Source organism: Abrus precatorius, unplaced genomic scaffold, assembly GCF_003935025.1.
Source record: "Abrus precatorius isolate BTA unplaced genomic scaffold, Abrus_2018 Scaffold9, whole genome shotgun sequence".
Taxonomy (NCBI): domain Eukaryota; kingdom Viridiplantae; phylum Streptophyta; class Magnoliopsida; order Fabales; family Fabaceae; genus Abrus; species Abrus precatorius.
The window spans coordinates 12,539,875-12,781,240 of NW_020874439.1; the positions used below are offsets into that span (position 1 = coordinate 12,539,875).

Genomic DNA, 241,366 nt, shown 5'->3' on the forward strand with positions numbered 1-241,366 from the left:
AGATTTCTCCTTATTATCTAATCCTATTTTAAACAATCCAAATAATAAAATATAATATTTCTAGTTTACGTCATTCTATCCCTTTACAGAGAGATCAACATTTATGAAAAAAGTTCAACAAGAAAATATGTGAAAAAGAAACTGAAATTATTTCAGTAAACTAGCAAAACATGTAAAAAGAAAACAAAAAGGTGGATGGCATGGTTTCATAAACCAGAGAATGCATCATTGGCAAACAAATCTGTCTGCTGTCTCCCACTCAAACATATAATTACTAATTATAAGTTAAACAATATTAAATGAGAGTACTCTTTTTCTATAAAAAGATGAGAATAAGTTTTAATTATTTAAGTTTATGATGAATAATCCAAATTAAATTATAAAAGTCAATTAATAATCTTTAAAAAGTTACATAACTTTTTAAAGTATATATTAGTAAATTTTAATCACTAACATATAATTATATAATATAAATTTATTATTTGTATTCAATATAAACAATTATTTTCACTCAATATATGCCCTTACATTCATGTAAAGAACAATAAGAAAACAATTGTGATTAATGTTTTCCAACTCGTAGCTATGACTACGTTGAAGAATATCAGTCAAACAGTTGTGTTTGTTAACCAGTACCAGTGACACGTCAATTTGTTTGTCAACTTGTCAATTTCACTGCTTTTTATATTTTCATTTTCATGTGTTTCCCCAGTGACTGAGAAGAGGGGAAGAGAAGAAAACATCAATACAACAATGTAATTTGAGAAAATTTAGTGATGTCGGGACCACTATATGTATATTTTTAATGTAATATCAGTTGATAAACGCCTTGAGAAGACAATTTAATGTGAATTTCTCAACTGTAATAAAACCTTGTTTGTTCTTCACGTTCAATGCCATAAAAGGACGTTTGTAGCATTGCCTTTTTTATATTTTTAATTTTATTTAATATGTTTGGGACTTTGAGTAAACAATAAGTATGAAAGAGGGACAAAGGCATGCAACAACAAGCAATAATGATGGAGTGTAACCAACATGTATAGAGCATTGAGTCTTTCCCCATCTTCAAGAGAAAACAACTAAAGACTAGTAATGTCTGTTAGACCAAAATTGCCACTTTATCTTGAAACAGATACCTGCAAGATTGGGCAACTTCCCAATCTCTTCTACTTGCTCCATACAAATGAATTTGCTTTGTTTTTTAAGTTACTTCATAGCACATAAAGCAATTTCGGAAGGTGACACAAATTTGTCACCGGGGCATTACTTTCCTAATTATTAGTCGCATTAATTTCAATTAATCTAACTGTTTAAAGCAAAAGATATTCCTATTATAGAGTGACAGGTTTTATAGAATGTACCCAAAAACAACAACGATAATAATAATAACGTTACTACATATGTAAAGTACATGTAGGTATATAAGTAATTTCTTTGCGATTTTGATCCCGAATGATTCCACCGTACAACAATATTGACATTTTCGGAGCTTTCCTACCTTCGATTAAGATTATCTCATTATCCTAAAACTTTTAGTGTAAAAACAATGACATTGGTACTTTTGTAAAAATAAATAAATTTCTCTTCCAAAACTTATCAAAGAATCTATAAATGCTTAAAGATACAAAAAAATGTCAGGTATGTCTCAAATAGGTGATACACAAAATTTGCTACCTAATAATCTAATAAGAGAACCTAACAAAGTTCACAAACTTCCATTTTCATATATCTTAAAAGCATCTCCAACCTATATTGGCATGTTTAAACTCAATAGATATAAGTTTGTTTAACTTATTTCATCAAATGAAAATATTATTTAAAGTGAATCAATAAATTTAAAATATTATATTAAAAATTATGTTAATTTTTTATTTACTTTTTATAAATAAAATCTCACTAATTCATCCAAGATAAAGTATTTATCCCAAGATACAATCTAGACATCTTTAAAATATCTCTGTAAAGACCATCAATTTAATTGGATTGCATTAAAAACTGATTAAAACAATTGGAATATCCCCAAAGATTGAATCGTGAGAAAAATAAATTTAATTTAGTTCTACTTATATATTTTTTTATTTTCATTTTCATTTTCTTTTAAAATTAATGGACAAAGATAAATATATATGTTTTGTTCTTTTTAACATTGTTAACCGGCAATACCTTGGATGGTGGAACCTAGAAAAGATATGCATAAGCTATCAGCGCCTAAATCATGATGACGAATACGGAGATTCCGACCATTATATATTTAGCAATCAGATTAATCTTTTCCGTGTACTAACTATGAATCATAAGCAAATGTTTTAAAGTCGTTATAATCATTAGTTAATTAATTGTTGTTCATTAAAGTTGACACTTTATAAATAGATATATATTGCTTTGTATCAAAGCTTCCTTCCATGCCTTCAAACCCACACGCTCTAAGTAACCACCATGTTCCTTTCACTCAGATACACCTTCATCACGTTCTTCTTCATCCTCCTCTTCACATCACCTTCATTCGCCATTTCAAGAACTATGCTACATCACACATTTACACTACCAGCCACCAAAATAGCAGTCACAAATTACAACATTCAAAGCCTCACAAATGCTGGTATAGGCAGCAAGATCAATGGCATATCACAATTCAAAAGATACCTATCACGTTTTGGTTATCTTCCAAGGCAACAAAACAACAACACTTTCAGTGACGAATTCGAAGCCACGGTCGAATTTGCTCTCATCAGATACCAACAAAACCTTGGGCTCCAAGTAACCGGCAAGCTCGATTCCAACACGGTTTCTCAAATGATCACACCAAGATGCGGTGTTCCAGACACAAACACAATAACATATCATCACAATCTTAGTCATCATCACCATCGCAATGTTCACACCATGCACTTAACGAAGCATTTTGTGTTTTTCCCAGGAAAGCCACGTTGGTCACGTCCAATGCCAATGACACTCACCTATGCCTTCTCACGTGACAATATGATCCATAGTTTAAGCCTAAAAGAGATAAGAGAAGCATTCCAACGTGCATTCTCGAGGTGGGCTTCGGTTATTCCCGTTAGTTTCGTTGAAGAGAATGAGTATGATCTTGCCGACATAAAAATAGGGTTTTACAACGGTGAGCATGGTGATGGTGAGCCTTTTGATGGGGTGCTTGGAGTGTTGGCCCATTCTTTCTCGCCAGAGATCGGACGGCTCCACCTCGATGCGGCCGAGACGTGGGCGGTGGACTTTCGGGCTACCGCGTCAGAGGCCGCCGTGGATTTGGAGTCGGTGGCCACACATGAGATTGGACATTTGTTAGGGTTATCACATAGTTCGGTCAAAGAGGCTGTTATGTATCCAAGTTTAAGGCCTAGAGATAAGAGGGCTAATTTGAACATTGATGACATAAAAGGGGTGCAATCTCTATATGGGTCAAACCCTAATTTCAGATCCGAGTGGTCACTAGAATCTGATATGTCCGCTAATGAAGGTGCTGACTTAAGAATGAAACCTCTGGGGTTGGGTACTAATTTGATTATTGTAATTAGTCTGATTCATTGTTTATGTACATTATAAGAACCTTTTTTTATTTTTTGCGATTGTAATTCTTTTCTAGTCTTCTATCATTTTGTGCTTATGAAGTAGAGATTCAATGATGATGTGGGGTCGAGTATGAGGAGGTACCAGACCCGTGAAGGGGAATATATATATATATATATATATATATATATATATATATATATATATATATATATATATATATATATATATATATATATATATATATATATATATATATTGAGTGGAATAGAAGGTGCTAAATATTCCAACCGATAGTATTAATGACTGTTGTTATGCACATCATAATCATGCAGAAATTGATATTATAGTTGTTTCATTTCAGGTTTACACGTTGTGGTTGTTCGAATTATGAATTGGTGCTTGTTTACTGTTTCTCTTGGGCATTGTTTCATAGCAGAGTTTTGACGAACTAAAAAAGGGAGAATACAATTTTTATTTAAACAAATAAATATATTTTTATTTAACATTTTTAAAATAAAAATATATAAATAAATTAATATATATTATTTTATTATTATCCTGATTAATATATAATTTTATTTTTTCTTCCAAATTTAATTTCATCTCAAATAATTCGTTGTTGTTTGTTTCGAGAATGATTTTATAATCTTGAAAATGAGATGATTAGAAATGCTATTTCAAGGAATAAAGTTGTCAAAAAGATATATTTATATTTGGTATTTTATATGATTTTAATTTTAATTAAAGAATAACATTATTACTACCATGTATCACTCTTGATTAAGTTTTATCCATAAATTATATCAACCTTCTTCAATGACAATGAATTGTAAGAATATTGCTTAAAATATGTATATCAATGAAGGTTGGTTTGAGTGGCAAGCGGTTCATTATCGCTTAACCAATGATAAACTCACTCATCACATTTAGGTGTGCGACTCGAGTCAGATTCAGATTTAACTCGATGGGGAATAAAAATAAAATAATATATAAGAATAATTTTTAAGTAAAAATATATATTTTTAAATTAGTAATAACATGAATGACTAGAACATGGTGCTCTCTTAACAATCATACATGGACCTTAGTTACTTTTTCCACTTAAACAATCTCCCGTTAGTTGTAAATGAATCTTCAAAGTTAAATACGATGATGATCATATCATTAGTAGGTACAAGCCATATTTATCAGCAAAAAGATTCCTTTAACAAAAAAGAATTTGATTATTTTAAGAGATTTAGTTTGGTAGTCAAACCATGTACATCAAGATATATTGTCCCCATGTTAGTCTTCTCTTGTTGGTGCGTGGATTGTTTGACAACTTAATATATAAATAACAACTTTTAAAATGATAACCTTATAGAAGACTTTTATACGTCACATCTACCATGGTTTTAATAAAGGAGAGATTCCTATATTTGTAAGGCCTTATATCGCTTTAAACAAGCCTCTTTTGCTTGGTTTGACAAACTTCACTATACTTTATGGTCAATTAATTGACTTAATCTTTGCTAAATCAGATTGTATCCTTTTATAAACCATGGTGCCAAATATAACATCACTACTTTATTTATATTGATGATATTATATTAACTAGCAACAGTTCGAATGCTCTTAATTGACCTCTCATTTGCGTTTTAATGATCTTGACTCACACTAGACTTCTTTCATGGTATTCAAGTTCACCATGATCCTTATGGAAGGTTGCATCTATCTCAAACTAAGTAATTCATGATCTCTTTTGTAAACATGATATGTCTGAAGCTAAACTTATGGCTTCCCTGAAATGAATTGGTCTTACATCGCAAGCTATAGATGGGGATCCATTTAATAATCCTAATTAGTTTAGGTCCCTTAACTAGACCGAAACTTTCATTCACTGTAAATAAGTTTAATTTGCATGCATATATACTCTCCTACAATTACTCATTGACAAGTAGACATATATTATCTCAATGGCACTACACATCATGATCTAAATATTTTGACTTGATCCCCTCATATTAATATCACTGCCTTCTTGCATTTTAATTGGGGTTCTACTGTTGACCATCGCATTTTAATTGGGATGTAACTTCTAAAGGAAAAGGATACAAGGAAGATAAATATGGATTTTTTTTTTCTTATCAATAGTAATCGCAAATTGAGGACCAAAGAGCCATATGTTTTAGCTAGTCAAGCTCACCAAGTGTATTATGTTTAAGACACCAAAGATCTTATTTTGCTAGTTGTTGTGAAAACAAAACCTCGAGACTTGTATGATATGCCAGAGGTTACAGATGACGAATGTCAAGAAAATGATGAGATTTGTTCAATCTCTATTATACCTAATGCATTGGGTAATAATCAAGTATTATCTTTGAATATGATTGATTTAGCACAATCTATTGTTAATGGAAGTCCAGCAATGCTTACAGAAGTTGTTAATGATGAAGAAGAAAGTGATTATGAAAATATTGACTTAACAAAAGATTTGATAGAAGATGAAGAATGTAATGTCCCAAATTTTGTATTATTGATTATTGTTATATATATATATATATATGTATAAATGTAAATAGATATTGGAAATTGCACTTGAGTGCATAATTAAATTTAAGGTGTTACAATTTTGGTATCAGAGCAGATCCAAACCGGACTGGGGAATCGGGTTGAAGCGTCCAAGTTGAGTGTTGATTTATTTTGTTACCGGAATTATAAATGTTGTTATTGATCTGACATTAGAATGTGGTTTGTTGCATTATGGTTAGCTTAGCTTAGAATGGCTGGTAGAGGTAGAGGTAAAGGAGCAAGAGACACCAATGACTTAATGGAGCGTATGACTCAGATTCTGAAGACTAGTCAGCTGAATATCGAGAGTTGTCTGCCTTCACTAGGCACGATCTTCCAAAATTTGAAGGAGGTTACAACCCCGAAGGAGCTCAAAGGTGGTTGGCAGATGTAGAGAAGGTCTTCAATGTTATAAGATGTCGTGAGGAGCACAATGTGAGCTACGCCACCTACTTGTTGTGTGGAGAGGCGGAAGACTGGTGGAGGTTTGTCAATCAGATGTTGCTACAAGAGGGTGGCTACATTCAGTGGGAGACCTTTAAGACAATCTTCCTAGGGAATTACTTTTCCCGAGATCTGAAGAATAAGAAGGCTAGAGAGTTCCTTGAACTGAAGCAAGGAAACATGACCGTAGGAGAATATGCTACGAAGTTTCAGGAGTTGATGAAATACTGGCCTCACTATCAGCATGGGGATGAAGAAGAAGACTTGTGTGCCTAGTTTGAACATGGGTTGAGGCCAGACATTCAAGCGACAGTTAGTGTGTTTCAACTGACAGACTTGCCCATACTGGTGAGCAAGAGCAGAATTTTTAAAGCCAATTCGAGGGGCAAGACCGTGGACACTAGGGGAGCCGGACCAGTGAGACATGATAGAAGACCCCCTAGATTCTCAAAGGGAACATACTCAGGCTCGAGTAATTCTCAGTCTAAAGGAAGTTCATCACAAGAGAAGAGCAGTGGGAGCGGCTCAGGATCAGGCTCTTTCAGAGGGCCGATCAAGTGCTTTAGGTGTGGAGGAGCACACATGGTGAGAGACTGCCCACAGCCAAAGACAAGTTGCAGTAATTGTGGGAAGCTAGGGCACACTGCTAATGTGTGCTGGGCTACTAAGAGGAGTGGCAGTTCGAGTACAGCTCAGAGGGCTGAGTCAAGAGGAAGCACAGGGCTGAGTACAGGACCGAAGCCGAGCATTCCTGGTAGGGTCTTTGCCATGAGCGAGGCGAAGACTTCACAATTTGAGGAGCTGATTCGAGGTAAATGCATTATTAAGGGTCGATTATTCGATGTGCTATTTGATTCGGGTGTTACGCACTCTTTTGTATCTGTGGATTGTGTGAAAAGCCTAAATTTATATGTGACTGAATTGCCATACAATGTTGTGGTGACTACCCATACGGGTAACCCGGTGGTGATGTCATAGGTGTGTCTGGGGTGCTCTATAATGGTGCACGGTAGGGAGTTTGAGGTGAACTTGATCTGTTTGCCTCTTTCTCAATTGGACGTGATATTGGGAATGGATTGGCTAGCTACCAACCATATGTTGCTAGATTGCAGAGATAAGACACTGATGTTTGGTGCGGCGATGTCAAAAGTTCTGAGGATGTTAAGTCATGGTGTGTGGGAGAACACAGTAAATGCTAAGGCCTTCATGGTGATGTTTTCAATGGAGGCAAAAAGCGTGGTGAAGCCAGAGTATATCCCGGTAGTGAGGGACTACTTGGAAGTTTCCCTTGAAAATGTTTCTGAGTTATTGCCTGAGAAGGAGATAGAGTTTGTTATTGACCTCATTCTGGGAGCAAGTTCGATTTCTGTGGCACCATATAAGATGTCAACAGTAGAGTTGGCGGAGGTCAAGAAGCAAGTAGAAGATTTGTTGCAGAAGCAGTTTGTAAGACCGAGTGTGTCACCATGGGAGCGCCAGTGCTCTTAGTGAAAAAGAAATATGAGAGCATGAAGGTGTGTGTGGATTACTAGTAGCTGAACAAGGTGACGATTAAGAATAAGTACCCTGCTTCCGAGTATTGATGATTTGATGGACCAGTTGAGAGAAGCTGCAGTATTTTCAAAGATTGACTTGAGGTCAGGGTACCATTAAATCAGAATAAAGGATGAGGATGTGCCCAAGACAGCGTTCATGATGCGGTATTGTCACTACGAGTATTTGGTGATGCCGTTTGAAATGAAAAATGCGCTTGCGGTGTTTATAGACTACATGAATAGGATCTTCCATGAGTTTTTGGATAAGTTTGTGATAGTGTTCATTGATGACATCCTAATCTATTCGAAGACTCAAGAAGAGCATGCCGAGCACTTGAGAATTATTTTGCAAGTTTTGAGGGAGAGACAACTGTATGCGAAATTCTCGAAGTGTGAATTCTGTCTATCAGAGATTCAGTTTCTAGGGCACGTAGTGTCGAAGGAAGGAATTAAGGTGGACCTCGTAAAGGTGGAGGCAGTGGTTGGATGGCCGAGACCGACGAATGTGACTGAGGTCCGCAATTTTTTAGGGCTAGCAGGCTATTACAGGAAGTTCATTGAAGGATTTTCAAAGATAGCATTGCCTTTAACGAAGCTGACCCACAAGGGTAGAGAGTTTAAGTGGACCAAAGGGTGTGAAGCTAGTTTCCTCGAACTGGAAAGAAAGTTGATGTCAACGCCCTTGTTAGCTCTGTCGGACCCGGAGTGGAAGTTTGATGTGTATTGTGATCCATTCGGACAGAGACTTGGGTGTATTTTGATGCAAGATGGGCAAGTGGTTGCCTATGTCTCAAGACAGTTATGCCCGCATGAAGTCAACTATCCAACTCATGACTTAGAGTTAGCCACAACGGTTTTTGCTCTTAAGGTACAGAGACACTACCTATATGGAGTGAGGTTTGAGGTGTTCAGTGACCACAAGAGTTTGAAGTATCTGTTTAATCAGAGGGAGTTGAATATGCGGCAGAGGAGATGGATGGAATTCCTCAAGAACTATGATTTCACATTGTCTTACCACCCTGGCAAGACAAATGTGGTGGCCGAAGCTTTGAGCCGAAAATCATTGTATGTGGCAGCAATGATGGTGAAAGAAATGGAGTTAATTGAGGAATTTCAGGACATAAATTTGGCCATGGAGGTAAAGCTGAGGAGTTTGTGCCTTGGGACGACAACGATTCATAATGACTTCTTAGTGTATGTCTGAGATGTGCAGCAGAGAGAGGTTTTTCTACAAGATATGATGAGGGAAAGAATTTGGAGTTCCACTATGATGAGAACGGGGTGATTAAGTTCCATAACTGAGTGTGCATTCCCAAAGTGGATGAGTTGAAGCAAATGATACTTGAGGAAGAGTATAAAAGCAGGATGGGTTTTCACCCCGGCACGACCAAAATATATCAGAATCTCCAGAAGAGTTTTTGGTGGAATAAAATGAAGAGAGATGTGGCTAAATATGTGGCTCGATGCTTGACTTGCCAGAAGGCGAAGGTAGAACACCAGCGTCCACCTGGGATATTGCAACCGTTGGAGATCCCTGAACGGAAATGGGACAATATTTCCATGGACATTGTTTCTGGGTTGCTGAGGACCAGGAACAACCATGATGTCATCTGGGTGATAGTTGATCAATTGATAAAGGCCGCACACTTTCTCCCGATTAACATGAAGTATAAGTTGGAGAGACTTGCGGAATTGTATGTAAGAAAGATAGTCAAACTGCATGGAATACCGACCAGTGTGGTGTCTAATAGAGACCCGAGTTTTACCTCGAGGTTCTAGGAGAGCCTGTAGAGGGCGTTGGGCACTAATTTAAAGCTTAGCTCGGCGTATCATTCACAGATAGACAGTCAGACCGAGAGAACTATCCAGTCACTGGAGGACTTACTGAGGGCTTGTGTGCTTGAGCAGCAGGGGACTTGGGAGGAATGTTTGCCATTAGTGGAGTTCACTTATAATAACAGCTATCACGCTAGCATTGGAATGACGCCATTTGAAGTTCTGTATGGGCAAAAATGTAGGACTCATTTGTGCTAGTATGAGAATGGACAGGCTGCCCATGATCAACAGAAGAGTTACTATGATAGAAGGAGAAAGCCGTTGGAGTTTCAGGTAAGTGACCACGTGTTTTTGAAGGTCTCACCTATGACCAGAGTTGGGAGAGCTCTGAAATCTTAGAAGCTATCTCCTAAGTTCATTGGGTCATTCAAAATGCTAAGTAGAATTGGTCCTGCTACGTACTGGATAACATTGCCTTCAAACCTCTCAAATCTACATCTGGTGTTTCATGTGTCACAACTCAGCCAGTATGTGTCGGACCCTTCTCATGTGATTGATCTTGACCCGGTTCAAGTGAGAGAAGACTTATCTTATGACGTGTTTCCGGTGAGGATAACAAATCATCGTGTTAAACAGCTGAGGGGTAAGGAGATCTCATTAGTGAAAGTGATTTGGAGCTCAAGTAATGAGGAAGATGTCACATGGGAAACAGAAAGTAGAATGAGGGAGTTGTACCTGCATTTATTTATGTAGCCTATTTGAATTAACAAAATTTCCTAAAGGAAGGGAGAGTTGTAACGCCTCAAATTTTGTATTATTAATTATTGTTATATATATATATATGTGTGTGTGTGTGTGTGTGTGTGTGTGTGTGTATAAACGTAAATAGATGTTGAAAATTGCACTTGAGTGTGTAATGATGATGTTAATGTGTATAAATACATATGGATGTATACAAATGTATTCGTATACAACTGGATTGGATTGATTGGATTGAGAAACAGGTTAAGGGTGTAATACTAAAGTGTTCTCACTACAGCGAGAGAATTCTCGCTGTAGCGAGAGGGCCTGGGAGAAAGGCGTGAAATTGTCGTCTTCTTGCTTCTCTCGTTGTAGCGACAAAGCGACATTTTGGAGTGTATTTCTGGGTGCAGTCTCGCTGTAGCGAGATTTTGCATAGACCAGAGTGCAGATTCTACTGAAATTTCCGCTGTAGCGACAAGGGGCGTCGTTGCAGCGAGAATGTCTCACTGTAGCGAGAGTGTCATGACCTATTTGAATGTGTTAGGGTTTGAAAAATTCATTTTCCATTCCTCTCTTCAAAATATCTTCGATTCTCTCGACTCAAAACCCTATTCCACCGATTAAATAGCCTCCAAAGCCATTCGTGAGCTATATTGAAGGTTGTATTCGTGTTGGGGATGCTTGGAGGTGAGTTTTAATAGTTAGAATTTCGGTTTTCATCCCTCTTTTCTGTTTTCTGGGTTCTCTTTGAGTTCTCATGGAGTTTTCCATGTGTTTTAGGGACGAAATCCAAGTGAGGACCATTTGCTACCATCATTCTGTGTTCGGTCTTCAATTTGAGGTAAATAGGGACTCTACTCTATCTCATTATGTTTGAATGCCATGTAGTTACTATGCAACGTCATGTGGATGATTTAGAATGTGTGTGTTTGATAGAATTAATTGATTGTTGTAAGATTGTGGTGGAAAGATTGAATAGAGTATAGGGTGTATGATGGAATAAATTGATGAATGTGGATTATGTTGAAAATGTTGTGTGATGGAACATGGACACTTGTGTCGTGTGTTGTAAACGAATGTGGGCCTCTATGCTGTATAATGTGAATGACTATGGACATTGTGCCGTGTGCTGTGAATGAGTATTGTATGTGGCTGAAAAGTGTGTGAATAGGGCACGTTAAATGTCGTTGTATTATGCTATGAATGATTCAGCGATGCACTGGAGGTGTGGAAGATGAGGACGGTAGAAATACCTTAAGAAGAGAGAGTGGTGGTGACACCAACAGTGAGCGTGGACCATACACTTTCTTCTTGACTAGACCTCTGACCACTACCTTTACCGAACGACTCGTGATTGCCCATGCAGTATCCGTGAGGTGAGGGTAACCGACAACCATCCATGGTGTGAAACTGTGATCACAGTGCCACAGTGAGCGTAGCTAGTGTGCAGTGAGCGCACGTGGTTGTTAGCTATTGATTGTGTGATGGTGTAGTGAGCGTACCGGTGTGTAAGTTGAAATGGAATGTTAATTGTGGCTGCAACTGCTTGATTTGAATTGTTTTAGAAAGTGTGTGAAATATGTGAGGTGAGACTCTATGTTTGTTTGTGTGTGTTGAGTAGTGTAGAGTACTCACCCTTACATTTATTTTTCAGGTGACCAAGACGATTAGCACCAGACTCAATAAAAGGATGGATGACACTACTATAGGACTTAAAATGTTTATTTTGTTTAAAATTGAGATTTATTAATTAAGTCTTGTAACAATTATTTGGCTTAAATTGTAACATATCCTTATATTTTGGGATATTTTGCTGAATTAAACATTGAAAAATCGTTTGAATGAAAAGTTTTTATTATTCCCATTTTTGTAAAATTTACTATTTTAAAATTAAATTTAAGGTGTTACAAAAAAATCAATAATATCGAAGAATATGATACAAATGATGATTAATTTATCTAAAAAAATAAAGATATCTTCAAGTTGATTGTGCATAAAAAATTTAGATTAAAAGTTTTTCATTTTAATTATAATTTATTTGCTTTGTGTATAATTTATTTTTTAGTTTTTAAATTTATTTTGCAATACCAACTATTTTAAATGTATTTTATTTGACAATTTAATATTCTTCAATTTGTTAGAATTATTTTACATGTTTTATTATTATCTTTAATATATTATATGTATATCTATAGTTCCAAAAATATGACCATACATGCTGTCTAAATGATAATAGTTTTTTTTATTTATATGTATTGTTCAAAAAATCATAATACTTTTTTAAAAATATCTTATTATCAACATCTATATAATAAATTAAAGTATTTGATATGGAGAATGAAACATCTAGTGAAACTACTCATTTTTCACATATATTTTTAAAATTGAAATTATATAAAAATAATATGTAAAATATATTCATTCTTTCTATAACGATTTTATTTTTTGTTCATTTTTCTATTCTAAATTTTTAAAATTAAAATTGTTATTAACTTATATAAAATAAATAAATTGTCAAAAAAATCTCTACATTTATATTTAATAAATTTATCTTATTACCTTATATGAAATGTTAAATAATGAATATTTTAAATTTAAATTTTATAAACATAAATTAATTTTAAAAAAATTAAGTTAACAAATAAATTTATCTTATTACCTTATATGAAATGTTAAATAATGAATATTTTGAATTTAAATTTTATAAACATTAATTAATTTAAAAAATTAAGTTAACAAAGACTCATTTTAATTTAAAAGTAAAACTAAAAGAAACGGTAAATAATTTAGTCAACAAATATAATCCACCAGCATTTAAAAAATTAATTATTGTAATAGTATTTTTAATTTTAAATTTGCTTTGCTAGTTTGGATTACAAGTATCTTTCATACAATTTCATTCAAGTAAGATAGCATACACATACTTAAACTCAAAATATTTAATTAGATTGGAACAATCTCATGTTAATAATTTACATAATCAATTATAATAGAAGGACTATTGCAAAAGAGATAAAAACTTATGAGTAAATTATAAACCAATAAAATTGAAATTTTTTTTAAATATTTGATGTGAAAGAAAGAACCTATGTAGCATAGTTAAAAAAAAAAAACTAAAATCATAAAGTTATTTTTATTCTCCATTTTTTTAATAACTATTCTTAAACATTAATATTTTTAAAATTAATTTTTTTTATCATATCAAGTATTATATATATATATATATATATATATATATATATATACAAATTTTGTAATATAAAATTAATAAAAAATTAAAATAATTGATATCAACAATGTGATATACATAGATTATTTTTGTAATCAAAACTAATTTAAAAATATATATATTTTATTATAGTATATAAAAATTTATTTTCGTATTTTATTATAAGTAAAGATACATTAAATTTTTAGCGAAAAATAATCTATCACTCTTAATGTTACTATTGACGATTTGGCCTATTAAATAAAAGAATTAAGTTTAAACTTTTAAATAAATTTAGACTTATTAATCATCCATTCGATTCTTTTACTTTAATGTAACGTGATTCTGAACCTCTTTATTTAGCTATTTATCTTTAATTTTTTTAGTTTTTTCAAGGTTCAAATTAAGTCTACTTCAAAATTAAGATTTTTATTATATTTTTTGTAATTTTTTTTACTTGTTTGTATAAATCAATTAACAAAATTTCATACATTTATTATATTTTTAAATTATTAAATAAAATTTTAAGATACAAAATTTAATTTAAAAATTTTAAAAATTAAAGAGATTAAATATTAATAATTAATATTAAAAATTAAATTTAAACACACATGAAAATAGAAAGATTAAAAATATAATTAAATTAAAAATTTATTGATAAAAGTATACGTATTAATTTTATATATATTAATAATAAACTTAAAACAAAAAATAAAAATAAATTATTAATATTGTATATTATTAATAAATTATTTATAATTAATATATTTTTATTATTAGTGATGATTTTTAATTAATTTTTGTTATTAATAATATTAGTGACAATATAAAAAAAATTGTCACAAATAATTAATTATTAATGATAAATTTTATATTTGTTACTAAAATAGTGATTAAGAGTTAGATTTCTTGTAGCATGAGCTCATTGAGTGGTTGGAATTTCATTAGAGGAGAGTGTTTGTGCGAGCTCAAGTTAGTTAGGATTTTGACAACCAAAAATAACATACTTGAGGCTTAGCATCTTCTCTTTTAAATAAATGTGAGCGTACCCAGATCTGAGGTTACACCATTATGTTGATGTCCTTTGAAACTTGGCTTATTTGGTGGATATTAGATGAGCAAATCCCTCCTTAATTGAGACTTTGGTGTGTTATTTACACTGACTGAGGTTCAGTGTAGCCAAGAATCTACTATTTACATTGGCAAGACGTGGGATAATTTGGTGTTAATTTCCCTAAGGATGGTAGTTTGGCGTTGCTAATTGTAATCAACTGAGTTGACTCAGATCCGTTGTCCCTCAGCTCTTCCCTCCCGAATTCATTGTTGTTTGTGTATGACAGTGTCATGGTAGGTTGTGATTGGAGAAATTGAACCTATTAACTGCAGTTGATTATGGAGACATCAAATTAATATTTAGCTAAGGGTGGTGGTTTAGCTTACCTGTACGGTCAACTATGTTAACCTTGGATCACATTCTAAAATTCTAAATGAGTTTTGGGTTTACTTCCTATTTCTTCGTATTATTACCACTCATTTAAATCTTTGAGAAATTAATACCATCTTATTTCACTTCTAGAATTCAAGGTGGAAAACTATTATATTCACTGAGCAATCTACCTATCTTCCAAAGGCAAATTTTGGTTAAAGTAGTAATTGTAAATGAGGCGATCTATTGAAGCAAAGAAAAGAAAATAATGCATATCTTTTAAGTGAATTCCATATGACTTACGGAATTGGCAATTCCTCAGCTACATGATGGGAGGATTGTGCCAAGTTGGTGATCTTTTTCTAGAAATATCCTTATTTTTGTAGTGAAAGTCCTACATAAGAAGCCCAAATGTTTAAAGGTCTTAAGAAGCATGATCCATTGTTCCTGTTTCCTTCACTCTTCTTGTTAAGACTATCTTTTAATTTGTTAGATTCTGACTTTTGAGGAAATTTAGAGGTTAATTGTTAGGTTATAGATGATGGATTTGTAATTTTACTTCTATTTTCAAATGATACCCTATGTGAGGCCATGCAGAAAATTTATCGGTTACAATTAAAATATATAGGTATATTAAATTACCGATGATATATTGCATGCTCTTAATTAACTTAGACAAAGATTAGCTTCCCGGAAAAGGAAAGTTATTATTATGGAGAGGTAGGTGTTTACGGTGAAAAATGACAATTGTAAACAAATAATCCAAAGATTAATCTGGGAACTGGATTTAGGTCCTCTTTGGGTTCTTTTAAGTGTGTTGTTAACGTGATGCTCAAATTAATGGCGTAAAAGAGTATTAAGCAAGGATAGAGAATAATAATTGTGCAGAATTGAATCAAACATAGATGCTTTTACAAAAATGTAGTAAATAGGAAATAAACAGCGTACAAAGATATAAGCAACAAGCATTGAAATTAAAATGCAGAAAGGTAAATGCGGGAATGTAAAGGTGCATGAATGTAAACGTACGACTCCTAGCAATGAACAACAACGACCGTAATGCCTCCTTATAGCTGGTGTCTGGCACGGTGCAGGGTTTCAGCGTCTCAGAGAGTTTAGGTGCGGTGTTTGGGTGCAAAAAGTCATCCCCTGTAAAATGGCGCTTTGGAGTATTTATAGACATGAAGACCAGGCTCTTCTCCTTTTGCGGACACTTCTTAGTAACTTCCTTCAACTGTTGATACCCATTATCCACGATTGCTTGTGATCGTGTTGTTGGTTGGGGCTTCTTTCGTAACTGCTATCGCTCACGATCTCCTTTGCGTAGTGATGAATGTTGATAACTGCTGGTAACAGTTATTGGATTTTGCAATGATTTGACCTATCGAGACTCTTGCTTTTCGAGTATTTTTGAGAGAAACTTAAGAGACTCATTTAGTGTTATGGCCTTAGAAAAATTTCTTCTTGACTTCTCTTTTCGAGCAATTCTGGAGTTTTGAGAGCTTGTCTTGGTCTTGTGGACTTAAAATATTTTCTTTGCTCATTTCTGTTTTTCGAGTAATTCTGGAGGAAATCTGGAGCTCAACCAAGTTTGTGGACTTAGAATAGTTTCTGACCACTTTCTGTTTTTCGAGCAATTTTGTGTGTCAAAGACTTAGAAACTCCTCAAAACGTCTCGAAAAGCCATCAGTTTTTGTGGACTTAAAATATTTTCTTGTCAGTCCTATTTTTCGAGCAGTTTTTGGTGTCAGTGACTTGGAAACTCCTCGAAAAAGCCTTTAGTTTTGTGGACTTTGAATATTTTCTTGTCTTTCAAGCAGTTTAGAGAAAAATTAATAATGTGACAAAAAAATCTTCTAAAATAGCTCGAAATGTGTCCCTTTTAATAAAACTAACAGTGTTGGATGGTCTTTCAATATTCTCTTATGTTTAGGCTTATTTTTTGGCTCCTTCTTGACTCTTAAAACTTATTGAAATGTAGTTTCTTTTAAGATGATTTTTAGTTTAGAAAATTTTTCTTATCCCAAACAGTAGGATAACGCTACTTAGTTTTAGTTCTAAAATAACTTGAAAATTCTTGTCATTTTTCAAATTGCGGAGGAAAGGTTATGAAGATCAACAATAGGATACAAAAAGTGTTTTTAGCGGCGGAGCTTGAAATAAAAGGAATGGTTTGGTTTTGATAGGAGACGGTATTATAATCCAAAGAATGTAAGAAAAATGAATATTGATTTAATATCATCTTGCTTGCAAAATGAAGGTGGATAATGCCTAACGAAAGGAGATCTTATGGAGTCGTAAGTTCAAGGAAGTCCAAAATGCATTAACTTGGTGAAAGGGGTTGTGTAAGCCCTAAAATGCATTAATTCGGAAAAAATGCTCAAATGATGTTTTTCTATATCGTATAGCATTTTTTAGGATAAAAGTAGCATGATGGAAGATTTGATGAAGTTACCATCGTCATGTGACCTTTCAAAAAGTCAAGTAGATGAAAGGTTTGGTCATTTAGTAGAATCAATTTGATGTTCATGCAATCCTTCTCGAGTTATAATGCCTTTCCATGCATGTGCAAATATCTCTCCATGGGCATATATAACTCTGTTCAATCCTTTATACATTTGTTTATATACAATAAATTTTAAATATTTTTTAAATTTTAATTTAATTTAATTTTTGATATATTATATCAAATTCAAGATTTTTTAAGATAAAATCAATTTCAAATTATTATAATCTTAATTAATCCTAATGTAAATTTTGAATTTTGACATACCAAATTAAATAATAAAGTTTTTCTTAAAGTACACTAATATTTTTTTAATTTTATAATTTTTATTTTGTTAATTTAATATGATAAAATAATGTCAATAATAATGAATTTTTTAATTAATAATTTTTTTATTTGCATATTTATTAAAATTTTAAAATAACTATAATGCATGATAAACTTAATAATGTTGCTTTAAAGTAATAAAATCATTGACAATTCAATAACTTTATTTAATCATTTTGAATATACAATAATAATTTATTTATTTATTGTCTCATTTGCTCTCTTCTCTTATGATGGAGTCCGGCAAAGCTTAGCTTGAAAGGCACTTCAATCTCCGAATTTGCTGGTGAAACAGTTGAGCCATTTTCCCATGTTTTTACTCTTTTGAACGCTATTAGTCACAGTTTCTTGATCAACAAGAACTCCTCTTTGTAGTTTCAATTTGAGTTACAATTAATTTGACAATTACACCCAAATATTATTGCTAATACAGTAGTTGGGACCCGCAATTGACCATTCCATTTATACTAATTGATGAGTATTTTTTGAAACTTTGAAGCATTAAATTCTACAATTGACTAATCGAGGTTAATCTCATGCGTTTGTGGTGATTTCAGTAGTGGTAATAATAATATTTTTATACTCTTTTACATTTTTTTAATTTAATTTTTATTCATTACTGATTATTATTTTCAATTTTCTTATTCAGTAGTGGTAATAATAATTTAATATTTTTATTCATGTCAAGTTATACATAAATGATAACAGTACGTATTGATATATTTATAAAGGAAAATGTTTTTTTATTACACTTAAAGGGATTATTATTCTTACATGCATGATCAATAATTAAACAACCAAAGTGATGTATAAATCAAAATTGTTGGAAATACTAAAAGACAAAATAGAGTGTATCGGCACCAAAGAACTCATAAACAGTCAAAGAAAATCGGAGTGAATCCGTTGATAATGCTAACATTGTAGTGCAATTGAACCAACCTCTTTGGTCAACGACGTTATGAATAGTGTTTTGGACACTCACCAGATTTACATATAACTTCAAATACCTAATAATTTAGAGTTTTGAAAAATCATGCTCATGATCATGATCATGATCATGCTGCATCCTGCATCCTGCATGAGCATGACCAATAACCAATGCAAGACTATTCCCGTCAACATCATGCTTTGACAAAATGGCTCCTCCCCGTATGTCCATGCTCATGGATGTGACAAACTAGTAATTATTAATTAAGAGATGATCGAGTTAAACCAACCACACTAAAACTGAGTTAGACGTCTATACGTATGAAATATCCACATTAATAATATTATTTTATTTTTAACCCACTTTTAATTAATAGTTAAGATTTATTAAAAATTTATAAGAACGTGTTATAAAGTATTTTATTATCATTTCTCTAATATATATTCCTGAATTATCATAGGTTCATAAATATATGATAGTGATATATAGTCACGATTAAAAGTGTGATAAGGTTTTAGTCTTGCATAGTTGACCATGGGATCATGTATGCTTGTTATTTCCTTTAAGCAATGGAAGTTAAGAAAAAAAGTGGGGTATATATTCATCTAAAAGTTATGAAGGTGTTTGGTTTAGAAATTGTTTCCTGTTTTTTATTTTTCTTTTTACTATTATTAATAAAACTGTCATGTTATTTTTTGTTTTTATATTTTACAGCTCACATATTCTTTGACTTCACTCCCAATTCTTGGGTTCAATACCCTTTCTTTTGCTTGGATTGTACTCACAGGATAATCCTACTAATTCTTCTTATCTTAAACTACAACTTATTGGGTTTGAGGGGAAATAATCAAACTCTGTCGATTTTTCCGGTTATCTCTTTCTTTTTTTCTTAATGCATATGCAAATGGAAATTAGAAAATCAAGACATTGTTAACCAGTTTTTGTTATGTTATAGTTTAATACAAACTCCTTTTATAAAGCAGGGAGAAATAAAAAGAGAAGAGAGAATAACATGAAGTTAAATGAATAATTTGATTAAAAATAGGATTAAAAAAAAAGTAGAGAATGTTATGTATATTAATTGTTATATATTTTGGTCGTGTGGATATATTATCTCATGAGTTAATGTCATTGTTATATATAGTTTGACATTATCTCTCACCAAAAATTAGGCATTCGCTGTGAGGTTGAAAATTATTTAAACTTATAAAAACAACAATACGTGGCTCAGTTTAAATATAATTTAAATATTGAATTAAATTAAATTATAAAAGATCAATTTGATTTAGATTTTTTTACTTTTATTTAGTATCAAATTATTTTATTTTTAAAATTTTTTATTATTATTATTATATGACTTTTAATCTAATTTTAAATTTTGAGTAAATAAAAAATAAAAATTGAAATGAATTTATTTAAAAAATAAAAAATTATAATAAATAAATAAATTATTGATAAAAATTTATATTCAATTGAAAAAAATAATCTTAAACAAACAGAAGTGAGGTACCATATATTTATAAAATGTTATAATAAACTTGAGTAAAAGAAATTATATAAAAATATATTAAAAAATAATATAAATTTATTATAAATACAATTCAGTTTAATTTACTTTGATTTTAATAATAAAAAATAAAACTTAAAATAAAATGCGCTTTCTTAATTTTTTATTTTTAATTATTTTGGAATGGATATAGAGATTTAAAAGCAAAGTTGAATTTTAAGCACCTTCTGCAAAAAACAGAAAAAAAAACTATTTGTCATGATCGTCAATGTCATTACACATAAGCATCATACTTTATACGATATGGTGTATATCACATCTAAATTAGAAAAGAAAAACATGTTTCGAACACAAGCATTACTCTTCGTGATCATCTATCTCGGATTCTCTCTGAACTAAAAATAATATAAATTTCCTGTGACTGTTGATGAAAGCACAGACAATTATTTAGTAACTCAAGTGATGGGCTAAGGTTGCTTTTAACATCCTTTCTTTGTTTATTTTTATCACATCACACTGTTTACAAATACAAAGGTGAAAGCCCCAAGTTCCATCATTATACCCACCGTTTCCTAGTTAAAAAACTAGTGTCATATACTTTGTCTATTTTTAAAACTGCTAAAATACTATTATAAAAATTGCTTTGATTTTATAAAGAAAAGTTAACAAATTACAAAAAAAATATTACTAATATTCCTCTTGTTCTTCTGTAAGTGATACAAAATGGAGCTGACATTATAACAGTGCAATCCACTTGTTACAAGATTTGGCTATCTACGTGTTCTACTGCAAGCTATATCAGACTTTAACGTGCTAACTGAGACTTTAAAGTATCCAAGATATTCCATGCGCAAATGGATAAGATAGAGCCAAGTTCTTTCTTTTTCTTTTCTCTTTAGATTTTGTTTCTTCGTTTATTTGCCTATTTAAACTTTCCCAGTAGCTAGGATTAGGACAAATGTTTGCAGGAAATGAGGTTTCATGTTACTGTTGATGTCACTGCCATACTTCCAATCAAACAATCTCTTTGATAATTAAATAGTTGTCTTAAATTTCTGAATTCTATGTATATATAGGTTAGTATGTTAGATGTGCCACAACTGCTTTATAGCTAAAACCAATCGCATTATACACGTACAAGAAATTTATAAGATATTTGTTTTTATCTCTTTCTTTTATATCATAAATTTTATTTTATATGTCATTTTCTATCTTTCAAAACTAAAAATTAGTTAATTAGGGATTGACTCAAGGCATTTGCTAAAAGTTTAGCGGATAATCAATTTAGACACTAAACTTTTAATTTATTGTTGACATATTAATTTAGTTACCAAAATCATTAGTGACAAATTATTAAAATCTCAATCGTTTATGATAATAGAAAAAATATATTTGATCAATTCGATAGTGTTATTTTGGTGACTAAATAATTATTTTAAGGTGTTTATAAATTTAGTTATATATTGAGTAATTTATAGTGATCACTATTTTGAATGTGTATTTTTTTAAAGTAGTCGTTAATAATATTCTAATTGATGGTCACAAATTGAGTAATTATAAAAGTTAGTAATATAACCTCCAAATCAGTTGCTAATAAAATTTTAGCAAGTGATCACTAATTTCTTTGACAATATATTTTGACTTTTCTATTTTTGTACATTTTGATTAAAGAAAGTTTATTTATAATTATAAAAAATTAAAATCACAATTCCAATTACAAATATGTTGAAAGAAATAAAATTGACACCGTATCTTATTTATTATATATTTTTTAAGGTTTAATGTAAGTATCATATATTATACTACTTCAGTTACTCATATATTATTTACTATAATTCAACTAATTAATTAATAGCAGAATAAAGATTTCAACAGACACAAACCAAATCCAAATACACAAAAAGCATTCAGTGATAACACATTTTGTTTTAAAGATCATTCTTACATTAATTCTTCTTGGTCACTTCTTTTTTACTTCAATTTTTAACTCATTATAATAAGATAAGAAGCTTTTTGAACTTAAGTTTCATGTACCTTACTTCATGGGATTTGGGATAACAATGTAAGATTTATTAAAACCAAAGTTGAAGTGAGAACTTTTCTTTATAAAGGACCATATATTCTCTCTACGAGCTTCAAAGAAAATACCATATAGTTAATTAGGGATTGACTAAAGGCATTTGCTAAAAGTTTAGCGGCTACTAATTTCGAGACTAAATTTTTAATTTGTTGCTAATATATTAATTTAATTTTTAATTTATTGCTAAAGGCATTAAAGATTTTCAAACAATAAGTTGTTGAAGTAAAAAAACAATTATATATATACATATATATATATATATATATATATATATATATATATATATATATATATATATATATATATAAAGAAACTTTACAAGTCAAAAATAAACAAACTAAGTCACTAACTTATAAAACTACAAACTCTGCTAACGTCCATACTTATAAAAGAAAAAAGAGGAGAGGGAGATCTAGCTCTATATTAACTAGATAATCAATATAATGGTTTCTCTCTCTCTCTCTCTCTCTCTCTCTCTATATATATATATATATATATATATATATATATATATATATATATATATATATATATATATATATATATCGGCCCAAACAAACATTTGTTAGCTTTAGAAGGTGCTCCATTAACATTTAATTTCAGCTAGTTCAGAGGAGAAAAAACTCATTTAACCTTTCTATGTTTAAAGGTTATTTTAGACATAGATATGATATTGCTACTACAACAACACAAAAAAAAAATTAGCATTATAAAGAACTTTAAAAAGTAAATAAGGTAGAATAGAAAAGTTCTAAAGATAAATTTTTAAATAAAACTAATTTTAAATTTATTTAAGAAATTAGAGTGTTATACATAATGATATCGATAAAAAATTATTAAAAAGTGAATTACTAATTATTTTTTTTAGTGTGAAGGAAAATAATCTACAAAAATTACACTAATACAAAAAATAATTTTTACAATAAGCTTTTACATTGATTAATAAGTAATCAATTTAATAAAATGCATGGTGACATTTTTAAAAATAACAAGAACATTTTAACATAGGTTATCAAAATATCAGATATAGAAAGCACTTCCTATATTATTATTTTTTTAACCGATATAAAAAGTGAAAAAATTAAAAAAATAGAAAAATGTTAAAATTTTAGAAAAAAAGAAGAAGAAAGGTTTGTGCAAACCTCCTTCTAATGTTAGAATTTTAGAAGAAAAAAGGTTGTTGAATGCACAATAATTTAATGTATCTCCTAATCTCTTATCGAATGATATCCTAGAGACTTTTAACCATGTTTTCACATGACTTCTATATCCAAATTTCTAAATTGTTGATGTTGTCTCAAAATAAGTTAATGTTCTTAATGGTCTCCTTGTTCCCGTGGTGAATGTTCTTAATACTTTATTTTCTTGCTCTTGTATGTTACATGAGAGTCCTTTACAAACTTTCCTCAATGTTGTAGTATCAATGAAAAACATATTCAGAACTTTCGTATAAAGCAATTCAGATAACTAAATAATGTAAAGTCATAATTTTTTTTAAATGCCATTAAAAACACATGGATGTTAACAATCTGTTTCCTCAATTTAGTCACCACAAATAATTAAATGCTTTTATTAATATTACATAAAGCAAAGAGGATAAAAAAAAAAAAACTAAACTAAACTCAAGATAAGTCTAGCATACCTAGTCCATTACATGCACGTCACCAAAATGAAGATGTCTAGTTATTTCAGCACCATTTTACAAGAAGACTTTTTGTTTGAATAATACTTTTCATTAGGATTTAAAAGTTCATATACTTATGATGTACTAGAAAAATAGGAGCTCATGGATGATTGACTTGAAAGGGTGAATCAAGAGACGTGATGTCTATTATCTTAGGAATAAATGTTCTTTCATCCTAAGGCATGCTTTCATTTTATAAAATACTTCTTAGATAGACCAAAGACGCTTATTTCCTCAATGACTTGCATTCAAATACTAATTTTTCCTGTATTTCTACTATTTGGACTAGCCAAGAGATTAAGCAGATAATAAAGCATTAAACTAAATGAATTTCATCGTATAAATTTTGATGGCAAATTAATGTTTGTAATTTTTTATTTTCTTTTTAGTTTAACAAAACAAAGTAAAATAAAAATTAAAGTATGGAGTATGAAATAAAGAACACAATAAATTTTAATTAAAATAAGACAATAAAGATAAATGTTAGAGTTAGGATTAGAATTATATTAACTGTCTTTCACATGTACTGATTTCTTTCTTAACTCAAATTCACGTTCTCTCATTTAATATTAATTTCTATAATTTAATTATAATTCAATTACTCGTTTCCTAACCCTTTACTTATGCCAAAACTCTCAATTCTTAAGTAATTATGAATCAAGTATAAAAAATCACTAACAATTATTTAATAACTAAAACTTATTCCTAGAATCCAAGTATTTGAAGTAATTACTCCAAGTTTAATTTAACACAAGTTTTCCAACCATGCATTTAAATCTCAAATATTCTCTTAGATAGCCAATCAAAATAGAAGTAATTGCACCAACTGAGAAAAGAGATTGAGAAGAGAAAAAAAATTAATCCATATAAAATCAAAACTAAGATTCGTCTGTCTCTAACATGAGAAGTTTAGTTGCACATCATAAATGAATGAAAAGAAGAAGAAGAAAATAGGAGTGAAATAGCAAACTCCATGGGATTAAAAGAAGGGAGAGCTTGATTCCTCGAGACCCACAACTTCTATGATACCCTAGAAGAGAAAGTTTTGAAAACAAAAAAAAGAAAGGCATTTTGTACCAAGGTCAAAAAAAATTAGAAAAGGCGCTATGTTACATTATTTGGATCGTATTAACACACATGATGTGATTGACTTAACTCTCCTTTAATCAAATCATCCCTCAACTAATAAATACAAATTATAAAGATTTTTTTATGCTAAATTTATTATAAAATAAATCCTACTAAACTTTTTTAAACATTAATTACAAGCTCAACATTTTTAATTAAAATCTAATTATGTTACAATTATAACTTTTTGATTGAAAATATAATTAGAAGTGTCTCAATAAAAAAAATTATTAGAACCTAATTTGAGTAAATCTTTGGATAAGATTTTATAATAAAAAAGTATGAAAAACGAATAAAACATCCATTAAAAAAGGTTAAAAACAACTTATTTTTTAAAATTTTAAAAAATTAAATAATTAATGTTGATTTATAAAAAAAAATTGATTTTATTACTTTAATATTTCACTATACGGTAATGTATAACAAAAAAGTGTTAAACATTAAATATCACGATTCCAATCCAATGTAATTATAATCCCACCGTAAAAACCAAAACATAAAGGCATGGATATATAATAAACTAAAAATTCGAGCTGATCCTGAGGCTGCCTTTTTCTCCTCCATATAGAAGCTACGAGGTCCAATGGTGTGGTCAAAACATGGGGGGTACGATAAGACTGTCTCATTGCTACTAGGCAAAAGCGATCGTACACACAAAAAGCTAATGTTACTTGTACCGATACGCCTAAGAGAGCCGTCACCGCTGTCAACATACAACTGACACACCAAGATGGTCTCTTAGGAAGTAGTTACCTAAGAACTCAATTAACTGTAGCTACATGTGCCATTCATGTGTAGGTGTCACCCTCAAAGCAATTCAATTATAATGTTGGATTTATAGATGCATAATAGTTCTTAGGTTAAATGGAGTTGATGGTTTTATCATCACGCCTTAAAAGTCCAAATGAAAAAGGAATTTGTGGGTTTCTAGTAAATGGTCAAAACAGGCACTTACGTGGCGATCATGCCTTATTTATCAACTTGTGTGTATTTTGGAGATATTTCACAAAAGCTACAACTCAACACTATACAAATTTGTCACAAAATATATTGCCATAGAATGTATGGCCTAGAAACGACCACCACAATTGGAAAATAAAAAATCCACTTCTGTTCACGACACGCTGTCTAATTTTTTCTACAAAGAATTAATAAAATAAAAACCCTCACTAGAAAAACCCTTTGCTAACGTACGTACAATGTACATTATCTATTCCAAATTTGTTGATATTGCAAAGTGGCACGGCATATCTCAAAGAAAATAAAAAGCGCAAAAAAGAAAAAGAAAAAATAAATAAACTTTCAAGGTACGGATTCTATATCTGGCTTGCGTGGTGCAAATTCTCCACTTTCTAATCGAGACCCTTCATTTTCTTTTGACATGGACAATAATAGAGAGGGCCTAGCAATTAAAGGCCTTCAATGAATCTGCAAAAGTTAGCAGGCTTCAGGTACTATGAATTCTTCTCCCAAAAGGAAACCCAGTGCATTCAATTTAGACTCAACTAAGCAAATTAGAGGTTCAAGTTCAACCCTGCCATGACAGTCAAACCCTTTGCTCCCCCTCTCTCTCTCATATCTGTCCCTTATCCAATACAAATAAAATTAATAATAAAAAAAAAAAACACTAACCGTGAAACTTTTGTTCCATACCAACCAAAAATCCTCGTGCACATCACTTACCACCAATTACTGTTTGATAACTGTTTGCGTCTCAAATTTGGATACAAATAAATGATTTTTTTCTATCACTTCACTTAACAAATCTCATGCACGAAACCTACTTCATGTACCATGCATTACACGCGAAAATATTAAAAAGAAAAGAAAAGCATGAAAAATCTGCAAATTTATTTTTCGCCGATTCTATTCGTTTTTACAATTTCACCCCTAATTAGATATTTTAGTTGAAGAAACAATTTTAACTGGGGAAATGATGAAAAGAGGAAGAAAAGGTAGAGAAAAGAGCCTGCAACTTACAATATATCATAAATATTATGGGACTAGTACATTCAAGTTACATAGTTGTATTCACAATTTGATGAAACGGGCACTCCAAGTTAATACGAAAAAGTAGAACGCTCGTAATAAACACCGTCTATGGGAAGTTACTACAATATGTATTAAGCGTAGAAAGTGAAAACTTTGACACACCTAATTAACACTAATAGTATATATTGGTTTCTCTTCTTGCTTAAGGATGCGTTGTTGTTTCTTTCCCTTTCTTTTAACACATTACATCTTTGAGAAGCTTGTACCTCCGTGTGGCCGTTCTCGGCGAAGGCACGGGACTCTTCCCCTTCTCCGAACCATTCTCGTCACGATCGTGATGCTTGATCCTCTCGCCGGAATATTCAGATCGCTGGGTCGTTCCGGCGTCGTTTCCGACCACCGGTTTCTTTGAATTGGAGCCGATAATACTATATCTCGAGTTTTTCCCCTCGCTTTGACACCAATCGCACAGTTCTATCTCCGCTAGTTCCCCATAGTAGTTACTACAATACCTGAAAAACAATCAATCCATCAATCAATTAAGCTTCACGCTCAATTCACCCCTTAGAAAATAATAACAACACTAAAAGAAAAAACTTTATCTTATATATGTTGTATGCAAGGTGTATATATATATGTTTGAAAATATAAACAAGATGGCCGTGTTCATTATATATATATATATATATATATATATATATATATATACACGAATCATATGATCCATGTATATAAAAAGGAAAATATACCTTGATGTCTTAGATGATATGAGAATCAAAGAAAGAAAGATGTAGTCAGATGTATCTATCGAATTAAAGATTATTCTATGATGAAAAAGAAAGATGGGTGATGGGGAATGGATGTATGATGATGATGATGATGATGATGAGATGCATACGAGTGTTGGAATCGGTGGCGACATTTGTTGCAGCGGAAAAGTTTGTCAGGGAAACCAACGTCACCGCACATGCAGCAAACGGTTTGAAGGTCGACCATAGTTGCAGCTGAGACGCAGAGAGAAAGAGAAGAAATTGAAAGGCAAATAGCATAAATGAATGAAAGTGTGATAAGTGAAGTAAAAGGAAGGAAGCAGAGAGAGAGAGAGAAAGAGGTTTATATAGAGAAAGGAGAAGTGCGTTTGAGTCGGTGTATGAATGTGATAATAATAATAATAATGTTTGTTAACAAAGAGGGATATATACACGCCCAGACCACAGGTTGCTTCCGGTCGTTTTCAGTTAAGAGAGAGAGAGAGAGCCAAAGAACCTTAAAAAAAGAAAGAGAGAGGAAATGACAATCCTGTCCCATGCCTACATTCATTATTGTTTCTTTTTGTGTTTGAACATTAATAAAAATATGAAAAATTAAAATGATTTTAAAGAGTTTTTTTTATTATCTCTTACCGAATAATAAAAAACTACTGTCCTCTTCAAAGTATAGATACCAAAGTGAATTTTGTCTCATCTAATAAAACATTTTCTAAGCATATAATTAAAAAAAAATAAAAAAAAAAAGGTTTGATTGTGATGGTTAACGGGTGGAATTTGCATATAAAATAGGCTAAGTTTAGCCATGAAAGGTAGAAGGCATGGCAACCACGCTCCTCACACGCATCACGAATCATAGATTCTTCTTGTATTGTATAATAATCACGCAACCCAACCACTGCTCTTAACCCCTAAACCGTCCAATTTCATTAGAATTTAGACCGTCACGATTCAACGTTCGCTGACCCAACAACAAAATTTGGCCCAACTTGAGTTGAGTCGCACATAATAATTTATATGAAAAGTTTTCTTTAATAATGATTATACACATATATAATCGATTTTGACACCTAAAAACTTGAGTTCGAGCGGTTTTTTCTTCTGTTTTTTTAAAATATTACTTCTTCAATAAATTTGTTATTGTATATTTATAATTCAAAGAGAGAGATAAGTAATTAGACTGATGATGTGACGAAAAAAGATTAAAAAAAATTAGTGAAAATGATGCATTTCTTTCAAATTAACTCCTTTCACCTAGCCACAAAAATATTGTCTCATGCTCTATCATAAGGAAATTGAGAAGTATTTCTATGGACAACTTATTTAACAATTACTAATTTATAGATTATTTAACAATTATTAAATAAGAAAAATTATTAAGATATCAATGTATATATGGACAACTTATTTATAGATTATTTAACAATTACTTGTCTTTTAACTTGAGAGCCATAGACCTCATGTTCCACCCTCTTCAATATCCATTGCTTCTTTTATATAGATGTTAATATATTATATGATAAATCATTTTATTGCATGTGTTTTTATATTAAATAAAATTTATGTGAGACCTATTAAATAGTTGTAAGAGTTTATTTCATTTTTTATGTAAGGCATATCACCCTTTATTTAGTAAATTTTAGAAAAGAAAATGTGTTGCTTACGTACAAGTCATGTTTCCCAAGGCCTATTGTTGATGCTTCCCAGAAGCTGATGCCGAGCCACAAATTCTCTCTATCAATAACACAACCCACAAGTAGAAACTTCAAATGCAGGAAACCCAAAGAGGATCTGTGGAAGAAGAAGGAAAGTAACGCAACAATGTACTTGTGATAGAGGTTGAACCCAAAGCTTAGAAGAAACCCAAAGAAACGCAACTGATTGAAAGAGTTTTTCATTGGACATATAATAGAATAACTAAAAAGAGTATTACAATAAAATATAAATTAATTGTTATATACTTAAATAATTTAAATGATAATTATTAAAAAAATAAAATTACTCTTATGTTAAAAAGTATAATTTAGTCTTATTTTTTTCATAATTTTTGTTTATTAATGTAGTTAATGTATGATTTATTTAAAAGTATACGTGCAAACTAATTTCTGTAAACAAAAGACATGATGAATTTCTTTCAGATTTTTCTAAGTTGGAAGAGGATGAAGTTAAATTTAAATTTTTCATCCGTCTTTCTTAAATATGCCTCAAACTTGGCTGACCCATGCAGTAGAGGATCTTAAATTTCCTAATTAACAACTGAAAGGAAATTCACCAATTTGGATAAAGGGTACCCAAATCCTTAAGTGAATTTCTGTACAAGTAATCTTAAAAAAAATATAGATATTTCCTTTTGAAACAGGTTCGAGGATCGCAGCAAAAGCATTTGAGACCTTGATGTATGCACAGAAAATTAATGATTAATGTATCTGCTATCACGGCATGTTAATTTAAACTGAGCGTGTGTGGTATCAGAATCATATTTTATGGCAAATTCTTGAGGTATCAGAATCATATTTTCAAGTAGAGTGGCCTCTATTTCGCATGAGAAAAGGGTTGGCAAAATGTTAACCCCTACACTTTTATTCGTCTATCCCTTGCCCCTCCTTTTGGATCAAAGAGAATGAGTTGAATTTGTGACTTCCAACCATTTCAGGTCTGTGGGAGTAGTGGGGTTGCTGATAATGATCACACAAAACAATTGGCATAATCAAGACACGAAGTTGATAGATATAGGTCGCCTTGCCCAAGCTACTATTTTTTTGTGGGGCTGGGGAATGGATTCTCACATTTTACACATTTTACTATATTTTAATTTATATAATGCAAAATTAATTAAATAAAATGAATAAGCATCTTATCACATTACTTTATTTTAAATTAAGATTTGTTGGTACTAAATATTAAACTTAAATATTTACATATTTTCATAAATTTTTATAAAATGTAAAATTAATCCATTTAACAGTTGATTTAAAAGTTTTTATTAATAAATTAACTTTATAAAATATAAAGTAATGTCAAATTTAATTTAAATAACATACTTCTAAATATATAAGTTATGTGAAACTTGATATATCTAGCTAGTAGATTATAGTTATCATGACAAAAAACAATTGTTTAAAATCATGATTAGAATGATAGGTTAATTATCAGAAAATGAGGTATCAGCAACCCAATTTGGTCGCTCAATGACGAAAATAGTTCCTAAATATGTTAGCAACTGAATTATTAACTAATTTTAATGAGTCGTTAAATATATGTTTTTTTTTTTATTGTGTCGAAAATATATGGTCGTTAATATTTAGTGAATATAATTTAAAAACTAAAATTTAGTTATTAATTTTTGTAACTAATTTAAACACTAAATTTTGTAATCAATTTAGAAATTGATTTTTGCGATTATTTTAGAGTCTATTTTGTGATTGATTTAGAAAATAATTTTAATGACCGTTTTTTAACGACCTTTAAGTAAATCAGTCATTATTTATACTTTAAAAAAATATTTTTCTAATTATTTTAAGTACTACGGATTCTAATTCAAATCTTAAATCAAATTATAAGTATGAAATGGGCACATGACTACACATCTGAAGTAGCATGCATGATGCATACACGAAAGAATCATAAGCAGCCCCACGCAATCTTGGGGGCACATTACATGTATAAACACACCTTTGTTTATATATATATATATAGAATAATTTTTTTATATTGGTATAAGTCTAAATACTCTTATATTTAATCTGAGTACTCTTTCATTTAATTTAAATATAACAGATTATAATTTATTATTTTACTTGCTATTAAATTTAAATTAAATGAAAGACTCAAATTAGATATAAAAAAATTTAAACTTTACACTAATGTAAGAAATTTTTTTTCCATATATATTTCTCTCTTTAATAATTAACATCATTCAAGAAAATTTGTTTTGACAAAAAAAATCTGTAGGTACGAGATTTTGTTTTGACCATTCCATCAACCCATAGGAATTATATTAAAAAAATAATTATATAGAAAATAAGCAATTTTGTAATATATTAATCAACATATTTAGTTAGATATTTTGATATTTATTTATTTATTTACTATCCTCCATCATATATGTTTGAAATTTTGAGCCACCAATTTTGCTACAACTAGTTGTGTTCGCCTTTGCTTATTTTCATTATTTGAACAACCATTTTATTAATTACTAAACAATTTTTTTAAATTACATAAATGTTGTGATCAATATAATAAATATATAATTTTATTTTTAAATATGACTTTACTACTTATTTTATTTAATAAATTCATTATAAAATCAAATAATATTTGAGATTAAAATTTACCACTTTCATAAAATTAAAATAAGATAAGACAATTACAGTTATAAATTGATAGAATACATTAAATTATAGTTTTATATCATTTTATTTATTAAAGAATAAAAATATATGAAAAATATGTAAAACAAATATCATGCATAACGAATGAATGAACGATGAGAATAAAAAAATACAGTTGTTAACATATTAAAATATATATTAAAATATATGATGAGCAGGTTCGAGAGAAATTGATTGAGATGGAGGTACGTGATAGAACGATTGCGAAAGAATATGGGGTTCGCTTTGATACTAAATGAAGATTGGCTCATTTAATTGTAGAGAGCTGGGGAGTGCGATAAAGCAAAAGAAGGTATGTGATATTGTTCGCTCTGAAGATCTGGAGTTCTTGGCGATTCAGGAAACAACACTTGAAATATGTAATAGTAATTTATGTACGCGTTTGTGGGGTTCTGTGAATTTTGATTGGTGTGCCTTGCCTTCCATTGGCAGAAGTGGGGGTATGCTTTCACTTTGGGATACTTCCAAATGTAAAATACTTTTCTCCTTTTCTGGTACTGGATTCCTGGGTGTTTGCTTGCAGGTATTGGCTACTGAAAACCTATGTGTTGTGGTGAATGTCTATGCATCGTGTAGACTAAGTGAGAAGAGAAAGTTATGGGATGATTTGCTCATGACAAGAAAGGGTCTTGGCAAATTTGTGTGGTGTATATTGGGTGACTTCAATGCTGTGAGACAAGTGACAGAGAGGAAGGGTTGTCAGGCAGACTATGGTATCTCTGAAATGGAGGGTTTCAATTCTTTCATTCAGGAAATGGAACTTGTAGATCTTCTACTTGTGGGTAAAAAATTTACATGGATAAAAAGGGATGCTTCTATGATGAGCAGGCTGGATAGAGTCCTTGTTTCTAGTTCCTGGCTTGATTACTAGAGAGATGGTTTTATTCAGGTTCTGAGCAGAGATGTGTCTGATCATTGTCCCATTATTCTTAAGCACAAAGTGGTTAACTGGGGTCCGAAGCCATTTCAATTTAATAATTGTTGGCTGACTCATAAAGAAGTTGTGGAGGTGGTGGAGGAAGCGTGAAAAACAGATATTACCCTCCCATGGGCTGCCCAGAGAGCTAACCAGAGGTTAAGGAATGTTAAGATTGCATTGAAAAAATGGAATATTGAGGTATTTAGAAATGTTGATAAGGTGATCTCTGATTTGACAACTGAGTTGAGCTTGATTGATGATAAAAATTCTGTGATAGAACTTTCTGATGTGGAGAAGAAGCGTCAACAAATGTTGGTGGGTGATATTTGGAAGGCTAGGAAGAATAGAGAGAGTCTCATAGCCCAAAAAGCTCGGGTGAGATGGGGGAAAGAGGGTGATTTAAATACAAAGTTCTTTCATTTATGTGTTAATGGGAGGCGGCGACGAAATAATATACATGCGCTTCAAATTGGAGAGAGATGTGTCGAAGAGGTTAATGAGATTAAAACAGGTGTGGTGTCCTATTTTGCGGCTCATTTTAGTAGTAGAAGTTGGCTTCGACCTACTATTGATATTAATAATTTACCAAGAGTCTCTGTTTTACATAATGAGGAGCTTGTTAATGCTTTTTCGGAGGAGAAAGTGGGAAAGATGATTTTGGAGTGTGAAGGTGATAAAAGTCCGAGGCCTGATAGTTTCAATTTTGTGTTCCTTAAGAGGTTTTGTGGAGTGATCAAGGAAGAAGTGATGGGTATGCTTACTGAATTTTGTAGAAATAAGAAGCTACCTAGGTCTTTATTATCTTATTTTGTAGCACTTGTGCCAAAAGTGTCTTGCCCACAACAGATATCTGATTTTCGGTCTATCTCATTATTAGGTTATCTTTATAAGATTGTTTCCAAGCTTTTGGCAAATAGGTTGAAAGGAGTTTTGGATTCAATAATTTCAGAAGAACAATCAGCCTTTATCCTGGGAAGGAACATGTTAGATAGTGTACTTGTGGCTAATGAAGCAGTTGATTATGTGCGGAGGTATAATAAGAGGTGTTTTGTGTTAAAGCTTGATTATGAGAAGGCGTATGATTCGATAGAGTGGGGATATCTTTTGTTTATGTTACGTAGCTTTGGATTTTCAGACAAATGAGTCAGTTGGATGGAAGCTTGTGTGTGGGGGGGAAGCCTATCAGCTTTGATTAATGGTTGTCCTACATTGGAGGTTCATATTGAGCGGGGCCTAAAACAGGGGATCCTCTTGCCCCTTTTCTCTTTCTTGTGGCAGCGGAAGGGTTAAAAGTTCTTATGCGGAAGGCAGTGACTTGTGGGTTGTTCTCTAGTATGACAATTGAGGAAGGGGGACCAGATATTTCTTTGCTGCAGTTTGCGGATGACACATTGATTATAGGAGAGGCTTCGGTGCAGAATTTGTGGACTTTGAAAGCAGTATTGCGTAACTTTGAATTAATATCAGGTATGAAAATTAACTTCCATAAATCTTTTGTATTGGGGATTAACACTGGTGATGACTTTGAAAACTTGGCTGCGGAGTTCCTACATTGTAAGATTGGTAGTTTCCCATTAAAGTATCTCGGGTTACAGTTAGGTGTTAACCCGAGAAAGCCTAGTGCATGGAAGGGTGTGTTAGAGGCTCTTAAAAAGCGGTTAGCGTCATGGAAGCATAGGTATTTATCGATTGGAGGTAGGGTGACTTTGATTAATGTCGTTCTTAATTCTATGTCATTGCACTCGTTATCCTTTTTTAAGGTGCTGAAGTCGGTAATAAAGAAAATTGTCACTATCCAACGGAATTTTTTATGGAAGGGTGTTAAGGATGGATCTAAAATCCCCTGGGTGAAATGGAAAACTGTATGTAGACCGCGGAAGAATGGTGGCTTGGGCATTAGGAATGTGTAGTGGTTTAATTCGGCGCTTCTTGGTAAATGGTTGTGGCGAGGTGTTAACTATTTTAGTTCATTGTGGGTGCGGGTGTTGGAATCTAGATATGGAATATTAGCTTCTTCTCTTCAGCGTTCATCAGTTCACAACAGATGTTCTTTGTGGTGGCATGATTTGCTGGAGGTTATTCATCAAGGGAATTCATGGCTGGATGAGAAGTTTGATAGAAGTGTGGGTGCAGGTTTACACACTCTTTTTTGGAGAGATAAGTGGGTAGGAGGGGTGCGATTGTATGAAGCATTTCCGCGTTTATTTGCAGTGGCGAGAAATGCTGAATCACGTGTAGTGGAGAATGGTTTTCATGATGGCACTAGATGGGTTTGGAATGTTAGTTGGCGAAGAGGACTCTTTCAACATGAGATCTCGAGCTTTAATCTTTTGTTGGAGCTTGTGGATGGAGTTTCTATTAAGTTACTACAAGAAGATAAATGGGTATGGAGGGTAGATTCTTCAGGTTGTTATTCAGTGCAATCTGCGTATTCATGGCTATTTGAACTTTTTGGTGATCTTAATAGTGTAGATCAGTGTACGGCAGATGTCTTGCAAAGGCTATGGAGAGGGAAGGTCCCTCTTAAGTGTTTGGTTTTTTCTTGGCAATTGTTGTTGAATGCACTTCCTTGTAAAGGTTTACTGATTGATCGTGGTGTTCAAGTTGATGATATAACTTGTTGTTTCTGTCATGGTTTGGAGGAACTTCCAACTCATTTATTTTTAACGTGCTCAGTTTCATCTCAAATCTGATACTTTACTGCGTGTTGGCTGTAGTAAAAGAGAAGGAATATGCTTATTAATTATTTGGGTAAGTACAGTGTGGTCTTTGTGGTTGCATAGAAATAGAATTATATTTTCCAATGGTGTTTTGGATGAGAGGGAAGTCCTAAATTCTATTATTCTGAGATCCTGGAAATGGTTATCACTTGTTAGTAAGGGAGAAGCTATTATGTTAGCTGATTGGTATTTGAACCCACGAAATTGCATCTGTCTTAATTTTGCATAAGTATATTTTTGCTTTTTATTTCTCTGAATAAGTAATTTTTTGTGTATATGGGTTTTGAGTTCCCCTTGAACTTTTTTTAATAAGATTTGTTTTGCCTATCAAAAAAATAATAATAAAAGTTATAAATTTTTATTTAAACAGTATATATCGGTATAAATTGAAAACATATCTGTACCGTATAAACATATCTTAATTTCAGGAAAAGAAAATTTAATTTAGAAAAAATTGATTCTTAATTTCTAAAAGGATTTTTATTTTCTATTTTGAAACGGTTGAGCTTCAAAACATCTGGAAGGAAAACAGGTTTCCACTTGAAAATATTAATTTCATTTTAGAAATAAATATTTCTTAATTCTCTTAAAATTTTATTATTTTTAAAGGAAATAATTTTTAAATGCTTATATTTTATAAGTTGATAATTTTCAATAAATTTATTTAGTTTTTATATTTTTTTACGAGTAATACATCCTTCAATAATAATTTTTTTATTTTTATATTCCTTTTCTTTTTCTCAGTTATGTATCAGTAAATTATAATTAAATAATTATAAATTATTTTTAAATATTTTATTTTCTATTTGTTAGGTAAGTATAAAATTACTTTATTAAAGAGTTGTGATAAGTAATGTTCAATTTTATTCAATTTTCTTTAATTCTTGTTATGGTTAACTAATTATTTTTAAATAATTCATCTAATAACTATCAATACGATTTTCTTAACTCTTGTTACGGTTAATTAATCATCTTTAAATAATTTATCTAATAACTAGCAATATGATCTTTTTAACTTTTTTTTAATATTATAATAATATTTATATATTTTTTAAAAAATTTATGAGAATAATAAAATAATATATTTTTATTACTTAGGTTTAAAATTTACTGTTATGTTTTTTATGTAAATTAATTATTATTATTATTTTAATTATTTATTATATAAAAATAATATATATTTAAATTTTTTATTATTCATTCTTAATTAAAATCATAAACGATTGGCAAACGGTACAAAATTCAATTAAAAAATTAAATAAACACAAAATTTTAATTAATAGTATAATGAAGTATTTGATATTATTTTTTAATAATTTGTTATTATAATTTATTAAATCATATTTTTTTACATACAGTTTTTTTAATTAATACATAACACCCAAAATATCAACTTTGTAGCTATACTTTTCTCTATTAACATACAAGATCTAAAAAATTTCTTGGCTTCTAAACATAAGAATCCAGTTAAGAACATTGGGCATAAGATATATTCTAAGCATATCACAATCAAAGAATGAACACAGCAATTTTAAATTGGTGAGAGAATAAAATCAAATAGAATACTTAATAATTAACATTAAACTATGCAGGTTGCATATACATTTGAGTCTTCTAAAAAGTAAAAAACAGGAACCAGAGTTGCACTCTTATATCATATTATCTAATTTTGAAGGCAGCCTCCTTACCCAATTTTCAAAAGGTGTAGGGAAGGATGAACGTACAATTGGATGCCTTAGCAAGTAAATCAACCAAACAGAGACAATAACTCTAAAAGGAACAATCAAAGTCACAATCCCACTTATGAGACACAAAATCATAAACAATATTGTAGCTATTGGATCCTGCCAACTCAAAAGAGATTGGAGTCTCTCTCCTCTTGTAGCTAAATGACCCATCAGTGCTACATATTTCCCTGCAGCAACTCTTAATCTATCATATCTATTCCTTATAATGTTGTCTCCGAATCTGGATGGAATTGGGTCAAACTCTTCTTCCAACTCATCTACACTTGTTGTGTGCACATGAGACAATAGCAGATCTACATGAGATGGATTTCTTGGCCTCGTTTGATACTGCAAGAGCACATGCAGGATAAGATAGGAAAACATTGTGGGCAGCAAATGTTGAGGATGAACAATCACAACAAAGAGAAGCAATAAAACTATAAGTGTTGAAATAGGATTCTTCCAATTACGTATCTCATCAAAGTGAGTGTACAAACCGACCAACCCACTCAAAAAAGTGTTAATCCTTTCAAAATCAGCTCTACATCTTCTCATGCTCCACATGATTTCATGAGAATCTAGCATATATTCAATAACCTCTCTTCTCAGTGGTGGTTCAGTTCGGCTCATCTTTGACCACACCAGCATCACAGCTTGTTTCCTCAAGCCATGTAACTGAGTCAGAGACAATGGATTAGCAAAATGCTGCGTAGGGAGCATAGGTAATGTATACACTTTATAAATACTCATCATATCCGGGCAACAAAACTTGAAAGCTAATTGAATTTCTCCCATTTTCTTCAGCCCAGAAGGTTGAAGCTCAACAAGTGGATAAAAATAGGAGTAAATTCTGTTGGTTTCAAGTTCAGATAAACGAATTCTCACCTTCCCTATTCTTGCATCTATTGCTCCTGCAGCTATACCACTTTCTTGAACATGAACCTGAACATCATCAAACACACAAATCGTGATGAATGTACACGGGTCATATACATCCCAAGAGTATTGCTCATTCCACTTAGGACAAAGACTATTGATAACAGTTCTTGTCCGAACCCATTTTGAGCCGTATTTAGCCACACAATAGGCATCAGTACGATGCCTTGGTTTCATGGCTGGGAGCCCCGTGGCATTCAATATCCCCATCTCAAAAACACCAATGCTGGGTCTCCACAGTGCATTAGACGTTGGATTCATATCACTGCTGCAAAGTGGGTCTTCATCAAACACATGATACCCACCATCCAAAGAAAGCCTCAAATAAAGTCTACCCACAAATCTCTCATTCCTTTTAACACCAAAGATTCTAGTACGTGGAGGTGACTCATCCACTCTCATGTCTACATTCTTTACGGGTAACACACACCTCCCTATGTTCTCGTGACTTCCTAATGTTCCTTGCCTCACACTCAACACCAACATTTGATCAAACGGCTCAGCCACTGCAATTAACAATTCTTCATTCCATTTAGGGTTACCATCATTGTTCATCACCGACTTGCTTGTGAAGATTAACTTCCCCAACGTAGCATGGATGAAAATTTGAGAACACTCAGTTCTATCTTCAACTAACAGGTCACGGGCTTGAATCAAATAAACTCTAAGACACCAAATCCTAGGCATAAGATAAATACATGAACAAGTGTTGGCAACATTGTAAATACCAACCGATGTTGCACCTAAATGCAAATGTGAAGCTTCATGAAAAGCCTCATCAGCTTGAGTTCCAATCCAAGTACACAGCATAAGCTCTCCCCTGCACCTTACACCCCTTTGATTCTCTAGTCCATGCCACTGTGGAGCAAGTGTACCATCGGTTGGAAAGCGTGTAGGAATATCAGAAACAGCAAATGAAATGCGACCCATACATTGATCATGCCTAAGAACATTATTCTTCACCAAAATCTCTAGAGTGTCTTCACTTTGAATTTGGGTTTGGTGTAGGGCAAAGATTTGGTTCCATTCAGGGTGCGAGTTGTTCTTGATGCATAGCGTTGTCCCTTTAAACCTCCCAACATTGACCTCAACGTAAGGATCACGATATCCTACCAAATCTCTGCCCCTCGAAATCCTCACAAACAAAAAGAGACTGATTTCAACGAGGTCACCGCTGGTTCTGATTCCCCCATTGCCTGTTAAGTTGTTGGCACCGATATTTGGAGAAATCTCCTTCAAGTTGAACTCCATATTCTCATCTCTCATGGTTTCCAATATAAGGCTACAAAACCAGAAGGACGAATTAAAATTAAAATTCAACTTCAATATTCATCACAGCAACAATAACGAAACATCCTTTTATATAAAACTGTTAAAACATTAGTAAACAAAAAATAAATATATTGAACATCTTAAAATCATATTGTTTGAATATATATAGATATATAAAGATATGTAATCATATTGTATTATGTATATAATAAAAAAAAAATCATATTCTAAATTATCTTTTATTATTTATTTCCTTATTTTCTTATCATCTCTTAAGATTAATGATAATTCTTTATATTACCATCATTCATTATTTAATTAACTAATATCATAATTATTATAAATAAGGATTAGTCTTTTAGATTTTGTAAACATATCATATGTAGATTCGATTGTAATATATTAAAATATTATTGTATCTATTTTTCTTTTTTTACCTCTAAGCTTAAAATTCTATAATTTCAACATGCAAATAAATAAATTCATTCAAATAAAAATATGTATAATAAAACAACGTTTAATTTTTATTTTTTTGCGCTCTTGTTACGGTTAAATCATCTCCTCGAATAATACATTCAATAATCACCAATATGTTCTCTTTAGGTATTTATATTTCAATTTTACATATTTATTTGTTTTAAAAAATTTATAACAACAAAATAGTACGTTCGTATTACTTGTGTTTAAAGTTTAACTGTTTTCTTTTTCCTTTTATTTAAATTAATTAATTTTACTTTATTACTTATTTTATAAAATATTATTTTATAATTTAATTACTATGTAGTTGAATTTTATTATTATTAATTCTTAAATGAAATCATAAATTATTAACATACCGTATAAATTTAATTAAAAATTAAACAAACGAGGATATCAAGTTATTCTTTAATAACTTTTGATAAACACTTAATTTTTCCAATTTTATTATTAAACTAATAAAAATTCTTAAAAGATCAAGTCAACAAAAAAATATATAAATAAAAAATAAATTTTATTAATTTCAATCATTAAAATTGAGTTTATATATAAAAAATTATTTAAAAAAATATAAATATTTATTATATTGAAGTTATAAAATTATAGTAAATATTTTTTTAATAAAATTGGACTACTATCAATTGTTTATTCTTGTCATAAGAACTAAAGATTAACAAAATCTTAAATAAATTAATTAACATATTATTGGACAAATTTATTTTAAAATTTAACATTAAAATAAATACATCACCTTATTAAATAATTAAATTAATAAAATTTTATTAAGTGAAATAGTCATTACTCTGAAAAAAATTAGAGTATAGAGGAGCTTGTTTAGTAAAAAAAAATACGCATATTGTATTAAATATATTATTGATAAGAAATTATTAATTAATAAAAAATTCTTAATACATTTTTATATTTCAAACTGTAAATTTTATATATTTATACAAAGTGGTACAATCCCAAATATGATATCTAGTGCATATGTATTGTGTGTTGTTCTCTCCTAAATGCCCCACCACTGCTGAAATTGGTGCTTTCACTTTTACTTACTCAGAACATTATTGACAACACCAAGCAACCCATCCAAACTCGATGAAAACTTTTAAAGGCCTTATTAATTAGTATTTCTAAGATACTAATTAAATAATAATTTTATGTTAAAATAATGAAAATAAATATTTTAATTTTAATTTCTTTGTTATTGGTTAATATTTTTTAATCTTGAAATAGACTTATGAGTATCTCCTTTCAAAATATTGGGAACTTTCAAGGGCCATCACCATCCTTGTCAAAGTCGTCAAAAACAAATGCTTCAATCTTTGTCAAAGCCACATCAACGTTGATTCGAATCTCTCCTTTTCTCCATTCTTTGTAATTTTTTATTTTCGCTATCAAACAATGAGGAAAATATGGGCTTAATGATTTTTTAATAATTATTTATTAAAATAAAATAAAATATATATATTTTCTGTCTGGGATAAATTTTTGTCACGTCAAACTATATTTCGTATTTAAGAGAAACAAAATCATTTTTTTTATTTTTAATTTGTCTATTTCATCTAAAATAGAGACAAAATCAATCTGAACGTGACACGTGTCACATGTTTCATATACAATAGAGACGAAAAGGTAAAATAAAAATTTAAATTTAAGTTTGCAGTGCTGCATACACATGTGACCCAATCAGGGGAGGGGGAGAAAAATAAATGAATTATACTGTATAAATGGTAGAGTTACAAGAAAATATTAAATGAGATTAGCAGTGAAGAGAGAGAAAAATAAATAAAAAATAAATTATTTATTTTTCAGGGAATTATTTAATAATTATAATTCCCACTAACACAATAAATTATTAAAAAAATAAAAAATAAATATATTTCCTGAATTATTAATTTATTTATTAAAAACAAAAATAAATAATTTATTGTTTTTATTTTTTTCTCTCTTCCCACTAACACAATTCATTTATTTTTCTCTTCATCACTAATCTCAATTAATATTTTCTTGTAACTCTACACTATTCACACAGCACAACTCATTTATTTTTCTCTCTTTCCACTAGCACAATTCATTTATTTTTCTCTCCCTCACCTGATTGGCATATTTCCTGAATTATTTATTTATTTATTAAAAACAAAAATAAATATTTTATTTTTTTATTTTTCTCTCTCTTCCCACTAATACAATTCATTTATTTTTCTCTCTTTCCATCACTAATCTCATTTAATATTTTTTCGTAACTCTACCATTCACACATCACAATTCATTTATTTTTTTTCTATCTTCCTATTAGCACAATTCATTTATTTTTCTCTCCCTCCCCTGACTGGGTCATGTGTGTCTGTATAATTGCAAACTTAAATTTAAATTTTTATTTTATCTTTTCGTCTCTATTATATACGAAACACGTGTGTCATGTTCTCGTTGATTTTATCTTTATTTTAGATGAAATAGACAAATTAAAAATAAAAAAATAATTTCGCCTCCCTTAAATACGAAACATAGTCTGACTTGACATTAAACCAAAAATATGATCAAAGCTTTATTATATAAAGTTAATTCATAGCAGTTGTTGTTCACTCTCTCACCGCTAACTCAAGAAAATATATTAAAAATTTATATACACTAATTTTTTTATTAAAATTAATAGAATATTGTAAAATCTAATATATTAATAATATCAAAATTTATAATTTTAAATTAATTATTTTTTTTAACTTTTTAGCACTTGGTCTTAAGTAGATATTAAAAATCATAATTTAAAATTGTTTTGTCGCGGCTGAAGTTGATCGGATTGTTGCACTCTAAAGAGCTTTTATTAAACCATCATTTTCAATCAGAAAACTAGTCTCGGTTAAAGACCAAAACATCCCTTGAGTCAGCTCTTTTTAATCATATTAATTACATTGTTTCTAAAAGTATAATGATATTTTACTTAATAGGTATTAATGAAAACTTTAATATTACAGCTAAATATAATCTTAAGTGTTTAATATGTAGATGAAAAACATTAAAGCATAATATTTAATTGTAAGATTAGATAAGACAATAATAATGAAAATTAATTAAGGAACGTTATCAAAGAATTAAGCTAATTATTTAAAAAGACAGTAACTTTTAAAGATAAAAATAATGCAAATCGAACAATAAGTCCTAAATTATTTAACTACTTCAACGAGTAGAAAAATAAAGGCGATGAATTTAAAGTTAAATAAGGAAAATTTATATATTTTTTCCCCATTAAAATTAAAGGTCAATAATGATTTATTTTAATTTAGCACTTTACTTCTTAATTATATTTGTATTTTTTTTTAATATAATAATATTTTTTTCACTACAAAAAATATCATTTCCTAATAATTTAATCTTAGAATCAAATTCAAATAGAAATATTTATAATTTTTTATTTTTCTCTTTAAAGATAAATACCTCAAAAAATATTTACCAACTTTTTTTTTTCGTATTGCAATTTGACCACCAAAGCTCAACCTAATATAAGAAATAGTAATAGACACTTCAATCATTTGTATATGGTGAAAGAAAAAGTGCTCTCAACGAAGAAAAAACATTGCAAATTAATAATTCATTTTCATCATCTTTGTGTGTGTTTGCAGGAATATTATTATAATAATACATGTGCTCTAAAATTAGAAAGCAAGGAATTCACGAAGTCACACTACAATTAATTAAAAAAGGTAAAATCCGCTCAGATTTTACTAATTATGAACATAACAAAAATAACTACTTAACTGACTTAAGTTCTTACATCATTAGATTAACATTTTAATTAATATTATTATAATAATATATAACAATGACAACACAATTTAAAAAATTAACCTTGAAAGTAAAACATATATACATAAATATTTCTAAAAATACTTTTTATTTTTTTATTCTCATTTATTATAAATATTAAATTTTGAGTATATTATCATTCATAAAAGCAGAAATTAAAAGAAAAAAAAAGCCACATAAGAGAGCACTAGCATGGATCCTAAAAGAGAACATTAACATTAGCTAGCAAGTGAAATCAAATCAAACATTAAGAAACGAAAAAAGGAAGATACGCATGATGTTCAGATAGACCTAGATGTAATTTCAAAGCCACTTCCAATACCAATATGCAAAACCACTTTGAGGAAAAAATATATATTACATTAAACTTATAAATTAAAAGCAAAAGACACAAATATCATCAATACCCATAAAGGAATTTATGCAGGAAGAAGAACATATTATTTAATTACACTTTGTCATGACCACAATCTCTCATTATTGAATAATTTCAGCACTGCTCCCCCATATTAGCATACACTTAAATTTCATGTGCCAAATTCAGCATTAGGTTCTATTTGCTGCTCTTAATTACCTTTTCCTACATATATTAAATTCAATTTGTTAACAATATAAGGGGATTGGAGAGAGAACTCAAGGTAGAAAAGGTAGTGCAAGTCGATAGTTTAAGTTTGCATCTACACTTGCATCTACATTGTGCACCTTTAAAAAAGTTATATGAATAAGAAATTGTCATTGCAGCCCGAACAAAGGTTGATGCCAATATTCTTGAATATAGATTACAATTTCTGAGATTCTAGAATATAGATGAAAAGTGTGAATGTGATATTCTAAGAGTTTTGCTATATTCTTCTGCTCATTCTCTTAACAATCTTTTTGTATATTTTATACAGTAAATTTAAAATAAAAAATAAATATATTTATTATCTTTAAAATATAGGGTATATTTAATATTTTTTTCATAGTAATAATTAAAAAAAAGTCTAAGAAAAAAATAAAAAAAATAGAGTTATTCAACTTCAAGGACAAATGCACTAAAAAACTGTGTGCAATAAATTATGATCGGAAAACATGCTATTTCCAACACATTTCAAATAAACCAGTTATCAATCTGCAAATTATGCCGAAAGCAATTGCAAAATATTATAAATAGCCCAATATTTGAAACAAGTTGGATTCAATCCTACTAAGAATAGCATCCTTATTTAGCACAAATACCATAGGTTGATTCAGTACTTTTGTGAAATAAAGGTCAATGTTAAATAATATTGCAAGAGTAAAACCTAAGATGAAACGAGTAAGACTATTATGATTAAGTAAAACTCTTCATCTAAATATTGAATATTATTAAATTTATTGAAATTCTCACTCAAAATTACGAGAGAAAAAATGTTAAGTAATGGGAAAACTATTAAATTATGCTATTATGACACTTGTTAGTGTTTAGCTTTAGATTAATGCAATACTCACCAAGTTGGCTCTTTGAAAGTAATCTCATCAAATATTAAATTAGTTATTTAAACTTATGAATTTCATTTTTAAAATTGTGGATTATATCTTTTGAAAACTAAATTCTAAAATTAATTCTAAAAGTGATTTAGTACCTTCCAAAAACTAAATTTCGAAAGCCATTAACAAATTACTGTTAAAAGTTAAATTTTAAAATGATTTTATACCTTTTTAACAATTAAATTTCAGAATTTATAAACTATTTTTAAAATTCACAGTAAAAAAAGTGGTGCAAATAATAAAATTATGATGCAAATAGCAGTTTTCATTTATTTAAGGGGTTAAACTTTTTCCGTGTTTTCTTTTTGCTTACAAAGCATCAGCTTTAATTATTACCTAAAGAAAATTTTGGAATAACATGTGTTTATGATATAAGAATCGATCTCTATATATAATTTGAGTTATAATTCTTAAATGATAATATTTTAAAAAATTATTTAAAATGAGAGATTTTTTTATTTTTTTTCATTATATAATGGGATTTTTTAATATTTATAATTATTCTTAATTTATTTTTTAAAATTTTAATAATTTTTAAATTGAGTCTCATTTAATATAATAGAATATTTATTATTATTAATAACTAAAATATTTCATTTTTTAAATTTATAAAAATTAAATTAAATTTAAATTTTTTATTTTAATTTAATAGTATTTATATAATACACAAAAAACTTAATAATTTGTTTAAAATTTATATTTTTTATAAATTTAAATTATAAAAAATTGAATTGAATGATTAAAATTATCAAACTTATATTTTATATAAAAAGTTATTAATATATGTAATGGGGGTTTTTTATTTAAATAAATAAATTTAAGGCTAATATTACATAAATGCAACTTTTCGGATATGTTTACATACATGTCCTGATTTTGTTGTGATAGAAATTGATTTTAACCAATTTTGTTGCAATGTTTGGACATAACTTCAATAAAATTCAATTTGAATCGACTTGCTACCATTTTAATTTTATGTATACAAAGAAGTTGATTCAAATCGACTTTCTTTCACAAATTGGTGTATGGTAACATAGAAGTCGACTGTAATTGACTTGTGTTTATATATTTTTTTTTTATTTACAAACAAAAGTTAATTTTAATAGATTTTTATTTAAAACAAAAATCAATTTTAATAGATTTTTACTTAATACAGAAATTGATTTTAATAGATTTCTATCCTAAACAGTTTCAACTTTAATACATTCAGTATATATGAGCGTATACAACTTTTGACTTTGTACGATTATTTTTGACAAAATTTTAGATTTAGTGTGAAAATTGTAGTGAGATGACAGAGGGTTATGTTCATGTCCTTATATATTATAATGGTGAGATTATAAACACAGTGGAAGGAGAGATGTTTTGTAGTGATAATCAAGCTTGGTTGGTTATCCGTTCATCGATTACTTTGCTACATTTAGAAAGTTGAATATTGGAGGAGTATGAGGGAAACAAGACACAAGTTTTAAAAATATTCTATAAGATGCCCAATTGATATTGGACCAAATGGTATTTAATATAAAAAATGGCGACTACAGAAAGATGAGCACATTAATCACATGTTTAGTTATTTTAACCCATTTGCTGAAGCTCGTAAATAGAGTTATTTGTTGAACTACAATGTGATCATTTTAGCTCTGAAGGTTCAGTTCTGGATTCATCACCTTCTTTATTAAATCCAGCCCTATTAGTTGAGGAATCTTGCCATGACGTGTACAATTCACATGTTGAGGTACGTTTTCTAAGTTTTGAACACCTTGTTAGACAAATTGAAAAGCCACTATCGTAAAATGCACAGGAAATGACACAAGATAGTTTGATTGGAGATTTTGATTTTATTATGGGACAGCAAGATGATGAAAATGATGAAGAGGAGGACCTTGAGCATGAAGAAAGTGAACAATTTTCTAATGTGCAGGACTTTGGTGAACATTTGATGCTGCGATCTCATTCGAAATCTCAATCGAGACAACATCCTAGTCACTACTCAACAGTTGATTTAGATGCAATGCATTGTAATATGGGTGGGTCTAGTTCAAGTTCAAGCATAGGGGGAGAGAATGATTTGACACTTGGTGAAGTATTTCGCACTAAGGATGAAGTGACATTTGCTGTTACGTTCGAAGAGGTGTTCAGTATAAAGTTTATGAGTCGGACCACATTAAATTTAATTGCAAGTGTGTGAAGTTTGGCATTGACTGTAATTGGAGTATACATGAAGAGGAGGACCTTGAGCATGAAGAAAGTGAACAATTTTCTAATGTGCAAGACTTTGGTGAACATTTGATGTTGCAATCTCATTCAAAATCTCAATCGAGACAACATCCTAGTCACTACTCAACAGTTGATTTAGATGCAATGCATTGTAATGTGGGTGGGTCTAGTTCAAGTTCAAGCATAGGGGGAGAGAATGATTTGACACTTGGTGAAGTATTTCACACTAAGGATGAAGTGACATTTGCTATTACATTTGAAGAGGTGTTCAGTATAAAGTTTATGAGTCTGACCACATTAAATTTAATTGCAAGTGTGTGAAGTTTGGCATTGACTGTAATTGGAGTATACATGTCACTTTCTGCCAAAAATTGCAGCTTTGGGAAGTGCAAAAGTTGACAGGACCACACACGTGTTTTTCCATTGTCTATGAATCAGCATGTTCAAATGAATTATCATATTATTTGTGCCCACATATACCCCATGATTCAAGCAGATTCGACAATCTCCATTAAATCTCTACAAGCATCAGTGGAGTCAGAGCTAAAGTTCAAGACAACATATAGAAAGATATGGCTAGCAAAACATAAAGCTATTGCTATGATATATAGAGATTGGGAAGAATCGTATAATGAACTTTCTAGATGGTTGGATGGCTTGCAGTCTTATATGACAGGTACTATTGTCTAAATGCAAACAGGACCATATTATGTTGGTGATGTTGTTGATTATGGTAGTTTTATGTTCCAGCATCTTTTCGGACCTATCCACCATGCATAGAGCCATTCAAATATTACAAAAAACTAATTTCAATTGATGAAACACACTTGTATGGCAAGTATGCTAGTACATTGTTAATGGCAATAGCCCAAGATGGCAACTCAAATATCTTGCCAGTTGCATTTGCTGTGGTGGAGGGAGAGACAAAAGAATCATGGTCTTTTTTCTTGAGAAATGTTCGTGAGTATGTGACACCACAAAAGGAAATTCTTATGATATCTGATAGGCATCATGCTATCAAGTTAGCTATAGAAGCTATAGGCAGTGGGTGGCATCCCCCTTCAGCTTATCATGCATATTGTTCATGACACATTGCATCAAAATTTGCTGTAAAGTTTAAGAACAAAGGTGCAAAACTATTGCTAATGAATGCAGCATATGCAAAGACTGAGCATAATTTTCTATACTGATTTAGAACATTGGGCGATATGGATCCCACAATGTGTGCATGGGCTAACAACATACCACATGAAAAGTGGTGTCAATATGTTAATGAGGTTCGTTGCTTTGGCCACATGACAACTAATTTATCTGAGTGAATGAATGTTGTCATGAAACGTACTCATAATCTTCCCATTATAGCTATAGTTAAGTCAACCTATTATCGACTTATTGAGTTGTTTGTACAAAAGGACACAGAGGCAAAGACGCAACTTGGAAGTGGCAAAAAGTTTTCACAAACCCTGTTAAATGCAATTGAAGAGTACAAGCCACACTTTGGTAACATGAGTAGCTCTCGAGTGACTCGCAATACTTTAAAATACTTGGTGATTAAACAAGACAACATACGAAGTCGTGGTCAAAGGGAATTTAGAATGCATTTAACAGACCAATGTTGTAATTGTGGAGAATTTCAAAAATTGCGTTATCCATGTCATCATGCACTCACTGCATGTTCTGACACCTGACAATATAGCAGATCTGGTGGTGGCATAGATCTAGCTATACCGGATGAATTTAGGAAATCCACGACCTCAGCATCTGACATGAAAGGTGGACTGAAAGATATATGCCATGCAATATCACCCTGAGCTAGACCTGTGATAAAATGTTGCATAGGACTAGGAGTAAAAAAAGGATCTAATATGAATTTATGACTAGGACCTGCCATAAACTGCTGGCTGGGGGTCATACATGGTTGGCTAGGGCCGCCATGAACTGGTGTTGAGAAGGGCTAGACATGTATCATTGTTGGCTAGGTCCTAACATAAAATGCTGCCTGGGGTATATGGGTGTCGGTTGGTATACGTGGAGTGAGGTAGGCTTTACGGTGGGATCTGCATCAAGTTGTAAATCGTGTGCTGGAGGAGCAGCTGGTATATATGTCTCATTGGGGTATTGGCGTCTACTAGCGTGTGTACTTGCACGCAAACGACGACTGATAGGGCGTCTATCTAGAACGTCATCAAGGTGTGTGATACAGGTGCCAGAGAAGCATGTACTGGTACACTATCAAGCAAGTCCCTAAGCTCTGAATCCTGTGGGGCTCCATCCAACGACAAAATCTATGAGCGACTAACAAGTACCACTAAAAATATTTGATAGAGGGATGATCAACATTGGCTAGAGGATATTGAACTCCACTACAAGAAAAATAGTAATTTGCGAATAATTTTTTAGTCACTAATAAAAAAATTTCAGTCGCTAAACTAATTAGTGACTATTTTTTGACTGATATTGTTGGATCGCTAAATGTATGGTGGCTAATGATTAACGATGGGTTTAGCGACTTGATAATTTAGAGACCGAATTAGTAACTAATACTAGACACCGAATGAGTGATAGAAATTAGCGATTGCATTAGTGACGGAATTTAGAAATCGAATTAGTAACAAAAACTAGCGACCGAATTGGTGACGGATCTAGTGATTGCATTAGAGACCGATTTAGTGACTGAAATTAGAGATCAATTTAGTGATGAAATTTAGAAACCAAATTAGTGACGGATTTTAAAAACTGATTTAACAACTAATGAATCCATATTTTTACTAGTATATTACTATAGTTTTAATCCATTTGATAAGGAAAATATGTTGGAAAAAGCAGAAAAACTTATAAAATAGAATAATTAAAGGTTTTCTTTAAATACATAGTTATTTTAGCATTTGTGTATTTTCTATATAAAAATTAATAATTCAAGCATGTTTTGTAGAAAATTCTGAGCAAAGTTCATGAAGATGGAAGATCAATGAAAAGATAGAGGAAAAGTAGCAAGTTTGGACTCAAAGAACAAGGTTTATGGAGTTTGAGCTGGGCGTGATCACTATTGTTAGTGAAAGTGAGTGATCCAGAGAGTTTCTCAAAAGAACACAGTGCGCGTTGTTACTTTTGCTAGTGAAAGTGAGCGTTCCAGAGAGGTTCCAAACATTACATGATGTGCATTGTCACTTTCGTTGGCGAAAGTGAGCGTTCTAGAGGACTTCAAACTCAGCACAATAACGTGTTACCACTTTCGCTGGTGAAAGTGGATGTTCCAGAGAAGCTCCACATAGAACGAGTAGCGCGTAATCACTCTCGCCAACAAGAGTGAACGTTCCAGAGAGACCTTCAGCTTTATAAGTTGCGCGTGGCCACTTTTACTCATGAAAGTGAACACACGCACAACTTGACTTCCAGCGTTGCCACTTTTATGAATGAAAATGATCACTCCATTCTTCCAGAACACCAGATAAGCCTCCGTGTGGCCACTCTTGTGAAGAAGAGTAGTAATGCGCTCATGGCGAAAAATCTATAAATTGAAGAAATGCTCAGATCTTTTGTTCATTTTTTATTTCCACATAGTTCTTTGGCGTGGAGAGAGTCTGAGAGAGAGATTGGGGACGAACATCGAGCTTTAACCTAGAGGAATCAGATTGAAGATCGATTGAAGATGGCTCTTTTGCGTTCCTTCTCCTCTTCTTTTTCTTTTTCTTTCTCTGCTGTAATGTCTGTGTAATTTCTTCATAGTTAGGGATTGTGGATCCAAAACGAACGTGTCGAATTGATTCTGGATCTGGATTTCAAGTATTGGAATGAATTGAGTGATTGATTCTACACTTTACGTAGTAATTGAATGAAAATTTAATTAACTAATTACAGAGAAACTCTTATAAATGAAAATTAGATTTGTTTCTCATATCTGAATCAATTACCAGGATTATAACTTTCTTAGGGATAAAAGAACTTGATCTTTCAATCTTCTAGTTTCTTAAACTTAAAGCAACATTGAATTAAACCAGATCTAAGGAATTAGAGTGATTTGATTGAATGTTAGGTTCACTGAGTTAAGGAATTAACCTCTGAATAATTCAACGTGAGACTGATTGTCATTGTTTCTAATTACTTGAAAGTTCAGAACCTTATTGATTCAACATTGAAGTTTTGGTGAAACAACTCTCTAGCTATGTCTTCCACATCTATTCATCACACATTTACATATTCATTGTTCTATTTTTCTTCTTATTTCAATATTTGTCAATTTTAATTCCAAACACTCTTTGAAATTCATGAAGCTCAACTAATTATGGCCTTGTGAAGTGGTAATTGAATATTTTTATTCCCTGAGATCGATACTTGGGACTCTAACACAGTTCTATCATTTTTATAACTTGCTACATCAACACTAGTACACTTGCTAGTCAAATTAACTTCTCTTTAGAAGTGTGACAAGTTGTTGGCGCCGTTGCCGGGGAATATTATTTTCAATATTATTAGTAACAAGAAAGTAATTAGATTGAGCATTTGTTTCCTTTAAAGTTTCTGCAATATTAAATTACATTTAGAAATTTTCTGTTTGTAATCAGTTGAAATAGTTAATTCTATATTTGTGTAGTTTTGATTTCTGATTGATTTTATATTGTTGTAAGTAGTTACTTTGCATCTGTATATTGTGAATTAGTGCAGTTTTCTGTTTTCTTTCTACTATATCTGTATTTGCGATTGTATATGCGTAGTAAAAACAAAAATAAATCAACTCTGGTCTTTGATTCTGATATAGACATAACCTTAAGGAGATTAAGAAGAGGGGCTAGTGCAGAAAATTTCTTAAGAAGTGATTATGAATTAGAGGTTGTCCACTCTCTAGAAATTCATATTACTCCTATTTCAAAAAAAACAAGTTCACCTCTAGGACAGTTAACTCCAGAAATAAAGATAGCAGAGCAACATAGGATGAGAACACTAGGAGACTATACAATTCCAAACACGTAGGGCTATAACTCTTCCATAGTTAGACCAACCATTCAAGCTAATCATTTTGAAATTAAACTAGCTTTGCTACATTTAATGCAACAAGACCAATTTTCTGGTGGAATTTCTTATGATCCTAATCTGTATATTTCAAATTTTTTGCAGTTATGTAATACTATAAGAATGAATGGAGTAAGTGAAGAGGCCATAAGACTGAGATTATTTCCATTCTCCCTAAGAGACAAAGCAAAATGATGGTTACAATTTCAACCACAAGGAAGCATTACAACTTGGACAGAGCTTGTGAACAAATTTTTAACCAAGTACTTCTCTCATCCAAAGCTGCCAAGCTGAGAGGAGAAATTACATCCTTTGTGCAACAGGAAGGAGAGTCATTGTATGAAGCTTGGGAAAGATACAAAGAATTGTTGAGAAGGTGTCCACATTATTGTATTCCAGATTGGATGCAATTGAAAACTTTTTACAATGGAATAAATGCAGCAACAAGAATCATGGTTGATACAGTTGCAGGAAGCTCTTTTAAACATGAAATCTTTAGAAAAAGCTCAGAGAATTATTGAGATGACGACATCATTAATGTATCAAAACTCAAACTCAAGAAATCAAGGGAAAAATATTAGATATGAAGCCAAAGTTTTGGAAAATTTTCTTGCACAGAATCAGCTACAAAACCAGATGTTTTCATAACAAATAGCTGCCTTGACTCAACAGATTAGCAATCTTCAAGCAGGAAGTGTGCAAACCAGTCAACTAAGCTGTGATTTTTGTGGAGGAAATCATGCCAATGGTGCATGTGATGCATCTACAAGTGAACCACATGAACAAGTGAATTATATGAGCAATTTTCAAAGACAACAACCTTCCTTCCCACCTAGATTTCAATTTTCGAATAATAGAAATCAGCAATATTCTAATTGGTATAATCAATATTCTGCTACCAAGAATTCTAATTCTAATTTTCCTTTTTCAAATGCAGGTCCAGTAGGACAACAACCTTATTTTCAAGGGAATCTGGCTACTCAACTTCAGGAAAATCAGAAGTTTTCCAAGCCTATGACTGAAAGGTTGAGTAAGATGGAGGAAACTATGTTGTAGTTCATGAAAGTAACTCAAACAACCTTCAAGAACCAAGAAGCTTCTATGAAGAAGTTGGAAACACAAATTGGACAGCTAGCTGAACAACTGTCCAACAGAGATGAAGAAAGATTTCCAAGCAACACGGTAATAAATCAAAAAGAGCACTCTCAAGCCATAACTACAAGGAGTGGAGATATGGTTGCAAGTCTTAAACCTGTAGAAAAGAAAAGCAAGTAATGCAGCAAAAGAAGGAAGAATTGAACAAGATCTGCAATAAGAAAATTTCAAATTATTGAAAAGAGATCATTCAGAAGAAAATGTAGAAATTCTTATAAATTCTGAGAGGAAGACCAAGAAGCAACTTTTTGAATATGCTTGCAAGCCAATAGATCCAGAAAAATACAAGAGACTGTCTTATCCCTAGAGAGTTTATAATCCTAAACAAGAGGAACAGTTTGAGAGATTTCTGAGTGTCTTTAAGAAATTACAAATTAATATTCCTTTTGCAGAAGTTTTGGAGCAGATGTCATCATATGCAAAGTTTATGAAGGAACTACTCTCTAGAAAAAGGAAGCTAAAGCATGATAAGACAGTGCCATTAACAGAGGAATGCAGTACCATTCTCCAAAGAAAGTTGCCTTAAAAACTCAAAGATCCATGATCCTTCAGCATACCATGCGAAATAGGACAGTGTAATGTAGGAAGAGCATTGTGTGACTTGGGAGCAAGCATTAACTTGATGCCTTTAGCTATCATGAAGAAACTAGGCATAGAAGAAGTAAAACCCACCAACATCACACTGCAGCTAGCTGATAGATCATACACTTATCCATATGGAGTTGTTGAAGATTTATTGGTTAAAGTTGATAAGTTCATTTTTCCCGCAGACTTTGTAATTCTGGACATGGAGGTGGATGCAAACATACCTTTGATCTTAGGAAGACCATTCCTTACAACTGGGAGAGCTCTTATTGATGTGCAAAAAGGAGAGCTCATGCTTAGAGTTCAAGATGAAAAGGTAGTGTTTAATGTTTTTGAAGCTTTGATATATCCAATTGAAGATAACACGTGCATGAGAATAGAAATAATAGATTTTCTTATTACACATTATCCTATTAATGAGCTTGATGAAAATTCTGTGTTGAAAGAAACCATAGCTGCAGATAGTACTAAATCTGAGATTTACAGAGCAGAATACATCATGGAAATTGAGCAACAATTGGAAGCTCTACCAATTCTAACCCCTGCAGAAAACTCAGTCAAAGGAGAGCTGAAGAAGGAAGTGAAAGAAGATCAAAATCAGAAGTTAGAGCATAAGCAACTACCTTCTCACTTGAGATATGCTTTCTTGGATAAGAATCACGAAAATGCAGTCATTATCAACAATGAACTCAAGGAGGAAGAAGAGAAAAAGCTACTAAGAATTTTGAGAGAGCACAAATCAGCAATAGGCTAGAGCATTTTAGACTTGAAAGGTATAAATCAGTTGTGTAGCCACAAAGAAGGTTGAATCCAGCCATGAAAGAAGTGGTCAAGAAAGAAGTTATGAAATTGCTAGATGCAGGGATTATTTATCCAATTATCAGACAGTCAATAGGTTAGTCCAATCCAAGTTGTCTCTAAGAAAGGAGGGATGACAGTTGTGCCTAATGAGAAGAATGAACTCATACCTACTAAGACTGTCATTGGTTGGCGCATGTGTATTGACTACAGGAAGTTGAATGATGCAACTAGAAAGTCATAGTGTATACTAACCATAGTGTATACTAACCATTCTGCACTTAAATATTTGTCGTCCAAGCAGGATGCCAAGCCAAGATTGCTGAGATAGATGCTCTTGCTGCAGGAATTTGAATTGGAAATTAGAGATAAAAAAAAGGAAAGGAAAATGGGATAGTTGATCATCTATCCAGACTTTCATTAGAAAGTCTAACCCCTAACTCCTTAGAAATCAATGAAGAATTTCCAGATGAAAGGCTGTTTGCAGTAGAAGACATACCTTGGTTTGCTAATATTGCAAATTTTAAGGCCACTCAACTTATTTCAAAGAGGTTTACTTGGCAGGAAAACAAGAAATTCTTACATGACAGCAAATTTTATGTGTGGGAAGATCCTTATTTGATCAAGATTGGGGTGGATGGTCTAATTAGGAGATGTATCCCATAAAGTAAGCAAGCTAAGATATTATGGCATTGCCACAACTCAGAATATGGAGGCCACCATGCAAGTTCAAGGACGATGCAGGCAAGTTTCTTTTGGGCTACATTCTTCAAGGATGCCCAGAAATATGTTGAAAGTTGTGATAAGTGTCAAAGGACAGGCAACATCTCTAGGAAGCATAAGCTACCATTGACAAATATTCTAGAAGTAGAATTATTTGATGTATGGGGAATTGACTTCATGGGACATTTTTTTCACATTATTTTCTCATGAATATATCCTAGTGGCAGTCGACTATGTTTCTAAGTGGGTGGAAGCCATTCCCACAAGAACGAATGATGCCAAGGTTGTGATCTCTTTCATAAAAAACAATATTTTTGCAAGGTTTGGAGTACCCAGATTTCTAATAAGTGATGGAGGTGCTCATTTCTGCAACAAACACCTTGAAACAGTACTGATGAAGTATGATGTGAAGCACAAGGTTGCTACTCCATATCATCCACAAAAAAGTGGACAAGTTGAAGTATCAAACAGAGAAATCAAACAGATTTTAGAAAAAGTGGTAAATAGTTCAAGTAAGGATTGGTCAAAGAAGCTAAATGACTCTTTATGGGCATATAGGACTACCTTTAAGACTTCAATTGGTATGTCACCTTACCAATTAGTCTTTGGAAAGGTATGTCACTTACCTTTAGAATTGGAGCATAAAGTTTATTCGACTACTAAATGGCTGAACTTTGACTTAACAAGTGATGGGAAGAAGAGAATTTTGTAGTTACACAAATTAGAAAAATTCAGACAGCAAGCTTATGAGAATGCAAAGCTATACAAAGAGAGAACCAAGAGAATTCATGACAAGTTCATTTTACAAAGAGAATTCCAACCTGGACAGCAAGTACTATTGTTTAATTCTAGGCTGAAACTATTTCCAGGGAAATTGAGATCAAGATGGTCTGGACCTTTTCTGATCAAAGAAACATCTACCTTTTGAGCAATTCTGATTGAGGATCAAAAGATAGGTAGAGAATTCAAGGTCAATGGCCAAAGATTGAAGGTTTATCATGGAGAGGAAATTGCAAGGAACATCTCATATGTCAAAATGGTTTCTCTTGAGTGAGAAACATTTAACGTCAAGCTAGTGACGTTAAAAAAGCGCTTTATAAGAGACAACTCACACTTCTGAACCCTTTTACTGTTATTGCATTGCATTTAAGTTTCTATTATTCAGTTTGTTCAAATTTTGTCATTTCTGTTGTATCTGTATTTTGAGGTAAAAATATGATAAATAAACTGAGAATTAAAGTTATGAGTGTGTATTGAAAGGATTAGAGTTGAATAAGTGAGCTACTTAAAATTTTAGAGAACTTTGATTAATGAAAGTAGTCACTCTTTTTCAGGAAAGGAGTCACGCAGAAGCTGCATTTTGATGTTCCCCTCTGGAACAATCACTTTTGCTGATAAAAGTGATCACACAGAGGGATGAAGGATAACAACCTCTCTGGAACACTTACTCTCACTAATGAGAGTGATCACGCAGAGGTTGTCCAGAAAACATACCTTCTAGAACATTCACTTTCCCTAATAAAAGTGACTACGCATAGGTAAGTATAAGATATCCCTTTGTGCGTTTTCTCTTTCATTGATAAAAGTAATCACGTTTAGAAAATAAGTTTGCGCGTTATCACTTTGCCCAACAATAGTGACAACGTGCTCTTCACTCATAAAACTCAACCTCTCTGGAATGCTCACTATGTTTAAAAAGAGTAACCATACTGAATGTTTTTAATGTTGTAACATTCACTCTTCATTTTAAAACTGGTCACGTGCACATGTGTGACTATAAATTTTACCTAAAGTGAACACGTACACACTCTTCAACCTAAAACAATTCCATTTCTCTCTGCGAGCTCTCTGACTCTCACTTTCTGCATAGTGACCCAAAAGCATATTCCTTTTTCTCACACTTGCATCTACATTTCTGAATCCCTTCCAGGTACACTTATCTTCATTTCTGTAAATCTATACCTAGGGTTTTCTGTGTTTGAAGGTTTTGAAAAATGTCGAATAGGGCAAATCAGGCAATGTTTTGAGTTATTTGATTCAACAATGGAATTAGAAAATATTGTGACTAGGTTTTCATTCTAGTTTATGCTTTTATTGGAATATTCAAATCTACATTGTGCCAATTATCTGAATCCATTTCTGCAGAATTTAAGTGACCTAAACAAACTTCAGTGAAAATATTTGACTCGAAATTGTTGAATGTAATTATCTGAAATTAGCTGATATTGTGTATTAAACTGAATGTTTGAAAAATGTCATGATAATCAGCTTTGTATTATTCTGATAAAATAAGCTTTTTGCTGAAAATGATTGGGTTGCAGAACTGTGTTGAAAATTAGTTGAAACCTGAAAATATCCTTCTGCGTTACCCTGTTTTTCTGTGATAGTGAATGCATTCTAAACATGCCATTTAGGGATATAAATTAGAAATCTCTCTAAGTATTGATTGTTCAATGTTATGCATCTGTACTTCTACATTTGTGTATTACATTGTCCTGACAGCAGACTGCATGTTAAGTTGTTAGCAAAATTGAATTTCTGTAACTTGTTCAATTGATTTTTCTTCATAGCAGCAATCTGTACTTTTACCTCTGTGCATTGCAATTTTAACCTGTTAAATTGATTTTCCATTGCAACAAACTGAAAATGGCAAGAACATCAAACAACACTCCAGTTGGATCTTCCAGGGGCACTTCCAGATCAAAGAGGGGCAGAATAGATGGAGCTTCAGCCTCCAGACCAATTGAAATGCATGACCTTAGATTTAGGAGTCTAGCCCATCAAAACTACTTCAAGGCAAATATACTAAGAAGAAAAATCATCCTAGACAAATCATTTGAGATTGCTAAAGAAAATTACCCTGAATACAAGGAGGAGATCCAAAAGAGGGAATGAGACTCCTTCTGCTCATTGGCTGGAGAGAAATTACTCAAGAATTCTATGCCAACGCCATAAGATTCAAGGGAGATCAAATCCCCAAATTCCACACAATGGTTAAGGGGATGAGAGTGGATTTTACTGTTGCCAACATCAACAAAGTATTGAACATTAATTCTGAGAAGCAGCCTGGACAACTGGAGTTCAGCGTTTTCAAGAACAGCCTTGACAAAGATTATGTGGAGATTTTGCAGAGGATTGGAAGACCAGGCCAAGAAGCCCAAGTGCATCACCACCAAAAATTTGTTGCCATTTGCCAAAGTTTGGAGCACCTACATTCTGAATTCCTTCATGCCAGTCAAACATAGTTCAACACTAATAATGAAAAGAGCAGAACTTCTTTTTGCAATTGTCAATGATATGTACATTGGTACATTATGGTTTAATTTTAGTTATGAACATTTTTGTTTTAAATATCTACTAGTTTTGCAGCTAATTATCTTTTTGCTTGCTAATTGAGAAAATTTTGGTGTTTTGTGCATAATTTGTCACTATCACATAGTACTCAAACACAGGGATGTTAACACCTGCACAAGCTGCCATGAAAGGGGGGTTAATTCTTTACCTCTTGTTCATGTGTTAGCTTCACAATACATTGAAAAATTTTCAGAAAAACACAAAAATAGTAGTATAGATATTGAATTGCTTTCTTTGAAATAATTGTATTTTAATTGGCAATTTTGTGCATTCTGATTTAATTTTTCTTTTTAAGTTTTTTTTTTCACTCTCAAAATAAGATCACACTTGTAATTTTCAAAATGAGGTAGTTTTGCCACTATGTGCATATAATTATGAAAAAGTGAATTGCGAGCTTCATTGATTAACATGTTCACTTAAATATCCTTGGTGAGACTTGAACTTCATACATTTCTTGTTGTGTGTTGATTGATCTCATATTTTGCTACACCTCTAGTACTTGTATTATTTCTTGATTGAATTTGTAAAATGTACAATTCACATATATGATGGAGACCTTCTTTGTCATGTTAGAGCCTAAATAAACCTCCCTTGTGCTAAACATCTTAGTTCACCCTTTTGAGCCTTTAACCTTTCATTTAGTAAAACTTCAATTCAAGCCTTACTGAAAAACCGGGAGACATGTCCAAATAACAAAAGACGCAATTTGAGTTTTAACCAAAGATAATTTTCAGAATTAAGTTTGGGGTGGCAGGTTGTGATATTGTATGACATTGCTTGAGGACAAGCAAAGTTTTAAGTTTAGGGTGGGTAACAGCAAAGTTATGAGTTATTTGAAAAGAAAAGTAACAACAAAAATTTGAGTCATTTGAAAAGAGAAAAAATGAAAAGCAAAGTATTGAAAAGAAGAAATAGAAAGTGTGAAAAATAGAAAAGAAATTCGTGCATAAATGCATAAATTCATCATGAAAAGCAATTGAAATGTTGCAAAAGTCAGAACATGTTGTGCAAAATTAAATTGAAGAAAAGAGAATGCAATCTCATTCTAAATTCTGAATCTCATCTACTTGAATTGCATCTTTTCTGTTTGGCATAAGCTACATTGTTTCCCAAATTGATTGAACACCTACCTGTCCCTTAACCTCAATTTTACCTGAAAAGTCCTCTTGATATCTGATTTGTTACATTTTTATAGAAAAGATTGAGAATATATGCAAGTCTATGGTAGAGTGTGGTAAAAATGATGATTTAGAGAGAAAATAGTAGCCTAAACATTGTTGAGTGATGAGGGAAACACTTCTAGTGAGCTGTGATCATGTTTCTTAATTTTGCTCACATGAACTTTACTGAAATACATGAACTCAGATAGCAATTCTTGCTTATAGCAAGATTAATACAGTATGACTATCATGATGAGCGATTGGATGAATAACTTGATTGAATTAAGAAGTCAGAAAAACACAGAATTGGAAGTTGGAAATTTTGAGAAAAGCAGTTTGTTAATTAATTTTTGAAAAGTGGAGAAACTTACCCTTTGATTGGTTTGATTTGCTTGAGGACAAGCAAAAATTCAAGTTTGGAGTGGTGATGAATCCATATTTTTACTATTTTTAATCCATTTGATAAGGAAAATATGTTGGAAAAAGCAGAAAAACTTATAAAAATAGAATGATTGAAGGTTTTCTTTAAATACATAGTTATTTTAGCATTTGTGTATTTTCTATATAGAAATTAATAATTCAAGTATGTTTTTGTAGAAAATTCTGAGCAAAGTTCGTGAAGATGAAAGATCAATGAAAAGATAGAGGAAAAGTAGCAAGTCTGGACTCAAAGAACAAGGTTTATGGAGTTTGAGCTGGGCGTGATCACTATTGTTAGTGAAAGTGAGTGTTCCAGAGAGTTTCTCAAAAGAACACAGTGCGCGTTGTTACTTTCGCTGGCGAAAGTGAGCGTTCTAGAGGACTTCAAACTCAGCACAATAACGTGTTACCACTTTCGCTGGTAAAAATGGATGTTCTAGAGAAGCTCCACACAGAGCGAGTAGCGCGTAATCACTCTCGCCAACAAGAGTGAACGTTCCAGAGAGACCTTCAGCTTTATAAGTTGTGCGTGGCCACTTTTACTCATGAAAGTGAATACACGCACAACTTGACTTCCAGCGTTGCCTCTTTTATGAATGAAAATGATCACTCCAGTCTTCCAGAACACCAAATAAGCCTCCGCGTGACTACTGTTGTGAAGAAGAGCAGTAATATGCTCATGGCGGGAAATCTATAAATCGAAGAAATGCTCAGATCTTTTGTCCATTGTTTATTTCCACTTAGTTCTTTGGCGTGGAGGGAGTCTGAGAGAGAGATTGGAGACGAACATCGAGCTTTAACCTAGAGGAATAAGATTGAAGATCGATTGAAGATAGCTTTTCTGCGTTCCTTCTCCTCTTCTTTTTCTTTTTCTTTCTCTGCTGTAATGTCTGTGTAATTTCTTCATAGTTAGGGATTGTGGATCTAAAACAAACGTGTTGAATTGATTCTAGATCTGGATTTCAAGTATTGGAATGAATTGAGTGGTTGATTATGAACTTTACGTAGAATTGAATGGAAATTGGATTTGTTTCTCATATTTGAATCAATTACTAGGATTATAGCTTTCTTACGGATAAGAGAACTTGATCTTACAATCTTCTGGTTTCTTATACTTAAAGCAACACTGAATTGAACCAAATCTAAGGAATTAGAGTGATTTGATTGAATGTTAGGTGCACCGAGTTAAGGAATTAACCTCTGAATAATACAACGTGAGACTGGTTGTCATATTTGCTAATTACTTGAAAGTTCAGAACCTTATTGATTCAACATTGAAGTTTTGGTGAAACAACTCCCTAGCTATGTCTTCCACATCTGTTCATCACACATTTACATATTCATTATTCTGTTTGTCTTTTGATCTCAATATTTGTCAATTTTAATTCTAAACACTCTTTGAAATTCGTGAAGCTCAACTAATTGTGGCCTTGTGAAGTGGTAATTGAATTTTTTATTCCCTGAGATCGATACTTGGGACTCTAACACAGTTCTATCATTTTTATAACTTGCTACATCAACATGAGTACACTTGCTAGTCAAATTAACTTCTCTTTAGAAGTGTGACAGCAACCGATTTCAAAATTGATGTAGAGACCAATTTTTAGTTTCAAAATCGGTCACTAATAATATAAAATTAATTTTAAAATATGTGAACTGATTAATCATAATTGAACCTGATAGGCACAGATATATCATCAGTAATAATTACTATTTTTCAGATATAATGAACATCTTTTAGCATACACAATAATATATAATAAATTTCTAAAACACAATACAAATTGTTAAAGTCTCTCATTGCATACACACTACATGAGTCTCTAATTCAATACACAATAGAAAAAGATATGTCTAGTAATATAAGATAACAGACATTAAATATTTCATTCTGTCTCAAATACACATAAAATAATTATATCAAACAACCATGCATTTAGCAACAAAAAATCAAAGTTATCTAAACATGTTTGTAAACTTGAAATTCTGTTTAATTAATATTTATTTTTACTTAATTTAGATGATGTCATTGTATCCTTGTTGTTGAATTGTAAATAATACAAAAGAATTAGTATTAAGCCACAACCACATTAGTTGCATAGCATTTAGCAATAACTTCAAGTGCTGAATACCTCAATTTCATCTTGCTCCATCAAAATTTCAGTTCAAACCATGATTCTTCTAACTTCAATCCCATGCCAATTAATGAATGATAAACATGGAATCATTGCTTTGAAGTCAAAGAACATACTTGAAAGATATGTTGCTTACAATGCACTTACAAAAGTGTATGTTGTATGGTCAGAATTAACTAAGGGATGTAATGAAGAAGAACTGATTGATACTGAATGGGTAGGCAATACTACTATCACAGCATTGGTTGACGTTGCTCCTACTTCAAAATTTCTATTAATACCCTGCATGTAAAAAATTATATATTAAAGTTTGGAGCATACTTATGTTCTTATGCTGATATAGTTAAATTAAAAAAGTTTCCTCAAAGTTAACACTCTGAACAGAGAAAGAGACTTTCTTCCAATTACAATAAAAAATAAAAAAAACTAACTTTTACAAGCAACTCACTTAAGTATTTATATATTATGCCTTATACTCATACACATGATTAATAACTAACTGATGTAACTAATTATCGTGTCAACTTCTTTTATACAAGAAATACCAATAGACTAGAACCAAATTATGATACTAATTATATTAATATTGTCATCAAGGCACAGAAAGCTGAAGCTCCAATGTGTATTCATTCTTCTCAAAACTATTTATTCAAATACACATTTAATCACAAAAATCTGACTCCAATATAAAATATGATTAGAAATTACCAATGAGTATCAAAGTAATGATGAAGCTAAAACTGATAGATGACACTGATATCACTCTGCCAATTTCTGAAACTATTTTGATTGCTTCTTACTGCATAAGCTGGTTGAAATACGATTGCTAAAAATGAATTCATTTAAAATGCCAAAACAACGAGAAACACTGAGGATCAACTTAAACACAAGGAAATAATATTGTTTTTTCTGCCATTATAAAATACTATACTAACTCCTAAACTCTTAAAAATATAACATCAAGTGAAAAATATATAAATAATGGAGTTTGACTCAAGAAAATGGCAGACATATTGCATTTATACTTCATATAGGAACACAAAAAATATGAATTTGTTTCACTTTGAGAATATATCATCGTTGTATTAATATATATACATGATAAGAACCTTGGAACAACTACACCATAAGAGCTAACCATTGTTGTTTCTACTTCATACGAGAACACCAAAAATTTGGATTTGTTTCACTTTGAGAATATATCATACTTGTATTCAGTAGGACAACTTTGTGTTTAGTATAAAATAAAAGGTTTACCTGCTAAAATCTCCTAACGCGGCTTAATCAACTCAGGGCACCACTCCGATGCAAAACCCCAAAGTCCCAAAATGAAGTTCTGCAACCTTAAATCCATGCAAATCTGATGTACAATAAGATAGAAACATGTATTTCATGAGTATAAAATATTTATCAAACATTTTTCTTTTGGTTCTTAGCAAAAAAAAAACAATGTATGTACCTGGTAGGGGACACGAGAGAATAACAGAGTGATAGAGTAAAGGACGTGAGAGAATAACAAAGAGAACATTGAGACGAATGAGCAATGTTATCACGGAGTAGAATCTTGCTATCTTACATTGAGAGATGGAACTCACTTTACACCCACGAACTCCTATTGAGAATGAAAATAGAGTGCTGGTAATGGTGGATAAGAGCAATAAGCTTAGAAAGAAATAAGGAAGTTCAATTGCTGCCTGAAAAGCTAATGGATTATACGACTAAGGAATTGATACAGCAAAAGACGAAGTGGGCAGCGAGAGGATAATAGAACAAAAGATTCGTCAGTTTTGGGACATAGGGTTCCGGCTGGTTAGGGGTGCACAAAAAATCCAAACATAAAAGCCCAGTCCATAACCAAGCCCAACTGGTTTTAAAAATCCAGATTTTTTAAAGAATTAGACATCTCAATCCATAAAAAAAAATGGACGTAAATTGGTTTTAATATATTAAAATCGGATAAGATTTTATAAAACCAGGTTTATTCTTCTCCTTCTTCCAAACTCTAGATTTCTTTCTTGAGAAAAATCACACTAATTTGGTACAGAGATTCACTTGCCCAACCTCGCAGGTACTCTTTTTTTCTTCGCAATTTTGAGTGAACACCACCTTATTTCATTCTTCGTCGTTCTATTTTGCCGCTTTCCAGGTTCATGTGAGAACATAAGATTGTGTTTAATATTTTTCATTGTTTGGTCAATCAAATTTACTGCACTATTAATTAGAATTCAATCACTTGATGAGGGAAATTATTGTGTCTATTTTGTTGTTTTGTTGTTTCGCTTTATCAGCGATGGAATTGACACCTAATAGGTTTGTCACAGAATGTCCTTTTATTCAATTTTCCAACATTTGAGATCCATAATATTGAAAGCTAGAAATTTACAGAATCACATATACCTCTAGTTAGTCTTTTTTAACATTTTTGCAGTAATTCTTTTGGTATAAATTTCATGGAAATGGAGATATCTAAAAAAAATAGAGCAGAGAATCATTATGTTTTTGTTGAGAATGAGAGTGAGTTTTTGTTACTTCATGGACCATGGTCAAATTTTCAATCCTTGCAAGCATTGCAAAAGAGGTGTTGGCAATACATGTCTCAACTGTAGCTCTGAATCTGCCTTTACTTTCAAATAAGGAGTTTGAAGAGCTTGAAAATTTTGAGCAAGGTAAGAACACTCATTATGTTGTTATTAACTATATTACAAGTTAATAAATAATTACTAATTATATATAATTTTTATTTTGCAAAAATAGCTTCTTGACAAGATACTACTTTTATAGCCTCTGTGGCGCTTAATGATGATTAAATATTTTTTACTTAATTTTAGTTCTTAGCTGTTAAAATGGTAGTGTTGTAGTAGTTGTTAAGATGTACTGATGTTTAAACTTCCTAATTATGGATAATGTTTACCCTGATACCTTACTGCTACTTTTGTTAATGCATTTGTAAATGTTGGCTTTGGTCAGGTACAATATATTTCATTGATTTTGTTATAACATTTGATTTAAGTAGGGTAGGCTGTTACTTCTACCACAGATGCACTTATAATATTTACAGTAACAATTTCTTTGAGAAATATAACTGAAATATCATAGTGGGTTAAGTTTTTGGTTATTTAGGATAAAGCACAAATTTTATAAGTGCCTTTTATTAATCTTTCGTGGACATACATGCTCTCTTGAGCTGTGGTCCACCCTTTTCTGTGGTGGTTTCTGTCTCCCTGTAATTAATTTTGTTTCTTCTCAAGATCATGATTACAATTTTGAATTTGTCTCCTTAGTTAAGTTCTTGTTTCAATTTGTGTTAGGATACAATTTGATCATGATGTCAGTGAGAGACATACACACTTAACTAAAATTCATTGTTTCAAGCTTTCAAAATTCAATCATTGTTTTTATTGTTTAGTTTGGTTGATTCTGCTTCTGAAATTAATGTTTAATTAGGTGTGCTTAATTCTCCTTACCCTTGGTTTGACCGAATTCTTTCTTCTTATTTTTATTTTATATTCTTGAATAAAAATAAAATTGCATTTGATTAAAACTGAATTTAAAATTAGTTTTAACTAAAATTAGATTTAAAACCAGTTTTAATTAAAATTAGATTTAAAACCAATTTTAAACTAAATCTAAATTTTAAAATTGGTTTTAAACCAATTTTTGAAAAATAAAATAAGTGGATTAAAAATCTAATCCATATAATTGAATTTGAAATGGATTTATATTGGTTGTGTACAAATCCAATACATGCACACCTCTACGCCTGGTAAGTAAAAAAAGATATCATTCTATATAATTATTATATTATTTTATTTTATTATAATTATTTTAATAATAACTCATCTAAAATTATAAATTTTACTTTTATAATATTTTTCTTACCCTATTTTTAATTAATTTAATATTTTTAATTATAAATTACTATTTTTTTAAAATCTTATTTTTGTTTGAATAAATTTTGTATTTTATAATTATACTAAAGTTAAATTTGAAAGTTTTATTTTATAAATATATATTTTTGTTTTATATTATTGGATCTATGAAAATTTTAAGATAATATTAAATAATAATACTAAAAACTAAAATAATTTATAATTTTTATCTAAAAATAATAATAAAACAGATTTAATTCACTCATTTTTCTCTCAATATTATAATATACATCTTAATTTAAATTTTTGATTTGGATATATAGGTATACTATTTTAATATAAAATTTAAAATAAAAATATAAATTAAGAAGTGTAATTGTTTTTTACGATTTAAATATTTTAAAATATTTATACTAAATAGATTGATTATCTAAACTTATTAAATATGTATTTAGAGAGAAAAAATAAAAAAATATTAAATACGATAATTTATTTATTTTAATTTTATTTTATAAAAAAATATTATTTATATAATTTTAATTTTAATTTTGTTCTATTTTATTGGATATTCGAATAGTACATTTGTAAAAATAAAATTAAAATAGTAATAAAAAACTCATTTATTAAATTTAAAAAAAATAATTACTTCAATATTTTATTGATTAATTGTATTAAAATATTTAATTGATACATTATACTATATTAATTACATGTTTAATTGATTATTCTTGTTGAATTAGTTGTCTTACTTTCACTTAAAATTGCATATATTAAATCATTCATTTTATTTTAATAATTTATTCAACCCAATAATAAATAAATTAACATTTTTATAAAAATAATATAAATTTTCAAAGAAATTTTTTATTTTAATTTTTAACATTTTTTTATCAACAAAAAAGTTAATATATGACTTTTTATTAAGTGAAATATTTCATAGATTAAAATTTTTATTAAAAATTAAGATTGATGTTTTGATAAAATAAAATAGAAAAATTTAGACTCTTTTAAGAAAAATAAATAAAATCAGTGTAATTTTATTAATTAACAAAAAAAATACTGTATAATTATTTTAAATAATATAAATTATGAAGTATAAAATAAAAATTATATTTGTTAGTAAATAAAATTTAATAATAAATAATATTAAATAAATAATAAAATAAAAAAATTAATTTTTCAATTTCTTATACAATTAACTACTAATTTATGCATTATGATAATTAATTTTTTTTTGTTTTAATAAATCATTTTTAAGTCTCTAAATTCGTCACTTATAGTGACTAATAAATCGGTTGCTAATTATCTAAGAAGATTGATCACTAAATTAGTTAATATATCGATTAATAAAATTTTGGTATAATGAATCGTAAATTAGTTATTAAGAATGATGAAAAATATCAATCACTAATTAAAAATAAAAGTCACTAAGTTGTTATTACTATTATTTTTTTTATTTTACTATTTGAAAAATTAGTTTCTAAATCGGTTACTAATCGAATATTTTAACTTGTAATTTTTAAAGAAAATTAGTCACTAATTTAGTCACTAAAAATTAGTTAATAAATATTTTTAATATTTATGTTAAATTAGTCTCTAAATTGGTTACTAATAGATACAGATAAATCGATTGCTAAATTTTTAAAATAATTGGTTTCTATTTCAGTCGCTAAAAGACAAAATATAATTATCATTATTGATAATGTTTTTTATCTCTAAATTAGTCACTATAGTGACCAAAAATTTTTGGGCACTAAAAACAGTCACTTCGGTCATTAAAAATAGTCACTAAATGATGATTTTGTTATAGTGCTTGTTGCTCCCTACGTGACTCCCATACAGCATATCATGTCATATAATAATCAGGCAACCATATATTTAGATCATCCCTCCTATCCTTAGCGTGCAATCGATCAATATTTATTGGGCTAAATATCAGCCTCATCATACACAAAAGGATGTGTAATGTTCCTGACCTCATTGTTGTTGTAAGGAGTCCACCTAAACTGAAATAATCAATAACAAATATTAGACTAAAAATAAAATCATTTAAAACAAAACTTAGTATCATACACCATGTTTGAACTTATCTAGTAATGCCAATTAAATCAATGATCCTCTTATATCACAATAACTGATCTGTATCTGATCTCGTCGATGACCTAAAACTTTTCCACCTGAAATGAGCATAATTAGTTTTTACTTGCAAATTTAACATATATAAATAACAAAAGTTAATATATTGATAAATAAATGTACCTCAATGCCAGTGGAACAGTGAGAGAATGATGATGTCTAGGGGCTAATTGAGGTATTTTGTACCATGCCCAAGACTGTAGAAGAGGCAAACAACCTGCAATCTCAGTGATATTGTATTTCACCACACGGCAAAACTCAAGATAAAGTGATGCTAGAACAGCAAAACCCTAACTATAGTTTGAAATCTCAGCAAAATTAGTTAAAAGAGGTAGTCACTTCATATGAACCCTAAATCCTGATTTATCTGCAAACAATATCCCACCAAATGGAACCATTATGTACGCTCTAGTGTAATGGATAATAGTTTGTCTATCAACATTGTGAGGTAATGCTCCAAATGTATCTGTGAACCACTATAGATTTACGAAAAATATTTTTATGTTTCTCTCATCAAGAACTGCTTCAAGTAAATCTTCATGCAACGCCCATATATTTTGATCATAAAATTTCTCCCATGCTCAAATGCAACTACTCATAGGGACTCCATCCACACGTAAGCCTAGCTAAAACACATCCTCCAAAGTGATCGTACATTCTCCGTATAGATGATGAAATGTGTGTGATTCAAGCCTCAAAAGTTTTACAAGTGCACTTATGAGTGTCATATCATAATCAAATAATGGGACCATTTGTACAATATGCCAAAAATCAGTCTCCCTAAGAAATGGTTCTATTCTTGAATCTTGAGCAACCATCATATTATAATGCCTACTTTTGAAAATTCGAGGTTCATGTACAATAATAAAATAATATATACAAGATATAAATTAAAACATTATAACAAAATTATTATAATTTATAAATTACTACAATACAAAACTAAATTATCATAATTATTAAAAATATATAATAGAATTTTATTTACATTCTTCAATATAATAATTATAATTATAACAAACAATTCAAATTAATTTACAATATTAATTAACATTTACACATATTTCTAAATATATAATTATAGAATTAATAATACATTAAATTAAATATAAAATATTTAATTATAATTTAATTAAATATTAATTAACATTACACATATTTCTAAATATATAATTATAGAATTAATAATACATTAAATTAAATACAAAATATTTAATTATAATTTAATTAAGTATATTTAAAAATTAATTTACCTATATTAATAGTTTGTTTGCAATATAATCAATAAAATTAAGTCGATATTGATCATTATCCATTTTCCTCCGTTGTCTCCATTTTTCTTTTATCACGGTTCTCTCTGGTCTCGATTCTCTCTCTGGTCTAGTGTGTCTAAAGTAATCGATTATAATCGTGTCCAGATTACACTGAAGTCAATTTGAATAGTTTTTCCTTTACACTGCAAATCAGCTATAATCGACTTCTTTGTAATCAGAAACGAGCAGGAAAGTCAAGTTCAATCGACTTCTTTGGAACAACAAAGTTGATTTTAATTGACTTCAATAGAATACGAAAATCGGTCAAAACGATAATCGATTTTAATCTCCAATATTTAAAAATTATTTAGAATCAACTTTGGAATACCAATTTTAGGACATTTATGTAAAACAATATTTTGTGAGACACATGCATAATTTTACATTGAAAAAGTTGTATTTCTCTCAAATAGCCTGTGTAATGTATATAAGAGAGAGAGTAACGCACACACGGGACTAACCATCCTTCTCTTACGCATTAAATAAAAAAAAATATTTATTTTGAATAATTTTTAAAATTATAAACATCAATTAATTTAATTTTATAAAAAATTACTTTATTTTTAAATATTTAATTATTATTTTTATCATCATTTATATATAAAAAACTAAAATAAAGCATTTTTATAAAGTAAGATATTTATAAAATTAAAGACTAAAATTATGAAATTTGAGGAAAAAAATGAATATTTACTCCCTACTTATCTTATTAGTGATATATAGGACTTTAAAAAGAAAAAAAAAAAGTTGTATAAAAGACTAGCAGAATAAAGCCAAGAACTTTAACTTATTTTAACAGCTTTATTTATTATATAATATTATTGAATATGTCTAACGCAGTAAGGTTATTTTTTAGTATTAAAAAAAGTATTAAGAAATATTTATTTTTTAATTATTAATTTAAAAATTATAACATCACTAATTAATATTGTTTTAAAATTTATCTTTCATAATTAAACTTATTTTTATGTAATATGATTAATTATTTATTATTAATATTTATAATATTTTATTAAAATTAAAAATAATCGTATAATATATTTAAAATTGATTATCTAAAAAACTAATTGATTTGTTTACAGATATTTTATTAGAGACTAAAATATTTACTAACATCAAGGTTTACTCTTTTAAAAATATTTTCAAACAATATATCAAAATATAAATATTTTTATGGAAAGAACCTTTTTAAAAGCCGAAACTTTGCTAAACCCTTTTTACTCTTCTTCGGGGAGCAGAAATGGACTTCCCTCCGCCGCCGATCGAGGATGGTTTCACGGCGGAGAAGCTCTTCAACCAGGGATTCTCTTACACTTACAACGACGTCATCTTCCTCCCTCACTACATCGACTTCGCCGCCGACGCCGTCGACCTCTCCACCCACCTCACGCGCCACCTCCCTCTCTCCCTCCCCCTCGTCGCATCCCCCATGGACACCATCTCCGAATCCGCCATGGCCGCCGCCATGGCCTCCCTCGGCGGCATCGCCATCGTCCACTCCAACACCTCTCCCTCCTCCCAAGCCTCCTTCCTTCGCGCCGCCAAGTCTCGCCGTGTCCCCATTCTCTCCGACCCCGTCTTCTGCTCCCCCTCCGCCGTCATTGAGCACGACGACGACTTTGCTGGCTCCCCCTTCTTCCTGGTCACCGACACGGGCAACGCCAAGGGGAAGCTTCTTGGCTTCGTCGCAAAGCGCGATTGGACAAATCAAAACGAGAACAGCATGAAAGTTAGGGATTACATGTCGGCACCTCCGGGCACGGTGCCGTGGAACGCGGACATGGCACAACTTAGGGAAGTGATTGAAAAGGAAAAGAGAGATGGTGTGGTGCTGGTGAGGGATGATGAGGTGGTGGATTTGGTGACGAAGGAGGAGGTGGAGAGGTTGAGGGGGTATCCGAAGTTGGCGACGGCGGGGTCGGTGGGGCCGGACGGGGAGTGGATGGTGGGGGCGGCGATAGGAACGAGAGAGGAAGATAAGGAGAGGTTGGAGCATTTGGTGAAGAGTGGGGTGAATGTTGTGGTGTTGGATAGTTCTCAGGGGAATTCAATTTATCAGTTGGAGATGATAAAGTATGTGAAAAAGGTGTACCCTGAGCTTGATGTGATTGGAGGGAATGTTGTTACTGCGTATCAGGCTGATAATCTGATTCAGGCTGGTGTAGATGGGTTGAGGGTTGGTATGGGTTCTGGTTCTATTTGTACCACCCAGGAAGTTTGTGCTGTTGGGCGTGGTCAGGTATAATTTTTTATTAAATTTCCCACTATTTAATCTTTGTTATACTTAGCAACAAATTTTACCAAATGTGTGTTTGTGTCTTAAGTTAGCATCAATTTTCAAGCATGTAAATGCAGAAAGAATAACTAGTTGTTTTTTGGCATACTTATGGTGCCACTTCTTGTATTTGGCTTTGGGTTGTGATGAGTTTTTGTTAAGTTCATGTAAATGCTTCAATTCTTGATATTGAGTTTATGCTTTTCAGGCAACCGCTGTTTACAAGGTCTCATCCATTGCTTATAAAAGTGGTGTTCCTGTGATTGCTGATGGTGGCATTTCAAACTCCGGTCACATTGTTAAGGCTTTGTCATTGGGAGCATCCACTGTTATGATGGGAAGTTTCTTGGCTGGTAGCATGGAGGCTCCTGGTGCTTATGAATATCAGGTATGAAAGTCTGATGGAATCTTTTAAAATTGTCATTACCTAGTGTTAAAAGCGTATACCATGTGTATATTATCAGTTGTAGTATAGTGTTGTAAAGAATGTCTTTTTTGAAATAGAGAACAGGGAAGACTGTGCCTTTAATTAAAGGGGAGTTATTGTGTTGAAAAGTGAGAATTTTACTGGTTAGAAATAGATGGCAAATAGGAAGAGGATTAAACCATTATGCTAGGGTGAAAAAATTGTTTTCAATTTTCAATATTTAGTGTGGACCGTTGGATACTGATATGGTGGGAAAGTATTTGGGAAACAACTTTGCGATGATTATTTGTGGTACCACTGTTATTTAGTAGGAGTCTTTTGTTGTACTAGAAATGCAAAAATTGCATTTTTTTTTTTTATTATTGGATTTAGCCATTTTAGCAAATAACTAACAATTATACATGTCGTATTCATGACATATTAGATAATATTTTATTTATTTTTCTAGGAACAATGTGTTAGTTTGTTAAATTTATAAAAATATGCCTCTCTCTCTCTCGCTCTCTCGGTGGTTTCCTTTCCTTTAATTTGTTAATGCCTCTTTCTCTTGCTGATGACTTATACTTGCTCAAATAAGAATAAATATGGTAATAATATTCATAGCTACCTTTTCTGCACCAGAATGGTCAACGTGTCAAAAAGTATAGAGGAATGGGCTCCCTAGAAGCTATGACTAAAGGGAGTGATGCAAGGTATTTGGGTGATACAGCAAAGCTAAAAATTGCTCAGGGTGTTGTTGGAGCCGTTAAAGATAAGGGTTCTGTCTTGAATTTCTTACCCTACACCTTGCAAGCAGTGAGGCAAGGGTTTCAAGATATTGGCGCCTCATCACTGCAATCTGCTCATGACCTTCTAAGATCCAGGGTGTTACGATTAGAGGTATGGTTGGGCAGCTCTTTTTTTCATTTCTTGCTTTGGTTATTAGCATTAGTTGTCAACAAAGCTGCATCTTTTGCCCATCTCCTATTGAACCCATCCATTTTGGCTTTGTTCACTGGTTTTTTTTTTTTTTTGTTAACCATTGAAAAGTGAGGATATTGTAGTTCTCTGAAAAGACAACCCTTGTTTTGTTTGCCATTTCATTCTAAAACCAAGTAAAAAAGGGGGTAACAAAAATGTATGGCAATTTATTAGGATGTATTTAGGATAAATTTCTTTCTGCTGGGTAGGACTAATCCCGTAGAAAGCCAGGACACAAAAGTAAATCTGCATTTTTGGTCTGAAATAAATACATCTTGAATTTAAAAATAAAAGATGAAAGTACTTTATTTTGCATTTTTTTCTCTTTTTGGTGGATGTTTTGCTAAAACTGTAAATCACCTGAATAGATTCCATTGATAAAAGAAAACATGATGTAATTGTGATTTGTCCATGGGGACTCTCATATGTGTTTGATTCTGCAATTTGCTGTTTACAGGCCATAAGTGCCTCGCACGCATGCGCCTTAGCTCGAGCTTTTATTTAAAGTGCATGGGAGTAAACCCCCAGTTTGGTCCTCAAACAAAAATCTTTGGTCATTCAGTGATACCATTTTGGCCCCATTAACAATGACTTTTTGGTTTATTTTGATGTGAAAATGCCACTCAAGGATCAAATTTATGTCATAATGCTTAAAGAACCAAATTATTGTTTTAAATGTTGTTTGCATAAAAAAATGTGCTATTACTCGATTATGTTGTTCTTAGTATTTGGTTTGCTTTTCCTAGGTCCGGAGTGGAGCAGCACAGATTGAAGGTGGAGTCCATGGGTTGGTTTCCTATGAAAAGAAATACTATTGAAGTACGAAACCATCCACAATGATAAGCTACACTATAGCGTAAAAGAAGGAAACATGCCGTTATTGGGTTGGTTGCAACTTGCTGCGACTATGTTCAGCGAAATAGCAGTTTATGTCAACATAACATAGTGGGACAAAACAATTTCCGAGGCTATGAAGGAAGAGACCCCTGTGATTACGGGATCCGGATCCCCTCATTTTCTGGCACAAACATGAGGATCATGGTGCTGTATTTTTGTATTTTATTTTTTACTTAAGCGAAAATGCAAAAATTCATAAGCTAAGAGTCATGTATCAGGAGAGAATCCTTTTCCATTTTTCAGTATTATCCATTAGATTTTTTGTTCTGTCAAATTTGTCGGACTTTCCTAACTATATTTCAAGTGGTTTTCTACCCTATGTAGTTAATGTATTTGTAAGCTTTTATGCGGCTAAAACTTTTGGGAGGGAACAATATAATGTACCTTGTAAGTGAGAAAGAGAGAGAAAAGTAAGTTTGGTGTTACTGGAACAGTGATAGACTGAATCTTGCTTATTTCAAGAGTTTTCTGATTCTCTTGTATGCAGAGCATTTCTCCTAACTACTAAGTGACAACTGTTCTATTCCTTTTTCAATTTGCATCTCAATCATATGTGATGGCACTGAGATATCCATAAACTATTTTACATGCAATTAAAAGTTCTTGCTGGTGTCAAATAGGCTTGCCTGAACTCATTTTATGGAAGGGGGATTGGAAAAATTGCTAGAACACTATAGTTCCTTTGTGCTGTCTAATTTGGTTAGTTTTAATTATTGACATGAAATTCAGTGACTGTTCACAACGGTTAGATGATCCTTTTTCCAATCATACGCCTGAATTTGCAGTGCATTCATCACAAATGTAGATTTCACGATCTATTGGATAATAAAAAAATTTGTTTAATCTTAAAAGCCATGTAATTAATTATATGATAAGAATTTTTAATACAATAATAATCTAGTTTTATTTTATTAAATCACATTAATTATTATGATGTCATTATATTCAGTCTAAAACTAAAATTTTATAAATATTATTAATTAATAAATCTTTTTAATAATTTCTTTTAAAAATACATTTTATTAGATTAAAAATTATGTCATCTATTATTTTTATTAATACATTCAATGATTTTTTTTTGCATGTGATTAAATTAAATCATTTTGTACGTGACTAAACTACTTTGTACATTTTTCTTTCATATACTTTTTTCATTAAAGATATAATTCTAATAGTATCACGTATAAAATCATTTCCTATTTTATCTTTTTTTTATATAATCACTTATTTATATTAACATTTTTATTTTTGTTATTCATTTTTTTCTCACAATGTTCATTTAAAACTTTTTTTTTTTACTGAAACTACAAACTTAATATGTTGTCTCACTTTTGCTTAAGCAAAAATTTTTAAATTTCAAACTATCCTTCTACAACTCAAGTTTAGCATTAATCTCTTTTTAAATTCTCAATTAACACTACATCATCCACAAAGAGCATGTATTTAGGGATTATTTTGTCTCTACAAGAAAATCCTTAAATACACCTTCAAGAGTTTTCATATTTGTAATTACTCTTTCATCCATATCTTCCATGGTGTAAATATATATTATTGAAACTATTTTTCTTTTTTAAAACTTACTATAATACTTCTTTTAGTACCTAATCATGTTATTTTTTGAATTATTGAGACCAAAATTAAGTTGAGTATTTTTTTTAAATCTACTATAATACTTCTCTTAATATTTAGTCATGTGTATTTTTTAAACTTCAGAGAACAAAATTAAGTTGAGTATTATACTGTTTTAAATTTTCTTATTTTAATAATTTATAAAATAAAATTCAACATTAAAATAAACACATATTTTTAAAATAGAACTTTAAATTTATTTTCTATTTGATAATATTTCCATTCAAATCAAATAGAATAAAAAATATATTGAAATTAGAATAAATATATATTAGACTATATATATATATATATATATATATATAGAATAAAACTATTTAAATCAAAAAAAACTATTTATATATATATATAATTAAACAAGTAAAAATCCAATTAACTATCTAATCCAACTAACATTAAATAAATGCAAAAGCACACCTATACTTTACATCAATCTGTATACAAGGTTAATTAAAAATTAATATATAAAAAAACATCTATGATACTGTAACTAAATTTTACACTGACACAAAACAGCTCTTCTCCTTATTTTCTTCAAATTTATACCATTCGATTCCTGCTTGAGGAAATAACCTCATTTAGGATTCATCATATTGTTATAGAAGCTAATACACTGATTAGTTAGCAAAAATGACACATAATGATCAAGTGGATTGTGTGTTTTTAGATCAGGTTCCTTCCAATTTGTTGCCTTTGCTAAGGCAAGATGCTCTTGGACTTGGGTTTCTTAGGCCTTATGATTAGTTTTGCTATATTCTGTTTGGGCTTTTAGCCTAGATGAACAATACTATTAAAAGCAAATTGTAATTAAATAACCCAAAATTAGTTAATTACAGCGTTAGTTATGATGATGATGACTTGTATTGTACTGTTGTAGACCCAAAACCCAAACGGAGGCAATCAGAATAAGAATCTTGAAAACCCTAAACCCTGGAAGGAGGAGAAAGAAGAAGAAGAAGAAATGGGAAAAATCCCTCCTTCATTCCGTTCCGCACTGACAAACCCAAACCTGAGAAGCCCCTCTTCTCTGTTCCCTCCTCAAACCTCAAAACCCCACAAAATCCCTAAAAAACCCCAAAAAACACAGAAGAAGGAACAACAACAACAACAACCTCCCAAACTCTTCAATTCCTCAAATCTCGAAGATGCCAAGACAATCTTAAACTCCATCGCCAACACCTCCGCCGCCACCGTCTCCGACCCTCGCTTCCCCAACTCCCTCCTCCAATCCTACGCCGCAATCGCCACCTCCACCCACGACTCCATCGCTTTCCTCCGCCACATCACCAAAACTATCCCTTCCTTCACCCCCAACCGCTCCACCTACCACATCCTCCTCTCCCACTCCTGCAATTCCCCCAACCCCTCTCTGTCCCCAATCCACCAAACCCTAAATCTCATGCTCGCAGATAAACTTACCCCCGACAACGTCACCGCCGACATTGCTGTCCGCGCCCTCTGCTCTGCCTCCCGCCTCGACCTTGCCGTCGAATTGCTCAAAGAATTCTCCTCAAAACACTGTACTCCTGACACCTACACCTTCAATTTCCTCGTCAAGCATCTCTGTAAGTCCCGCTCCTTGAGCACTGTCTATGATTTCATCGACGAAATGCGCCAGAATTTCGGGGTTAAGCCTGATCTTGTTACGTATACGATTCTCATTGATAATGTGTGTAATAGTAAGAATTTACGTGAGGCTTTGAGGCTGGTGAGTGTGCTTCATGAGGAAGGGTTTAAGCCTGATTGCTTTGTTTACAACACCATCATGAAAGGGTATTGTATGCTTAGTAGAGGGAGTGAGGCGATTGAGGTTTATAATAAGATGAAAGAGGAAGGGGTGGAGCCTGATCTTGTCACTTATAATACTTTGATTTTCGGGTTGTCCAAGTCTGGAAGGGTTACCGAGGCTAAGAAGTTGTTGCGCGTGATGGGTGAAAAAGGTTTTTTCCCTGATGAGGTGACTTATACCTCCTTGATGAATGGAATGTGCAGGAAAGGGGATGCGTTGGCAGCGTTGGCTTTGTTGGGTGAAATGGAAGAGAAGGGGTGCAGTCCGAATTCGTGCACGTATAACACGCTGCTGCATGGGTTGTGTAAGTCTAGGTTGTTGGAGAAGGCTGTTGAGTTCTATGGGGTGATGAAATCTGGTGGTCTAAAGCTTGAGACGGCCTCTTATGCTACGTTTGTGAGGGCTCTTTGCAGGGATGGGAGAGTTGCGGAGGCTTATGAAGTTTTTGATTATGCGATTGAGAGCAAGAGTTTGACGGATGCTGCTGCTTACTCGACATTGGAAAGCACACTCAAATGGCTCAAGAAAGCAAAAGAGCAAGGGCTTGCAATTTAATTGGTGTGCACAGTTTCTATTTTGCGTAACGATTTTTTTTCAAATATATTGTGCCGATTGCTAATGTCTGTTGTATAGTTGTCACCTCAAATTGGAGACTTACCTCAAACATTCACTTTAGTAGAATGGTTGATTCTGCTTTCAAGAATAAGTTTTAGTCTACTTGAAATATGTAATTTACAAACAATTACATCTGGATAAAGGCCTTTTGCAGTGCCCTAATAGAGTTATTGGGTGTTTGGTAATTTAAGTGCCTGTCATGTCTTGAGATTTTGGCTTGATTTTCCTCTTGCTTATAATTTGTAATAATTGATAAAGACTCATAATACCCTTAGTTGTGACTTGTGATTAGATTATGTTTGTTATTAAAAATAGAACCATAAGGTTTCCTTACTTTTGGTAATGGAACAAAAATCTCATTCTTAAATCCTTGCTTCATATCTTGTTTTTCCATTAAAGTGGTTTTTCGACGTACACATTCTAGTTTCCTACCATTTTATCAACCATGAAAGTAAATCACATATTTGGTGCAGGTGCTTTCTGTCAATGCTGCCAAGGACGGGAGAGTTAGTTGCGAAGGTTAAGGCCTAACTCTACTGTGTACCAAAGCTGCTAATACAATTTCTCTAGGTATTTAGTTGCTAGTATATTCTCGCCAACTTCCTTCCCTAGAGATTTTATTCTGGCAAGCTTTTATAAGGATTGCTTTCATTTTGTTAATAATAATTTTCATTGTCATGAACTGTGCTTGTACTGTTGTCTTTGTATGGGTATGCCTGCAGATATGAATATTTTCTCAATTACCGAAAATGGATTGAGATATACTTATGTGTGCGGTTGTGTGTGTTAGAGAGAGACATCTATGATGGGGGGTGCTATGGTATCCTTGATTAATTGCTGTCTTACTGGTTCTCACAATAAATGTTTATGAAGTTCAGTTAGTCTAACCAGTAACCAATGTATGTCTAACAGCTAATACTGGAGTAATCCCCTTCTATGATAGCATTTACTTACTCTTCTCCATTGAAAAATTACATTTGTGCTTATTTGATTTCCCTGTTGCTTTTAATTTCCTTCAGCATGGGATGACATTTCTAAACGAACCGTTGGAAAGTGGAACTGGAATCAGACAGCAAGCCAAAAGAAGTGGGGTAAAATTTTTGGCTTCGTATATTCAATGGTTGTCACGCAACAGCATCCTTTGCAGCTGCTTGGTCAGACTTACTGAGATTACTATTTGACAGTAGCAACTTTATTGATTATTTGAAGTTCCTCTCTGGCCGTCCTGGTGTGCATTATTTCTGGAGTTCTTTTGATGGCCTTGAAGGAAAAATGTGTATTTTTCTTGGAAATTATTGTTACATTATTTTGAATCATATGATTTTCTCAATAGATTAAGATAATATTTTGAATAGAACTGAAAGGCACATATGATTGTATCACTGATCAAAGGGGTTGGAGCGGTGGCATCCATTGTATTTTTATCAATCCGGTTGCCGGTTGCATGATGTACTATATATCTTTCTATAAGGTTTTGTGGAATTTCCATGTTTCATTGAAAATTACTAGGAAAATTTAAATGTAAGAATGAAATACCTGGATAAGAATAAGTGTATTCAGTATAGCAATAATGACTGAAACAAGTAGTTCAATGCTGTAGATAATAGTGATGTGAGTAATGACTTGACGCAGAAGATAATATAGCCCATAATAATGGAGACAAAGGGAATGTCAGTCCCCACTGCATATTAAACTAGGATAAATCAGGCCTAAAGAAACCAGACAAGCAGATAGGATGAAAATTAATTTTAAACTCGTTGAGTATTATTTTAAAAACCGTTCACAATAAATAAGATTTTTATTCATCAAAATTAATATGAATTCTATATGAATAATTATTTACAAAATATTTTAGGCATATTTGCATATACACAGACATATGTTTATTATAAAAAGTTCTGGAATATTTTTATAATTAAATTAAATATTATATTTTTAATTAATGTTTATTTTATTCATTTTAATTTTAAAATAATATTTTATTTTACGAATTTATAAATTAAAGATATAGTAAAATATCACATTTAACAATTGTTCTTTTTCGTTGAATTACAATGTAATAGTTAGCATATTAAAAAGTAAGAATATATTAGTATTCATAGTGTTGACGTAGTCACACTTATTTTTTAAAGGATTATTTTAATAAATAATAACTTTAATTTGTTAAAGATCAAACTCTCATTTTAATCTTTAAGAGAGTTTGAATCTAACATTTTAATTTCTAAAAAATTTAAAATATTACATTAGTCTTTAACTTCCTTATCCGTCATTTATTTTAGTTTTTAAACTCATACTCCATTAAAAAATAGTAATAGAGAATTACTTGTCACATTAAGTATTATGTTAAATGTTCAAGTGGGATGTAAAACACCTTTAATTATAAAAAAGGGCGTCATTCTGCAAACACGAAATTGGGTGATATTTTAGGTGAGATTTTGGTATATACAGTTAGGCTTTGTTTGGGAGTGTGGAGGGGAAGAGGGAAGGAGGTTAAACCTTTCCTTTATTTGGATGTTTAATATTGAGTGAGAAGAGTGATAGAAAGTTTAATTATATAAATGATATTATTATATATTTATTTTTTATTTATATTTTTTTTACAAAATAAAAAATAAGTATTTTTCTTTCTCAAAACATTAATAATTTTAAAATTAATATTTTTATTTTTTATTTTTTATTTTTTATTTTTTTAAAATTTTCACTTGAAGAACTAATATTTTAAAAAAAAAAGTTAGAACCCTAATCGTGAAAGAGTATAAGAGAATGAGAGAGAAAATCTCTGAAAAACTCCCAGATTGGAGCAATTCAAAAAACTAGTGTTAGAAGGGCTTTGAAGGGTTTAGAAAAATTCTCAAAACCTTCTCCTTCTATTCCCTCCCCTCCTAAACTCAACTCTCAAATATAGCCTTAAGGCTCTTCACAAATATAATCTTAGAACTCAAATCATTTTACTCCCTAATGCTAAAAGAGAAACACCCCTTCATATTGTTGTTAGGTATGGACACTACAACACGCAAGGTTACTAATTGAACATGTCAAGCCTTTTCTTCCTAACATTGAGCATGGAATAGGAGTAGACAAGAACTACATTAGAGTAAAAAATTGCGATAGGAACACTGCGTTACATGAAGCAATGCCTAATCATCATATTAAAGTAGTTAAGGTTTTGCTACAAATGGATCCCTGTTACTTTTACTTTGCTAATAAGGCCCCAATATTAGAACAGTACTACATTTTGTCAAAACAAACTGGAGGTTCTTTGCGCTTTTAAAGTGATGACATTGTTGGACTTTCTTGGTGAGTTGAATTAGCATCTCTAAAATTGTCAAATTTGAGTGGCAATAACATTTCTCTTTCTTTGCCAGAGTTTAAGAATGGCTTGAAACCTGTTGTTGTGAGAAATCTTTTGTTCAATGGTGGCTCTGAAGTTCCTTCCTCAAGGGGTAACAACCCTTCAACCAAAGTCATGCAGAACGACGCCTTTTTTTTAACAATTAAAGGTGTTTTGTCACATTCATTTCCTAAACGACATCGTTTCTTGCCACCTGGACATCTGACGTGACACTTAACATAATAAGTCAGCTTTCTGTTACTATTTCTTAACAAAGTGTGAGTTTAGAGACTAAAATGAATGACAGAGAAAGATGTTAGAGACTAACGTGATATTTTAAATTTTTCAGAAACTAAAATGTTGGACTCAAACTCTCTCAATAATTAAAATGAAGGTTTAGTCATTTGTTAAAATACTTTTAAAGGTATATTTGGATGAACAAACGAATAAATTATGAAGATATATAAATTCATAATTATTCAATAGGATTATGCTTTTTTCATAACAAAGCAACCAAATTGTCCACTCAAGCTATCTTAATTAAAATTTTCAAGATATAAATCGTTAATAAGTTCAATTCGTTAAATACACGTTATCTAAAATAGGTGGAGCATTGAAAAAGCTACATTGTGCGTGACTCTTTCTCCAAGAACCCTAGTCTTGTTTTCTTTTATCTCCAGCCAAAAGAGGTGCTACTAACATGTATCACCCTTGCAACTCAGCAGGGATCGTGAGGCACCAGGGAGAAGGAGACCTCTCATAGGAGATTGCAAAGGAAGATTCTTTGTTCTGTGACCACGACTATAGTGGATCTAAAGGAATGGAGCGTCACGAAGCTGAAAAGCGGACCACAGAGGAGTTAGATGTAATGAACCACAATACATAAAAGGTCAAGGTGAGAGTAGAGAACCCGAGTGACAAGACGATCTTAAACATGCAACTTGAAAGCAAATCAGGACAAATAGGAAGATGGGGCTGGGCTGGATGGAGTTTGAACAACTTACTAGATGGCAACACCCCAAGAGTCATAAGCTTAAACTTAATATTGATGGGGACATCTTTCAAACTACAGGGATGGCTAGTTGTGGTAGTCTCATTAGGGACAGTCATGAAAGATTTATTGTAGGGTTTCACAAAGCTTTAAATGTTTATTCTTTCTGGCTGCGAAACTTTAGGTGATTTACTGGAGTCTTCATCTTGTTCTCTCCAAGAAGATTAATCTAATTTGGATAGAATGTAACTCGAAGGAGGATCTCTCCTTAGTTATGAACCTCCAAAGTTGTGGCCATTTACTCTTTCATGTTATTAGTGACATTAGAAGCCGTTAAAAGAGATTAAATTCATCAAATTTAATCATATTTTGAAAAAAGTTAATCAACATGCAAATTAGTTGATTAAGCTGAGTGCTGAATATAGGTTACTTTCGCTTTATTTTTATGAAGCTTCCTCTTCTTTAGTTTTTTTTTAAGTTTGGACTCTTTAGATACTTGGTATCTTATATTTATAATATAGTTTATGTGTTCGTTGAGCTTTTAAGTCACATTTAATAAAAAACAAATATACTTTATTTTTTTCTTATTTTTTTTAGCCTTCTTTTCTATTTTTATAAGGCTTATTATTAATTTTTCTTTTAGAAAAAAAAACCGTTGTATATTTGTATTGGGAAATGTTATTTTTATAATAAAAAAGTTATATTTTTATAATAATTTTGAAAGGAATATAAAGAAATAAAGAAAATCGGGTAATCCATTAGATGAAATGATATAAAAACAAAAAAACAAAACAAAATTTTATTATTATTATAAAAATATAATGTGGTCGTCCTTACTTGGGTTTACGTGGAGACAGAAAAACCCTCCCAAAGATCGAAAACTCATTTCACTTGGTACTCTTTTTTCTCAGTTTCTCTTCTCTCTGATTCTGATGGCGTCGTCCCATTGCACGCGTCGTCTCGTCTCATTCTCTCCGCTGAAATCAGCTGTTAGAGCAATCAATAATTCTCCTCTTCCTCCTTCTAACGCTTCAGTGACGCACCGTCGATTCCCACCCTTCATCAGGTAAACCATTTACACAGAACCCCCCAAAGCTACCTTCTTTTTTCCATTTTGTTTATACCCAGATCCGCAATTGTTTTACAAATTTCCCAAATTTCCAAAATGTTCTTCTATGTTCAAAATTGGAAACTTTGGCAATGGGAATCTCTATACTAAGTTTAATCACTTAGCAGTTTTGTGTTATTTACCTTTTATGTGTAAATAGTTGTATTTCATACCCTGCCTTTTCTTTTGGTTAATTGTTTTGTGCTGATATGTGAAATTTGTTATATTTAGCAGAACTTGTGTGTACCAATTAGGAAGTGTGCAGTCACTTTTGCCTCTACATAATGCAGTGGCCACTACAAGAATGGTGTCTCATCTTAGCATTGATTCAAGGAGTTGTGAAGCTCTTTCACAGGCTACCCTCTGCTGCAACTTCCAAGGTCCCTGAGGTTTTTCTTACTTTGAAGTTTGAATTGTGAGTGATTGTGTCCTTCCTTGTGACCCGTGGGGAAGAAGAATAATCACAACTCACTTTTGATTGGAAAAAAAAAATAATACTGATGATGATAGTGTTGATTTTTGGATGAGTTGTAAGGTTTATGTATTATGACTTCAGCATCAAATAATTTTCTTCTTGTAGAGTAGATATGCTAGAATATAGTTAAACAAGACATTTGGTTATTTTTGTACGATACCCTCTTTTGAATCTTTGATCTAATATATGTTCTTTTGAGTCTTTGCCGGTGTCTAGCTGATTCACCCTGCCTAGTGACTTTGTATGGAATATGGATAGATGGGTAGTGTAGAATAGAAGGACACCGAGCTTCAGGGCACCTCAATAAACAGGCTCAATCTCACATTGAGAAAACTGAAGGGTGTTAAGTTTTAAATGGGGCATTTTTTGTTAGAATTTTATAATGGAACTGTTCATGATGTTAGCTGTACAGAGGATATCATCTAGGTGGATGCAGCTCAGAAATTGAAGTTGATAATGGAATTTTCTGAAATACTAAACATTAGGGTAGAGAGGTTTCAATGTCTTTTATTATATGATAAATACAGTATTTTATTATGTACACCCTTTTGGTGGTTCTCAAAGCAAACTATATTAACAACAATTGAGTATATTAATTTGATTGCCATTTTTAACTACTACTGAGGGCACAGATACTATTTAGGAGATTAACTTAGACGGAACTTAGTTAACCACTAAGTTATCATACAGAACCAAAACTATCGTAAATGGAACTCATGTTTTGAACATCAAAATTGACATGCCTAATGACTTGAACATCAAATTGTCATACATCTCGTTAAAAGGTCTCTTTTGATTAATCAGAAATTTAGTGGTCTATGGTCATGTGTTTTCTTTAACTTGTATGCTATTTCTTTCTCTTTATTATCCCTGCCTTTTCTTTGTTCTTTTTCTCCATCTGATTATACTATAGAAGCAGAAAATGCTAACATATATCTCTGTAAATTATTTGTCGTGATTTATATACAAGTTATGATTTTTCTTGGCGATTTTCTTCTAGTCGTCTAGTCCTTATCTTTTCAATTACCATTTCACCCATTTTGTTCATCTCTTTCTGTTATGGAGGTTCAGAATCGCTACTGTTCTATCCTGTCACATTACGTATCACTTGAGGTATTCTATTAGGAGAAACTCACACCGCTAATATTAAGGATTAACCTGAATCTCCCAGAATTAGAGATAGAAATAAAAATAGAGATTAAAATAATAATTATTTATAAGTGAGAAATTGTTTGTTTTCCTTAGGACAAATCTAATAGAGGTGATTTAGGCATTCAATTGGTTTTTTTGGAATCATTAATTTATTTGTTTGGGCCAACAAAGTAGATTGACAGTGATTTTACCAACTTACTCATGCATATATTTGGATAAACTTATCGAGAAGTTTTTATAAGAAAAAAAAATTTAAATAAAAAATTGAATAATTTTTTTTGTAAGTTAAATATAACTTATACTTCTCTTATTTTTTAAAAATTTTTAAAAGTTATGTCATTTAACTTCTCTAAAATTTTAAAAAATAAATTATTTTTAACTTATAAAAAAGTTTTATTTATTTTTTATACTATTTTTTTTACAAAGATTTCTCTACAAATTCACTTAAATAAGATCTATGTATTTAAATTTTTATCAGGAAAAAGTATTTTTTTCAAAAATATATGCTAAAACTATTATTTATAAATATTATGAGTGATTCATGTATATATTTTAAGTGTTATTATATTAATACTTAACACAATATTTTTCCTTTGTACTAATAAAGAGAATTGATAATACGGCATTTAATTTGGTAAGAAGAGGTAGAGAAATATTCATAAGAATTTTAGAAAAGATTATCAAAATAAATTTAATAATAATAATTTATGACAGAATTTGATGTTTAACAAAATTTAACGTCATATGATCCATAAACTTTACCTAATGAAACAAAATTTAATTATAGATGTTGTATCATTTATAAATACTCTTCTACTTTTTAAAACTATCAAATATTTATTATTGTCTTTATTTTATAATTTTAAAAAATAAAATAAATATTATTTAATAATGTAGAATTATATTTTAAATACTCAAATAATAATTTTATTATTAACAAAAATTTACTCAAATTAATATTTCATACATTAATTAATCAAACTGGTTCGTGCGAAGCTTCTTAAGTGAGCTAAACAAGCTGAAGACATAGATTTTATTTAGAACTCCAACCCAATCCTTAGACCGAGTCAATAACCTATCCGAGTTTTATAACATTGATTTAAAGATAAAAATTGTTATTTAATATTTTTATTACTTCATATAAATTTTTAATTTTTTATGAATAAATATATATAATTATATGAAAAATGTATTCTATAATTATTAAATATATATAAAATAAAATAAATATGCGGCTAGTAATTAGTTTTAATAATTATTCGAAGAAAATAGATAACTTTTTTTATATTTCTTTTATAATCAATTTACTTATCACAAAATTTATTTTGAAACAAACATGAGTTTGGACAGTCAAAGTCTTAACTAAACATTCAACAAGCTCATTCATTTTGGCTGTTTTCCTCTTTCTCGGAAAGTTGCACAAGAATTCCCTTTACTTTGTAATCTTTTATTGCTTCTCGCAAAACTAATTCTTTCTTGTACCCAAAATGGAAAGAAAAAATATATTTTAGAAAGAAATAACTCGTTCTTCTAATTAAGACAAATATTAATGTTTATTTTATTTAACTTTTATTATTATTATTATTGGAATTAGTTTTTAGTAATAAGAAATTTAAGAATAATCGTGATACCGAATAGAGACAAATCCTGATAGGCACTTGGACGCCCTCAGCTTCCAAAAACATGTTTCTTATGAACAAGGGAAGTGCCTCATACCTAAAAGGCTACACCAAAACTATTTAGTTCCCACATATTTTTCTTTACCCCTAAGAAACGGGTTTGGACCACCAAACCAAGAAATAAGAAATAGGAAAAGTTTGTCACCCGCTGAAACTTTGGTTGCTTGATTGGTGACTAGTCCTTCCATCAAGTGTTGGAATTATCCCAACACTCCAATTTTTACCCCATCTTTTCTACAACTTACTACCTTCCGAAACACTATGTAAGAACGGAATCCCCTTAATTTATATTGCAATCCCTTTCAAGAGTGTCCAACAAAATCTTTGACATGCAATGATACTTCCCCTGTATAATTCTTTCTCCAAAGGGGACCACAGAGAAACGTGTGCGTAAAAAACCACACGGTTGTTGAACATCAAAGCTGTTCAAAGCCTCCGGAAAATTTTCCGTATGGGGACTTGTCCAACAATTCCGAGATCAACTTTTTTTTTTCTTGATCTCATGCATTCGTAGGAGACCATGCTATTTGAGTCAGATACATCTACACAATATAGTGAGGCTAGTTCTTCTAACGAGTGCTTTTTCCATACATAAAATTCAAATCTAAGACACTGCTGCTCAAGGGAAATCAAGCATGTACCACTTGACATTGATGCACGGCACTTCTGGGTCAAAATTTAGTGAAAATGCATGGTGACTCCAAATAACAGTTGAAGAATTGATCAAATTGTGTGTAACAGTAATTCCATTACTAGGATTGAATGTATAAGTCACAGTATAAACATGGGAAAAGAAAACAAGAGGCATTTTACACACAATTACAGCAACACACTACATAAGAAACCTTAATGCCTCAAGAAAATTTCTTCCAGAAAACTGCCATTTTCTACCCAGTTGATGCTGCAACAAGGTTTCATGCTATATAATCAGTGCAAAACATCTTACTTTGCCTTGTCATTTAAGGTTACAAGCGATTTGAGCACTCCTGGACTTATCTTGTCAGCAAGAACACCTGTCTCTGAAATAAGGTAAGATTTTTCTTTCACAATGCTCTGTAGCCTCTTCGCCTCAAAGTCAAGCTGTGCTTGATCTGTAATTAATTACATGGTCAGTAAAAGAAGATTTGAACCAATTGTTAAAAGAAATCAGTTTTTCAATAAAAGGACTTGACTCTGGCTACATTTCAAACATAGAACTGTTGCAATAACAATAATGATCAATTTAAGAACAGGAATGGAGATAATTGGTCTCATCGCAACGTCTAAACTATAAGTCGATGCATAATAATGATCGTCCACGTTCAATCATTTGCCTATTTAAGTGCACGTTCTGTGCTCCAGGATGCAAAGTAAACTAACAGAAAAATCATCTGAAAGTACTTATGTTAACAGTTTTAGATTTAATTCTAGACTTAACAATTCAGACTTTATTCTAGACAAAAGAATCACTATTTTATGAGAAGTTACATCAATTTTCAGCATTGCAGGGTTTGCATCACACGAAAAAGCCACTCACCAGAAATTGGGTTGAACCAATAAACAGTATGAAAGGCAATTTAAATATCTTAAGAAAAATACTCACAAACAAGAGAAGAGAAACAATTAATACATATAAAAAGGAAAAACATGTAAGGAAATTTGATTGCATCTGCATAGTGTTTGACATATCAAATAGGAAAATTGTTGATAACCTAGACTACAAAATAATGCATAAAACCCAAACTTGTGTTGTCATCTACTATAATATGAAAAACATACAAGGAGAGGGAAAATCTTTATCCAAGTATTCCCAAATTGCACTGAAGCAAAGACGGTAAAATTGCATTCATTAGGGGTTATTACCAAACATAACAACTATAGAATGGCCACAAATACAGAAGTAGTAGCTAACCAAGCATTTTGCCCCAGCACATGAAAAAAGACACCCAACACAGGCAAGCACTTACAGTAATTGTCTTGCTTTCTTTATCTCATTATTTGTTTTTTAATGGTTAGAGGATAGGGTGGACAGGAATGAATGCAGAACCTGTTTCCAATATTGTATGAGCAGCATGAAATGGAACTCTGGCAAATAGATCAGTTCCTGGAAACATCATCCACGTCTGCTCAGAAGTATCATGGTTGCCAAAGGCGGTGCAAACCTCTTGCACCAAAGGTCTTGAGCTGCTCCCTGCTACTCCCTTCATTATTGATTCAAAAGGAGATGGAACACTACTCTGTGTTGTCCGAGCCCTTCTCCTTAATGCAGTAAGTGCTTCTCTGTTCCCATTTCTCAATCTATCATTTTCAACCAGCTGTATTTTTACCAAAAAGGATAATTCTGTAGCCACTTAATTTTGTAGAAAAGCTATTAAACAAGAGATCCAGTAGAGAAAAATAGTCTTTATTGACATAATGAACAGTTGATTTCTGGATTGATTTGTTGGTATTGAATCGACAAATGCTAAGGACATAGCACTCGTAACATGGAAATTACTTTTGGATTAAGTAATATGTTACTTGTTGTGCAATGTGCAACCGAACTGAATGGTCTAAGTTATGTGCCACTTTCATTGGTTCTTTGTAGTATAGGGTGTGGAGCGTGGAGTTGATTTTTGGGTTCTGGTTCGATATTTTCAATTTATGTAGCACTATTCTTACTTAAATGCGAGTGAGAATAGAGACTTAGGAAGAAATAGCAATAGACACACCCAAGAAACATATCAGAGAATTATGGCAATGGGAAGAATACATTAAATAAAGTGAGGAATAGAAGGAAGATGTTACTCTCTTAATGCTTATTTGGTTTCAAAGTCATTGAAAATTGAAATTTTCAAATACCTGATGACGGGCTAAGAGAAGATGTTCAGCTTCAAGTTCCAGTTCTGTTAATTTGTGTTGGAACTCTTTCATGGTCTCATCCATATTTGAGGAAAACAGAGTGCTGAAAAGTTCAAAAGAAAATTGAAGCATAAAGTTGAGTGAAGAATAATGGTATTGTTTAGATTATGGAGGCACAATAACAGAACAACTGAAGTGCACACACATCACACTTAGGGCTGTGAATGGATTGAATTGGCACAAAATCAATCTAAATCCATTTTAAATTCAATTATATGGATTGAATTTTAAATCAATACATTTTATTTTTTCTTATAACTGGTTTTAAACAATTTGGATTTGGCTTAAAACCAGTTTTAAACCCAATGTTTAACACAAAACTAGTTTTAAATCTAGTTTTTAAGGCAAAATCAATTTTAAATTTATTTTTAATGGAAAACTAATTTTAAACTCACTGTAGCTAAAAATACATACAACGCAATAACTTTCAGAGTCTAAGAATTTCTGCAATTTGTAAGACATTAACTAGAACTTGCGGATCTTTCCATGAAAAAAGGTTGAAACAAACAGGATTATCTAATTAAAATAAATTAAATAAAATTTCCGTGCTTCTTCCCTATCCATGTGGAGGAATTTTCATAAACTTAAAGCAGAAGATGAAGCATGTACAGAAATAATTATACCCAAGTGACCAGGTAAATGTGAAAGGTAAAAAGATGTTGCAGCATCAGGGTGGAATCCAATATAAACTTCAGAAGTAGCAAAAATCTGAAAAATGGGGATAAGTTGAAAAGAAGCTTAGCATATGCAACCAACTGGCAACTGCTTCTATACACATTTTATCCAAAATGAAGACAAACTTGTAGAAGTTTAAAATGGCAAAATACAGGCCCAGATTTGAATTGTGGAGAATGGAGAGCAACATAAAACCCAATCTCATTGTGTGCCAGATTGGCTTAGTCCTTTTATTCCATATCATAAGAAGCCTTCCAAGTCATAGAAAAGGGTAACAGACTAACTCCTTACAATGGAAACATCTCTGCTTTTCAAAATACGCAGTGGGAGATTATTTTCCATCTTTCTCCCCTTTCCAAAAAGAAATTTAAGTGCCCTGGTGTAAGACAATACCTTTATATGGTACCATTAAGCATGTGCCACATGAAACTATCAATACCATTAAGACAACAAAAACATCGCCTTCTATTATCAATGCACTAACGTCATGTTTGGTTTAAGGGAATGCAAGGGGAAAAAGATATTAAAATCTCCCAGTTTGGTTGAAAAAGGAAGGGAATATGGATTCCCCTGATTATGGCCATTCTTTTCATTTAAAGAAAAATGATTCCATAACATATAAGAAGGATTAACCATTCAATATTCCTTCAAGGAATAACTCTCACTATGCACGTAGAATGATAAAGATGAATCCACCAATCCCAGCCGTTAACATTTCTCTGTATGAATGTGTCTACTACATTTTTCTTTTCTTATGCCTATATTTCGATCTATTAATAGTTCTTAACACAACGTATAGCCGCTTACGCTCGAGATATCTATCCCTCCAGTTAAATGACAAAGTTCCAGCTCGTCAAGACACGTGAATATATGAACACTCTACATTGTTCAGTTCTGAGCATCAAAATTTTGTCGCCATTCCTAAAACTAACGCCGCAACCTGACAATGAATCCTTCCCACACGCACACACAGACAATCAAACTAACTCAGCAAGCCACAAAACTATCCAAAACGTATTACCCTAATTAATTTTGTTCCGTCAAAACTACGAATATTAAAACACCATATTATTTCAATGATCACGTGAACTTCAAAATAGCTCACAGAAACTTCAAGATAACATTAACTAAACCATTATCAAATAACAAAGAAAAACAGCTTCTTTGGTCTAATAAAACAAAATTCAAAGAAGAAACACTCACCTGATTGGAGCTCAAGATCCGAATCCAACAACCTAACAGCGATGTCAAGCCCACTGTTAGCAGCCTAAGGAATGATTGATAAGGGATTTGGGGTTTCAGTGTTAGAAGAGAATAGAAGTGGACGCAACTCACTACATTACTGATGAATGATAAAGAACTACACCCACCGACCCAATTCACGTAACACCAATTAGGGATTCAAATTTTCACATTTCTATTCTTCTGAGGAATTTTAAAGTTTATTATTTATTATTAATAATAACTGATATCGTTTTGACATTCAGGCAAACACTTGTTATGCCCTGCCTTGTTGAAACATATAAATTTGTATTAAGAGATAATAGTTATTGTATAAAAAGTTATTTGTTAAAAGAAAGAAATATGTTAATAAATATCTCTACTATTAATAACAAATTTTATATTTTATTAAATCAAAAAATTATTTCTCTTAAAATTATAAAAATTTAATTTTCAATAGGATTATACCTTTTTCAGAACAAAGCATCCAAGTTGTCCAATTCGTTAAAATACACTTTATCAGTTCAATTCGTTAAAATCAGTACTTAATCACGTGTATTTTTTCTATTAAAATTGACACAAAAGACACGTGAAATATATTTTTTCTTATTTGTTTAATTTTTATTTATTTTTAAAATTTATTTTAAAATTTAGAAATAAAAATTATTATTTAATTTTTTTATTATTCTATATTTCATGGTTATAGGAATAAGTTAAATAAATTTTTTAAGAAAATAATTTTATTATATATAATTATAAAAAAAACTTATATATATATATATATAATAGAATCTTCTTACACTGATATAATTCTAAAAATTCATACATCTAATTTAAACTTTTTATTTAACTAGTTATAATTTAATATATATAACTTGTTAGATATAAATTAAATACAAAATTTAAATTATATGTAAGAATTTTTAAAATTATACTAATATAAAAAGATGTTACTATATATATATATATAAATTTTATCTCGGTACACGTGCAGTTTAATCTTTCTGTGTAAAGAATATAAAAAAAAATTAAAAGAGCATTGATAACACATCTTTCAACTATTTTTTATTATTATAAAATTTATACAAATTTTTTAATTTTTAATTAATTTAATTGATAATAAAGCATATAATATAAATATATTCCTTGCAATTTTTTTTAAAATTATCATATTTTGTATGAATTTTTTAATTTGTGTAAAATTATACATAATAATTAGTTACGTATAATTATTTTTTACTAAAATTAAAATATTTACTAATATTATATATTAAATTACATATTTTGATATTGCATAACTTTAAAAATCTATTTCATATTTATTCTGTTTTTATTTAGTTTAAATATTTTTTTTATCGCATTTATGCTTAATTTTCCACTTTCTTCACATCTATTTATTGAAGGTTAAAAATATAATATTTTAATAGTTATAAAAAAGATATATAATTGTAATATAATGCATAAAAAAAGAGATTGTACAAATAATATAAAAGAGCGCGTGAGTATGAAAAAATTATTTGTTTTTAATGAAAACTTCAGTGATGAATTTCTTAACATTTAATTTTTTTTTGTTTTGTTCAATTGCAAAAGTAGTTTTAATACATACTTACAAAATACTAATTATTTTTAATAATACTTGCACATTATTGATATTTATTTAAGTACTCTCTACTTATTTTAAAATAGGTATGTAATTCAGTTTGAAAATATTATTTTGTTATATTAATTACATTATCTTAAACGACAAATAATTTAAAATGTAAGAGAATAAGTGAGAAATCTTCCTCGAAAAAAATATTCTCATATCAAATATTAACATGATTTTTGTATTATTGAAAGGAGTAATATAACATTTATTAGAAAAGAGAAATACAATATTTAAATATGACTTATCATGTAGACGAGAGACACGTTAAAAGTATTAAAATAAGCAGTGAAATAAGATTGTAAATATTTTATCCCCATATTTCCATTATTCCAGCCAATACAGGTATGGAAAAATAATTAATTATAAACACTATATTTATTCTAATATTTAATGCATGTTTAAGGTTTACATGTGAAATGAAGCGTAAAAAAATGAGATAATATTTAATGCATGTTTAGTATAAATTATACTTTAAAAATAATCGTTTATTTTTTTAAAAAATCATAAAATTAATAAAATAAGTTGCATATTTGCGTTTGATTTTTCCATATAAAAATTTCCACTTGAAAAATAATATTTTAAATCGTCAATTAGTAGTACAAGATTAAGAAGCAAACTGTCGAAGACATCATATATATCATAGTTAAAATCTAGAATCTGTTAATGGGAGAGGTCAAAGTAGGTTAAGCAATAAACGTATCAATCGATCTATCCAAAACTCTCGACCTAATTTACAACTGAATATAGAAACATCTTAGCTTGTTTAAGCAGCAGAAAAATAAAGGGGGAAAAGAAGAATTAACTGCTTCCTCTTCTAATCTTTCAGTTGAAAAAGAAAATCTAAACCAGTAGTAACTAGCAAAAACTGACATTACATAGAATATGCCAGTTCAACGTAATTAAAATAGCTATGGAGCCGTCCATTTTTTTAATTCTTTGGTCAACCTAGGAACCATCCTCAAAGTTTTTGCATGGCCCTACATCCCATAATGCAATTCAATGATTCACGGCAGAGCCATACGTACCTTGCTGATGATAAATATTGATTCAAGAAGTGAAAATAATGTATGAGAAAACCATTAATTCTGAATATCATGCAAATGTTTTCTTATATTCACATTGCATGCAATTTTATTATTCAGACGGAAAAATTATATCTTACTACTGCATGATACTCATTATATTTTGGCTTTCACTTCTTTTGGTCTTATTGGATACATTTATATCATAAAAACAGAAACATTTTAATATGAGTACTATCCAGTCTAAACACGCACTGAATGATACCCATGTTAATTAGGAAAACAGTATATCTTAAAATAGAGACAGGATCTGAGCAACTCTATTATTATAATCAAAGTTTGCCTCATTAAGTCCCATTCATTTTTCTCTTCTGGGGAAGAAGTGAAAAAGCAGCAAAGTGTAGTTGAAGCTTTAAAAACGTAACAATAAAAGGACGTTTTTTTTTCTTCTTTTTGAAAGCACAAGATTAAATAAAATTGATTAAAAATCATACAAATTTCATCACTTAATTAATAATTAAGCTTAAAAAGATAACAGAAAGTGAGGCGAAAGAGGGTAATGTTATTGAGCAATGCATGGGACAGTAATGGACAGAGTAATGAAAAGAAAAAGAAGGGACAAGTCAGGAAAGTTGTTGGCGGAGGAGGTGCTTCTGGCGACGGAGCTCCATGACCTTGCGGTGAGAGTTAGAGTGCTGAGAGAGGACGAAAGTCGGGCTGGCGGCGGGTCGATATTCGGGTACGAGGCGACCCGACTTGAAGCGAACCCCGCAAGCGTTGCAGAGGGTTTTGGGCCCCAGCGGTCCAGTTCTCCACTGAGGCGTCTTCTCGGAGGCGCAGTGGGTGCACTTTCGGACCCCTGCCTCTTGGGGTTGGGGGTTGGTGTTGGGGGTGGTGGACGACGACGACGACGATGATTGTTGAATGGGATCGGTGGCCTCGTTGACCATTTGGGCGAGCCATTCGAAATCAGAAAAGAGATAATTTGGGTCTGTGGTGGTGAAGTCTACGGGAGAGAAACTTGAAAGGGAATCGCCGAACATTTCCATTCTTTCTTTGGTTCTATGAGAAACACACAGAGGGAGAAGTTATTTAGAAGAGAGTTTGATGCTTGATATAGACACTGATGAAGTGAGGGGGCAGGGGAACGTGTGAGTGAGTGTGGCCATGCTCATGCATCATCACTTTATTCACTTCCAAGATGGAACTCAATGCAACACTAATACATGTCGGCAGTTCTTTACCAAATACTTTTTTAGGGTAAAGTGAATGAACCCATTTATCATCGTAATAATATTTTTTATATTTTAATGTGGTATGAGGATATTTGTTAGAAAATCAAAAATATTATTAATTATTGAAAATTAATAAACAAGTTAAGAACTAAACTGGTAACGAGTATATGCATAGCAGCACCGACAGGACAACTGGCTCTTACTCACATCATTGAATATGAAAACAACAAAACATAGAGCAAAAGAGGTAAGGGGGGATAGACTTTAGGTCCCACCTCATTAATAATTGGCCACGTGTTGCATCCATAACTTCTTGGGCTTTCTTTTTCGTTACCCATTTTCAATTTCATTCACTTCATTAGGATTTTCATTCATATAATCAGTTCCATAATTATTATAAATTAATATATTAATTTTGAATGTTGTTATAAAATGTTTTTAAAAGCAAATTAAATGAAAAAACATCATAGATCATGTTTGATTATTGTTTTGAAAATAATTTTTAAAAATAAAAAATTATTTTCAAAACAATAATCAAACGTATTTAAAATATCTAATTAAGAGCTTTGAATCATGCTAACAACAAGAATGGATGGTTATCTAATAAAGCAATGACATTATATTAATTAAACATAATTTTATTTCTAAGGATCTTTCAACAGTTAACTATTTTTTAAATTAGAAGATACAGAATGAATATTGACATGTTCACCGGCTGATCAACTTTATACATGTCGATTTTTTTAGTTCATAGTATGGTTCGTAGGGCAGAACAGTATTGATCTTGTATTTTAATTTTGTTACAAAGACTATGCAAAATACAATAATTTGCTGTCAAACTTTTGTTTGCAAGAGATGCTATTTTGCATTTTAAGAAATAACTTATCTATTAAAATATAGTTTAAAATGATTAAGAATATTTAATATTAAAATTTAATTTGAATGTAACGACAATGTAAATAATTTTTTATATTATTGTCTAATAATATGTTATTATTTTAGTAAAAAATTTAAATCAACAGATAATTCTTAAAAATATATTATTTTTAGAATTAGTCTTTTTAAAAAATATTATCAGTTTTAGTCTTGAAAAAATTTATTCTTTTAAATATAGTTATTACCGTTAAATAAGAGTGATTACATAATAATTAAATAAATAATATTTTACATAATACATAAAATTTACATCAAATCATGACCGGACTTAAATAAGTAATTAGTCAATAAAAAATACATTCTTTTAAAATGACTTCTTATTAAATTTTAATTTTAATTTTAATCTTATAAAACTTTGATTTTTTAAAAATAAATCATATTATTATCTCTTATATTACTTAGATAACATTTGTTATTCATCTTTCTCTTTAAAATACTCGTTATATTATAAGATAAGACGACTTATTCTATTTTGTTTTTTTTACTCTGTATCTTATCGAGTTAACACACAGATTCTTTGTGAAAATTTATTATTATTATTATTATTATTACGTCAATTTCTCTTTTCTTGTATCAAATAAATAAAACAATAAAAAAAAATTTGAAACATTTTAGGTTGATAAATTCTAAATAATGAAACACTTGACCTGAATATATCATAAAAAATTATCTTATTTATATTTTATAGGACTAAAAAAAATTAATAAAGACATAATTTTAAAAATGTATATTTTTTATGAACTGATTACTTATTTAAGTATTATGTGTAAAGTTAGCTTAATCATAATCACATGTTAAGTATTACATGCAATATTATTTTAATCACGTAGTGATCTACATGTATCAGTAAAAAATTATATTGAAAAAAATTTAAGACTAAATTTAAAAAAAAATATAAAACCTAATTTAAAAAAGATTAATTGGTTCTTGAAAATCTAATCATTGTACTCTACTTTTTTAGTGTCTTATGTTTTGAGATTGTTTGTAAAGCATTATTAGTTTGACTAAAGAATTTTTTTTTATTTTTTTTTACTTTTATGGTTGGGACATTTAATATAAGAGATTTAATGTTTTTTAATATTACAATTGACATTAATATTGATCAAATTATGTTGTTTAAAATTTCATCTTAAACATTGTATGGTTGAAGTTGCGAGTGATAAGTTGAATATATAAAATTGCTGTTGTTCATTTTTTATTTACAACAAAGAAAGTAAGAATAACAGTTGTTATTTTTTATTTTACAAGAGTAAAAACAGCAGTTGTTGTTATTTATTTATTATTTTACAATAAAGAGTATAAGAACAATAGTTGTTTATATTAGAATCTTAAATTCCTAATTAGAATTTAAAAATTATGATGTTAGAGTTTTCAATTAAGATCTAAATGCAACAATAATAATATTTTATTTGGACTAATTAAAGAGACAAATAAAAAAGAGAAAGATGTACAATTTCTTTTTTTTTATTATCATATTCCTCTAATTCATTTAATTAAAATATGTGTAAAAAAACAAGTAAATGAGACGTGCTTAATCAAAATAAAAATTATATAAAATAAAATAATTTATAAAATGAAATAGAATTTAGATATTACAAAAAAAAATAATGTATAAATAGTATAGAATTTAAATATTAAAAAAAAATTAAATTTACACATTAAACAACAAATAGATGGAACAAACATTTAAGACATCGAACAACAATATAACGAATATCACATAATCATGAAAAATTTGTGCCTGACAAAGATAATAATAAAATTTTTATCATTAAATTATATTATCAGCATTTGAATATTAATTCTAAATGTTTAAATTTTTTAAATTGAGATTTCTTACATGTATGTTGGGTAGTATTAGCTTCAGCATGTGCTAAATTCCTTGGATAAACAAGATATAGAACTATTAAGATAGTAAAATAAAAAATAATAAAACAAAATATAAATAATATTGATATAAAAATATTTTATTTATTTAATTATTTACTTTCAATATATATATATATATAATATCTATATATATGTATTTAAATTATAATATTTTATTTATTAAATTTCAATATTAAATTATAATAATTTTTATAATTTAAACAAAAAATTATAAAATATTTTATAAAATGATTAAAATATTTTTTAAAATATAATTTTCTTTGAAAATTTATATATTTTTAAAAGATATATACTTTTTAAAAATATTTTTTATTAAAAATGTTTATATATTTTTGTAAAAAATTAAAATGATATTTTAAAACAATTTTTTTATAAAATATTAAAATATATATAATATAAAAAAATTATCCAATCTCGATGATCTACAATCTAGTATTTTCTTATAATAAAATGTTGAATTACGCCAATAAAATATAATAATTGAACATGAAAAAACTATTATATTCTAAAAAATAAAATAAGATATCTTAAATGATCTTATCCTATTCATCAAACAGGTTCTAACTATCATTATTTCGTGAATATATTTAAATATTTGTCACATTCATAAATTTATTCAAATTAATTGTTAAAATAAGTTTAATCACCATTAATTAAAAAAATAATAATAACTTGCAACACGAACTTACTCAAAATATATCATTTTGTATATTTGAAGGATATTCCGTTACTAATAACTAAAAATTCCGTTGAAAATAGTTAAAAAGATTATTAAAATAAATACAACCTTTTTCAAATTTTTTTTTTATACATAAGATAAAAATAAAAATTTATCCATTGTTACATTTAGAAAATTTAACTATCCATTAAATGCATCGAATTTTATTAGTACTCAGGTAAAATTATTATTACGTAGCATATTAACAATTTAGATATCAGAATTAGAAGTATAATGGAATGGGCTTTCTTACAAGAAAAAACGAAACATGGATAATAAAAAGAATGAAGACCCAATTGGAAAGGCCCAAGCCTGTGACAACCAAAAAAATAAAAATAAAAGGGGTGACATTAACAGATTTCATTTCATTACATTTCATTTCATCACTTTCACTCAAATCTCCCGCATTCGTACCTGCTCATTCTCTTTGGCTCTCTTTCTCTTTCTCACTCTCTGGTGCTCTCTTACCAATTTCACTTTCCTGTGATGAGCTTCGATTCCTTGCCCAGCATGGACAACTTTTCCTCCAAAGCTTCAAACCAGATTCGGTTTCTGCTCAGCTCCTTCAACGAAGTCAACTTTGACTCCGTTTTCCATCAACTTTCTCAGGTCCTTCATTCATTCCTTCTTCCCAACCCCATCTTCTCTTTCCGTATTTTATTTTCTGGGTTTTTGTCAATTCGCGTGTTAGTGCCGTGTGATTGCTAAAGTTCCTTCCTTTTTCAACTGGGTTGTGGGAAAACTTGTTCTAGGTCACCTCGTTTTCCCGGTTGGTATCAATTTTTGAATTCACTTGAGATGCTTATTTGTGTGTGTATGTGTGTTGGAACCAAATATGCTCTGTATGGAAATGATTTTGTAGATTTATGTTGGTGGGTGTTTTAGGGTTTATGTTGGTTGGTCTTGTTTTTCCCAAATGGAATTTTATGTACATGATTGTTTGTGCTGCAAAGAGCTTAGTCTGTCCATTTCCCGAAACCCATTAGCAGTATTCTTCTGAAAATGGTAATTTACCTTATAGTTGTCTTCCTGTGGCATGGAGAATCAATCCAGGGTTTCTTTCACTACCGCCTTTAAATTAATTGGAGTATGAAATGATTAACTGAGGAGCTTTGGGGTCCATGTAGTTGATGATGTCTTAGGCCTTGAGCTGTGGGCACCTAGAATGGAATTGTTTTTTTCTTTGGGTGTTGTGGGTTTATGCAAAGTTGAGATTCTTGAGAAGCACAGGATGTGGGTGACACTGTTGGCAAGGTGATTATGGAGGATAGGATCTAGAGGCTTTAGGCTTTGGGTTCAAATTTGCATAAACCCTGAGCTGTGTAATTATAGGAAAAAAATTAGTGTCAGGCAGCAGAACTTAGCAGATTTCCTTCGGGGTTCTCTTTAATTTTTGATTAATTCATATTTGGAATCTTCTCTGCATTGTTATTGACACATGCTTTCTCACAGTTCGCTGAATTTGGAACCGCTGGATGCATTTTGCTGCTTCAGACTTGCTTGGATCACTATAGTTATGTCAGAAGAGATACAAAAGACATGCAGCATGAGCCAATTCTTGAGGCAGTCATTAAGTACCTCTTGGACAAACCAAACTTCATTACAGTGTTTTTGGAGACAATGAAGAATGTAGAAATTAATGAAAGCTTTTTAGAAAGTTTTTGTAATGGATTGCAGTTGTCATTATTGGAAAAAATTGTGATCAGTCTTGCTTTATCTGATTCTGAAAATCCTGATGCTAGGCTATGTGGTAAGTATGAATTTAATTTTTTGTGTCAGTTCTTACTTAATGTTTTTATTACATACATTTTACTTGAGAAACGGTGTTTATATCTTTTTGCAATGCTAGTTTCACGGTCATTTCCATATTATTAACTGTGTCAATTTTTTCCTGTGTTATTGTATTATATTTGACCTAAAATATTGCTCTTTTATAGGGAAGAATTTTTGCATGGCTCGGATTGAGGAATTGTGTGCCAATCCTGGTTCTTTGAGTTTCCATGAGCAAATTCACAATATTATCATGTTTCTAAAGCAGTCTGAGGGTCTATCGAAGCATGTGGATTCCTTTATGCAGATATTATCACTTGTGCAGTTTAAGGACACACCACCTTTTGTTTTGACTCCATTGCTACCTGATGAGATGCGCGAGGCTGATTTTTTAAGGTAGTTACTTATTTAGTTATTCTTATTGTATGGGTGATTCTAGGAAACATTTATGTTCAATGGTCATTTTAATCACAGAAACTAACACCTTAACATTTATTAAGTTGACTACTAATCATTTGTTCAATATTAAAAACTTCTTTTTCCTGTGATATACATGATTAACATGAACCCGCTTATTTGTTAATTAAATTTAGAATGTTGGTAAAATAGATCTGGTTTCAAAATCACTTGTGAGTGTAATTTTATGCTTGTTTTATATTCTTAATTAATTTAACCGTTAGACTGTGATGTTGCTAAATCTGCTATTGAAGTTCAATGACTTGTGCTTAGTAGCTTTCCCTGTCTTTTTACAGGAATATGGAGTTGTTCCATGAGTGTGGTGAAAATGATTTCGATGCTATTTTAGCTGACATACAGAAGGAAATGGACATGGGAGATATTGTGAAGGAACTAGGCTATGGGTGCACTATTGATGTCGCACAGTGCAAGGAAATATTTTCACTCTTTTTACCTTTAACTGATAGTATGCTCTCTAAATTACTTGGTGCTATTGCTGGTACCCATGCTGGGCTGGAGGACAACCAGAATACATTCTTAACTTTTGGCACAGCCCTTGGATGCAACAACTTGTCTGAGTTGCCACCACTGAACTCTTGGAATATTGATGTCTTGATAGATACAGTCAAGCATCTTGTGAGTTTTTTTTTTTTTTTTTCAATAAAACTTAAAATTCAATTTGTGGTAGAAGCATTTATTCCAATTATTGGAATTTGAATAAATGAAGTGAATGCTTTCTTTTGCTGTACTTTCTGATACAGGCGCCTCAAACCAATTGGATACGGGTTATTGAAAATCTTGATCATGAAGGATTTTTCCTTCCTAGTGAAGAAGCTTTCTCTTTTCTCATGTCTGTATATAAACTTGCCTGTAAGGTATAATATTGGGACTGTACCTATGCTTTTTGTGGTGCTTAATTGATGAGCATGTGAACTTTGGCATTAAATTCTAAATGTTTGAAATTGAGCCTAGCAGGATCCATTCCCTCTCCATGCTGTCTGTGGGTCTGTCTGGAAGAATACTGAGGGTCAGCTGTCTTTCCTTAAATACGCTGTGTCAGCACCACCGGAAATTTTTACCTTTACACACTCTGCTAGGCAGCTGGTATGGTGCCTTGTCTGCACATTTGCTGTTTCTTGTTTCTCTCTCCTATTTTTTACTGCAACAAATTTTTATGCAGGCATATGTTGATGCAATCAATGGCCACAAGCTTCAAAATGGACATGCAAATCATGCATGGCTGTGTCTTGACCTTTTGGATGTCCTCTGCCAGCTAGCTGAAAAGGGTTATGCCAGTATTGTTCGATCAATCCTTGATTATCCCCTTAAACACTGTCCTGAAGTCTTGCTTCTTGGGATGGCACAAGTTAATGTACAATTTAATGGATTCATATTTATTGGTTTTTCATATTTCATGTCTTTTATTGCTATTGAGTTTAAATTTGTTCTTGTAGACTGCCTACAACCTCTTGCAGCGTGAAGTATCTCTAATTGTTTTTCCCATGGTAGTAAAAAGTGCCGTTGGCAGTGGGATGATTTTACACCTCTGGCATTTGAATCCCAATATGGTCTTGCGAGGGTTTATGGATTCTCAAAATAATGATGCAGACAGCACTATAAGAATTGTGGACATCTGCCAGGAGCTAAAGGTTGTTCTCATGTAAAGTGTGGATATTTCATTTTGATCATTTTCCTGATATATGGAGATCACTATCACTGGTTTTTCTTGTTTGAATTTATAATTTGTTAAAATAGGCAACACTTACTTAGCTTGAGCTCTTTCAGTTACCTTTGCAATAAGCCTCCAAACTTGTCTGTTTCAATGCCAGTCTCTTGACCTTGTTTTTGTTTTTGTTTTTTTTTTCAGTTTTAACTCTTGTTTCTTATTTGTTTTACAGATTCTGTCATCAGTGGTGGAAATTGTTCCCTCTTACTATAGTGTAAGGTTAGCAGCTGTTGCATCAAGAAAAGAATTTCTTGACCTTGATAAGTGGTTGAGTAGCAACTTAACTACTTACAAGGATGTCTTTTTTGAGGTAATATTGCCATCTCTCATGGTTTGATTTCTAATTTATTAAGACATTAGCAGTACAAATTTATGCTGTCAATACTTATCTTGTACATTTTAAATTGCATTCCTCTGAATTATTGTAGCCGAGAAGTGGCTGACATATAGGGTCACTTTGCAGGAATGCCTCAAGTTCTTAAAGGATGTCCAGTTTGGTGGATCACAAAACCTTTCTGGCAAATCTTTTCATCAGTCTGGTGCTGTTCAGAATATCTATGCTGAGACATCTGCTACTTTCTTGAAGGTTCTACTTGAATCATTTGGTTTTTCTGCCTCTCTTGGGCTCATTTGATTTTCACTTCTACTGTGGGATTTGACCTTTTCCTATTACAGGTTCTTAAATCTCATACTGACTTGGTAATCGCAAGGCAACTTTCTGAGGAGTTGGAGAAGTTGCATATATCTATTGTAGATTCAAATCCAAGGCTTCAGAATGGTGGGACTGCTGATTCATCTACTTCTGATGGATATGCCGATGACATTGAAGCAGAAGCAAACTCCTACTTCCATCAGATGTTCTCTGATCAGTTAACCATTAACGCAATGGTGCAAATGCTTGCCCGATTCAAGGAATCTTCTGTGAAGAGGTGATTTCCTTCTTAATTTGCATCTGGCCAATCTGGTACTATTAGTAATATCCTAGTGTTGCATTTTTTTAAGCACTTGCTAATCCAAAACATAAGTGTTTGAGATTTTTTGTGGATTAGGGATAGGCAAGGTAGTTAAAATTGAGATTTTACTTTAAATAGTAAAGGGGATTGAAAATTGTAAAATCGTTAATCAAATGGTAAGGTTTTACAATATTCATATAAATACATATAAATTCATCTATATGCATATAAAATAGCATAATTTGGGAAAAAAACCTTTAAATCAATAAAAGCACTTAAATAAAGTAGCACCAACAAATTATAATCCTTATTCCACAAGAATGTCATGCATTGGCAAGAGTAAAAGATAGACTCGAACAGAAAAGATGCAAGTACAGCAGCTCTAGACTCGTACTCAGAGCAGTAGCACACTGCAGGGTTTAGTTGCAGACCAGGGTACACTCTTGAATGTTGACAACAATGTTAGGGTTTAAAGTTGCTAGAGGCAAATTTGGTTTGATAAAAAAGGAGATCTGAAAGATGCATCAACTATATTAGGGTTCAACAAAAGAGGCTTTTTGAAGAATTTTCAGAATCAAAATGAAATCATTGAATATCACAATTTGAGGTGTTTTACTATTTAAATCGGGATTTTACAACGATTTTACTCAGCCACGATTTAAATTGGTAAGGCTTGCAAAAATTGCATGATTTTACCGATTTAAATTGGTAAGGCTTCCAAAGACTGTTTACAGTTCAAATCGGAATTTTAACTACCATAGTGATAGGTAAAACTAGAAACTTGTATCAAGGTGTTCTGTTAATTCTCACTCTGTCTATAATGCCCATTAAACCTTTCAGTTAGCATATGGAAAAGAAATGTAAACTTTCAAGGTCAGATTCAGATGTGTATTATATTGTCCCTTGTGTGAATATTCTATCAATGGTGTCTAATGTATCCTCATATATCTCGTTACCAGATAGAACTATCTAGTTTACTTCTGGAAATTCTTGCAAATCATTCATTAAAAAGATGTAGTAAATATTGTTTGATCCTGTTGGGCCCAAGCCAAGTGGGCCTCCACTAAAAACATACCAGAGAAGGAGGGGTAGAATGGGAATTGGGGGCAAGGAGGCTGTTAAGGAAGATCCTAACAAAATGAATGACGTGGAGGAGTGAGAGGTGATGGGGGGCAGAGGGAAGGATATATGGTTGTTGAGCAGAGAGGATAAGGGAATTATCGGGAAGGTTATTTGGAGGGGTGGCGGTCATAGGAACAGCGTCATTGCTTTCTGCATTAGCAATACTTATTTCTTTCTGTTATTTCCAGCTAATTCCTTGTACTATCAGTGATATCCCCTGAGTTTGCTTGCTATACAATAGTAAATATATTCAGTTCCTATCAGATCCCTGACCTTTTGGAGATCACCATTGAGAATCAAATACTGCAAGTTTTGAGTTACTGTTATATGATTGGACCACAACTATAATGTTATCCTTTAGGCTTTACCGCTATTTTCATGTCATTTAGCAAATTGTTACCATGGTGCTTGAGTTGATAACCTGCCTACATTCTTTATAGTAAGAGAGTTCACTCTTACTATGTTGCTTTTCTGTGTTAATTACATCTATATTGTTATTATATTTAAGGGAAACTTTAATTGGAAATATTGTCAAAAAAATTATGGAAAATGTTTGAGGAATGTTTATCTGCTCACTTTGATACTATTGTTTGTTTCCAATTCAAGTAATTATTACGTGGTCGGTAAGTTAAGTATTAATATCCTGTCTATTTTGGTGAGTTAACAGGGAGAAGTCAATTTTTGAATGCATGATTGCAAACTTATTTGAGGAATATAGGTTTTTCCCAAAGTATCCTGAAAGGCAACTCAAAATTGCTGCAGTTCTCTTTGGTAAGTTTTTTGATGTTTTGAAGATCAGTATATTGGGGCTTGTGAGTGTTACTGTTCTACTAGGCAATTTTGGATCTGGGTTGGTAAATTGCAATCTATGAAAAATGTTTTTTAACAATAAATTATGCTTGTAAGTGTTTATCTTACCTGCATTCAAACTTCGGGGATTGAATCTTTGCTGTACTTGTACAAGAAATAACCAGATTGTAGCATAAGCCATTCCTTTTTTAAGCTTTGTTTCAAGCTCAAGCTTGATTTAAATTTGGTTATTTTTTCAAATTTCAAAACGTCTAGCAAATTTAAGATGCTGGGCTCTGGGCTAATGAATGAATGACAAGTGAATGATGTCATTTATGTAGTAGTTATTAATTTTTGATATAATAATGATGTAGGAGGTCTTGTTTAATCAATTTTTATTATAATGATCGTAGACTGTCAATATCTTTGCAATCTTGAGCTTAGTACCATTGAGTGTCAGTTGAGCCCAGTGGATCTTTTACTAAGCCAAGCGGACCTTACCCCTTTTTTTTGAATAACTTCCTTCAATTTCCACTGATATATGCTGCTACTGGTTGACAGTCCCTTTGCTTATTTATTGAGGTGATTTTATTAAACATATTTTTGTTTTTTTAATTTTTAAGTGCATACATCGTATTGAAGTGAATATTATATGCATAACTTCATATAGATTACAATGTGTCAAGGTAATTCTGTTTGCTGACAAAACAGATTGAGCTGAATTGAGAGTGAAACAATGCTGGTCATATACTTTCGCTTAGAAAATTTTGTTTGTTGGTAATAATGGGTTTAGTTCCTTCAGATGTATTATGATTCTAATTTGTTGTCAACTTGTAATCCTTGTATTTAAATTTGTCTTGCATTTGACGCCTATAAATTAAGAGGATTTCTCTTTATCATACTTTGTGGATGTTATTATATGATGTTTTCTGAGTATGCATACTGCTTGCCTTAGACTATGCACAATTTTGTAACTGTAAGCGTATTCTTTCATACCTTTATTTTTACATCATTTTTTACAATGTATTCTTTTTACATGTATCAGGTTCTGTGATCAAGCATCAGCTTGTAACTCATCTTTCTCTTGGGATTGCTCTTCGATATGTTCTTGATGCACTGCGCAAGCCTGCAGATTCAAAAGTGTGTTGATTTGAAGAGTGAATTTCTTTCGAGTCTTTATTTGATATTTGAGTTAACTGCACCTTTTGTTATACAGATGTTTTTGTTTGGAAGTCTGGCATTGGAGCAGTTTGTGGATCGTCTGATTGAGTGGCCTCAGTATTGCAATCACATTCTACAAATTTCCCATTTGCGCAGTACACATTCAGAAATAGTTGCTTTCATTGAACAAGCTCTTGCCAGGATTTCCTCTGGTCATGCAGATGTAGATGGGGCAAGCCATCCTGCTGTTATTAGTAACCATAATTCTGCTCAGGCTACATTAGGGCATGTAGAGGTAAAAGTAAATTCCTTTCTTCCCTTTTTGTACCTTATGGCTCAGTTAAGAATTTGATTTTTTATTTTACATTCGGAAGTGCAGTCATTCATTGGCTAGTCAGTTGTAGTTTCATTTTGTATTACCTTCTGTTTTTTTTTTTTTTCCCTGTTAAGGTAATATTTTTGTTTATGCTGTATCCTGTAGCAGCTCAGTGGCTCTAGCGTCCTACAACCTGGACAACAACATTTATCGCTGCAGCTTCAACAGAGACGTGAAAATCCCTTGGATGATCGTCACAAAGCCACTGTTAGTTCATCTACTGATGTAAAACCACTCTTATCTTCCCTAGGGCAATCTTCAGTAGTAACACCTGCTGATACTTCTAGTTCTAGTAAGGTACTTTTATGATGTTTTTAGAGCATGATGTGAATGGTGTACCTCTCTTTCTCTTTTCATTTATTTTTCTATTCTTAATGTTACTGTGTTCGAGACATACTTGAGTAGGCTAGTGTCCAGTTCATTTACAGAAGCTGTTAGTTTCTGTTCTAACTCTTTATAACTGATAGCTGTCAGTTGTTCAAATACTGTTAGTGTTGTAACAGCTTCTGTCATAGTCAGCTGTTGTAATTGTTTTCTCTATCTGTTCAGTGGAACTCTATTATGTAATTATAAGAACTCAACATTGAGTTTATCAGATTTGAAATACTGAGTTTATCTTATCAGATGTTTCTCAGAGATTACTCTCTGGTTTTAAAACTCCTCCATGTTTTTAGTTTCCCAGACTTTGTTTATTTTATTGCTCATGCTCAGATTATTTCATATAGTGACTTTCGCTTTCTTGCTACCATGGCAGTTACATAGCACAGTTAGTGCCTCATCAATGCTATCTTCCCCTGGTTTTGTTCGTCCATCCCGTGGAGCTAATTCTACCAGTATATTTCTCACACTAATGAACAAAAGCATAATACCATAAATATCAACCTTTCTTTCTGCTTTCATTTTCTGAATTATGCTATGTTTCTTTGTTCTGTCCCATCTGATGTAGGGTTTGGATCTGCCTTGAACATTGAAACTTTGGTTGCTGCTGCTGAGAAAAGAGAAACTCCTATTGAGGTACTCTAGCCCTTTACAATAAATTGATCAGATTGGCTGTTTTCTTGGTTTGGTTTATAAATGTGTTCAGTTGTTTAGATTCTCTGTCATTTTGCTTATCTGATTATGAATAGTTTTGTAATGTTTCATGCTTCATCCTCTGCTCATGTCTCTTTAATTTCTTATAAAAATGTAAATTGGGGTTTTTTTTATTCACATTGATGTAATCCTCTTTTTTCTTTTAACAGGCTCCAGGGTCAGAGGTTCAGGACAAGATATCATTTATAATTAATAATATTTCTGCTGCTAATATTGAGGCTAAAGCAAAAGAATTCACTGAAATTTTGAAAGAGCAGTACTATCCATGGTTTGCACAGTATATGGTTATGAAAAGGTTAGCATAATTCATATATCTTGTCACATGTCATGTAGTTGTTTAAAGTTGAATCGATGTAGATATATGTGAATGGATATACTGTGCAGAAACTGACTGCAACAGGAAGTTTAAATGGACTGTTGGGATAGCATAATTAAAAAAAAAGTGTAATGCTGAAACAGATTGTAGACACTGTAATGTGGTAACCAGTGTATAATTAGAGAATGAAATCGCATTTTGTATTGCATTATGAATTATGTTGAATTTGTTTATACTTTTGGTTTAGTCAATTTGCCCTACGAGATAAACTGAACCAATAGTGAATAATTGATTTGTTATCTCATCCTAAACATGGAATTAGGACCGTAGGATTAGATGAGATAACCCATTGTTAATATTTTTCTGTTTCTTCTCTGTCTCTCTCTAGATTGGGTTTTAGTTAAGAACTGAATAATAGAAGTTGAGAGTCGAGACATAACTGGAAATCATTAAAACATGGTCTGGGAGGAAGTTCCTCAGAGTAGTGGATATGGAGGAAGTTTCAATGTTTTGCTTGGTTTTTGTTTTTTTTTTTTCTTTTCTTTTCTTTTATGTTCTTAATCTTTTGGCACATTCTACAGTACTGATGCTATATTTATTTTATTTACTTTTATACCATTTGATACTTAACTTCTTGGTAGAGCGAGCATTGAGCCAAATTTCCATGACTTGTATCTGAAATTCCTGGATAAAGTTAATTCAAAGGCTTTGAACAAAGAGATTGTCCAGGCAACTTATGAAAATTGCAAGGTTTGAACCTTGTTACTGTTCCCTGCTTGATTGAAGTGCGGATATGTCAAAAATTTGAAATAGTACTTGGTGTTTGTATACTCTTCAGGTTCTTTTGGGATCAGAACTCATAAAATCTAGTTCAGAGGAGCGGTCTTTGCTAAAAAATCTGGGGAGCTGGCTTGGAAAGTTGACAATTGGCCGGAACCAGGTTTTGAGGGCTCGTGAAATAGACCCAAAATCTTTGATTATAGAGGTAAAACCCACGCTGAAAATATTTAGGAGCTGATGGCATATGAAGTGGTCATGTGCTAATTGTATTGTTTTCTATGTTTTTAGGCATATGAGAAGGGGCTGATGATTGCAGTTATTCCATTTACTTCAAAGGTATAATAAATATGATTGTGATGAACTGTTTTGATGGTTATATTCAATCACATCACGTGCTACATTTTTATTCATTTTAATGCCATAGATCCTCGAACCATGCCAAAGCAGTCTTGCATATCAACCTCCTAATCCTTGGACTATGGGCATTTTGGGATTGCTTGCTGAGATTTATTCAATGCCAAACTTGAAAATGAACCTCAAGTTTGACATAGAGGTCTGTTTTTCATTTCCTCATTGGAGTGTCATCTGAATAGTTATGGCTCTCATTCACCTATTTATTCAAATCATTGTTTTATACTATACAGGTTTTATTCAAAAACCTTGGTGTAGATATGAAGGATGTCACACCTACTTCTCTCCTTAAGGATCGTAAAAGAGAAATTGAAGGAAATCCTGATTTCTCCAATAAAGATGTTGGGGCATCTCAATCACAAATGATTTCTGATATAAAATCTGGCCTTGTACCTCCAGTAAATCAAGTCGAATTACCGCTTGAAGTCACCAATCCATCCAATACTGCGGCTCATCCACATATACTGTCTCAGGTTTGTTTCTTCTGATATTATTTGAGGCTTCGACTACTTGTTGATGTTAATTTTTCGAATTGTTTGAATATTTCTGGGTTGATAGTATGCTGGTCCTCTTCATATTTCAACGGGGACATTGATGGAAGATGAGAAGGTTACACCTTTGGGATTGTCTGATCAGCTTCCCTCTGCTCAAGGACTGTTACAAGCAACTCCTTCCCCAGCACCGTTTACTATTAGCCAGGTGTGGAACCCAAAACTTGTTTCCCTTTTTTGTTTGAACCATTTATAGCTTAATGGCATGATTTTACTCACAACTGATTACTAATTCTTGTGTTATAGCTCCCAACACAGATACCTAACATTGGAACTCATGTTATTATCAATCAAAAACTCAGTGGTTTTGGTTTGCAAATGCATTTTCAGAGGTATGGTACTCTTGCTATATTGTTTTGCTTCTTGTTTGAATCTTGTGACAGTACCTATTTTTTTTTTTATTACAGAGCAGTACCCATTGCAATGGACAGAGCTATCAAAGAGATAGTGTCTAGTATTGTGCAGCGTAGTGTTTCCATAGCAACACAAACTACAAAGGAGCTTGTTTTAAAGGTTTACATTTCAACGAAGCCTTGCTTCTAATTGTTTGATTTTGCAATTCCATTTGTTGTACTTCTTAATTGAATCTTTGCTTCAGTGGACCTGTCCAGGATAATATGATTTATAATGTTGCATGTTTTAGATCGTGTTAATATCTTTTCAACTGCTGCTTATTGTGGTTTTGTAACATATATGAATGGCTTAATTTTATATTAGCCATGAATAGACGAAGCATGTACCCAGTTTCGTTTGCTTAATTTTATATCATTCATTTGCAGGATTATGCAATGGAATCTGACGAGACACGAATATTAAATGCTGCACACTTGATGGTTGCCAGCCTGGCTGGGAGTTTGGCTCATGTTACATGCAAAGTAATGCCCTGAAATGTGACCTTTTAATCTATCCTGTTTGTTTAAGTCTAACAGTCTAAGCAATTTTCTTTTAGCATTATATGCTTTTTAGGCTCCATTTTTTTTTATTTTCTTTGTCTCTAATGTGTATCTATTTTTTCTAGGAACCATTACGGGCCTCAATATCTAGTCAACTGAGGACTTCACTTCAGAACTTAAATATTGCTAGTGAAATTTTGGAACAAGCTGTGCAACTTGTCACCAATGATAATCTAGATCTAGGGTGTGCAGTGATTGAACAGGCTGCTACTGATAAGGTTAGTCTGCTAAATGTGTTTGTGGTTATAGTTATTTGTGACAGTGTGGCAGTGAGTAAAATGTTTTGCTTTTGTTGCTTCTTTGTTAATATAACAATTAATTAGAGTATATGCACTATAATTTATTGTGAAAAAGATGACAAAATTGATTAAGGTATTTTGGTATGTGCAAAGGCGGCCATTTGAGGCACCAGTGGAGAGGGTGAATGACTTTTAATTCAGTGAAAAGTAGTAGAGGGAGATCAAAAAGAACTTTAAAGAAAATTGTTAAAAGATATTTAATGATAAATATCATCTCAATAAATTTGGTTTTTGACTGAACATAATGGTATCGCGTGATTTATGTAGCCGACTTCATCTAGTGAAATAAAACTTGATTGTTGTATAATACTGAACATTTGTTGAATTGTTTTCTTTCTTGTATTGTATCATTGTATGTGATAACTGAAATCAAGTAACTCTGGTGAAACTAGGTAATGAAGTAAAAAAGCACTTCCATAGGTCACAATTTATTGTCACTATCTACATAACGCCAACTAATATTGCACCTCTTTCTGTTTATTCTTCATATTTTTGCAGCCTTGTAAGTATTAATCTGTTTAACCCAATAATTATTAGATTGTTGGCTTTAATGCTATCTATTATTTATTAGGCAATAAACACCATTGATACCGAAATTGGTCAGCAACTTTCTTTGAGAAGGAAACATCGAGAAGGTATGGGTTCTACATTTTTTGATGCAAACTTGTATCCACAAGGTTCTATGGGTGGTGTACCAGAGCCCCTTCGCCCCAAACCTGGTCAGTTGTCCCTCTCACAACAGCGTGTCTATGAGGTATTGTTTTGGCTTGGTTTAAGTATCTGGTGGGATTTATCACTCAGTTGAACTCAGCACAGTTTAATTTCTGTTCATTTATGTTAGGACTTTGTTCGACTTCCCTGGCAAAACCAGTCTAGCCAAAGCTCACATTCTATGTCTGCTGGTGTTGCTGTTCAATCTGGAAATACTAGTCTTACTGGCGCCAATGGTCCTGTATCAGGGCAGATAAACCCTGGTTACCCTGTGAGCACAGCATATGAAGGGGTCTCACGACCGTTAGATGATATAACAGAATCAAATTTGGCTCCACATTTTAGGTGCTTGCTTGTCATTCACTATGCTGATGTCTTTGATGTTCTAAAATTCTATTTTTATTTACAATCTGCATTTAATTTTCAGTGCTTCCTCAATTCACATTAGAGCTGCTGATAGTGTTTCCCAGCATAGTTTGGAGAAGGACTCTCTTGCCTCATTTCCTTCAGCTTCTTCCACCCCAGAGTTGCATGCAGTAGATTCTTCAGATGTTGTGAAAGTGAGGATTTTAGATAAATATCAATACTGAATGTGCTTTTTATTTGTCATGATTGGTGTCTAAATGTGCTTCTGAACTGTGGCTAGGAATCTGGAGCTTCTTCACAGCCACTAGTTACATCAGGTGCTATGGAGCGCCTTGGAAGTAGTTTCTTGGAGCCTTCTCTCACTACAAGAGATGCCCTAGATAAATTTCAAATTGTTGCACAAAAGGTCCTTACTGATCTTTATAGATTCTTGTGATGGTTATCTCTTTACGTATCCCATTGTAGAAATTAAGGTAGAAGCCAATTTATCGGATGGGCACTTAGTGTTTATCTTCCAATGGAGTCTACAGTTTTTCAAGCCTAAGTGTAATAAAATATTTGAAGCAAGTCTACCAGTTGTTGCAAGAATTGTTGATTACTTCTTCTGTTTAAATATTATCATGTAAAGTTTGTTTCAGATGTTTATTGATAGCTTGTATGCCTTTGGTTTCAGTTGGAAGCTATGGTCAGCAATGATTCCAGGGAAGCAGAAATACAGGTATAATGCTTTGATTCACACTTATTAAAATTAGTCTTACTATTGTGCCTGATATGAAGTGTTATCGCTACTAGCATTGTCTTTTTACTCCCTCAATGTTTTCTTTTCCACTGGTCTTAATGTTTTTGGTTCCTCACTTATGTTTAGGGTGTCATTTCTGAGGTTCCTGAGATCATACTTAGATGTGTTAGTCGAGATGAGGCAGCTTTAGCTGTGGCTCAAAAGGTACAGTCCTCTACAGTGATTTTACGATTCATGATTTTACCGAATTTCTAAATGCCAGATGTATTGTTGTAATTTGTTTACTTCAGTAATTTCATTCTTGTGTAGCTTATGTCTGGTACTCACAGTTATTAGTATTTTGAACAGGTTTTTAAGGGTTTATATGATAATGCATCAAACAACATTCATGTATGTGCTCATCTTGCAATCCTGACTGCCATTCGTGATGTTTGCAAGCTTGCTGTCAAGGAGCTTACTAGTTGGGTACGTTCTGTTTTACTGACAAAAGTTGCCATTGGTTGAATATAGAAATTAATGTATTGTTAGAATTTAATTTTTGGCGTTAATTTTAATTTTCCTTTAGTGTAATATGTTTTGAGTACTTGATAGTTTTTTTTTTTTTTTTTTTAAGAAAATGCATATTCTGACAAATTATTGATTCTCATTCCATAATTTTGATGGTTTGGGTATAATTTGTTGTTTGCAGAACAGAGTATTTAAAAATTTTTTGAGATAAAAAAGTATATGGTTGTTACAAAAGCTATTTCCTATCAGCTCTAAAACTAATACCAACCTGAAACAATTTTCTGGAAACTGATCTCTTAGTTATATAATGGATACTATTATTCAAGGAGCTACACTATATAATTACAGTAGTCAAACAAATACAAATGACTAACAGGTAATATTTCCAAGAGTAAAATATGTTTATGATTGTGATTTGTTTGTAACTATAGTATCTATTGTATATTCCTTGCAGGTAATTTACTCGGAAGAAGAAAGGAAATATAACAAAGATATTACTGTTGGCCTCATCCGTAGCGAATTGCTAAATCTTACTGAGTACAATGTTCATATGGCAAAACTAATTGATGGAGGAAGGAACAGTATGTCAAAAGGAAATAGCTTTAATTGTTTTTTCCCTTTTTTATAGAATTATAATTATCAACCTCACTGGGTGAATGTGCAGAGGCTGCAACGGAGTTTTCTATTTCCCTTCTTCAAACCCTGGTTATTGAGGAACCTAAAGTTATTTCAGAACTTCACAATCTTGTTGATGCTTTGGCAAAGGTTTGTATTTCTACATGGGTTTCTGCATTCCTTACTGGGATCTCAATTCCTTACAGTATTTTATATTTCAGCTTGCTACAAAGCCTGGATGCCCTGAGTCATTACCACAGCTTCTTGAAATGATCAAGAATCCTACTGGTAATGCTGCTGCTCTATCCTCTGGTAATGCTGGAAAGGAGGATAAGGCTAGACAATCAAGAGACAATAAGGTGCTAGGAAAAATGTGGTTCAACTGCCACTATTTTTCATGTACTTGTTTTTGGTTTTTTTTTTGTGGTCTAGTTTTTAATCTTCCTGATATTTTTTTTCTCATAAAAAACAGGGTCCTGGTCTTCTAGCTGCAAACAGGGAAGAGTTAAATGGTTTAGATTCTGTTGAACCAGATCCTGCTGGGTTCCGGGAGCAGGTATCCTGACCTTAAATTATTAGACAAGTTTGAATTTGTTGTGTGGATATTTGGCACCAATTGTGTAGGATATGACCATAACTACTTTACGATTTGACTGAAAGGGAACAATATACTTTTGATGCAAAGTGCCCTTTTGCTTCTGATGTTTTTATCCAAGTTTTCATTTCTTCCAGCAGCACCTGTGGTTTAACCGAGTATAATAAGTCATGTATGAGTATGGAAGAGTTTAAGTTAATCACACCTTAAACTGCTCTCAGAAGTACAATTATTTCTTTTGATTAGTGTCCTTGTAAGAGTTTCAAACATTGGGAATAGGAGAGTGAATACTATGCAGGGAAGTTCTATATGTTGTGAAGTTAAAATACAAAAGCAATTGAAAATTTCAGTGGCCCCTCTTGGGCACAAGAATTGTAATTAGAACCAGACATTTTTGAATATTTGTCTGTTGCCAAACTTTGTACTGTTAAAAAAAAAATTGTGGAAACCCTAAAATTTGACACTAATGTATCTAATGCTTCGTGTTTGCCAAGATCATCCATAATTGCTAAATTAATTGAACCAAAAGATAAAATGTAGAAGGTACATGGAAATTATGGCTACTGTAAGAATGATCTTGCTGTGAAGCTTATGAACTATTATTCTTGCCTTTTTAGACGCCCAAACTTTATGTTGTAACACAGACTCATAATGATACTTGATTCCTTTGTTTAGCAAAGGAATATTAGTGTAAATTCCATCTTTAATTTTCTCTTAGTGAGACCAGAAACAAAATTTGAACTTCTAATGTTTATTTATGGTTATATTGGTTGTAGGTTTCCATGTTGTTTGCTGAATGGTATAGGATATGTGAACTTCCTGGTGCCAATGATTCAGCTTCTTCCCACTTCATCTTGCAATTGCATCAGAATGGACTTCTCAAGGGGGATGATGTTACAGATCGTTTTTTCCGGCTATTGATGGTTAGATTTCTTTCTTCATGCATGTTACTTCTTTCTTGATTGTTGATTTAATCTCTTATCTTTTTTTTTTCCCCAGGAACTAGCTGTTACACATTGCTTATCCTCTGAGGTGATTAGTTCGGGGGCATTGACATCTCCTCAACAGATGCCGACAATGTCATTTCTTGCAATTGATATTTATGCAAAGCTTATCTTCTCAATCTTGAAGGTTGTCAACTGTGTACCTTTTTCCTTATTTTCTTTTTATTTAATTTGGGTAGCTTTGGCATCTTAGTAGTTTGGATGGTTGTTTTAACAGGGATCAAACAAACTCTTGCTTCTTTCTAAGGTATGTGATGATAAAATTTGAATATAGTCCCTCTCACCCTTGGGCTTTAGTAATTGTGGTCTAATATTGTTTCATGTCAGATTCTGGGAGTTACTGTCAGACTCATTATAAAGGATGCAGAGGAGAAGAAGGCCTCTTTTAATGGAAGACCATTTTTCAGATTGTTTATCAACTGGCTTCTAGATCTTAGTTCGTTGGAGCCTGTTACTGATGGTTCAAATCTCCAGGTGTTTGTCACTTTCATTTACTTCAATAGTTTATCTTTTTAGTTTTTTGGTACAAAAGCCAGGTCAAAGCCCCTGTTCCATTAGTTTCAATATTGGAATGATCAAAATTTTGTTCTTATTTAAGGTTTTGGTCTTTGTCAACAACTGTTTCAGAAGTTATAGAAAAAAATGAGTAAACGAGTATGGTCATATACGATGATGGTTTACATCAAAATGAATCTTTACATATATTTGGTTATGAAACTTAATATTGAGTTCAGATCACAGTATACTGATGTTTTAAGGATTTTACAAAGATGCTTGAAGGGAAATGATGTTTCGAGTGGTGAATTGACTAAGTTCATCTGATTTAGTTTCACAATTCATCTATATATTTTTTCAATTAAATAACTAATGTTGACCACACAATTCTGCTAAGAATTATCATAATTTTCTTTTTTGCAAATAATATTGGAAACAAAAAAATGCTCTGGGGAAGACATCATCAAGATAAGAAAATTGTGTCAAAGAAACAAGACATGCTGCATGTGTACCATGTTACACCCAATGACATTATTTACACTTCGTTTTGTTAGTTTGAAACTGGTGAATATCAGTAGAGGTTTTCATGGTTGACTGGTAACCCATTGATTATTGTATTGGTTGTGCTGATTTTGACTGCTTTTACTTTTGCCTCTCAATCCTCTCTCCAACGCCCAAGAAATTAATATTACAGTTGAGTGTTTGACTCATACCACTTTTATGTATTGCAGATTTTGACTGCTTTTGCCAATGCATTTCATGCTTTGCAGCCCCTCAAAGTTCCTGCATTCAGGTCAGACTATTGTCTAGCTGTGATTGATGGTTGGTTATATTGTGGTTTAGCAATAATTGCAGTAATGGAATGGTATTTTGACTGTAGACTTGTCAAGTGTTTGTGCGTTCTGTTAGCATGAAATGCTGATGTTGCTGGATTTATTAAGAATTCCTGTTTATGGAAAATGGAAATATTGTTTATTAGCAATCATCTACTTCTAGTTTACTTTGTCAGATCTTTCCTGCTGAAGCTATGTATGTTTTACTGCTGTCTTTGTGAAGAACTTAGCTAGAGTTATCTTTGTTTAATGTGCTTTAAGAGGTTTTGGTCATGTTGGCTCCTATCTAGGAATTGTTAGAGAGTTTAGATGCTTACATTTATGATGCACAATGATGAAATGTTCTTGTTTTAGTAGTAGATTTGTCATTTTATCTTAATTTAATATTAGATATCGTATGGGAAGTATGTAAAGAGGCTGGATATCTTGACTTTCAAACTTATGCTGAAGTAAGAAGTAGAAGGGGTTCCAAATACATTAGAAATATTGGACACACTAACATTGCTTGCGAATTATTTTGGAATTTGGGTTGATTCTGTATTCTGTTGTTTAATGCAATGTCAGCATTAAGGCTGACTTGACCTAAGATTACTTTTTTCCTCACTTCTAAATCGTCCTAAGACTACCTTTTTTTTGTCTTACTCTTAAATCCAATTTACCTGTAGCCAGTTTATCCAGTAGAGTTTCTATATTTTGATTTTGTTTTATAATTTTATTACTTAAATGGTTCCCATGTCGAAATGTTTCTTCAGTTTTGCATGGCTTGAGTTGATTAGTCACCGGAGCTTCATGCCAAAAATGTTGACTGGCAATGGTCAAAAAGGTTGGCCTTATATCCAAAGGTTGCTTGTAGATCTTTTCCAATTTATGGAACCTTTTCTAAGGCATGCTGAACTTGGAGACCCCGTATGTCTCTTTTCTCTACTTCATTTATTTACTCTCAGTTGGGTCTATGCTTGATAGTGCTTTTTACATCTATACTTTTTTAATTTTTATTATGATCAGGTTCGCGTTCTCTACAAAGGCACGCTTAGGGTGCTCTTGGTGCTACTTCACGACTTTCCAGAGTTTCTATGTGACTATCACTTTACCTTTTGCGATGTTATTCCTCCAAGTTGCATACAAATGCGAAATATAATTCTTAGTGCATTTCCGCGTAGTATGAGGCTGCCAGATCCATCTACTCCAAATTTGAAGGTCTTGATCTCATATTTATTCTAAAACTTTTAAGGTTAAGGAGCATTAAGTTGACACAACTGCCTTGTTTTTTTTTTCTCTATTCAGATTGATTTGCTTCAAGAAATAACCCAATCACCTCGCATTCTTTCTGAGGTTGATGCAGCACTTAAAGCAAAGCAGATGAAGGCTGATGTAGATGACTACCTCAAGGTCACCCCCTTCTCTATCTTTTTCATATTGGTTTGTTATCAATTCATGGGTTGCTATGTTATAAATCAGTAGAATGGTTATGCATGTTGCATTTATGCTTGTCCATTATTTGTGAATTCTTTTTGGTGAAGATTTTTTTTTATTTCCTTAAAACTTTGTTTTTGGCTCCTGCTGCATATTGTCTTGCTTTGTTTATTTATTAGATATTTCTATATTCATGTTTTTACTCTACTATATTTTATTTTATGATTGTTCAATCATATTTCTGCAGACAAGGCAACAGAGTTCTTCATTTTTGTCTGAACTGAAGGAGAAGCTGCTTCTCTCACCTAATGAAGCTGCCTCTGCTGGGACTCGTTACAATGTGCCACTAATCAACTCACTGGTGTTATATGTTGGAATGCAGGTACTGTAAATTTGAAACTATTTTATTCGTATTTACCTCTACATTAATGCATGTGTTATTGACTAAGGATGAACTTTTATATTGGAGTTTCAAAGTTACCTACCTAAGCTTTTGAAGCATGCTAATTATGAAGCGTTAAGAGCATGATGCTATAATATTAATTGGTGCATATTTGTATCAATTCTTTTTCATTTTTTTTTACACTTCTGCCACAATAATCTAAATAATGCATACCATATAATTGTTTATTAAATTTACGTATTATGGCATATCTGAAGGAGTAGGTCTGTCATGTTAGTTACTCTAACATATTTTAACATTTTATAGGATTCTTGCTTTAAAATTAAAATTTACTGTAAGATTGTATGGGATTTAGATGACTTTTTCTTATATTGTGGTGTCATGAACCAACAACCCCAGTAACTTAATCCATTAGTTGAAGACCCACTTTGGTCTTAAAATGCAGATAGTGTACAGGCCCACCTACTTTATGATGAAATTATTATTTTGTTTGGAGAATGGTTCAACATTGAAGTTTGTGATGAGTTTATGTCTGGCTTCCGTCTGTCTTTCAAGAGTAATCTCTCACTAATTTTTATGTTTTGATACAGGCAATCCAGCAGCTCCAAGGTCGAACACCTCATGCACAATCAGCAGCAAATGCTTTCCCATTGGCCGTATTTTCTGTCGGTGCTGCATTGGATATATTCCAGACACTAATTGTGGACTTGGACACTGAAGGGCGGTACCTTTTCCTCAATGCCGTTGCCAACCAACTTCGTTATCCCAATACTCATACACACTACTTCTCCTTCATCCTTCTGTACTTGTTTGCAGAATCAAACCAGGTACATCTAAACTTGTGATATGTATTTTATGTTTAGCTCTATCAAATGAATTCAAGCCTGTTGTGTATCTCTAATCAACTTACTTAACTGGATATTTATTTATTCACCTGCCAGGAAATTATCCAAGAACAAATTACTAGAGTCTTGTTAGAACGCCTAATTGTGAATCGTCCTCATCCCTGGGGCCTCCTCATTACTTTTATTGAGCTCATCAAGGTATTCTTTTATTACTGGTGTGATTTTCTCTTTTTATTAACAGAATCTCTATCTTTTGCTTTTGTTAATTTATTCTCGCAATTTGACAGAATCCAAGGTACAATTTCTGGAACCGGTCGTTCATAAGATGTGCGCCAGAGATCGAAAAACTCTTTGAATCAGTGTCTAGATCTTGTGGAGGTCCAAAACCTGTGGATGACAGTATGGTTTCGGGTTGGGTCTGACTGTCCACTCTTCTTACTGATTGTTAGTTCTCTGTAGGCTAACTCTCCCTTCTAACTAACCATTTTGTATTGAATTATTTACACCTCTTGTTCCCCCAACATGTGCTCTTTGTACATTGTAAATGATACTTGTATAAAATTCTTACTTTCACAACTTGTAACTTCTTACATTGCATCCAACATTTAATGGCACATAGCTTTAGTACGTCCTCTTAGACATGGAGAAACTAAGCTAAAATATGTTGGAAACGAGAGCTATAAAAACGGGCTTTCATATTCTGTTACAAATTTACAAGTACTGAGTTATGAGCTAATTATCACGTGATTACAAATAGAACGAGTTATAAACATGAATTGTGTTTCTAAAACAGATATCTTCGTCACTACTTATGTAGAAAAACTGCATATTACAAGAAGAAAAGAGGTTCAAATTCAGTAGAGATTCGACAGAAATATCTCAAGATGTTAGTGAGTTCATTTGTTTAACAACTCAACCCATTATGAACCAGATTGAGTCACAAGTTGTCACTCATTTGAACAGCTTTTTGAAAAATTGATGTCCTATCCATATAGGCATATATTAACAGCAACTTCTGAGAGCATATATTAATTCTAACCAATGATTTTCAATACAATGAGCTACAAAATCCTAGTGGGACGACTGTATACAAGCTGTGTTTTAATGCTGCGTGGGTTTGATTTAACATAATGGTAGGCGGGAACCCCAAGAAAATTCTGAAGGGGGGTAAGTCTCAGATATTTGCATCTGTTGAAATCTTTTTATTGTTGATCGCCTCAAGCTAAGCTTTAGCTTTTCTGCCTTTTCCCTTACCAAACATATCTTCTTTTGAGTCCTAGCTGAAGCCCTTGATTGTTTTCTCTCCAGCTCGTTCTGCAATCACAGGAGAGGATTCATGGAATAAAAGACAATGAAGTCATGTAAATTTGTTTTGAGAGTTTCTGTTGCTAGGATGTAACATAGCCCTTTTCAAATTTCAATAGATGTCATAAGCTTACATACCTGAATTTTATCCATCTTTTCCATAGCTTTTCTTGTTTGCTGCCATTCCCAATCATTTATTGCATTTTCTTTCGTTCTCATCCTATCAATAGATTTATCATCAAATTTTGCTGTGTTAGTGTTTCAATCACACACAAACAGGAGTGAGGGTTTGAGAATTTTCTACTCTCATCTCACTCACTTATGTATAAGTTCAACATGCTTGACCTTCTTACGAGTGTCTCTTTCATTATTTATCAGTCTTGTACGTTCATGGCTTCCAAATTTTGGTGCTCTATATATGCAGTTAAAGAAGGTCTGGCCTTGGTAAACAGGACTCTCTTCTCTAATTGAGGGTAGTGTTATGTTGTGAAGTTCTTGTTCAGGAGCAGTAAGGTAGGTGTTGCATATTGCTGAGAGTCTTGAATCTTCTTCTAGGCTTCCATTTTGCCTCGAATTCACAGATTCTGATGAAAACATTAGAACATGCATTATGAATAGAAACCAGCTATCAGGTACACATGGCATGACATGACATACCTGCAAGATGGTTAGAGGATTTGCAGAATTTATTGGCATGTTCCAACCATTCATCAATATCAGAAAAGCGAGAGGAGAAGTTGTTGATGGTGTCAATCTGCCTCCGAGATTTCAAAACCAAATAGATTGGTGAGTTCATTACGTTTTAAGAAAAGCTAACCAGTCAACGTGGTAAATCAAGAAATTTATTAGTATTGACACATTTTCAAGAACTCCAGAAAAGAAATAACTAGAAAGAATAAAATGGCGTGCTAAATATATGGTAATGTAACCACTGAATCAGCTTAATGAACTGCTCACCAAGAAAACATATGCATGAGCAACATGTCCAAGAGAACAAAGAAAGGGACAAATTGATTCTTGTAGGAAGATTCACTGGAACATGAACAAAAGGAGTTACTTCAAAGACTGTATACAAACCTGGTTTCTTGGAGTGGAGAATTCAGTGGCATAGGGTGAGTAATGTGAATGGGAGTGACATGGGTATGGAACAAAAGGGGTTGAGGAGTGGCTGCAATTGGAAGAGGGAGATTCTGGCAGAGCCGTCATGAGGGTACTCATACTCCATGCTGGGTGCACTGTGTTCGTACTCTTCTCGTCACAGTTTGTGAAGCTTCTTGCCAAACAAGAAGAAGAATGAGGTTCGTTGGAGCTAAAAATGGACATGTTATTGTTGGCTTCCTTGTGGTGTGTTCTTCTTGTGCATGTGCTTTGTTTCTTATATTGCCAATGCCAAGTGTATGATACTCAACATCTTCAAGAAAATCTGAAGATATTTCAACATCTTCAAGATCTTATTTCCATAAAAAGAAAATTGTGAAAGAGCTTTGTGTTTAATGAAAGAAAAAGTTTTGTAAGTCCATTTCTATAATTTAATATAGAATAAACTCAATAAAGCATTATTTGATAATTTCTTTAACTTTTTTTTTTTAAAAATAATTATCTCTTATCGTCAAGATTTTTTTCCAACACTTTTACTAACATTATATTTTAGTATTAAATTTAAGTATATAATAATTATACTAAATAATAATAGTAATACTATTTTTTTACTAAAATAATATTTATTATACTTTTTTATTCTTGAAGTAGTTATTTTTATAGATAAAATAATTGCTTTTACTTGCTTAAAATGCGACAAACATTTTTCTCAATGAAATGATGACATTATAATTTATTATTTTTATTTACACATATTAGAAAATTTAATTATTTTATTCATCTCTGAAGCATTATACTTAATTTTTTTTATATAAAAATACAAATAAAAATGATAGAATCAAATATAAAATAATATACATATATATATGAATTTTATTAATTTAATAAAAAAATATTTATTTTATTAAAGATATAATAAATATTTTTTAATATTGTGACATTTTTCTAAAGAGTAAACTTTTGATTTATTCTTTGTATGATATTTTTCAAATTAGTCGTTTACGTTTAAATATTTAAATGTTATTACTTGATGTTATGATTCATCAATCATTTTAGTTATAATTGTAAAAAAAAGGTTAAAAATGTGATAACAAAATGATAAGAGTAATGCTAGCAATATACTCTTTAACACATGTCCTACTGTTGACTAAAATTACATAGGTTTCACTTTTTCTCATTCTTAAATTAATATTTTTTTTTAATTTTCAATAAATTTTAACCAATAGTAGGGCATGTGTTAGAGAATGTATACAAAAGAGTGTGTTGCTAGCATTATTCAAATGATAATTTATCACATTAAGTGATACATTAAAGTCCATTTTAGACACAAAATGATATCATTTTAAAAAAATTTAAAGATAGTTAATTTTCATCCTTAACTTTTGAGATTTATGGGTTTTAATATCCCTTCCTTTTCTTCTTTGTTTTGCTTTGTCTTCTTCCTTAAGAAGATTATTTTGTGGCTACTGTTAGAGCCTCCTAAACAATAGAAGCTTCATTGTCTTTAACAAATATTGCTTTATCAACCACATTGATAGTAGTAAACTATTGACATACTCCTCCTTCGTTTGTGGCAACAATGTGGATGACCTTCGAGGGAGCAGGGTAGAGATGGTGATGCCACTTAGACCATACATTATTACAATGGCGGAGGTGGAGAAGGACGAGCACAATGTTAGAGGCACAATAGTAAAGGGTCTCCTATAGAGCGTTCTAACTAGCAAAATTGATCAATGATTGAGATTAACGTTTAAAATTTTAAATTTAAAAGATTGACTTTAGTGAGTTACACATTTTTGGGTTGTTAAATGCATAGGTGAGGGTTGTCCTCTTTTATATAACTTGATACCAAAAATGCCTAGAGCCAAGAGTACACTATCTCAAACGTAAAGCTTCCTGTCACCATGAAAGAAATAAACCCCCCTATCAAAAGCACCAAATTTGCAATTGAAAAAAAAAATCGCATTTGTATTTGCATCAATATATATATATTCAAGAGTGATTATATATGATAAAAAATTACAACATTATATAAAAAAATTTGAACAAATAATGCATACTATAAGGTATACCAACATAGAAACGCAAAATTTGGATTAAGTTGTCATTGGAAAAGAGAGAAAGTGATTATGAATGCATAGCATAAACGCTCAATTTAGGTGTTTTGGTTTAACCTGTACACTTATTTCAACCTCGAACACAAACATGAACTCATTGCACCAAATAATAAAGTTTTAATCGCATCAAAAGGAATTATGAATGAAAACAAAGTTGTTAGTAGAATGTCAATGCAACACATGACACAAGCTTCTTAACTTGGTCCAACTTTTGAAGGTCAAATATTCATGAATATATTAAGAAAAAAAATTAATCATTCACTTTGATCTCTAAAATAACATTCACGTTAGACTCTATATAACATTGCTATAATTGACTGATTTTTAGTTGTTTAGTAAGTTTGTTCATTTGGACCATGATATAGAGACTTCTTAAGTAACTTGTTCTCTTAAATGCTAATTCTAAGCTTGGGTTAGAAGCTCAATTGTGGTGAACATGATTTTAACTCAATACAATTATGGTAATATTTAGTAATTAAATGTAAAAAATTATTATAAATTATTATTATTATTATTAATGCATTATCATTACATTTTTAATATATTTCTAGTGTCATTTTCAATGAACTTTTGATTTAGTCTTTAAATTTATTTTAAGTATAAAAGAATGTTTATTACCTTAAAAATATAATAAATATATTTGTTTTTTGTAATTAAGAATATTTCACTTGTAGTTACTTAAAATTAACACTTTAGACTATGAATTGCAAAAATAAGGTTTAGGAATGATATTATAATACTCATCTCTAAATCTAAATGGGTAACAAGTAACAATTTTAATACCTCAGTCCCTACCTTAGGTGTCTCTATATACTCGTACCCAAAGTTACTTCATGCATTTTAGTAAGTTAAATATAGTCTCTTTTATGTTTTTGTTTGACCGAGTAATAAAGCATGAATACTATTATAAAACTAATAAAAATCACATTAATTAAAAGTAAAATACGTAGCTTAAAAAAAATCTAAGAAGATAATCCAACTTTAATTATAAATAAGGTTATTTAACTTAATTATAAAAATTATTAAAAAATCTTCACATTCTAGTTATAAAATAGAATAAATATATTATATTAATATGAGTAGAATTCGCAAGCATATATACCTGCAAAACTTTGTGGACAATTATTTTGAACCCAACTTATTTGATAGGTAAAAAATATCTTATTTATTGTAGGTAATTTTTATAAATATTTATTATATTTGACTTCGATTATCATTTCCACTCAAGACTATTATTAATATTTTCAATTTTTAATGTTAAAAAAAGGTCTTAGTTCATGGATGAACCATTATTCACGGGTGGGCAGAGTGTCTAGGTTCTCTATCCTTGAATTCAACAAATATCACACAGTTCACTCATGAAGGCGTATAAGGTACATAAAATAAAAGGGAAAAAATGATACATTATTTTTAGTGTTAATTATAATTGTAATTATAATTTTTATTTTAAAATTAATACAGACTTCTTTGATACCAATCTTTAGTACTTTATTAAAATTAAACTTTAATTTGAATTTACAATTAGTACTAAAATATTTAAGATATGCATTTAAATTTTTCTTTCAAGTAAAAATAATGTACCACCTACAGCTTACTCCTGGGACTTGGAAATATTAATAGTATAGTAAACTGTGAGCATGTGTTATCTTCAACGTGTAATGATTCATTATTAAGTTGAGTTCGCATTTGTATAAGAGTTTCGTTAATTTTAGTATTTAAGGCTAAAAATAATAAATTTTTATTAAAAAGAAAAGTATTTATTATATTTTTATAATTTTAATATATAAATTGTGTATTTTTTTTTATTTATAAATGCTTAAGTCAACAAAACCCTCTTCAGAAATCTAAATTGCTTGAAAGTTATTTTTGGTCAATACTTGGCGGGCCAAATTCGATTGTGGTCAAATTTGAAAAATATTTATTATCCTATTTTTCAAAGGCTGGTATAGGACTAACATAAATATTAAATTTTTTTATTTTGCCTTTTGTATAATAAACCACACATGCACTGATAAATATTGGGTGAAACTTTCGTGTGTGGTACACGAGTTCCTTAGCTCATGTTGAAAAATTTATGGATTAGATATCTTAATTTTTTATATTTATTAAAAAATGAATGAACTTTTGATTTAATAAAATAATATTCATCTTATTTTTTTTTAATAAAAATAAAAGTTAGAATAAATGGCTTTCTTTTTCATTAAATGAAGTGTAGGCGAAGACTGACCAAAGGAGTCAACATGCCTGGGGTTGAATTTTCTCTCTTTTATTTTCATTTAAAATACTTTGATGAGCAACAAACAACTCAGCATAAGCACACATGCTAATGCTAATGGCTTCTTCAACGTATTCGCTGTCCTTTCTTCTTCTTCTAATGCTAATTTTCCAAAGTGTTAAACACTGTTCATCTATATCGTTCTCTCTCTCCGTCGAAAAACCCGAAGAAGAGGTCATAGTGTCATCACCAAAAGGGACATTCACGGCGGGCTTTTATGCCGTAGGCCAAAATGCATATTCCTTCGCCATATGGTTCACCCAAACACACCCTAACCAAAACGTCGTTGTCGTTTGGATGGCCAACCGGGACCAACCGGTGAACGGAAAACGCTCCAAACTTACGCTTCTGAAAACGGGGAACCTCGTATTAACCGACGCCGGGCAGTCCAACGTTTGGTCCACAAACACGGCCTCGTTCAAACCACTGGAGTTGCATTTACACGACACCGGCAATTTAGTTCTCCGAGAAAGTGATTCCTTATCCATTCTGTGGCAAAGCTTCGATTTCCCAACGGACACACTTCTTGCGGGTCAAATCCTGAGGAAGAACACGAACCTGGTTTCCTCAAGAAGCGAAAGTAACTATTCGTCTGGTTTCTACAAGCTCTTCTTCGACTTTGAGAACGTTCTCCGTCTTCTTTACCAAGGCTCTCGCGTTTCAAGCGTTTACTGGCCAGACCCTTGGCTTCAGAGCAATGACTTTGGTCCTGGAGGTGGAAATGGTATTTCTTTTCCTACTTCAACCTATATATACTTCCATACGCATTTTTTAACTTTTTAAAAAACTAATATATTTATTTATCATATCATATCATCTTTAGGTAGATCCACTTACAACGATAGTAGGGTTGTTGTACTAGAAGCTTCGGGGAACTTGGTTTCTTCCGATAACTTCACATTCAGAACTTGTGATTATAAGACGGTGCTCCAACGAAGGTTGACCCTTCATCATGACGGAATCGTTCGTGTGTATAGTAGGAAAGATGGTGAAGAGAAGTGGTCAGTCTCGGGGCAGTTTCGGTCACAACCATGTATGGTTCATGGGATTTGTGGACCCAATAGTGTTTGTAGTTATGATCCAAGAAGGGGTAGAAAGTGTTCGTGCATTCCAGGGTATAGTTGGATCAATAAGCAAGATTGGTCTGAAGGTTGTAAAGCAAATTTTCCACTTTGGTGCAACATCAACAAGACCCTGCATGAGTATGAGTCTCGCTTCTTACATTTACCCAAAGTCGACTTTTATGGATATGACTATGGTTTCTTTAGAAATCACACCTTTGAGCAGTGTAAGAATCTATGCTTGAGCTTGTGTCAGTGCAAAGGTTTCCAACACTCCTTTTCGGAGGAAAATGGTGTCTTTCAGTGCTATCCAAAGACACAGTTGCTAAATGGGCGTGGTGGTCATAGTACGGGATCAATCTTCTTGCGATTGCCTTTGTCTTATGACTATGAGAGTCCCACACAAGATGATGATGGTAAGGGCTTGGCTTGTTTGACAAATGATGGAGGAGTGAGACAGTTGGAAAGATCATATGTCAAAGGAAAAGAAAATGGGTCTGTGAACGTCATGCTTTGGTTCGCAAGTGGCTTGGGAGGGGTTGAAATACTGTGCATCTTTCTGGTGTGGTGTTTCTTGTTTAGGAATAACAAGAAGCTACAAGTGGGTGTAGAGAAACAAGGGTATGCTCTTGCTGCAGCAACGGGATTTCAGAAATTTACTTACTCTGAGCTGAAACAAGCTACGAGAGGTTTCAGTCAAGAGATTGGAAGGGGTGGTGGAGGAATTGTATATAAGGGTGTGTTATCTGATAATCGTGTTGTAGCGATAAAGAGGCTGCATGAAGTGGCAAACCAAGGAGAAACTGAGTTTTTGGCTGAAGTGAGCATCATCGGAAGGCTTAACCACATGAACTTGATTGACATGTGGGGGTATTGTGCCGAGGGAAAGCACAGATTGTTGGTTTATGAGTACATGGAAAATGGTTCTTTAGCTGAGAATCTCTCGTCAAATTCAAGTGCACTTGATTGCGTTAAGAGGTATAACATTGCTCTGGGTACTGCAAGGGGTCTTGCCTATTTGCATGAAGAGTGTTTGGAGTGGATTTTGCATTGTGATATTAAGCCACAGAACATACTTCTTGACTCTGATTATCAACCCAAGGTGGCAGATTTTGGCTTGTCTAAGCTACTAAATAGGAACAACCTCAACAATTCAAGCTTCTCAAGGATAAGAGGAACAAGGGGTTACATGGCACCGGAATGGGTTTTCAACTTGCCCATCACTTCCAAGGTGGATGTTTATAGCTATGGAATTGTCGTCTTGGAAATGATAACCGGAAAAAGCCCAACAACGGGTGTCCAGATCACAGAAATAGGAACAGAATCACATCATCACGAGAGGTTGGTGACATGGGTGAGGGATAAAAGGAGAACAGGATCAGAAATGGCATCATCTTGGGTGGATCAAATCGTTGACCCTGCTTTGGGATCAAATTATGATGTGAATAAGATGGAGATATTGGCAACTGTGGCTTTGGAATGTGTAGAGGAACAGAAAGACGAGAGACCCAGCATGAGTCAAGTTGCTGAGAGGCTTCAAAGTCACGAACATGACTCTTGATGGTTTGCACAGAGAATAGCCTACTCTCACGGCTACACTTCCCAAGATTGTCATCATTGGTGCCAGTTCCTTGTAATAATATAATTAATGATTTTAAATAAAATAGGGAGTATGTTGATTTTTATTTGTTTATTGGTCTTGTTAAGTTGTAAGTAGTAAGGTTAAATTGGCGAGTAAAACTAGTTTGAATGTTTTTTTTTTCCAAAAGGGAAACGTGTAAGAAATAAGAGAAGAAATTAAGGAATAAAGATTGCATTATCCTTAGTTTATCAAGTTTCAAATTTCTGTTAGCTTCGATTCCTGCTTACTTTTCCAAGGATCACCGCCCGTAATTTATATCACTGCCTTGTTCAGGTTCTTAAAAATCATTTAACTTGTATATAAACTTACTTATCCTCATTTTGGAATTATTATCTTTATATCTCATTTCTAGCCTCTTTTTCATTGGGGGTTTCCAACTTTCTAATATAGGTTAAGTACTAATCCTCTCTGTCACTTCTGCTGTTCCATGTTTGGGAGAAACTTAAACAGGATCAAATATTAGAACCACCTTTTGTTAATGGTATGTAGCTAACTAAACTGTTATAAGTCTTGAAACTTGAAGAAGGCTACTGAATGTAGTAAGTTTTCTTTGGTCCGGACTCCTGAGACCGATGTCATTAATGTAGTAGATTCGTCGGTAGTGACAGACCACAGGTATTATTCAGAACCTTCACAAAATGGTATAAAAAAACTAAATAAATAAAAAGCTTGTAAAATTTGATAGTTTATACCAGAAAAAGTCTCTTTCCATGCCATATCTATTGTCCCCAATTGAATAGAAATATGTTGCCAACTTCAAGTGGCCTAAAGAGGAGAAAAAGGACATGACTTCTACTCCATATTGATACTTCCTCAGAAAAACAAAATCATCCACTTTGAGGGAAGAAAAAGAGAACAAAATAAGGAAAAGAAATGGAAAGAAAAAGACTTGAGGGCTAAAGATGATACTAACATAGCCTGATGCTACTAGCTAAGAGCCTTTGCTTAAACAGCTTGTCTCGTGTTAATAACTAAACAACTTGTAGCGGATCTCCCATATATCAAATTCATCTTTGCATAGAAATTGCTTTCCCTTATCTTCTAGAGTCTAGACATCAGGATGAGCTTGACTAGAGATCTCCGGTTGATTATCCAAGGGCATGTATTGTGCCATAATTGCCCTTATCTCAGAATCCATATATCTCTGCAAAATATTATTTTCTCCTTTAATTTAGCAAGTTTAGGATGCCAATGCCTAACTTGTACCTTTGAATAAAAACTAGAAAGTAGCCAAAAAAATGAAAGAAAAATAAAATTGTCATTTGAACCAAATTGCAAATCGGGAGAACAAAACACATGTGCTCCATTAGTTTATTTAAATCGTTTTTACTTTTTAAAAATTATTAGACCAAATTGAAATTCTCACCCTTCCTGACTTTAATCAGAAGAGTCTTTCCAAATACAACATGCCACTTCAACATTGAGAAAAGAATTTTGTATATTTGGAAGACTAGAAGTATTAAAATTATTCAAATTAATATAAATGTCTTTTATCTAAATCAGCCTTAAGGATTCTTTAGTCAAAGCCACACAGTTAAAGGACAACCAAATCAGCATGAAATATACCTGGATTCTGTACTTGTAAAATGCATATCCCCCAGCACCAACAATAGCAATGACCAGAATAACAAGCCAGAAAATGCCCCCGCTGGCCACCGAGGCGGCATATTTACCTGCATATTGTATGATATCATAAGAGCAGATCGAAATTTGAGTAATTAGATAAGTAGAAAGGCCAAAACAAAATTTGGAAACATTAATAAGCTACATATAGGATAGATAGAAATGAAATGCCAAAGTGGGCATTATTGAGTGACCAGTGCAAAGCCATGGAGAGTCCTCTATCAAATCAAATGATTGCACAAAATCCGCTGATTAGATAAGTCTTAGAAAATGGCACACAAAAAGTGTTAAGAGAAACTTAAAAAAGGAAAAAAAAACCTCACCAATACATAAGTCATTTTCTCGTGTGTAGAACAAACCATTGCTACACTTGCATTCATAACTTCCCCAGGTATTTTTGCATTGACACTCTGGGCACTGGCAGGCCAATTTCTCGTTGCACTCATCCACATCTACAATATAATCAAAACAAGAAATGTTAAAAAGACTACTCATATCAGGTTTGCATAATAGCTAACATCATGAATATTTACAACCGTAGGTTCACATTCAAGCATTCTGAAAAAAGGGTAGTAAGTGTCTCTGATGTAATTGTCATTCAAAGGGTAGGTACTAGAATAGTTCAAACATATTTTGGACAGCAAAGCACCTTCGCAGGAGTGGACTCCATCACCCCTGAATCCAGGTGGGCACTTGCAACCTTTTGTGTGATTATCCTGCATAATCAATTAAGAAACAAGAAAACATATGATAATAAATATCTAACATTAAAAGAAATGGAAAAAGAGCATATAAGCAAGATCATTTACAAGAGGATGCATAGGATTACTTACAATACAAGCAGAGTAAGCCCTGCCACCTTGAGTCTCCTTCCAACAACCTCCATTGTTGACTGCACACCTCAAGGCGCCTGTAGCTGCTTAGAAATTCAATTATGTATAGGTGAATTTATGTTATGAAATATATAGCATGGAAATGAAGCAATTTACCTAAAGAAACTTATTTACCTTCACAGTGGGTGTATCCATCACCAACAAACCGAACATTCTGTACAATAGGACATTCACATACCCTTCCTCGGAAAGTGTCCTGTGATTAGAAAAAGGATCAAAACAAGAAGAGTCAGACCCCAAATGTATTTAAGTACAGTAATATAAACATTTCAGAAAAATAAGGCACACTGGATTAAGTTAACCAAATACCCTGCATGCAGTAATGTTAGCAGCTTTGTCCTGCCAACAACCACCATTGTTTTGCAAACACTCATTTGTTTCCATGTCTGCAAAGAGTAACCACAGGTACCTGACGTCAATTCTTTCGTCCAGACTAAGGAAAGACAACACTCATTTACACATTGCCAGGTGAAAAAAAGTTGCTTGCTTGTGAAAGGCAAATATCGAAGGAGGCTGAAATGATTTAATTTGGTTTAGATACATTTTTGTGGTTATAGTTTATTTGAACTTTAGTTTTTGGTCCCTATATTTTAAAAGTTTGGTTTTCGATTCATATAATTTAAAATTTTTGGTTTCTGTCCCTGCTACCTAGTACCAACAATATGTCAAAACCAGTGACCTAAAGGCTACAACTATTGGACTAATGTTTGGTATAAGAGAGGACCAAAACTAAACAAAACAAAATAAAAGGAACCAAAATAAAAGTAGCATAAAATTACAAGGACCAAAACTAAACTTGAAAAACTATAAGGACCAAAAATAAACTTTTAAAGTATAGGAGCTAAAAGATAAGTTGAGATAAATTATAGGGATAAAATATGTGTTTAAATCAATTAATTTCCTGGTTCATCTTCTAAGATGTTTAGAAGGGGAGGTTCAGGAAGAATAAAAGAAATTAAAAAGGAAATGAAATAAGGACCTGGAGTTAAACAAATTGATGGCTCAGTGGTCTCTTGGAAACCTGAACAGAGAGCCTTGAGTACCGCTGCTCTTGACAACTTACCTAAGAGCGGTTAAAAATAAAAATTATACAATAGAACAAGTTTAAACAACCATAAAAAAATACTTAGAAAGGTTGTCTCAGACCTCTATATTGTCTGTTGTTTATTATAAGAGTAGGTAGTATAGTAACGTCACCACGATTGTCCTTGCCAATCTGAAACCGAGGTCATAAACAACAGAATGCCCTAATTAAAGAACATGAACAAGCCTATAAGAATACCATCAGAAGTTTGTCTCCGGGAAGACCAACCTGAGCATCCTGTTCAGCATTAAGAACAGGGTTTTCAACATCTGCATTAGGATTCCCAACACAGTCTTTAACCTTCTTCAAATCAACAGCTGTAATGCATATGAGGAAAAAAGTTAACAGGTAAATCAGAACATAGAATAATGACAAAACATTATCCCATAAAATTTGAAATAATAAACGATAAGTTAATTAAGTTTATGCCAAGTAAAGAAGACTATAGCTATGACTTGATTTTTATGTTGGGTTTGAGAAAAAATTTGGTTTTGTGACAAATATATATCGAAGCTTAATCATTTGAAAAAGCAGTGGAACTTCTTGAAGCATTGACAAGAAAGCTAAAATCAATGATCACATTATTAATTGTGCCAAAATAAAAGCGTGATAATATTTTTCTTGATACATAGGTTGGAAAAGTTTTACCAGAAATTCAAAATAAAATGACAAAGAAGAAAACAAGCCCACTGCAAAGTGTATGCAAAGAAACATGAGTATGCAACTTACCAAGAGACTTAATAACTTGATCTGAGCATTCTTCAGAGTACTTATTCTCTCTCATTGGGCAGCGGATTGAAAAGTCAGTCACATAATCCCACCATTGCCAAGGCTTTCCACTTTCATTTGCCACTTTAAAGAAGCAAGCTTGACGCAAGTTCTGAATAACAACATCTCTACCATTGTACCCTCTGCTGAAATCTTGCTCAGGATCTGGTGCACAGTACCTGCCATTGTTTATGCACTGGGACTTGCACTGTTGGCTCAATATAAATGCTTCTGGGCAATACCAAGTTATATAGTGAGGGGTAAATTTAGTGAACCCTTTCTTCTCAAGTAATTGAGCTGCCCCTTTAAAACTCTTGACAAAATTGATTTCACTTTCACACTTTGGTCCACACTCATCATTGCTACTAGTCCAAAACTCATACTCAACTCTTTCATCAGGGTGTGGAAGAGCCTCTCTCCAATCAAGATTTACATTAACCATTGACCCACTAGAAAGAGCTCTCTTGATGCTCTCCCCTAGTGATTTGCTTATAAGGGCAGAAGGAATGCTTATCTTTTCAATATAATCATCGTCTTTAGCAGCATTCCCTTCTTCAGGAGTGTCCATGGTGATCAATGGCTCCATCCTATCATCTGCAACAAGAATAGCTGCAGCTCCACCATTCTGTGCATTCCACGCCTTCAAAGTGAAGTAGCAATCTACCAATATGACAAAAACAAATTTCAAAAACTTGCCATCTTATTGGGCTATTTCTAGCAATCAATGATCAACAATTTGTCACCAATCAGCACCACACAATAATGTGATGAATGTACCAGTGTCTTGCACAAGAAGTTCCGTTGAACTTGTTACATCATATTGAGAGGACCAGAAGTTTGTGATATCAACTAAAAACTAGTGTAAGACACCAATTCAATTGATAAAGATGTTTTCTATTTTCTTTTCTGTTAACTTGGAGGTTTAAGCACAAAGGCAAGGGAGGGGAATGGTGGCTTCTTCTAAGCTCAGACACTAACATCATATCAGTTGGATACAATTGAACTACAAGCTCATTGGCGATTGAGAAAGTTACCCCCAGCTATTCAAGTCGTGCCATAAAGTGCATAAAAGAAATGAAAGCATTGCAATGCACAGAAGATTCAAAATTCCATAACTAAAATACACCAGGGAAGTGTATGCCAAAGAAGAAACAAAAATGAAAAAGGTTAACCTCTATCCTTAAAAGTTAGTTGAATTTAAGCACTTAATAACAGTATATTTTTATTAACAAAAAAACATTTATCACACTTTTATAAGTTTAATATAATAAATTGGATTTTTTAAATACAAACTTACTACCTTGAATGACTGTCTAACTCAGCTCTATAGATTGAGGTTCACAATACCCAACAAAAATACACACACCATTATATCATTACAAGTTTACCCTCCTAATGAAGCCAACAATTTCGTTATTAACACAGTACGTAATACTGTATGTAATTATTTTTATATATTCATGAATATAAAAAATATACCCTTATCGTATTCAGAAACATCTCTAAAAGACTGTATAAAAACAAAAGAACCACTAAATAGACCCAAACATTTTACAAACAAATACTTCTGTTCATTTGTTGGCACATTCAAAAACTGAAGAGTATTGAAAGGACCAAAGGGTAGCTAACCTCCCCGATCAACGAGAACAAAGGTGGGGAAGGTTCCGGGTTTGGAACTCAACGAGGTATCAAATCTGTTACATCCATTCTGATTCGACTTGGGATACACCACACTGCCAATCATGGTTCCTCCATACTTGGGGACCCCAAAATTCCCAATTGCACATTCATATATACCTCTCAATGATTTTGGAGAAGTGATTTTCAAATTGTTCTTCTCCACCACAAACCTTCCCACACTAGACCCACAAAGCAAGATCCAAACACACCACAAAAGACTTAGCTTTGTCCTCATTGTCATGCTGATCTCTTCCACTTCAGAAGAGAAAGATCTCAATCAACAAAAAGAAGGAAATACTGTTTCTATTGGTTCAGTTAACACCAAAACTGAAATTCAAATAGCATTGAAGCACTGTCTGGATCAATGAAGAACTTAGCTAAGTGTAATGCATGCTGAGGAACGAAACCCAGATTAGGAAAATGAAAATTAAGGCCAAAAACAACGGCTTTTGTGGTTGCTTGATGCGTGGCAAAAGAGAAAAACATCTAAAACCAAAATCAAAAGGCGAAAGAAATGGACAATGGGTTGGACGTGTCAGTTACATTCAACGGTTATCACAATCATACAACTTCAGAGGATTCCAAATTTATTATTCATATACATATAGTAATATACTAACTAACTAACTAACTACATTTCAAGAAATTGTTATAAAAAATGTTAATTTTAAAATATTTTAAATTTGTTAAAGTTTAGAATTCAGATTCCTGCTATTTTCTCAAAATTTATTGTAATTTCGTTTTTTACAAAATAAATCTATAACTTTATTTTAAACTTTATATCTGACACACAGACTATTGTCTTCTTAGGTTATGCATGCCAGCCTGCGTTAACGGGATAATGTTATTTATAAATGTTTAATTTATGTACCACTTCATGTTTATTGTGAACACAATAATATAAATTCTACATATAAATATAGATTTTTTATTTTAAAATATTTTTAAATAAAAATAAATAATAAAACATAATTATGAACAATAACTGATAATAATTTACATATATCAATAAGTAAAAGTATAACTTAAAAAATAAATTATTTTGTAGCAATTTATATGCAGTGTAGCTAATACCCTGTTTAATAATATATTAATACTATAGTGTGGTAAATTTTACGTATAAATATAGACATAGATATAGATTTTCATGGGCATAAAAAATATACATAATATAATAAAAGAAATGAAACAGTATGCTGGATAAAAAAAATTGTTACTTGTAAAGTTTTAGCATATCTTAGTCCTTATATAATACAACTATATGTAACTTTGATTATAATACAACGGAGTTAAGAGATGTGGTTTCATGGACTGTTATGGTTTAGCTTTCATGCTTTGGATGCATTAAGATATAGTTTCATGATTATATGCTGTTAAACGTGCAGGTGGAAACTATCATGTGGAGGGATCATTGATTCAAGTGTTATGAACAAAAAGTATCCTCAAGTAAAAAATGCACTTCTTAAGTCTTAACTATTAAGATTCAAGACCAAGAAATGTATATCAGTTACAAGATAATATGCAGAGCTTGCAAGTGAAATTCAACCTTCTATACAAATCTTATCAAAAGAGGATCAAACAAGTGAAAACAAAGAAGTTGAATTTCAACAAGCACTGTGTACAGCACCCATCACAAATCAAATTTGAAGGCAGATGCTTTCTTGTATTGAAAACTCCCAAGCCTGAAAGCTCTTTGTGAAGATCACCAACGTTCTCTGGGGCGACCATCAGGGAATACAGGAACAAGGACCTTTCCATCATTCTGTCTTGAGTCCTCAACTTGTTTAGTTGTCTTTCCTTGTCCAATCTCCAACGTCTCAGCATCCTCAAAAAAGTCTGGTGGTGTATCGTCGTCGTCATCTTCATCGCTCCAATCATAGTCATCAATGTCATCAAATCCATCGTCACTCCCTAAATTATCAACTTCTGACCATCCTTCTTCCTCTTCACCACTTTCATCTTCTCTGCCATCATTTTCTTTCATGCTATCTTCGGCTATCCTGCGAGCAGCTCCCTTGGGAAAACGAGGAACATTAACCAGAGCACGAAGCTTTTCCTTTATGAGTAACAAACGGTCCTTCTCCACCAACTGAGAATCTCGATAAGCTTCCCTCAGAAACACAGAATCTCTCTCCCCTTTAAGTGAGACATAAAACATATCAGGATGCCTTATCAACATCCCCCTCAGCTGCTGAGAGAATCTGAACTCCTCTCGAAAATGCGTGAAGTGATCAACAAGCGTTCGTTTCTCCATGGTGAGACTCAAAATCTCATGAACAACTCCACAAGCATGCTTCTCTTTCTCCCTTGATCCTGGCCTCAGTCCAGAGAAATCCGAATAAGGGGATATATAAGGCAAGTCCCTAAATTGCATTATCTTCCTCATCTCACCCTTGGAAAGATTAAGACCCTTAGGAAGCCTCACCCTATTGAACTTGAGAGGCCTGTCTATGATCAAATTCTGTTCTTCAAGTTCCTTAATTCGATTCTCCTCAGCAGATAACTCGGCTGCAGAAACCGCAAGCTCGGGGTCCCAATGTGTCAATTCAAGAGCAGGGCCCCGTGCTGTTGCAACCACTCTGAAGTACTGAGGGTACCTATGACAAATGGTGTCACGAAATTCTTGTGGGAGTCCCAAATCAGCCCTAAGATGCGCTATTTTCTCCAACAAAATCCTCTTTTCTAGCGACATCATCAACAATTTCCTAAGCTTAACAACAACTAACTCCTCCATTTCATTCCTAACCTTCAATTCCTCCAAATAAATCCTTTCAGCTTCAGGGGTCATTTTGAATTTGAGAGAGTAAACCCCTTCTTCCAAAATCTCAAAAACTGCAGGGAATTTCTTCAATAGAGCAATAAGACGCCTCTTTCTATCAAGACCCAAATCTCTTTTGAATTTACCCAATTCCCTAAGAGACATAACCCTATCTTGTTGACTCACTAGAATCTTCCTTACCCTAAGCACGAATTTCAGCTTCTTGTCTCTCTGTATCACGTTGTCGAAGGGAAGCTCTTTCCTTCTCTTCACTGCGGCTCTTATTGGCCCCACCGCATCCACTCTTGCACGTGATTGTGATTCTACCCAACTCAAATTCGTTCCCCAAAATTGGGATTTTTGAAGTTTGAGAGAAAGGTTCGGTTTTTGATGGAAAGGGAGAGTGTTTGAGATGAAGAATGGTAACGGGGTAGAAGATGACGAAGGTGAAGAAAGTAATAGTTTAGGGTCCATCTATCTTCAACCTTTGCGTAAACCCAAAAGTTCAAGAGAGTCGGTGTTCGCTGCAGTTCTGATGCTAAACCCCCAAATTGAGGTTTATCTGCAAACCCTAAGATAAGGAAGAAATTGGTCTATATAGCAGATAATTTCATTATATATTTTAGATATAACCTGTTTTAGATGACAAATCTTCGTATGTTTTAGTGAGTGTTTGATGAAATTCTTAATTATTGTAAAAATAATTTCTTTTAGATAAAACCTGTTTAAGATTAATCCTAACATTTTGGCATACAATTGATTAATATAATTTCATTCACACTAACATACCACATTTTGCTTACAAATATTACTTTGTATTTGAGTAGCTTATTTTGAGTTCGAAAGAGTTTATAATTACTCCCAAATTTGCTTATCAGCTAATCTTTATCTATGGATGTTGTAGGGTCTTTTTTTTTACCACCTTTAGTAAATCTATTCAACTCAAACCTCAACAGAGTGGGATAAACTCAAAAAAAATATTTTACAATTAATTTTTTAGTTAAAATATTTACTCCCAAAAGTTAATCAAAATGAAATGTATACTAAACGAAATTAGGTCATAGAAAAATATTAAGCCAAAAGTATTTGAGGCAAGCTATCATAAATAAGCAAACTACATAATAAAAATATATTGTAAGAATATTTTGTTTCAGTTATAGTTGGTATATATTTAATTCAGATTATTTTAAAAAATAATAAATTTTAAAAATTTCTTATAATATTTTAAAAAATCCTAGATGAATCTTTCCCAAACATAATTACATAATTTATATCCCAAACAATTATAATTTGTTAAAAAACTAATCAAAGATTAAGAAACAAATACTACTATTTTTTAGGGAGATCGATTCACCAATTTTTAATCGCAGACAACCCTTCGATAAAAAAAAAAGGGTAGAATATACTGAAGTATTTATTATTATTCCTATTTAAACATTTTTTATTTTAAAATGATAAAAATACAAACTGCATGATGCTAAACTCTCCATTTTCCTTTTTCTTTGTAGAATAATCATTCAAGTCCAAAGAGTAAGCAAAACAAATTCAAACAGTGATCATAAAAATGCAAAAAATCTTTACAGAAAAAACAATTAAAAAAAAACGATCCATCGTGTCTTGAAATCTAATTTGGTTTTCTATCTTGCATCTATAATTTTCTTTGGAATGGATAAATGGGTGTAAGATGGAAGAAAGCTCATTCCATTTGCATGTGTTGGATGTAATGATATGTAGGGGCAGAGTCATTCCATCCACCCAAAGCACTTGAAGAGAGGGTAACAAGCCAAAAGGATGCATCTTTGGAAACTACTGAAGATGTAAGAGATAGGCAGAAGACAGTGGCAGCAACAACATGATTTCAAGAAGGGATCATCATAGGGACTGTCTCCTCCACCTGGATTATGGCGCTGATATTGATGATTAGCATTATGATGGTAATGCCTCATTTTTTAGCTTTTGGACATTGATTAGCTCTTTAGAATGAAACAGACACAAACCACCCTACCTTCTTCATCAAGAAAATTGAAGGTGAATTTGATTCATGAGAATGAATGGGTAGATATACACAAACCTGGAGGAAGATGACACTCATATCCGGTTAGGAAGAAGTTGTACATCCGACACTAACACTTGGCACTTGGCAATAATGTTATACTCTCAACTCAACTGTGGATAACACTCGAAAGGTATCAGATGTCTCTAGAATCAATTAATCATTACTTTATGTTCAAGTTGCTCCACAAACACAGCTTTTCAAGAGACATGTTTTTCTTATATTATCTCATCGTTAATATTCATATTTCAAACGTAAATCGCCATGTCAAGAGACAAACTTTACCCTTTTGCATTTGTCTTCTTGCACCATCACCCTCTTCTCTCCGCTCATACCTCTCTTGTTCTCAAACTACCACTTACATTTCCTCCTTTTTTCTCTCATCCTCCATTCACCTCATATTCTCTCATTTTTCATCCAGCCACTGTTTTTTTAAGTATCTTTCCCATTCTCTTTCTTGAGTTAATATTAGTTGAGTTTGATATGACCTGTTGTACTTACAACCTTTCAAGCTTCTCAAATTTGAAATAAGTTGGTTGTACGACAGAACCAACTATGTCAAGATATAACCAAAAGAAGAGACAATGAAGAAAAAAGAGGAATCTTTTCTTAATAATCAGCTATTTGTCTGTGGAAATAAAGTTGCTAAGAGAGGAACGAGTTCTTTCCCATTGCACTTGGTTTTTTTAGTTTAACATTTCATTTTGTATACTTTGAGCGAGCATGCTTTATTTTATAGTGTTTTATTTTCTAAGCATTGTAATATTGTTCTTTTGGAGATGATTACTTTCCATTATTGGATGTAAATGCCCTTAGGTTGTCTCTTTGAAACTTTAATATCATCATCTTTAAAAAAATAAAAAAAAAACACATAAATTACCTAATCAAGATAACATTTTCTTATTCAGAATCATACAATGGTGACAAAAAGTCAATCATGTAAAGTTGCTAAGATTTTTTATTTTTATAAATGTGTAATTTGTGTAGTTAAATCTACTAAGAAATATGAGAAAAAGTTAACCAGTCTAAGGAAATATAAAATTTGGACTTTCTAATAAATAAACAATTTTAACAAAATTTAAAATATTTATTTAATTAAATGCTATTCTTCTCGTCTTCAAAATAATCTTTAAAATTGACAAACCAATGTTAGCAAAAAAAATTGACAAACCAACCTATTTCATGATATTTATGCACATAAACTTTTAATTTTATAAATAACTAATATTTTTCGCAAAAACATGGTTAACTTATTCTATAATTAAAAGATGAAGGTTTAACTATATTAACCTATTTTATGCGAAGTGTTCAATGAACTATCTCAAGGTAGATTGAGACGTCTTTCTGTCATTTAAAAGCCATAACACGATTAAAATTTAAAGATGAACTCATTAAAAAAAAAAACTTAATTTAAAAAGTATAATAAAACTAAATTACTAATCCATTAAAACTGAAAATAGACACATTTAGTTTCTTACAAATAACCTCATTTTATAAAATAAATATTTAAATTAATTTTCATGCAATTACAAGTTCTTAAAAACGTCAAACCATGTCCACAAAACAACTATATCACCTATATTTGCATTGCATTTTGGCCTTGAAATTAGGGGGAATTTTTTTTTTTTCATTTATTTTAACCGATTTTCTACGTACATCCGTTTCTTAGTTGCTTTTTTTTTTTTTTTTTAGTCTTCTGTCTTCTGTCTTCTGTTTTCTGTTTTTTTTCTTTTTTTGGTGGGGTGGGGGATTAGAGAATAATCGAATTGAGTGCATCGAAGAATACTTTTAAGTCAAAATTTTGAATTGTATCATGAATCTCAACAAGGTGGGTAAGTCTCTTTAAAATCCTCAGGCAGTAATTTTAAAACTGGTTTAGCTAATTGCAGATAAGGCTTCCGGAAATAATACTATGAAGAAAACCCAAAGGTAAAGGAAATGTAAATTCTATGGTACAGAGATGGATACATACGGATGATGGTCATTTTAAAGCAAACAGGGGAAAGATTTTATCACACCATCAGTCACGAAATCTATTCTCATGATTACAAGATTTTGATCTAACGATGAGACTGCTTCCTTGTTTCCCCATCACCAATTGACACCACCTGCATACAAAACCACATGTATATATGGCATCTGCCGACCTCTTGTAAGAAACGATGTCATGTGAAACACTAATATCTATACAGGTTTGACATTATTCTCGCTTATCTTCCTCAACATCTTCTCCGAAGGCAAGATCTGTTGCACTAGAACCTTTCCTTTCCTTCCGATCAAGCTTGACTGCCACATCCCCACTCATCTTCGCTACGCTGCTTGTTAGAGAGATACCCTCCTCATCAAAGTCATCACCTGTTTCCTCTAAGTATGCATATCTACAAATAAAGATATAAATGCTATCAGTCTTTCCAGGAATAAATCGGCACAAAAACAGAAAGAAGACCCATAAAAGAATGGAGAAGCAATAAGCAAGAAGGAGCAAGACAGAAAAAGAGTTTATTAATCTCACACACATGACCAAATATTGTGTATGCAATAAATGTAATCAGCCAATTTATGCATAGCCTCAGAGAAGTTAACCTACAAGCAGTTCATCAGGTACTACAGTATCTCAAGGGAAATACTATAAAAGGTATTCTATTGAAGAGGTTTAGTACTTGAGGCAAATAAAAATGCTAAATATGGATCTTTGAATGATAGAAGATCAACCTCTGAATTTTGTACCTTTCTAGGCGGGAATATTGTGTCATGGAGTAAAAACAAATGTAGAAGCACAGTCTAGTGTAGAGGTAGGATTTTGAGCTATGTCATTAAGTGTGGGTGAGCTACTTTGGTTAAAAATCATTCTTGAAGATTTGAAGATCAAGTGAGATAGACCAGTACGACTCTCTACTGTGAGAACAAGTTTGCAATTAGCATAGTTAATAACCCGGTACAACATGACAGAACAAAGAATATTGAAGTTGACATTTATCAAAGAGAAACTGGATTGGTTGGCATGCCCTATGTAAATTACACAGGATCAACTTGCTGTTGTACTCATCAATCGTTGAGCAATACAGAATCAAAGAATAATATAACAAGGTTGAAATGAGAATATCTTTTCACCCAGTTAGAGGGGTAGTGAGGAAAAATGTACATAGTCGAGCAAATATATCCATCAAATGAATAATGTTGAAATATATATTACCAGTTAAAAATTTTCAGTGTTAGAAAACTCAAGCAACACCTAATGCTCTCACACCTAACACAGAGAGAGAAACTTGCATTTTCATCTACGGGTTATTGGAAACTTGCACAAGTGTGGCTAAATTTATGATGCAAACAAGATCCAGCACCACCGAAATGTGCAGTATATAATTGCAAGTTCATAATGAAATGAAAAAGATTCAGCAAATGAAGACCCAAACCAACTTTTGCTGTTGCAACAACTAGTTCTACACTCAAATATTAAAGGCATTCCAAATTAAAGGTCAAATACATTAGCATAAGATTACCAACTAACTGTCCTGAAAAATTTTTAGATTACCAACTAACTGTCCTGAAAAATTTTTTAACTTAAAAAGTAACCATCCACCACACCAAAGGTCATGGAAAGGACAAGTACCTAGTAGGGTTACGAGAAGGAGCCCAAAGGACACAGATCACCACCAACAGAACAAACGAAAGCAGTGACCAGAAAGCTGGAATAATCCAAGCAATTTGCCACAGCTCACTCAATGGATCGGTAGCATTGAAGTATAGCTGGTTGGACAGAGCAAGAAATGCTAGTTAGAAACATTGACTCATGTAATAAATGCATAAATGAAAATGTTTGGATACTCCTACAGAGAAAGGACATCTCTAAAATTGTTTATTTATGAGCATCAAATATCTTTCCATGAACTACCTCAAAACCAATCCATGCAATCGAAAGTAGGACAGAGACTGCAAGCGTGTTCGTAAACTTTCTGTAGAGCTCCAGTTTAGCCAAGTTTCTCCTTGTCTGCATCCAAAAACAACAAACACGAATGGACACTAATAAGTAGAAATGTTGTTACAACCAACCTGCATATCCATAATCCAGTCCACAAAAATCCACATTCCGACCCAACAAAAAGCACTAAAGTCATGCCATAACCAAACAACAATCAACAGAGAGAAGAACGGCATTTACAGTTATACACGACCAAAGCTCAAAAATGCAGGCCTTGTCAATCAGCATTAGCAATAATAATAAGAGGATAATAATAAAGCAAAATTGCCTGCAGTTTTTCCAAGGTTTTGGACAAGGAAGAGAAAATCCAGAGAATGAAGCAGGAGTCGAGGCAAACGACAGGGAGTACCAAAACGAGCTTAGTCTTGCCAGAGAAGTCATTGATGTTACCCAAATGCTCAACAAGCTCAAGTGCCTCCGAGGCAACAAAATATAGCAGGCCAAGAAGCAGTATCCTGGAGGCAATCCCATGGCCACCAAGCGTGGGGCGGACAACACCGTAGCCCATGGAAACAACCAATAGCAGAAGGCGCGACAAGGTCTTCTTGACGGAGGTGAAGGTCACAGCCCACAGGGTAATCCCCATAGGCCTTGTTCCAGTGGAATTGAAATTGGCGTACTCAAAATACCACACAGCCATCTCACACATACCAAGCGCAATCACAGCAGTAATATGGTAATGCAAATGTATGATATCCTTCCAGTACTGAACAAACCTCAGAAACCATGCAAGACCGAGCAACAAATACGCCAGAGACATGAAGCCATAGAGGGTCATAAGAGGTGCCATCTTCCCAGGGAGGTAGCCGTTAGGGTTTCTCCAAACGGTCCTTCCTTCGATGGTGGTGCCCTGGAGATTAGGGTCGCAGAACATGAAGTAGAGGTAGTACATGCCGGTGGCGTTGATCTGAAGCGTTTGAATATCCATCTGAACCTTGTCCCTGGTTCCCTGAAAGAAAGTTTTGATCCGTTTGGGCAATTCAGGGCTGTCGGGGTTCTTCTGGATGATCACTTCGCCGACGTTGCAATGGTGATCATTTGCGAGGGTCGGATCGCAGCAAATCAAATCGGATTTGAGGTACGACCCTCCGATTCTGTTCCTGTCTTTGACCTCCAGAATAATGGCTTCCACCAACCCCGTGTTCTGCTGCATCGCGCCGCTGTTGCTGGCCGATTCCTTTGGGCGCGTAAACGTTACCGTTTCGAACCTGAATTGAATTGAATGGAATGAGTGAAACCCTAACAAGAAAGCCTAAGAGTTAGAGAGAATGTGATGGAACCTGATGAAAGAGTTAGAGTTGGGGGAAGAAGAGGCGAAGAGGGCTTCGCTGCCGCCATGGAAGAAGAAAGCGTTGGAGCGGTGAGTGAAGGTTTCGTTGGAGTAGTCGTGGATGGAGGCGTTGACTTGGACTACGGCGATCGGAATGAGTAACGGAATGAGAAACAGAGCAAGTGTGTGATGAATCCGAAACCCCATCGACATCGTCGTCTCTGAATTGAAAGGAATAGCGAAAACGACAGAGCAGCAGCAGCAGAGAAGGACGGGTAAGGATAAGGGTAGTGTTTTGCAATTTGCAGGGTTCTGCTACCTTTTTTGGTTCATTAATAAACTCAAAGAAACCCAACGTTGAAATGTTGATTTGTGTAGTCTTGTCTTGTTAGTGTTCTCATTTCTCAATTCACCTGTGCTACTCTACTCTCCTCTCCTCTCCTCTGCTACCGTAGAGTTACTCTCTTCTTTTATTTTCAAATTATATCACCAAATATTGCTTTTCAATTAATCAAATACTATGGTGGTAATCTAATCTGTTTCTCTTTAATTTGAAAATATTAATGCCAATAACGTAAATTACAAAAATTATAAACTTCTCATTTTTAAATTAATATTTTTCTTTTATATTTTTTAATTTTTAATAGATTTTAATAAAAATAAATAATATGTCAAAGATAAAATATTAAAAAGTGTATTATTAATAATGTTCTTTGTTTAAAAAAGTTAAGTAGCTAACCAAATTACTAACCTTGAATAATGTATTTCACTCCTAACTTGTAATCTTCGCCTTTTTCTCACCCATGTTGCTAGTGATAAATGCTTAACTAAATTAATATATTTTAATTCAAACTTTAGTCTTATGTTTATTTAAGGATCAAAATTCTCTACATTTTTTACTTACTTGTAATTGATGTATTTTTTATATTTTGCTTAAATAAAATTATAAAAATATACTAACTACTAATTACAATGATGTAATTATTGTAGAAAATTTCAATTCATTATTCAACATTTTTTAATCATGTAATCCATATCATATTATTTAAATCATAATATTAAAATATATATTTTTTTTATTAATGGAAGTTGATTTGAGTGACAAGCATATTACTTATGTAAGATTTTAATTTAAATTTTTATATATAAATTTTTTTCAATAATAAACTTATTTATTGTATTCAAATACACGATCGGATGAAAAAAAAATATTCTTTTATAAAATTAAAAATTAATAAAAAATTTAAAAATTATAATTTTTACTTTATTATATAATCAAACTTATTTTATTCAAATTTATTTTTTATATATATCATTAGTTAACATGATATTGTCATAAAAAATAATTTAAATATATTTTATTCAAACTTAATTATCGACCATTAAATAATTTTTGGAATAAATAATCAGCATATTTTTATTTTCTTGTAAATAATTATCGAATTTGTTTTATAGATAATTTTTTTATTAAAAATTATTAAAAAATCATATAATCCAATAATTTGATTTTTAATAATAAAAAAAAACAGTGATTGATTTCTTATGTAGTTGTGTGCTCCTAAAAAAAGCATGTTATAAAATCGAAGCTGAAAATTATGCCAAACGACGTCATATGCGTTTGATCCTTGCATTGCAGTTGCAGGAAGAGATTTAAAGCTGCTTCTCTGTCTCCGGCTACCGCAGCGTTCATCCGTCGGCGTCACCATCGGAGTCGTGATCGCCACGCAGCTTCTATATAGAAGTACTGCTAATTCAATTCATTCTTCAACATTGAAACAAGAACGTTTCATTACTTCAAATATATCCTAGTTTTTCATATCCCTAACCCTAATTTGTTTGAACACAGACAAATGCCTCGTTACAAAGACGAGCCCCCTGCAATTCGGGTCTATACTGTCTGCGATGAATCCAGGTCACTCTATCTTCTTATTCCTTTTAAATTTTTTCTTTTTTCTTTTTTTTTTAATTTTTCTTTTATAATTGTCTTGCTCTCGTGTCTATGCAGATATTTAACTGTGAAGAACGTTCCAGCGTTAGGTTGCGGGGATGATTTGCTGCAACTGTTTTCATCCTATGGACAAGTTGAGGAGTATGCAATGTTCCTTCATCCCTCCTTCCCAAATTCTTCTTTTAAAATTTTTTTAATGTTTTTCTCTACAGGTGTAAGCCAATGGATGCAGAGGACTGTGACCCATTCACCGATGTCTATTGGATCAAATTCCGTTTTTTCCACAATGCCAGGTGTCATTCAACTCCCACCATACTATACAATTTTACCCCCGTAGTTATGATTACATGAGTACAATCCTAATGAATTACAGCGTGTTTGGTTTGGACTTAGGATATGATATATATGGATTCACATTTATTTTAATGCTACAAGTTATAACTTCTGCTTTGGATCTACATATAAAGGCTTTGTAACATGTTTCTAAACACACCACTTAGTATGTTATGTTTTAGAAAGTTGAGTTGAGGGAGTACCTGCTATCTATAAATTTCAGGTTTGCGAAAAGAAAACTCGATGATTTTGTTTTCCTGGGGAATCGACTGCAGGTTTCGTATGCTCCCCATTTTGAGAGCCTCTCTGACACAAAGGATAAATTAGAGGGAAGAAGAAGGGAGGTTTTAGCACGACTGGACCGTATGTTACATTTTAAACTTATGCATACTGCATAGTACATAGGATAGGATACACAAGTGCTTGTTATATGAATACTAGTTTTTGCTGTAACTTGTAATCATATTTTTATCAACTTATCCATGCATTCCCCATGATATCAGCTAGAAGATCTAAAGAGACCACCGCTTCGAGCTCTATGCCTCTGATTACATCAAAGACCAGTTGTGCAGAACGATTAGATCCTAATGCAAGGTCATTTATTTTGTCTGAGCTCTGTGGTTCCAAGCTTTCAGTTGGAACTAAGGCAATGTTTGTTATTGATTCTCTTCTTACTGTAGGGATTTAGAATTCAAACGAGTTTCTTGCAGCAGTAATTGTCCAATAACAACTGTTTCCTCTAATGAGGTTAGTTGCTTCTTTGTTACATGCATATTGAAAATTTTACCCTGGTCTTCGTCCTATCTCCCCTTTCAATTGAAGGGAGCTTTTTGGATGGGGAATGCATACAATTCTTCCTGCAATTAATGTTGTTAGAATGTTTGTTAGCCATTCTGAAGTTAATCGAGTTTCATGCCTTTATTAACTTTGTCTCTGAGGACCAATTGGAATTTTGGGAGAAACATATATGCTGTTGTATTTTTCAAATGTTCAGCTATCATCATATCTCTGATGGAAATTTTTTCTTACAGTTTTAAACTTTGTTGCAATCTGTTAGGGCATGCATTGGTGGATCTGAGTTTATAGTTTCCCATGTTATCAGACTCATTAATTTGCTCTAACTAGGATGTTGTATGCGAAGGAAAAAGAGGATACTTGCTTTTCATGTATTACCTAACACTGACATGTTCTATAACCAGGATTATTTTGCTTCCCATTCCATGAATCAAACAGTGAGGTTTGTGAGGGATAAGCTTGATAAGGTGATGTCTCCTTCTGCATATGTTTTAGAATCATTTATTTTGTGGAGCTTTGAAACAATTTCTTCTTCCTATCCAGATTCGATCCAGTGGTGAGCGTATACAAGCTGGATCTGCATCAAAGAAACCGCGAGTTGATAATAGGAGGAGAATTTAATGTGTGAATGAAGAATTTCTATTGTTCTCACCTGCTCTGCTTTAAATTATAGAGCTGTGTTTTATTTGATTCTGGGTGTGTTAAAGCTCAATCCCCAGGTCTGTAATGAAAATTTTGACAAGTGGAATTTGAAGACTGTCCCATCCAATTATATTGTGGGTCGTATGCTCTGTAGCAAGATGCTTTTTTATGCAACTTACTAGCACATCAGCAATTCGTCCAGGTAACAGTGCAAGAACTCTTCCAAATTTCCAGTCACCAACTCACCATGCGATTTGTTTGTTAGCTTTTCATTGACCAACGCCACACCTTCTTATAGGAAACCCTATATTGAAGTCCCATGTTGTTTATTATTCGAATTATAGAAAATAGGGCTTCATTTGGATTAGCACTAGTTATTTCGCGCATAAATGATGTAATGATAATACCACAGCCACAGCTTAACTGATGATGTTCCTGGGTGCCGCACCAAATATTTGAATTGCCTATGTACCACAAACTGACGCTTTTCGGCCTTCCACTCCCCCCATTTGTACTGTATGTTTGACCCTTCAATTTGAAAGCACCACTGTTTGTGAAGAGAATAATGCTTCAAAAACTACATGGAAGGGAACCTCTGCTATTTAGTGTGTAACTCACGTGTCACATTCTTTTTGTTAAATCAACATGCAGGTGGATGTTCCAGTGCATGTCGTAGACTAATTAGCAGCATGAAAAATGAATTGATGAGGGCAAAACAGATCGGGGGGTGAGTGAATATCTGTTTGTTAAATTGAAATTGCATCTCTGTCTGTACCCAAAATTGAAATGATCTTGGTCAACATTGTCCTCAAAATCATCTTTCTTATCATATAAAATTGTTTTCTCGTGACATGAAGTGTTGCTATTTATAAAATGGATACTGTTATTCTAGACCCCTTTCCTTCACCCGTCAATAATACTGAAATAAACGTAGTCTTCTACTGAAGCCATCTGAGGTTAACGGTTCAACTTGGTAAGTGTTATTAAAGCCACGAATTGGTATGGGAGAGACACCCCGGTGAGAATAATAAATCTAAATATATAGAATATTGTTGAACCAGCATCAAATCATATGGAAGCATTACTTTACTTTCGAGTAACTTTTGACCCCAACATCAATTTAAACTGAACGGCAAACCCCTAAGAGTGACAAATTTAGAGGAAAGTATGTAAATGAGCTGCAATTTTCTTTCGTTTATCTCGCATTTTTTATTTTTTTTTTGGTATCAAACGAGTGTGAAGTGACTTAAGTTAAAATGTCCAACTCAAACAAGCGCCATCTTTAAGAACATTGGGCATATGTTTGGATTGATGGAAGGAGATATAATAAGATGAAATAAACTAACTTGGAATTAAATAAAATTGAACATATTAAAAAAATATATCATTTCATTGTTTAAATGTGCTATGATAAAATGAGATAAAAAAAAAATTATTCTACTATTTGAATAGTGAATGAAATTGAGTGAATTATAATTTTTTATTCTTACAATGTATTTTCAATTTAATCATGCCTTATTATATTAACTTTAGCAAATGATAATCACCAAATTAAAAATAATTATAAATATATAAATTAAATTAAAATGTTATATAAGAACAAAAATAAACAAATTTATTTAAAAAACATAAAATTGTTTTTATATACCAACTGAGAATCTAACACACAAAAATATGGCAATAATATATTATTTTGTTGTGTATATCTAAGTTGATTTGCATAATTATTTCTTTAACTTTTAATTTTAAAATATGTATATTATTTGTTTGTATATTTTAAATATCATCAATCTAATTTTAATTTAATTATATATAAATTTAAATATGATGTTCAAATTTAAATTAATAAAAAATCATTGTAGTAATAAATAAATTATTTACATTTTATTAAAAAATGTTATTTACATGTTAAACAATATAAACTAAAAACTCATTTCAACAAATATCATTTTCATAGTTCTATAAATTATAACAATTATATCGTCCTATATTTTTCTTTAGAAAATTCTCAATTTATGACAAATTTAAATGTGTATTATTTAGAAAAAAAAATTATATCTATAAAGTTCCTTTTCCAAAAGTGACGAGAACAAAATCTCTTTTTTAAAAAATAAATAAACTTAATCATAAAAACCCATTAACATTTCAAGCATAAGAAAAACATTTGTCTCAATGTCAATAAACCATGCTTCAAATAACCATATCCAATTACTTATATATATTTTCAATTGTGAGGATAATTTATTTATTTAATATATTATTTCTAATTCCAATATTTCATATTTTAATGTTCACTGAACAAAAAAAATACCTTAACAAGAGAAGAATAATGATGACCAAATAAAGAGAGTTGACAACTAGAGAAAGGAGTGCAACAATATTATGTGTAATTTAAATATAACAGATATATAATAATGAAAATATGACAATGATAAAATAATGTTTTTTTAAATTATATTTCTTTTTTTTTAGTTCTATTCCATTCTTCCCAAATTGTAGGTGATCAAAAGTGAGCATAAGTAATAAAATAAAATGAAATGATTTTTATTAAGTTCAATTATGTTCCATCTTCATTTTATCAATCCAATTAATGGAACAAAATACCATTCCATTACATTCCACCACTTCAAATAAAAGCCTAAAAGTTGAGAGGATGCTAGGAACACATTTTGGCACCTTTTCAACACTTGCTCTATTATTGGATGAAATCTCAAGTTGGTTATCAAGTGTACGAAAGATCTTGCCAGTACTTCTCAACAGCCAAATCACACAACATGAAATTTCTCCCAAAATGAAAACAAATGACATGTTGGAATGTGAAGAGATTATTATAGACTTACTCAATGAAACCATAACAAATTTATATGCCTTAATTCTCACTTCTCATACATTACTAACATAAAAATATTCCTAATAACTTGCATGCACAAATAAGTGTCAACCCTGCGTCATTCTAGGCCGCTTCTTTCTTGTTTAATGTTGTTATAATGACTTCGGTACTCGGTGGACAATTTAACGCTGGAATGAGATGGAATAGGAACCGGTGTTCGGATCTTTGACTGCTTTAAAGTTGTCTATGCTCATCCCAAAGCGGCCCAAGACAGAATTACCCATGTCTTTCAGTTTCCCTGCATCAAGAAACCTTTCTCTGTCTAAGCAATGTGAAACATACTCGAGAATAACAAAAGCCACAGATAGAAATATTGTTATTAACTATTCACAATTTATGATAAAACTTTGCCTTTAGAAAACAGAATAACAGATATAGACAGTGGCAAAAAAAAAAAAAAAAAACAGATAATATGTATAAATGAATAAAAAAACCCAATTAATTAGTTCAGCCCCATATCCAAAAGGTATATATAAAACAAAGCACCTTCAGCTTTGTTCTAAAACTTAAAAATAATATGTATAATCAGCCAATCCTAACATTTCTTCCTCAAGATTCCATCTAAACAAAAACCAGCTCTATGCCCATTGCAAAGAATACAAGCAGCGTATCATAATGAGTATTCTTACCTAGGAAAACAATACATGTCTATGAGATGAAATGCAATCATTCAACAAGCTGAGATGCAAATCTCTAGAATTGCACTATGAATGAAAATCAATATGTACATCTTTCAATCACCTGGAAACCCCAGTGCTTGAAAATATCTTAACAAGGCATTCAAAGATTCCTTTGATATAAGTATTTATTGCATACAAGGTCTCATTTGATTAAACTTGATTTGGAATTTGCTTCACCAAAGTGAAACACTAGAAAACAAGTTGATGCTAAGAATGGCCACACGTGTATTAAAAGTAAACATAGACAGTCTTTACAATCCATTCAATACTTCTTGACTAAGGTAAATAAGCCAAGAAACACAAGGCAAGTGAGATAAGAGAAATATCTTTGCCATCATGCCATGTTAGTTTTGAGTCTTTGATGTAAGGAGATGAAATTACAACAAGCATATATGAATGTTAATAGGAAAACCAAGAGAAAGACAAAAAAGACTCACCAATCATTTCTTCCTTCATCTTTTCCCGTTTTTCTGCAGCAACTGGCTCCAGTCGCCGAATGGTTTTTCTAGCTTGATCATTTGAGGGATCAATTTCTAAGATCTTTTTCATATCTGTCAATTATTTTTGAAAATATGGTGAACTGAAAAGAACTGGTTATGAATGAAGAAGTTTGTAAGAATTTGAATGCTATTAGTGTGCAAAACACACAGTGATGCACTTATACATTAAGAGCCAAAAAAAAAGAAGGAATAACTACAGTACTGTTTACACTTGATACCCTTTTTATTTGAGAAATTAAATTTCCCTTACTTTGTTATTTACAAAGGAAAATAGGGGAGGAACCCTGCACTCACACAAATACAAAAGTTGAACTCACCAGCAATGGCCTCTTCAAAGTGCTCAAGCTTTTCATGAGCCTCTCCTCTTCTCACCAAGGCTTTAACGTACACAGGATTCAATTCTAATGCTTTTGTACATTCTTTAATTGTGTTTTCATATTTTCCCTGACGTATATTTGAGATATGTTAAAGAAAATCAAACAATTAACTCAATCAATTGCAAACATAATCAAAGGGGCACAAAGATGATGGTAGACTCTGTAGCAGCTTTATATTGAATTAAAATTATTAAAATGTTTGCATATATCACTAAAAAATTGAAACAAGGTAAAAGCAAGAGAATAAAGTATACAGCAACTATTCTTATGGTCTTTTGGTTAAACAGACCTCTTGAAAGAATCAGATTGCGGTTGGATTTTGCTCAGATTTATTACATTAGGGAGTAATAAATGTGTATATACCCAAGCTATCTTATGTAATAAATTAGCATCTATCCTCAAATTTGGAGTCTACTAGAAACTTGGTTGATGCTCATCAAAACAATACTTTACCTATTTCTAAAACAAGTTAAATTGCTTATGGCTGGGTCATAATGCTCACATCTCTAAGGGGTCTTGTTTCCCTTCAACTCGTAATGAGAGTATTAAATTTAAGCTTTGGTTTTCGGTACTGTTGTGGCTCTAGGCTATTTCTAGGTAATATCAATTTCTGTAATGTAGGTAACTTTGTAGCAAGCTTCACTTTCATGGTCCTTGATGCATCGCACGATGTGGAACAGTTGCACTTACCCTCTCTTTTCTCTAGTAATCTTTTAATTAAAATTAATTGATAATTTAAATTGACTAAATAGTACTTTTTTTAATAAAAACAAACAATACTTAGTTTTTAGTTTTTTATTCTTTTGGATTAATATGCAGTAGAAAATTCTGGGCAAGTTTGGTTCGATAAAATATTTTTCATTTTCACAAATAATTACAAAAATGCCACCTTGTTCTCACTCTCCTCTTATTTTCAAAGATGTATGTAGGAAACAATGAAATTGGAAATTAAGAAACGAAGTGCAACAATGCGGCATTTTTATAATCATCAATAAAAACAAGCAGTAAAAACATAATATTTTATCAAACCAAACAGGTCATATACTCATGAGCTAAGAACAAAACCAACTTTGAACCTTAACCTATAATTCTGAACTCTAATATGAATGCAAACACAAAAAAGGTCAGGGACCAAGATAGACACCACTAGTTATAAGCTATCTACTCTAGCAAAAGTAAAATAGAATAAAATGGGATTAATACTTCATCTGGTTGACGTAAAAAAGAGCATAATACAGGAATGTACTAATCAAATTAACAGGGTAAAAGAAGGGCATACGAGTTTGAGAAAGCACACAGCACGATTTGCATGGCATATTGAGCGTAATTCCACGGCGGAAGGCATGTCTGGTGCAGCTTGTAAAGCAAGCTCATATTGTGATAACGCCTCTTCATACTTCCCATCTACAAAAAATTTGTTACCTTCTACCTTCGCTTCATTTGCTTCAACCAATGCTTTCTGTCACACGAACCAATCCCCCTCAATACTCTCTTTTGATAAACAAAGAAACACTTTCTTCAAGATATCAAATCAATATTACAAAACTAATTATTGCTTGCACAAACAATTTGCAGAGAATTGAGAAATGAATTAGCAATAAGAAACCCTAAATTCGGAAACGAACCTGTTTCAATTCCTCCTCGTTGATCAAGGCATTTTCGGAGGACTCGCTGCTCCCAGGAACACCCTGCTCCTGCTCTTGCTCTGCCTGCGGTTGATGTTGGCATTCCGAGGGATGATGCTGTTCTTCCCGGATGCTAGCTCCGCCGCCTTCGGCGTCGTTGTCGAGATCGGCGTCGCTGGCGGTTTCGAAGCCGTCGGAAGCGTCATTGGTGGCATCGGCGGCGTTGGAGGGTTTGGGGTTTGGATCCTCGCACTCTTGCTGCTCTATCAGCACCATCTTCTCGAAGGTTCGGTGTTAAGGAGCAGTTTGGATGATCAAGAACCAGAAAAAGCGATTCTCGGCGGCAGAAGAAATTTTCTAGCTTCGAGCATTCAGGAATACTTGTAATGCGGTTCTCGAACCAGCCAAACTATAACGACACCTCTTTTTTTAATAGTTTTTTTTTTTTTTTTTTGTAAATACTATCACTCGGTAGCACTCTTTAATAGTAGATAAATTTTATTAAAAATAAAAAATCCCTTCTAATTTAAGAAATGTGTACAATTTTTTTTAACAAAATTACATTTTCTTATTACAGGTTTAATTATATTTTTGTTTTCAATAATTAAATTTTTAATTTTGTTTTTTATTTAATTTATATTTTAACTAATTTATTAGGTTAAAATAATCATTTACATTTATGTTTTAATTCAAATAATTTTAATTATAATAATGTTTTGCATAAGATTTTTCAATCTTACATTCTTTAAACATTTTAGGATTATTCTAGCAAAAAAAAATTTATTCAAAACTTTCAGATTATGAAAAAAACTTCTTTACTTGAAAATTATTTACCAACAACCCCTTGTTTCTATTTTTTCTATTATAAATATCTTATAATTATTGTTAATCTATCTTTATTGATAAAATCTCATATATATATATATATATATATATATATATATATATATATATATACATCAAACACCAAAGTATCTTCTAAATTAGTAAAAATTGAAAGATAAAGCAAAGTTAAAAAAATAGCACAACAAATGTTTTAGAGGATTACATTAAATAAAAAAATATTAAAGAGTTTAAATGAAACTTAAATTAAATTAAAAAACTAATAAGTTAAAAAATTTAAAGAATAAATCAAAACTTTTGTTAAACGCGTAAAACTAAAAGTTACTATATTACATTCAATAATCTTAAATTACTCTCCGATTTCTTCTCCATATCGACTCAAAAATAAATTTGTTACTATTTATTTATTTTATTAATTATATAATACGTAATTCAATTAATTATTATTTTATTTAATTAAAAATATCAAAATTCCATAATAAATTAATGTGAATCTTAATGTTTCAGTTGTTAATAAAAAAATATATATGAAACTGTTATTGTATTGTATAATTATTAATGCTCCCTTTTATTTATTTGGAGTTCATCTTTCCCTTTCCATATTTATTAAAAAATTTAGGCGAAATCTAAAAAAGAATAAACCAAAATAAAAACGTTTTAAATTATAAAAAAATTCATAATTAATTCAAATATAAGTAAAAACAAATAAGCAATTTCGATTCAGGGAGAAATCAAGAAAGGAGCAAATTTAAGAAAAAAAAAGCTAAAAGTTTTTATATTTAAAAATAAAGATTAAGTTTTATAACATAAAACTTGATTAGATGAACCAACAGCCTAAAGCACCTGTTAGAAGACAGCCCTTAAACAATCGATTCAATAATATATAAGTTCCATCGATTTATTAAGTTAAATATTCAAATGATAATACTTATTCATAAAAATTGGCTTCTTTGATGATTATTTTTGTTCAATTTATTTACATAGGAAAACGAAAGAGGATGTAAAAAAGAAAAATAAAAATGGATCCAAAGGCAGTAACCAAGTCATGGATGCTACTTCAAGCCCAGAGGAGGTTTATCAAAACACTGTTTGTCATTTAGGCTTTTTTGTCTTGGGCTTTTTTCAGTCTTGTTACTGTCATTAAAAAACCCAAAACAAATTGCGAATGTTTTAAAGGTTTAAGGTCTGTTGACAAAAAATGTGTAAGGTCTGTCTAGGAGGGGGGTGCATGAGGTTTAACACAAAACTAAATTTAATTTAAAACTAAATATATGAATTGAATTTTAAAATTAAAATGATTTTTTAAAAATTAGATTGATTTTTGACCAAGTTAGTTTCAAGTGGATTTTGAAACAGACATGGAAAAAAACCGGTTTAGTTTGAAGATTCAGATTTAAAATTAGTTTTAAATTAAAACAAGATTTTTTTATTAAAAATATTTTAAAGTTGTTTTTAAATAAATATAAAATTAAATTGAAAATAAATATTGTAAAACAAAGTAAAATTAGTCTTTAATAAAAATTTATTTTGACACTAATTATTATCCAAAACCAATTTTAAAAATGGGTTAATCAAGCCATTTATTAAGAATTAAGTGCTTGTTTAAATGCAAAATAAAATAAATTTTAAACTTTTTATACTGTTTTTAAGGTATGCCAAGGAAGAATTTCCTTAAAACATGCTATCCCATTTAAGTTATAACCCGAAAGCAAACAAAAATTGGTTTTAAAATTAATTTACATTATTCAAATTTTTTAAGTGCAATTTGATCTGTAAAGTAACTTATAATATGTTTGATTTCATGTTAAGATATTGGTATATCCATGATTGCTTTAATTTGACTAGTTGTAATGTTAACCTACGTTTAGAGACTTTGTAGTGTGTTTTTAAACACAATTAAATTAATTAAATTTTTTTTTCCTAGCTCTAATTCCATCTAATTATTTTATATTAGAACTAAAAAATTTAATTCAAAAATAATATTAAAACACTTAAAGAATTTCATTTAATTATTTTTCTTTGCTAATAACGGACGGAAGCTGATGCCACTCATATATATATATATATATATATATAATTTGTTATATCAGTGTAAATCTAAAAACTGTTACACTTAATTTAAATTTTTTATTTAACTTAAATCTAATATTTATAACAATGTAAGAACATCTACTTCTCTGTTTCTCTCTATGTATATATACATACACGCACACACCACCACCAAACACCTCTTAATTAAATCCATATGAATGCATCTGCCATGTCTACACGGCCATATTTTGAACGAAATTTGGATTTACTGTACTTGTCCTATTTAGTCAACCCCGAGTCAATTCAGGTTTGGAGTCTTAATGTACGAATTTAAAAACCAAAACCTGGTAAGAAGAGTATGTAACATGAATTAAAATAATTAATACTAAATTATTGTGTTTTAAAAAATATAATTTCTTGCAGCCCACTGCACACGTCCATTTTTACTAAAAAATAAAATAAAATTCCATCCTATTTCATATTTTTTTTTGTTTAAAGTTATGTATATAGATTATTATTTTAAATTTATGTATAATTTTATTTTATCTTAATTAAAATGCATCCATTTATATTTTATCTGTTTGACGTATTATTCTTTAACTTCCCACTAACCCACTATATAATAAGTAAAAGAAATTGATATATGATTATAGTAGTTAGTTGAAATAATGAGTCATAAGATTAAATAAAGATGTTATTCAAAATAAATTAATATAAAAAGCTCTTATAGAAAATTACATTTAAGATACATTAAAATTATATTTATAATTTTTTAATAAAAAAATACCTTTGTTCTTGAATGGGCACCTGCAAAATACTGGTATTTGGTTAGTATTGGCAAAAAGTAGTAAGAATTGGAGCTAGCGAAGAAAAGTTATGCATAATGCGTTCATTGTATTGGTTGTTGAGAGAGGTTGAAGATATATTATTATAACACAGATAGCATCAAAAGGTTGTTGAAACAATTAAAGACAAAGATACAAAATTTTTTGATTCAATCAAAGGATTCAACGAACTTTTTCCCTTGTCAGTGTGAAAACCTTAATATTTCATAAATTTATTGAAAAGAAGTCTTAATTTGTTGGAAAATGAGGGTACGTAGATAAGTGGACACTGATGAATCCTCGGTTGATCGCTGATTAGTGTCTCCACTCTTGTATACATTATTGTGCATCTACAAGATCTATACAACCTCAACTCAACACTGTTTCTTAACATTTTTGTTTGTTTACAATTTGGGTACAACTAATATGTTAATTTAAAACAATCTCTAACATTTGATCAACGGCTCAATGGTTTAATATAACTTATTTTAAAAAAATTATTAAATTTAGAAAATTAGTAGTAAAAATTAATTTATATTTAAAAAGCATGTCCAAAGATATATATTCAAAATTAATTTTGCTTAACATAGAATATTATTTGAGAATTCCAAAAATTATGGAGACAATTTCACTTATCATGCAATATCATACTTAAGTGAAATAAGAGACGAGAGTAAGTGTTAAATTTAAATTGAAGAAAAATAAAAAGCAAAAAAAAATTGAATTTTAATTTTTAAGAAGTTATTTTTTCTCTATAATAAAATAAAAAACAAATCATTATTCATATGTTTTTTTCATTCAAATAAATCAGGAGATAATTATTTTAAAAAACTTTAAGAAATTGATAAAAATAAATGATGATTTAGAAAAAGTAAAATCGAAACAAGGATTTCAATATGGTAACGTTAAGTGAGACCTAACTTGCATTGGGAGTTGAATTAGTACGAGTGATTTGAAGGAAAAAGGTTAGGATTTGGAGTTTTGAATCCGTGAACCAATCCACACGTCTGAGTCTCCAAAGAACCACTTTTTTGAAGCAGCCAAGTAATAGTAATTTTAATGATATGATGGTGATGGGTTCATGGGTTGGTGGTGCATCGCTTTATATGATCATATTCTCTATATTTATTATTTCAATTAAAGGCACCGTCCTTCCATGACTCTTGTTTCTTTCTCCTTTGTTTTATCTGTTTCACCTTTATTATGTTGTGTCATACTCAAATATGGATGGTGGTAGATGTATAGGCCACCATGATCTTCTTTCTGGATTCTGTATTAAGTTCTAAACTCATGCTATTTGTTCACACACACATCACACATTAATTTACTATATATTCTTCGATTCTGTTAATTTACTGTATATTTGCTGAAATGGACACTCATTTTTGAACAGTTGAGATGTGTTTGAACAGTTGTAGAACTTTCATGACCTCATTTTTAATGATTAATTAATTAAGATAAATATTAATTTCACTTTTTGAAATGATTTTAAACAATTTAAAATGATAGACTTTTGTTGAATATTTATTATATTTTAGTTGATGATAACTTTTTGTTTTAAATTAGTTGCTAAAAGTAATTTAAAAATTTGTCAGTAAAATCAATTAATTAACTGGGTGTTGTTAGATTTTTGTGCAATGTTATTCATCCCATCAAAGAGAGATTTTGAACTTGGTATTGCTAATGAGCACTTGTTCACAATTATTTTTTCTATGGGCATTTTGTATGTTGAAAAATGGCAATGTAAAGTGGCTTCTAGATTGCTCTTGGGTTGCCTTGGTCTTAGTCTTTTTGTATGTCTAAAACATAGCCTTAGTCTCTTAGGCGTTACTATTTTACCCAAAAATTCAAACTTACGATGTGTATTTTGGTGGTTAATTCATTATTAGCAATGTGAGAAGGTGATGACACCAATGATTTGTAGAGACTATCTTTGGTTTTGTTGTACAACACAGCAAAGTTTCAGAACGAAACTGATGGTCAAAATAATGATAAAAATAGAGACATGATACTTAAGTTTAGATTGGAATATATGTCAACTTGATATATCTTTTATAAAATAAAATATAATTCTTTTGATATATTTTTTTAGGACAATGTTTACGTGTTTATGGTAAAGGAGATATCTCCCTTGTATTCCAAAACCAGCTCTAAGACAAACCATTAATGCATCAGTAAAATTCTTATAAAAAGAGAAAATTTTGAACTTAAATTATATCATAGACAGCAGGTGGACTGAGTAAGCTGAACCCCATTAACAAATCAAAATAGATCCTGATGTATATATTTTTTTTTATTAAAGAATTGTATGGGAAGAAGACTTTTGGAGGAAATGGGAGGGGAAATTTTTTTAAAAAATAAATATATTTAAAACTAATATTTTAAAATAAAAAATATAAATGAATATATTAATATTAATATAAATTTAAGTGTGTTTATTATTATATATGATATTTAATTTTCTATTTTAAAATTACAAAAATATGTCTTTATTTTTCTAAATCTTCTCTCTCCCAAACATATTTTAACATAATTAAAATGCATAAACGATTTTCAATCACTTAAAAAAAGGGAGAAATTTATGTCCTCATAATTTAACTATATTAATTGAGACTAATTTAATCCCTCGTAGTTAGTAAATGATTTTTTTCAGTAATTTATGAATATTGATGATAATTAGATTCTATTAAAATTCTTTGGGTAAAAGAAAGACCGCTATATATCACTTTAATTCATGATGGTGATGGGACGGTCTCAATAGATAGTAGATAATATCAATTCCTTTATATTTGATTAATGGAAACATAAATTGATATTATTTTAAAATATATTTTTTCGAACGACCAGGTGCTACAATTTAGGTCATGATCTAGTGCTCTTACGTAGAAAATTAATTTTTGATAATTTACAAACTCAATTTTTATAAGGAAATGATATATTATGCACTCACTAGATATACACCTATTGAAAGATAATTAAGAAGATAAGGGAGAAAACTAAAAGTTATGATAAATGGCACTATTACTAATTTTAATATTAGTAAGCTCTTTGAATAAAGTTTTGTCAACAATGAACAAGTTGCATAGGTTAAAATAGAGAATACTTCTGAAGAGGAATGATCACCTTTATCATGTACTACATCTTCATGTACTGTTTGTCGTTGATTTCTCATCATATTTTGTTGTTGTTTGTGAGATTATTTGCAAATTTAATTTTAAATTATTTTGATTTTATAATTAAAATTAAGTTTAAAGTAAAGTAATTTATATTTAGAAACTTTAACATACCTAAAAAAAACACTAAAAAAAGAGTTTATAGTAAATTAAAGTTTAGTTTAAAATTCTTATAACTCAATACCAAAATTATTTTATACAAGCTTTTCCTAGAATTGATTTTGACACCCAAAATTCAGTTGGTAGCATGGTGAAACTTAAAGGCAAACATTACTAGAAATGTTGAGAATAGATAGATTCTAGCATCCTCTCAATCTCTTTCCTAAGAAAGTTTTTCATGATTCCAGATTATTGATTTTGTGCATTTTTAATTTAGTGATTAGGATTTAATACTGAAAATTGGAAAAAAAAATTTATGATAACCAACTAGGAAATTAGGGAAAAAATAGTAAATACCATATTAGAATAACACTCATTCCTTTCTTTTCTTTTTTATGCTTAACTCTTTCAATTTATTTTTCACTCCGAAAATTTTCCTTTAACCTTCCAATACATCCTCACTCTGCATTGCTTTCTTCTTCTCTTCCATTCTATTCCACTCTACAACACTAGGTTATAACAACCTGCCAAATCTTTATAATTATTATAATAATCATGTGACTTCTTGCATAATCTATATTATAGAGGAACTCTTTTAAGACTATTCATTTCTCATATTCCTCTGCTACTAGTTTATTCATTTTTCATTCCTTGGCGACATTGATGCTAAAAATTGTACTTATTGTTTCTAGTGACAATTTTTCAAATTACAAATCTCTCTTAGGTTTCTTTTGTATGAAAGCCTCCTTTTTCTTTGTCTTTAATGAAAAAAAAGTGTAACTCTCAAAACTTGAGTGCATGCATATCAACTAAGTGCATTTTACTACTTTCCTCTTTCCCTCCATTCCATTTCACTATGGAGGAGACAAGAGTGTCATAATTATTCCTAATCATTCATGAGTGGGATTACAATTCCAACCATATTGGATAATAGAGTTTTGCTTGATGAAAGAAGAAATGTCAAAACAAGTGTTAGAAGAGAAGAACTAAAACATCTCACTTAATATTTACTTTTTTACCCTTCACGGTGTCATATTCATTCCTAACCATTGGATTAAAAGCACGTGAAATGAATGGTTAGAAAAGTTACAAAACTTTGCTTAAGAGAAAGATAGACAGGATGCTAGAAAAATTGCATTTAACCCTTGCAAAAATGAGCTTAAATGCTTCACCATAAGCTTCATTTCTTTTTTAGCTCCCACAAACATCTCCTCATTGATTATAAGATAATTCTATCCCAAGGGAGATTTATGTGTTTAAGTAAGTAGATCTTAGAATATTTTCTTTTACAGGCTTAAAGTTGTCTCATTCTTAGATATATATGAAGTGTATCTCACAGGTGTGGAGGGCTGAAAATGAATGATAATCTATCAATGATAGTGCTAATTTAGTTTTTAACATTATGTACAGATTAAATTGAAGCACATCTTTAATTAACATGAGTAGTCAAATGATCTTTATGGATAAAGTAGTTGCGGTTTACTACACTTTGCTTCTTGTTAATGAATTTCACTGTTCCAACCGGTTTCATCATCTTCTTGGACAGACAGCTTCTCGCGATCCAAAAAGAAGTGCAAAAGCTCATCCCTGAGAAGTACAACACAGCAATATGCGAACAACTCAACATGTCCAGCTAGGTCCCGCTGGAATTTGTGCTTTTAACCTACCTTTATATATATATTCGTCACAATCACTTGAATTATTTGAAGTGTAATTAATACAAGCGAGTCAATCTATATATAGAACAAGGAAATAAAACATGTGAGGATATATACAAATGCATATAGTTTTGGCTCGTTTCATCATTACTATATGGTTTTAAAATTGATGTGACCCATATATGTGCTATAGCACTGTGTCACTGTATAATCCATTTTGCATGGTGCCTTAATGTATTTGGTGAAAGGACACTTTTTGATTAGAATTAGTTATGTTTGTTTTTCCCTTAGTCAGCCACTAGTACATTTGCTCTACAACAAAAGATATATTATTGTTGTTTCTCCTATGCTAACACGAAACCATATATAAAATCTGAATTATGTAATTTCAAGCTCGGTATAGTTTATAGCTAGAACATTGAAAATGGATGAAAAGTAATTGAAGATACTACAATAATGGCTTTTCCAACTTTCAAGATAGTAACATTATCTCATTAACTTTTGGTAATATCAAGCATTCTTGTCAACTGAAAAAGAAATTTACATTTGCCTGCCAAAACATTCCCAATCATTCATCAAAATCCAACTAAGGACTGAAAGACATCATCAAGGTCAACAGAATCACACAAGACCGAAGACATGACATCCCTTTGATTGGATGATGATAGAGCGACATTGTTATGCCATGAAGAATCATCCAAAATGGGCTCTGGGGAGAGCAGGTAATTATCTGAGGAAGATGAGGGAATTATCTCCTCCTTGTTCACTGATGATGAGGGAAAAGATGATGATAAAAAGGGGCACTCTTGTTTGGTTGGATTAGGGAAGGTGTTATTAAAGCTAAGCAATATAGAAGTGTCAGGAGTGGAAGTGGAATCTAGTATGATCTCAGAGTTTAGCAAGTCTTTGCATGTGTGCTGACCATAATAGGTGGTCCTATACAAGGGAGGTTCCTCTTGAATTCTCTGCACCTGTTTTGTTGCTTGGCAACTCTGATCATACTTGTGAGTGCACCTGTAATAGTTCCTATACACACATATATTTTTAATTAAGGGAAATTGTGTCTATATATATATATATATGGAATGAGATGAAAGAAAAGGAATTAATATTCTATATATATATTACCTACCTTGAGTATTTGGCGGTGAGTATGGCTTTTTGGCCATACTTTCTCCATTGGTGGCCATCATCTATTAGAGTTTTTGACACCTTCTCCCATGTTTCTGTAGTTTTTCTGCATATATACAAGAAATCCAGATTTACACAAACTTTGAACCAGAAACTGTGCTTAATTTTGAATGAGCAAAGCACAACAAAGGGATAAAAATAATAAGATAGACAAGATGCCCTAATTATATCATAATCGTGCATCAAATTCGAGGGTGCTAAACAATATAGTGATGGGGTCCACTGGACAAATGCATTGAATCTATACGTATTAAGTAATAACAACGACCATTAAGGTACCAAAGGGACGCTTTTGCATTCTATCTTTGAGATCCAAATCTAAGCAAACAGGTGAGAAGTGAAATTCAAGCCTTAATTGCAGAAATTGAATATATTTCATCACTAAGTATAATAATGATTACTAACCTTCTCTTGTAACATCCTCTTCTGTTCTTACTGGTGAAACTCTTGCAACTTTCTTGAGAGTCCTCAGATTTAGAGGGGCTAAGAAAGCAAGAGTTTCTTTGTTGCATATCATGAGATTCAACAGTGGGATAATTGTCCAAAAGGAAGAGGGTGTTTGTGAATGAACTAAGAACGTTATTGACAAGATGTTGTGCAAATGGGATTCCACTTCCTGACTCATCATCTCCATGAATCACTTCTCTAAGCTGATTGGCAAACTCACGCCCTCTCACAAGCTCCTCTATTGCCTTTCTATGATTCATTGCTCTTTCTTTCTCTTCACTATCCTTCTTAGGTGCTACCCAGTTCAGCCAAGTTACCTTAACTATCTTTATATGTCTATATATATTTATTTTGTTTAGCACTCACTGTGCCTATGCCAAATTATTTATTTTATTTATTTATTTATTTTTATTATTTGTTGTAAGACAAAATAAAGAAACAATAAATTAGCCACTTGCTGTTCATATACTAAGATCTAAGGTTCCCTGCCAGGAAAATTCCACAACCCCAATAGTAATCGGCAACATCCACGCGAGACCGCAATGCGTGATGATTACGACGGCTGATGATGTGCCACGTGTATGAAGTCGATGAAATTATGTCACTGGGATTGCGTCATGTGATGGCGTCAGAAGAGACGTAGCATGAGCACAGTGACTATTTGGGTATGAAAGGACGGTTTTGCCCTTCCGTGTTCCGCGGAATGAGTTGTCTACTGTCATTTACTTCCCTTCCCAGATTTATATGATGTTAGGTTTCAAATTAATATTTTAATAATTTTCTACAAAGGTTAAATTTTATTAATTTAATTATAATAGTTAATTTTTTTATAAAATAGATTAAATATATTAAATTTTATATAATTTTAAAATTAAACAATACTTTATCATGTTATTTTATTTTAATATATTAAAATTTATGATTTAACTAATTTTTTGGTTCTTAAAATAATTATAATTTTTTACTGATCCCTTATTTATTTTTTGAAACATTTTTATAATATTTTTTTTACTGAATTGTCTTTTGTAATTTTTATTTTCAATTTGATCTATTTGAATTTTAATATCATAATTTTTTTATTTAATCCTTTAAATATTAGGAGTTTCTTATTTATTTTTTAAAACATCATATATTTTTATTTGGTTGCTCTAAAATAGGGACGAAATAAAAAAATATTATATTTAAATAAAAATAAAATAAATAGAAAGGACTATTTTGTATTAAAATTGTTTTTATGAAAATCTTATTTAAAAAAATTAAATATGAGATATCTACTAAAAAATTAATATTTTTTTTTGCACAAAAATTTAATTAAGTTTTTTTATTGAATTTTTTGAATTATGTAAAAATATTTTTAAAAAAATTACTCTTCATAATTTTTTGGCAAATTTTAGGAAACCAGCTTATAATCTTTTTTTTTTAAAAGAAAAATAACTTATTTAATGAGTATAATTTTGGAGCTTACGACTGAAAACTATCACCTTATTTTCTGGTAAATTTTAATTTTAATTTTATCTTTATTGAATAATTGTCTTAAATAAAAGGCTAACTACTACGATTAACTTTATTTTCTTTTTTTTTTTTTACTATTTTTAACTTCATTTTCTTTGTAATTTTACTTAAGAAAAGATGTTATTTTTATACGATCTAAAAAGAATAGTTTATTTTAAAATTGCTTTCTATCTAATATATTCAAACATAAAACATATTTTAGATGACTTATTGTCCTAATAATTTATTATTAAAAGAATTTCAACTAATTTAAACACATACCAAGTCCAATATTTTTAAAAATAAATATTTTTTATTAGATTATTTATTTATGAGTGTGTAAATTATTTAAAATTATATATATAGTTATTGTAATAATATTACAACTTATATAAAATTTTTCATATAATTAAATAAATTTCAAGTTGTGTATTACTTATACCCATGTATTATATAATTGGCATTTTTTCATTTGATACGGTATGTAATTTATTCTCAGTTATTACTTTATTAGTGCAAGTACTAGCTTGAGATTTAGAGTGTTTTCTACAAGTATATCTTATATTCTGTCACCAATTTTATATATAAACTCTACAGTAACATTTTTTAAATCGCATTGAGCAGTTAACTAGACTCGCTGAAGAATACAAATAAAATTTTTTAATCCATACATACAATGATTAAATTACACCAGTGTAAATTATATTCACTTTTACATCATTTAATATTTTTTTGTCTGATAATTTAATCTTAAAATCAACCATTAAATTAAAAGTTTCAATCACATAAATCATATAAAAAATTTAATATTGATTCAAAATTATTTAATACTTTATTCATATACATAAAAATTAACATGATATATACTTTTAAAATTCATGAAAATAAATACTATTTGATAACAATATTATAAATATTTGAATTTTAAAAAATTGACACAAATAATCTAGTTAATATATAATTATAATTAAAAAATTGGATTATTAATAATGTAATTTGATCTTGATGTAATATGAACGGAAGGTTATGATATAAAGTGTGAGGCTGATCCAAGCACCCCTACTTGCATTACGTGTAGATAAAATAAATGCGTGGGGATGCCATGTGAAAAGACTTATTTAATTTTGGATGCCTAGCCAACGTATCTATTAATCTGTCTGGATGAGTAATAACATTCTCATTAATCTGAATGCTCTCTAATGTTCATTGACAGTGGAAAGTCTTCAAGAATGAAGTGTGACACCATCGTGAAAAAGGAATTTTTGTTATATTAATTGATTTTTATATTACGTTTTCAAATGTGAATTAACCAAAACAAAAACTTATTCCTCAAAATTTTTACATCAACTAATTTCATAAAAGAACTTGACTGGGTCAAATTTGAAACTTATTATTATTGTGCATTAATTTATTATACAAGACAGATTTGAGTAGGAAACTATATATTTAGTAATTCCAAGAGGAGGTAAACATGAGCAAACAAAGAATAGTTTAGTATTGAATTAAGATAACATATCCGTATTATTAGTTTAATCAGAGTTCATATCATCCTTGGCTTTCGTCACGTTACGTTTTTTCTTTTTGGTCAATCGTCACGATTACGTTGAAAAAGAATATCAAGTTATCAACGGACAACAAAGCTGTGAGATAAGCAATTAATTTTTTTGAAGATATTTTGACAGAGTAATGTTATATTCTCGCATTATCCTCCTGTTGCATTTGTAAGAAGATATTGTAGAAAAGTTTACATTTATTCTTTGAAAAACAACCACAAACTAACAATTCAGAAAACGATATTTATTCAAAATTAGCAACAAAAAGAACAAAAAATAAAAAATAAAAAATTAGAAAACTACGAGTTCGTCGTTTGGAACCACCTGCACATGTTGTTTCTAGATCTACATGTAAACCTTTGTTTTAAGATTTGAGAGAGCTTTTCTATTAGTAGGTTAGTAATATAATAACGTGTTTATTCATAATCCAAATCAAGGATGTATTGTTATTTTTATAACATAATTATTTGCTATTAATTAAGGACCACACGGGTATGTATGAAAATCTAAATATGAGCACCGTTTCATCTTTCCTATCTTCTAAACAATCCAGTTTTTGTTAGCTTTGTTGGAAGTGTTGCTGATGTAAACAGAAAAAATAAATCTGCTTGGGGTTTTGAGTGTAGCTTCATCATGTGAATGGGTTCCAAAATCGTTTTATTGGCCAAGACTCCACTGATCAAGTTTAATTCTCGACTGGTCCCCTTGCCCTTGATATTGACTATAAACTGGGCAGAAGAGCTGTGTGGATTGTGGAAATTACATTCTTTTATTTTATCCTTGGTTGATGCAATTATCTTTCTTCTTTTTAAAGGGGGGTAATACAAGCCAGATTTTTACAGAACTGTTGTACATTTGGTTACTTGGTATCCATTCTCTCAACAAGCAATTCTCAAGACCAGGGGATCATAATCATGTCGCCAATGCCCCACTTACCAAATTTCGCCCACAACTAATTGCTGAGAGACCTCTATAACCTTCTAACCTCCCTGTCCTTTTACCTCCATTACCCGAGGCATTTACTAGGCTTGGCTTCATTACTTTACATGTGATTCCTCACGACATACTTGGTTAATATGCATGAAGCATGCATCTGCTTCACCCTGGTGCAATTGGCTGCTGCTACTCACCTGAAGAATTGATACCACAAAAGATTAAGGCTAAGCACGAATGGATTTGAACACTTGAAAAGAGAGCTAATATTATTTTTGTAAAATAAGAATGCGCACAACATTTGTTCATATTCATCCACATATATAGATATAAACTGGTACAATAACCATAAAAATCACTTGGCACGAAACATAATACCGAAGAAAAGACCATTTTGTGACATATAATGGTGATCTGTTAACACATTTATCAGTTACGAAACACAAACTGCATTTCCTTGACTGTTTGCTAAACTCAACCATCATTGCCTTACACCTTTTCTCTCTGGCAAACAAGCAGCACAAGTGATGAAACTGTCATTGCAGTGTTTGCCAAGGATTAGTCGAGGGCCAACGTGGGTGCTGGGGTTGTTGAGTGTGGTGGGATGTGGGATCTAAAAATACAACGAGTTGGTATAAGAATTGAATCCCACATTGAAAGTATGGAATTCTGGGGTTTTTAACTCCCTGACTCATCAACTATAATGACTAACTTTTGTGGTTTGATTTTCTCAAAGTTTTTATCAGCCTTAATAGTTAAAAGTATCCCATAAGAACCAATCCTCCATGCTACATATGGATCAATATCTCTATTAATAGCAACGTTGTTAAACTTGAGAGTTTACGTGAATTCGTGGAGTGTCCATAAACTCAATTCGTAAACTCATAAGAGTTTACCTCATAAAAAAATAATATTTAAAAAGGCATAATAATGAAATAAAACAGTAATAAAGTTGAAATTATACTTAAATAGTCATATCATGTAATGATAATGTGATTTTGGTGCCTAATTGTAGATGTGATATTTCACAACTTACGGAGAAAGAAGAAAAGTAGTGTCCTAATTCCAAATGGCATTATTTTGGTGAAAAAATGTGATTTTCTATTTGTTTTCTTAAACTCGTAAAATCAGGATCAAGCTTTCTGAGTTTACTCAAAAACAATTTTACATGTGATTTGACATGATTTCCTTACCTACGAGTTAAAATGCAAGTTTAACAACCATGTTGTAGAATTACAATCAGGGCAACAGGACTTCTAAATTCTGTAAAACCTGTGTGAGTAACAGCATTACTCTAACTGCATTAAGTTGAAAGATCTCTGAAAACTCCTTCAACATAGCTTCTTGGACTAGTAGTAATACATATCTAAAATGATTGAAGTTATTCTCAGCTTTAGACAACCACCAAGTTCAATGAAACTAGTTGACAAAAATATCAATACACAACTATAAAAGAATACCATTTAAAATATGTTGAGACTAAACCGAGAGAGAAACCATATGCTTACCTGGTCACTTATACAGCCAACTGCCACAAGAATGCAATGTCATGAACATATGTGATTGCAATGACATTTCTGTAGTTTCTAGAAGATAGTAAGTTAATTAGAAATTGGTTGCCTTGACTGCAAATCATCATGTTGTTTACTCATTATCTCAGCTTCTCTAGCAATCTGGATATCCGAAGGCAAAAATATTTGAAAGACAACTTTGCAAAAAAAGCGAGGGAACAATGCCAGAATTGTTATAAGCAAAATTGTAATCCAATATGTAGGGGACTTTGCCAAATGATAAATTGTCCTGAAATGATTGGAGGCACATTAGATATATATCCTACACTACCACATAATCTATAATACAATATATTACTCATAAGAAGACACAATGTGACGAACCCGTAATTAGGAAAGACAGGTATAGAATCCAATACCATCACACAACCGTATGTAATGACTATTGATCCCCATACGGCAACATGATTAATTAATACCCAATTGTAAATATCCATAGCCAAGTGTACATTTACAACGATAGCAACTGAAACTGTCCATAAACTGCCCATGCTCCATATATCAATTGTGCTGTCCTTATAGGTGAATAGGGGAATGTAGAAGAGAACAAGGCTCTGCCATAGTGTGTCAATCATTGTGATCCAAAATAACTGCATATTGTAAGCCTCATGCCGGTGACCTGCACCATACAATTTTGGATACTGCAAAAGTGTCCTCTGACTCAAGTCTTTGTCCAAAATACCAACAAAGATAGTAGGGATAGATGTGTATATCACAGAATAAAGTACACTACTCCAATCTGTCAATGCCGAAGTTGTAGAAAAAGCAGTGCATAATATATACCTATAGACAAGGAAGAAATTGCATTAGAATCAAGAAAATTTCATAAAGCCTCAACCATCATATCAATCAAATGACTTCTATCCCTAAGCCCAATAATTGGCGATACACCCACCAACATATTACAAATTCTAAGGACAGCTGGAAGATCAGTCTATTAAAAAATGGAAAACTTTACAGACAAAATCACAAAAGTTAACATCCAAATATGGATATTAAAAACCCTTTTCTTAGTGATCTCACTCCAAAATCTATGTACAGTAGAGGCAAATATAATGAAAATTACATTTTTCTAGTTCAAGTTTATGCCCAAATGTCTGAAAATCAGATAGCAGAATTAAAACATATGCATAGCAATGGAATGCATCTAAAAAGTTAAAAGAAAGAAACACCAACTGATATCAAACAAATAAGCGCAAGTCAGCCAGAAATTTTCAAAGAACTATGCATACCAAAATAGCATCAACACAAAGACAGCATTGCGGTAGAAGTTGTACAGAACTAAATAACCAACACGCTGATAATTCCAGTGCCCGTGAACCAGAAGTAATCTTTTCAAGAACTGAAATTGTCCCATAGCAAAATCTGACGCCATCACTGCTTGGCGCCCTTCGTTCCCACATATTCCAACACCAACATCGGCCATTTGGATCATTGACACATCATTTGCCCCTGTCAAAAGAGGTCAAAATAAACAGAAGAGATTATAAGTTAATTACTTGAATAATCTTAAATTGCAAGTGTACCTGCCTACTCTAACTAAATGCAAAAGAATCTTGTTGACCTCAACTTATTGATAAATCCATTATCAGCCAGCACCCACGAACCACAAAAAAGTTCAAATGTAAATTATGGGGCATCTATATATTATATAAATCTATCAATAATCCAAACAGTGGTTTTTCCTTCCAAAATTTTCACTCTATTTTATTCATCATATATGTAAAAACTAAAATTAATTTTCAAACTTTTATTTCATAATATTATATTATATACTAGAAAAGCAAAAGTCTTGTCAATATTATATGTGTGTGTCACACAAATAAAGTAATAATAACATGATGAAAAACAATTATGAAAGTAAATTAATATTATCAAAAGTAAAACAATTTATAATAACAATACAAAATATACATTTTTCTAATAATAATTATGAAGTAATATTATAAACATAAAAAATAAAAGTCTTACTACAAGTGTAACAGTAATATTAACAAAATAAATAAATAAATATCATACACATTCTACATAATTAAAAAGTAATAATCAAATAATAAAATTATTATGGAACAAATTACTTAAAAATAATAGTTAAAAAACTGAAGAAAATGATATTATATCAGCATAAAAAATCAAATATTAAACTGCTGAAAATAAAAAATAAAATATCATCATAACAGTCAAAATAATATGATCAAATAAAGAATTTATATTGTCACTGCTATTATAAATAATATGAAATAGTTTAAAATACTAATGATAAGAGAGAAAATTATTATCAAAAAGTAAATATTATAACAACATTCTATTAAAATATAAAATATTGTACAAACAAATACAATATTGAAAATATTATGATTTCAGGAATAATAACATAATCATATTATAAAAGTTTAATTTTGAATCAGTATAAATATTTTTCCATAGTCAACTAATTCAAATATACAATAAATATGAATTTTAAATTAATCACATTTATATAATTTATAAATACATATTTTTCAATAAGAGCATTTTAAAAAAGTTTCTCAAATGAGAGTACGTTTAGGATTTAGTTCTCTTTCTCACCATGCCAAATAATTTATCTCTTTATTTAATTTTATCCAATATAATAGAATATTTATTATCAGTAATTGCAATATTTTCTTTTTTAAAATTTATTAAATTTTCAAATAATCTTACAAAATATTTTTAATATTTCCTTTAAAATTTTTATTTTAATTTAATAATATCTGTGTAGTGCATGGGAATATCACTAGTTATAAAAGTCAATAATCATCATTGATATGGTAATCAATGATTAAATGAGCGTATAAAAAGCCTTTACAACTCTAGTGCGGTGCAATTAAATTCTATTTACATAAAATAATGTTTTAATACTATTACATGATCATTTACTATTAATTAATCATAAAATAATAAATTATTATTATTATTATTATTATTTTATAATGATAAAACTTATTTCTTTTAACAGAAAATAGTGATAAAATTATTTGATTATTATATGTTCACATTGTTATATAAATTAAATACGTATACAATTTATATTGGAATAACAATAATATTACTAAAATAATGTGAAATAAAAAATATTGTTAAAATAATTTAAGAATAATAAGATTAATCATAAATTTAAAATATAAGAACAATGATGTTATAGAATGTTAATATCATTAAAATATTGAAATAAGAGTATGATTAACATAATAGAAATTTAATTAAACAACCAAACCAAAAAATAATACCTTAAAAAATAAAAATTAAACAATAAAATAATTGTAAAAAGCAACAATTAAAAAAATAGTAAAAAATAAAAGTAACAATAAGAAAATACTTTGTAAAATTTATCATATTAATTAAACAATGTTGGACATAATGTGCGTTACTTTAATTTCAAACTGTTTATAAATTAATAGCACCAAATAATGATATTACATCAAAATATAGAAGAAATTTTAGCAAAATAATTCAAAATAAATGTTACTAAAATAAAAAAAACATTTAATAAAATTTATAAAATAATTATTGAACTATGTTTAGAATTCATATTATCAAGTGTAAAAGCATATTTAAAATTATCATTGAAATAAATCAATTATTCATTTTCTTAATTTAAAATTTTTAGAACTAAAGTATTTAACGTACTTTTTATTTTTTCTTCTAAATTTTTGTGATATCAAATAAGTTACCCAAAATTTATCAATGATAAAAGTCTTCCTGTTTAATCTCTAATGTTTTTTTTTTTTTTTTCTATTTCTAATGTTCTTATTTGATATAATAGTCTTTGAAGAATAAAACTAACGTGGAACATAGAAATACAAAATTTATTTGGTAAATCATTTGTTAGATAAAGACAATTTTTTGTTAAATTTTGAATTTGGATGTTAAGTAAAATAACATGAAAGGAGTACAAAACTAAGTACCTTTGCAACATAGAAATATCAAATTTATTTGGTAAATTACTTGTTAGATAAAGATTAATTTATTTGTCACAATTTTGATATTTAATCTAATCACACGAGAAATAAATTGTACAAAAATATTTTTTTTTTACCATTTTTTAAATGTTTTATAATAAAATAGAATTTTGATGTTTAGAATATGAAAAGTGATAAAAAAAAAATGAATAGATAATTTAAATATTAATATCCATTTTTACCAATTTAAAAGTGTTTCAAGTATTTTATTCTCTCAAAATTCTGAAAAAAAAGATTATTGTTTTCTAAAACTCTTGATATTTTTTAATTATTTTTAATTAATATAATTAATATATAATTAAAAATAAGTAATATTTAAATTTTTCACAAGTATAATATAACTAGTTTCATATTATTATTATAAAGAACTCACCATCACCTATAGCTAATGTCAGATCATCTGTGCGGCTTTTTATCATATCAACAATTCCTGCTTTCTGCAAGGGTGCAACACGGCAGCATAGCACAACCCTACAGGAAGTTGCAAGGTCGAAAAGCTGTTGAAAGGAAAAGGAAAAACAGTAAATGTTTGTAATGAAGTTGAATTTATCAATTCCAATCTAAGCAGTTGTATATGCACCTAAAATAAATTAAGCTTAAGGGGTTCGAATGTATATAAATATTCCAAACAAAAACTTCAAATGAGGAAGGACAATCTTGCCTCTGACTCCAGTTCCTTCTCCAAAATATAAACCAAACTGGTTCCATCAATTATGAGTGCCAACTGAGCATTAGTTCCTTCCTCGTTTCCTGGATTCCACTTGGGCATGCTCAATGACTTTGTGTCATTGGGAATATCAGGGCCACCATGTCTAGCATCAGTTTTGTGCTTCAGATTCTGATGACCTCTACTTGAAGATCTCACACCATATTTCTCTATAGCATCAGCCAAGAGATTTCTGCACTCAACCTCTGAAGTTCCATTTATAATTATCTGTTGCATTTCAGCACCGAGAAGTTTACAGGAAAGACCAATTGAAATTGCAGTCTCTTGCTTATCACCAGTGAGAACCCAGACCTTGATTCCAGCTTGCCGCAGGGACTCAATGGCTTCTGGTACACCCTCTTGCAGCTTGTCCTCAATTCCAGTTACTCCAAGTAGTTTTAGGTTGCATTCTATTAGAGCGGCTGTTCGACGTAGTTTTGCAGTTCGATCAGTCAATGAAGTGCTGGCATCTTCATACATGCTTTGCCACTTCTCAAACTCAGCATTTGACAGATCCCTGGAGGCAATTACAAGAGTTCTTAAACCTTGCAAAGAATATTCAGTCAAATGACTCTGGGTTACATGCCGTAGGCCATCCTTGCTTGCATTGTCATTTGTTAAAATGCTAAGCATTGAAGTATCAGCGCCTTTAACCAACACCTTTACAACATTGTCAGGAAACCGGATAACAACAGACATCCTCTTTCGCACACTATCAAACTCATGCAGGCCCAATACCTCCAACCTACAGTACACACAGAAATGATTAACTGAATAGTATAGATACATATAAAAACCACACAAAGTAAAGGAATGTGCTAGGATATGCAATGTAAATATAATTCAATTTCATTAAATTAAAAAGCCCATCATTATTTTGAAAAGTAAAGCACAGAATCTCCAACCAAAAGAAGTCACTATTTACCTGAGTTTCTCACCATTGACGTCAATAACAATATGTCCAGATGTTCGCTCAAATAGAGTATATCCATATGTAGAGGCTGCAGAAACTAGAGCTTGTTCATCAGGAGATTCTCCCTGGTAATCTATAACTTCTATATCTTCATTTGATTCTCCTTTTCCGTAACTAGAAGACCTACTGCTACTAACAATGGGGATCACAGTATTACAAGCAGCCAATGTAAGGAAAAATTCATGAGCAGCAATTCTTTCATCGCTATTTGAGTCTTTCTGCAACAATGCCATTAGCTCAGAATCAACAGCAATTTCAGATTTGAGCTTCCATCTTCGTTTACCACTAACGGCTGCTGCTGTTGCAAAACATCACAAAATTTGTTTTGTGATACATATGCACCAGCAAATTTTTCAACACATGATTAGCACATTCATGACTCAAGTTCTGATGGGAACTCATGTAGCCCAATGACTCAGATCAAGACATACAACTTAATCAAATAGTTGATAATAAAATGTTTTTGAAGAGCACAGATATTTCATCACGCAAGACTAAGAGAAGGTAGAAATTTTGAGACCAAAAGAAGGTTCTTCCAACGTACAACAACCACAGGGCGTTACATGTGAACAAAACATGTTGTACAGGTCAATCCCAGGGTTGATTTGAGTAACTTAATAGAAAATGACTGCCTAAGAGATCATCGTGCTACTGTGAAACGTGAAACAAAGGTGGATTATAAAGGCACTCACACATCATAAGAAAATGATTAATTTTACTAATTGTTATGATAAAATAAATTAATTTTACTAAAATACTTCTATTAAAGTGTTGAAGTTATTACAATAGTTAGTTGATAAGAATTGTTCTTGGAGGAATAATAGTCATTATAGTTGTTGGTGGCAAAATATGTTCATAATAAATAAGCTTATTATTGAAAAACAATATTTAATGCTTCTTTGATATTATAAAATAATAAATAATTTGAAACAAATAAAAAGTACTCAAATGCCATCTAATATGAGATATATGAAATAGCAATTATGATAAATAAAAAATATCAAAACTAGCACATTACTCAAACTACCATAAGAAACCAGAAAATTTCTCATAAACTCAGTTCAACTCTCATAAGTTGTGTGTTTGGCAAGGCATTTCAACTAGCTGAAAAGTTTCTTTAATAAAAATAACACTCTTTGATAAAGTAGCTGAAACGGATAGTTGCTAGCATTTTGTTGAACACTATTCATACTAATATTTTGTTAATAACGTTATTTTTCCATTTTTGTCCTTATTATTTTTATGTAATTCCTTCTTTACCCATTCGATTTCTTAAACCCTGTTTTTTTACTGCTGTTATATTCAAAGGAAGAAAATATGTCACAAAATAATAAAAAATAAATAAATTTCACAGCATTCATTATTTTATAAAACAATGAATTATTAATGTCTTGAAAAAGATTTAACAAAGTAATTAAATCTTTTTTTTATAATAAATTATTTATATTTATAAATGAGAATAAAATTTGAAATTTATTATCTTAATTTGAAGATGATAAATGATTTTAAATAAATTTAAATAAAAATTATATTTTTTTGAAAATATATGATTACTAAATTTCAATTTTGTTATATTTAATTATGATGCTTCTATTTGTCATTTTATATTTATTTGCTAGCCTAATAAATAGTTTTACCAAACATTTTCAATTTAACAGTTAGCTTTTTCAACTTTCAGTTAACCTATCTGCTAGATTTGCCAAACACACTTGTTATCCTTTTAAAGGATTTCAAACTATATTAGCATGACAGAGATTATGGCACTATACCACATTAAACCTATGTTTGGAAGTTAGATTATGGAGAAAAAAGGAAGGCAAATATTTTATTTTGAAATTAATAGAGTTATATAATATTTATAAGAAAAATTAAAGATTCATCATCTTTATGTTAATACAATATTTTATTTATTTATTTTAAAAAATATTGAATTATAAAGTATTTATTAAAATTTTACCTCCCTCGTATTTTCCTCCAAAATTTAACTCTCCAATATACTCTCTGGAATTACATAAATCTCTCAAGAGAGCCCAAATAAGAAAAATACCTGTATTGTTATCACTCATAAGCAAGGAACTCCCATAGTTCTTTCCATGCACACTGGCTCTCTGGAACTCCATCTTGTTTTCTGTTAGTGTTCCTGTCTTGTCTGAAAACACATAGCGTATTTGACCCAAATCTTCGTTGATATTCAATGATCTACATTGGAACCTTGATCCAGAGTTAGCATCATACATGTCCTTGTCTTCTATCATAAAGTAAGACTGACCCAAACGAACCAATTCCATTGTGATGTAAAGTGATATCGGGATCATTATCTGAAACACTATAATAGAACTCAAAAAGGAAAATAATGTTTCCATCGGTATGCCATAATATCTGTACTTCTTTCCATTGTTTGGCCCATTGTTGGAGTAGGTTTTTCTGTAGTAAGGCAAGGTATCAAGCTGATCCTTGTGGCGTACCAGCCAGAGACCCATCCCAATGGCCACAACTGCACACATGATGAAAAGGAAAACTGACAACCAAAAGGTTTCTCTATTCATGTAAATTTCCAGTTTGCTTCTCTTGGAAGGGGAAGCTGCACTGTTCATCATTGCTTTTGTTTCCTTTCCTGCATAAACCACAACACCAATTATCCAATCCGTGTTCTTCAGCACGCAACCACGCAGCACAATGTTTGACTGGTTAAGGGGAAACTTAAGCCCATTGAACTCCATGTTGGCCGTGAACTCATAAATATTTCGATTAGGTTGCTCACATCTAATAACTCCAGAGACAGAACAAGCTTCTGGCGATACGGCTGAAGCTGTTTCCTGCTTAGCATACCTTGTCTTCAAATTGGATTCTCCATCCAAATTCATCGTCTGAATATAGGCAATCCCACTTTGATCACTTGTCCCCAACAAGACCATGTCAGCAGGAATCATATCATCAGCAAAGATTTTAACGACGTCGCCAGCCTGCATATTTTTCCATCTCTTGGAGCAGAACCGAGCAGATTGAAGAACCAGACACTCTCGATTGTTTTCATTGCGATCAGCCCTGTGCCTGCGCCAATCCTCGTATGCATCCTTGATGGCGGTGACGCAGAGCACCAACAAGAGGGGGAAAAGGGACACGGTTCGGCCAAAAACAGCAAGGGGAGGAAGCTGATTGAGGGCAGCAATAGCAAGGAAATAGAGATAAGCAACCCGGTGAAACTGAATGAATAGATTCTTGGGCAAGAAGGTAAGAAGAGTGTATTTGCTGGTTTTAATCTGGTTTCCTGTGAACTCATAGGTTTCATTGGTGGTGATAGGGTCATTAACATATATGAGCCTGGCATGGTCCTCATGTGAGAGGATGTTATAATCAAATTGCACACTTTTGGGACGAATCCTGTTGTTTTGAGGATGACAAATTTCAAAGGGGGTATTACGTTCCATGGCACTCCACGACCCCCCCAAACGTGGGGCACTTGAATGTAAATTTCGTTCAACGCATTGGGAAGAACCGCTTCCCAAGGATACGATTCCAAGCAGATTAGACAATCAGATTCACTTGCATATATCAACAATCATCTTATCGCTTGCCTTTGCTTCTAATCAGCAAACAAATATAATAAATAAAAAATAATAATTGAGTGGGAACCTAATGGGCCTTCAAGCCCACATTGGCGGCAAAGTCATTGCATTGCATCTATGATGAAGGTGATGGCGATGGCGATGGCGATTGTTCCTCCGCCTCCCCCTCCGGCTCCTGTCCGAACAAGACATTGCATTGAATTGAATTGAATGGTAATTAAAAGAGAGCAAATGAATGAAGAAATGCATGGATTGAACAAGAAAACGAAAAACCTAACCTGACGTGGAAGAAATAAAGGCAGAGTGGAATTGAGGAGAAGAGGAAAGGGGAATGTGATGTGTGTTTATGCAATGGAAATGCACAGAGAATGGGATCGAATCTGCCGAGAGAGCGGGGAACCACCAATATCTTTCACTGCAATTTCTTCTGCTTCCTTTGCTTTCTCTCTTTTCTCCAATGCTTTATTTCACCTCAAATTTCGCTCCACACGTTACCTTCTCCGTTCTACACATTCAAATTCCTACGTCATTAACTATCTTTTAGGTGGCATTCATTGTCGATTCATAATTTCTTTTTTCTTCATTTCTAACATTCTTTTTTTTTCAGTTGAAAATGTCCCCTAAGTTAATGCAGCTGAATTCAAACATTATATCAGTAAAGATATTTGCTTTTCTCATTCAAATATCATTCAATTATATTTGATATATTAGTAATAATGATTAAATAATATTACATTATACACTACATTAAGTGATGAATTAATATTAAATTATATAAGATTTTCATTCAGCACAAAAATTGTGTTCTTTTACAAATTATAAAATAATAACATATTTTTTGTTCGAATTAATTTTCTTTCGTAATTCAGTTCTTTGAATTACTGACTTAACTAATTCCTACTCAAACGCATTTATTTGATTCAGTTTTAAAAACTAGGGTCCAATTTGATATGATTGTGACTTTTAGCTTTCCAATGTTTTAAAATTTTAATAACTGTCAACTTTTATAATTTTATTGTTAAAATTTTTGAGGATTTAATTTTTAACGTTAAATCTTATATAAGATAATATAAATTACTTTTTTTAATTTAAATTTTTTGGACAACAGAAGAGAAGAGAAAAGTAGTAATGATAATGAATTCTAGAGATGACAATCGGTAGGATATTATATCCACGTTTTAAAAAAATACTCATACTCAATCTCATACTTATATCTGTGTGAGTATGAATATTAATCCTTATCATCTAAAATTAATATTCAAATATCATAAGTGTTAAATATATCTTAATACAATAACTTTTTAAACTAAAATTTTTAAAAATAATAAGTGAAATTAAACACACAAGTTATTTATCAACGATAACCTTATTTTGTGTGAGATTCGATCGATTGGTAATATCAGAGCTGAGTGGCTCTTTGTATGGGATCACATGGTGACATCTTGTGGTGATATTGACAACTAACTTTAATGAATAACGTTTTATAGTTACTAGATTTTAATGAGATAGACACTGAAAATGAAAGTAGAGTTAGTGTAGAGAAGTTAAATACTAAACGGCAATGAAAAATGAATACATAAAATATTTTTTTAAATTTTTGAATTTGAAATTGTAAGAAAAATAACATATTTAATTAAAATAATATATATATATATTAATATTAATATTTTTAACTCATGTACTATATGAAAGTATTTTGTCAAAAATATAAATTTTTGAAAAATTATTTTAATGAATTAAATATTTATAATATATATAAATTTTAAAAGAAATAATTTGAATAAAAGATCAATAGTCACAATAAAATTTTATAATAAATAAATAGTAAAAAGAATATTATTTAGATTCAATAGATTATAGTTGTACTTGTAATACGCATGTTGTATAGAAAACTATTATTTTAAATTAAAATATAAAAATAAAATTTAAATATTATCAATAAATAATAAGCTTACAATAGTAAGTGATTGTAAAATTTATAAAATATTTATAATATGTTTATTATTTATTATTCACTTTATAATTTAAATATTAATATGATTTTATTAACAAAAATATTTTATGTGTGTCATATATAAATAATATTTTTAAAAAAAGTCAATCTTATATCAAATCAACTGTAATTAAATTGTATTAGCCTAATTAAATGATACAAAATAGTAAATAAATTTTATTAAAAATATAAACCAAAATAAAATTTTTAATTTATTTTATTATTAAATATATTTTTATATTAATATTATATAACTTCATATAAGTAGTTTAATAATATAAAAATTCAATACATAGTTGTAAAATAAAGTTCAAATACACACACACGCATATATATATATATATATATATATATGCAAGTATGAGGTAGAGTGTATACTTAAATACTCATACTCATCCTTATCCTCATTAAAATTTACGAATATTTATCCATATTCATATCCGTACTTATGTAGCGGGTAAATATCTTATCCATTATAGATAAAGTTTGGGAGTGCCTATTAAGTATTTTATCTATTGTCATCCCTGTTTCGAACAATAAAAATGATAGTTGTAATGTAATAATTCAATGTGGTAGAGATTGAAGTCATAGCAATGATAAATTATAATTCTTTATATATATTTTTATTTCTAAATTATAATTTTTTATTTTAAAATATAATATAATAAATCTTTACAGGGCACACTGTTTTTAAAGAATAATTACCCTTTGTTTTACTAAAATTTTTAAAAAACATCTTTTAGAATTCACTTTTATACTATAGTTTTACGTTTTTATTCTTAAATAAAGGTATTTTTAAAATATTATTTATAAATTATATGACTTTTTGTTTATTGCTTTTTATTTAAAATTTAAATATTAATATATTATGTTAAATTAAAGATGATTTTACAATTAACCGTATTAAAGATTATAGTAAATTAAAAAAAATAAATTTTGATTTGTGATACATTTTTATAATTTACTAGTCAATTTTAAAAATTTATTTTCTTTAATAAAAAATTAGTATTAATAATAAAATATTTATTTTTTATTTAAAAATTAAAAAAATACAACGTACAGGAATTTTTAAAAAGGTTCTGTTAATGTTTAGACTCTAGAAGAGCTTGACTTCAAATATAAAAGACTTCCTATGACATATATTAATATCTAACAATGATGTGTGTAATGTTTACTGAAGCTATTTATCTTAATGAAAAAAAAAGGTAAAAAGAGAAAAACTACTTATGAGAATCAGTTGCAGAGCAGTTGGTTACTGCCATTCCTTTTTCCTGGAGCAAAATATACATTTTTCAAACTTCGTTTCTTGTCTATAGCCTTTTTTATACATAAAAAAAAATAGAATTTAAATAAACAATTTAATTAAAAGAGAATTTAATATAAATGGACAGTTAATTTGAATGAAAATAAATTTTAAACATTTTATAAATAATTAGAATGTTTTTGTAAATATAAAAAAGGTTGGGGCTTGAAGTTTCATTGATTTTGGACCAAGAGAAAAAGGGAAGCAGTGAGCGGATAAAATGAGGAGTGAGGAAGAACATGTGGAAAAAGAGCAACCTCTGATGATGCTATTAGAAACAAGAAGAAAAATTGAGTTGGGAACATAGGCATTGTTTGGCTTTGGAATGAATGTGATAATGGCTTCTCTGCTCCCTCCAACTCCAACTGCTACTTGTACACTTAAACAAAGTCAAATGGGAATTTGCTTCTCTCCCTTGAAACCCACCACCTCAAATAATGTTTCTTTCTTATCAAACCAGCGCTTCAAGAGCAACTCTTCACAGTGTAATGCATTTTATGATGATGTGGCCAAAGGTTTGTTGGAGGGCAGTGTTAGTTTGGAGCAGTTTGCTGGTTTTCTCCAATCAGGAAAAGTGCAATTTGAGAGAGTAACTGAAAATTTATCAGAGATGCAGAAGTGGGGGTTTCTCATGTTTGGTGGGTTGACATGGATTTACTTAACTGCAAGGCCAGGTGTTCTTGTTGGTGCCATTGATGCCTACCTTTTGGCTCCTCTTCAACTTGGTTTGGACAGTTTATCTGGAAGGAGAAACTTGAAGAGGAGTGATTTTCTGATTGGTGATAAGCTTGGTGAAGGGTCATTTGGTGTTGTCTATTCGGGTGTTTTGGTCCCAAAGAATGTGAATGTGAATGTGGAAGAGAGGGTGCAGAAGAGGGGGAGAGCTAAGGCATCACAGTTGGATGCCAAATCTACGGATAAAGTCATTCTTAAAAAGGTATCCTTATATTTATAGAAATAAAATGCTTAGAACAGTTTTTACAGAAATAACAGTGATCTTGTATTGGTGTTTGTTTGTTTTATTATTTACAATTTGTTTGACCTCCATTGGAACTGCCTGTTGAGTGTGTATCTCACCTACCTGTACCTCATTGTTCTGCACTCTGCAGTTGTTTGTCCTGTCCCCACCTTGAGTTGATAAGGAGATCATGGAAAAACCTTGCCTTTGGTTTCCTGGTTTTGATTTTTTTATTTGACAGATGGGTGATAACGAAATGTTCTAGTGCATCAACCCTTGATAATTAGGATTCCTCATTCGTTCCAGATTCTTCTTTCTTATGAATTATTATTTTCGTGACCAAGAAAAAAAAAATACATAAATGCACAAAAGTTTTCAATTGAACTCTAAATTCTTTTTTGATGGCAAATTGTATACTTGTGCACTGACTTGTTTGTTTGATATCTTGTCTAATCTTACGCTTAATGTATTGAATTTCCATTTTCTGTTTGTCGATTATAAAGGCTGTAAAAAGGATTTTGCAGCTGACTAGTGGAATGTGCAGGTTAAGGTTGGAATCCAAGGGGCTGAAGAATTTGGTGATTATGAGGAGTGGTTCAATTACAGGATATCTAGAGCAGCACCTGAAACATCTGCCGAGTTCCTTGGCAGTTTTGTAGCTGATAAAACAAATACACAGTTCACAAAAGGTGGAAAATGGCTTGTTTGGAAGTTTGAGGTGCTCTAGCTGATATTTCTATTGCATAAACAATAGCCTTAGTTACCTGACCATGCACTACTTAACCCTCAAGAGTTTTATCCATATTTTTGTTTGCGGCATGCTAAATGTCATCTTGAAAACATAAATTCAATTTGTTATCTTAGTCTGGTTTATTCCTTCATTTACTTAAATTAATTGAAGGCTTGTCCGTGTCACAGGGAGATCGTACTCTTGCTGATTACATGAAGGATCGCAACTTTCCTTCAAACTTAGAATCTGTCATGTTTGGACGTGTCTTGCAAGGTGTAGACTCTTTGAAACGAAATGCTTTGATCATCAAGCAAATAATGCGCCAGATCATTACGTCTCTTAGGAAAATTCATGATACAGGCATTGTTCACAGGGATGTAAAGCCAGCCAACTTAGTGGTTACTAAAAGGGGGCAGATTAAACTCATTGATTTTGGTGCAGCAACAGACCTGCGGATTGGCAAGAATTATGTTGCCAACGTCACCCTTTTTGATCCTGACTATTGCCCCCCAGAATTATATGTACTCCCAGAAGAAACTCCAAGTCCTCCACCAGAACCAATTGCTGCTTTCCTTTCACCAATCCTGTGGCAGGTTTTACTACTTTTACCCTATTTATGTGACAATATATGGTTCTTTTGCAGGGTTATCGGTTTTAGTAAAATAAAAAAAGGTTTGTTAACATCAGCCCTTAGGGCTGAGGATACACAGCTAATAATAGTAAAATTTCATTAGAAAGAGAAGTATTTATTGTACTTTTATAATTTTAATATAATAAGTGTGCACTTTTTTTATAAAAAACTTCTATTTGTGGAGGCTTAAACTCAGCGATTGAAGTTAACAAAACCTAATAAAAAAAGATAATACAGGCAGTCAATGGTTTTATCAAATTGGTTAATTAAGTACACTAGCTAAGATTTGTTCACAAACAATAGATACTTTCTGTAAATTACAATTTAAGAACTCCTAGTTAAGACATTTCAAATTTAGGAACTTAAACTAAAAGATTGGTTAATATGTTAATCAGATACTTACTGAATTAACTATTGTTCATGTGTTCCTCAAATATCTATTTTGTTCAGGAAATGCTAAGGTGGAGTTATGTGATTATTGTTGCAGTTAAACAGCCCTGATTTGTTTGATATGTATTCGGCTGGGATTGTTCTCCTGCAAATGGCAATACCAACCTTAAGGTCTCAAGCTGCTTTGAAGAATTTCAACCTGGAAATTAAAACCTGCGGATATGATTTGAAAAAATGGAGGGACTATACTCGCCTCAGGCCTGGCGACTTCCAAATTCTAGATATCGAATCTGGGAGAGGGTGGGACTTAGCAACAAAGCTTGTATCTGAGAGAGGTTCCATTAGAAGAGGACGTTTATCTGCTGCTGCTGCTTTGAGACATCCTTATTTTCTTCTGGGTGGTGATCAGGCAGCTGCAGTCCTTTCAAAATTAAGCTTAAGCAGAAAGTGATCTGCATAGCAATGTGAGTATATCATTCCATTTTTTTATTCTTTCATTTTAATTTTCAGTGCCTGGATATTGATCAGATTTATATAGTCAAGCTTGAATAGATAATTTTTGTTTTCTCTTGCTGCTGCCTATGTTGGCTTCTGAAAATATATCTAGAGTTATCATATTGTTTCCTTGACAAGAAACTAAACAAGATCATTTAAAATGAATATGAAAAATGTGCTTGCTATTTGAATTTATTTAATTGCACAAAAGAAAATCGCAAATGTGGACAACTTGCAATCTGTGCACTCTTATTTGCCATACAAGGTGAGGTAAAAATTCTGGTTAATGCGAAAGGTAGTCTCGTAATTAAAACAACTTCTATAGGTCTTTTATTACTGATAATATGTAAGGATAGTTTACCCATTTATTTTTCGTTCTTTTTTGTAAGAACTTCGAACCATATCACTTTTGATTGAAGCCATCTGAGGTAATATTATTTCAAAACGTGTATTTCCATCAGGAGCACATTTGAATTCAAAGGTGTCCCACAGCAAGCGTGCCTAACTTGTGAATTGACGACCATCATTTATAAGATTTATTCCAATTTTTTTCTGTGTTTGGGTTTTCCCCCCTCAGTTTAAATTGGTGGGAGATTTTCTACTCAATTTCAGGCAAGCAACAAGCCTGAGGACATTTGAAGGATACAGAACGAAAAATTATTGCTACAGTATACATTTATATCTTTCATGTAACCTATATGACAACAATTTCTAGCAGGAGCACATAATGGTTGTAATAGCTTATTCAATCTTCTCCCATGGTTTCTTTCTACAAGAGATGAATGCTTGATGATTGGCAGGACCTCACCTGTAATACCATAACTTCGGGTCTATGGCTTGTAACATGATATAGAGCCAAGTGGAGCTGCATTCTAGTGACACTTATTGGATGAAAGTTACATACTTACATCCTAGATGAGATTGTGTATTCAGTTCCATATAACTCGTCAATTGAGAAGTATTCTTGTATGAAATCTAGCTTCTTATGGATTTCAAAAAGTTGTTGTCAAAAACGACGTTCTTCATACCAAAAATACTAGCTTATTTTACATATGGACACAAATGTCAGAACATACAAAATAAAACTATTGGCATCAATACAAACAGAATACCATGGTGAATCCTCATATTTATCTTCTCTCTCTGCCTTTCTATGTAGTATCATTTTCAATCTGAAGTTAATACCCTTGCATCCACCGCAAAAGAGACATGCATGCTTTTACATGGCTATAGTTGGCAACTTTGCACATATGGTGTTAGAGTTCATCGTGATAGAGTACTTTTTCCAACACATTTTTCTTTTTACAACCCCAACGGCATGTCTTAGAGCACAAGGAGTTGAATAGGGCAAGCCTTGTGGATTGAAGGGATATTATGCTTGACGTGGAAGGTGATTTTGAGAGAACAATTGCATACCCATCATCCATGTAATCCGTTCCATCAGGAAAGAGCTGCCACACAAGGCTTCCAGCCCCGCTTCCTCCTTTCTTTGTAGAGTTTAGGATGGTCTTGTACACGGTGTTTATAAGGGTGTCTCTATATGTTGAATTGTAGCCAGGAGCTTTTGCAGATACACCAAACTCAGAAAAAACCACAGGCATTCCGAGATACTTTTCAGCATCCTCTATGTGTGCTTCCATCCAAGACTTTATAAATGGGAGATGGGAATCAGCAATTGATTGTGAAATCCTTCAACAGGTATGTAATTCTTAGTCAGAAACTCCTATACTCATGTCTAAAGGTGTGGATGTCAGATAATTGGATGAAAGGTAAAAGCAAAGAAGAAACACTTATGACATCACATGTTATTGTGGTTAAAAAATAGAGTACTTGTATGCACTTGCATATGAACATGATGATAGGATGGATGTTAATAGTTTGCAGAAATGGTTGGCATATGTTCATTTTGATGATACTCAACATAGCTCAGTAAAAGTCATCATTGAATAAACTTACCAAGAGTCTGGATATATGTGAACAGAAGCAAAGTCAATGCCTAGAACCTGGTGGTTCCTGATAAAATCAGTTCCAACCTGTTGAGCATATGAATTTGGGTTGAACTGAAATCTCTGAGGTGTCGAGGGGCCATAAAATCCTTCTAGTCCAATCTCCACTAGGTGTTTTGGATCAATGCTTTTCACATAGAATGCCATTTCTTTTATCCAATCCTAGAATGTATTCAATTTAGTGCAAATGTGATATCATGCAAAGAACTGATTAATTGAATCCAATGATTTAATAATATTACAAGCTTCGTTTTATGGTGTTTCTTTTTAATAACATACACATGACCTTTCTTCTATTTTTTGGTGGAAAGCATAAATTTTGGAGGGGCAAACCTGTAAGATATCACCTGACGGGTCTGAGTTGCATCGAGGCTCATTCATCAGTTCCCAAGCGAAAATTGTTGGATCTTCCTTGTAAGTGATATTTGTGAATGTATTAACTCTATTTAGCACCGTCTACACAGTGAAAATAATACTGTAATCCAATTAGTTTAGAAGAATCAAAGTTCAATATGTATTAATATTTGGGTGGTTGAGCATTGTAGCACATCACAAACAAGATTCAATTCCAATATGCACAAATTCAAGTGATGGATTGGAATAAACTTACCTTAACATGAGCCTTGTAGTAGCCTCTTAGAGTTGGATGTGAGAAGAAGTCATCATCTGAGGTCAAATTAAGGCCAGCTGCATTGCCCCACTTCACATACTGTTGTTTTCCACCATAAGCTTCCCAGTTGTTGACCAATGATAATATGACCCTGATTTTGTATTTCCTTGCTTCACTTACCACAAAATCCAAGGCCTATGGTTCCAACAATAAAATGGAATGCATGAGGATTGCTATTTAGCAGCACGTATAACTAGACATTTGACTATCATCGTTTAAAAATAATAACCACAACACACTGTCGACGAACGGTTGATCATACTAGAGAAGTAAAAATTATAATACAGTTTGTAATTTTTGGAGATAATTAAGATGCACTGACCTTGAATACAACTTCATCATAAGCTGATGGATATTTCTGAAGAGCACGCCATTGGCCATCATTGAAGGCCCAAGTCCTACAAACTGTCATACCAGCAGAGGATGCATGTTTGAACACCTCAGTGACCTTTCCTCTGGTAGACTCATCCGCAGCGAATACCATCAACCAGTAAGTGTTGAATCCATTAACATAAAAAGGTTGGTCGTTCACCACAAATTGGTTTCCTTTCTTTTGCACCATCTGCCATTCATTTTCCTCCACGTGTCCCATTTCACTCCTTAATCCATGAAAATAAAAACCATACATCTAAGTTCCCAAGTTAACTTATTGTTCTTAGTATTTGAAGAATTAACAACCAGAGAAGCGAAAAATTTCGAATACATACCCATAATTTAAGATAGAATTTGCCATATCATCATTTTCCCAATCTTCATATTCACTGCCATCAGAGCTCAAACTTTTTGTGAGAGTCAGAAAAAGGACCAAGGAAATAATACTTAATCCGAATCTTGTGTGTGTTTCCATAGAGCTATAGTTACATGGCCATGGAGTCTAAGCTGTTTTGGACCACATTATATATGTGATCATCCTAAGTTGTCTTACATAGAAGAGTAGTGTGTAAGTTGGGACCATGTCACTACTCTAGCTTTAAAGCGAAGAAAAGTTTCTATTCTGTTTTCATCCATTGACAAGCAATGAATAGGCAAGTCAGGGTAGGAGTAAAGTAGCAACAATGTCAGTCATAACTCATAACTCTGAAGGTACGCTCAAGTGGGTTCCACAAACCATAACTTAGGATACAGGGAGGCTTTGTTAGATTTGAAGAAACTAGGAGTTATGGTAATCGTATAATTAGAAGATTATTACAAATAAACAAACTTAATGAGATAATCTCACCAAGTTTCTTCTAATTCTATAATCCCTTTTTCTAAAAGAACATTTTTATAAATAACTCTATAACAGACAGACAAATACATTTTGCGAAGTACATGGTGATGAGAGTTCTTTTTTCCAAAGAAGTTAAACAAGAGATCGTACCTGTTTGTGTGTGTTGTGTCCATGTAGCTGTCTCTTCTCTGCTAAAACATTCGTGGAGGAGTTTGATCCCTTGTTCAGGAGAAGTAGAAAAGAATGGTGGAGAGATCAGAGAAAAGTAGCAAATGAAAAGGAGCAGATCGGTTTGAATTGCCACTCTTTGCGTATATCAATGTTGTTTGTGACATTTGTTACTTTACAAGCAACATATGATGTTTTGTGAGGATGCTAAGATACATTAATGCCTCCCTCCAAAGTCAAGTGTTATCTTTTTTGGAATTATTGGTGGTGCTTCTGCTTGCTCCTTTGTCCTTGTTCCCAAGTTAAGAACAAGCATTTATGTTTGCTTGTGCAGTGCACCAAGACCTGCTGATATGACACTTGTTCTTAGTATTGGTGTCAAGTCCTTGATTCTTTCGGATGATTTCATGTTTGTTCTTAAATCATTTTTTAAGTTTGACCCAGATTCAGAAAATCCATGATACAAGCCACACATTTTGGTTAAGATCCATTTGCCATGATATCACATTTCTGCATTTCCAATATAAATACAGGTTGAGTTTGCTCCGAGGTTGTAGTATGTTATTGTTAGGTGAATATTTGTTATCATCGTTTTACTTTAAGAATTTAATAAGAGTACGCAGACTTATCCAATTAAAAATTATTGACTTTACAATAACATCACCTTTTTGAATTGGTTTTAAATATCTAAAATAAATATTGTTTTTAGAAATAGAAATATTTATTATGTTTTTGTATTTTTAATATAATAAATATTTTTTCTAATCAAAACCTAATTTTATATGCTTAAATTTAATTTTAAGAATTGATGTTAATAAAATTGTTAAGCTAAAGTCTTTAATAGTGTAATTAGTTGATAATATAAAAATATTTACATAGTATAGTATCAAAATTAACTCATATTTCAATATACCCCCAAGCGGTTATAATGTGAATTTCATAATAAACATAAATATATTTAAATGGTATCAACCACATACAATATGATCATTGTAGATTGTGAAATTTCATCAATAACATCAATAGATGGGTGAGAAATTATTTTGTTGGTCACCCTTATTTGTAAAGGAAATTATCTCATAGGATTGGGCTTAAGTAGATGAATCCATGTCCACGTTATTGGTAAGGTTGAGTTTCGTGGATAAAATTTTGATTTCATGTGAAAAAATATACTTAGTATGATAAAATTTTTTTTCTAATTTTTAGAATTATTTTCGTTTGAAAATATTCTTATAAATTTTTATTTTTATCTTTTTTTTTTTGGGTTTAAATGTATCTTATCTTTCCCAGGAGACAATCTTGGTCGAGCCGGAGACCATTATGGATTATAAATGTTTTTAATTATGAATACTTCTAAAAATATTTTTATTCGAGAATTAGTTCTTATAAATTAGTTGGAGGTTAATAAATAAGTAAGAATGAGTAAAAATTTAATTTCATAAATTAAATCTTATATATACATATATTAAGTGGGATTGGATAATTTTAAAAATTGAATTTAAAATCTAACTTAATTTGATAGAAAGAAGAACAGTTTTTCCGTTTTCCATTTTTAATTTGTTTGATTTTGAGTTTTTCGCTTTGACTTTTAGAGTTTAACTTAAGTTAAACTAGTTTATGAATATCTTTTAATCTAGGCCTGACATTGGTTAGTCCTGTCTTTAAACTTGTATGTGCTAACATTTTTTTAATAAGATTTATGTTTAAATTATTTTTAAATGATAATTTTATTAAAATAAGAAATAATTAATTTATGATGACAAATAAAATAAAACGTTTAATTATATTTTTTATAGAATATGAAAGTGTTATTTTTTTATTAAGATGAAACACATATTTGAAAACTAAATATATTTTTTAAATCATTTAGGTTTATTTGTTAAAGTGAACTTAACAGTACAGTATAAGTTACAAATTCAATTTTTAAATATTATAATAATTATAGCAAAAGAAAAGAAAATTATTGTTGTGATTTAAAGATTTTCTGTTGCCATCAGTTAGCGACGATTCCTGTTCTTGTTTTCAACTACTAAAATTCAAATCTTTTTTTTAACAAAATTTGATGGAAGAGTTTGTTTGAAAAATGAAATTTGACAACTGAAAGTTATATGCATGATGTAGAGATTCATTTTGAAAAGTAGTGTATATAAAAAGCCAAAAGTAGAATTCAACAGTGTGTTATGTTACATAGACTAATGGAGAGAATGAAAATGTTGATGTTTTTTGTGATGGCGCTAATGTTTTGCAATGTTTCAGCTTCATCAAGGCTATTTAACGATCATGAGAGGCACAATAGGAGAAATCTTCTGGCCAATGGCCTTGGTGCCACTCCTCCAATGGGGTATGACATGTATTTGTATATATATATATATATATATATGTGTGTGTGTGTGTGTGTTTATGCAATATCACCTTTCATTGAATCAAGAAAATTAACAGTGTCAGCCACGGCTTTTCTTGGTTTGTATACTTTTTTACTTTTATATTCAGTAGCCACATAAAATCTTTAAAATCTTTGTGATTTATGATGGAAATCAATGACAATTTTTCATACTCTGATATGAACACCATAACGCTTCATTCATGCATTTATGTGACATGCAGGTGGAACAGCTGGAATCATTTTAGAAGTGACGTAAACGAAACTCTTATCCGAGAAACAGGTATTTCATGATTATTTTCTACACTTATGTGACATGCATACGTACAAACCATTTAAATTTTGGAGTATAGTCCAATGCCAAACTTTATATTAATTTTGGCAAATTTAATTAGTAGTAGTGCTGACTTCTGATGCATAAAAAGTATTACAATCAATAAATAAACCTTTGCATTTTTTAATAGAACGAGAATTGAATCAAGAGAGTTGTTAAGACAATATATTCATCATTAAAGTCTAATTGCAAAATTTTCATTATGGTTTTGCAGCTGATGCACTTGTTTCTAGCGGTCTTTCCAAGGTTGGATACGTTTATGTCAACATAGGTATATGAAAAACAACTCTTTCTACTCTTGCTAGTTTTTGCTTTAAATTTTTGTTTTTTTCACTTCCTTTTTCTTTGCAAAATGACATAAGAACTGCAATTAACCTTGATCCATAATTTTTTGCAGATGATGGCTGGGGTGAAATAGCTCGTGATGGGGAGGTATGAATTGTATAGATGCTAACAACATATAATTAAATCATTTCATTTATAAAGCATTTGATCCAAACAACATATATTATATATGGTAATGGCAGGGTAATATGGTAGCACACAAAACAAAATTTGCTTCCGGAATAAAAGCTCTTGCAGATTATGTTCACGGGAAGGGTCTTAAGCTTGGGATTTATTCAGATGCAGGGTACAAGACTTTAGCCAAACCACATGTTGTTTGTCAACGCCTTAAACTTTTTGCTTTATGTAGAAGTAAAACTGTGTTTATTTGTGGCAAATTTGCAGGTATTTTACTTGTAGCAAAAAGATGCCCGGTTCACTTGGTCATGAAGAGCAAGATGCTAAGACTTTCGCATCGTGGGTATGATATGAAACACTGCTTATTCCTTTTTGTAGCTGCTATTAACAAACGGTTATGCTGCTTTATTTACAGGGAGTTGATTACTTGAAGTATGACAACTGTGACAATGATGGAATAAAGCCCACTGTTAGGTAGTAGAAAATAGTTGTATGACCAAATGGTTATTTTCCTCTTTCATTTTCATTCTTAAAAATGACAACTACTTGTCCTCTTGTTTATGTATAGATACCCTATCATGACTCAAGCTTTGATGAAAGCAGGCCGTCCAATCTACTTCTCACTATGTGAATGGTAGTTTTGTTTGTTCTTACAATGTTTATTGTGTTCAAATTTTTCACTCAACAATCACACGTGCTTTGTTCATTAGGGGAGACATGCACCCTGCATTATGGGGTAATCCAGTGGGAAATAGCTGGAGAACATCTGATGACATTACAGACAAATGGGACAGGTATAGTAATAATAATAATTATTATTATTAATATTAAGTTGTGATAAAATTGGGTTTATACTTTATATCGTACAAACTAAACGTAAATATTCTGTTTGGCAGTATGCTTTCAAAGGCAGACGTAAATGAAATTTATGCTGATTTTGCAAAACCTGGTGGTTGGAATGGTATGAATTTCACTAAGCTTTCTTTGTCTGAATGATAATGAATATCTTTTTGATGTTTATCTCTCTAAACATGAAAATCAATAGATCCTGACATGCTAGAGATAGGAAATGGAGGGATGAACAAATCTGAATATATTGTTCACTTCAGTTTATGGGCCATTTCCAAGGTATTCTCTTCATCTCATTTTCTTCTAGTTATGTGAAAGCATATTTTATGTATTCAGTTTCTCAAGCAGAGTTATTTCAGGCTCCTCTTCTTATTGGCTGTGATGTTCGAAATATGACTGAAGAGACTAAAATGATATTATCAAATACTGAGGTTATTGCAGTTGACCAAGGTGATGCAGTGCTTAACATATCTATTGTGCATGCATTATAAGTTGTTTTTAATATATTTGTTTTCCAATTTCAGATCCACTTGGTGTACAAGGTAAAAAGGTTAGGAACGAAGGCGCTCTTGAGGTAAGCTCCTTCATGCCACGAATAAAAGATTGTTGAATAAGAAGGAAAATAAATAATCATTGGAATGTTTTCAATTTTTCATCAGGTTTGGGCAGGTCCTCTTACAGATTCCAGGGTTGCTGTAGTCCTACTTAATAAAGGTCGTCGTCGAAAGGCCATCACTGCTTTATGGGAAGATATTGGCATTCCACCTGCAAGTCTTGTTGAAGCAAGAGACCCTTGGGAGGTATAATGATTCAGTTTTGTTAACATAGTTGATTTTAAACGTATAAAAATAGTAATTAAAAAACGTTTTTACACTTTATATCCTCAATTTAATAAATTCATTTTCCATAAAAAAATTACTATTATTTGTTGTTTAAAAACAGCTCTAAGTGTTAATATTTTCCTTAATAATTTAGCATGACATGTCCACTATCTTTTTCTTTCATTACGTTTCACTGGACACTGATGCTGTAATGCATTATATGACGTATGCAGCACAAGACATTGGAAAGACACTTCGTGGGAAATTTGACTGCCACTGTTGAACCACATGCTTGTAAAATGTATGTGTTGAAGCCAATAGGTTGAGTTCCATAACATTTTTGGATTGCAGCTTTGGGAGCCATAGAAGTAGCGCAACTTTTATTTCTTGTACCGTAAGAACTTACTAGTCTCTCGTGAATTAACATTATTCTCAAGTTTCCTTTCGGTATCAACATTTTGGTAATTCGGATATGCGATTTTTAGTTGACATAGTGTCATTAATGGTGGTTGATTAACTTGTTCTTTCAAATAAAATACCATCTTCTAAAGAAAACCGGCGTTAGAGTTGCATTATGTGGCAATTTATAGAACCAATCGTTTCTTATACTTATACAAGCATAGGTTCTAAATCTGACAAAATGGGGCCAACATGTATAGTGCCCAATAAACTCGGTAGCACTAGGATTCTTTTGCGATTGCTGCCAGTGAACTGCTATGGAGAGTGGCAACACTGCGTATCGTCCATACATTAGATCTAATTTGCTTTTATACGAAACAAGCGCAGCCAACATTACCCAAGGTAAGCAGCACAGAAGGGCCTGGGCCAACCTTGTAAATTAGCAAGCTACATCACTCACACTAACAGTTGCAATTTTGCCCTTTACATGCCTTATTATACCCTAGAACAATTGAAAACCTCGTCTCACCACAAATCAGGCATGTGGTATGAGCCAGATAGGAATTTTTACGAGATATAATGAGGGAAGATACAAGCTCGACATGCAGAACAATAGTGGTAGAATTGGGATAAAGCTGCTGCTGTTATTTATTAACAATATAAAAAGGGCTTATCCTTACAAACAAATGAAATTCCACAATGGATATCTAAACAGAACTTGAAAAACAGAAATAAAAACACAGAAGTCACAGGAGAGACTCCTGCGCAAGTCAGACTTGTCCCAAGCTCGACCCAAAGAGAATAGTAGATTCTGGATACCACCTCCCTCCAGCTTATTATATAGCTGTTGATCACAACAAAACCACCTCTACTAATGTGGCCTCATGATTCTTCCCAACAAATTCCTCATAATTCCCCACTTTCCCTAATGGTTTATCCTTGTCTTTGCCCATTCACCCTCTCCTTTCCTTCTTCTAGTATGGACCAGGCACTGTGGAGGGCTTCCCTCCTTCAAGCCTAATGTTGGACTTCTATCAAAAGGATCCAAAACAACAATTGGGGTGACTACAAACAGTCTCCCATGAATATAGACAGCTATAATTAGTAACATGCACAGTGATCTAGTGACAGAGAAGACAGTTTACTTTTCTGTTTTTTTTTTTTTTTTTTTTTGTTTCTAGATCAAGGGTAAGGCGGTGAACATTTAGAATTACTATCCAAGCAAGGAAGGGGTTTTGACAAATTTCAGAAAAAGAAAAAAAAAGAAACAGCCATAGATACGAGTGCTTAGAGAGTTTAAAACAGGTATTACCAATTGTAGATGAGGTCCCAAACAAATTCAAGCCATAGATTTTTTATTCTCTTCCTCAAGTTGCCGCAACTCAGCCAGTCTTTCTGCCCACTCTCTTTCCCTTGCAACTGCAGCCATTTTACGTTCCACCCTCAATATATTTTTCTTCCGTTTAGCCTCTTGCAGCTGAACTTTCCTTTTCTTCCTTTCCGCCTGTATGCATTAAACATTTCTTCCAATAAGAGGGGTATTTAGACTGAAACCATAGGGAAACTTATAGTTTACAAACAAAAAATCAATTCAAACAAAGCACTGGTATTTTGTTAAGAATTAAGAAAATTACCCTACCCTCCCTAATACCTAAAACAACAAAAAGCTTCAGACAAGGTTGGTTCATGCTATAATATTATTAATCTTAAAAAGCAAATTACAAATGCTAAACCAGTGAATGATGATACTACATGCAAGCTTTCACTGGAAACTATCTGAACCAAAAGATAACAACATTGTTCAAAACTCATTGACCTTATTATACAATTACTAGAAAGATTATATGTTTCCCTTGTGGACAATTTTCATAAGGTTCTAAAAGAACGTTATTAGAAATCCCACCCAACATTTAATTGCATTCTTAAGAGTATATGTAAATTTTTTGCCAAAACATGAAATTAATTCAGAATAACTAGTCATTTTCTGACCATCATCTATTTTTCACACAATCAGCAAGTACAAGGAAATTGTCTCTCTCCAGTTTCATTTCCAAATCACTTTTGTCAGAACATGATTAAATTAAAAAGGGTTGTCATTTTCTTAAACACAAACAGAAAACACAGTGAATAATATAAAGGGAGGACGCACCAATATAAAGGCACGTCGCTGCCTCATACGTTTCTTTTCGTTCCTCCTCTTGACACTCCCTTCGTTGGGCTTATTTGGAAGTATGGGATGGCCAGGCGTATATTGAACCCAAGCATAAGGCCCTGAACCACGAAAAAAGGTTACAAAGTTTGAGATGAATTTGAAAAGGGAAAGCACGAAAGGTGAAAAAGAATCCACCAGGGGGTTTCAAACTGGCCCTCTTTCGACGGGGTTTATGAGAGGGTGGTCTCTTGGGGAAGCGAGTGTCAGTCAAACTGTGGAAGTGATTCCAAAGAGGAAGAAGCCATTGGGGAGATTTGCAAGGAGATGGAAAAGCAGGACGAAATGGTGGCATTGAAGCATTGGTGGAGATTGGTGATGTTAAGGTTCTTGATGCTGAGACAGAGAGAGAGAGGGGGCGAATAATGTTCCTTAGGGCTCCAGCGAATCCCATTTTTCTCTCTGCATTCAATAGAATAAACACTTAGCAATGCCAATGCACTTTCCCTCTCAACAAGTTCGCACTAAAAAGTGAGGTTCCGAGTCATCACAGTATGCAGATAACAATAATGATTTGAGAAAGCAAAGTAAAAATGCTGATATGGCAATTGAATTATAACGATGTACACTGATTACACCTTTATTTGGGGAATAATAAGAATCCAATGAGCAATGTGCAAGACTAACGATGGTAGACGATGAATGCTAATTTCTGCCGCAGAAGAGGAAACATTTCTTGTCTGTTCGCATGCACTCTCGATCAAGCTCCATTCAAAACCCTTTTCCTAAAACCCCCAAGAACTTGACGCTGCCTTTTTGTCGTTAAAATAAGGGCTGGTTTCAAAAAATAATTTCTATTTTTTTCATTCCATCTCTCTCTCTCTCTCTCTTTTAGATTCATACTAACAATATTTTTTTCTACTTTCACTGTACAGATCTTAAAAATTTAACGTGATTAAATGACAAAAAAATTACCGTAATTAATGTTTGAAATTTTCTTACTTAAAATTTAATTTTTAATACAATGTAAAAGTTATAATTTATAAATGCTAATTTTAAAGTGAAATTAATTTTAGTCAAACATTAAACTTTTTAAATAATAATATTAAAGTAAAATAAAAGTAATTTTGTGAGAATGTAGGTCAAAACATTCCTTAAAAATTTATAATGTTTCAAGTTAGTTTATTTTTATAATTTTCTAAGTCAATCATTCACAAAATATTTTTCATAACCAATATTTAGTCTATGATTTTTATTTTTGGCTTAATTCTTTTAAATATTATTAGATTGCCTAATAATCCCTTTAATTATTACAAATTTCTCATTGAATTTGCATAATATATCGAGTTTCTCATATATCTAACATACTGTGTTGAAGTTCAACTTCCTTAGAAATGCGTCAGACATTATGTGGTATAGAACGGATACGGACCCAGCGTAGTTGACACGGGAACGGGATGTTTAGTTCTTTGTTCGCTTAAGCCATTTTGACAAGGCTTAAGTGATTTTTACAATTTTCGTTTCAACTTATATGCATTAGCTTAAGCGAATGAAGGCTTAAGTAAGTAATACATGCATAGAGTAAGACAATGAATTAAAGTGAGTGCCTGATACGCTTAAGCTAAAATGTAATTACTTAAGCAAAAAATAACAGCAAGCATACCTCCCAGAATTATAAACTGGCTTAAGCATGCTTGATTTGGCTTAAGTTGGTGAGTTATGGGCTTAAGTGCACATTTGCAAGGATTAAGCGAGTAAATGATGAGTTTAAGCAATACATTAATGGCTTAAGCCTAAAAAAACAGAGAGCACACCTCCTAGGATTACAAACTAGCTTAAGCATGCATGGTTTGGCTTAAACAAGTGAGTTGTGGGCTTAAGTGCACATTGTAAGGCTTAAGCAAGTAAATAATGAGCGTAAGCGCGTACCTTAATGGCTTAAGCCTAAAAAAACAGAAAGCACGTCTGCTAGGATTACACTATCGCTTAAGCGTTGTCATTTTAACTTAAGCGAATAAGCTTTAGCTTGAGCCAAAATTGCATAAAAATAATGCAGAGAAAATGCTCTTTTAGAGTGATAAACTAGCTTAAGCGAACACATAACCGCTTAAGCGAGAATGAGTTAGTTTAAGCAAACATTGTGAGCTTAAGTGAATATTTGGGGACTCAAGCGAGTATGCAAGAAAACTGAAAAATAATAACTTAAATTGACAGACATGGATACACCACATCTGAAAACAAAATACATTTGTCCTTTACATAATTGTTTTTGACAAAAGAAAATAAAATGATTAAGATACAACAACTTTTAATTATTAATCAAGGATTGAATGAGTTGTGTCATCCAAAGGTTCCTAAAAAAAACAAATCCATAAAAAAAAATTATACAACGAAGTGAGATAAAGAATTAAATTTTCATTTTGAAATTTAATAAACTTACGGTCAATAATGTAGTAAAATTGAATTGATTATTGAAAGCTTGAGGATGATGATAAGATGGAAGTGTTGAACAATGTATGTCACAAGGTTCGGATGGAGTGAGTTCATATTCCTAAAATATTTACCAAATAAACACCATATGGTTAATAAGGAACCAAAATTGAAATTAATGTATTGGTAAATTGATTGATATATGTACCTCAGCAAGTTGGTTTTGTGATTGACCTCTCTTTATCCTATTTCTTTTTCTTTTTCCTTGTAGTTCAACCTAACTTCTAAATTGTTTATATGTATTCCTTTTTAAGCTTGGCTGGTGCTTGAAACTTTTTGGGATTGTACCATCATTGATCATCGACGTAGATGCATCATTGTCAGTGTGATTGTCAACATGTTGTGTTTGTAATCGAAGGTGTGAGATTTGACGACACATAGCATGTAAACATTCATCCACTATTGTGGAGTATTCTTCTGAACTAGATACCTTTGATGCAAGTCTAATTATTTTAGAAGCAAATTGTCTGTATCATCGTGTGGTAGCAACTTTTGGATCCCCCTCAATCTCTCTTCCTGTGACATTGTGTATAATGTCAGAACGACCTTCCTTTGTCCATCTCTTAAGGATATATTTTTTAGGAATAACCTTGACATCATTTGCTTCAAATACCTTCAATGCATGGGAACAAATCATACCAAATGTTTCAAATTTTTTACAAGTGCAAAAAATTGATTTTGAGACATTATCAAATGATACTCTGCATGATTTCTCTTGATTGACTATAGTGATGACTTATTTAAATATAGGAGGAGATTAATCCTCTCTGATATGCAACATGCCAAGAATGAAGTAAATTCTTATTGGAAAAGGGTAAATATAGGATATGTGTAATTTTTTTCCATGTGTATCAAGATGGGAGACATCTTGTATCTCAACATTAGTAGCTTATGTCGGGACTCATACTCATAAATTAGTTCATCATAACGTTTCTCTTCAACTACATGTTCAAAGTATTGAAAGAATTGTTTAATGCTAACACTAGGTTTCATAGAAGCTTTGAAATCAGAATTTAAACTTTCAGAGAGTTGAGTACTCTGCATCCCTGGGTGACAACTTCTTTCATATAACATGATGCCTATTTTTCCTTTATGGTAGAAGGTGAGTTCATCAAATTATTGTCATGGACATTATACTCTTGAACGATCTTAGTCCAAGCTTTCTCAAAGTCAGTGATGGTATCAAAGTCATACATGCATTTTTTGAAGTCTCTTAAAAATGACTTACACCCTTCATCAAATTACTCAAGTGTTTGATCCCATTTTGCATTAAATGCCATGTGCACAAGGAATGATGTGTCTCTGGCATGACTTCTAGAAGGGCCTTAGCCATGACTTGATCTTGGTCAGTAAACATAGTTAATGATTTTTTGTGATTATGTGCTTCTAAAAATATTTCAAACAATCATTTAAACGAATCAATCGTTTCATATAATAAAGTTGCACCATAAATGAGGGTGGTTTTGTAATAGTTAAAATCTGTGAACAAGGTAAGAGGTCTATTTGCACGATTAGTGCAATATGTAGTATCTAAAGAAACTAGATTACCAAAATATGCATAGTCTAAAATCATCTTCGTGTTAGTCCAAAATATATTTGTAATTTGTTCATCATAATTCATCTGGTATACATGAAAAAATGATGGATGCTCTAACAACTATTGCTGAAAATATTCCATCACACAATCAACTTCTCCATAAACCATGCTTCTTTGTCTTCTTGCCTTCAAGTGATTCTTTGCATCCAACCGAATATATCCGACATTACATCTATTACCTGCAAGTGTGCTTTAGAGTTGAAATGAGGACTTTTGTTGCAAACCAGATTCTTGAGTCATTTCAATCTCATAAGCTTGAACTTCACTTATCTTACAATGAGAAGCAAACATGTGAGTTGTCTTATCAAGTTGTAAGGGATGATTATAATCTTCTACAAACTCATGAATTATAAACTTTCCATTCTTCCCCCAAAAACACTCCAATTCTCGCAGAACAACTTATTCTTGTCTCAGCTCTATGTTTAGCAACTTGACAAACTTGTTTCTTTCCTTTTCAAAGACCTTCTTTACAACAAACGTATCTAGAAGAAGTAATAGCAACATCTTCCTTTCTCTTATTAAAATATTACTTTCTAACTCCAAATTCGATCTTCTTACCATATTCAGTCCAAAAATCTCATGCTTGTTCTACGTTATTAAACTCTAATCCAACTTTTGGCTTCCATTCCACAGTGTGTTTAGTCATGCCCTTTACCAAAAACAAAAACAAAAATTCCCATGTTGATCTTGTCACATATTCCTCCATTTAGGATATAGCAAATGGAAAAGACAAATGTTAAAATGAAAAAAGATACTTGACAATGGAGATGGTTCCATGGTGAAATAAACTTCCTTTATCAATGTCAATGAAGCTCCAAGTTAGTGTATGTTGATGAAAACTTGTTTTGTTTAAGTCTCTAATTTGTACCAATTATGTATTTTTTTAAGAGAGAGTATTTTAGGGTTTAAATGAAGCTTTTCTTCAAGCTTACACCACACATATGAAGGATTCGCGCCAAAACGATGCTAGTTCACTTAAGCGCACATAGATCGCTTAAGTGCAAATTCTAATTTTTAAGTGAAGATTCTCGCTTAAGCACGTTAGGGCTTAAGCGAGCTTGTAGCAGCTTAAGCAAGGGACCAAAAAACCATTTACCTCCTAACATTTAAAATTGTGCTTAAGCGAGATATACTCGCTTAAGCGAATTTGGAATTCTTAGGTGGCTTTGATAATAGAGAGGAATGCTGCAATGGGGAAAGGTTCAGTAGATCTAATATGGGATTTAAAAAGTTTTTGGATATTTCAAATATAAGGATTAAAAGGAATGACATGAGAAACTCTTGCACCCACATTGTTGTTCTTCTTACTTTTAGGTTAGAGATGGTTAATGGGGATAGAAATACTATTATAGATTAAGAGTTTCAAGGGTTTAGGTTAAAATTTTTAGGGTTTAGGATTATTAATTTGCTTACTTTTAGGTTGAGATCAAGCTTTCTGTGGAGGTGCTTGTTTCTGTAAAGAAACGCTTAAGCGCGCATTACTCACTTAAGTTAATTTTTTGCACTTAAGCGTGTCATTGTGGCTTAAGCATCTCTCTGTATGTGTATTTTTCATTTTTTTGAGTATTGAGATTTGTTACTTTGCAGATATGGCTCCTAAAAAATTAATTCCCTAGAGAAAGAAGTAATGTTCAAATGTTAGAGAGGCTTCACAACATGTACACCAAAGAGCAACTCAGGATGATGAACCTCCAACACAACCTAGCCATAGTCAGCAACTCATCTTTGACAGATACATGTTCTTCAATTGAGCCTATTTTTAAAGATATTTGGAATTACACCTAAGGGAATTTCTACCTGAAAGGAAAATTATTTTGGAGAAGGGACAATTTGCTGAATTTACAGAAAAAGTTCAAAAGAGAAAATGAAATATATTGGCTAACCTACCAAATAAAATTGATAAAGACATAGTAAAGGAGTTTTATGTCAATGCATGGCCCTTGCACCCAGACAAATCTGAGAAGTCTTGGGTTAGAAGGACATTCATCTCCTATGATAAGGATGCTATCAATGCATTGCTGGAGAACTCCCTCACCTTACAAGAAGGGCAGTTGTGCGAATAACAGTAGAGGAGGCGCTTAACCACAGGATTTAATGATGATGATGTAGCAAGGTCCTTATGCATTCCCAACAAATCATATAAAACTAACTATCAAGGCAAGCCAATGAGATTCAAAAGAGGGAGTTTGAAGACATTGGCTCAAATATGGATGTCATTCTCTTTGCAAACATTGCTTCAACCACTCGCACATCAGATCTCCGCATGCCTCGGGCCTACCTCGTCTTCAGTATTATGGAGAACCTCACAATCAACATTGCAACTGTGATCTCTAAGGAGATTCACTAGCTTGTTATGTCCACCAACTCTCCTACTGCATCTGCAACAAATCCCTTGGGCTTCCCAGCATTAATTATTGCTTTATGTGTTGCCCAAGGTGTTGAGATACCAAACAATTCAACACCAAGCATCAAGTCGAAAAAACCTATAAATGCCCAATTCATAAACAACTATTGCATCAACCCATTGAACTAACCACAACCACATCTAGCTTCTGATCCTTCTTTATTAGCACCACCATCAGCAGCACCATCCATCCCCAAAATGACACCCATGGAATGACGTATCACACAACATTTGAATCAAATACAGTAATAAATGAAGGACAACAATTGGGCATATACACACATATACTACTAGATGGCAGCAAACTATCGAGCCTACACCAGCCTTAATGAATTACACCAGCATACAGGAGAGACTTCAACATTTCCATGGCCAACTCTAGAGGATTTTGCAGCTGTAGTGTCATGGCTGGGAGACACACCTTCCTTCCAAATGAACCTATTGCAAATCATGAATACAGTGGACCACAAGGAGAAGAAGTAGAAGAAAAGGGAGAAGGAGAAGGAGAAGGGGGAGTAGAAGAAAGGGAAGCACAACCTGATCATGAAGATGGTGATGATGTTGCTTTAGAAGATGCATGAATACTTTGTTTTTTTTTTTTTCTATATTTCCTTTTTAAAGTTTAGATTTTAGTTTATGTTTGGAGTTAGTTCACATTGTAAAGTTTCAAAGACCTATTTAGTTTGTTGCAGCTAAATTATGAAATTTCACTTTATTTATAAATATCTAAATTCCTTTCAATTTGATTCTTTTTTATAATTTATTTGCTTGTTTACTAAATAAACCCAACAAATTACCTTATAAATTAAAACTTGTTGTATCTTAATCATTTTATTTCTTTTTGTCAAAAATAATTATGTAAAGGACAAATGTATTTTATTTTCAGAAGTGGTGTATCCATATCTGTCAATTTAAGTTGTTATTTTTCAATTTTCCTGCATACTCGCTTGAGCCTCAAATACTTGCTTAAGCTCACAATATTCGCTTAAGCGATTATGTGTTCGCTTAAGTCATTTTGTAACAGCTTAAGCCGGTTTATCAATCCAAAAAAGGTATTTTTTTGTATTATTTTTATGTAATTTCGGCTCAAGCTAACGCTTATCTGCTTAAGCAATTAGTTCATCCACTTAAGCTAAAACGACAACGCTTAAGCGATAGTATAATCTTAGGAGGTATGCTCTCTGTTTTTTTAGACTTAAACCATTAAGGTACATGCTTAAGCTCATCATTTACTCACTTAAGCCTTATAATATGCGCTTAAACCCATAACTCACTCACTTAAGGCAAACCATACATGCTTAAGCCATTTTGTAATTCTGAGAAGTGTGCTCTCTGTTTTTTTAGGCTTAAGCCATTAAGGTATTGCTTAAGCTTATCATTTACTCGCTTAAGCCTTACAAATGTGCACTTAAGCTCACAACTCACTAGCTTAAGCCAAATCAAGCATGCTTAAGCCAGTTTGTAATATTGGAATGTATGCTCTCTGTTATTTTTTGCTTAAGTGCTTACATTTTAGCTTAAGTGCATCAGACACTCGCTTTAGTTCATTGTCTCGTTCTATGCATGTATTACTTAAGCCTTCATTCACTTAAGCTAATGCATATGGGCTTAAACAAAAATTATAAAAATCGCTTAAGCCTTGTCAAAATGACTTAAGCAAACATGACCAACCGGACGTCTAGTTCTCGCATCAACTACAATGGATCTGTATCCGTTCTATGCCACACAATGTCTCGCGCATTTTTAGGGAAGTGATTTAGAAATGACAACTCTTTTTAATTTAATCATGTTCTGAGAAAAGTGATTTGGAAATGAAATTGGAGACAATTTCCTTGTACTTGTTGATTGTGTGAAAAATGGATTATGGTTAGAAAATGACTAGTTATTCTGAATTAATTTCATATTTTGGGTTTCATCTTGTTTAACATGGAAGAAGACACCCTTTAATTGGCAAAAAATTTACATGTACTCTTAAGAATGCAATTAAATGTTGGGTGGGATTTCTAATAACGTTCTTTTAGAACCTTATGAATATTGTCCACAAGGGAAACATATAATCTTTCTAGTAGTTGTATAATAAGGTCAATGAGTTTTCAACAATGTTGTTATCTTTTGGTTCAGAGTAGTTTCTAGTGAAAGCCTGCATGTAGTATTATCATTCCCTGGTTTAGCATTTGTACTTTGCTTTTTAAGATTAATAATATGATAGCATGAATCAACCTTGTCTGGAGCTGTTTGTTGTTTTAGGTATTAGAGAGGGTAGGGTAATTTTCTTAATTCTTAACAAAATATCAGTGCTTTGTTTGAATTGATTTTTTTGGTTTGTAAACTATAAGTTTCCCTATGGTTTCAGTCTAAATACCCCTTATTGGAAGAAATGTTTAATGCATACAGGCGGAAAGGAAGAAAAGGAAAGTTCAGCTGCAAGATTTGTTCATATGTTATCCAAAATTTGAACGGTTCTTGTCCATCAACTTTTCCAGTACATCTGGTCGATTTTCCTGTCGTAACTTAAATTAAGTACTGCTAGGAATTGGTAGGATTATTGATAATGTTGCAAAAGGCCATATATTATAATGCAGAGGCATTTGCCCATGGCAAGTTCTAATATTTTAGCCCATTGAATAACTTCATATTTGATACAATTGGTAAAATGTAATTGAGATTTCTTTCTTCGATCAAAAAAGGATGACAAGTGCACTACATAGCTGAGTTTCAAGGTCTAACCTGGAAACGTAATTTATTATTTGGAGGCATATTTGGGATTGAATGGAACTTTATTGGATAGGGCATACTATACCGATTTAATAGAAAAGTTACCAGAGGCATGGCATGGTATTCACATCACATGTATGCTAGCAAGCATGATGGTTTGTTTATTCAAGGACGAAATCATTAAGTTTGACACTTGGATAGATTCATTTTGACTATAATTTTTGGTGCTGATATTGACAATTGACTTGAGGAACTAACAAGAAAATCATGAGAGACAAGAGGAATGTGTTTCACACAGTAATCCAATAAGGATGTGATCACGTCCACCTGCGCCAGTCTTCATAACTACATTTTCTTCTCAACGTAAAAAGAAAAGATGTTGGTTCCTATACATGTATCCATACCACATTACAAAAGGGAAACTATTCCCAACTTACCACCTAATATTAATTCACCCGTTCCAGTAAACTGGATACCAAGATGCAATAACTAGAAGGCACTGACTACAGAATTTAACCTTCCTGCTAGCAACAATTGCTAACCAGTGATATTATGCACAATATTTATATTTGGTCCATCTACCGGAAGAGTCTTGAGGCTGATCTCTGAAAAACTTTTCCTTCAAGCTTCAATCGTCTATATGCTTCTCTCAGATGACAAGGTCGGATTGGTCCAGATTCCTTCCTCTCTTTCATAACTATTCTAGCTGCAAAAAATAGTACCTACGATTAATGGAAATAAATGGAATTATACATATAGTGAGACTAATGCACTGCAACATTTTAATCTTTTAAACATTACATAATAGAAATAGTTGAGCAATTTTCCAATGATTTTAGAAGGAAGTAGCTCATGCTTGTAAAGGAAAACTAGCCATACCTGTTTCAACAACTTCACCAACAAACATTTTAGCAATTCCTGATACAACAATCGTCATTGGCACAGAAATTTTCTGGGTCCCAGTGATGCTAGCTAATAACTGCTTTCATGCCATCAAGAGAGAAGAGGAGAAAACTTCAGAAAAATCTTGTAAATGCAAAAATGACAATCTGAAAACCACCATAGAAGTACACGAGTCCAATAGTAGCAATAATGCAGAAACCAAGGTGACAAATCAATCTTGGATAATGACCAAGGAGAAAATGCAAAGGTTAGCTAAAGCAGCTCAGCGTTGAATGAAGTCCAATTTGACTGTTTGACAGTATACTGTGTCTATGGTGGTATAGTTTAATCATTTAGGAGTCCTGATGATATTAGAACTAATTTTTCCTCAATCAGTTTGGAAGAAATACAACAGAATACTAAACTGAAAAGCCAGCTCATGTAGTTAGCAGTGGCATCAAGAAAACAAACTTAAAGATAAATCACCTTATGCTATGTTTGTTTCATATTCTGCAGAGTAATTGATCAATGCCAACTACCCACAACAGGCCTTTAGGCATTTGGTTTATTTTTGTTTATCTTGAGGCTGATTGTTTTGCTTCATTACCACAACGTATCGAGATCACTATTGTTAGGCTTTCCAGTGTTTGTAGGTCATTCATACAGTAGATTTGTTTTAGTTTTTCTAGTAAAGGGATGTATCCAGGCTTGCCTTTATGTTTGTTTTGGGCATTACTGGGTTTTGGCCCTAATGTCCAAGTTTCTCATAGTCATATATGGATTTAGCAGCAGTAGAGAGTCTCAATCCTTGCAGGATAACTAGTATGGGGTAGGAGGGTTACTTAAACCATTGTATTCTGTAAGGCTGTAATTTTGATAGATTATCAATTTCATGAATTATGGAAACATACTGATCTCTTTTGACTGTTCGATGCAATCAAACCCTATACGGGATGGTTAGGTTTGGTTCTTCTCCCCTGCCATCATATTTTATCTATACCTAGTAACTCCCAAGATATATAATTTCATCAGAAGACATTATTAAAATTTCACCAATCCAAAAAAACAATAGTTATTCTTTTTATCAATTTCCTCCCAAAATCAACAAACCCCAAATTCTGATTTCAGAATTACTGTTGAGGGCACTCAAGCAGCCACCAATCTGGCCATTCAATCCCATCCATGACTCCAAATCAGCCTTACTCTCAAACTTACCCAATGAACCTTAATTAAACCCCACTCCTTCAGCTAGTCAATGCGTTAAAGCATAAATTAGAAACCACGTTAATTGTACGTGTTGTACATACCTTAGTGACATGTTGCAGACAAAGACACACCATGAGATTAACAAAAAAAAACATAATAGGAAAAAAAAAAATTACCCTTTTCATGTTAGCTTTCTGAAATCCAGCCCTCCGAAAGGACTCATATCTACTCATCTGTTCTTCAGTGAATTGTGACAAAATAGCCCTGAAAAAGAAGGAGAATTGGTAAAGAGTAATTGTTTATGAGATGAAATTAAGAAAAAGTGTTTGTTGAATTGAAGAAGTTACTGCATCTTGGCCATTTTATGAGGGTCACCAGCAGAAGGAAACTTGGCGAGTTCAACATCCATGTTGTCCTCCTCCTCCTCATCTTCCTCCTCTTTATTCTTGCCCGTACTCACCTTCTTCACATTAACATCTTCTTCCTGAGTGGGTTGTGGAAGCACAACAACAGAACTGGGGTTTGGTGCCTCTATCTCAGTCTCGGCTGGGGATTCAGGTGGCGATTCCTCAAATGCTGCTTCAAAAGGATCCTTTGATTGCTTCATTCTAATCATTCATAAAGAATATCAACCTTTGTAATGGCTCTAAAACCTCACCCATAACTTAATTGAAATTCTAATTACACGATACATCAATTGCATTCAATGCTATATTTCAAAACTAGCCACTGCTTTCTGTTAGATAACAATCAAGGATTAGATAATAATGAGGGATGTGATCACATGACACACAACATTGAGAATTCTAACATTGAATCTTAATTGTTAAACCTGTAACATGTAATTGTCTTAAAATTTCAATATGCAGAAATATTCAGGTATTGGGTGAAAATGAAAGAGGATACCTAGATTCCTAGAAATGAAAAGCGAACAGCAAAGTGAACCTGATACGGTTCTGAGGAAATGAATAGAGAGGAGTGAGAGATGGTGAAGTTAGAAGGACCCAACGAAGAGAATGAGTGGAGATGCAAAGAGAGTAGGGTTTGGGAATGAGGGTTGAGAGAGACAACCTATACACAACATTATGGAAAGCTTAGCAACAAAAAGAAAGAGATTAAGTTCCACTAACAAAACTGAGCACCAACATTATGGAGTGCATCAGTGAGTGACTCAAACAATTAAGTGAACTACGACTGGAGATGATGTTTTCCATAAACTTAACCTAAGGCAGCTGTCAGAGTCAGAGATACTATAGATCAATAATTATCATTAATAATTTAAAATTCAGCACAATTGAGAGTGCCCATGAAATAGCAGTCTAGAACATCATAAAAAATGTACCATATGACTCTGCAACAATTACACTCCACGGATATCATCAAACAACAATACTAAATAAGAGAAACATTTCCTCTTTCAAAATTATGTACATGTATCAAATTTGTCGTAGTGTTAGAAAGAGGCTTGTTATAAGTCAAAGAATATGTCAAATGTCTATAACCTTTTTGGGTTCAGGCCAGAAGTTCCAGTACAGATCTTCAGATAAAACCAGAAATATGAATACCCTAGCACAAATATCCAGGAAATCCTTGACATGCAGGGTCAATTTTGTTTCCATTATTGAGTTTTACAAACCAGCACTTAAGTGGGAGCAGGTTCAACACCAAAAAACTTAAGAGAGCATGACCCAAAAGGAAAACAGAAATTAAAACAACATTAGGCTTTAGTGTGAAGTGTGAACATGTTTGGTTGAGAATGAATAACTACTAAATTCCCTATTGTCAATACTTGATAATTACATTTGAGATATTAGGGAAATAGGTCCAAAAGTCAGTTTTCATTAGGCGTATTACCATACAAAATATAAAACCAAGAAAACAAAATTCAAATCTGACCTGTAATGAATCAAATCACATGAGTAGAAGATAATCACAAATTGCCAGAACAAGAACCACTCAACCACATTCTGGTGGTTGAGCCCACTTATGAGTGATAAAAAAAACAAAATCCCTTTCAAAGTAGTGTCCGTAGAACACATAGGTCCCAGTGAAGAAAAAATGTTGAGGATGCACAATAGCCTAAAGAATCATATCCATAAAATAGTATATTTACTAACTCAGTATCTAAACAAGTTTCAACAAAATTCATGGTATCAGAACTAGATTTTAGTAATTGAAAGTCAATTCGGCAATTTAAAACAAGTTACAGTCCAGTGTGAGTGAGCAAGCCTTGGCATAGAGGTAAGAAAACAAGCAATGACTAAAACAGGTTGCAGCTATATGCCAATGGTGAATATTGTTGAATGGTTACTAGAAATAGCAACTGGTAGCAAGTAATAGTTAGTTAATCTTTCATCCCTTTTATAGTATAGTTTCTTCTTAAGAAAGAAAAAAAAGAAGCTTAGAGACCATGCACATGTCTGTAGATTTAAGAAGGACTTCAAGACACAAATTTGAGAACCTAGACAGAGTGGCATTGATGACAAAATTAACCAGAATGAATCTGCCATATATGGAGGGAGAAGGTGTCAATTTGCTCATGATAATCTCTCACATTAATCCCATTTTCATTGGGGAAGATATTGAAAGAGCCAAGCTATCTCTTAGAATCCACATTGACTCAAAAGAAATATATGCAATATGTATAGTGAAGGACACTTCATAGAAAAGTAGGCATGTTTTCCATATTGCATGTTCAAAGACAGTGACTGCATTTGCAACATAGGAGAGTACAGAGAATGTTGGTACTGCAATCTAAATAGTAAATAGGTAAGGAAAGAAATTTTATTTGAATCAAATAAACCCACATGCATTCAGATTTCATGATAACTGGGTTGTACATACAAATTGAAAGGGAAAAAAAAGAATGGACTATGTTAAATTGACTAATGACCAGAGCAACAACTAACAACAGTGGGCATATGTTACAGTGCCATACAACCAGCAAATATCCATAAAACTGTATATATATATATATATATATATATATAAACTCATAGCAAGAAACAGTGAATACGTCTCTGAAAAACATGGTAACACATTTAATCGAACAGTTTATGAGCAAACGCTTGAGCATCGGGGAAAAACCTGACGAAAGAGGTAGTCAGAGCACCAGCCACTGAATGGAATTAACAACAGTGCATTACGCATTTCAATAATTAATTTAATCGTTCACCTCATAGTAAAAATAAACACTCAAAATTCAAATTGTTAATCGTTCTAGCTCCTAAAATTTATTTTGTCAATTTGGGATTGTAAATTGAAGAAACTACGCTAAGAAATGGACGAATGAAGAAGATTTAGAAGGTTAAAGCATCATAAACGAATGTCTTGCAAGAAAAATGTTACCTGCAACGCGACGTTAGATGTGAAGGCAAAGCAAATCAAAACACAGTGAGAAAAAGGAACGAAAAGGGAAATGGTAAAATTATATGTAATAAGTTAATAACGGGTCGCGTTCAGTTCGGGAAACTTATGCCCCACCCGACCCGGTTAATTTTTTTAATAAAGGATATTATATATTTAAAAATTAACTCTTAATTTTATTATTTATTAATATAATTGATTAAAGTGTGAGAAAGCATAAAAGAAATTTTCTTTTTTTAACAAATGTTTCCTCATGAATTTGCATTCAATCTACCCAATTTTCCATGAAGAGTGCCAACATAACTCAAACTCACAAAATATAAATCATAATGTATTAAAATGGTATGTGCTTGTGGGTATGATGGTTAAGAGTTGACCTGCAGTAATATCCCCAATTTCAACTCATTTTTAGTTTATTTGTCCATTAATTTTTTTTGTATGCCATAGTGTGTGAGTGAGAACTAGCCTTACTTTACTTTTTAAATAAATTAGAAGAAAATACAGCCTAGCTTGGTCAACTAAGCATGTAACTATACCAAAACCTAATTTTCATCAACTAAACCCTAATTTCAAGTCTTGAAATCCTAACTAAGATAAACAACTTTCCAAAATTAAATTTTAGATGATTTAGACATATTTTACATTTTAAAAATAAAAAATATATATTTCAATTCAGACTAATATGACTAATTACTTTTTAACAGGCCATTAAATTATTTATAAATAAGCTATTAAATAATTTAAACAATATGTCTCTATAAAGATTATAAAATTTATATATAAATAAGTCATAAAAAATAGTTTTACATTTTTAATATTTATAATAAATTTACATGTTTATATTTATCACTTTTAAACTACATATTTAATTTAAATAAATAAATTATTAAATACTTAACAAATACAAATGCATATAAGCATTGTGTGCACAGAACAAATTAAACAATAATAACTTGATAGAAATAATATTATCTTCTTATTAGAGGATACATAGTAGAGACATTTTTCAACTCTAATAAAAAATACTACAATTTTTAATTTAAGATTTTATTTATTTTAAACTTTAGTTTATTTAATATAAAATTATTTAATATATTATTATAAATTTTATGGATCTTAAATAAGTCATTATATTAAGTCTAATATATTTTTTTAAGCTAAAGTTTAACATTTTTAATTAAGTAAATTTTTAAAAAAATTTAAATTAAATCTATTATTTAAAAAAGTCTAGACAAATTAAACTTTAAAAAGATTAAGCTATAAGTTTCTATCTTTATTCCTAATGTAAAAAATTGTAATAGTTTACAATGAATTTGTGTAATTGTCAATAATTTTTTGAATACGCTAAAATTATATTGAAGTTATAAAGTATTATAAATACTTTTTTTAATTATATATTACATTTAATTTTGTTGATAATTTACTTGATTTTTTTAATGTATGATTAAATGTACCCAATATTCTTGTTAAAAATAAAAAGTATCACATAATTCAATATATTAAATAATATTTTTAATAAAAAATAATGTACGTCTTTAGATCAATAAATACGAAGTTTGATTCTTAAACCTTTTAATTTTGAATAAATAACAACTTAAGAGAGAAATTGGCTTTGCAGCGAAGGACAAGACATGGATTGGATACGGTGGATTATACATTTAAATTACATATATTAATTGGTCATGTGGTCAGGGAACGAAGTACATGGGATTAGGAAGCTTGAAAGTACGGTTCCCTAAATAGTCTCCTTGCAGGTCACTCCACTGGTCTCCCACGTTCCCCCAGATCCTGTATCCTTCCTCTTGTAATTGCTTTCGCACATCCGATTTATATTTCACTGCACTTTTCCCTTTGTACTCCACACCCCTGCCAATTTTATCAACATCAGCTTATACATACTTGTCACAAATTACAAAAAAGGCACAACTTCTTACCTCAAAATAAGGCGTTCATAGCCTATGAATCCTTGATTGTGCAAGTTGTTCTTGGTAACTTCACCAAGACTCTGTTCATCTCTTCCAGTAAGTAAAAACACTTTAAATCCTTTATCCACTAATTCATTAAACAACTTTAGCACCGAAGGAATTGCTGGGCACCCTCCCTTGATCGCCCATGCCCTAAACCCGTATGGGTCATACGGATCACACCTGTATTATCATTATAAATAGACGATGAAGTGAAGATGGGTTAAAAAAGTGAAGAATCAATTAAGAGGGAGTGAGGGAAATAAGTTGATAAACTAATTTTCAGCAAGAGGAACTGATATATTGATTAATGAGAGAGGAACTGATATATACATACCCATATTTCTTGCCTTTGTAATAATAGATGTTGGAGAGGCAAGTGTCATCGACATCCAAAATCCAAGCATCCATGGCATCTCCAACGAGGAATGTGTCGTTGACATAAGCCAAGATTTCTTGAACTATCAATTCCAAGTCACGGTCGTACTGACCATCGATCATGTAAGTCTCAACATATCGAGAACACTGAGGTGGCACTGTTGGCCATGCAACAACATTGTTTGCCTCCACAGCCAATCTCCAACTCAAGCAAAAGCTTCCATCCCCATCACCACTTGAGGACTCTTCCTTATTCCCTTTATGACCTTTTCTGCTCATTGCCTCTGTCTTCGGAAACATTGGTCCTGTTCCCATCAATAACAACACCAACACCAACACCTCTACCACTCTTTGTGCCATACTCTTTCCTCACGCGTGCTTCTTCCCCTTATACCTATATATAAGATTAACACGGCTCTTCAGAGGACCAAAAACTATATGTAAGATTTTTTTAACAGTAGCTCCTAATAATTTATCGTTCAATTTTTAAAAACTTGCTTTTATTAATAGTCTTGCGTTTAATATTACTTGATTCGCTTTAGTTGTTATTATATAATATCATTTTCATAATAGGTCTACTTACATAAAATCTATATATAAATTTTGATGTGTAACATTATTTTTCAGAAAGAGAATATATGCCATATGTGATATGTCAAGTCACCCAACATCATCATATCTTGAAGAAAGAAAATTAGATTCTTTGATGTTGGGGACAGGGGATTCACTTGCTATAGATCTAGAACAGAGGTCAGTATTCCAACATTAAGTGAAGGTGATGAGAAGTGCAAGGTATAATATATACATAGATGCCATGACTGACGGAGCTCCAAATTTTGGATAGTGGGACAAGTGCGTGTGACAATATCTTTTACTTTACATGGGGAAAATAAGGCCCAAACTTATAAAAAAAATAACGTTTAAATGATAACTTAAAATTATTCCCACTAATTTTGGGTGGTATCCGCATTGATAAACTTTCGTTGGTTTGTCCCATAATGTAGTTTTGCTTTTTTCCTTTGCAAGTGTTTTAATTGGAAGGATATTTCAAATCATAATCCACATCTGCTATATCATAATATATTATATACTTTTCATTACATATATATTATTTTTTTTAATCATACACATTTTTAAATATAACTCAAATATAAAAGAACCATCTAAGGTGTCCCTCCCACTCCCAATAATAAAAAAATATTCTCCATTACATTTTACATTCCTTACAATTTTTATGTACTTTTGGAATGAAAAGTTTCTCTGTCACCTTAGCTAGTTTAGTACAAAATATATATATAAAAAAATAAAATGATTATCGTTTACAAACTTAGATGATACACAATATTAATTATTGTGTATATTTTTTATAAAAAATATAATTATTATTTTTAATAAAAGTAATTTATCAATCTCTTAACTGACAAAATTGTAAATTTATTTGGTATTTGACATAATAACAATAAATTTTATTAGTACCTTTCTATCAATATTCAACATCAAGTTAGCAACTGTCAAGTCTGTCATGAATGAAGGGAGGAAGAAAGCAAACTGATAGACAATGTAATGTTAATTGGTTGCATTAGAACTGAAAAATTGACTTGACAAAGGTGGAAATAGAATGGATGTGCCTGGCGAAATGTTAGCCACACCTGCGTTAAAAGAAAGGAGACAGTGATTAAAAGAAAAAGCAAAGATTATTGGAAGGAAGGGTTGACAAAATAACGATATTGAGCATTAAGATTTGATGGCAAAATAAAGCTTGCTTAGCTATTTATAGGGAGAGAAGTAGGAATAGGATGATTTATGCATGCATATGGCATATGCAGAATGCAAGTTCACTGATTTGGGTTTTGACAGAGGGCGTGATTGGGTGGGGTTGGCGTCAGAGAGCAAAAAAGTAAGAGTATGGTGGAGAGGGAAATTAATGTAAAATGTGAGAGGTGAAGATGGGGTGTTGGGTCCCATCCCATTGTCCACCATAGTTGAGAAATTTGTTCATCTTCCAAACTCCAAGGTTATGGAGGAAGCTTCGGTTCCTCAAAGTGGATTTAGCGTCAGAAGCCACATCGGAATGCTTCATGCAATAATTCTAACCACCCTAGCCTCCCCTCCTCTCTTGTCTTAAATACTGTTTATTAATAATATATTCTAACATAAACCAAAAATTTGTATAGATAACATTAAAAATAAATATTTTCTATTTATACTGAAAATATTTGGAGGAATAATCTACCATGGTTCTACTCTATTTAACCTAAAGTACTTGGACATCTCATTTAATATTTACAAACTAGTAGCCTTAGATGAAGAAGAATCCCAAGAAAATCTAACTTTATTTGATTGAATTATTTCTTCAAAATCATTCAAAATATTTCTTGTTATTTTATTAATAAAATATAAAATACAAAAATAAATTGAAAAATTAACCATTTCTTACTTGTTTAAACTGATCGAGTAAATTTATAAAAAAAAATAGAATTTTATTCATATATAACATAAGATATATATATATTTCTTTTAACATACCAAGGATATTATCTAGACAATTGTCCCTTTGAAGCATAGAAATTGTTGAAATGGACTTTACCCCTCTTAATATATATATTTTTCTTTGCAATCAAGAAATGAATCCCCATTAGTATGTTCACAAGATATATGTTAATATAATTATTAAACTATTCTAGTTAATTAATGCTCAAAGGCCATTATTCAGAAAAAAAAAAATTATATCAAATAATCCTTGTATCTACATAAAAAAATCAATCTTTTAAATTTATAAGATATAAAACATATCATAATTTTTTTATATTTTTTGTTTTAATCAATATATTTAGAAAAGTCCATGGCAAATGCCTAATAATAATAATAATAATAATAATAGCTGAGGGATTATTTTATCTTGAACAGCCAATGCAATTGAATTTTCATGTGTTAGAGATGATTGGGCAGAGAGATTGTGAATGAAGGCCAAATTATATATGTGATGCATAGATCCCAAAAGAGATTGTAATTAAAGAAAAGGTCATTTTCTTATTTTCCGTATCCTCTTCAACAACCAACTAGACCCGATATTGGAACATTAGTGCTCTATTTGGAAGCTTTGACATTGGTTTAAAATGAATGGTCGATATTTATATTGTTAGTGGGCAAAGGATTCACTCTATGCCAATGAGGGTGGAGAATAGAGGGACTAGATCATACCTAAAAAGTTCCCAAGAAAGGAAGAGTTTGACATTTTACATGGAATGTGGCACCATCTTCTTGGACCCAATTCCACTTTTATAATTAAGAGGCGTAAGCATATCACTATAAGGTCAAAAGAAAGCAGAATTTCAGCTATTTGCTTTTAATAGACAAATATATTAATTCTCATCATGGTTAAACAATAATTAAAATGTTTAATCATGTCTAAATACTACACTTTAAGGTATGACATAATTAAGGATTCTATAAAATAGCATAATTGAGTTTCATTATAAACTTTTCAATGTGAATATGAGTAATACTATTAATTTTCTTAATTTTTATAAAAAAAATCAATAGAAGAAGTATCTCATAGTTTGTATAGTTAATTACTTAGTATATCAAAACATGGAAAACCGCAGTAGCAAAACTATAACCCCTTTAATTGTGGATTTGAATTGATCACTTGGCGCAGGCAGAGAGTAAGAGAGCACTATGTGAGCTTAGAATTTGTTAACACTTTTATTCTATTAATGGACTCTTTCACTTTTAAACGGCAGTTTCCATCTTCAACTGTTGCCATTCCCATCTTATTTTTTCATATAATTTATTTCCTTTCTTTTTTCTTTTGTTGCCTAAACTTGATTCACCATTAACTACCTTCTTAACATTTTATTCTTCTATTAATTTCAAACTTTATTTTTAAATAAAATTATTCATTTTAAGAATTAAAAACAAATATTATAGTTTTAGTTATTCTTAATTTAAATTAAATTTTGACATGGTATATCTAAAGAAATGATATCGTGATTCAGACAATTTATTTTCACTGTACCTAAAAAATAATTTATTTTCATAATTCTAAAAAATCAAAAGATTTTTCCACGCATTCCTATATATTAATTTTAATATATAAAATTTTATACTGTGAAATAATTAAAAAAAGACTTAGACATAAGACTTACAATAATAAATTAAAAAGTTGATCTAATTCACTGTAAACCATAGAAATTAAATTAAAAAAATAAAACTCGAATAAACTAAAAGATATATGCAAATAAAAAGAAAAATGGCCTGCGCCAGCCGATCCCTAGAGTCGGGAAAGCAGAGAAAGAAAGAGGCCCACGTGGCCGAAGATAATAGCTTTCCTTATATATGTCGAAAATAGAGAAAAAGGGAAATAATTATTTTCTTTATTTGAATGTGCCTATCTCTTATTGGCTAAATGGTCAACTTTTGTTTCCTTTATCTATTCCTACCTTCCTCTCCAACAATGAAATAAATTATTCCAACCTTTTTATATATATTTTTATTTCCTTTTCAATTATTATAAAATATTTTTACTTGATTTAGTCTTTATTTTTGCAAAATTTATAATTTAAAAGTGAAACCCAAGTAATAATTACTTTTTTTTCACAAAAAATGATTAAAATATAAATATCTATTTGATTTACAAAAGTAGACAGGAAATTAAAATTTATAATTGAAATTGGGCCATAAAACTTCAATTAAGATACTTGAAAATGTTTTTAGAATTAAGATTATAATTTTAAGATTCAATTTTATGAAATTATAATATAACTAAAATTATTTTTTCTTAATTTTTAATTTGTTTTCTTACATTTCACAACATCATCTTTTAAGTGTATACTATTTAATTGTTCATTAGATTTTGTTTCTATTAAGGTTATCATTAATATTATTACAAAATCTATTAACCTTATTATCTTTACCATTGTTATTATAATTGTAACAGTTAATTTTATTAATACTGTCATTATTATTATTACTACTATTATTTTTATCTTCACTTTCATATCATCATTATTATTATTATTGCTACTTATGTAAATTTCATCATTTATTATACTATTATTTACTTTTTTTTCTTCTATTTTCACTCACGTCTATTAATACTATTATTTTTTTATTATCATTATCATTATAATTACTATTTTTTTTAAAAAAAATTTGTTTATATGAAATAAAAGAAATAAAAATTAATATTAAAAAATAAAGTAATATAAAGTGAAACATTCGGTCATAACACAAAATGAATTGTACATATAAATTAAAGAAATACTTTCTACATTGATTAATACTAAAAATAATGTAAAATTAATTCAAAATAAAATATTTTATAAGTGTGTGTTAATGAAATAATATAAATTAGAGTTGACGAACAAATTTTTTTACTTATATTATCAAGTTTCTATTAGAATTTTTGTTTTATTATTTTTTTATACTATTAACGAATATAAATTCTTATCTCATAAATTAATGATTTTATTTCGTTTCATTACGTGTTTTCTTCTTTATTGATGAACGAATATTATATATTTTTTATTAATAGACTTAACAAAAATTTATAACAAATATTACATACGGAATAAGATTGACAAAGAACACTGATAAATATTAACGATAAATATTATATATTAATAAATATTGACAATGAACACTATATTTTTTATTTACAAATTTAACAAAAATTAAATACTAAATAAATATTAACTTATAAAAAGAAGAACACTAATATTATTGATATTAATAAATATTGACACTTAAACTATAAGTACAGTCACACTGTTAATAAATAATATGAATAATATTTTTTATATTGGTTGATTTAAAAATTATGTATATATTTTTTACATTGAGTGGTTAATTGATATAAAATAATTTTTCGTATAATATTATCTATATTTATATTAATTCATTCACTAATATTAAAAGTCATTTTCAACTCATGAAATTTTTTTTTTTTAACTAGTGTCATGTCACAAAAGAGAGTATCCAAGTATAATTTTCCTCCTAGAATCGTCCTTAAACTTACAACTACCTTTCGTGTACAAAGGACAGAGTTTAGGTTGGTGGTTGCTGCCTTTGGCTAACGTTAATTGCCACTTCTTAATATCAAGGTTGAGCGAAATGGAAAAGAATAAGACGATAAAATGAAATGAAACAAATTGTCAATTCAAATTTGAATGTTTTATAATAAATTTGCAAAATTATAATAGTAATTCCATCCCATTTTTCCAAATAAAAAGAAGAGAAAAAGAGTAGTACTAGATGAAATACATTTTATCCTCTCTTCTTCTTCTTCTTCTTTTATCTTAAACAATTCAAATAATATAATCAAATATCATTTTATCTTATTCAAACATAGCATACGTATTACTAAAATAATACCAAAAATAGCATAATTTTTAGCAGTGCATGCTGTTTTTTACAATATTTTTCAAAAAATATATTTTTTTATTTTCTTTAAAAAATACTAAATTAACAACTATTTATTAAAAATTGTTCGTTTTCTTTAAAATCCAACTCTAAAACACACTTTTAAAGAATTAAGTGTGTATCACTTAATTTTATAATGAGTTTAATTTTAGTCCATTATAAGTATAAAGATTTTTATACTATTAATCAATTAGAATATATTATAAATTATATTTTTAATTAATATGGAAATTAATAATTTTTATTGATATGAGAATTTATAATTGAATACTGATGTGAATATATAAAAAAAGTCTTTAAATTTGTTAGCATATATAAATTAAATTCTTTTCATATTGTGAAACTAAAACCTATTTTATGAGTATCATGCAATAATTTTGGAGTGGTTGAGGTGGTTATTATAATAACGAGAACTTGAAGTGAAGATTTTTCCTGGTTGGGGCACATATTAATAACCAATCTTAAGGAATTGACATAACCCCAGACAATGATAACAAAATGCTTCGAAAGTGAGTTAAAAGTCTCCTCTTCTCACGCTTTATTACCTTCACATAACCAAAGACTAGACTTGAAGTGTCCGTTCTTGGAAATGATCACTTGCAGCAGTGGAAATTTGCCTTGGCAGGGAGGGGTACTTGAACACGAACACGAACACGAACACGATGATTCTTCACCACAGTAACTCACAAGCGCAAGGGCCAAACCCAAAACCCAAAAGAGCCTGTTAATGACATGATCCCATGTGCTGTGTGGGCATTTGTAAACCCCAATTTGTTTGTTTCAACTCCAAAGTCATGATGAATAAATGAAATGAAAAGGATGAATCAAAGGAGTGAAAAACGTGGACCAGTGGGAAGTTGCCACGTGGAAGTGTCATGATCTATAATTGAACCTATCTGACACCCCCCATTATCCCACCCACCCAATAGAAAAGAGAAACTAAACGTGAGAAACAAGCAGTGGAAGTGGCATGAATTGTTTCATGAAACAAAGAACTCAAGTCAAGTTAGAACATTGAACCCCCCGACACTCTTGGTTTGTTTTTGTGTTTGTGTTTGTGTGTTGACGTACAAACAAGTGAATGCTTTTGCTTGCCATCTACTGCACTGCACTCATTCTCCAAATCCAATACAAGCTGCACCATTCATTACTATGGCATTAGCAGATCTCAATAATATAATACACATGTGAATTAGTTTTGAGGGAATGCAATGCGGTGTTGAGTTGGCTGGCATCATGAACAGCAGAAATGTGAATGAGCATCATCACCGTCGAGGTCGCAGCTTCAATGGGATTACCAACATCCATCTCTTCAACACAAATTCTTCCCATGGTCCTAATCTTTCTCCTTTCTTCACTCCACTTCTGTCACTTTCCACATTCAACGACCATTTCTTATTTCTTAATTATTTTATAGCATGTTCAATACTATTACTGCGTAAATTTGGAGAAATAATCTTTTTTTTAACTTTTTCAAAACTAGTGAAACTAAGTTATTATTATTTTTATATAAGCTGAATCAAACAATACAGTTTCAGGGAAACTGCCCAAACTCTCTTTTGAATCAGCAAGACTGGACACAAGTGGGATTGATGATCTATTGTCATCCACTAGAGGAGGAAAGCATGACTATGACTGGTAAGTGGCAACATTACATGCATTTCACATATGTAAGTGCCATTACTACTCCACTATATAATGTTCATTTATCTACGAGAAATCAGTTAACAAGGTTTGGGCTGTTACCATTGTATATACAAGATTATTGCCAATGCCATTCAGTTGATCTTTCCTTAACTTGGCCTAGAAAAAAGAAACAGCATTTCAGACAAATTGAGTTTTGCAAGTCAATGTTGTAGACCCAATCAAAAGCAGAAAAGAAAATCATGTACCTTGCTACATGAATTAGTAAAAGAAACCAATGCATTAGATACAAACTTTACAGTATTTTCATGTGAATTGAGAGAGTGCAGCTTCAAACAGCTGCGTGGATAAATTATCACCAAAAATAAAAATGGTACCAGCTGCCCAACGTTGGCACATTGATTAACTAGTGCTGTCATGTGTTATAGGCTTCTCACTCCCCCGGGGACCCCCCATTTAGCATCATCAGAAGGAGAATCCCAACCAACCTCGGTGCCTCCAAGAAGCAGTTTGGGTAGATCAACGTCAAACACTAATGCCTCAAGGGTATGGTCCAGTAATAAATTCTCGTTCCCCTCCCACAACTTCTTTACATAGGTTGAAATTGGTGAGCTAGATGGTGTTATGTTGAAATTCTTAACCCACATGTTTCAGCTTTCGGTCTCACAATCACAGAACAACAGCCAGTCTCATTCTAGACCAACAAGAAGCAGTTCAGTGACTCGCTCTTCAAACAAACTAAACGCAAGCCCTGCTTCAGTTTCATCTCGTAACAGGCCATCTTCCCCCATAACTATAACCCGTTCTCCATCTACATTAAGGCCTACCACACCATCATCAACAAGACCCTCAACACCCTCCAGAATACCATCAAGGCCATCCACTCCTACCTCTGCATCAAATTCACGCCGCCATTCAATGCCATCTCAATTTCCTACAACATCAGCCACAGGCACAGCCACGCGTGTTGGACGCCGACCGCAGGCAGTTGTTCCACCTGATTTTCCACTTGAAACACCACCAAACCTCAGAACAACGTTGCCTGATAGACCTGTCTCTGCAGGCAGGTCTCGTCCTGGTGCTGTTGTTACTCTTCCTTTGAAGCCAAACTCTGAAACACAAGCCATGTCAAGGAGACACCCATCTCCCATTGCCAATAGAGGGAGATTGTCAGAGCTCACAGGAAAAGGCCGTGCCCATGTCAATCCCAATGCTAATGCTAATGCTAATGCTAAAGCTAATTCTTCTGATGGAAGACTCCCCCTCCCACATGCCTCCAAATCAGTTAAGTCTTCACCCACTTCCCCAGACAACCATGGATTGGGGTTAGGAAGGACACTCTCAAAGAAATCCTTGGATATGGCTATTAGACACATGGTATCTATCTTTTCTATTTCTGCACTATCACAACAATTCCAAATTTTATTTAACCTTTTTTTTATATATTTATAATTAGGATATAAGGAACAGCTCAGGAACGCCTCGTTCACTTTCAAGTGCCACACTATTTCCTCAGAGTATTCGAACTTCAACTCCCAAGGCACAGCACACGCGAGGTTTGAGTGCTCCAGCTTCAGTCAACATGAATGGAAAAGGTACTAGTAAGATGAATGAAAGGCAATACTTTGCAAGATTTATGGAAGTGGATGCATACGAAAGTTCTCGTTATGATTCACTATTGGTTAAAGAAGATTTCAACAGCACAAACTGGCTGCTTAGTGTTGATGACAAATGTGATCAAAGACCCATCTTTGACAACGGTTTTGAGTCTCTGCCTGAACCTTTTGGCCTCTTATAGCCCACATTTGTAATATGCTATTTACGTCTGATTATCATTTTCCAGAGCTGGGGAAAAGAAGATGTGCCATAAAATCTGTGGATTTAACTTCCATCTTATGCGTCAAATTTGATGTTACACAACTTGAATCTTAATATGTATAGAATTTTACATAGAATTTTCCCTCCTAATAAATGTCTCCAATACTAATGTTCAAGATGCCCGAAAGAAATATCCTAGTCCCTCCTCTCTGCTTGGTTATTCAAAAAGCAATAATGGTTTTAGTCCCTAAAAATTCTTACATGCTAAACTATGTTTTGAAAGGGATTTGATGTTACACTATATTTAAAGAGGATTGCATTATAAGTTGCTTATTAAAAATTTATGAAAAGTAAATAGAATTTTGTTTCGATACCCTCATAATTTAGAAATGATGACATCTCTTACTAATGAATATTTGCTTCAAAATGTAGTCCTTGTTAATTATATATTTTAGCTTTTGTAAAATGCTCCTTCTTAGGTGTTTTGAATTTTATAGCATGCCTTTACCCCTTAATCCATTAGAACTCCCGCCAGACATATGTATCTTCAAAGAAAACTGTCAACATGACGATAGGTTAAATTTGGCTAAAGAGGAGTTTTGTCTTTCTTAAAATAAGCCCTACTAAATTCAAAATTATCTCAATCGTCTAATTGATGAGTTATTTATTTATATAGGCTTTGTATTTTTGTTAAAGAAGTGTGGGCTTAGTGCACATTGATTGAGTTTCGTTAGATGTTTCATAAATCAATTTGCTCTTTGTTCAAGTGTGTCTCTACGACCCTCAAATAAGTTTTGATTAATTTTTTGAATCTAAATTGAATTGAATCACATTACACATTCATGTTGGTTATTAAAAAGTTACGTTTATTTTGTGAAAAAGTTTGACTTGTTTCAGTGCTAATTATTGGCAAATCATTGGGGTTAGGTGGTTCTTTCTTTGAAATCAAAGTGCTCATGTTTTTAGGTGTATATTTCTCCGCATGCATTTTCCTTATATATTTGACAAATATCTCTCTTTTGAGGTTTAGGTTTTAGAATAAAAAAACTTTTGAATTTTGTTATGCTTAAAATGAACAGAATCATGTTTTTGGTGCATGCACCCACCTTTTTTTTTATTTGACAGCTCTATTTTCATTTATGTGATTTAAGTTTTAGTTTTCATTTTTATTTGCGAAGTGGTGTGACTATCTTTATAAAGTAGAGTAAAGTAGCATATTCAGAGATTGTTCTTGCAATCATTCTTTGCTTCTTTGATGAAGAGAAATTAATGAATAGAGAAATAGGAGAAAATGAAATAAAGAAGGATAGAAATAAAGGAGAAATATTAAGATTGTTTAGATGTAACTAAATAGAGTGGAAGTAGATAAAAAAAAAATTAAAAATTTATTTTCATTAGTTGGGATGGTGTAAAATAAAAAGGAAAAAAATAATATAAAATTACTTATTTACCCTTAATTAACTCATTTATCTTGTAAAGAAACAGTGCAATAAAACTTCTACCACACAATCAAAGGGAAAGACAGACTTTGCAAATGACAATTTACGTATGTAACATATGTTTTCCTTTTCATAGTATATTTTTCACAGGCTTTGGAGGGAAATCAAAATATACTTCCTTCATCTTTTTTTATTTATTGCATCCAAACATGGAAGTTATTATATATTAAGTAACTTCTAATTAATTTATTTTAAAGTTTTTAGGTTATTGATTTATTTTTCTTTTTAAAACAAACACATACATGCTTATATAGCAAAAAGTATTATTTATAAGTTCAATAATATATATATATATATATATATATATATATATTATAAAAAAAAAATATCAATGAATACAGACAAATTTATTAGGGTCGAATACAGTTTTTTATGTTACAATTCTATATCTTAATTATTATAAAGTAACTACGTTAATGTGATAACATAATTTTTTAAACTCACTACTTTTTGAATATTTAAAATTTTTTGTAAAAATAGTATTTTAATAGGTACTTTACTATTAAAATTTATTATATAATTTTTATTTAACATATCAAATAGTTTTTTAAGTTTTTATTTTATTTTATGAATAAATGTGATTGAAGTAAGCATACGAGTTCAATGAAAAAAAATGTTAAAGTAAAAGTTAATATTAGGATACTTTAATTATAAGATATGAGATAGAAATAACAATTTTAATATTACAAAATAAAATTATTAATAAAAAATATTTTAATTTTAGTTAAATTATTTAAAAAATAAAATAAAAATAATATTATGAGATGATTATATTGTATTATTTAAAAAAATAAAAACAAAGTATTTAAAGTTTCAAATGTTAACATCGCATTCCATTATTATGAATGAATTTTAAGGTAATCATATTATTACGTTTTTTAAATTTATTTATTTAAATTAATTATATAATTATAGTGCATGTTTATTATAACAAATATGTGAATGTATGTATTATAATTAATTTTTTATTTTTATTTCAAGATCAACAAAGATTACATCAATATTGACAAATAAAAAATTACTCATGTCATAAATTAATTCATGTATAGAAATCTTTAAAAACTATTATGATAATTATTGAAATACTTTATATTTTATATTCTTAACCAAAATTTTAATTATTCATGATCTATAGAAATTTCAATGATATACATACTATTAAAAATATTAATTTTACAAAATTTGTGATTTTTTTAAGCTAGATAATTTTATGAATATATCTAAAATTTTAACTAAAAAGTTAAATAATAATATGATAAATTTAAATTATTTTATAACTTTTCTTCTTATTTTAGAGTGAATTGACAAATTTAAATTCTCTTATATATTTTTCCTTCTTTTTTCATCCTGTTAGTTTTTTAATTAAAGATTCAGACATGATATTATTCTTTACATTACGAATATGAAATGAATGATGTTGATGTATTGCTAAAAATTTATTAATATTATATTCTTTGCCTTCATTACAAACAAATATTTCTCTTTTACAACTACAAATTTCAAATATAAAAGTTGTTATAAAAATGTTAAATACTAAAGAATAAGCACAAGTAACCTTTGAAAATGTAAACAAATATATAAAATTTAACTTACTTAAAAGTCTAATTATATGATTGATTATATAAATAAAATAAATTAAAATATATATTTATTTTTATGTGATAATTTTTTAAAAGTATGAAGATGATGATTTGAAGTTGTTTTTATAATCTTCAAATATTATAAACACTTCATGCATATTTTGAGTAAAAATAAATATTTACATAAAAATCATAAAAGATAATTTTATAGCAAATAAAATTTGGAAGTTACTAAATTTTATTATAATTTATAAAGTTTGTAATATGAGTAGAAATAAATTTATTTTAACTAGAAAAAAATTTAGATAATATAAGTATCAAAACAACATAAAATAACTTGGAAATAATAATTTTTTTAAGTGAATTTCTAATAATGAAAACAAAAAATTTACAAAAACAATGAAAAAATTAATACATAATTATAAAATTATAATATTATAAAATTTTAAATCATGCAATAATTTATATTTTATATTTTGATTACAATTTAAGAAAGAGAAAACAAATAATACTGAATAAAAAGTGACATTGAAAGATTTAGAAGATTAATGTATTTTCATTATATTATTGTAAACATTATAAAAAATAAAATATCATCAATATTTCATATTTTATCAAAATATTTAATTATGTTATTATATATATATATATATATATATATATTGTTCTTACTTATTATTATTATTATTATTATTATTATTATTATTATTATTATTATAGATTGTGTCATTAATATAATATTTTTTTTAAAATTTTATATTTTATATGTGACTCATATGTTATATGTATTAACATGTTATAATTTTAATTGATATAAATTATATTTTTTCATGATAAATAAAAATATTCTTTTCTATTAGATTTTACTTAATTCTTAATTAATTTTTTTAACTATTCGATGGTTTAGTTATGATAAAAAAATTAAAATAAAATATGATTAATAATAATTTATATTTGATGATTTTATTATAATATTTTATTTAGTATTAAAAATTATAGTAATGATTATAAATACTATTAAGAATAATTAATCATAACAATTAAAATTATCTAAATGCTTTAAAATATCATAATAATAAAATAATAATAATTTTAAAAGATAAGATGGTTAGAATTGGACTTTGCTGTTAATCCTATTCATACCCTTCCACTTGATGATTTTTAAAATAATTCTTTTGGAAATTAGCTTATAGTAAATTATTATGTTAAAAATACGATTCATTCCTGTATTTATTCTAGATGTTATGAGACACTTGAAACAAAATAATAATGTGTGTGCTTAGAGATTGCTTCTATGTTGAGAAAGTCTGAAAACATGTTATTTTTCTTGACTAGTGGGTTCAATTTTTGAGTATGAGTCTTATGAATTGGCTGTTTGTGAACATTACAAAACATGGTTGCAGCAAATTCTCTGATTAGTTTAGGTTCCATCTTCCAATCCTCCTCTGTTCCTCTCCAGATTCTTATTCACAAAGCTTTATGTGAGTTTGTTTTTTGTTTTAAACCAACTCGTTATCCAGCCTTGCAAATGATCACAGTAGAGTTAAATGAATTCCTTCCCTGATGGCCGATTTCTTCATCAACTGGTGAAACTGCGTGTGGTTTCTTAATTCATGATGAAAATGGAAAATTTTTCTCTGGTTTTAGCAGCAAAATTAATCTTTGCTCTCCTCTCACTGCATAATTATGGAGCATCTTTTTAGATCTTCAAATGTAGCTCTTAAGGATATCCACACTATTTGGGTGGAATGTGAATCCAAGAAAGATTTGTCCCTTATTCTTCAAGTTTAACGATCTTTTCATTCTTATTTTGATTTAATTTGTAATATTAGGAACCTATCAAGTTTATCAAGATAAGATTATAACCATCTTAGAATTTTCTACAGATATAAAGTTGTCTTTAAAATGTTGGAGATAGAAAAAAAAAATTCTTAAGAATGAGTTAATTTATAAATTAAAAAATTTATTTATCCTTAAATTTTTATAAATATATATATATATATAATTAAATAATCTCTTTACTTTTTTCTGTAACAAATCAACTCAGGTTTTTTTTATTTTGGGTACAACAATATAATTCAGTTAAAGCAACCTTAACATTATTGAAAAAAAAGCAGCCTTATTTATTATTATCCGTTAATAGGTGGTATTTGTCTGTTTGATCATTTTCAAAGGTCAAAGTTCGACCACAGCATCCGCGTTCATATTTCGTACATTTATTGTTGTACGTTAGTTGTCTTAGAGTAAATACTTTTAATTACAATCAATTAACAATATTGTATAATTTTTTACAATAAAGTTCACATATTTACCAAAATTACCTTTTTTCTTCAATTTTTATCATATTATTTATTTTATGCATAGATTAAACAAGTATTTATTTAATAATTTTTAAATAGTTGTTTATAATATAATAATAACATTTATTAAAATTAAAATATATTAAAAGTTTATTTTGATGAAGTTATAAAATTTCTTGTTAAAATAAGATAAAAAAGTTACACAGTCATGAATTATTTATAAATTCTTTCTAACATATCTAAGAATAATTGCCACAAATAAAAATAAACATGTCTTGCACCTAAAGCAGTCCAGTTTTGAATTCATCCTTTTTATACAACTTTTTGAACCTTAAACTTTGGTGTTCTGAATAAAAAGACAATATTAATGACCTCGTGAAGACACACTCTTTATCTTCTTCCAGCTATAGCTTAGTGTCCCAATTCACCGGATTGCAGACATAGTTCCTTTTAGCGCAAATCTGCAAATTAAGTTTGCCAACGGTTGGTTTTATTTTTCTCTGACATTTATTATTGGATACCTAAACTCATTTCATGAATTATCCCCTTAAATTTTGTTTAATTTTTCATCTGTTTATTTGTCTTGCTCGTAAATTGATGGAAAGTTGGCAGCTTTAAGTTCCAGATCTAGAAACTGTATTATTAGAGACAAGCAATTGTGTTCTCAGTAAACAAAGCAATTTTCAGACCGAATGATGGGACCCCATTTAGATCATCATCATCTTTTTAGCCTTTTAACTTAATTACTGGGAGTACTTGTTGTTTGGAAAGTTAAATTATGAAAATCATGTCTAAATAAGCATTGCTCCTCTTGTTTAATCTCTGACTTACCTGTTGCTTGCTGTTCTTTCTCTTTGATTTTTATTGACTTAAAGAAATTTGTTGTCTTGAAATTCTGCTTGCAGGCTTCAGTTTTTTGAAGTTTTACAATTCTGTGGCTTTGAAACAACTGCATGGGGAATTGTTTGAATAAGGTGAGAATATTTGGATCCTTAAGTAGGAATATGCTCATCAGAACATGAAAACCTAAGGCTTTCCTCCTGCTCTCTGATAAACTGTTAGCTTGAACAGATTATCAGAGAGCATAGGTTATACTTTTGAGTGTATCTGTAGCATTTCTTTCCCCGATAGTATAGCGTATGAGGATAGCATGTAGACTGAACTGATTCACTTTTATCTATGGTTTTTCATTTTGGCAAACAATTTAAGAACTAGAAAGCAGAACTAATTTGCTACTTCTGTTCCAGTGAGAGTATGCAAGAGTGTGGAAACTTAATTTTTCCTTGAAATGGTTTGAGCTAAGAAGTATGAAAAACTGGATGGATTTTGCCCAAGGGAGGCAATTTTAATTTATATGCAACATTTTCTATTTTATAGCTATAATAGGAAATGGTCTGAAGTATCGCTTGCTGAACTTCTCTTTCTTAATGCCACTTAATGTTGCTTGAAAAGTTGCAACTTGACTAACACCATATCTCCCACTTGAAAATCCATATCCTTTCTTCGCTTATCTGCTTGAGCCTTCATCTGCTGCTGAGCTTTCCACAAATTGACTTTTGGCTGAGAGAGCAAGGCATCTCGTTGGTGTAGAGTCTGCTGAGCTGCTTTTGAATCATCAGCATTCACTGCATACCTAGTTAAGGTAGGTGGCTCTGTACCATGACCAATCTACCACAGCCTGAACTTTTGTCTTCTCCATGCAACACCATAGCCAGAAATTGTGTGTCCCAAGTAATCCACTTGAGTTGACCCAAAGGAACATTTGAGTAGCTTAGCACACAATTAGTGCTGTTGTAAAATGATCAAAACCGATTCTAAATGCTGCAATGAAAGGGCCAAAGTGACAATAAACTAAAATGCCATCAAAACAAACTAGAACATATTTTCTAAGCAAGCCATAGTTCTACATGATTTGAGGGCACATCAATGCTTCCAAAACATTTCTTAATGTATCAGTTCATATCTTTGCTTGATAATTCAATTGACTGAGAAGTTTCATTTTTCTAATGTTTGCAGCCTCAAACTCAGGATGATGATTCTAATCATAATGTGGTGTTGGCTTCTGGGAATGTACAACACATTACTACCAAAGAAACTTGGGACCAAAAGTTGGAACATGCAAAGAGGGATGGTAAAATTGTAAGTTTTACTTTTTACAATAATATTATCTTAAGGCCAATTACCATGGCTCTTCGTCCTGTTTGGCTGAACCCTTGTTAATTTGCCACATTTTACCATACATTTATAGCTGGTAACATAAATAAATCTGTATCCAGTTCTTGACCAAAAAACATCGCTAATCTTTTTCTGACCTTTTCACATTTGGCTTTAGGAAAAAAAAATCTACATTCCAGAGTCTATAGCCAAGAGACAAACTGTAGCTTCGACCTAGTTTCTTTACAATGTCTTGAGCTAATCATAATGCTTGTTTATGATTAACAATATGTTGAAACTTGAAATTATTGGGATTTAGGTGGAGAAGGAGGAAGAGAGGGCATAGAGACTCTGAATAATATTTGCAATGCATATAAAATACAAGAGACAGCGCATATAAATACTGGAAATGGAGAAAAACAATCAATAAATGCATAAATTAGGGAGAAACAATTAATTATAAATAATAATGCTGACAATGCTCAATAAACATTAACTATTTAACTGCATTAATTATACTAAGACGATATGTATAATCAGATTCAGAGTCGGGTGGTATACTGATTTCTTGTTATTCAATTTGCAAAATATTTGAAATGACATTTCATGTTAATAGGAATTGATACACACGAGAAATGACCCACTAATTGGAAAGAAATAGATACTGAGAATCATTAAAAACAAGAAGAAAACACTGGGTAGATTACAGTAGATAAAGGTAGAACTAAGAAGAGAACCAGCCACACCATTCAACGCTACACAAGACCAAGTCCCTTACAAAGAGCCTACCTTCTCTCCTTCACATCCCCTCCCACATAACAACCCACACCAACTAAGTTCCTACGTGGCAATTTTCTTGTAACCAACTCCCTGCTCTTCAGCGTTGATTCTCTTCTCTTTCCAAGGCTTTAGGCCTTTGTTCAGACTGAGCCTAATTTCTTTCTTTAGGCCTGGTCTAACAGAAGGCTTTTGGTATATATTATATAACATGACATTCTAAAAATTTAGTCTTAAAACTTCGTGGGCATGAGGAGGTCCTATTATTTACACTTGAACTTTGTAAAGGACAATTTGATTTCTTGTATCTTTTAGCTTGATTACACTTTGGCTAGTCTAGTAGTGATGTAGAATTTGTGAAGATATTTTCATGGGGCAAACTATTCCAGGGCATTGTTTTGATGTATGAACCCATAGATTCTGTCCCCATCATCTTACCTCCCGAACACCTGAAGTCCATATTCAGATCCCCCAATTAGATATTTTTGTCACTAAACAAATGCAAATGGAGACGTTTTGGAGTTAACCAATATATGTTCATCATTTAATTGCTTGCAGATTTTTCAGTATATACTTAGTTACATTTTGCCCCCTTTTCATGATTCATGAGTATACTTTATATTCTTTGGGTGCAATAGTTAATTCTAAAGCTTCATGGTTAACAGGTTATTGCCAATTTCAGTGCAACATGGTGTGGTCCTTGTAAGACGATTGCACCATATTATAGCGAGTTGTCCAAGAATTACCCATCTATCATGTTCTTATTAGTCGATGTGGATGAACTATCTGTAAGTTGAGAAGCTACAGATACTATTATTACTATTATTTTATATGGTTATTTTATAGCTAAAGCTTAATAAAAATATAGTAACAAGTATTCCCCTTCACTATGAAATAGAACATTTTGAAGTTTCTCCTGCAATCAATATACAATTATACATTGCTTCAGCTCACACACTAGGGAACACAGATATCTTTATTTGGAAATTAAAATCAAAGTTTCTTGGATGCTCATGTAGTTTCTCCCTGATGGGTGTGGATGTTATGGGGACTAAATTGTTGTCCTATAAAACTATTGAAAATGGTTTTTTATGTTGCAGGACTTCAGCATTTCTTGGGACATCAAAGCAACACCAACTTTCTTCTTCCTTAGAGATGGAAAAGAGTTTGACAAACTTGTAGGAGCCAACAGGCCAGAGCTGGAAAAGAAGATTGCTGGAGTTGCTGATCAATAGTGATGTTGTTTCTTTCTTATTCATTAAAGCTGTGGTCTTCTCTTCTCCCTTCCCAACCCGTGATGTCTGTCCTTGTATACTTCCTTAGCACATGCTTTCCCGTGATGTCTGTCGTTGTATTGTTCCTTAGCACATGCTTTCCCGTGATGTCTGTGAATTGTATTTATCCTTAGATGTAAATATATGATGGTTCAAATGATTGCTTGTATTCTGAATTTCAACCTGATGTTAGTATCTTTGAAATGTAAAGCATTGTTGTGCCTTATGTTTTACAGAATATTAATGAGTCATGAGAATGGTGGATTTGATTCTGACAGCACTACCTCGTCCCCTGTTGGAGGCTGAGGTTGACAATGAAAAATATTCGGATAGAGAAGAGGCAGAGATCATTGAGTTAGATTGAAGTTTGAGAAGTGCAAATGTAGTTTTGTGTACTTAAGTAGAAGTTTAAGTGCAAAAGATAAAAATAATTGTCTTTGTACACAGTCACTTCGATAATTATCAGACTTTATTCCTTTTTGTCTACATATTGATTAAGAATTTATTCTTGTGTAAATCTGCCATTGTAATTTCAAATAGTTCCAACCGACAAACAATATGTAGCCTATATGTATCTCTTTTTGCAACTCCAATTTATTTGTGACGTAAAGCTAATTAAACAGTGCATCAGCTAATTTAAAGCAAGCAATTTATAATTGTATGACGACGTGCTCACAAGAAAAAGTTCCTCTTTGGTTCTCATTTAATCGATTATGGTGTCAAATAATACTTAGTATTTAATTTATGCTAGCCTAGTTCCTACGTGATCATCATTATACATAAATTGTTGTTTTTATGAACTTAGAAAGTTAGCGTCTGCCAAGTAAACATCAACGATAGGGCAACTTAATAACTTTAGTGGTGTTCCTGCTAGAGAAATACTAATCTTTAAGTCTCTACTCTGAAACGTTCTTCTGACTGTCGTTGACGTGGAGAGGGTACCTGCAAAAGGCACTCCGATGCTGAAGTCAAGATTCAGTTCTGAATAATAAATAGTATTATAATAAAAAGTCTACCTTTTACCTGTACTTCTTACCTTCTTTTTATAGGCTTTATTATGGGCTAATGAGCTTGATGAGTCAGCCTTGATTTTGGCCATTTACTTAAAGTAGATAATGTTTTAATTATTGCCTTTAATCGAATTTAACTACTTCTTAATCCTGATACTAAGGTATCCAATCAAGCTGGGCTAAATAGGTACTCAGTTTCCTTTTCCTATATGTAGGATCGAGCAGTTCCCTATCCAGTACACTAGCCCCCAAGCCTGAAGAGGTACGATGTCAGGGCTAAAAAAAATATACAAATATCAAGCACATGTAGATGAGGGGGTACTCGGTTTAGTGGGTAGTTAGGAATACCGAGGGGGTATTCGGTCTTTAGGAATGTAATGAAGCCGAATAGGGTATTCGATTAAGAAGTATGATCTTTTAGAATGCATACCGAAGGAGGATTCAGTTTTTCCAAAATGTGATGTAGACCGAAGAAGTAAAAAATAAGGAATAAAAAATCATAAAAATAAATAATAAATAATGAAAAAAGATTATTCTAGAACTTTAGGTTTTTTAGGGTTTTCTCGATGTATGTGTACGAAACGAGAGGGTGTTTGATCTTAACCGTTTGATCTGGAAGAGATCTGTCGGTCAAGAAGGGGTGTGACTCTTCACATGCCCGAGGACCCTTTATAAATACATGGTGGTCTAGGTATTTTGTTCTCCACTCTTTCTCTGAGCCGAAAAGTATATACTATCGCTCCAAACCGAAGGATATTCAAATTTTCTTTTTCTTTTGACCCGACTACCTGTTAGGTACGTTTAGTTTTCTCTCTCCCTTCCTTACTTTATCATAGCCGAATCCTTGGAATGGGAAGACTCGTTGTCGGACCCATCTAGGCCGACTAGTATCAATGGTCATAATGTTAAGGGAACCGAAGGGGGGGTTGAATTGTCTTCAAGACTGAGTGGGGTAAATGAAGTAGAGACCGACTCTAAAGAATGTAGCGTCGAAGCCGAATCGTCTAAGTCAACTGATTCTGATTTTGCTGAACTCCTACCGAGCATGAGCCTTCCTAGGGAAAGACCAGTATTCCCTCCCTGTACAGTTCATGGATACAAGTGGATGCACGGTGAAGTGGCCGCCTACTTCTCTCGATTTTAAAAAAATAGGAATCTTCAATCTTTTGTGGATCATTGTGAAATTTTCTTATGGGAACCTTCCGATCCCTACCCTATATCCATTAACCCTTGTCGAGGAGATGAAACCGAGAACCCTGAATTTGTTTTTTTAGGAGGTGTCAGGATGGTCGACGCCTTCTTTGTATACGAGTATATGTTTAGGGAACTAGGAATAAAGTTGCCCTTTGACGATTTCCAAATGGGAGTATTCAGGATTTTAAATGTAACGCCAACACAACTCCATCCGAATAGATGAGCGACTATCCAAGCATTTAGAGTACTTTGTAAATTTCATTATATAGAACCTAGTGTAGGCTTATTTCTTTATTTCTTTTATACTTGTCCATCAGACTTAGCAAGATGGATATCTTTAATAAGGCAACCAGAATTGCCACTGTTTAAGCTATATGCTTCATCTTTTAAAGGTTTGAAGACCGGCTACTTCAAAGTAACCGTCCACCCTGTAGGTAGAAACTTTTTCTTTGATAGTGAGAATAATCCTCTCTTCCCTTTCCACTGGACCCGAGTGCCTCGTCGGTACGACTGGATCCTGGAGGAACTGTTGTCGGCCAAAGAGCTATCAGCTTTGGAGTACTTGAAGTCTCTTCCCCGAGAGTTTCCTGCCCGACATATCCTTTTAGTGTTAAAATCTCCTCACCCTCGTCTGGTCATGGATGGTATATTTCGTCTTAATGATTTAGTTTTTGGAATCAAGCTGTATTGATTTGACTTTTTATTTTTATTGTAGGCTTAATGGCTCAACGCAGTGTTCTCGTACCAACATACCGTAAAACCTTGAAGTCCAAGGCACTTGAAAACATATCCATTGAGGAGCACCGAAACCCTCAACTCGATCATGCTCCAGAGATAATTGGGCCTCGTCCTCCTCTCCGAGACCTGGTTATTGCCGAGAATCAGCCCAAGAGGCGTAGAGAGAAAGGAAAGGAGAAGGAGAAAAGCAAAGACAAAGAGGCCGAGAGGGAGAAGAAAAGGAAGCATTCCCACTCGGGTAAACTGAGTGGTTCAGAGGGAGCACAAAATCAAGCCCAAGGTGATTTGATAGCCAGGGCTGGCAGCTCTTCAAATACTGCTATTCCTCCATTCTTCTTAACCGACACCTTCCTCGTCCCAGGAGTACATGCTGGACAAGCGGTTGCACCTGACTTGCTTTCGGATGTTGGAAAGGAAGCGGTCAACAACCTAGACCTCGAGTCTCTCTAGAAGTGCTACGCGGAGTTTCAAATCCGATCCATGATGATGATCCGAAGACTAGCTCTGGAGCCGACACTTGAGATGAGAAAGGTGCAAAACGAGTACTCCATCTGTCAGCAAGCTTTAGCGGATAATGAGGAGATTCGGCTAAATCTTGCTGAGACCAATAAAGCTTTGGAAGCCGAGGTTGTTCAATATAAGGAACACTATCATATAGTGGAGAATCGGCTCCAGGCTACCGAGCAAGCAATGAGAACTAAGGAGGAAGAATTGGAGGCTTTGAGGGTAAAATGTTTAGGATTAAATGAGGCCTTGAGGGCCAAATCTGTTGAAATGGAAGAAACATTGGCTTTTGAAAGGCAAAAGGCTGATGTTGAGATGAAGGCCTTTGCCGACAAGTGTTCGGTCCAAGTGGCTATTGAACACGAGTTGGGTTTTAACCATGCTGTTCGCCAATGCTATGGCTTCTGCCAAGTGCCGGCTGATTTCCATTTCGATCTTACCAGAGATTTTTTCGGTGGTAGGTTTTTACCATATAATGATGTGGATGATGATCTGGAACCTGACACCGAAGTCGCTCCCCGAATAGAGAACAATGCTGAAGCCCATGTTACTGATGCACCTGGTCCAAATGCTGTAGAGAAGGGAAATTAATAGTTTTTTTATTTTCTTTTGTATTCATGGGCCGATAGTGCCCAAATTTTGTAATCTTTTTAGGAGGATATACCAGTTCGATTCTTTCTTGTTTTCTTCCAAATTCTCTTTAAAACAACTAAGCCAAATACTTTTGTGTTTCGTTTCTTGGCTGAGTAAGGGTACATGTGACGGAATTAATGAATTTGTTCTTAGCCAAGTAGAGGTACTTGTAATAATAATTGATTCATCCTTGGCCAAGCAGGTGTCGGGAGGGAATTGACAATTTGATTCTTCCTTGACCGAGCAAGGGTACTCGGGATGGAATTAATTAATTCAACCTTAGCCAAGTATAAGTACTTAGGAGGAAATTTGTAATAATTAACGATTCATCCTTGACTGAGTAGGAGTACTCGGGAGGGAATTAATTAATTCAACCTTAGTCAAATAGAAGTACTTGGGAGGAAATTTGTAATAATTAATGATTCATCCTTGACCGAGTAGGGGTACTCGGGAGGGAATTAATTAATTCAACCTTAGCAAAGTAAAAGTACTTGGGAGGAAATTTGTAATAATTAATGACTCATCCTTGACCTAGTAGGGGTACTCGGGAGGGAATTAATTAATGATCTATCCTTGGCCAAGTAGGGGTAGTCGGGAGGAAAATTAATTAATTCAACCTTAGCCAAGTAACACTTGGGAGGGAATTTTAATGATTCATCCTTGACCGAGTAGGAGTACTCGGGAGGAAAATTAAATAATGATTCATCCTTGGCCGAGGAGGGGTACTCGGGAGGAAAATTAAACAATTCAAATTAATTGCTTGAAAGAAATCTTGACGCATTAAATCCATAGCTGAGAATGAGTATTTTATTGATAAGGTGCCTCGTTAAAAACCTTCCCAG

The 241,366-nt window shown here is 31.7% G+C and overlaps 25 protein-coding genes and 1 non-coding gene across 44 annotated transcripts; 11 read left to right on the forward strand and 15 right to left on the reverse strand.

Annotated features, from left to right (window-relative positions):
* The first annotated feature begins 7,521 nt into the window (after positions 1-7,521).
* Positions 7,522-8,010, forward strand: LOC113850834. Its single transcript, XM_027481363.1, has one exon. The coding sequence runs from the start codon at positions 7,522-7,524 to the stop codon at positions 8,008-8,010; it is 489 nt and encodes a 162-aa protein (XP_027337164.1).
* A 19,351-nt stretch (positions 8,011-27,361) lies between these two features.
* On the reverse strand, positions 27,362-28,445 carry LOC113851414. 2 transcript variants are annotated; one of them, XM_027481879.1, is made up of 2 exons: positions 28,262-28,445; positions 27,362-27,875 (listed from the first exon to the last, which is right to left on the reverse strand). In XM_027481879.1, exons 1-2 carry the CDS (start codon positions 28,357-28,359, stop codon positions 27,599-27,601), a joined length of 375 nt encoding a protein of 124 aa, XP_027337680.1. In that variant the 5' UTR covers positions 28,360-28,445; the 3' UTR covers positions 27,362-27,598. The 2 variants fall into 2 exon arrangements, with proteins under 2 accessions (XP_027337680.1, XP_027337681.1); XM_027481880.1 differs by having other exon boundaries at positions 27,556-27,866; positions 28,262-28,400.
* Positions 28,446-37,809: 9,364 nt separating this feature from the next.
* LOC113850835 (FT-interacting protein 7-like) lies at positions 37,810-40,089 on the reverse strand. Its single transcript, XM_027481364.1, has one exon. It carries the CDS (start codon positions 40,087-40,089, stop codon positions 37,810-37,812), a length of 2,280 nt encoding a protein of 759 aa, XP_027337165.1.
* A 13,307-nt stretch (positions 40,090-53,396) lies between these two features.
* Positions 53,397-53,503, reverse strand: LOC113851651. The gene has a single exon (XR_003502223.1). It is a non-coding gene; the product is annotated as a small nucleolar RNA R71 (small nucleolar RNA).
* Positions 53,504-71,967: 18,464 nt separating this feature from the next.
* Positions 71,968-75,799, forward strand: LOC113850350 (inosine-5'-monophosphate dehydrogenase). The gene is made up of 4 exons (XM_027480861.1): positions 71,968-72,996; positions 73,241-73,420; positions 74,081-74,338; positions 75,166-75,799. Exons 1-4 carry the CDS (start codon positions 71,998-72,000, stop codon positions 75,235-75,237), a joined length of 1,509 nt encoding a protein of 502 aa, XP_027336662.1. The 5' UTR covers positions 71,968-71,997; the 3' UTR covers positions 75,238-75,799.
* Positions 75,800-77,815: 2,016 nt separating this feature from the next.
* Positions 77,816-80,888, forward strand: LOC113849985 (pentatricopeptide repeat-containing protein At2g17670). 4 transcript variants are annotated; one of them, XR_003502160.1, is made up of 4 exons: positions 77,865-79,292; positions 79,823-79,919; positions 80,369-80,440; positions 80,534-80,771. XR_003502160.1 is itself a non-coding variant. In XM_027480271.1 (3 exons), exon 1 carries the CDS (start codon positions 77,907-77,909, stop codon positions 79,287-79,289), a length of 1,383 nt encoding a protein of 460 aa, XP_027336072.1. In that variant the 5' UTR covers positions 77,865-77,906; the 3' UTR covers positions 79,290-79,292; positions 79,823-79,868; positions 80,369-80,843. The 4 variants fall into 4 exon arrangements, 2 of the variants coding, with proteins under 2 accessions (XP_027336073.1, XP_027336072.1); XR_003502159.1 differs by having other exon boundaries at positions 77,816-79,292; positions 80,369-80,871; XM_027480271.1 differs by having other exon boundaries at positions 79,823-79,868; positions 80,369-80,843.
* Positions 80,889-84,519: 3,631 nt separating this feature from the next.
* Positions 84,520-85,832, forward strand: LOC113851475. Its single transcript, XM_027481971.1, has 2 exons — positions 84,520-84,737; positions 85,014-85,832. The coding sequence occupies exons 1-2, from the start codon at positions 84,604-84,606 to the stop codon at positions 85,165-85,167; spliced, it is 288 nt and encodes a 95-aa protein (XP_027337772.1). The 5' UTR covers positions 84,520-84,603; the 3' UTR covers positions 85,168-85,832.
* A 2,989-nt stretch (positions 85,833-88,821) lies between these two features.
* On the reverse strand, positions 88,822-91,062 carry LOC113851342. The gene is made up of 3 exons (XM_027481804.1): positions 90,906-91,062; positions 90,112-90,379; positions 88,822-89,176 (listed from the first exon to the last, which is right to left on the reverse strand). The coding sequence occupies exons 1-3, from the start codon at positions 91,035-91,037 to the stop codon at positions 89,028-89,030; spliced, it is 549 nt and encodes a 182-aa protein (XP_027337605.1). The 5' UTR covers positions 91,038-91,062; the 3' UTR covers positions 88,822-89,027.
* Positions 91,063-96,090: 5,028 nt separating this feature from the next.
* On the reverse strand, positions 96,091-96,605 carry LOC113851484 (GATA transcription factor 2-like). Its single transcript, XM_027481980.1, has one exon. It carries the CDS (start codon positions 96,578-96,580, stop codon positions 96,155-96,157), a length of 426 nt encoding a protein of 141 aa, XP_027337781.1. The 5' UTR covers positions 96,581-96,605; the 3' UTR covers positions 96,091-96,154.
* Positions 96,606-100,708: 4,103 nt separating this feature from the next.
* On the forward strand, positions 100,709-122,355 carry LOC113851504 (CCR4-NOT transcription complex subunit 1). Its single transcript, XM_027482006.1, has 51 exons — positions 100,709-100,919; positions 101,763-102,060; positions 102,248-102,476; positions 102,833-103,172; positions 103,298-103,411; positions 103,512-103,640; positions 103,717-103,908; positions 103,991-104,185; positions 104,435-104,572; positions 104,726-104,848; positions 104,938-105,191; positions 107,005-107,108; positions 108,172-108,266; positions 108,343-108,588; positions 108,769-108,960; positions 109,418-109,496; positions 109,610-109,677; positions 109,905-110,050; positions 110,713-110,821; positions 110,910-111,056; positions 111,140-111,187; positions 111,276-111,404; positions 111,496-111,735; positions 111,821-111,961; positions 112,060-112,145; positions 112,221-112,326; positions 112,593-112,688; positions 112,832-112,984; positions 113,637-113,819; positions 113,907-114,121; positions 114,204-114,336; positions 114,423-114,548; positions 114,816-114,860; positions 115,008-115,085; positions 115,230-115,346; positions 115,843-115,969; positions 116,053-116,153; positions 116,225-116,362; positions 116,476-116,559; positions 117,375-117,521; positions 117,598-117,729; positions 117,820-117,849; positions 117,930-118,076; positions 118,829-118,890; positions 119,683-119,836; positions 119,936-120,127; positions 120,215-120,319; positions 120,591-120,725; positions 121,337-121,573; positions 121,688-121,789; positions 121,879-122,355. Exons 1-51 carry the CDS (start codon positions 100,797-100,799, stop codon positions 122,011-122,013), a joined length of 7,245 nt encoding a protein of 2,414 aa, XP_027337807.1. The 5' UTR covers positions 100,709-100,796; the 3' UTR covers positions 122,014-122,355.
* A 6,088-nt stretch (positions 122,356-128,443) lies between these two features.
* On the forward strand, positions 128,444-131,008 carry LOC113851340 (putative receptor protein kinase ZmPK1). Its single transcript, XM_027481803.1, has 2 exons — positions 128,444-129,092; positions 129,210-131,008. The coding sequence occupies exons 1-2, from the start codon at positions 128,444-128,446 to the stop codon at positions 131,006-131,008; spliced, it is 2,448 nt and encodes an 815-aa protein (XP_027337604.1).
* A 1,129-nt stretch (positions 131,009-132,137) lies between these two features.
* On the reverse strand, positions 132,138-137,372 carry LOC113850384 (vacuolar-sorting receptor 1-like). 2 transcript variants are annotated; one of them, XM_027480914.1, is made up of 12 exons: positions 137,087-137,372; positions 135,419-136,117; positions 134,918-135,006; positions 134,752-134,821; positions 134,585-134,668; positions 133,915-133,991; positions 133,720-133,801; positions 133,546-133,628; positions 133,362-133,428; positions 133,036-133,164; positions 132,656-132,762; positions 132,138-132,233 (listed from the first exon to the last, which is right to left on the reverse strand). In XM_027480914.1, exons 1-12 carry the CDS (start codon positions 137,370-137,372, stop codon positions 132,138-132,140), a joined length of 1,869 nt encoding a protein of 622 aa, XP_027336715.1. The 2 variants fall into 2 exon arrangements, with proteins under 2 accessions (XP_027336715.1, XP_027336714.1); XM_027480913.1 differs by having other exon boundaries at positions 132,656-132,767; positions 133,035-133,164.
* A 1,174-nt stretch (positions 137,373-138,546) lies between these two features.
* LOC113849797 (protein WHAT'S THIS FACTOR 1 homolog, chloroplastic) lies at positions 138,547-140,524 on the reverse strand. Its single transcript, XM_027479973.1, has one exon. The coding sequence runs from the start codon at positions 140,367-140,369 to the stop codon at positions 138,840-138,842; it is 1,530 nt and encodes a 509-aa protein (XP_027335774.1). The 5' UTR covers positions 140,370-140,524; the 3' UTR covers positions 138,547-138,839.
* A 3,218-nt stretch (positions 140,525-143,742) lies between these two features.
* LOC113849296 (transmembrane protein 87B-like) lies at positions 143,743-147,684 on the reverse strand. Of its 2 annotated transcripts, XR_003502091.1 has the most exons (6): positions 147,208-147,637; positions 146,196-147,135; positions 145,841-145,936; positions 145,559-145,695; positions 144,676-144,840; positions 143,848-144,326 (listed from the first exon to the last, which is right to left on the reverse strand). XR_003502091.1 is itself a non-coding variant. In XM_027479092.1 (5 exons), exons 1-5 carry the CDS (start codon positions 147,408-147,410, stop codon positions 144,149-144,151), a joined length of 1,554 nt encoding a protein of 517 aa, XP_027334893.1. In that variant the 5' UTR covers positions 147,411-147,684; the 3' UTR covers positions 143,743-144,148. The 2 variants fall into 2 exon arrangements, 1 of the variants encoding a protein (XP_027334893.1); XM_027479092.1 differs by lacking the exon at positions 144,676-144,840 and having other exon boundaries at positions 143,743-144,326; positions 147,208-147,684.
* A 1,082-nt stretch (positions 147,685-148,766) lies between these two features.
* Positions 148,767-151,410, forward strand: LOC113849298 (RNA-binding protein 48). 3 transcript variants are annotated; one of them, XM_027479097.1, is made up of 9 exons: positions 148,767-148,938; positions 149,044-149,109; positions 149,203-149,286; positions 149,358-149,438; positions 149,702-149,841; positions 149,982-150,072; positions 150,159-150,225; positions 150,678-150,740; positions 150,817-151,410. In XM_027479097.1, exons 2-9 carry the CDS (start codon positions 149,048-149,050, stop codon positions 150,892-150,894), a joined length of 666 nt encoding a protein of 221 aa, XP_027334898.1. In that variant the 5' UTR covers positions 148,767-148,938; positions 149,044-149,047; the 3' UTR covers positions 150,895-151,410. The 3 variants fall into 3 exon arrangements, with proteins under 3 accessions (XP_027334898.1, XP_027334896.1, XP_027334895.1); XM_027479095.1 differs by lacking the exon at positions 148,767-148,938 and having other exon boundaries at positions 149,041-149,109; XM_027479094.1 differs by lacking the exon at positions 148,767-148,938 and having other exon boundaries at positions 149,041-149,109; positions 150,678-151,410.
* A 2,178-nt stretch (positions 151,411-153,588) lies between these two features.
* LOC113849297 (tetratricopeptide repeat protein 1) lies at positions 153,589-157,400 on the reverse strand. Its single transcript, XM_027479093.1, has 5 exons — positions 156,988-157,400; positions 156,642-156,821; positions 155,303-155,429; positions 154,923-155,036; positions 153,589-154,043 (listed from the first exon to the last, which is right to left on the reverse strand). The coding sequence occupies exons 1-5, from the start codon at positions 157,261-157,263 to the stop codon at positions 153,928-153,930; spliced, it is 813 nt and encodes a 270-aa protein (XP_027334894.1). The 5' UTR covers positions 157,264-157,400; the 3' UTR covers positions 153,589-153,927.
* Positions 157,401-166,080: 8,680 nt separating this feature from the next.
* On the reverse strand, positions 166,081-167,562 carry LOC113851392 (WRKY DNA-binding transcription factor 70-like). Its single transcript, XM_027481858.1, has 3 exons — positions 167,212-167,562; positions 166,748-166,852; positions 166,081-166,641 (listed from the first exon to the last, which is right to left on the reverse strand). The coding sequence occupies exons 1-3, from the start codon at positions 167,511-167,513 to the stop codon at positions 166,191-166,193; spliced, it is 858 nt and encodes a 285-aa protein (XP_027337659.1). The 5' UTR covers positions 167,514-167,562; the 3' UTR covers positions 166,081-166,190.
* Positions 167,563-171,088: 3,526 nt separating this feature from the next.
* LOC113850433 (phospholipid-transporting ATPase 1-like) lies at positions 171,089-181,920 on the reverse strand. The gene is made up of 8 exons (XM_027480981.1): positions 180,508-181,920; positions 178,413-178,758; positions 177,443-178,232; positions 177,155-177,278; positions 174,034-174,253; positions 173,126-173,584; positions 172,739-173,030; positions 171,089-171,427 (listed from the first exon to the last, which is right to left on the reverse strand). Exons 1-7 carry the CDS (start codon positions 181,886-181,888, stop codon positions 172,832-172,834), a joined length of 3,519 nt encoding a protein of 1,172 aa, XP_027336782.1. The 5' UTR covers positions 181,889-181,920; the 3' UTR covers positions 171,089-171,427; positions 172,739-172,831.
* A 3,595-nt stretch (positions 181,921-185,515) lies between these two features.
* Positions 185,516-191,303, forward strand: LOC113849036 (serine/threonine-protein kinase STN8, chloroplastic-like). Of its 8 annotated transcripts, none has more exons than XR_003502059.1 (6): positions 185,516-186,259; positions 186,825-186,998; positions 187,199-187,603; positions 188,129-188,495; positions 188,988-190,224; positions 190,844-191,303. XR_003502059.1 is itself a non-coding variant. In XM_027478586.1 (5 exons), exons 1-4 carry the CDS (start codon positions 185,648-185,650, stop codon positions 188,480-188,482), a joined length of 1,545 nt encoding a protein of 514 aa, XP_027334387.1. In that variant the 5' UTR covers positions 185,516-185,647; the 3' UTR covers positions 188,483-188,495; positions 189,139-189,651. The 8 variants fall into 8 exon arrangements, 6 of the variants coding, with proteins under 6 accessions (XP_027334387.1, XP_027334388.1, XP_027334386.1 ...); XR_003502060.1 differs by having other exon boundaries at positions 185,566-186,259; positions 188,092-188,495; positions 190,844-191,112; XM_027478586.1 differs by lacking the exon at positions 190,844-191,303 and having other exon boundaries at positions 189,139-189,651.
* Positions 189,756-192,823, reverse strand: LOC113849037 (mannan endo-1,4-beta-mannosidase 6-like). Of its 3 annotated transcripts, XM_027478593.1 has the most exons (7): positions 192,563-192,823; positions 191,910-191,963; positions 191,525-191,801; positions 191,143-191,337; positions 190,866-190,988; positions 190,483-190,694; positions 189,756-190,215 (listed from the first exon to the last, which is right to left on the reverse strand). In XM_027478593.1, the coding sequence occupies exons 1-7, from the start codon at positions 192,583-192,585 to the stop codon at positions 189,783-189,785; spliced, it is 1,317 nt and encodes a 438-aa protein (XP_027334394.1). In that variant the 5' UTR covers positions 192,586-192,823; the 3' UTR covers positions 189,756-189,782. The 3 variants fall into 3 exon arrangements, with proteins under 3 accessions (XP_027334394.1, XP_027334393.1, XP_027334392.1); XM_027478592.1 differs by lacking the exon at positions 192,563-192,823 and having other exon boundaries at positions 191,525-191,798; positions 191,910-192,056; XM_027478591.1 differs by lacking the exon at positions 192,563-192,823 and having other exon boundaries at positions 191,910-192,056.
* A 1,952-nt stretch (positions 192,824-194,775) lies between these two features.
* On the forward strand, positions 194,776-197,752 carry LOC113850836 (alpha-galactosidase 1-like). The gene is made up of 15 exons (XM_027481365.1): positions 194,776-194,921; positions 195,185-195,243; positions 195,509-195,565; positions 195,692-195,726; positions 195,822-195,925; positions 196,024-196,099; positions 196,172-196,230; positions 196,325-196,390; positions 196,467-196,550; positions 196,653-196,717; positions 196,802-196,884; positions 196,965-197,055; positions 197,130-197,179; positions 197,265-197,405; positions 197,660-197,752. The coding sequence occupies exons 1-15, from the start codon at positions 194,776-194,778 to the stop codon at positions 197,750-197,752; spliced, it is 1,209 nt and encodes a 402-aa protein (XP_027337166.1).
* A 700-nt stretch (positions 197,753-198,452) lies between these two features.
* LOC113851405 lies at positions 198,453-200,769 on the reverse strand. The gene is made up of 5 exons (XM_027481871.1): positions 200,613-200,769; positions 200,173-200,436; positions 199,975-200,096; positions 199,138-199,329; positions 198,453-198,890 (listed from the first exon to the last, which is right to left on the reverse strand). The coding sequence occupies exons 2-4, from the start codon at positions 200,426-200,428 to the stop codon at positions 199,165-199,167; spliced, it is 543 nt and encodes a 180-aa protein (XP_027337672.1). The 5' UTR covers positions 200,429-200,436; positions 200,613-200,769; the 3' UTR covers positions 198,453-198,890; positions 199,138-199,164.
* An 8,625-nt stretch (positions 200,770-209,394) lies between these two features.
* On the reverse strand, positions 209,395-214,663 carry LOC113850352 (transcription initiation factor TFIID subunit 11). Its single transcript, XM_027480866.1, has 5 exons — positions 214,617-214,663; positions 211,616-211,876; positions 211,445-211,532; positions 210,060-210,159; positions 209,395-209,886 (listed from the first exon to the last, which is right to left on the reverse strand). The coding sequence occupies exons 2-5, from the start codon at positions 211,873-211,875 to the stop codon at positions 209,759-209,761; spliced, it is 576 nt and encodes a 191-aa protein (XP_027336667.1). The 5' UTR covers position 211,876; positions 214,617-214,663; the 3' UTR covers positions 209,395-209,758.
* Positions 214,664-216,322: 1,659 nt separating this feature from the next.
* On the reverse strand, positions 216,323-217,255 carry LOC113851442 (acid phosphatase 1). Its single transcript, XM_027481924.1, has 3 exons — positions 216,936-217,255; positions 216,569-216,781; positions 216,323-216,500 (listed from the first exon to the last, which is right to left on the reverse strand). Exons 1-3 carry the CDS (start codon positions 217,253-217,255, stop codon positions 216,323-216,325), a joined length of 711 nt encoding a protein of 236 aa, XP_027337725.1.
* A 7,135-nt stretch (positions 217,256-224,390) lies between these two features.
* Positions 224,391-227,002, forward strand: LOC113850112 (cell wall protein DAN4-like). The gene is made up of 5 exons (XM_027480482.1): positions 224,391-224,732; positions 224,932-225,037; positions 225,472-225,589; positions 225,698-226,420; positions 226,500-227,002. Exons 1-5 carry the CDS (start codon positions 224,606-224,608, stop codon positions 226,839-226,841), a joined length of 1,416 nt encoding a protein of 471 aa, XP_027336283.1. The 5' UTR covers positions 224,391-224,605; the 3' UTR covers positions 226,842-227,002.
* A 5,526-nt stretch (positions 227,003-232,528) lies between these two features.
* On the forward strand, positions 232,529-237,119 carry LOC113850053 (thioredoxin H-type-like). Of its 2 annotated transcripts, none has more exons than XM_027480377.1 (5): positions 232,529-232,723; positions 233,146-233,214; positions 234,257-234,379; positions 235,837-235,959; positions 236,272-237,119. In XM_027480377.1, exons 2-5 carry the CDS (start codon positions 233,194-233,196, stop codon positions 236,404-236,406), a joined length of 402 nt encoding a protein of 133 aa, XP_027336178.1. In that variant the 5' UTR covers positions 232,529-232,723; positions 233,146-233,193; the 3' UTR covers positions 236,407-237,119. The 2 variants fall into 2 exon arrangements, 1 of the variants encoding a protein (XP_027336178.1); XR_003502163.1 differs by having other exon boundaries at positions 232,564-232,723; positions 233,146-233,882; positions 236,272-237,035.
* The last annotated feature ends 4,247 nt before the right edge of the window (positions 237,120-241,366 follow it).

Coding starts and splice junctions, on each gene's coding strand:
- LOC113850834 (XM_027481363.1), top strand. CDS start 7,522: ATGGTGCACGGTAGGGAGTTTGAGGTGAACTTGATCTGTTTGCCTCTT.
- LOC113850433 (XM_027480981.1), bottom strand. CDS start 181,888: ATGGAACGTAATACCCCCTTTGAAATTTGTCATCCTCAAAACAACAGG. Junction 178,233..178,412: donor GTCAATGGTGAGAAACTCAG/GTAAATAGTGAC, acceptor TGTGTACTGTAG/GTTGGAGGTATTGGGCCTGC. Junction 177,279..177,442: donor AGAAGGAACTGGAGTCAGAG/GCAAGATTGTCC, acceptor TCCTTTCAACAG/CTTTTCGACCTTGCAACTTC.
- LOC113851504 (XM_027482006.1), top strand. CDS start 100,797: ATGAGCTTCGATTCCTTGCCCAGCATGGACAACTTTTCCTCCAAAGCT. Junction 103,909..103,990: donor TTGGGATGGCACAAGTTAAT/GTACAATTTAAT, acceptor TTGTTCTTGTAG/ACTGCCTACAACCTCTTGCA. Junction 120,320..120,590: donor ATGTAGATGACTACCTCAAG/GTCACCCCCTTC, acceptor ATATTTCTGCAG/ACAAGGCAACAGAGTTCTTC.
- LOC113849036 (XM_027478586.1), top strand. CDS start 185,648: ATGAATGTGATAATGGCTTCTCTGCTCCCTCCAACTCCAACTGCTACT. Junction 186,260..186,824: donor ATAAAGTCATTCTTAAAAAG/GTATCCTTATAT, acceptor TGGAATGTGCAG/GTTAAGGTTGGAATCCAAGG. Junction 187,604..188,128: donor TTTCACCAATCCTGTGGCAG/GTTTTACTACTT, acceptor TTATTGTTGCAG/TTAAACAGCCCTGATTTGTT.
- LOC113851414 (XM_027481879.1), bottom strand. CDS start 28,359: ATGGTCGACCTTCAAACCGTTTGCTGCATGTGCGGTGACGTTGGTTTC. Junction 27,876..28,261: donor CGCCACCGATTCCAACACTC/GTATGCATCTCA, acceptor ATTGTTTTTCAG/GTATTGTAGTAACTACTATG.
- LOC113850053 (XM_027480377.1), top strand. CDS start 233,194: ATGGGGAATTGTTTGAATAAG. Junction 233,215..234,256: donor TGGGGAATTGTTTGAATAAG/GTGAGAATATTT, acceptor TAATGTTTGCAG/CCTCAAACTCAGGATGATGA. Junction 235,960..236,271: donor TCGATGTGGATGAACTATCT/GTAAGTTGAGAA, acceptor TTTATGTTGCAG/GACTTCAGCATTTCTTGGGA.
- LOC113851475 (XM_027481971.1), top strand. CDS start 84,604: ATGGCGTCGTCCCATTGCACGCGTCGTCTCGTCTCATTCTCTCCGCTG. Junction 84,738..85,013: donor CGATTCCCACCCTTCATCAG/GTAAACCATTTA, acceptor TATATTTAGCAG/AACTTGTGTGTACCAATTAG.
- LOC113849037 (XM_027478591.1), bottom strand. CDS start 192,049: ATGGAAACACACACAAGATTCGGATTAAGTATTATTTCCTTGGTCCTT. Junction 191,802..191,909: donor AATTCTATCTTAAATTATGG/GTATGTATTCGA, acceptor TCATGGATTAAG/GAGTGAAATGGGACACGTGG. Junction 191,338..191,524: donor ATGATGAAGTTGTATTCAAG/GTCAGTGCATCT, acceptor TTGGAACCATAG/GCCTTGGATTTTGTGGTAAG.
- LOC113850836 (XM_027481365.1), top strand. CDS start 194,776: ATGGAGAGAATGAAAATGTTGATGTTTTTTGTGATGGCGCTAATGTTT. Junction 196,231..196,324: donor GGAATAAAGCCCACTGTTAG/GTAGTAGAAAAT, acceptor GTTTATGTATAG/ATACCCTATCATGACTCAAG. Junction 196,718..196,801: donor AAAACCTGGTGGTTGGAATG/GTATGAATTTCA, acceptor GAAAATCAATAG/ATCCTGACATGCTAGAGATA.
- LOC113849298 (XM_027479094.1), top strand. CDS start 149,048: ATGCCTCGTTACAAAGACGAGCCCCCTGCAATTCGGGTCTATACTGTC. Junction 149,110..149,202: donor ACTGTCTGCGATGAATCCAG/GTCACTCTATCT, acceptor GTGTCTATGCAG/ATATTTAACTGTGAAGAACG. Junction 150,226..150,677: donor CAACTGTTTCCTCTAATGAG/GTTAGTTGCTTC, acceptor TTCTATAACCAG/GATTATTTTGCTTCCCATTC.
- LOC113851392 (XM_027481858.1), bottom strand. CDS start 167,513: ATGAATCATAGAAAGGCAATAGAGGAGCTTGTGAGAGGGCGTGAGTTT. Junction 166,853..167,211: donor AGAGGATGTTACAAGAGAAG/GTTAGTAATCAT, acceptor GTATATATGCAG/AAAAACTACAGAAACATGGG. Junction 166,642..166,747: donor CTCACCGCCAAATACTCAAG/GTAGGTAATATA, acceptor ATGTGTGTATAG/GAACTATTACAGGTGCACTC.
- LOC113849296 (XM_027479092.1), bottom strand. CDS start 147,410: ATGTCGATGGGGTTTCGGATTCATCACACACTTGCTCTGTTTCTCATT. Junction 145,696..145,840: donor TTGCATGGATTGGTTTTGAG/GTAGTTCATGGA, acceptor CTGTCCAACCAG/CTATACTTCAATGCTACCGA. Junction 144,327..145,558: donor CCTTCTCGTAACCCTACTAG/GTACTTGTCCTT, acceptor CTTTATTTGTAG/ATATGCATACTTAGAGGAAA.
- LOC113850835 (XM_027481364.1), bottom strand. CDS start 40,089: ATGAGAGATGAGAATATGGAGTTCAACTTGAAGGAGATTTCTCCAAAT.
- LOC113851340 (XM_027481803.1), top strand. CDS start 128,444: ATGGCTTCTTCAACGTATTCGCTGTCCTTTCTTCTTCTTCTAATGCTA. Junction 129,093..129,209: donor GCTTCAGAGCAATGACTTTG/GTCCTGGAGGTG, acceptor TATCATCTTTAG/GTAGATCCACTTACAACGAT.
- LOC113851442 (XM_027481924.1), bottom strand. CDS start 217,255: ATGAGCAGAAAAGGTCATAAAGGGAATAAGGAAGAGTCCTCAAGTGGT. Junction 216,782..216,935: donor TACAAAGGCAAGAAATATGG/GTATGTATATAT, acceptor ATGATAATACAG/GTGTGATCCGTATGACCCAT. Junction 216,501..216,568: donor TATGAACGCCTTATTTTGAG/GTAAGAAGTTGT, acceptor TAAAATTGGCAG/GGGTGTGGAGTACAAAGGGA.
- LOC113851342 (XM_027481804.1), bottom strand. CDS start 91,037: ATGCTTCAATTTTCTTTTGAACTTTTCAGCACTCTGTTTTCCTCAAAT. Junction 90,380..90,905: donor TTCTCTTAGCCCGTCATCAG/GTATTTGAAAAT, acceptor GTAAAAATACAG/CTGGTTGAAAATGATAGATT. Junction 89,177..90,111: donor TCATACAATATTGGAAACAG/GTTCTGCATTCA, acceptor AATTAATTACAG/ATCAAGCACAGCTTGACTTT.
- LOC113850350 (XM_027480861.1), top strand. CDS start 71,998: ATGGACTTCCCTCCGCCGCCGATCGAGGATGGTTTCACGGCGGAGAAG. Junction 72,997..73,240: donor GTGCTGTTGGGCGTGGTCAG/GTATAATTTTTT, acceptor TATGCTTTTCAG/GCAACCGCTGTTTACAAGGT. Junction 73,421..74,080: donor CTGGTGCTTATGAATATCAG/GTATGAAAGTCT, acceptor TTTCTGCACCAG/AATGGTCAACGTGTCAAAAA.
- LOC113850112 (XM_027480482.1), top strand. CDS start 224,606: ATGCAATGCGGTGTTGAGTTGGCTGGCATCATGAACAGCAGAAATGTG. Junction 225,590..225,697: donor CAAACACTAATGCCTCAAGG/GTATGGTCCAGT, acceptor CACATGTTTCAG/CTTTCGGTCTCACAATCACA. Junction 226,421..226,499: donor ATATGGCTATTAGACACATG/GTATCTATCTTT, acceptor ATTTATAATTAG/GATATAAGGAACAGCTCAGG.
- LOC113850352 (XM_027480866.1), bottom strand. CDS start 211,875: ATGAAGCAATCAAAGGATCCTTTTGAAGCAGCATTTGAGGAATCGCCA. Junction 210,160..211,444: donor AGAAAGCTAACATGAAAAGG/GTAATTTTTTTT, acceptor GCATGAAAGCAG/TTATTAGCTAGCATCACTGG. Junction 209,887..210,059: donor TGGTGAAGTTGTTGAAACAG/GTATGGCTAGTT, acceptor TATTTTTTGCAG/CTAGAATAGTTATGAAAGAG.
- LOC113851484 (XM_027481980.1), bottom strand. CDS start 96,580: ATGGAAATGTTCGGCGATTCCCTTTCAAGTTTCTCTCCCGTAGACTTC.
- LOC113849297 (XM_027479093.1), bottom strand. CDS start 157,263: ATGGTGCTGATAGAGCAGCAAGAGTGCGAGGATCCAAACCCCAAACCC. Junction 155,037..155,302: donor CTTTGAAGAGGCCATTGCTG/GTGAGTTCAACT, acceptor AATAATTGACAG/ATATGAAAAAGATCTTAGAA. Junction 154,044..154,922: donor GATGAAGGAAGAAATGATTG/GTGAGTCTTTTT, acceptor TTCTTGATGCAG/GGAAACTGAAAGACATGGGT.
- LOC113851405 (XM_027481871.1), bottom strand. CDS start 200,428: ATGGGATTCGCTGGAGCCCTAAGGAACATTATTCGCCCCCTCTCTCTC. Junction 200,097..200,172: donor GGCCAGTTTGAAACCCCCTG/GTGGATTCTTTT, acceptor TTCGTGGTTCAG/GGCCTTATGCTTGGGTTCAA. Junction 199,330..199,974: donor AGCGACGTGCCTTTATATTG/GTGCGTCCTCCC, acceptor TAATGCATACAG/GCGGAAAGGAAGAAAAGGAA.
- LOC113849797 (XM_027479973.1), bottom strand. CDS start 140,369: ATGGACCCTAAACTATTACTTTCTTCACCTTCGTCATCTTCTACCCCG.
- LOC113849985 (XM_027480272.1), top strand. CDS start 77,907: ATGGGAAAAATCCCTCCTTCATTCCGTTCCGCACTGACAAACCCAAAC.
- LOC113850384 (XM_027480913.1), bottom strand. CDS start 137,372: ATGAGGACAAAGCTAAGTCTTTTGTGGTGTGTTTGGATCTTGCTTTGT. Junction 133,165..133,361: donor TGGAGTCCACTCCTGCGAAG/GTGCTTTGCTGT, acceptor ATTATATTGTAG/ATGTGGATGAGTGCAACGAG. Junction 132,234..132,655: donor TTTACAAGTACAGAATCCAG/GTATATTTCATG, acceptor AATATTTTGCAG/AGATATATGGATTCTGAGAT.